The following is a 239,510-nucleotide window of genomic DNA, read 5'->3' on the forward strand; positions in this document are numbered from 1 at the left end:
GTCAAAAGTTAAAGTTGCTCCAATTTTGGTAAAAAAGTGATGCAAATTATTTGTTGAGCTAATGGGATTAATAAATGGAATGGTTCTGACAGTGTTGAATGCTTGGTCTCCAAAGTAAAGGTCAAACAAGGTCTACGTCTATTGGATTCTATGACATGTGACATATGTTATGTTGTGTGGGCCGCTGAAGAGGAGGTACTGCTGGCCCACCACCACCAGATGGCGCCCTGCTTGAAGTGCGGGCTTCAAGCATGAGAGGGTGTCATAGCAACCGGGAGTGACAGCTGTTACTCGTCATCAGCATCAGCTGTCACTCATCCACATCATCACCACCACCTTAAAGGCCGGACTGCAACTCCACCTCCCCGCCGAGAAATCAGCTACCATTCAGGTAATTTTCTCTGCTGACTTAAAACATTGAGTAATAATCTGAACTTCTTTGCAGCCGTTTTCCTGTGGCGTTTCCTTATCTGTGGGATTGGCGTAAAGTGTGATCAGCGACGGCTTCGCTTCACACTCCAACCAGATAAGTGGTTAGACAGGAGCTGCACGAGTGTGTGATTGGAGGTGGAGGTGCTCCCTCCTTACTGAATACAGACTGTGGGATTACTGAGTGTGTGACCTCACACTCATCAGGACTGTGTCTCTTCTCTGCCAGCAGTACCGGGTTTGACTGCTGAAGACAGCGGCCACCTGGGGCGCAGGGCTTGGCGGCTCCGGTGTTCTTCAGCTCCGTTGGCAGTGGAAGCTGTGTGGATCCGGCTCTTCTCTCGCCAGGCGTCTTCTATCGTCGAGCCTGCCCACACGTCACCTGGTGTATGATTGACAGTCACTATATTGTTATTGTCTGTACGTCGTTGTGTGATTCACAACATTAAATTGTTACTTTTGGCTTATCCATTGTCCGTTCATTTACGCCACCTGTTGTGGGTCCGTGTCACGACACTTTCACAACGTTACCCCGTAACGCGATAAGTAAGAATGATACATGGTCCAAACTATTCCTTTTTAAAACCATGTTAACTCAACTAGTAATTTGCGTCACTTTTTACCGAAATTGGAGCAACTTTAACTTTTGACCCCTGTACAAACCGACACTGACCTTTGTCACCATTCTTGCTTTTGCTGTTTTTATCCCATAACTCCATAGAATTCAGTTACAGACCATCCAAACCATACTTTTTTGGAATCTTTATGATCAGGCAAATAATGTGGCATAGGTTTCAATATGATTGGAGCATCTTTTAATTTTGGCTCCTATGTAATTCTTCAATTGACCCCTACCTGACCACCAACTGAAAATTCAAGTGGCCAATCGTTTTTTTCAAAAGAGGATTGTTTTAGGACTATTTCTGCCAAATTTGATGCTTTTATCACCATCTGCAGGATTCCACTCTAAATATTCTCTTATCTGCTGCACTACAATGCGGTGTGGCATGGAGTCGATCAGTCTGTGGCATTGCTCAGGTGGTATGAGAGCCCAGGTTGCTCTGTGGCCTTCAGCTCTTCTGCATTGTTGGGTCTGACGTGTCGCATCTTCCTCTTCACAATACCCCATAGATTTTCTATGGTGTTAAGGTCAGGCAAGTTTGCTGGTCAATTAAGAACAGGGATACCACTGTCCTTAAACCAGTTACTGGTAGCTTTGGCACTGTGTGCAGGTGCCAAGTCCTGTTGGAAAATGAAATCTGCATCTCCATAAAGTTGGTCAGCAGCAAGAAGCATGAAGTGCTCTACAACTTCCTGGTAGACGGATGCGTTGACCTTGGACCTCAGAAAACACAGTGGACCAACACCAGCAGATGACATGGGACCCCAAACCATCACTGACTGTGGAAACTTTACACTGGACCTCAAGCAACGTGGATTCTGTGCCTCTCCTCTCTTCCTCCAGACTCTGGGACCTTGATTTCCAAAGAAAATGCAAAATTTACTTTCATCAGAGAACATAACTTTGGACCACTCAGCAGCAGTCCAGTCCTTTTTGTCTTTGGCCCAGGCAAGACGTCAAGTCAGCAGTCTTTCCCAGGATTGTGTAGCTGACAGAACTAGACTGAGAGACCAGTTAAAGGTCTTTGCAGGTGTTTTGAGTTAATTAGCTGATTAGATTGTGTCACCAAGTGTCTTCAATATTGAACCTTTTCACAATATTCTAATTCTCTGAGATACTGAATTTGGGATGTTTATTAGTTGTCAGTTATAATCATCAAAATTAAAAGAAATAAACATTTGAAATATATCAGTCTGTGTGTAATGAATGAATATAATATACAAGTTTCTCTTTTTGAATGGAATTACTGAAATAATTCAAATTTTTTTTTATGATATTCTAATTTTATGACCAGAACCTGTATAAATGAAATAAATTGAAGTTGAATTGAGGTGATCCAAATCCACATCCGGATTCTGGCTCAGGATTTCACTTTCTAGGCTTTGAAGGATTACTTCAACACTACTTCACGGATTCTCACCAGATTTGCACTGCAGACACATATTAGTGCATGGAAGACTCTACTGAATTCTGGAGGTGATCTGGATCCGCATTGGCAGACGTCAGAAATCTCCGTTTGCTCTTATGATTAAGGTAACAGCATGACACAAGTAATTCTTTACACACGCACAAGCAAGGTGAGTTTTCATTAGATTTTATTGAACTGTGTAAACTCTGCAAAATCTTTACATGCAAAGTCATTTGCAAACATATAATTTCTATGCATGCACTATCTATTTACAATACAGAAAAAACCATGAAACATTCCGTTGTATGGGCAGATTTGTGTAGAAGACAGATGTGGATAGAGCTCAAAGAGAAGCTCATGAATCAGAAAGGAGGAACTGATGCTGATCACTTGATGATTGCTGTTGCTACTGGTAGGTGTTTGGATTAGTGCCAGAGGGCAGAGAAAACAAGACGACGGTGAAACTTTAATGTGTATGTACAGAAGGTGTCACTGAAAGAATGACGGTAATTTCAATGTCTGCTACTTGTACAGTGCAATAAAGGCTTTAGTTGATGTGCTCAGTTTATATCACATTACCAGCCTAATCTGTGGATGTCACTGATGCAGATACTGAGATTACATCATAACCATAGTCATGCACAAAATGGTCTCTTCTATATAAACATGAATGTTATGGGGAAAAGGAACAATAGCATTAATCTCTTACAAAGTGTGTTTATATATATTAAGAAAGAGAGAGAGAAATCTTGAATCACAAGACGTTTCATGCATAGGATTCTTCTGTCGTTTTTGACGCTGGAATAACTCCCCAACCAGCGTGTAAATTTAAGTCATTCCACGTTTGTAAGGTGTGCTTTCCTGGGAGAGCCGTTATCAGTGATCAAACGGATACTAAAGCCTGGTGACTGGGGTGTGCCAGAAGGAAATGTGCCCTTCTTTGTGCAAAGAGTTCGTTGGGATTGAAAACGGGCTGGGACTGCCCCAGGCACACAACAGTCATGAGAACAGTGCATGCAAATAAAGCAGCACATACTTATGACATAACTCACTGCATCTTCTCTTCCTGATCAGTGTTTGATAGAGACACCTGTAAGAAACCCGACTGTGCGCATTCAGGGTAAAAACTACAGTAGAAAACCTCTGATAGGTCAGAGCAAACCACGACCTTCTGACCTTATGAGGTAGCAGGAGGGAAATTCCTATTTTCTCCCAAGTTCCCACTGCAACCAAAGTGAACATTACTTCTGAGTTTCTCATGCCCCCACAAACCCAACATTCACAGCTTGATTAGCCGCACATAAAAAAAACCTGTGTGTGCTGTCAGTTTAAATCACAATACAACGATTCATTCCTACCCTAACCTGAGCAATGTGTCGGTATGTAAACATTTCTTCATGGCAACATACAACATTTTCACAATAGTGGGCACAGTTTGGATTTTTGAAGTTGCTTGTTTTCTTCTACCTGTGGCTTAGCATGCTCATACAGTTCCAGTGTTACACCACAGCATCACGTTAGTGCACAAGAAGAGAGAGCGAGAAAGGAAAATAGTACCCTGACAGTCTGGTGATTTTCAGGAATTATCGCAGCAGCGGCTCTTATAACCGCAAAGGACGGATGTCATTTCAACATATTGCTGTTCCTCCCATTTTAGTTTCTTCAGCAGAAAATGCTTCAGGAACATCACGCTATTTTACGTCACTCACAGGCAGTGGCAGTTCAAACCCGTTTGGAGGGACCAGGGTGGGGCCGCTTGTTCACTGTGTAACAGGCATTGAGCAGCATAACGACATATTTGGGAGCATTTCAATAAAAAAAGATATAGTAACTATCAGGTAGATTGTCACTGTACAGTTTAACAGTTTATTTTAAAAGAATAATAAATTTAAGAGTTCTGCCATCCTGGACTCGGAGGATCTAAAAATATGTCTGTGGTGTTTCATCCTGTTCATTCAGTGATTAAAAAGTTAATTCAAAAAATGTCTTCAGTTGGAGCAATTAGAGGAAACTCTGTGGATGTGGAACCTTTCATACACTGTCGGCACTCGAGAGTCATCATGGTCACAGTTGTGAGAGCTGTTACACTCATGAATAAAGTGTGAAAGAGCAATCAGTGACGGCAGACGTCGCAAAAGAAACAACTATGTTGATTAAAACAGGCTAAAAAGAACAAGAAGAAAGAGCATCTGGGTCCCCAAATGAAACCTGAACAAAGCAGTTTCCTGAAATTGCTCAATTTAATTAATTGATCCTAATTTTCATTTTTCATCAATATATGCATACTCTGAAAATAATTAATGAATCAAGAAAATACAAATAAGAAATCTGCACTTTCATCCCCTGGTTCTGAACTTCAGTTACTAATTTATTATGTTTTCCAAATCCCCATGAATTTGTGGTTATGCATGAATTTTTGGGGGGGGGGAGGGGGGGGCAATTTCTTAACAAAGCAGTATTATAGCATCAGTATTAATATCTGACCAAGAAAATCTCCAGTAATAACATAATGTAATACATGATTGAAGCTAAGTGGGGATATTTGAAAATATGGAGTTTGGCCATTATCATTTGGATAAGGGGAAGAAGACCCCACCCCTACTAAAACAAACAAAAAAGAAAAATACAAATTTACAACTGCTAATCTCTGAGACTTTACAGAAAAAAAAATCCTTGTATTATGCAGGTCTGGCAACACAGACGGCAATGACACCACATGGCAAAAGTGGCATTCTGGCCTTAAGGCTTATACACCTGCAATCTGTCACCGAGTACTTTCTATAATTTTAAAATCATGGCACATATGAAGAGTTAAATACTTTCAGTTCTTGTTACTCAGAGTGTTTTTTATGAGACTGCATTCAAGGGGGAATCCCACCGGGAGGGACAAACCTGTTGTTACAGACCTCCCTAACCCCCACCACCCCACCCAACTCCTCCTGAGAACCGCCACTGCTACCAGGCGTGATAGTCTTTGTGCAATTGTTCAATGACATGTTGTGCATCCAAGTTTAATTTTCTTGGCTGCGTTAATGTTATACCTTATTTATTCCATTATTTTTCTTTTGAAAAGTACCAGAGGCAGTTATTAAGGATCAGCACAGGCAGAGAACAGGTTTGCTCAAAAAGACAGGAAGAAACATTACAGGGTAGAGGAAGCAGGAGGGCTGTAAATATGCCGTGGCCAGGGAGGAGAAAAACAAAACAAATGAGAACGTGCCTCAGGAGTTAAAAGCAAACCAAAGAAAAGGGGCTGGGTTTTAGCTCATGCTGTGCGGGGGGCAAGTTGTTAATCACTGGAGATGTGATTCTCGTTCATCAAGGTGTGCCAGCGCTCAATCCTCTTGTCCTTATTCTTCAAACACTCGTACCAGTGCTTCAGCCTTTCGCCCTTCGCGGTGATACCCAACTGACAGCCACCTTTCCAAAAGCAAGAAGCATCATTAGACCAATGAGAGCTCCATCTTCACACATCAAAAACACTGATGGAATATTTACCGATGTAGTCGTTGGATTTCCCAATGTCGTAATCCCACACAGAGATGTCTAAAGTCTTCTTGGCCAGTTCACTATGCTTGATGTCATAACCAAATTCCTGAAATTTGATCACAAAAAATGTTACTTCAACACGTCTTCAGTCATTTCCTAAAATCATTTGTCAATGTCATTTGTTTTAGCTCTTTCGGGCTCAGCTTGCTGGAGGGACTATATCTTTCAGCTGGCTTGGGAACGCCTTGGGGTTCCCCCGGAGGAGCTGGGGGAGGTGTGTGTGGATTGGGAGGTCTGGGCGGCTTTGCTTGAGCTGCTGCCCCCGCGACCCGACTCCGGATAAAGCTGAAGAAAATGGATGGATGGATGGATTTGTTTTAGACCTGCAAATAACATAATTAATTTTAACAATAATTTGATGATCTCATAAACCACCAACCAGTGGCACTTTTATCGAAACCACAAAGGTTCATGAATATCTGTCAGATTGTTTACATTCATTCCTTCATTTTCTGAACCCACTTAGTTCTGTTAAGGGTCTTGGGGGCTGGAGCCTATCCCAGCCGTGGGCTGTTTAAAAAAATGTATTATTTTGAAAACTAAGTTAAACAGTCTCATAATAATAAATGGAAATGGAATACTTTTGACAGTGCTAAATGCTTGGTCTCCAAAGTAAAGGTCAAACAAGGTCTACTTCTATTGGATTCTATGACATGTGACATATGTTACCCCGTAACGCGATAAGTAAGGATGATACATGGTCCAAACGATTCCTTTTTAAAACCGTGTTAACTTAATTAGTAATTTGCATCACTTTTCACCAAAATTGGAGTAACTTTAACTTTTGACCCCTGTACAAACTGACACTGACCTTTGTCACCATTCTTGCTGTTTTTATCCCATAATGCCATAGAATTCAGTTACAGACCGTCCAAACCATACCTTTTTGGAATCAGGCAAATAATGTGGCATAGGTTTCAATATGATTGGAGCATCTTTTAATTTTGACTCCTGTGTTATTCTTCAATTGACTTCTACCTGAACGCCAACTGAAAATTCAAGTGGCCAATCAGTTTTTTCAAAAGAGGATTGTCTGAGGACTATTTCTGCAAAATTTTATACTTTTATCACCATTTGCAGGATTCCGTTCTAAATATTCTATTATCTGCTGCACTAGGGGTCTCTCAGGTTTTGGAAACCTACAGATAATTTTAAAACCCTGCGGTCGAAAACAGTGTGATATAACCAGTCGCCAGTAGAAGGCAGTGTTCTATGCATTTTGACGCCGGTTATATCGCACGGCCTGAATCACAATTTAACAGACTTTTTGGCTTTTGGAGAAGCAACCTGGGCTTCTTCTGGGATTTTTACATAAAACAAACACAGTAACAACGTCTATAAACCCAGAGAATATATCCACGAGAGTTTTAGGCACAATATACAAAGAGTTTAATGCTGTTGTCCCTGTGGAGCCTGGTCAGAGCGTCTCAAATGCATTTCTTCTGTTGTGAATACCCATAATGCACTGGGCACGGCATGTCCACACTAAAACCTTCAAAATTAGTGCATTACTTTAAAAAATTTATCTGATATTTTCACTTTATAAAACTTCAGGCGTGACATTAATTTAAATAACTTGTCCAAAATTAGTTTTGTTAAAATTTTAACCATAAGTTAAAACTGTATGCTTCTGGATGACTTGGGTGCTATTGCCAGCGTATTAGTATGGGATCAAAAGAAATGACCCCCCCCCCCATGACTGGTTCTCCTTTGCTTGCAGAGCATAGAGTGGTTTCTTCTAGAACCAGCTCTTTTCTGTTTGTAAAGGATAGAACTGTGCATCTACTACTAAATGTTACATCTACAAAAATGTTGGCAGTCTAAAAATTATCAGACCAAAACTTATTGGAAGACAATCGGTCCAATGATAGATTTCAGTTATTTGAAAAGCTAATCCAATAATGAAAACATTCTTTGATAATTAGCGGAAATGTGACCACCACTGCTGTTTAGTAAAACCTTATTTTACAACAAAGGGATTGAAGAGATTTTATTGGTCAAAATGTCCAAAAATAGATGGCAGGACAGATCCATTTAATTGGGTGAATTTCACAGCATTTGGTGCAAGGGTGGCTCTGATCTGTAAAATATTTTGGTCTGGAACTGGAAAAAATACCTGGATTTAAAAAAATAAAATCTGTATTTTAGCTACAAGATGGATGATACTGATTTTATGTTACTGAACAGATTTTCATCAAACTTGATCAAGCATGTGGGTGTGGCCTATAATCAGTGGTGAGCACAGCTAACCAAAAGGTTAGCTTCGATAACAGATAATCAGCTAACTAAAATGTTATCGTTTATAAAGCTAAACCGATAAACCACCCAAAAATTTATCGAAAGCTACAGCTAATCGATAACTTCCAATACTGTCTCCAGTACACTTGCAACTACTAACAAGCTGATTTTGAGTTTTAACACCATGATTGCTTCTGGTAGCATCAAAGGCAACCACAGACCCAAACAATGAGTCAGCACTTCTGTCTTTGTGCACCCTGCTCACTGCTGGAAACTCCTGTTTATTATGTAGCTTCCAGCAGTGAAGCAGTTGAGAGGAGCAGGGAAGCTCAACTCTCTATTCAATAACAGTGTCGCCGTGAGGTGAAGGTCTTGGAAAATAAAGCAGTGCTGACTTATGGATTTGATTTATAAATAAAATTAATACCGATAGAATGACTCCATTAATGTCAATTCTGTCATTTTACAAAGTTAAAATATAACATATATCTTTTAATTTTAAATAATGCACTAATTCTGAAGATTCCAAAGGGATTATGGGTAAAATGTGCCTCCACTAACACTGACTGGTTGACTCATTCATTCTACGTAAAAACCAACATGTTAATGTGAGGTGTGTGTGTGTTGTGTTTACATATAAATGTGCTTTTGTAAAATATGCCTTTTTTATTTGTAAAAAAAAAAAAAAGCCAAAAAGTCAAGTTGTTATTTTCACAACCATCTCATATAACCGGGGTCAAAATACGAGAATAGAAATAGAACACTGTAAATAGAACACTGCCATCTAATGGCATCCAGACGCTCATACTGCCATGAACACTGAACACTACTGGCCAGTAGATACCAGTAGAAACAGTGAAAACCTGCCAAAACAAAATTCCAGATAATCCGGGCAGCTACGTTTAAGAGGCGTGGAATTTAATACACGCAAACTGAATTTCAGACATCTTATATATATATATATATTACTCTGGAACAAAGACGACAGTGTTTGACATAAACAGGACTCTAAATAGCAAACAGGAATCGATTGCAATGATTCCAACTGAAAGTAATGAAGAAGCAACCTGGGCTTCTTCTGGCATTTTTACATAAAACAAACACAATAACAACTTCTATAAACCCAGAGAATATAGTCACAAGAGTTTTAGGCACAATATACAAAGAGTTTGATGCTGTTGTCTGTGTGGAGCCTGATCAGAGCGTCTCAAATGCATTTCTTCTGTCGTGAATGTACTGACAGTACCCATAATGCACCTGGAGACAGCATGTCCACACTAAAACCTTCAAAATTAGTGCAATACTTTAAAACTAAAACATATATCTGATATTTTCACTGTATAAAACTTCAGACGTGACGTTAATTTAAATAACTTGTCCAAAATTGTTTGGTTAAAATTTTAACCATAACTTAAAACTGTATGCCTCTGGATGACTTGGGTGATATTGCCACAGTATCAGTATGGAGTCAAAAGAAATGAGCTTTTTTCTTTACTATGACCAGTTCTCCTTTGTCTGCAGAGGATAGAGTGGTTTCTTCTGGAACCAGCTCTTCTCTGTTTGCGGAGGATAGAACTGCACATCTACTACAAAACCTTTAATGGGTAGGTACTCAGCTGATTTTAAACTTAATAAATGTTTGGAAGTATAAAGCTTAGTCACCATGCCTCCAAAAAATATATTAGTGGTTTAAAAATTATCAGACCAAAACTTATCAGAAAATAATTGATCTGATGATGGTTTTCAAAGTTATCTGAAAAGCTAATCTGATAATAGAAACTTTAGCTTCGATAATTAGCGGTTAGCAGATTAGCAGAACAGTGCCCACCACTGCCTATAATAGGTATTACTGCATTCTAAAGCCTGTATCTCACATAGCGGTGAATGCTGATGGACGTTTGGGTTTCGTCAGGGTTTGTAAAAGGTTGCAAAATTGTTTGAAAACAGTTTTTAGGATCGCAAACAGTATTTTTTTTATTTTATTTTATTTTTTTGGTCAGAAATCAATTTTGAACAGGTTAAAAATTTGTGAGCAAATTTATTTTTTATAAAAGGTTGCAAACATATGTAAACACACCATCATCAGCAACCAGAGGAGCCTGTTCAGCCACAGACTGCTCCTTCCCAAGTGCAGGACCAACAGACTGGAAAAACTCTTTTGTCTCTTTTGGCCATCAGACTGTACAACTCCTCACTCAAGGGGAGAATGACTAACAGGAAGACAGAGGACAGGAAGGAGAGGAATAGTAGTAGCAGTAGAGAGCTGAAATTCTGGTATTTATATTTGTATTTACAGTTTGCAAGTTGTTTTTTATTTTTACTTTTGATGCTCTTCTTACCCTGTGTGCTGCTATGCAATGCTGCTGGAACCTCAATTTCCTCTGAGGGAGTCTTCCCAAGTGATTAATAAAGTTCTATCTAATCTAATCTCACACAGTTTTAACCATTTGTAAATGGTTGTAACATCTGTCAGTAAAGTTATTTTGGTTCTCAACCACTCTCTGTCCCAAACAATATATAATTTCTTCTTCCTTTCTTCTTTTTCTTTTTCTTCCTCTTTTTTCCTTCTCTTCTGCAGCAGGATAGCTGCAACAGTAGCCAGACAAAGCAGTTCTTCTTCAAGAGCAGCAGAAATTTACTATGTTCGTCAGCATTTGCTGCTTCATGACATATGGCAGATACTCAAAATGAAAGAAGCACTAAATGAGGCTCATTTTTTTTAAACTTGGCAAAAACAAGGCCTTCGGGACCTTGGAGAAGGTATGTGTTCTGTCGTTTAGTTGTTGCAACCTTCACTGTGAACGCTGACACTGACCTCATTAAACTCTGGGTTTAGGGTTCTCTTTTTAATCTGTGTTTTGCACTTGGCCTTCTTCCCCATATCAGGTTTTAGACATCTGTAAAGTTTAAAAACATATTATCAAATTTTGTGTAATTTCTGCATTATAATCCACTTGTATTTCCTTCACAGAACCCACATTTTGACGTAGGGGTCAGAGTAGCCGTTAGCATCCATGGCAGCCAGATGGACACAGCGGACCACGCCCACGATGAGGCGGCTCTGCTGGGAGTTGTACATGAGGGAGATGAGAATCCGACCGCGTTCCTCTGCTTCTGTGGCATCTTTTCCTGGCTGCCAAACAAAGAGAGCAGAGTCAATTCAGGCTGAATCGTGATCAGATCTGTATGAACTTCTCAAGGTATCTTTCACGTTAAGACTCGCTGGAAATAATGCATTGCCTCGTCTTCATAGAGAGCAATGCCTCGAGCAGCGCCGACTGTTGCAGTTCTCTTCGTCTGCAGAGGGAAGAGATTACAGCAGGTCAATGAGAGACTCCGACAAGAAGAACAAACCATCGTTTGACTCTAATTGAACTCACGGGGACAACTCTCTCCAGACAGACGTTGAAGTTTCTCTTCTGGTTCAGTTTCAGTTCTTCAACGCCACTCGGGTTTCCCCAATAAACTCGTTATGCCCAAACTTGTCTTCATCACAGACAGACAGCCTGTGGAAATCAAAAGAAAATCATAATCACAAGACATTTCAGGCCACTGGAAGCATCCACTAAATGTTCAAAGCATGAGTTTTGGCTGACAGATTCATTATCCACCTGAGGGTTTTACGCTGCATGTCGTCATCCGTCAGCCCATGATATGTGAGCGTCTCATTCCACACAGGGTTGCGGGTGTTTCTCAAGGTCTTCGTGCGCAGCTTCGTAGACTGTATAAAGGTATGTAAATGAGGACACCAAATTGGAATGATCTGGAGGCAATATTTTCAATTGCACACATATCTGCACCCAGTACAGTTTATTCACAGAGTATGTTTGCTTCACTCAAATTTTAATCAGCTGTTCCATTCCCAGTAACGAGGCCTAGCTCTGTGCTCAAACCACACGTTCAGAGGATAACACTCTTACATGACATGCACATCATTAAGGTTTCAAAATAGTGCAGGTGGTTGAGATTCCATCACCAGATGGTGTCTTGTACTTACAAACTCCAAGCCCTTGATGTTTTCGTAAATAGCACAGTGGTTTATGTACAGGTGTTACCTCCCCCAAATAACAGAGCAGGCCAGTGGATCCCTACTCAAAAAGTCGTACAGGAATCCTACAGCCCCAATTCCAATGAAGTTGGGATGTTATGTGAAATGGAAATAAAAACAGAATATAATGATTTGCAAATCCTCTTCAACCTATATTCAATTGAATAGACCACAAAGACAAGATATTTAATGTTCAAACTGAGAAAATGTATTGTTTTTGTGCAAATATGTGCTCATTTAGAAATGTATGCCTGCAACACGTTTCAAAAAAGCTGGGACAGTGGTATGTTTACCACTGTGTTACATCACCTTTCCTTCGAACAACAATCAATAAGCGTTTGGGAACTGAGGACACTAATTGTGAGTGTCATGATTGGGTATAAAAGGAGCATCCACAAAAGGCTCAGCTGTTCAAGCAAAGATGGGGTGAGGATCACCACTTTGTGAACAGCTGCATGAAAAAATAGTCCCAACAGTTTAAGAACAATGCTTCTCAATGTTCAATTGCAAGGAATTTAGGGATTCCATCATCTACAGTCCATAATATAATCAGAAGATTCAGAGAATCTGGAGAACTTTCTATACATAAGCGGCAAGGCCGAAAACCAATGTTGAATGCCAGTGAATGCAGCACTACATTAAAAGCCGACATCATTGTGTAAAGGATCTTACTGCGTGGGCTCAGGAACACTTCAGAAAACCATTGTCAGTTAAAACAGTTCGTCGCTACACCTACAAGTGCAAGTTAAAAGTCTACCATGCAAAGCAAAAGCCATACATCAACAACATCCAGAAACGCCGCCACCTTCTCTGGTCCTGAGCGCATTTGAAATGGACAGATGCAAAGTGGAAAAGTGTGCTGTGGTCTGATGAGTCCACATTTTAAATTGTTTTTGGAAATCATGGACGTCGTGTCCTCCAGACACAAGAGGAAAAAGACCATCCAGATTGTTATCAGTGCAAAGTTCAAAAGCCAGCATCTGTGATGGTATGGGGGTGTGTTAGTGCCCATGACATGGGCAACTTACACATCTGTGATGGCACCATCAATGCTGAAAGGTACATCCAGGTTTTGTAGCAACACATGCTGCCATCCAAGCAACGTCTTTTTCAGGGACATCCCTGCTTATTTCAGCAAGACAATGCCAAGCCACATTCTGCACGTGTTACAACAGCTTGGCTTAGTAGTAAAAGAGTGCGGGTACTAGACTGGCCTGCCTGCAGTCCAGACCTGTCGCCCATTGAAAATGTGTGGCGCATTATGAAGTGCAAAATATGACAAAGGAGACCCCGGACTGTTGAACAACTGAAGTCGTGCATCAAGCAAAAATGGGAAAGAATTCTACCTACAAAGCTTCAACAGTTAGTGTCCTCAGTTCCCAAACGCTTAATGAGTGTTGTTAGAAGGAAAGGTGATGAAACACAGTGGTAAACATACCACTGTCCCAGCTTTTTTGAAACGTGCTACAGGCATCTGTTTCAAATTGAGCAAATATTTGCACAAAACAATAAAGTTTATCAGTATGAACATTAAATATCTTGTCTTTGTGGTGTATTCAATTGAACATAGGTTGAAGAGGATTTGCAAATCATTGTATTCTGTTTTTATTTACATTTTACACTACATCCCAACTTCATTGTAATTGAGGTTGTATCATAGTTTATATTTAATCACTTTTCTGGTGTGTGTATTCTGCTCTGTGAGTTACTTTCATGTTATTTCTCATGTATTTTATCACTATGTCTTTACTTTGCTTCCTCATGAATTTTCCTCTGTGCTGCTGTTCTCCACAAGCTTTTATTTTGACATGTTTACTCCTAGCATACTTCACTGACTTTACTTCCTGTTCCACAGGTACTCAGGCTTCCAGTTTCATGTGCACACTCATGTCCTTGTTAACTGCACCTCAGAGTATATGGCCATCCACAGTCTTCATTGGACTGCCAGATTGTCTTACTTCCATACCTGCTTTTTGCCTTTACTCCTTGTGTTTGACTTCCTGTTGCTGAATTACACTGCCTTCTTGTGTTACCCGGAGCCTTACTGGAGCTGTCTACCTGGTATGTCTGATTATTGTGTTTTATATAACGGCTGAGCAGATCCTTGTCATTTGATTGGTGGCTTGTATGTCACTTGACATGGATTATTTATACCATTTGTCACTTTCATTTACCGTGCAGTCGTGCTTTTTAGCATGCAATTTTCCTATTATATGAAATGTGCTATTGCACGCTCTGACCATTGCGCACGCTTACACTACCGAGGACAGCATTTAACTAAACATGGCGGGGTTTGTTCTGCTGGCAGACAACACTTTGAGGGAGCTAATTGATGGTACTAATTCTTGTAACACACAAAAAACATCTATTTTCGCAAAACAAATAATGTTTTTTGATCATAAATAATGAATGTTTTTCTGTGAAAGATAAATGTATGTTCCATCTTTCACCTCGTGAAATATTCGTACCACTGAACTCCAGTGGTGTCAAAAGTACACACATTTGTTACTTAAGTAGAAGTATAGATACTGCAGTTTAAAAACACTCTGGTAAAAGTTGAAGTATCAACTTGACCTCTTTACTCAAGTAAAAGTGAAAAAGTATGTGCTCCAAAACCTACTTAAAGTATAAAAGTATAAAGTAACCTTTAAAAAAAAAAAAAAAAAAAAAAAAAAAAAAAAAAAAAAAAAAAAAGGTAGATCCCACTATATGAATTGAAAGCTTAATTTAAAAACTGATTCATTCTACATGTGGCCCAAAACCCCAAATTACCCCCCAACACCACCTGCACGAAAATGTTTCAATTCTAGAAGCTCTGAAATGCAATCTAGGACTATTCCAGACAATAAACTGCAGTGAGTGCAGCATCCATTTAGTGAAGGAAAAAAAAAACCCCAAAAAACCACAACTTTCCTTATTCAAATTCATTCCAGTAGTATTCTGCTCTTACTAGGATGCAGCAGTTTTCTAGTTTGGCAGATAGTTCTGGAGGAAATCACTGAAGAAATTAACAAACTGAAAATATGGTTTGACTGAAACAAACGGTCATTAAACTTAAATAAGACAGGGATGAAATGGAGGAGTAAGAGTCACTAAGTGTTCACAGGAAACATTTATGTACGTATGTATTTATTTATGTATGTTCATTGTTAGTTGCTTTTATATTTCCTGTTGTGTTTCTATTCAGGTTCTTTTTGCCTCTTTCTCTAGAATTGTATATAATAATAATTAGATTATTAATATATAAACAAAAATAAATTTAAGAAATATTACAATTTGAAAACAAATGCACCCGAACGTGATGAGAGCTGCAATTGCTAAATGCTAACTTTTAACATTGAAAATGCCATAGACATGCTAACGCGTTAGCGTCGCTCCCGTTTTTAAGTTGTAAAATACATCTATCAACTGTTTCAGAAGACCATAACAGGTCGGTTTAACATAGAAAAGGTAAATAATACTCACAGAAGTATGCTCTTTAGGGTTTTAGCGGGGGGAAATTAAGCGAAAGAAAGAAAGAATAAACGAAGCAATGGTCGAAGCATTGCTTCAATCTGCGAACCACTGCTTGGTTCACGGTTCAAAGCAAAGCCGCGCTGCAGAAAAGTTGATTACAGGCGCACATGACGTGAAATATATATATATATATATATATATATATATATATATATATAAACATTAAACTGAAGCCAAGAGTAACGAGGCTGTTTGTTTTAAAAATGTAAGGAATAGAAAGTACAGATACTTGTGTGAAAATGTAATGAGTAGAAGTCAGAAGTAGGCAGAAAAATAAGTAATGGAGTAAAGTATAGATACCTAAAAAGTGTACTTAAGTACAGTAACGAAGTATTTGTACTTCCTTACTTGACACCTCTGCTGAACTCGTAAATGTTCATTATTTGTGTACTAGTGCTGTCAATCAATTAAAAGTTTGAAATATTTTCTTTCATCACCTTCTTTAAGACAGCTTTTTTCTTCACCTCATTCTGCACTGTTCTCGCTTTACGACATCACTGATGAGGGTAAAAATGATCATTATGACAGTTGGTGGAGAGTTTCTGGGTGTTTTAACCACAAGGTGTCAGTGTTGAGTTAACATAAAGCCTTCTGCAGGCCACAACTTTCTGGTGTCAGCACCCTTCCTTTCCATCCGTCCATCCATCCATCGATTTTCTATACCCGCTTACTCGAATTAAGGGTCACAGGGGCTGCAGGCCAGCAGTCACAGGGCGTGAGGCTGGGTACACCCTGGACAGGACACCAGTCTATTGCACGGCCACTTACAGACAGGCAAACACATCCGCACCTGCTTGCACACCTTGTTGCAAGTTACCAAGTTACCAATTCAATTAACCTGCAGGTCTTGTATTAAATATTTTTCAAGAAGTAAATGGTGACTGTAAGAAAGGTATCTGTTCACCTTACTGGCTCCCGGTAGCAGGTGAAGTTTGACGTAAGGATCTGCCAGTCCATTTGAGTCCATTGGCTTCAGTCCCTGAGGAGAGAGAGAGACCCACGGTGGCAATCAGAGGACAGCAGACAGACATGCAGCTAAAGTTCCATTCTGGAGCCTTTTGACTTAAACCAACTGATTCCGGCTGCTTGTGTGCGTAGCGGTGCATGACGGTACCTTTGCTTTGAGGATGCTACAGTGCAGGCTGTTGCTTTCCTGTTCATAGAGCAGACTGAACTCCAGAGAGCCCAGAGTGGCTGAAAGAGACAGTGCAGCCGTGGCATTAGACCAGAGGGAGACGGCAAGTCTGCTCCTGAATAATTAAAAACGTAAATATAGGGAACGACTCTCTTGTAATTAAACAACACTGCATGTGATGACTAGTGAGAATAGGTGTAGAATGAATGCTCCAAAAATGTCACACCACATTAACAACCATTTCTATGTCACAAATCTGAAAGACTATCACTTTAGTCGATAAAATGTCAGAAAGCCCTGGTTGAATGAAACTGTGCGACAGGCCAGACGTGAGTGTAGGAGGGCGGAGCGCAAATGGAAGAAAGATGGACTGACCGTCTCCTCTCAAATTCATAAAAATAGTTGGAGAAAATTCCAAAATATGGTCAGGTCTGAAAAGACAAAATATTTTTCTAGTCTAATTTCTGATAACTGGGACAAACCTCGTCTTCTTTTTTAAAACTATTGGATCTTTGCTAAACCCTGGCCAATCCACCACTTTGGAAGTGACTCAAGTTGTTTGTAATCGCTTTTTAAATTTCTTTTGTGATAAGGTCGCCAGTATTAGGGCTGGGATGACTGTCACTTCGGCCAGTTCAATCATGGCTCACACCTGTTCTGCTGTGTCGGACCGGTTTGAACTTATGTCATTTTCAGATGTATCAAACATTATTAAAAATCTTAAACCTTCATTTTGTCCCTCAGACTGTATCCCCCCACGACTCTTTAAAGAGGTCTGGGGAACTATCGGCCCTGATGTCGTTGTTTTGGTCAACAGCAGCCTTATGTCAGGAAAAGTCCCTGCGTTCTGCAAGCAGGCTGTAGTTGAGCCTCTTCTAAAGAAAGTGAGTCTTGATAGCTCTGTTATTTCTATTATAGGCCTATATCTAAGCTTCCTTTTATTTCAAAGATTTTGGAAAAAAGCTGTTCTTGCACAACTACAAGAGTTTTTAGAAACAAACAGCATTTTAGACAGTTTTCAGTCAGGTTATAAATTGTTTCACAGTACTGAGTCTGCACTTTTAAATGTTTTTAATGACCTGCTTTTAATCACTGATTCTGGTGATTCTGCCATTTTAGTGCTTTTAGACCTGACTGCTGCCTTCAACACAGTCGACCATGCAACTCTTTTATCCTTCTTGAGAACTGTGTGGGTGTCAGGGGGACAGCTGTGGACTGGTTCCACTCTTACCTTACAGGCCGCTCGTTTACTGTCAGGCTGGGGGAGTCCACCTCGTCCTCTGTTCCTCTGACTGTGGAGTCCCCCAGGGGCCTGTTCTTTTTACCCTGTACCTTCTCCCTCTAGGTCAGGTGTTTAGAAAACATGACATATCTTATCATTTTTATGCAGATGACACTCAAATCTACTTGCCTATTAAGAACTCTAGCAGCCCCCTGACACCCTTGCTTGTGTGCCTGAAAGACGTCAAGGTTTGGTTGGCTCAAAATTTTCTTAGCTTAAATGAGAATAAAACTGAGGTGATTGTGTTTGGGCCCAGTGTCGGTTCCACAGCTCGATTAGACCTGGGCCCTCTCAGTCAACACACGAAGCCCACAGCCACCAACCTTGGCGTCATTATGGACTCTGATTTTAAACTGGATAAGCAGGTCAATGCGGTTGTTAAATCCAGCTTTTATCATCTTCGTCTTTTAACCAAAATTAAATCAATTTTATCCTTTTCAGACTTGGAGCGCGTCATGCATGCTTTTATTTCTTCACGCCTGGACTACTGCAATTCACTCTTTTTTGGAATTAATCAAAATACACTTCACAGATTGCAGTTAGTCCAGAATGCTGCTGCACGCCTCTTAACTGGGAGCAAAAAACATGAACATATTACACCCATTCTTGCATCTTTGCACTGGCTCCCTGTTAATTTTAGAATTGATTTTAAAATTTTATATTTGTTTTTAAAGCTTTAAACGGACTGGCCCCACAATACATTGTAGACCTCCTCCAAATCTACTCCCCAGCGCGCGCTCTGAGGTCAGAGGGCCAGCTCCAGCTCGTGGTGCCTAGGACGAGACTCAAGACCAGGGGGAACAGGGTCTTCTCTGTGGCTGGGCCCAGACTCTGGAATGCTCTGCCTCTCCACGTTCGAACAGCCCCCACAGTGGAGTGTTTTAAGTCTCGTCTGAAGACCCACTTTTATTCTCTGGCTTTTAGCTCTGCATGAGTATGGTCCTCTGTTGTCTTTTGGCCCAGTGTTTTATTTTATTTATTGTTTTAATGTTAATTTATTAGTATCTGAGTTGGTTTATTGTCTTGTATAGTTTGTATAATCATTTTTATGTGCATCACTTTGGAAACTGTTCTGTTGTTTAAATGTGCTATACAAATAAAGTGGATTGAAGTGGATTGAGAAAAGTCAAATGTATGCCTGTCACACCCAGATTTCTAACATAAATACAAGATATTGAATTTACAGTAATATAATGAATGGCTATATTTGTAAAACTGGCACCACAGAATGCTTGACATTTGTAGCTTTATGTATCTTACAAATTACTCAAACACCAAATTAGCTGAAGATTTTTCTGTTGATTGACTAAGTCATTGTTTTGGCAATAACTAGCAAAATAACCATCCTTCGGGACGCTGAAGTGCACTAATCTTGAGTCACTGACCTGGGAAAGTGTGCAGCAGTATACTAAGACAATGTATTAGCTTCCAAAGAAAGCTTTCAAAGCATTTTGGAGTAGCAGCTATAACAGACACATTGAGCCATTATTTAAGAAGGTTAAACTTCATCTTTTCTTAAGTCCTAATAATTATGAAATGACTGACTCTGTAGTGTAAAATGGATGTAACTTGTAATTTTTTCTGACTGTTATGAAGTTGTCAAAATGTATCTATCACAACACCATGTGGCAGTAAAGACATTTGCAGCAGTAACAGTGCAACCTAGTGTATACTGAAGCATCATGGGAATGACAGTTTATAATAAATTATGAGAATACACTAAATTCAAGGCAAGTCTGGAAAGAAAGTGTAATAAAAACATGCTGACATTTGTTTGCAATAATTAAGAAGCAATGCTTTCACAAAACTACAGTGGGACCAAAAGTATTTAGTCAGCCCTGATTGTGCAAGTTCTCCTACTTAGAAAGATGAGAGAGGTCTGCAATTTTCATCATAGGTACACTTCAATTATGAGAGACAAAATAAGAAAAAAAATCCAGAAAATCACACTGTAGGATTTTTAAATAATTTATTTGTAAGTTATAATGGAAATTAAGTATTTGGTCACCCACAAACAAGCAAGATTTCTGGCTCTCACAGACCTGTAAACTTCTTCTTTAAGAAGCTTTTCTGTCCTCACCTGCTACCTGTATTAATGGCATCTGTTGGAACTCATCTGTATAAAAGACAACCTATCCACAGCCTCAAACAGTCAGACTCCAAACTCAACCATGGCCAAGACCAAAGAGCTGTCAAAGGACACCAGGAAGAAAATTGTAGATGTGTACCAGGCTGGGAAGAGTGAATCTACAATAGTCAAGCAGGTTGGTGTGAATAAATCAACTGTGGAGCAATTGTAAGAAAATGGAAGACATACAAGACCATTGATAATCTCCCTCGATCTGGGGCTCCACACAAGATGTCATCCCGTGGGTGACATCTAAAATGATCATAAGAACAGTGAACAAAAATCCCAGAACTACCACGGAAGGACCTGATGAATGACCTGCAGAGAGCTGGGACCAAAGTAACAGACTACACACTACACAGAGAGGGACTCAAATCCTGCAGTGCCAGACGTTAGAGGTGGGCGATACCGGGAATTTTGGTATTAATACAATAACATGTTTTGATATTACTATATAATAACATGCTAACTTGGGCAAATATCTGTCATTTTGGGCGACTGCCGTGAACGTCGGGCCTCTGAAAATGCATACCGCACGACAACAGCATGTTATTAGCATTATTATCACTTTTTACTGAGATACACGACACGTAACGTGTACATAAAAAGTTGGCTTACTTAACTTTTGTCAGCTGGAGCGCGCTGCTCTCCAAATTCGGCAGTGCATCATCAAGCTGGCTGCTTAGCTGCTGTTCATTGTCGTACTATCCATGAGAAAATCATCCGGAATATCCATATTGGGACCAAACACACTTCTCGCCTTTTCATCTTTTCCTCTGCGGACAGTTTTTTCCCCCCCTCTGCGGACAGTTCTTGGGCTGCGCGCTATGACGTCATTTGTTTACGCACAGCGGGCGGGTATAGCCAGGTAGCGTTGACGTAAATCTACAATACCGGCCCAGCAACGCCCCGGTAAAGTGATAATAATGATCCGATACCAAGTAAATACAGGCCCAATACTGCAGATATCGATACCGATACTTTTTCATATTTAAGCTTGATAGATCCATAGGATCCAAAAGACCTAGGACAGAATTTCGCCAAACATTGTACGTGACAACAAAATACTTTATTATCACAATCAACATTTTGTTTAAAAAAAATATCACTCAACACAACTTAAAACGAAATCTCCTGAGGTAGAGGGCTGACAAACAATACAAGGGTGCACTGCTCCGTGTTGTGTGACACAGCGCAGCGCTACTCTTACAGACAGAGAGTAGACTTTGATGAATCTGTATGTGCAGCAGTCAGTGTGTGCAGGAGAGAAAAAAAGCTTCAGTATCGATCTTTTTACACGAGGATCGTTCAATATCAATACCAGCGTGGTATCGATATTATCGATATTAGGATCGATCCGCCTGCCTCTACCAGGCGTGTCCCCCTGCTTAATCCAGTACATGTCCAGGCCCATCTGAAGTTTGCCAGAGAGCATATGGATGATCCAGAAGAGGATTGGGAGGAAAATCATGTGGTCAGATGCAGTGATGGCGGGTAACGCGTTACTCTAATCTAACACTTTTTTTAGTAACGAGTAATCTAACGCGTTAATCTTTCCAAATCAGTAATCAGATTAAAGTTACTTCTCCAAGTCACTGTGCGTTACTATTATTTTGCCATTGTGAGATGATAGCAGCATTAAACGTGGTCCGTGGGCAGGAGGTCGGGGTTCGACTGAACTGCACACTTTAATCGAGCTGTGAACTTTTCATCCACAGTTTTCTGCAGCAGCTACGACTTGTCCTCACCTCTTAAAGCATGTGAGAACAGCACACCTGCACTGAGCTTTACAAAGACATTTTTATGCTTTTTTCTTCTTTATTTAGAATTCTGAGCTGAGCCGCTCCGTATCTGCTCGCTAAAAACAGCTGATCCTCCGTGACACGTCAACAACTAACACTATTTTCCACTCAAATGCACCTAACTCTCTTTCTGAGGACCACATGATGTGAAAACACAATAAAACTTCTAACCTGTAAATCTGGTCATGGTTTACTGTATAAATAAATGTTATCCATTCTTTGTGCTGAAACGCCAAAGCCAGGGGGCGAATCCCAGATGGAATGGGGGCGTGGGGCAAGGATGTGCCCCCCCCACAACACCCCTAGATTAAAGGTCAGTTTTGAAGCCTTTTTTTACTACAACTACTACTACTACTTATAATAATAATAATATCATTTCAACAAGTAAAATGTTTAGAGAGAATTTAAATGTTAGAAAAATGTGAGAAAATTTAATAGTTGCATTTATAAACAATGTAGGTTAGAAATTGCAGGTTTTACTGTTCAGTGCTGTCAACAGTTAAAATGAGGTCAAGAAAGAGGGCTTTATTTTACTTTTTATAAAACAAGTATTTATTTTCATTGAAGTCAAGAAAGGGTGACTATAAAGTGAGTTTTGGCAAAACAAGTATCATTGTCATGTTGAGGTGGCAGAGGGTTGTCGACAGCTGGGGAAAGTAACAAAAAGTAACTAGTAATCTAACTTAGTTACTTTACAATTGAGTAATCAGTAAAGTAACTAAGTTACTTTTTCGATGAGTAATCAGTAAATTGGATTGCTTTTTCAAAGTAACTGTGGCAACACTGGTCAGATGAACCCAAAATATACTTTTTAGTAAAAACTCAACTAGTCATGTTTGGAGGAAGAAGAATGCTGAGTTGCATTCCAAGAACACTATATCTACTGTGAAGCATGGGGGTGGAAACATCATGTCTTTGGGGCTGTTTTTCTGCAAAGGTGGACAGGATGACTGATCCGAGTTAAGGGAAGAAGAATGAATGGGGCCATGCTGTAGTGAGATTTTAAACCAAAACCTCCTTCCATTCAGTGAGGGCATTGAGATGCAATGTGGCTGGGTTTCCAGCATGACAATAATCTCAAACACACCTTTTGGGCAATGAAGGGGTGGCTCTGTAAAAAATCATTTCAAGGTCCTGGAGTGGCCTATCCAGTCTCCAGACCTCAACCCCATAGAAAATTTTGTGGAGGGAGTTGAAAGTCCATGTTGCCCAGCGACAGCCCAAAACATCACTGCTCTAGAGGAGATTCTGCATGGAGGAATGGGCCAAAATACCAGTACAGTGTGTGCAAACCTCGTGAAGACTTACAGGAAACGTTTGACCTCTGTCATTGCCAACAAAGATTATGTTACAAAGTGTTGAGTTGAACTTTTGTTATTGACCAAATACTTATTTTCCACCATAATTTACAAATAAATTCTTTAAAAATCCTACAATGTGATTTGCTGGATTTTTTTTTCTCATTTTGTCTCTCATAGTTGAAGTGTACCTATGTTGAAAATTACAGACCTCTCTCATCTTTCTAAGTAGGAGAACTTGCACAATCAGGGGCTGACTAAATACTTTTTTACCCCACTATACTGTTTTTTTCATTTTGGGGTGGGGGGGTGCTGCCCAAGCGTAATGACAGATTATAATAAATAAAGAAATACACAAAATTCAAGGCAAGACTGGAAAGAAAGTGTAATAAAAACATGCAGACATTTGTTTGCAATAATTAAGAAGCAATGCTTTCACAAAACTATACTGTTTTTATACATCTTTTGGGGGCATTGCCCGAACGCTATTTTTGGCATCAAAACGGGGCCCATAACACCTGAACCAAAATAGCTGGCAGATTTGGAAACTGTGGGGTTTTGCCTTAGAAAACATCTTCAGATAATTTTCAATGACCTACCTTGATGAAATAAGGACGAAGAAAAAAAAAAAGCAGTGCTCAGTGACAATGCACTGAATGTCATACATGGAAGCTGGATGGATTCACATGAGTGCAAGCAACTGAAATTTTTTTGACTGAACATTTTCTGTGAGTGAATGGCCGAGTGCTGAAGGAGCGAGGTCCCCTAGGGGAGCCCAGGGGCATGCAATTTTGGGAGAAAATTGACCAATTTGGTGCATTCTGAGAGCATTTTGGTCAGTTGTTTTTGGTTTAAAACACAGCAATATTGACTCTTATACTGGAACAAAACATGGCTCAAGTCTTGATTTCATTAACATTTATTTACTATCTTGTACGTTTTGTCTGTAATAAGTTTTCACAAATGGACTGTCTGCATTAACTGACTTTAAAAACAAATCAATAATTACACCCCTTCTGCTTTTAGTAATAATACACTTAAAGACATGATAACTATTGCCAATGAAAATTCTTTGGCCACTTGTACTTTAAAACTGATGCACTAGTTAAAAAATTAAATTAAAAAATCCAACACCACATCAATACTACATATTAATATCAAATTCAACCACCAGACCAATTGATTTCTAAATAAAGTGTTGAAATGCCATCACCAAAATACAGCGCTTTCAAATGCCACCAACTGTAATATAAATAATAGAAATCATAACCAATGAATATACCTGTGCAGTATTTAGAACAGTGCTTTAATTTTACCTCAAATATTTTATTTTACATAATATCAAGTCAATTTTGAATGGTTTATCTATTAAAGAGTAAAAACTGAAGGAAAGCAATTGTAAGTCCTGAAAGAAGTTTCTGTAGGAAGTATTTTAGCCATAAAGTCAAGTGACGGGGAAGTGGCTTTTAATATACTTGAAAGACACTGGACTCATCGAGAGGATTTAGTACTGCTATAACAGACTGATGCAGCAGGTGGCAGTAGTGCAACAATAAGGATGCTGGCTGCAATGAAACGCAGTAGAAGATGAGAGGGGTACGTTTGATTTACTGCACAGGGGCACACGTTTCATGACAAAATAAACCCATAAAACACACACACACACACATATATATATATTATATATATATATATATATATATATATATATATTGTAGTTAGCAGTTGGAAACAAATTTTGACGGAAATCCGTATACAAATGGAGGTTTTGCACCAATGAATTCATACTCTCTAGGTGAAAACGCCATCTGGTGGAAATTGGCGGTATATCACAGATCAGTGGTTCTAATTAACTGCAAAATGTGGGCAATTAAGGGGATTTGCGAAAGAGACACGATGTGCATCTGTAACTACAGAGGATATGGCAAGATCGAGAGTGTAGAGATGACGTGTGAGGTGAGCAGATCCAGAGAACATTGAGGACAAAATGGGACCTCCACGCTTAGTATATAGACACCCAGGTCCATAAGTATTTGGACATTGATGCTCATGTGTGCATGCATGCATGCATGGAGTTGAAATGTACCAGTCAATATGTGCTCACAATTTGAACTGTCAGCTTTAATTAAAGGAGTTTAACCCTCAAGCGACCGAGTGGGGCCATTTATGACTGCGGGCATATATTTTTGTGCACCATTTTTCTAATTTTAATCAGAAAAACGTTTCCTACCATGAATTTATCAATCTATTTGTCTCCTTAGACACGCCTCTTTTGAAAAAAACAATTGGCCACTTGACTTTTCAATCGGTGGTCAGGTAGGGGTCAATTGAAGAATTACACAGAGGTCAAAATTAAAGATGCTCCAATCATATTGAAAAATATTCCACATTATTTACCTGATCATAAAGATTCCAAAAAGGTATAGTTTGGACTATCTGTGACTGAATTCTATGGAGTTACAGGATAAAAACAGCAAGAATGGTGACAAAGCTCAGTTTCATTTTGTACAGGGGTCAAAAGTTAAAGTTGCTCCAATTTTGGTAAAAAAGTGATGCAAATTATTTGTTGAGCTAATGGGATTAATAAATGGAATGGTTCTGACAGTGTTGAATGCTTGGTCTCCAAAGTAAAGGTCAAACAAGGTCTACGTCTATTGGATTCTATGACATGTGACATATGTTATGTTGTGTGGGCCGCTGAAGAGGAGGTACTGCTGGCCCACCACCACCAGATGGCGCCCTGCTTGAAGTGCGGGCTTCAAGCATGAGAGGGTGTCATAGCAACCGGGAGTGACAGCTGTTACTCGTCATCAGCATCAGCTGTCACTCATCCACATCATCACCACCACCTTAAAGGCCGGACTGCAACTCCACCTCCCCGCCGAGAAATCAGCTACCATTCAGGTAATTTTCTCTGCTGACTTAAACATTGAGTAATAATCTGAACTTCTTTGCAGCCGTTTCCTGTGGCGTTTCCTTATCTGTGGGATTGGCGTAAAGTGTGATCAGCGACGGCTTCGCTTCACACTCCAACCAGATAAGTGGTTAGACAGGAGCTGCACGAGTGTGTGATTGGAGGTGGAGGTGCTCCTCCTTACTGAATACAGACTGTGGGATTACTGAGTGTGTGACCTCACACTCATCAGGACTGTGTCTCTTCTCTGCCAGCAGTACCGGGTTTGACTGCTGAAGACAGCGGCCACCTGGGGCGCAGGGCTTGGCGGCTCCGGTGTTCTTCAGCTCCGTTGGCAGTGGAAGCTGTGTGGATCCGGCTCTTCCTCGCCAGGCGTCTTCTATCGTCGAGCCTGCCCCACACGTCACCTGGTGTATGATTGACAGTCACTATATTGTTATTGTCTGTACGTCGTTGTGTGATTCACAACATTAAATTGTTACTTTTGGCTTATCCATTGTCCGTTCATTTACGCCACCTGTTGTGGGTCCGTGTCACGACACTTTCACAACGTTACCCCGTAACGCGATAAGTAAGAATGATACATGGTCCAAACTATTCCTTTTTAAAACCATGTTAACTCAACTAGTAATTTGCGTCACTTTTTACCGAAATTGGAGCAACTTTAACTTTTGACCCCTGTACAAACCGACACTGACCTTTGTCACCATTCTTGCTTTTGCTGTTTTTTCCCATAACTCCATAGAATTCAGTTACAGACCATCCAAACCATACTTTTTGGAATCTTTATGATCAGGCAAATAATGTGGCATAGGTTTCAATATGATTGGAGCATCTTTTAATTTTGGCTCCTATGTAATTCTTCAATTGACCCCTACCTGACCACCAACTGAAAATTCAAGTGGCCAATCGTTTTTTTCAAAAGAGGATTGTTTTAGGACTATTTCTGCCAAATTTGATGCTTTTATCACCATCTGCAGGATTCCACTCTAAATATTCTCTTATCTGCTGCACTACAATGCGGTGTGGCATGGAGTCGATCAGTCTGTGGCATTGCTCAGGTGGTATGAGAGCCCAGGTTGCTCTGTGGCCTTCAGCTCTTCTGCATTGTTGGGTCTGACGTGTCGCATCTTCCTCTTCACAATACCCCATAGATTTTCTATGGTGTTAAGGTCAGGCAAGTTTGCTGGTCAATTAAGAACAGGGATACCACTGTCCTTAAACCAGTTACTGGTAGCTTTGGCACTGTGTGCAGGTGCCAAGTCCTGTTGGAAAATGAAATCTGCATCTCCATAAAGTTGGTCAGCAGCAAGAAGCATGAAGTGCTCTACAACTTCCTGGTAGACGGATGCGTTGACCTTGGACCTCAGAAAACACAGTGGACCAACACCAGCAGATGACATGGGACCCCAAACCATCACTGACTGTGGAAACTTTACACTGGACCTCAAGCAACGTGGATTCTGTGCCTCTCCTCTCTTCCTCCAGACTCTGGGACCTTGATTTCCAAAGAAAATGCAAAATTTACTTTCATCAGAGAACATAACTTTGGACCACTCAGCAGCAGTCCAGTCCTTTTTGTCTTTGGCCCAGGCAAGACGTCAAGTCAGCAGTCTTTCCCAGGATTTGTAGCTGACAGAACTAGACTGAGAGACCAGTTAAAGGTCTTTGCAGGTGTTTTGAGTTAATTAGCTGATTAGATTGTGTCACCAAGTGTCTTCAATTGAACCTTTTCACAATATTCTAATTCTCTGAGATACTGAATTTGGGATGTTTATTAGTTGTCAGTTATAATCATCAAAATTAAAAGAAATAAACATTTGAAATATATCAGTCTGTGTGTAATGAATGAATATAATATACAAGTTTCTCTTTTTGAATGGAATTACTGAAATATTTTTTATGATATTCTAATTTTATGACCAGAACCTGTATAAATGAAATAAATTGAAGTTGAATTGAGGTGATCCAAATCCACATCCGGATTCTGGCTCAGGATTTCACTTTCTAGGCTTTGAAGGATTACTTCAACACTACTTCACGGATTCTCACCAGATTTGCACTGCAGACACATATTAGTGCATGGAAGACTCTACTGAATTCTGGAGGTGATCTGGATCCGCATTGGCAGACGTCAGAAATCTCCGTTTGCTCTTATGATTAAGGTAACAGCATGACACAAGTAATTCTTTACACACGCACAAGCAGGTGAGTTTTCATTAGATTTTATTGAACTGTGTAAACTCTGCAAAATCTTTACATGCAAAGTCATTTGCAAACATATAATTTCTATGCATGCACTATCTATTTACAATACAGAAAAACCATGAAACATTCCGTTGTATGGGCAGATTTGTGTAGAAGACAGATGTGGATAGAGCTCAAAGAGAAGCTCATGAATCAGAAAGGAGGAACTGATGCTGATCACTTGATGATTGCTGTTGCTACTGGTAGGTGTTTGGATTAGTGCCAGAGGGCAGAGAAAACAAGACGACGGTGAAACTTTAATGTGTATGTACAGAAGGTGTCACTGAAAGAATGACGGTAATTTCAATGTCTGCTACTTGTACAGTGCAATAAAGGCTTTAGTTGATGTGCTCAGTTTATATCACATTACCAGCCTAATCTGTGGATGTCACTGATGCAGATACTGAGATTACATCATAACCATAGTCATGCACAAAATGGTCTCTTCTATATAAACATGAATGTTATGGGAAAAGGAACAATAGCATTAATCTCTTACAAAGTGTGTTTATATATATTAAGAAAGAGAGAGAGAAATCTTGAATCACAAGACGTTTCATGCATAGGATTCTTCTGTCGTTTTTGACGCTGGAATAACTCCCCAACCAGCGTGTAAATTTAAGTCATTCCACGTTTGTAAGGTGTGCTTTCCTGGGAGAGCCGTTATCAGTGATCAAACGGATACTAAAGCCTGGTGACTGGGGTGTGCCAGAAGGAAATGTGCCCTTCTTTGTGCAAAGAGTTCGTTGGGATTGAAAACGGGCTGGGACTGCCCCAGGCACACAACAGTCATGAGAACAGTGCATGCAAATAAAGCAGCACATACTTATGACATAACTCACTGCATCTTCTCTTCTGATCAGTGTTTGATAGAGACACCTGTAAGAAACCCGACTGTGCGCATTCAGGGTAAAAACTACAGTAGAAAACCTCTGATAGGTCAGAGCAAACCACGACCTTCTGACCTTATGAGGTAGCAGGAGGGAAATTCCTATTTTCTCCCAAGTTCCCACTGCAACCAAAGTGAACATTACTTCTGAGTTTCTCATGCCCCCACAAACCCAACATTCACAGCTTGATTAGCCGCACATAAAAAAAACTGTGTGCTGTCAGTTTAAATCACAATACAACGATTCATTCCTACCCTAACCTGAGCAATGTGTCGGTATGGTAAACATTTCTTCATGGCAACATACAACATTTTCACAATAGTGGGCCAGTTTGGATTTTGAAGTTGCTTGTTTTCTTCTACCTGTGCTTAGCATGCTCATACAGTTCCAGTGTTACACCACAGCATCACGTTAGTGCACAAGAAGAGAGAGCGAGAAAGGAAAATAGTACCCTGACAGTCTGGTGATTTTCAGGAATTATCGCAGCAGCGGCTCTTATAACCGCAAAGGACGGATGTCATTTCAACATATTGCTGTTCCTCCCATTTTAGTTTCTTCAGCAGAAAATGCTTCAGGAACATCACGCTATTTTACGTCACTCACAGGCAGTGGCAGTTCAAACCCGTTTGGAGGGACCAGGGTGGGGCCGCTTGTTCACTGTGTAACAGGCATTGAGCAGCATAACGACATATTTGGGAGCATTTCAATAAAAAAAGATATAGTAACTATCAGGTAGATTGTCACTGTACAGTTTAACAGTTTATTTTAAAAGAATAATAAATTTAAGAGTTCTGCCATCCTGGACTCGGAGGATCTAAAAATATGTCTGTGGTGTTTCATCCTGTTCATTCAGTGATTAAAAAGTTAATTCAAAAAATGTCTTCAGTTGGAGCAATTAGAGGAAACTCTGTGGATGTGGAACCTTTCATACACTGTCGGCACTCGAGAGTCATCATGGTCACAGTTGTGAGAGCTGTTACACTCATGAATAAAGTGTGAAAGAGCAATCAGTGACGGCAGACGTCGCAAAAGAAACAACTATGTTGATTAAAACAGGCTAAAAAGAACAAGAAGAAAGAGCATCTGGGTCCCCAAATGAAACCTGAACAAAGCAGTTTCCTGAAATTGCTCAATTTAATTAATTGATCCTAATTTTCATTTTTCATCAATATATGCATACTCTGAAAATAATTAATGAATCAAGAAAATACAAATAAGAAATCTGCACTTTCATCCCCTGGTTCTGAACTTCAGTTACTAATTTATTATGTTTTCCAAATCCCCATGAATTTGTGGTTATGCATGAATTTTGGGGGGGGGGGAGGGGGGGGCAATTTCTAACAAAGCAGTATTATAGCTCAGTATTAATATCTGACCAAGAAAATCTCCAGTAATAACATAATGTAATACATGATTGAAGCTAAGTGGGGATATTTGAAAATATGGAGTTTGGCCATTTCATTTGGATAAGGGGAAGAAGACCCCACCCCTACTAAAACAACAAAAAAGAAAATACAAATTTACAACTGCTAATCTCTGAGACTTTACAGAAAAAAAAATCCTTGTATTATGCAGGTCTGGCAACACAGACGGCAATGCACCACATGGCAAAAGTGGCATTCTGGCCTTAAGGCTTATACACCTGCAATCTGTCACCGAGTACTTTCTATAATTTTAAAATCATGGCACATATGAAGAGTTAATACTTTCAGTTCTTGTTACTCAGAGTGTTTTTATGAGACGCATTCAAGGGGGAATCCCACCGGGAGGGACAAACCTGTTGTTACAGACCTCCCTAACCCCCACACCCCCACCCAACTCCTCCTGAGGAACCGCCACTGCTACCAGGCAGTGATAGTCTTTGTGCAATTGTTCAATGACATGTTGTGCATCCAAGTTTAATTTTCTTGGCTGCGTTAATGTTATACCTTATTTATTCCATTATTTTTCTTTTGAAAAGTACCAGAGGCAGTTATTAAGGATCAGCACAGGCAGAGAACAGGTTTGCTCAAAAAGACAGGAAGAAACATTACAGGGTAGAGGAAGCAGGAGGGCTGTAAATATGCCGTGGCCAGGGAGGAGAAAAACAAAACAAATGAGAACGTGCCTCAGGAGTTAAAGCAACCAAGAAAGGGGCTGGGTTTTTAGCTCATGCTGTGCGGGGGGCAAGTTGTTAATCACTGGAGATGTGATTCTCGTTCATCAAGGTTGCCAGCGCTCAATCCTCTTGTCCTTATTCTTCAAACACTCGTACCAGTGCTTCAGCCTTTCGCCCTTCGCGGTGATACCCAACTGACAGCCACCTTTCCAAAAGCAAGAAGCATCATTAGACCAATGAGAGCTCCATCTTCACACATCAAAAACACTGATGGAATATTTACCGATGTAGTCGTTGGATTTCCCAATGTCGTAATCCCACACAGAGATGTCTAAGTCTTCTTGGCCAGTTCACTATGCTTGATGTCATAACCAAATTCCTGAAATTTGATCACAAAAAATGTTACTTCAACACCGTCTTCAGTCATTTCCTAAAATCATTGTCAATGTCATTTGTTTTTAGCTCTTTCGGGCTCAGCTTGCTGGAGGGACTATATCTTTCAGCTGGCTTGGGAACGCTTGGGGTTCCCCGGAGGAGCTGGGGGAGGTGTGGTGGATTGGGAGGTCTGGGCGGCTTTGCTTGAGCTGCTGCCCCCGCGACCCGGCTCCGGATAAAGCTGAAGAAAATGGATGGATGGATGGATTTGTTTTAGACCTGCAAATAACATAATTAATTTTAACAATAATTTGATGATCTCATAAACCACCAACCAGTGGCACTTTTATCGAAACCACAAAGGTTCATGAATATCTGTCAGATTGTTTACATTCATTCCTTCATTTTCTGAACCCACTTAGTTCTGTTAAGGGTCTTGGGGGCTGGAGCCTATCCAGCCGTGGGCTGTTTAAAAAAATGTATTATTTTGAAAACTAAGTTAAACAGTCTCATAATAATAAATGGAAATGGAATACTTTTGACAGTGCTAAATGCTTGGTCTCCAAAGTAAAGGTCAAACAAGGTCTACTTCTATTGGATTCTATGACATGTGACATATGTTACCCCGTAACGCGATAAGTAAGGATGATACATGGTCCAAACGATTCCTTTTTAAAACCGTGTTAACTTAATTAGTAATTTGCATCACTTTTCACCAAAATTGGAGTAACTTTAACTTTTGACCCCTGTACAAACTGACACTGACCTTTGTCACCATTCTTGCTGTTTTTATCCCATAATGCCATAGAATTCAGTTACAGACCGTCCAAACCATACCTTTTTGGAATCAGGCAAATAATGTGGCATAGGTTTCAATATGATTGGAGCATCTTTTAATTTTGACTCCTGTGTATTCTTCAATTGACTTCTACCTGAACGCAACTGAAAATTCAAGTGGCCAATCAGTTTTTTCAAAAGAGGATTGTCTGAGGACTATTTCTGCAAAATTTATACTTTTATCACCATTTGCAGGATTCCGTTCTAAATTTCTATTATCTGCTGCACTAGGGGTCCTCTCAGGTTTGGAAACCTACAGATAATTTTAAAACCCTGCGGTCGAAAACAGTGTGATATAACCAGTCGCCAGTAGAAGGCAGTGTTCTATGCATTTTGACGCCGGTTATATCGCACGGCCTGAATCACAATTTAACAGACTTTTTGGCTTTTGGAGAAGCAACCTGGGCTTCTTCTGGGATTTTTACATAAAACAAACACAGTAACAACGTCTATAAACCCAGAGAATATATCCACGAGAGTTTTAGGCACAATATACAAAGAGTTTAATGCTGTTGTCCCTGTGGAGCCTGGTCAGAGGCGTCTCAAATGCATTTCTTCTGTTGTGAATACCCATAATGCACTGGGCACGGCATGTCCACACTAAAACCTTCAAAATTAGTGCATTACTTTAAAAAATTTATCTGATATTTTCACTTTATAAAACTTCAGGCGTGACATTAATTTAAATAACTTGTCCAAAATTAGTTTTGTTAAAATTTTAACCATAGTTAAAACTGTATGCTTCTGGATGACTTGGGTGCTATTGCCAGCGTATTAGTATGGGATCAAAAGAAATGACCCCCCCCCCCATGACTGGTTCTCCTTTGCTTGCAGAGCATAGAGTGGTTTCTTCTAGAACCAGCTCTTTTCTGTTTGTAAAGGATAGAACTGTGCATCTACTACTAAATGTTACATCTACAAAAATGTTGGCAGTCTAAAAATTATCAGACCAAAACTTATGGAAGACAATCGGTCCAATGATAGAGTTCAGTTATTTGAAAAAGCTAATCCAATAATGAAAACATTCTTTGATAATTAGCGGAAATGTGACCACCACTGCTGTTTAGTAAAACCTTTATTTTACAACAAAGGGATTGAAGAGATTTTATTGGTCAAAATGTCCAAAATAGATGGCAGGACAGATCCATTTAATTGGGTGAATTTCACAGCATTTGGTGCAAGGGTGGCTCTGATCTGTAAAATATTTTGGTCTGGAACTGGAAAAAATACCTGGATTTAAAAAAATAAAATCTGTATTTTAGCTACAAGATGGATGATACTGATTTTATGTTACTGACAGAATTTTCATCAACTTGATCAAGCATGTGGGTGTGGCCTATAATCAGTGGGTGAGCACAGCTAACCAAAAGGTTAGCTTCGATAACAGATAATCAGCTAACTAAATGTTATAGTTTATAAAGCTAAACCGATAAACCACCCAAAAATTTATCGAAAGCTACAGCTAATCGATAACTTCCAATACTGTCTCCCAGTACACTTGCAACTACTAACAAGCTGATTTTGAGTTTTAACACCATGATTGCTTCTGGTAGCATCAAAGGCAACCACAGACCCAAACAATGAGTCAGCACTTCTGTCTTTGTGCACCCTGCTCACTGCTGGAAACTCCTGTTTATTATGTAGCTTCCAGCAGTGAAGCAGTTGAGAGGAGCAGGGAAGCTCAACTCTCTATTCAATAACAGTGTCGCCGTGAGGTGAAGGTCTTGGAAAATAAAGCAGTGCTGACTTATGGATTTGATTTATAAATAAAATTAATACCGATAGAATGACTCCATTAATGTCATTCTGTCATTTTACAAAGTTAAAATATAACATATATCTTTTAATTTTAAATAATGCACTAATTCTGAAGATTCCAAAGGGATTATGGGTAAAATGTGCCTCCACTAACACTGACTGGTTGACTCATTCATTCTACGTAAAACCAACATGTTAATGTGAGGTGTGTGTGTGTTGTGTTTACATATAAATGTGCTTTTGTAAAATATGCCTTTTTTATTTGTAAAAAAAAAAAAAAAGCCAAAAAGTCAAGTTGTTATTTTCACAACCATCTCATATAACCGGGGTCAAAATACGAGAATAGAAATAGAACACTGTAAATAGAACACTGCCATCTAATGGCATCCAGACGCTCATACTGCCATGAACACTGAACACTACTGGCCAGTAGATACCAGTAGAAACAGTGAAAACCTGCCAAAACAAAATTCCAGATAATCCGGGCAGCTACGTTTAAGAGGCGTGGAATTTAATACACGCAAACTGAATTTCAGACATCTTATATATATATATATATTACTCTGGAACAAAGACGACAGTGTTTGACATAACAGGACTCTAAATAGCAAACAGGAATCGATTGCAATGATTCCAACTGAAAGTAATGAAGAAGCAACCTGGGCTTCTTCTGGCATTTTTACATAAAACAAACACAATAACAACTTCTATAAACCCAGAGAATATAGTCACAAGAGTTTTAGGCACAATATACAAAGAGTTTGATGCTGTTGTCTGTGTGGAGCCTGATCAGAGCGTCTCAAATGCATTTCTTCTGTCGTGAATGTACTGACAGTACCCATAATGCACCTGGAGACAGCATGTCCACACTAAACCTTCAAAATTAGTGCAATACTTTAAAACTAAAACATATATCTGATATTTTCACTGTATAAAACTTCAGACGTGACGTTAATTTAAATAACTTGTCCAAAATTGTTTGGTTAAAATTTTAACCATAACTTAAAACTGTATGCCTCTGGATGACTTGGGTGATATTGCCACAGTATCAGTATGGAGTCAAAAGAAATGAGCTTTTTTCTTTACTATGACCAGTTCTCCTTTGTCTGCAGAGGATAGAGTGGTTTCTTCTGGAACCAGCTCTTCTCTGTTTGCGGAGGATAGAACTGCACATCTACTACAAAACCTTTAATGGGTAGGTACTCAGCTGATTTTAAACTTAATAAATGTTTGGAAGTATAAAGCTTTAGTCACCATGCCTCCAAAAATATATTAGTGGTTTAAAAATTATCAGACCAAAACTTATCAGAAAATAATTGATCTGATGATGGTTTTCAAAGTTATCTGAAAAGCTAATCTGATAATAGAAACTTTAGCTTCGATAATTAGCGGTTAGCAGATTAGCAGAACAGTGCCCACCACTGCCTATAATAGGTATTACTGCATTCTAAAGCCTGTATCTCACATAGCGGGTGAATGCTGATGGACGTTTGGGTTTCGTCAGGGTTTTGTAAAAGGTTGCAAAATTGTTTGAAAACAGTTTTTTAGGATCGCAAACAGTATTTTTTTTATTTTATTTTATTTTTTTGGTCAGAAATCAATTTTGAACAGGTTAAAAATTTGTGAGCAAATTTATTTTTTATAAAAGGTTGCAAACATATGTAAACACACCATCATCAGCAACCAGAGGAGCCTGTTCAGCCACAGACTGCTCCTTCCCAAGTGCAGGACCAACAGACTGGAAAAACTCTTTTGTCTCTTTTGGCCATCAGACTGTACAACTCCTCACTCAAGGGGAGAATGACTAACAGGAAGACAGAGGACAGGAAGGAGAGGAATAGTAGTAGCAGTAGAGAGCTGAAATTCTGGTATTTATATTTGTATTTACAGTTTGCAAGTTGTTTTTTATTTTTACTTTTGATGCTCTTCTTACCCTGTGTGCTGCTATGCAATGCTGCTGGAACCTCAATTTCCTCTGAGGGAGTCTTCCCAAGTGATTAATAAAGTTCTATCTAATCTAATCTCACACAGTTTTAACCATTTGTAAATGGTTGTAACATCTGTCAGTAAAGTTATTTTGGTTCTCAACCACTCTCTGTCCCAAACAATATATAATTTCTTCTTCCTTTCTTCTTTTTCTTCCTCTTTTTTCCTTCTCTTCTGCAGCAGGATAGCTGCAACAGTAGCCAGACAAAGCAGTTCTTCTTCAAGAGCAGCAGAAATTTACTATGTTCGTCAGCATTTGCTGCTTCATGACATATGGGCAGATACTCAAAATGAAAGAAGCACTAAATGAGGCTCATTTTTTTAAACTTGGCAAAACAAGGCCTTCGGGACCTTGGAGAAGGTATGTGTTCTGTCGTTTAGTTGTTGCAACCTTCACTGTGAACGCTGACACTGACCTCATTAAACTCTGGGTTTAGGGTTCTCTTTTTAATCTGTGTTTTGCACTTGGCCTTCTTCCCCATATCAGGTTTTAGACATCTGTAAAGTTTAAAAACATATTATCAAATTTTGTGTAATTTCTGCATTTATAATCCACTTGTATTTCCTTCACAGAACCCACATTTTGACGTAGGGGTCAGAGTAGCCGTTAGCATCCATGGCAGCCAGATGGACACAGCGGACCACGCCCACGATGAGGCGGCTCTGCTGGGAGTTGTACATGAGGGAGATGAGAATCCGACCGCGTTCCTCTGCTTCTGTGGCATCTTTTCCTGGCTGCCAAACAAAGAGAGCAGAGTCAATTCAGGCTGAATCGTGATCAGATCTGTATGAACTTCTCAAGGTATCTTTCACGTTAAGACTCGCTGGAAATAATGCATTGCCTCGTCTTCATAGAGAGCAATGCCTCGAGCAGCGCCGACTGTTGCAGTTCTCTTCGTCTGCAGAGGGAAGAGATTACAGCAGGTCAATGAGAGACTCCGACAAGAAGAACAAACCATCGTTTGACTCTAATTGAACTCACGGGGACAACTCTCTCCAGACAGACGTTGAAGTTTCTCTTCTGGTTCAGTTTCAGTTTCTTCAACGCCACTCGGGTTTCCCCAATAAACTCGTTATGCCCAAACTTGTCTTCATCACAGACAGACAGCCTGTGGAAATCAAAAGAAAATCATAATCACAAGACATTTCAGGCCACTGGAAGCATCCACTAAATGTTCAAAGCATGAGTTTTGGCTGACAGATTCATTATCCACCTGAGGGTTTTACGCTGCATGTCGTCATCCGTCAGCCCATGATATGTGAGCGTCTCATTCCACACAGGGTTGCGGGTGTTTCTCAAGGTCTTCGTGCGCAGCTTCGTAGACTGTATAAAGGTATGTAAATGAGGACACCAAATTGGAATGATCTGGAGGCAATATTTTTCAATTGCACACATATCTGCACCCAGTACAGTTTATTCACAGAGTATGTTTGCTTCACTCAAATTTTAATCAGCTTGTTCCATTCCCAGTAACGAGGCCTAGCTCTGTGCTCAAACCACACGTTCAGAGGGATAACACTCTTACATGACATGCACATCATTAAGGTTTCAAAATAGTGCAGGTGGTTGAGATTCCATCACCAGATGGTGTCTTGTACTTACAAACTCCAAGCCCTTGATGTTTTCGTAAATAGCACAGTGGTTTATGTACAGGTGTTACCTCCCCAAATAACAGAGCAGGCCAGTGGATCCCTACTCAAAAAGTCGTACAGGAATCCTACAGCCCCAATTCCAATGAAGTTGGGATGTTATGTGAAATGGAAATAAAAACAGAATATAATGATTTGCAAATCCTCTTCAACCTATATTCAATTGAATAGACCACAAAGACAAGATATTTAATGTTCAAACTGAGAAAATGTATTGTTTTTGTGCAAATATGTGCTCATTTAGAAATGTATGCCTGCAACACGTTTCAAAAAAGCTGGGACAGTGGTATGTTTACCACTGTGTTACATCACCTTTCCTTCGAACAACAATCAATAAGCGTTTGGGAACTGAGGACACTAATTGTGAGTGTCATGATTGGGTATAAAAGGAGCATCCACAAAAGGCTCAGCTGTTCAAGCAAAGATGGGGTGAGGATCACCACTTTGTGAACAGCTGCATGAAAAAATAGTCCCAACAGTTTAAGAACAATGCTTCTCAATGTTCAATTGCAAGGAATTTAGGGATTCCATCATCTACAGTCCATAATATAATCAGAAGATTCAGAGAATCTGGAGAACTTTCTATACATAAGCGGCAAGGCCGAAAACCAATGTTGAATGCCAGTGAATGCAGCACTACATTAAAAGCCGACATCATTGTGTAAAGGATCTTACTGCGTGGGCTCAGGAACACTTCAGAAAACCATTGTCAGTTAAAACAGTTCGTCGCTACACCTACAAGTGCAAGTTAAAAGTCTACCATGCAAAGCAAAAGCCATACATCAACAACATCCAGAAACGCCGCCACCTTCTCTGGTCCTGAGCGCATTTGAAATGGACAGATGCAAAGTGGAAAAGTGTGCTGTGGTCTGATGAGTCCACATTTTAAATTGTTTTTGGAAATCATGGACGTCGTGTCCTCCAGACACAAGAGGAAAAAGACCATCCAGATTGTTATCAGTGCAAAGTTCAAAAGCCAGCATCTGTGATGGTATGGGGGTGTGTTAGTGCCCATGACATGGGCAACTTACACATCTGTGATGGCACCATCAATGCTGAAAGGTACATCCAGGTTTTGTAGCAACACATGCTGCCATCCAAGCAACGTCTTTTTCAGGGACATCCCTGCTTATTTCAGCAAGACAATGCCAAGCCACATTCTGCACGTGTTACAACAGCTTGGCTTAGTAGTAAAAGAGTGCGGGTACTAGACTGGCCTGCCTGCAGTCCAGACCTGTCGCCCATTGAAAATGTGTGGCGCATTATGAAGTGCAAAATATGACAAAGGAGACCCCGGACTGTTGAACAACTGAAGTCGTGCATCAAGCAAAATGGGAAAGAATTCTACCTACAAAGCTTCAACAGTTAGTGTCCTCAGTTCCCAAACGCTTAATGAGTGTTGTTAGAAGGAAAGGTGATGAAACACAGTGGTAAACATACCACTGTCCCAGCTTTTTTGAAACGTGCTACAGGCATCTGTTTCAAATTGAGCAAATATTTGCACAAAACAATAAAGTTTATCAGTATGAACATTAAATATCTTGTCTTTGTGGTGTATTCAATTGAACATAGGTTGAAGAGGATTTGCAAATCATTGTATTCTGTTTTTATTTACATTTTACACTACATCCCAACTTCATTGTAATTGAGGTTGTATCATAGTTTATATTTAATCACTTTTCTGGTGTGTGTATTCTGCTCTGTGAGTTACTTTCATGTTATTTCTCATGTATTTTATCACTATGTCTTTACTTTGCTTCCTCATGAATTTTCCTCTGTGCTGCTGTTCTCCACAAGCTTTTATTTTGACATGTTTACTCCTAGCATACTTCACTGACTTTACTTCCTGTTCCACAGGTACTCAGGCTTCCAGTTTCATGTGCACACTCATGTCCTTGTTAACTGCACCTCAGAGTATATGGCCATCCACAGTTTTCATTGGACTGCCAGATTGTCTTACTTCCATACCTGCTTTTTTGCCTTTACTCCTTGTGTTTGACTTCCTGTTGCTGAATTACACTGCCTTCTTGTGTTACCCGGAGCCTTACTGGAGCTGTCTACCTGGTATGTCTGATTATTGTGTTTTATATAACGGCTGAGCAGATCCTTGTCATTTGATTGGTGGCTTGTATGTCACTTGACATGGATTATTTATACCATTTGTCACTTTCATTTACCGTGCAGTCGTGCTTTTTAGCATGCAATTTTCCTATTATATGAAATGTGCTATTGCACGCTCTGACCATTGCGCACGCTTACACTACCGAGGACAGCATTTAACTAAACATGGCGGGGTTTGTTCTGCTGGCAGACAACACTTTGAGGGAGCTAATTGATGGTACTAATTCTTGTAACACACAAAAAACATCTATTTTCGCAAAACAAATAATGTTTTTTGATCATAAATAATGAATGTTTTTCTGTGAAAGATAAATGTATGTTCCATCTTTCACCTCGTGAAATATTCGTACCACTGAACTCCAGTGGTGTCAAAAGTACACACATTTGTTACTTAAGTAGAAGTATAGATACTGCAGTTTAAAAACACTCTGGTAAAAGTTGAAGTATCAACTTGACCTCTTTACTCAAGTAAAAGTGAAAAAGTATGTGCTCCAAAACCTACTTAAAGTATAAAAGTATAAAGTAACCTTTAAAAAAAAAAAAAAAAAAAAAAAAAAAAAAAAAAAAAAAAAAAAAAAAAGGTAGATCCCACTATATGAATTGAAAGCTTAATTTAAAAACTGATTCATTCTACATGTGGCCCAAAACCCCAAATTACCCCCCAACACCACCTGCACGAAAATGTTTCAATTCTAGAAGCTCTGAAATGCAATCTAGGACTATTCCAGACAATAAACTGCAGTGAGTGCAGCATCCATTTAGTGAAGGAAAAAAAAACCCCAAAAAAACCACAACTTTCCTTATTCAATTCATTCCAGTAGTATTCTGCTCTACTAGGATGCAGCAGTTTTCTAGTTTGGCAGATAGTTCTGGAGGAAATCACTGAAGAAATTAACAAACTGAAAATATGGTTTGACTGAAACAAACGGTCATTAAACTTAAATAAGACAGGGATGAAATGGAGGAGTAAGAGTCACTAAGTGTTCACAGGAAACATTTATGTACGTATGTATTTATTTATGTATGTTCATTGTTAGTTGCTTTATATTTCCTGTTGTGTTTCTATTCAGGTTCTTTTTGCCTCTTTCTCTAGAATTGTATATATAATAATTAGATTATTAATATATAAACAAAAATAAATTTAAGAAATATTACAATTTGAAAACAAATGCACCCGAACGTGATGAGAGCTGCAATTGCTAAATGCTAACTTTTAACATTGAAAATGCCATAGACATGCTAACGCGTTAGCGTCGCTCCCGTTTTTAAGTTATAAAATACATCTATCAACTGTTTCAGAAGACCATAACAGGTCGGTTTAACATAGAAAAGGTAAATAATACTCACAGAAGTATGCTCTTTAGGGTTTTAGCGGGGGGAAATTAAGCGAAAGAAAGAAAGAATAAACGAAGCAATGGTCGAAGCATTGCTTCAATCTGCGAACCACTGCTTGGTTCACGGTTCAAAGCAAAGCCGCGCTGCAGAAAAGTTGATTACAGGCGCACATGACGTGAATATATATATATATATATATATATATATATATATATATATATATATATATATATAACATTAAACTGAAGCCAAGAGTAACGAGGCTGTTTGTTTTAAAAATGTAAGGAATAGAAAGTACAGATACTTGTGTGAAAATGTAATGAGTAGAAGTCAGAAGTAGGCAGAAAAATAAGTAATGGAGTAAAGTATAGATACCTAAAAAGTGTACTTAAGTACAGTAACGAAGTATTGTACTTCCTTACTTGACACCTCTGCTGAACTCGTAAATGTTCATTATTTGTGTACTAGTGCTGTCAATCAATTAAAAGTTTGAAATATTTTCTTTCATCACCTTCTTTAAGACAGCTTTTTTCTTCACCTCATTCTGCACTGTTCTCGCTTTACGACATCACTGATGAGGGTAAAAATGATCATTATGACAGTTGGTGGAGAGTTTCTGGGTGTTTTAACCACAAGGTGTCAGTGTTGAGTTAACATAAAGCCTTCTGCAGGCCACAACTTTCTGGTGTCAGCACCCTTCCTTTCCATCCGTCCATCCATCCATCGATTTTCTATACCCGCTTACTCGAATTAAGGGTCACAGGGGCTGCAGCCAGCAGTCACAGGGCGTGAGGCTGGGTACACCCTGGACAGGACACCAGTCTATTGCACGGCCACTTACAGACAGGCAAACACATCCGCACCTGCTTGCACACCTTGTTGCAAGTTACCAAGTTACCAATTCAATTAACCTGCAGGTCTTGTATTAAATATTTTTCAAGAAGTAAATGGTGACTGTAAGAAAGGTATCTGTTCACCTTACTGGCTCCCGGTAGCAGGTGAAGTTTGACGTAAGGATCTGCCAGTCCATTTGAGTCCATTGGCTTCAGTCCCTGAGGAGAGAGAGAGACCCACGGTGGCAATCAGAGGACAGCAGACAGACATGCAGCTAAAGTTCCATTCTGGAGCCTTTTGACTTAAACCAACTGATTCCGGCTGCTTGTGTGCGTAGCGGTGCATGACGGTACCTTTGCTTTGAGGATGCTACAGTGCAGGCTGTTGCTTTCCTGTTCATAGAGCAGACTGAACTCCAGAGAGCCCAGAGTGGCTGAAAGAGACAGTGCAGCCGTGGCATTAGACCAGAGGGAGACGGCAAGTCTGCTCCTGAATAATTAAAAACGTAAATATAGGGAACGACTCTCTTGTAATTAAACAACACTGCATGTGATGACTAGTGAGAATAGGTGTAGAATGAATGCTCCAAAAATGTCACACCACATTAACAACCATTTTCTATGTCACAAATCTGAAAGACTATCACTTTAGTCGATAAAATGTCAGAAAGCCCTGGTTGAATGAAACTGTGCGACAGGCCAGACGTGAGTGTAGGAGGGCGGAGCGCAAATGGAAGAAAGATGGACTGACCGTCTCCTCTCAAATTCATAAAAATAGTTGGAGAAAATTCCAAAATATGGTCAGGTCTGAAAAGACAAAATATTTTTCTAGTCTAATTTCTGATAACTGGGACAAACCTCGTCTTCTTTTTTAAAACTATTGGATCTTTGCTAAACCCTGGCCAATCCACCACTTTGGAAGTGACTCAAGTTGTTTGTAATCGCTTTTTAAATTTCTTTTGTGATAAGGTCGCCAGTATTAGGGCTGGGATGACTGTCACTTCGGCCAGTTCAATCATGGCTCACACCTGTTCTGCTGTGTCGGACCGGTTTGAACTTATGTCATTTTCAGATGTATCAAACATTATTAAAAATCTTAAACCTTCATTTTGTCCCTCAGACTGTATCCCCCCACGACTCTTTAAGAGGTCTGGGGAACTATCGGCCCTGATGTCGTTGTTTTGGTCAACAGCAGCCTTATGTCAGGAAAAGTCCCTGCGTTCTGCAAGCAGGCTGTAGTTGAGCCTCTTCTAAAGAAAGTGAGTCTTGATAGCTCTGTTATTTCTAATTATAGGCCTATATCTAAGCTTCCTTTTATTTCAAAGATTTTGGAAAAAGCTGTTCTTGCACAACTACAAGAGTTTTTAGAAACAAACAGCATTTTAGACAGTTTTCAGTCAGGTTATAAATTGTTTCACAGTACTGAGTCTGCACTTTTAAATGTTTTTAATGACCTGCTTTTAATCACTGATTCTGGTGATTCTGCCATTTTAGTGCTTTTAGACCTGACTGCTGCCTTCAACACAGTCGACCATGCAACTCTTTTATCCCTTCTTGAGAACTGTGTGGGTGTCAGGGGGACAGCTGTGGACTGGTTCCACTCTTACCTTACAGGCCGCTCGTTTACTGTCAGGCTGGGGGAGTCCACCTCGTCCTCTGTTCCTCTGAACTGTGGAGTCCCCCAGGGGCCTGTTCTTTTTACCCTGTACCTTCTCCCTCTAGGTCAGGTGTTTAGAAAACATGACATATCTTATCATTTTTATGCAGATGACACTCAAATCTACTTGCCTATTAAGAACTCTAGCAGCCCCCTGACACCCTTGCTTGTGTGCCTGAAAGACGTCAAGGTTTGGTTGGCTCAAAATTTTCTTAGCTTAAATGAGAATAAAACTGAGGTGATTGTGTTTGGGCCCAGTGTCGGTTCCACAGCTCGATTAGACCTGGGCCCTCTCAGTCAACACACGAAGCCCACAGCCACCAACCTTGGCGTCATTATGGACTCTGATTTTAAACTGGATAAGCAGGTCAATGCGGTTGTTAAATCCAGCTTTTATCATCTTCGTCTTTTAACCAAAATTAAATCAATTTTATCCTTTTCAGACTTGGAGCGCGTCATGCATGCTTTTATTTCTTCACGCCTGGACTACTGCAATTCACTCTTTTTTGGAATTAATCAAAATACACTTCACAGATTGCAGTTAGTCCAGAATGCTGCTGCACGCCTCTTAACTGGGAGCAAAAAACATGAACATATTACACCCATTCTTGCATCTTTGCACTGGCTCCCTGTTAATTTTAGAATTGATTTTAAAATTTTATTATTTGTTTTTAAAGCTTTAAACGGACTGGCCCCACAATACATTGTAGACCTCCTCCAAATCTACTCCCCAGCGCGCGCTCTGAGGTCAGAGGGCCAGCTCCAGCTCGTGGTGCCTAGGACGAGACTCAAGACCAGGGGGAACAGGGTCTTCTCTGTGGCTGGGCCCAGACTCTGGAATGCTCTGCCTCTCCACGTTCGAACAGCCCCCACAGTGGAGTGTTTTAAGTCTCGTCTGAAGACCCACTTTTATTCTCTGGCTTTTAGCTCTGCATGAGTATGGTCCTCTGTTGTCTTTTGGCCCAGTGTTTTATTTATTTATTGTTTTAATGTTAATTTATTAGTATCTGAGTTGGTTTATTGTCTTGTATAGTTTGTATAATCATTTTTATGTGCATCACTTTGGAAACTGTTCTGTTGTTTAAATGTGCTATACAAATAAAGTGGATTGAAGTGGATTGAGAAAAGTCAAATGTATGCCTGTCACACCCAGATTTCTAAACATAAATACAAGATATTGAATTTACAGTAATATAATGAATGGCTATATTTGTAAAACTGGCACCACAGAATGCTTGACATTTGTAGCTTTATGTATCTTACAAATTACTCAAACACCAAATTAGCTGAAGATTTTTCTGTTGATTGACTAAGTCATTGTTTTGGCAATAACTAGCAAAATAACCATCCTTCGGACGCTGAAGTGCACTAATCTTGAGTCACTGACCTGGGAAAGTGTGCAGCAGTATACTAAGACAATGTATTAGCTTCCAAAAGAAAGCTTTCAAAGCATTTTGGAGTAGCAGCTATAACAGACACATTGAGCCATTATTTAAGAAGGTTAAACTTCATCTTTTCTTAAGTCCTAATAATTATGAAATGACTGACTCTGTAGTGTAAAATGGATGTAACTTGTAATTTTTTCTGACTGTTATGAAGTTGTCAAAATGTATCTATCACAACACCATGTGGCAGTAAAAGACATTTGCAGCAGTAACAGTGCCACCTAGTGTATACTGAAGCATCATGGGAATGACAGTTTATAATAAATTATGAGAATACACTAAATTCAAGGCAAGTCTGGAAAGAAAGTGTAATAAAAACATGCTGACATTTGTTTGCAATAATTAAGAAGCAATGCTTTCACAAAACTACAGTGGGACCAAAAAGTATTTAGTCAGCCCCTGATTGTGCAAGTTCTCCTACTTAGAAAGATGAGAGAGGTCTGCAATTTTCATCATAGGTACACTTCAATTATGAGAGACAAAATAAGAAAAAAAATCCAGAAAATCACACTGTAGGATTTTTAAATAATTTATTTGTAAGTTATAATGGAAATTAAGTATTTGGTCACCCACAAACAAGCAAGATTTCTGGCTCTCACAGACCTGTAACTTCTTCTTTAAGAAGCTTTTCTGTCCTTCACCTGCTACCTGTATTAATGGCATCTGTTGGAACTCATCTGTATAAAAGACACCTATCCACAGCCTCAAACAGTCAGACTCCAAACTCAACCATGGCCAAGACCAAAGAGCTGTCAAAGGACACCAGGAAGAAAATTGTAGATGTGTACCAGGCTGGGAAGAGTGAATCTACAATAGTCAAGCAGGTTGGTGTGAATAAATCAACTGTGGGAGCAATTGTAAGAAAATGGAAGACATACAAGACCATTGATAATCTCCCTCGATCTGGGGCTCCACACAAGATGTCATCCCGTGGGGTGACATCTAAAATGATCATAAGAACAGTGAACAAAAATCCCAGAACTACACGGAAGGACCTGATGAATGACCTGCAGAGAGCTGGGACCAAAGTAACAGACTACACACTACACAGAGAGGGACTCAAATCCTGCAGTGCCAGACGTTAGAGGTGGGCGATACCGGGAATTTTGGTATTAATACAATAACATGTTTTGATATTACTATATAATAACATGCTAACTTGGGCAAATATCTGTCATTTTGGGCGACTGGCCGTGAACGTCGGGCCTCTGAAAATGCATACCGCACGACAACAGCATGTTATTAGCATTATTATCACTTTTTACTGAGATACACGACACGTAACGTGTACATAAAAAGTTGGCTTACTTAACTTTTGTCAGCTGGAGCGCGCTGCTCTCCAAATTCGGCAGTGCATCATCAAGCTGGCTGCTTTAGCTGCTGTTCATTGTCGTACTATCCATGAGAAAATCATCCGGAATATCCATATTGGGACCAAAACACACTTCTCGCCTTTTCATCTTTTCCTCTGCGGACAGTTTTTTCCCCCCCTCTGCGGACAGTTCTTGGGCTGCGCGCTATGACGTCATTTGTTTACGCACAGCGGGCGGGTATAGCCAGGTAGCGTTGACGTAAATCTACAATACCGGCCCAGCAACGCCCCGGTAAAGTGATAATAATGATCCGATACCAAGTAAATACAGGCCCAATACTGCAGATATCGATACCGATACTTTTTCATATTTAAGCTTGATAGATCCATAGGATCCAAAAGACCTAGGACAGAATTTCGCCAAACATTGTACGTGACAACAAAATACTTTATTATCACAATCAACATTTTTGTTTAAAAAAAATATCACTCAACACAACTTAAAACGAAATCTCCTGAGGTAGAGGGCTGACAAACAATACAAGGGTGCACTGCTCCGTGTTGTGTGACACAGCGCAGCGCTACTCTTACAGACAGAGAGTAGACTTTGATGAATCTGTATGTGCAGCAGTCAGTGTGTGCAGGAGAGAAAAAAAGCTTCAGTATCGATCTTTTTACACGAGGATCGTTCAATATCAATACCAGCGTTGGTATCGATATTATCGATATTAGGATCGATCCGCCTGCCTCTACCAGGCGTGTCCCCCTGCTTAATCCAGTACATGTCCAGGCCCATCTGAAGTTTGCCAGAGAGCATATGGATGATCCAGAAGAGGATTGGGAGAAAATCATGTGGTCAGATGCAGTGATGCCGGTAACGCGTTACTCTAATCTAACCACTTTTTTTAGTAACGAGTAATCTAACGCGTTAATCTTTCCAAATCAGTAATCAGATTAAAGTTACTTCTCCAAGTCACTGTGCGTTACTATTATTTTGCCATTGTGAGATGATAGCAGCATTAAACGTGGTCCGTGGGCAGGAGGTCGGGGTTCGACTGAACTGCACACTTTAATCGAGCTGTGAACTTTTCATCCACAGTTTTCTGCAGCAGCTACGACTTGTCCTCACCTCTTAAAGCATGTTGAGAACAGCACACCTGCACTGAGCTTTACAAAGACATTTTTATGCTTTTTTCTTCTTTATTTAGAATTCTGAGCTGAGCCGCTCCGTATCTGCTCGCTAAAAACAGCTGATCCTCCGTGACACGTCAACAACTAACACTATTTTCCACTCAAATGCACCTAAACTCTCTTTCTGAGGACCACATGATGTGAAAACACAATAAAACTTTCTAACCTGTAAATCTGGTCATGTTTACTGTATAAATAAATGTTATCCATTCTTTGTGCTGAAACGCCAAAGCAGGGGCGAATCCAGATGGAATGGGGGCGTGGGGCAAGGATGTGCCCCCCCACAACACCCCTAGATTAAAGGTCCAGTTTTGAAGCCTTTTTTTACTACAACTACTAATACTACTTATAATAATAATAATAATCATTTCAACAAGTAAAATGTTTAGAGAGAATTTAAATGTTAGAAAAATGTGAGAAAATTTAATAGTTGCATTTATAAACAATGTAGGTTAGAAATTGCAGGTTTTACTGTTACAGTGCTGTCAACAGTTAAATATGAGGTCAAGAAAGAGGGCTTTATTTTACTTTTTATAAAACAAGTATTTATTTTCATTGAAGTCAAGAAAGGGTGACTATAAAGTGAGTTTTGGCAAAACAAGTATCATTGTCATGTTGAGGTGGCAGAGGGTTGTCGACAGCTGGGGAAAGTAACTAAAAAGTAACTAGTAATCTAACTTAGTTACTTTTACAATTGAGTAATCAGTAAAGTAACTAAGTTACTTTTTCGATGAGTAATCAGTAATTGGATTGCTTTTTCAAAGTAACTGTGGCAACACTGGTCAGATGAACCCAAAATATAACTTTTTAGTAAAAACTCAACTAGTCATGTTTGGAGGAAGAAGAATGCTGAGTTGCATTCCAAGAACACTATATCTACTGTGAAGCATGGGGGTGGAAACATCATGCTTTGGGGCTGTTTTTCTGCAAAGGTGGACAGGATGACTGATCCGAGTTAAGGGAAGAAGAATGAATGGGGCCATGTGTCGTGAGATTTTAAACCAAAACCTCCTTCCTTCAGTGAGGGCATTGAAGATGCAATGTGGCTGGGTTTCCAGCATGACAATAATCTCAAACACACCTTTTGGGCAATGAAGGGGTGGCTCTGTAAAAATCATTTCAAGGTCCTGGAGTGGCCTAGCCAGTCTCCAGACCTCAACCCCATAGAAAATTTGTGGAGGGAGTTGAAAGTCCATGTTGCCCAGCGACAGCCCAAAACATCACTGCTCTAGAGGAGATCTGCATGGAGGAATGGGCCAAAATACCAGTTACAGTGTGTGCAAACCTCGTGAAGACTTACAGGAAACGTTTGACCTCTGTCATTGCCAACAAAGATTATGTTACAAAGTGTTGAGTTGAACTTTTGTTATTGACCAAATACTTATTTTCCACCATAATTTACAAATAAATTCTTTAAAAATCCTACAATGTGATTTGCTGGATTTTTTTTTTCTCATTTTGTCTCTCATAGTTGAAGTGTACCTATGTTGAAAATTACAGACCTCTCTCATCTTTCTAAGTAGGAGAACTTGCACAATCAGGGGCTGACTAAATACTTTTTTACCCCACTATATACTGTTTTTATTCATTTTGGGGTGGGGGGGGTGCTGCCCAAGCGTAATGACAGATTATAATAAATAAAGAGAATACACAAAATTCAAGGCAAGACTGGAAAGAAAGTGTAATAAAAACATGCAGACATTTGTTTGCAATAATTAAGAAGCAATGCTTTCACAAAACTATACTGTTTTTATACATCTTTTGGGGGCATTGCCCGAACGCTATTTTTGGCATCAAAACGGGGCCCATAACACCTGAACCAAAATAGCTGGCAGATTTGGAAACTGTGGGGTTTTGCCTTAGAAAACATCTTCAGATAATTTTCAATGACCTACCTTGATGAAATAAGGACGAAGAAAAAAAAAAAGCAGTGCTCAGTGACAATGCACTGAATGTCATACATGGAAGCTGGATGGATTCACATGAGTGCAAGCAACTGAAATTTTTTTGACTGAACATTTTCTGTGAGTGAATGGCCGAGTGCTGAAGGAGCGAGGTCCCCTAGGGGAGCCCAGGGGCATGCAATTTTGGGAGAAAATTGACCAATTTGGTGCATTCTGAGAGCATTTTGGTCAGTTGTTTTTGGTTTAAAACACAGCAATATTTGACTCTTATACTGGAACAAAACATGGCTCAAGTCTTGATTTCATTAACATTTATTTACTATCTTGTACGTTTTGTCTGTAATAAGTTTTCACAAATGGACTGTCTGCATTAACTGACTTTAAAAAACAAATCAATAATTACACCCCTTCTGCTTTTAGTAAATAATACACTTAAAGACATGATAACTATTGCCAATGAAAATTCTTTGGCCACTTGTACTTTAAAACTGATGCACTAGTTAAAAAATTAAATTAAAAAATCCAACACCACATCAATACTACATATTAATATCAAATTCAACCACCAGACCAATTGATTTCTAAATAAAGTGTTGTGAAATGCCATCACCAAAATACAGCGCTTTCAAATGCCACCAACTGTAATATAAATAATAGAAATCATAACCAATGAATATACCTGTGCAGTATTTAGAACAGTGCTTTAATTTTACCTCAAAATATTTTATTTTACATAATATATCAAGTCAATTTTGAATGGTTTATCTATTAAAGAGTAAAAACTGAAGGAAAGCAATTGTAAGTCCTGAAAGAAGTTTCTGTAGGAAGTATTTTAGCCATAAAGTCAAGTGACGGGGAAGTGTTGGCTTTTTAATATACTTGAAAGACACTGGACTCATCGAGAGGATTTAGTACTGCTATAACAGACTGATGCAGCAGGTGGCAGTAGTGCAACAATAAGGATGCTGGCTGCAATGAAACGCAGTAGAAGATGAGAGGGGTACGTTTGATTTACTGCACAGGGGCACACGTTTCATGACAAAATAAACCCATAAAACACACACACACACACACATATATATATATATATATATATATATATATATATATATATATATATATATATATTGTAGTTAGCAGTTGGAAACAAATTTTGACGGAAATCCGTATACAAATGGAGGTTTTGCACCAATGAATTCATACTCTAGGTGAAAACGCCATCTGGTGGAAATTGGCGGTATATCACAGATCAGTGGTTCTAATTAACCGCAAAATGTGGGCAATTAAGGGGATTTGCGAAAGAGACACGATGTGCATCTGTAACTACAGAGGATATGGCAAGATCGAGAGTGTAGAGATGACGTGTGAGGTGAGCAGATCCAGAGAACATTGAGGACAAAATGGGACCTCCACGCTTAGTATATAGACACCCAGGTCCATAAGTATTTGGACATTGATGCTCATGTGTGCATGCATGCATGCATGGAGTTGAAATGTACCAGTCAATATGTGCTCACAATTTGAACTGTCAGCTTTAATTAAAGGAGTTTAACCCTCAAGCGACCGAGTGGGGCCATTTATGACTGCGGGCATATATTTTTGTGCACCATTTTTCTAATTTTAATCAGAAAAACGTTTCCTACCATGAATTTATCAATCTATTTGTCCTGCATTTGTTCATAGAATTTTGCAAGGATCGGCCAATCCGTGTGGCAAGTGTAATCCAAACTTGTGCGGGGTCACTTATTACTCCAAGAAGATCTATGAGATTTTCAACATTACAGCTTCAGATGGTATTGTAATTTGCCAACTCTAATCATTATATTTTACTGTTTTGCAGGGAAGCATGGCCAACAGACCTAGAATAACAAGATTTACAGCTGCACAAGTATCGAGACTGATTCTTGATGCCCAGAGTGAGAATGAAAAGGATAATGGACAAATATATTAGAGAGTGAAATAAATATGAAGAACCCTAAAACAATAATTTATATAGAAGTATTCCAATATAAAGTTAATGGGGTCAGAAATAACTCCACTCAGTCATATTAGTTGCGAAAATAGCTTGGTCGCTTGAGGGTTAAGAAAAAATATCTCATTAACCATTTCAAATTACAGCCACTGATATACAAATCACTGGACAAACTAAATAGAATGATGATGATGATGATGATGATTATATTATTAAAACAAAGAGACTACTGATGGACGCTACCGAGACACCCATGACACCTCTGAAGGAGTTATAGACTTCTACGGTTGTGATTAGAGAAACTGCATCGTGCCACTTTTGACTGTTGCATCACCATGTAGAGCTCCATGGTAAAGTAGAGCAAAAAAGGATTTTCTTAAAAGATGTCAAATTTCAGCTACAATTTGCCAGAGGACACTTAAGCCTATGTGTGATCTGTTTTGCTGTATGGAAATCATCTTCTGATGCGTGAAGCTGTGACTGGTGATGCAACAGGCAAATGTTGCACTGTGCACATTTTTCTCCAGTCACAGCTACAGAAGCCTATAACTCAATTCAAAGTTTTATCTGTGTCTTGGTGGCTTCCCTCACTCTTTATAGTTAGTTTGTCCAATTACGTATGTCCTCTGATTGTGGAGAGACTGTACAGTGCATTCGGAATGTATTCACAGGGCTTCACTTTTTCCACATTGTGTTATTGTCATGGTTGGGCCTGTGAGGTTGTTTTCAGGATGTTGTTCCTTATTTCATGTGTGGGTTTTTCTTTTGGTTCTGGGTGGTGTTTTTCTGTCTGCATGCTCTTGTCTTTTGTTTGGGGCCAAGTCTGGGAGTGTCTGGTCCCTTTTGTTTGCACGCCTGCTTCCTGGTTGTTCTCTCACACCTGTGTGTCATTGTCCCTCATCACACCTGTTATTTAAGCCTCACATTCCCCTCCTGTCTTTGCCAGATTGTTAGCGCTTTTTGCCTGCTTTCCAGCCTTTGTCCTAGTTATCTCTTTCATGTTTGGCTGTGTACCGACTGTCCGCCTTATGTTTTGAACACTGTTGCTTATTATCGTTTGCCTTCCTGTGTACCAAATCCTGCCTGGAAACCAAGAAAAGCCTTTTGAATTTCCACTTCTGTGTCATAGTCCTGCAATTGTGTTCTTCCTTTTTGTGTCAGAAATCATGACAGTGATGTTACAGCCTTATTCCAAAATGAAGTAAATTATTTTTTTTTCAAAATTTTACACACAATACCCCATAAAGACAATGTCAAAAGGTTTTTTTAAAAGATTTTTGAAAATTTATTAAAAAAAAAAACAACAACTAAGAAATCATATGTACATAAGTATTCACAGCCTTTGCCATGAAGCTCAAAATTGAGCTCAGGTGCATCCTATTTCCACTGATCATCCTTGAGATGTTTCTACTAGGGATGCACCGATACCACTTTTTCCCAGACTGAGTACAAGTACTTACATTTAGGTACTTATCGATACTTCAGACTTCAGACAACTTTCTTGATCCATAAAAGGCAATTCATTTCACACCCAATTACCTCATACAAATGTACAGCAATTAATCCACAATTATTACTAGCTGAACGTAATAATGGCCCACATCAGAATTAAAACAACCGCACATATACATTTGATTGTTTATGTGTGCTAAACTTTGAAACAGTCATCTGAAGTGAGGAAATGTGAGTGTGGGGGGGCTGCAGCAATACGTGGTCGCGCAGCCAACTTGGGGGGAATGGGGAGCTGCCGCAGCTAAAGCTGCGCTACGCCCCGGAGGGGGAAGGGAGTGGCGTGAGTGGGGGGATGGTATGGAGTGGGGGATGGGGACAGGAACACAAAGGAGGGGAAGGGGGTGGGAGCATGCATATCAGTCACTGTCCATGTGTGAGTAGCAGATGAGTTAAGTTTATGTTAGTTTCTGTCTGTGTGTGCTGGAGTTGCAAGAGATAAGAAGACAGTCGAATGGTTCACCAAGGCCGTAGAAAACTGTTTACCGTTTTCTACTGTTACAAATACTTGTAACAAATACAATACAAATACAAGTACCATTATAAATAATTAATGATACCATTACAGTTTTATGATGACTTTCAAAATGTTTTATTCATCAGTCATTCCTTACTTTTTGACTGTAACTGCTACCAATATCATTAGCTTTGTTTTTAGTTACAAACATTTCACTTAAATCATGTTACTTCACTTTTTGACTGCAACAAATTGTCCTTTAACATTAACCCTGTGTTTCTTAACAAACATGACACTGCCAGACATTCTCACTTAACCCCTTAACGCCTATCGTCGCATATATGCTACAATATTTGACTCAAATATGCAACATACCAAATTGACCAGTATGCCTGTTGTCGCAAATTTGCAACATACCATTATGATTATTATAACATTATAACATAAAGTCATTACCAAAAAAAACAAAAAACAAAATTACTATTTATTTTTTGTGCAAAAGTGAAATTAATAATCTCAACATTATTTACCATCTACTTAAAGGCAAAAACACACACAAAACATTTTTTATATACAGCTATATAAATTCAGGCATTAAGGGGTTAAATGTAACATGTGGACTTCACCACTACAAAATATGCCACACTAATACTAGAATGAATCTGTCCATCAGTAACTTTACTGATGTCTGTGAGCACCAGTGTTGCCACAGTTACTTTGAAATAGAAATCCAATTACTGATTACTCACTGAAAAAGTAACTTAGTTACTTTACTGATTACTCAGTTTTAAAAGAAACTAAGTTAGATTACTAGTTACTTTATTAGTTACTTTCAGCAGCTGCTGACAACACCCCCCCCCCACACCTCCATATGAAAACGATAACCGTTTTTCTAATATTCACTTTATAATCACTCTTTCTTGACTTCAATGAACATAAATACTTGTTTTATAAAAAAATAAAATAGACATCTTTCTTGACCTCATATTTAAATGTTAACAGCACTATAACAGTAAAACTTACAATTTATAATCTACATTGTTTGTAAATGTAACTACTAAATTCTTTCTAACATTTGAATTCTTTCTCAACACCTAAATTGTTAAAATTATCATTATTATAGCAGTAGTAGTATGAAAAATTGTCTTCAAAAGTAGACCTTTAATCTAGGGATGTGGAGGGGAAGCATGCCCCCCCCCACCTGGATTCACCACTGGTTTGCTATCTGTGCAGGAAGAATTGACAATGTATTTATGGAAAAAGCATGACCAGATTGAGACGTAGGGAGTTTTTTTTTTTTGTTTGTTTGTTTTTCAGCATTTTTTTTTTTTTACTTCATGTTATCCTCAGAAAGAGACTTTAGGAGCATTTGGGTGGGAAAAAAACAAGCGTTAGCATTTGTTAATGCATGCGGATCAGCTGTTTTTAGCGAGGACCCACACGGGTCCCCTCCTGCCTTTGTTTTTAGCACACCACACAAAAAAGTGCAAAAATGTCTTTGTAAAGTTCAGTGGAGGTGTACTGCTGTCACCACGCTTTGAGAGACGACAACTGTTCTGTGCTGCAGAAAACAGCTAAAAAGCTCGCAGCATCAAATGCTAGGTGAACTGAGCAGTTCCGTCGAACTGCAACCTCCGCCTGTGCACGAGCTGCAGCGATCGACCCACAATACAAACACAATTGAGAGATTGACATCACGCTGCTGTAAAGGGATATCGGGTGTCTTGTATCAGAGCAGTTTTATGATTACAAGTGCAAGTAAACACATATGGGATTGGGCTGATACCCGATACTGGTATCGGAATCGGTGGATCCCTAGTTTCTACAGCTTAATTGGAGTCCACCTGGGGTAAATTCAGTTGATTGGACATGACTTGGAAAGGCACACACCTGTCTACATATAAGGTCCCACAGACTAAGCATGAAGTCAAAGGAATTGTCTGTAGACCTCCAAGACAGGATTGTCTTGAGGCACAAATCAGGGGAAGAAACATTTTTGCTGCTTTGAAAGTCCCAATGAGCACAGTGGCCTCCATCATCCGTAAATGGAAGATGTTCAGATCCATCAGGACTCTTGCTGGAACTGGCCGCCATCTATATACATAAAGGGCTACATCTGTCTGTCTGTCTGAGATAAACTCCCAAACTATAATATGTAGCCATAAAAACTATATATATTCTGAATCCTCGTGACATGGGGAACAAACTGGTACCATTTTTTAAAAAGTTGAACTGAAGATTACCCCCAAAATAGCCGGCTGTGGGTATGACCAGGCAGATTAAAATTTCCAGCCCTGTATATGTGTTGGCCATCTCTGTTTATTTAATCCCTTCCTTCCGCTACTTTATGTTCTCAACTGTTAAGCACCTGACTGTCCAGTTTGCCTTCCTGTCTGAATACATTCATTTTATGTTTGTAAAATTGCAATGTAAAAACAGTGAAATACACCACTACCTCAATTTTGATTCATTGATATTTACATTTACTGTTACCTACCTTTTGTGTGTAATTTTGTTATAAATTTGATTGCAAACCAAAGTCTGCATGAAGGATTTCAAATGTGTTTGTCTTTTAACCAAGTATTGCCACTTAGTTTGGGGAGTCCACCTCTTATAGTTCTGCTGGACAAACTTTTGCCCATTAAATATCATATTTATAAGACAACAGCATTACAAAAACAAATGTTGGGCAATTGTTTTGATTAAAATGATTGGCATTTGGCTTATGTCTAAAACAGGTTAACCTGGGCAGCACAGGGTACCCCAGCTAGTCTAAAATAAGTGATCAGGGAGAACGACCAAGAACCCAACTGTCACTCTGTCAGAGCTCCAGCATTCCTTTGTGGAGAGAGTAGAACCTTCCTGAAGGACAACCATCTCTGCAGCAATACGCCAATCAGGCATGTATGGTAAAATGGCCAGACGGAAGCCACTCCTTACTACAAAGCACACGGCAACCCACCTGGAGTTTGCCAAAAGGCACCTAAAGGACTCTCAGACCAGGAGAAACAAAATTCTCTGGTCTGATGAGACAAAGATTGAACTCTCTGGCGTTAATACCTGTCATCATGTTTGGAGAAAACCAGGCACCATCCCTACAGTGAAGCATGGTGGCAGCATCATGCTGTGGGGATGTTTTTCTGTGGCAGGAACTGAGAGACTAGTCAGGATTGAGGGAAAGATGAATGCAGCAATGTACAGAGACATCCTGGATGAAAACCTGCTCCAGAGTGCTCTTGACCTCAGACTGGAATGATGGTTCATCTTTCAGCAGGACAATGACCCTAAGCACACCCCCAAGATCTTCAGGAGATCTTCTGGCCCAGCCAGACACCTAAATCTGATTGAACATCTCTGGAGAGATCTGAAATAGCTGTGCACCAACGCTCCCCATCAAACCTGAGGTGCTGCAAAGATGAATGGGCAAAACTGCCAAAGATAGGTGCACCAAGCTAGTGTCATATTCAAGACAACTTGCGGCTGTAATTGCTGCCAAAGGTACATTAACAAAGTTTTGAGAAAAGGCTGTGAATACTTATGTATGTGATTTCTTGTTTTTGTATTATTATTATTATTATTATTTATTTTAATAAATTTGCAAAAAAAAAAAAAAAAAAAAAAAAACCTTTTCATGTTGTCGTTATGGAGTGTTTTGAGTAGAATTTGGAGGGGAAAAAATTAATTTACTCCATTTAGGAATAAGGATGTAACAAAATGTGGAAAAAATGAAGCGCTGTGAATACTTTCTGGATGCACTGCATAGCTGTAATTCGAAAATGATTAAGGTGATTTATTTATTTAATTATTTTAGACAAACCCCTTGAATGAAACCTTAAAATCTACACTGCAAGCACATCTTGACTGTGCCATTTCAACTCTACTGTGGTATTGCACAGAAGCAAAATTACAGAAGTTGTGTCATTCTCCAAATACTGTACTTGCAGGCTGGAACAACACAGTATTATATTGTTATGGGCCATGAGAGGTTAGAAGTACGAGATAGGAGTAAAATATGATATTTTTTTTCATAAAAGAAAGCTTTTTGATTTCCTCTAGTTTTGTAAGAGGAACCATGAAGCATGAATTGTTTGAGCTTTATTTCATATGCTCATCTACGATGGCCTGGTGTCCTGTCTGAGGGAGTCACAGGTTCTCATCCATTTCATGCTATGGACTCCAGGGATAAGCACTGGCCTGACAGGCCTCAAGGCCTAGGCAGCACTAACTTCAACTTCTCCTGTTTAATAGTTTTTTACAAATGGCATGACGCTAAAGACGTTATAACCAGCAAAGCTACTAACCGCAGCTGGAACCTGAAGACATAAAACTGTTCTAATTCCTCAAAGTCCACAGAGATCTCATACACAACAAAGCCATTTGAGCTATTTTCAGTCTCCGCACAGGGGACTGGACCAAACACGAGAGGGATCCATGTCCTGTTAGCCCTATTGTGTCTTACATTATATGCACTGCTCCACATTCCCAGAACTCAATAAAATAAATTAACAATGAACTCCCTGGAGACAGAATAAAGGCCAGTTGATGCTGCAGGCACAGAACATGAATGGCATGGCTCCAGTCTCATTATTAGAATGGGATAGAGGGAGATAGATGAAATACATTTGCATAACTTTATGCATCAGTGTTGATTCATAACATTCCTCTGCCTTTATTCGTGGCTGTTGATTTCTGTGCTTTCATAACTTTCATATAATGCTTTGGACCACCACCTCGACAGAAGCTGTTTGCTGGCATGACTAAGCATATAATGGACATCAGTTATTACCAGCAAAAATCTAACATCTCCACAGAGTGACTCAGAAACTCGAAATATAACAGCGAAACTGCTATTTTAAGAACAGCAGTGTTCAATGCTGTGACGTGACAATATTGTTTTTTATGTGATGTACAGAAACACAAGCTGCCATCTGGTGTGAATTACCTGAAACAAGGGGGAAGACGTCACAAATGTCAAACAATACGTGAGGTGCAATTAAATCACACACATCAGCCACCTTCTTCTTTGAACAGAAAGAGCAGATGGTGTACTCACTGGCTTCATCAGAGTCATAGTCGTTGGCCTCCTCCTCCTCCTCGGCTGGAGGAGGCTGCTGTCGGGCAGAAGGAGTGCTGTGGGCAGCGGGCTGCCTCCTGTCCTCTCGCACTGCAGAAGGCACTCTCTGTTCTGGAGGCGCTGCACCAGATGAGTAAGCACCTCCAACTCCACCCACTGGACCTACAATGACATTCACTCATATGAGACTGCACCAAAGATTTTGTATAGATGCTACGGGGGAAAGGTGTATTTTTACCTGAATATCAAAACTGTGATTAAATGCAATGTGGTATTTTAGTGTTAATCTTTCATCCTTTGATAGGGGACACCTGATTCACACCTGTTTTTGGAAAAATGTACTTCAGAATTCAACAATGTCTCATCTAGTGTGAAAGTGCTTTTAAAAAATCATGAACTGTAGTGCATATTTGGTAATTAAAACACTTTCTGAAGTAAGATGCTTGTCTGCCAATGTATCTTTAACCCCAAACCTACAGTAGTGTTCAGAATAATAGTAGTGCTATGTGACTAAAAAGATTAATCCAGGTTTTGAGTATATTTCTTATTGTTACATGGGAAACAAGGGACCAGTGGATTCAGTAGATTCTCACAAATCCAACAAGACCAAGCATTCATGATATGCACACTCTTAAGGCTATGAAATTGGGCTATTAGTAAAAAAAAAATGTAGAAAAGGGGGTGTTCACAATAATAGTAGCATCTGCTGTTGATGCTACAAACTCAACACTGTTATGTTCAAACTGCTTTCTTAGCAATCCTGTGAATCACTAAACTAGTATTTAGTTGTATAACCACAGTTTTTCATGATTTCTTCACATCTGCGAGGCATTAATTTTGTTGGTTTGGAACCAAGATTTTGCTCGTTTACTAGTGTGCTTGGGATCATTGTCTTGTTGGAACACCCATTTCTAGGGCATGTCCTCTTCAGCATAAGGCAACATGACCTCTTCAAGTATTCTGACATATCTAAACTGATCCATGATCCCTGGTATGCGATATATAGGCCCAACACCATAGTAGGAGAAACATGCCCATATAATGATGCTTGCACCACCATGTTTCACTGTCTTCACTGTGAACTGTGGCTTAAATTCAGAGTTTGGTGGTCGTTTCACAAACTGTCTGTGGCCCTTGGACCCAAAAAGAACAATTTTACTCTCATCAGTCCACAAAATATTCCTCCATTTCTCTTTACACCAGTTGATGTGTTCTTTGGTAAATTGTAACCTCTTCTGCACATGTCTTTTATTTAACAGAGGGACTGCAGGGGATTCTTGCAAATAAATTACCTTCACACAGGCTTCTTCTAACTGTCACAGCACTTACAGGTAACTCCAGACTGTCTTTGATCACCCTGTTGCTGATCAATGGGTGAGCCTTGCCATTCTGGTTATTCTTCTATCCATTTTGATGGTTGTTTTCCGTTTTCTTCCATGAGTCTCTGTTTTTTTTTTGTCCATTTTGAAGCACTGGAGATCATTGTAGATGAACAGCCTATAATTTTTTTCACCTGCGTATAAGTTTTCCCCTCTCCAATCAACTTTTTAATCAAACTACGCTGTTCTTCTGAACAATGTCTTGAACGTCCCATTTTCCCCAGGCTTTCAAAGAGAAAAGCATGTTCAACAGGTGATAGCTTCATCCTTTAATAGGGGACACCTGATTCACACCTGTTTGTTCCACAAAATTGACGAACTCACTGACTGAATGCAACACTATTATTGTGAACACCCCCTTTTCTACGTTTTTTTTTTTTACAAATAGCCCAATTTCATAGCCTTAAGAGTGTGCATATCATAAATGCTTGGTCTTGTTGGATTTGTGAGAATCTACTGAATCTATTGGTACCTTGTTTCCCATGTAACAATAAGAAATATACTCAAAACCTGGATTAACCTTTTTAGTCATATAGCACTACTATTATTCTGAACACTACTGTAGCTGCATGAAAAGTCCATCCATCCATCCATCCATCCATCCATCCATCCATCCATCCATCCATCCATCCATCCATCCATCCATCCATCCATCCATCCATCCATCCATCCATCCATCCATCCATCCATCCATCCATTTTCTTCCACTTTATCCGGAGTCGGGTCGCGAGGGCAGCAGCTCAAGCAAAGCCGCCCAGACCTCCCGATCCACACACACCTCCCCCAGCTCCTCCGGGGGAACCCCAAGGCGTTCCTAAGCCAGCCGAGAGATGTCGTCCCTCCAGCGTGTCCTGGCCTCCTCCCAATGGGACGTGCCCAGAACACCTCTCCAACGAGGCACCAGTGGGCATCCGGAAAAGATGCCCGAGCCACCTCAACTGACTCCTTTCAATGTAGAGGAGCAGCGACTCGACTCCGAGCTCCTCCCGAGTGACCGAGCTCCTCACCCTATCTCTAAGGGAGCGCCCAGCCACCCTGCGGAGGAAACTCATCTCAGCCGCTTGTACTCACGACCTTGTTCTTTCAGTCATGAGCTAAATCTCATGACCATAGGTGAGGATCGGAATGTAGATCGATCTGTAAATCGAGAGCTTTGCCCCCCTACTCAGCTCTCTCTTCACCACGACGGTCCGATACAGCGACTGCATCAATGCAGATGCTGCACCAATCCGCCTATCGATCTCACGCTCCATCGGTCCCTCACTCGTGAACAAGACCCCGAGATACTTAAACTCCTCCACTTGAGGCAAGGACACTCCACTGACCTGAAGAAGGCAAAGCACCTTTTTCCGGTCAAGAACCATGGCCTTGGATTTGGAGGTGCTGATTTTCATCCCGGACAGTTCACACTCGGCTGCAAACCGCCCCAGTACACGCTGAAGGTCCTGATTTGACGAAGCCAACAGAACCACATCGTCCGTAAACAGCAGAGATGAGATTCTGTGGTTCCAAAACCAGACCCCCTCTACACCCTGGCTGCACCTAGAAATTCTGTCTATAAAAATAATGAACAAAGCCGGTGACAGAGGGCAGCCCTGGCGGAGGCCAACGTGCACTGGAACCAGGTTTGACTTACTACCGGCAATGCGAACCAAGCTCCTGCTGTGGTCGTACAGGGACCGGATAGCCCTTAGCAAAGGACCCCGGACCCCATACTCCCGAAGGACCCCCCACAGGGTGCCCCGAGAGACACGGTCGAACGCCTTCTCCAGATCCACAAAACACATGTGGACTGGTTGGGCGAACTCCCATGAACCCTCGAGCACCCGATGAAGCGTGTAGAGCTGGTCCAGTGTGCCGCGACCAGGACGAAAACCACACTGCTCCTCTTGAATCCGAGGTTCGACCATCGGTCGAATTCTCCTCTCCAGTACTGTGGAATAGACCTTACCGGGGAGGCTGAGGAGTGTGATCCCCCTATAGTTGGAACACACCCTCCGGTCCCTCTTCTTCAACAGAGGGACCACCACCCCGGTCTGCCAATCCAGAGGCACTGTTCCCGATCACCACGCGATGTTGCAGAGGCATGTCAGCCAAAACAGTCCCACATCGTCCAGAGACTTAAGGTACTCAGGATGGATTTCATCCACCCCAGGAGCCTTGCCACCGAGGAGCTTTCTAACCACCTCGGTGACTTCGGCCTGGGTAATGGATGAGTCCGCCTCTGAGTCCCCAGTCTCTGCTTCCTCTTCGGAAGACGTGATGATGGGATTGAGGAGATCCTCGAAGTACTCCTTCCACCGCCTGACAACATCCCCACTCAGGGTCAACAGCTCCCCACCTGCACTGTAAACAGTGCTGGTGGAGAGCTGCTTCCGCCTCCTGAGGCGTCGGATGGTTTGCCAGAATCTCTTCGAGGCCGACAGATAGTCCTCCTCCATAGCCTCCCCGAACTCCTCCCAGACCCGAGTTTTTGCCTCTGCGACTGCACAGGCTGCGGCACGCTTGGTCTGCCAGTACCCGTCAGCTGCCACTGGGGTCCCACCTACCAACAAAGATAAGTAGGACTCCTTCTTCAGCTTGACGGCATCCCTTACTTCCAGTGTCCACCACCGGGTTTGGGGATTGCCGCCACAACAGGCACCAGAGACCTTGCGACCACAGCTACGAGCGGCCGCATCAACAATGGAGGTGGAGAACATGGTCCACTCGGACTCCATGTCTCCAACCTCCCCCGGGATCTGGGAGAAGCTGTCCCCAGGTGGGAGTTGAAGGCCTCGCTGACAGAGGGTTCCACCAGTCGTTCCCAGCAGACCCTCACGATACGTTTGGGCCTGCCAGGTCTGACCGGCTTCCTCCCCTCCCAGCGGATCCAACTCACCACCAGGTGGTGATCGGTCGACAGCTCTGCCCCTCTCTTCACTCGAGTGTCCGAGACACGTGACCGAATGTCGGATGATACGACTACAAAGTCGATCATCGTCCTCCGGCTCTGGCTTTTTTTTTTTTTATAATATTTTTTAATAACCCACTTTTCATGCATCGACCTCTGAAAAGGTTCTTTCGTGCTGGAAAGTGATAAATCACCATGACTGCTATGGCGCATAATGCAAAGAACTCTTTTTAGATTAGATTAGATTCAATTAGATTAGATTAGAACTTTATTCATCCCTTGGAAAGACTTCCTCAGGGAATCTGAGGTTCCAGCAGCATTGTATGGCAGCATACAGGATAAGAAGCACACAGAGTATCAAAAGTGAAAAAAAAAACAAAACAGTTTTTTTGTCATGTTGGATTAATTTTTTCCATGTAAAGATAGAAGTTGGATGCTGTTTGCGCCTCTGCCACTCTGAGCACAGCAGCCATAGCTGCTTGGTCTCCGCACTTCCGTCCACCATGTTTGGCTCATGAACGGTCCACGCATCTCAACCTTTAAACATACAAGACTCCCTCCATCCTTAATTTTTGCACTCTTTGAGCACCGCTCCTTGAAGTAAATATTCATCAGAGCTCGATTTGATCCCTGAGGACATATCTCATGGCCCACTGTTATTTTTTCTCATGTCTGCTTGAAACAGAGGTAATGTTTAATTTCTTTTGACAATACGGTGAAAAATGGGAGGGTTGCCTATTTTTCTAAATTAATTTTTAACAGCCGGTAGAATCCAAAAGTTTTATTTGACACAATCACAGACCTTGTCACACTTGCATCTCCTGCTGCGATCATTCAGTCTAACAAAGACTGTGAGAACTTTTTGTCCTTTTTTATCAATAAAATCCTTGATATCAGGGCAAACATAAACCCCTCTCCTCCTTCTGCTGTCCCATGTCTCACTTAGACATCAGTACTGGACAGTTTCACACAAATATCTCTGAAAGAGCTCATTAGTCTGGTTGAAAGAATGAAACCTTCCTCCTGCCCACTCGATATCATCCCCACCTCATTATTTAATAAGGTTATTCTCACCACTGGCCCATGTGCTTTGTCAATAATCAATAGATCATTGATTTCTGGCTGTGTCCCTCAGTATTTTAAACAGGCTGTTACTCACCCTCTTTTAAATAAGCCTAATCTTGACCCTTCTCTTCCTCAGAATTTTAGACCAATTTCAAAGTTGCCTTTTATCTCCAAAATTTTAGAAAAAAAGCAGTGGCCGAACAGCTTAATAAGGTTTTAGCTGAACACAATATTCTTTACAAATTTCAATCTGGGTTCTGTCACTTGCATTCTAATGAAACAGTTCTTCTTAGAATTTCAAATTCTATTTTAATTTGCAGAGACGCAGGTGAATATTCTGTACTTGTACTTTTGGATCTGCCTGCAGCTTTTGACACTGTTAATCATGATGTTTGAATTGAGAGATTAAGGACTTGGGTGGGCATTTCTGGGTCAGCCCTAGATTGGTTTTTAGCCTATCGCTGTAATAGAAATATATGCCCTCTTCTGCCATTCTGTCCTGTGGTGTGCCCCAAGGTTCCGTTCTTGGACCTTTTTTTTTTTTTGCATTGTACTTGCTCCCACTTGGACATATTTTGAGTTCCTTTAATATTGTATCATATCATTGTTATGCAGATGACATACAGCTGTTCATCTCCTTTTCTCCACAGAATGATTCTAGGGTATCTGTTTTTCAAAACTGTATTGATGTCATAAATAATTGGATGGCTGCTAACTATTTGTCACTTAATACAGCAAAAACTGAAGTCCTTGTTTGTGCCCCTGAGGAGTTTGTTCCATCAGTGATTAAGAACCTGGGCTCTCTATCCTCTTTGGTTCATTCAGCCATTCAGAAATTTGGCTGTTACATTTGACCAGGCTCTCAAATTTGACATACACATTACCCGTCTTGTGCAATCATGTTTCTTTCATTAACAGAACATTGCACGCCTTAGAGAAATGGAAACGTCATGTGTGCTGGCTAATGTGACAGACTCCTTTCTAAAGACTTCGGTATGCTGAGCTGGAACAAATTATTCATGGTTTCATTTCTTCACATCTTGATTACTGTATTTCGCTGTTCCCTTGCCTCAGTAAGTCTTCACTGGACTGCCTACAAATGGTCCAGAATGTGACTGCAAGGCTCTTTACAAGGTCTTCTAAGTGGTCTCATGTAACACCCATTCTGTCCTCTTTGCACTGACTCCCAATTCAGTTCAGACTGCAATTTAATATATTGGTGCTGTCTTTCAGAGCTCTGCACGGTCAAATGCCACTTTACATCAGTGAACTCTTGCACCCATATGTGACAAGCAGGTCTCTGAGGTCCTCAGACCAGAACCTGACTGTCCATGCCTTTATTTCCTTGTGCCTGGACTACTCCAATTCCCTGTTCTTTAGCCTCAGCAAGTCCTCTTTGGACCACTTGCAAATGGTCCAGAATTTGCCTGCAAGGCTGCTTACTAGGTCTTCCAAGAGGTCCCACATAACACCAATTTTGTCCTCCCTCTACTGGCTCCCTATTCAATTTAGGCTGCAGTTTAAGGTATTGGTGATAACTTTCATAGCTCTGTATGGTCAGACGCCACCCTACATCAGTGAACTCCTGCACCCTTATGCTCCAAGCAGGTCCCAGAGGTCCGCTGACCAGAACTTGCTGGTTGTGCCGAGATCAAGGTTGAAAACCAAGGGAGACTGCGCATTTGGAGTGGTTGCTCGAAAGCTATGAAATGCACTGCCTTTGTATCTACACTCCGCACTCTGTTGGAGCTTTAAGGGAGAAGTTCAAGACCTACCTGTTCAGGATTACTTTTACTTAGTGTTGTGTTGTTGCTTTTTATGTGTGTGTCTTTACTTTAATCTTACTTTGAAGCACTTTGTAATTGTTTCTTGAAAGGTGCCATATAAATAAACTTTACTTACTTACTTACTATTTGGCTGTCCAACTATTCACTATGCCCCACAGTGTTTAGCGAGCACCGCTGAGGAGTTTAGCTGTGTGTGAGGAGCACGCATCTGTTTTCTTCAATCCAGGAAAAATAAAAAGTAAAAATCACAGTATGAACTTGTCCAATTCTTCATCTGACGGTGCTTCAACAGCCGCTAAAGATGTCCCTGTTGCTGGATTTAGGTTACTCATGAAAGAATTTTTCTGAAAATCTACTGGAGCCGTTCAACAGAGCGAAACGTATGGGACAAAAATGCGCAGTAAATAGAATCCACGGTACATGACAACTGGGTAAACAGTGAAAGCCACGTGAGTGACATTCAATCCACTAATCAAGTGACAAAGATCAAAGAGGGAAATTCAAACTGGAAACACTATCACCAGGGTTGCCAACTCCCTGAAATGAAAATAACGAACACTTGTGTGATGTTTCGGCTGACCAGGTGGCCTTTATCCGGCCAGGCCAGCTGAAAAATTTTGACTTTTTTATTTTAAATTTTCCACACTATTTGAGCTATTTGGAGGTGGAGTGTTTCAAGTCCTATCCATTCCATAATCGCGAGGAAATGCAATGGCTTCAAACATTTACCAGACGTATCTTCAATAACATTTTATATAATGGCTGAGTGGATCCTTGTCATTTGATTGGTGGGTTGTATGTCACATAACATGGATTATTCCTACCATTTGCCATTGTGTTTCACTGACCGTGTAATAGTTCTTTTTTAGCGTGCAGTTTTGGTGCTATATGAAATGTGCTATTGCACGCCTGGACCAAGGCACATGCTCACCCTACCGGGGGCAACATTTAGCTAAACATAGCGGAGTTTGTTTTGGTAGCAGACGACGATTTGAAGTAGCTAACTGATGCTGCTAATTCTTCTAACACACACACACAAACACACACAAAAACCCAAATCCACCACGCCGGAAGCCGTCTGGAGGCATGAAGAGCTGAAGTTAGGATGAAAAGCTAGACAAATTTCTAACGCAATTTTTTGCTGGAGAGAGGAAAGCAGACAGCAGTCTGTACACAAAGTCAATGGACAGGTTAACCCAGACTACTGAGAACAATTTTGGGCTCTATTTAAAGTTTGTGTTGGACCGTTAAGTACTAGTGGAATACCAAAATATAAGCCCCTTTTCTGTTATTTATAAATTAATAAAATATCAAATGATAAGGATCTGTTTTTGCCGTTATATAGAACAAATAATGAATGTTTTTCCATTCTTTCAATGGAACGAATATTTCCAGCTTTGCCTCATTGAATGGTAAGTTTCATCTTTCACCTCATGAAATATTTGCACCATTTGAACTTATAAACATTCATTATTTGTATAATATACTAAGACACTCAAACGTTGTGGGTGTGTCCTGTCAACTATATCTGTGCTTGTATATGTCTCTGTGTCCTGTTAGTTGGTTGTGTCTGCATCTATGGTCCCTGTCTGAGTTTTTTGTCTTTACGTTATGTTTGTCCTCTGTAACTTGTAGCATAACTTGTAGCAGAAGTTATTAATGCCACAAGAGGCATATTCAAACTGGATACACTATGACCATTATGTTAGCATGCTAACAGTAACTTGTAGAAGAAGCTATGATGACACAAGAGACATATTCAAACTGGATACACTATCACCATTGTGTTAGCATGCTAACAGTAACTTGTAGAAGAAGCTATATACCACAAGAGGCATATTCAAACTGGATTAGTTTGTTAACAGTAACTCATGAATAAGCCCCCCCAAAAAGAAACTGGGAACAGCCATCTCACATGCTGTGGTGACCCTGACTGAAAAAAGGAGAAGCCAAAAGGAGTTACTATGTTAGCAGTCTAGCAATAACTTACAAAAGCTGTTAATTCCACGACTAGGGCAAAATTGAACTTTGAGATACTACAACTGTTATAATCTGTCACTCATACATGGCATACTGTCTTGACCTCTATCATGGAGGCCATGTTGCCCATTGCTCAGGGGTGATGATATCAGTGAAAACTATCCGTAAGATTGGAATGCTTCTTGAGGACATGGCTGTATCTGTGATTCTGTCTGCATGGTGTCTCACCTTGCTGAAGCATGGTGGCAGCTGCAGGAAGCTGTGGTCTGGTACTCTGGACGGTCACAAGCTTCTTCATCACCACCGGGCTGCCCTGTCCTGCCTCTTCAGGGGCTGCTCCACCAGTGGCCATGCGCACAACTGAAGGTTTAGGGGCCACAGGTGGGTAACCAGGACGACCCTGTGGGTCTGGTCCTAAAAATATACATGAATCACCACAATATGGTAAACACACAGGCACATGATGCTCAAAAGAGAGACATATAATCAGACTACTTCAGGCTCTTACTGCAGTGGACGATGTACTACTTTCATCTCTCTGGGTACTTTTTGATGTTGCAGCTTTTTCATTGCGTTTCAAGGCATTGACCTACATACAGTAAGTACAACAAGCTGTGGCAGCTGACTACTACACATGCAGCCATAATGGTCTTCTCAAGGTACCCTCTGTTTTATGGGCATGGCAACATGCTAAAAATGTTAAATGATACACTAAGGCTCATCATGCAAACACCACCTGAAGGCACATCCCATATCACAGCATGTGCCTGCCAACAGCTTAATTGGGCTCTCTAACTCCCTATGTTGCAACAGTGGGCGGTACTGCAAAGTTTGGGAGGTAAATTAAAGGTTTGATGGTTGTGGAAAACATCCATAAGAGGTAGGAGTTTGGAAGAGGACCAGCAGAGCCAGACATGGAACTAATGAGGTTGAAGAGGTGGGGTTTTTAAAATTTGTTTCAAACAACAGGCAGGACTGCTGAGAAATGGAAACCTCATGCGTGTTGGCTAATGTGACAGACTCCTTTCTAAAGACTTTGGTATACTGATAAGAAAACTTGCCTGCAACTTGCTCTGGGGTTGGAATCTGACTCTGAGCTAAAAGAAACAGAATGAGAATTGATTTTGTGAAATCCAACTGCTCCATTACAAATGGTGCCAAGCCACTGCAATAGCGCAGTGCAGTCTTGTTTGTACCCCTATATGATATCGCAGGATTTGACAACATATAGGCACAGCTGGCACAAACACGACAAAGAATCCACGGGCAGAATGTGGGAATTTCAGCACAAACCATTCGGCCTGGCTTGATAAAAGCATACTCACTGTCACCTAGCGGACCTGCCGGTTTAAGACATGCTGGTTTAAAATGGTTTCCGCTGAAACCCCCATCCTCTGAATGGTTTGTGCTGACACTCCCACACTCCACCCGGGGATTAGTCTCTTCCCACAAACAGCGTCAATTCTAACGGGAAAATGGTGTACTGTTTTGTTTTCGGCTGCAATCACCGAAGCTTTCGTGAAAAGTGCATTTTTTTCGGTTCCCAGTGGAGAAGAGAAGACGAGGCGGATGGGAGCGGTCTTGCCGGTAAATGTTAGCCTACACACCTAACCAGAGTAGTTGTGTTCTGTTGCCTGCACATAAACAAACTACAACACATGTCTACTTTCTACCGCATCATCACTTTTTCTTTGCATTTTCACTTTGCGTGTAATTTGCCCAAAAACTCAGAGAAAGTGCCGTGTTTCTGTCCCTGGAGGTAGAGAAATTACATCACATGCGTCATATTTTACCCCTTTAGCGCCCACCCTCAAACGAAACTGCCCAGTTTCCTTAATATTTAACTTGTGTGAGACAAAAAAATGACAAAATTCTGTCTATGTCTACTTGGTTTTGGTGGTGGGGTTGGCGTCTCTCTGGACTCAGACGCTGGCAGCTCCTGTGGCTCTGCAGCTTCCTGACCACTCATCTCTCTTGGTTTGGATAATGGCATGGGTGCAGGTAGGAACTGCTTTGGAAAGCCTTTGAAGAACCAGGCACCAGACCTCTTCCACACCTAAAAGAAACATAAAGAAAGTAGGGTCATAGGCTTTTGGATGCCTTTATTTTCCCGTGTGTGAGTTCAGCGGCAAAAAGCACTTACCTCTCGCTGCTCTCTGCAGATCTTACAGAGCCACACAGAGCGTGGCCGACTGCTACACTGTGTACCGCACTTGGTGCACATGTTCTACACAAAAGGGAGAAAATAAACACCTCCAGCTGCTTGCACTTTACAATGTCAATAAATAAATACTGTAAAAACACAGCTCACAGACAATGACGAACATTGTCTTTTATGGGAATCACAGCTTTCCACTGTAACAAGGCTGGCATCAACTACCTTTTTGCAGTCCTCGCACACCACTGAGCTGACTCCAGGTGAGCCCAGCTGCTCCCCGCACAGCAAACAGCGGGACACTCCATCCCCACAAACTGTCTTCTTCATGTCGTCCAGGCGGTTTATCAGGCGCCTGCAGCAGCACAGGGTGAAATCTTTCTTGAAAATGTCACAGTTAATTATCTCGGGTCCAAATGCATGCATGTCGTCAGGCTCAGCAGGGGAGCGACGGTTTTATTATTTTGAAGAAATCACTCCATGAAGTCTCACCCAATCCTCTCCTGCTCCATAGCCTCCATTTTCTCAGCACGGGCGATCACGTTGTTTATAATCTCTTTCTCTTCATCTGTTAGGTCTGGACCAGAACCAGGGCGTGACTGCATGCTCCAGTTATCTCTGCCAGAAAAATATATTCTCCAGTTGAAGTTGCTCTAATATATTTAGTTTAATGGTAAAAGCACAAACTTCACATTTAACATTTTGACAAACATAACAAATACAGATGCAATATGTGCATGGGTGAATTAATATAGTGCACATCATACGTATGCACATATTGCAACTGTGTATGTGTGTGTTCTTATCAAAGTTTACATTTCATAACACTCTGTAAACACAGGCACAGTGGAAATACACAATGCAGGGAGAGAGATAAGAGCAATGCAGGAGTTTTCTACTTACTGCTCCTTATCACTGTGTCACAGATCACACATCAGAAGGTTGCAGGAGAAACAAAGGGCAGTATGGATTAGTGTCAATGGAGCCATCGAGGGGTGTGTGTGTGTGTGTGTGTGCGGGGGGGCACAAACTTGTTCCAATATGGGTCCTTACCTGGCATGCATGTTCCTCTGTCTGTTGTTGGATACCCAGCGATCTGAGCTGCTGCTCATCACTGTGTCCGTCATGGCTGCTGCACTGTCACAGTCTGCAGGAGGACAGACAGAAAGTTGGAGAGACAAATTATTGCAGGGTGAACTACAAGGGCACTCAAGAGTGTGCACCTCAGACAAGGCCCAAAATGTCCCATCTTGCAATTAAAAAGGTATATTTTAGATCCATTCTGAAATGGAAGCTCCACCAGACATTTTTCTAAATGTTTGTTCTTTGTTCTTCTTATAATGTTAACATTTTGTTTTTAATTTTTTGAGCTCTGTCCATTCCAAAATGTAATGACAACAAGTCCATGCAACACTTTCAGCACATATTCTGAAAACTTTTATTCACTTCATAATAAATTACTAAAGATTTCTGGATGTGGAACTACATCACAATGCAATGTTTAGGATTAGTGCAACCTTCTCATGAAAATGAGTTATGTTACCATGCCTTAACTTATAATAAATGTTACTGGTCCAGCTCTCTTGGTGTATTCACACCACTCTGACATGATCTTTATGGCCATGTTGTGTGTATATGTTTTGTATAACTTGGTACAGTTCATTGCAAATCCAATTGTCCTGAAAAGAACCAGTACTGTTCTTCTGTTTATTAGCGATTTTCCGAATCAACAACAAAAAGGTGAGTTTCACAAACCAACTTCCCACAGGCTGAATGTGTCATTTTGATGTCCTCTGGTTTGTGCAGCAGTCAGACACAGATAAGACTGTCAGTGATTTAGGAGAGTTTCAGACAGTCTGTGTCACAGCCCATCAAGAATATGGTCACGGACTATGTGGGGGGGAAAAATAATGTTGCTGTCGCATATATAAGACTCTTTTGTGAAAAGCGTGTATGTGGCACAAATTTATAGCACTGTCATCCTCATTGCCATCACTCCTGCTGGAGCTGTCCATGGTTCTTTCTCTCCGAGGAAGGATGTGTCTGCCACAAAATGTGCATGGGGACAATCTACACATGTCATACTCTGGATACCTGCAAAGGCTAGTATGTTTGACTAGGGTGAGCACTCTGAGCCGTGATTGGAGCCGGGCTGCTGGCGCACATCTGACCTGACTTACAGAGGTGTTCTGACCAAGCAGGGAAAGATAAAATACAGAAAATACGGTGTTGATGAAAGGGATCTTTTATATTAAGTTTGTTAAGTGACAGCTTTCCAAAAGAATTCTGAGAACAAACAACATAAACCTTGCTGACACAACTGTATAATGTAATATTTTCATTAGTACAACCCTAATTCCAATGAAGTTGGAATGTTGTGTAAAATGTAAATAAAAACAGAATACAATGATTTGTGAATCCTCTTCAACCTATATTCAATTGAATACACCACAAAGACAAGATATTTAATGTTCAAACTAATGAACTTTATTGTTTTTGTGCAAATATTTGCTCATTTTGAAATGGATGCCTGCAACATGTTTCAACAAAGCTGGGACAGTGGCATGTTTACCACTGTGTTTCATCACCTTTCCTTCTAACAACACTCAATAAGCGTTTGGGAACTCATTCATTCATTCATCTTCTACTGTAGTCCAATTAAGGGTCGCGGGGGGCTGGAGCCCATCCCAGCAGTCATAGAGTGACTGCTGAGGCGGGGTACACCCAGGACAGGACGCCAGTCTATCGCAGGGCCACAAATAGACAAACACAGACACACCCACACACACACACCTACGGACAATTTTAAAGAGTCCAATGCACCTAACCCGCATGTCTTTGGATGTGGGAGGAAACCGGAGCACCCGGAGGAAACCCACGCAAACACGGGGAGAACATGTAAACCCCACACAGAAAGGCCACGGGAATTGAACCCACGACCTTCTCGCTGCGAGGCAACAGTGCTAACCACTAAGCCACCGTGCTGCCCACGCAGTTGGGAACTGAGGACACTAATTGTTGAAGCTTTGTAGGTGGAATTCTTTCCCATTCTTGCTTGATGTACGACTTCAGTTGTTCAACAGTCCGGGGTCTCCGATGTCGTATTTTGCGCTTCATGTGCTACACATTTTCAATGGGTGACAGGTCTGGACTGCAGGCAGGCCAATCTAGTACCTGCACTCTTTTACTACGAAGCCACGCTGTTGTAACACGTGCAGAATGTGGCTTGGCATTGTCTTGCTGAAATAAGCAGGGACGTCCCTGAAAAAGACGTTGCTTGGATGGCAGCATTTGTTGCTCCAAAACGTGGATGTACCTTTCAGCATTGATGGTGCCATCACAGATGTGTAAGTTGCCCATACCATAGGCACTAACACACCACCATACCATCATAGATGCTGGCTTTTGAACTTTGCACTGGTAACAATCTGGATGGTCTTTTGTCCTCTTTTGTCCAGAGAACATGACGCCCATGTTTTTCAAAAACAATTTGAAATGTGGACTCATAAGACCACAGCACACTTTTCCACTTTGCATCTGCCCATTTCAAATGAGCTTGGACCCAGAGAAGGCGGTGGTGTTTCTGGATGTTGTTGATGTATGGCTTTCGCTTTGCGTGGCAGAGTTTTAACTTGCACTTATAGATCAAATCAAATCAAATCAATTTTATTTATATAGCGCCAAATCACAACAAACAGTTGCCCCAAGGCGCTTTATATTGTAAGGCAAAAGCCATACAATAATTATGGAAAAACCCCAACGGTCAAAACGACCCCCTGTGAGCAAGCACTTGGCAACAGTGGGAAGGAAAAACTCCCTTTTAACAGGAAGAAACCTCCAGCAGAACCAGGCTCAGGGAGGGGCAGTCTTCTGCTGGGACTGGTTGGGGCTGAGGGAGAGAACCAGGAAAAAGACATGCTGTGGAGGGGAGCAGAGATCAATCACTAATGATTAAATGCAGAGTGGTGCATACAGAGCAAAAAGAGAAAGAAACACTCAGTGCATCATGGGAACCCCCCAGCAGTCTAAGTCTATAGCAGCATAACTAAGGGATGGTTCAGGGTCACCTGATCCAGCCCTAACTATAAGCTTTAGCAAAAAGGAAAGTTTTAAGCCTAATCTTAAAAGTAGAGAGGGTGTCTGTCTCCCTGATCTGAATTGGGAGCTGGTTCCACAGGAGAGGAGCCTGAAAGCTGAAGGCTCTGCCTCCCATTCGACTCTTACAAACCCTAGGAACTACAAGTAAGCCTGCAGTCTGAGAGCAAAGCACTCTATTGGGGTGATATGGTACTATGAGGTCCCTAAGATAAGATGGGACCTGATTATTCAAAACCTTATAAGTAAGAAGAAGAATTTTAAATTCTATTCTAGAATTAACAGGAAGCCAATGAAGAGAGGCCAATATGGGTGAGATATGCTCTCTCCTTCTAGTCCCTGTCAGTACTTTAGCTGCAGCATTTTGAATTAACTGAAGGCTTTTCAGGGAACTTTTAGGACAACCTGATAATAATGAATTACAATAGTCCAGCCTAGAGGAAATAAATGCATGAATTAGTTTTTCAGCATCACTCTGAGACAAGACCTTTCTAATTTTAGAGATATTGCACAAATGCAAAAAAGCAGTCCTATATATTTGTTTAATATGCGCATTGAATGACATATCCTGATCAAAAATGACTCCAAGATTTCTCACAGTATTACTAGAGGTCAGGGTAATGCCATCCAGAGTAAGGATCTGGTTAGACACCATGTTTCTAAGATTTGTGGGGCCAAGTACAATAACTTCAGTTTTATCTGAGTTTAAAAGCAGGAAATAAGAGGTCATCCATGTCTTTATGTCTGTAAGACAATCCTGCAGTTTAGCTAATTGGTGTGTGTCCTCTGGCTTCATGGATAGATAAAGCTGGGTATCATCTGCGTAACAATGAAAATTTAAGCAATGCTGTCTAATAATACTACCTAAGGGAAACATGTATAAAGTGAATAAAATTGGTCCTAGCACAGAACCTTGTGGAACTCCATAATTAACCTTAGTCTGTGAAGAAGATTCCCCATTTACATGAACAAATTGTAATCTATTAGATAAATATGATTCAAACCACTGCAGCGCAGTGCCTTTAATACCTATGGCATGCTCTAATCTCTGTAATAAAATTTTATGGTCAACAGTATCAAAAGCAGCACTGAGGTCTAACAGAACAAGCACAGAGATAAGTCCACTGTCTGAGGCCATAAGAAGATCATTTGTAACCTTCACTAATGCTGTTTCTGTACTATTATGAATTCTAAAACCTGACTGAAACTCTTCAAATAGACCATTCCTCTGCAGATGATCAGTTAGCTGTTTTACAACTACCCTTTCAAGAATTTTTGAGAGAAAAGGAAGGTTGGAGATTGGCCTATAATTAGCTAAGATAGCTGGGTCAAGTAAGTAATGGCTTAATTACTGCCACCTTAAAAGCCTGTGGTACATAGCCAACTAATAAAGATAGATTGATCATATTTAAGATCGAAGCATTAATTAATGGTAGGGCTTCCTTGAGCAGCCTGGTAGGAATGGGGTCTAAGACGAAATAGAAGAAGAAACATCTTACCCACGCGGTAAGATCCTTTACACAATGATGTTGGTTTTTAATGCAGTGCCGCCCGAGGGATCGAAGGTCACGGGCATTCAATGTTGGTTTTCGGCCTTGCCACTTACGTGTAGAAAGTTCTCCAGATTCTCTGAATCTTCTGATTATGGACTGTAGATGATGGAATCCCTAAATTCCTTGCAATTAAACGTTGAGAAACATTGTTCTTAAACTGTTGGACTATTTTTTCATGCAGTTGTTCACAAAGTGGTGATCCTCGCCCCATTTTTGCTTGTTAATGGCCGAGACGTTTGGGGATGCTCCTTTTATATCCAATCATGAGTGTCCTCAATTCCCAAACACTTATTGAGTGTTGTTAGAAGGAAAGGTGATGTAACACAGTGGTAAACATACCACTGTCCCAGCTTTTTTGAAACATGTTGCAGGCATCCATTTCAAAATGAGCAAATATTTGCACAAGAACAATAAAGTTTATCAGTTTGAACATTAAATATCTTGTCTTTGTGGTGTATTTAATTGAATATAGGTTGAAGAGGATTTGCAAATCATTGTCTTCTGTTTTTATTTACATTTTACACAACGTCCCAACTTCATTGGAATTAGGGTTGTACTTGGATAATACAGCATTCATTTCACTCAGCAACATTTTGGTTAAAAAAAGTGCTGGTTTCTTACATTATTGAGAAACATCAATCATATTCACCAGACTGCAAAACATAAATAAAAAAAATATATATATATATATTTCCTCTTCTTATCATGCATGCAGTTTGATTGACTGATAAAACCCTTACTGCATAAATAGTTTCGGTGGGACCATCTTCATATGGAGAAGTGAGGTGAAAAAATGACCAGAAAACCTCATTATTTTGCTGCTGTGGAATGCAGCATACATGGAATGGATGCATCCACATAGTTTGCACCATTTACTTTTTGTAAAACAATCAAGAATTACCTTGGGTTATATTATATTATAATATATAATATAACCGGATATATATTATGTGATTATATTATGTGCGAACACAATCATCTGTGTAAAAAGTGTTTTCCGCTGTTTATGTCCTGGCATAGAGGTGTGTAAAAATATCAATTTAAAAAACACACTTCACATCTTTGGCTCACCAATGTTGTTGTTCCCAAAATAGTCCACAGCTGTGAATGTAAATTAAAAATCAGATAAATTAGTAATCCAAACATGTCTGTTCTTGTATGTAGCATGGTGCTCTTCACAAGAAACGCTTTCCAAATTTCAGCAATGGAGCTGTTTGGCTATTTTTATTTTCTCCCCCTCCTCCTCATAATCAGTGTATTTTCTCTCCAACCTCACTGTGCCAGCTGACATAGGCACCACTGTAGCACAATGTGGCACAGAGACAGTACCGCTGTGTCACCCCAGGCGTGACTGGGTCTTAACAGGACCAAAAGTGATTTTGTAAGTGTTGAAGATAACTAAGGCAGTATTGCTGAAGTGTAGTTTCATGTGCCTGTCCATGCATCCAGTCTGTGCTGTAGTAGTGGACAGTGTGTCCAAAAATACATATCAATATCAATGTTTATTTTAAACATCTGGTGGCATACCTGCATTTTAAATTAATAAATAAGTCAAACTGTCTTCTCCAACCTCTAGTGACACTTTCTAACATTGGGTTTTTAGAAATATATGGCAGCATCATCATGCCACACATATAATGAAGTTTTGACGTAGTTCTGTTGGGTCCATTTCAGTCAGACTGTGGACTGTTCGCAGAGACCATTTGGTTTGCTTGGGGAGGGTAAACATGCATTCACACTCTGTTACTGACCAAACAAGAAGATCAAGTCCACTTGAAAAGTTGGGTTTCAGTCAGTTGGGTTCTAAGTGGACTGTGGTATAGTTCTGTTGGGGTGAGAATCCACTGTACTAAATCCAACTGGTATACCACCCACCACTATTGGTCAGCACAGTTTCGTTTAAGGGCGGGCGCTGCAGGGGTAAAATATTAAGCATATGATGTCATTTCTGTACTTCTGGGGACAGAAACATGACACTTCTCTGAGTTTTTGATCAAATTACATGCAAACAGAGTGAAAATGCAAAGAAAAAGTGGCAATGTGGTGGAAAGTGGACATGGGTTGTGGTTTGTCTTCCCTTCTCCACTGGGAACCGAAAAACTGCACTTGTTGCGACTGCTTCAATGATCGCAGCCAAAAACAAAACAGTACACCATTTTTCCATGTGAAGTTATGCTGTGTATATAATGCGCAAGCATGAAGATGTCCCCATAAGTGGTCAAATCCCACGATATCACACAGGGTTCAAATGAGACTGCGCTGCCCTATTATGTGGCTGTATGGTCTTCATGACCTGGAAATAATACTTATGGAACCTGCTGCTGTTACATTCCACTAGTGTGCATGCCAACTGTCTTTACACTTTCACTTTGACGTAACCATTCTGTTGCTTCAGGTCGACCTCAGTGGTCACCAATCTGGATGCAAATTACCTCCCTAACTGTGCAGAACCCTAACGCTCAGCGCCAACATATTTGCCCAAACCTGACTGTCCAATACTGATGTATTGTGCATATTGTTATGTTGCAAGTTCTGCCCAGTATATTTTGTGTTTCTGTGCAGGTTTTTGGGTTGCTGCACCTGACAAGTTTGCTGAACAGTCACAATCCTTTGGCCTCAACAGCTTCTTTTCACCTTAGTTTTTTTGCACCATTACTCAACATTTCCACCACTTTACTTCTTATTGATCTATACGATTTACATTAGTGAGTGCTGACTGTTGTGGTTGAAACCACCGAGGAAGTAGAAGTGGACCTCAAGATGCCAGGCAGCCAGGATATACGAAGGTTAGGTGCAAAAACAGATCTACTTTAATGATCTCTGGTGACAGTGTAATACAACAGGGACCAGGATGAACTAGTGACACAAAAAATACCAAACCCCAAATGACTGTACAAAAAAAAAAAAAAAAAAACAACAACTGAGTGACTACTCACAAAAAAACAAAAACAACCTACACAGCTGGGATCGACTTATACAACAGGATATTTCACAGGGCACGTGGTGGAAGATAAGACAAGTGCAATCGACTGGCAAAGGAAAGACAAACGGGAGTGACTTAAAAAGACTTAACTAATGATTTGCAGGTGCTCTAATCAGGACACCCAAGACATGTAACTAAACAAACCGAACACAAGGGGGCGGCAAACCAAGACATACACATGTTGCTGAACATAAAACATGACCCTGACACATAAGCAAATAATACACTTTACAACATAATCAAAGAAACCAAAAGGCCCTAGAAAATAATAAAAATACACAACAACTACCGAAGAGCCAAAATCACAAAGAAGTAAGGACCAGGAACCGAGGAGGGAAAGGATTCAATTCACAAGGAATCATAACTAACAACAGAGATTAAGACCCACAGAGTTCTGGGGACTAAGGACGGGGAATCACCAGGACACAGCAGATGTGAAACACTGAGACAAACAGGATCATGAACCGGGGAGTGTCAGGACACACTGAAGGTAGACGAGAAGTAAGGGAGAGAGACAGCGGGGGAAACATGCACGCCTACGTACACACCCACAACACGCAGTCACACACTGACCAAAAGGGGGAGGGTGTGCTCACATACCAGGCGCTGAGCGCGCAGGCCCACCAACCCTCACACATGACAGCTAACGTACTTGAAGGACACACACACATACACACTCACACACCCCGTACTCAACCATGAAACGGGGAACATGACACACGCACACATTCACGTACACATGCACCGGGAGCGCGTCCACCAGGCATTCCACCAGGAACTCACACACAGGAGTGGGGACACGCAGCCAGGTGCCAAACCACGACAAGCACACTCATACCATCACACCCTCACACACGGATAGACGGAGGGAGTGGGGGAGACAGGTGCATCGGGACTCAGACACGAAACAAGGGACATGTGACATATACACACAGCCTGAACATGGGGAGGCAGGACTCACAAACCAAAGGACACAGGGACAACTAAAAGAACCGAACCCCAACAGCTGACTGCTCTTTCATACCACAGATAACATTTTGTGATCAATGTATTTAACTGACATTGTTAACTGTTGTGTTGTTGTAAATGAGAGCCAGATTTGTAACAAAAGATTTGCATTAATATTTTTTTAACCCTCTAGGGACCATGGACATGTCAATGCATTCAGATCAACCTTTTGTCATATTTCTATTAATAAATCAGCGAGGGAATGTCACAGAGACTTCATTCAAATGCTTCCTGAAACTACAATTTCTTGGCTGTCATCTCTGCAAGGCAATCTGTCACTCACAGGCAATCTTAAAAGCAAACAATCAGAAAAGGTCACATGGTCTGGTGACATTTCTCTCTTTGTAAGAGGCTGAAATGTTTGTCAGTCTAGGATTCTTTGTAAAACACATCTATAAATGCTCAGAAAAAACTTCTCACCAGCCTAAAAACAGAAAATCATCATGAAAAAAAAAATGCATGTGGAGGAATTATTTTTTCAGGATCAGTGCAGCAATTTAAAAAAACAATTTCAATGCAGCAGATATGGACATTTTTGTGATGTGGGCGTTGGAGTTTTCATGACTGAAGGATTTTATTCATACAATATGGATTTATTTTAAGGCACAAGCCATCCAGCTGACACTGGTAAACAGTACTATATTACAAATATGCACTTTGAAATGTGCCAGCTCCTTGCCGTGCAGCTCCCTTCGGGCCACGCTCTGTGCTGCACAGCACGTAGTTTATTTTATTCATTATATATTGATCTAAAATCTTTTTCATATATTACATAGACTTGGAGCAGACATTACGCAATACGTAATAGACATTGTGGACATAATTCACCATACGCAATTCTCACATGTGGTTAGTGTGTTCTGTGTTGTACAATTAACAATGTGCTGAGGTGCATGCTGCACACATCAATGTAAGTGCAGCAGATTAACAGAATATTTGCAGAGGAATCCTTCAAATCAGGTTGCAAGCACCAAAGTTTGACTATGTACCAAAAGGTATACACAGTCAAACTTTGGTGCTTGTAACCTGATTTGACTGTGTATACCTTTTGGTACATTATTTTCCTAAAATATGTATTTACATTACATTACATTATTTTGGTACATTATTTTCCTAAAATATGTATTTACATTACATTACATTATTTTGGTACATTATTTTTCTAAAATATGTACCAAAAGGTATACACAGTCAAATCAGGTTACAAGCACCAAAGTTTGACTGTGTATACCTTTTGGTACATTATTTTCCTAAAATATGTATTTACATTACATTACATTATTTTGGTACATTATTTTTCTAAAATATGTACCAAAAGGTATACACAGTCAAATCAGGTTACAAGCACCAAAGTTTGACTGTGTATACCTTTTGGTACATATTTTAGAAAAATAATGTTAGCCATTTGGATTTTCAATAGGGGGCCAAGTAGGGGTTGAGTTAGTAGGATTTTAAAAAGGAATAGTTTGCACCATGTGCCATGCTTAGTTATGTTCTGGGGTAGCATATGTCACATGTCATAGAATCGACATTGTTTGATCTTTACTTTGGAGACCAAACATTCAACACAGTCAGAACTATTCCATTTGTTAATCCTATTAGTTCAACCTATAATTTGCATTACATTTTACCAAAACTGGAGCAACTTTAGCTTTTGACCCCTGTACAAACTGAAACTGACCTTTGTCACCATTCTTGCTGTTTTTACCCCATAACTCCAGAACATTCAGTTATTGATAGTCCAACCTATACCTTTTTGGAATCTTTGTGATCGACACATAATGTGGTATAGCTTTCAATATGATTGGAACTTTTTTTTTTTTACCCCTATGCAGTTCTTCAATTGACCCCTACTTGGCGCCCTACTGAAATTCAAATGGCTAATGTTATTTTTCTACAATATGTACCAAAAGGTATACACAGTCAAATTTTGGTGCTTGTAACTGGATTTGAACGATTCTTACAGTTATCTGCTGTAGTACGTGTGTCTCATTCAAAGTTACAAGGGCGCAGTCCCTTTGATGTTTTCATGCCAGGACTGCTATGTCTTTCATGGGTGGTGCCAAGTTTTGTTCCAGTGTGTGAGTTTTGAACCTGGATCAAAAAGAATAAACGACACGCCATTGCGTTGTTGAAGTGGGAAACTGTCTTATCTTTTTCCATCCATTGCAATTCCCACAGACTACATATTAGGGTGTTATTTTACTTTCTGAGACAAAAACCTACAGGGCATATTTGAGAAAATGAGAGAGAGATTTTTTTTTCATATACTAATCCTGCTCCAAAACCTACATGTGTGGAAACATAATCTCTTTGGCAGAGGTAAAACCTACACACAGATGGATACAGTGATTGAAACAGTGGGTGTTTGGTGAAAGCACAAAGCTTCTGACAAAACATGATCCATCCTGCACCTCAGTGTCCTGTACAAAAGCTGTGACTAAAGCTAACATGGTGATGATCAACTGGATGTTTCCAAATCCAGTGTACTCTATATTATGACCTTTTGATGTCACAACTGAGAATCCTCAGTTTGTTGGCAGTTTAGAGATGGTAGCAATGTTAAATATATTAATAACTGTGCATAAAATTACACAGCTGTCCTCCAGCATAGAATGTTACACAGAAGCCACGTTCTGAATTAATTACTTTGTTCTTGCTATAATTTATGAATATCCATAACTTGCTGACTCAGATGTTTTCACAAATTTTATTTCTATATAAAGTCATTTCAAAATAATGCTAAAAGCATGAATTTCTTTCAGTTTTTGTTCACTGTGTCAGTTTTTAGGCATTTCAGCTGTAATTGTTTGTTGAGCTTTTTTGATTTGGGAATTACAGGCTCCTCATGGGCTGATTGCCTTTTAAGCCACGAGGATGGAGAACCTTGTTCATAGTTGATGCCACATTGTCGTGAACTCCTCCTTCAGTTACTTAGTTTTAATACTGGAGTTGTGGTGGACCTTTGGGACCAAGGTTCAGTCATTTCTGGATGTTAGTTTGGACCTCCTTCCTCACCAGGCTGTATGGTGAAGAGATTGTTTTATTTTCTTCAATGGATTGTATAAAATACACCCGGAGTAGAGCGACTACTTCTTCACATTGAAAAGAGCCAACTGATTTGATTTGGGGATCTGGTAAAGATACCCCCCGGTTTCTCCCTAAGGTTATTCTTCAGGCACGCCCAACTGGGAGGAGGCTGCCGGGAAAACCCAGAACACATACTCATATTTCCCAGCTGGCTTTGGAACACCATGGGAACCCACAGGAAGAGTTAGCGGACTTGGCCAAGGATGAGTTATTTGGTCTGCTGCCACCGCAATCCGGATCTGGATAAACAGCAGAAAATGAATGAGGACTGTACAGTTGCTTACTGTGGCTTCAGTCATTTTTAGATGGCTCCTACAGAAGAACATGACTTTCTCTGGAAGCCTTTGTTAAATTCATTTGATCTCACAAATGCAAGAACTTGTTGGTTCCATAGGTAGATCCTTATATACAGCCCCATGTGTCCCAATTATCCCAGTAAGTCATTCAGAAAGTTTTCAATTAAATTCAGTTTATTCATATAGCACCAAATCAGAACACGGTTCACCCCAAGGTACTTAACAAAAGGTAAGGTCTAACTGTACCGACCCCCCCCTGAGCAAGTACATAGGCAACAGTGGTAAGGAAAAACAACCTCCTGCGTTTTATGAGGAAGAAACCTCAAGCAGACCAGACTCAAAGGGGTGACCCATTACACAGGCCATTACACTCTTCCTCCAGGGACGATGGTGAGACCAGATGTGCGTTTGTCTTTTTTGGGGTGAGGCTTTGATAAGCTGGTTTTCAGAGTGATCTGAGGATGATTACCCTCATGATCAATTGAAGACTGAATTATTTAGTTCCTCAAAGAGCGCATTTGTTGCAGTGAAACCTACAGACGTTATGAAATGGAATAGCATTTGTACTCATTTGGGTGCAAGGTGCAAAAATATGCACAGACAACAACAATAACGATTTCTTAGTGGTCACAGGTTGTGATTTTTTTTCCAATCAAGGTTTACCAACAGTTACAACAGCCTTTATTCATAAGATGTAGCAACTAAGTAATGAAATGTCTCAGGCAAAAAGTGGTAAAAATCTCACAGCTCACTGGTCATGTCTGCTGAGAGCGTGTGGGTGCTCTGTGAAACCGGCAAGGAGCAGGTTCAAACAGACAGCAGACAATTCGTGGGGCGATGCCAGAGCAGCTACAGACTGGCTGAAACAGCCTGTATGTCCTCAGGGAGAAACCTGACAAGCAGAAAAGTGCTTCACAAAGAGCAGCTATGGACCCTCAGAGGAGCTCCAGGCCTCTGGAGACTCTGGAAACATTTAAATGTTGATAACTGTGAGGTGTGGAATTTGGAGTGGAAGAGGAACTGATGGAATTATTAGTGAATTTCAGTGGTCCTTTCAAATGCATTCACTTTACAGCAGTAAAATCTGGCAGCGAAGGCAGCGGGTACGTCACCGTCTCTCTGCTGCGCACCGTCAAGCTATGTACACTCTGAGTGCTAATCTGTCGCTGCACTGCCTGCAGGATTCAGGAGACAACAACAGATTTGCCGTGCTATCAATAGACACTCTGGGTGTGGAGTTTTCCCACAGAAGACCGGCTTAAAAACAGCATCTGTTGTATTTTCCTCTTCAGCAACAGACGGGTGTTAGCGACTGCAACTGCACTGTGGTCTGGAAAGAGAGACACGTGTACTGTAGATCGAGCATACGTGAGATATATAATGGACAACACCCCCGTGACGTCACCCATCGGTTTTCTGAAGAGCATTTTTAAAGTTCAAATGTCTCTGTCTCCACGTACTGTAACACCTCGTGCACCCACAACTGGGCACAGAGGTGGAGCATGGGCAAGACCGGCGGCATTACCAATGACAAATAAACCCAGATATGCCCCTTTGGTTCTGCAGATGGATATTACTGTATTAGAGAACAATCAGAGTGAGCGTCTGCTCTGAGCAGAAGAATTCATACGATAAAGAGTCAAGTCCTGACAGCAGTACATGCTTCAGAAGCAAAAAGTTCTACTTGGAGTTATAAGGTTTGATCTGCAGTCAGAAAACTTTAACTTTTTCCACCTCTAAATCTTTAAAATGTACACATTAATAATTCAGTGGAGGCCAATTATCTTGATCCATCTTATCTAAAATGTCAAATGTGAGCCATGTTTTTCTGCAGTTACATCAGCATGACTTTCAGGAAACATCCTCTGCCTTCAGCAGGGTAGATGTGCAAACTAATTTGCGTCATTGATGACTCTGACTTGGTGCTACAGTCATCTTGTACACGTTTTTTTTCCTCATATAAGATGACTTGGTCTCAACCAACGTTCTCCTGTGATTTTGTGTGTGTGTGTTTTTAAATCTCTGAGGTCTGAATGGCCCCAGATGAGTACGGTCATTCCCTGTATTGAACAAAAAAAAACCTTTTTGATCTCTTATGTGAGGACACTATGTTGAAACTTGGTGCCATGTTGCTTATTTTGACTTATATTTCACAATGTAACAGCTCTATAGTTTTACGAAACAGAAAATCAAACTATCAATTCACATAACTCATGTTTACCAAGTAGTGACCAGCAGTTCCATGAATGGCCACTTGAGGCTCCCTCCAAAAGCAAATCAATCCCCATAGAACCCTATGTTAGAATCTCGAACTTTACAGCAAAAATAATGTTTACAGCCTGGTTAGAAAAAAAACACTTTTAGGCTTCATAACTAGTTTCTTTGTTCATTTAAACTGTATGGTGGGTAAAAACCATACCTTTAAGGCATTTCATATCATGAAGTTTTGAATACTTCAGGGCGTGGTCGTTTTTAGTGACGCCAAGTGTACCGTGTCGAGGTCCCCACTAGCAGAGCCAGATAGCTGCTGTGGACTTGACCGTATTTGTCCTTTCTGATCATTTTATCACAAGGCAAAAACTATACGCCCAAACATTGGGCAGATAAATATAATGTCTTACCTTATTCGCCCAACCGTGATTGTGTATTTCACACGTTTTGTGCATCTAAACTACGTTTTTTACACCACTTTTTAAGGCTCTATTGTGGCGTATGTTTGATACATTTAACGGCGTCGTCTTTAATTACTGCGAAAACACAGCAATGGATCAAAACAGACAAACTTCATAAGCATTTTGAACGGAAGCCTGTTAACAACGACGAAACAGTTTGTGAATAAAATGCTGCTTGTTGGCTGTAAGATGGTGTTAGTTTGACACTGTTCCCTGGGTGTGATGAGCCAAACAGAACCGCTTTAGATCACAGCCCCTCTGCGAGGTGTGAACCCTCCCGCAGCCGGCGAGAAAATATCCGCCTTTCCCCCCCTGCGTTGAAGCCGGAAGTGAGCTTACAAGTGCGCTCATTGGTCGGTTGTGGTTGGACGTATATGCTCATGAATTTACTTGGGCATATAGCCAGTCCATTATCACAAATACCTGAGATGGCACAGTGGATTAGTGGCTAGCACTGTTGCTTCACAGAAAGAAGGTTGTGGGATCACTTACCACCTGGGCCTTTCTGTGTGGAGTTTGCATGTACTCCATGTGTTTCTGTGGGTTCTCTCTAGGTGCTCTAACACCTCTAAAGACATGCAGGTTTGGGGAATTGGGAACTTTAAATTTACCATAGGAGTGTGCGTAGGTGTGAATGTGTTTGTCTGTCTATATGTGGCTCTGTGACAGACTAGCGTCCTGTCTAGGGTGTACACTGCCTCACGCCCTATGACTGCTGGGATAGGCCCTTGACTGTAAGCAGATATAGAAAATGAATGAATGAATATGGCATACTGTGCAGTTAATTGCACTACAAGTTCATATAAGAAGTCTGTGCTCCAGTATTTTCTTTAAGTAAAATTTTAAATTGTTTGTTTGCACTTTTAGCAGGTATTGACAGCTCTGCGACATTATGCCATGGTTCTAGAAGTAATATGCCAATTGTTGCGTTTAATATTTTCACCCAAGACCCCTGTTATAAGAACCACAATTCAGTCTGAAAAAACTATGCATTCATGAAGGGAGGCTCTTGATTTCCCAGCCCATTTACACTCCCATCCTCATCTATGGTCATGAAATTGAGTAATACCTGAAAGAACAAAGTGACAGATGCAAGTGGCACAAATTTGGTTCCTCCGTCAGATATCAAGGCTTATGCTCAGGGACAGAATGAGAAGGGAGGGACTCGAAGTAAGGCATCTGAGGAGGATGTCCTCTGATCATTTCCCTAAGGAGGTCTTTCGGGCACTTCTAACTGGGAGGCCCTGGGGAAAACCCAGGAAGAATTAGAGGACTTGGCTGAGGATAGAGAAGTGTTGCTTGAGCTGCTGGGTCTGCTGCCACAGAACTCAGACCCAGATAAGTGGCAGAAAATTTAATGAATGAGTGAATGAATTCAAGTGATCTAGCCTGTTAGCCTTTGCTACCTTGGTAGCTTTAAGACAATTATCTTGCTCAGGTCACATCAGTTTTGCCCACACGCTACTGGAAGCTTAGTACTGTTGCCTCACAACAAGCAAGTCCTGTGATTGCTTCCTGCCTGGTCCTTTCTGTGAGGAGTTTGCTTGGGTTTCCTCCTACGATTAAAATCATGCTTATTAAGGCTCTGTGCCATTCTCTGCCATTGACTAAAGCCCCGGTCACACGGCACTGACACAGGTCAATGAAACTCAAACGGAACAAGAAATTTGGACTTACGTTGACTTTTGGAGGCATCAAACCAGATATTCTGAAAACCTATGGGTGACATCACGGAGGGTTTGTCCATTCAATATACAGTGTATGAAATTTACACATCTTAACATAACTTGGGACAGCACTGAAACTCAATGTAATGCTGCTGTTTTAGACCTACATTTTACAATGTAACCATTCTATCTTGTGAAAGAAAACATCAGCCTGTCAGTTCACGTCACTCGTTTTGACCCTTTTTCCAGGTTAAAGTACCTAGGGAACAATTTTATAGGTCCCTTGTTTAACAAGCAACTTACTTACCTACTCACTGACTTACTTACTTATTTAGGTACAGTTCCTACACTGACTGTGTCCTTCAAATGTGATGTTCATAACCTCATATGGATGCACATTCCTGAAACATCCAGAAGGTGCCAGTGTTTACCTGGTGGCATAAAGGTCTATAAGAAAAACAAAGTTTTTTTGTTTTTTGTTGTTGGTTTGTTTTGTTTTGATTGATCCAGTGTGTCAAAGTTAATGAACCCCAAATTAGTTCATTATCATTATCTGCTCAAAGTCAAAGTAAGTAATATAGAGATTCAAAGGACAGTGAACAAGGGAACCCATAAATAATAGAAGTTTTACTTGCATTATCATCCATCCATCCATTCATTTTCTTCCGCTTTATCCGGAGACGGGTCGCGGGGGCAGCAGCTCAAGCAAAGCCACCCAGACCTCCCGATCCACACACACACCTCCTCCAGCTCCTCCGGGGGAACCCCAAGATGTTCCCAAGCCAGCCGAGACATGTAGTCCCTCCAGCGTGTCCTGGGTCTTCCCCGGGGCCTCCTCCCAGTGGGACGTGCCCGGAACACCTCTCCAGCGAGGCGTCCAGGGGGCATCCGGAAAAGATGCCCGAGCCACCTCAACTGACTCCTTTTGACGTGGAGGAGCAGCGGCTCGACTCCGAGCTCCTCCCGAGTGACCGAGCTCCTCACCCTATCTCTAAGGGAGCGCCCAGCCACCCTGCGGAGGAAACTCATCTCGGCCGCTTGTACTCGCGATCTCATTCTTTCGGTCATGAGCCAAATCTCATGACCATAGGTGAGGATCGGAACATAGATCGATCGGTAAATCGAGAGCTTTGCCCCCCTACTCAGCTCTCTCTTCACCACGACGGTCCGATACAGCGACTGCATCACTGCAGATGCTGCACCAATTCGTCTATCGATCTCACGCTCAATCCGTCCCTCACTCGTGAACAAGACCCCGAGATACTTAAACTCCTCCACTTGAGGCAAGGACACTCCACCGACCTGAAGAGGGCAAAGCACCTTTTTCCTGTCGAGAACCATGGCCTCGGATTTGGAGGTGCTGATTTTCATCGCGGACGCTTCACACTCGGCTGCAAACCGCCCCAGTGCACGCTGAAGGTCCTGATTTGACGAAGCCAACAGAACCACATCGTCCACAAACAGCAGAGACGAGATTCTGTGGTTCCCAAACCAGACCCCCTCTACACCCTGGCTGCGCCTAGAAATTCTGTCCATAAAAATAATGAACAGAACTGGTGACAAAGGGCAGCACTGGCGGAGGCCAACGTGCACTGGAAACAGGTTTGACTTACTACCGGCAATGCGAACCAAGCTCCTGCTGCGGTCGTACAGGGACCGGATAGCCCTTAGCAAAGGACCCCGGACCCCGTACTCCCGGAGCACTCCCCACAGGGTGCCCCGAGGGACACAGTCGAATGCCTTCTCCAGATCCACAAAACACATGTGGACTGGTTGGGCACAGGGACCGGATAGCCCTTAGCAAAGGACCCCGGACCCCGTACTCCCGGAGCACTCCCCACAGGGTGCCCCGAGGGACACAGTCGAATGCCTTCTCCAGATCCACAAAACACATGTGGACTGGTTGGGCAAACTCCCATGAACCCTCGAGCACCTGATGGAGCGTGTAGAGCTGGTCCAGTGTGCCGCGACCAGGACGAAAACCACACTGCTCCTCCTGAATCCGAGGTTTGACCATCGGTCGAATTCTCCTCTCCAGTACTCTGGAATAGACCTTACCGGGGAGGCTGAGGAGTGTGATCCCCCTATAGTTGGAACACACCCTCCGGTCCCCCTTCTTAAACAGAGGGACCACCACCCTGGTCTGCCAATCCAGAGGCACTGTCCCCGATCGCCATGCAATGCTGCAGAGGCATGTCAGCCAAGACAGCCCCACAACATCCAGAGACTTAAGGTACTCAGGATGGATTTCATCCACCCCAGGAGCCTTGCCACCGAGGAGCTTTCTAACCACCTCGGTGACTTCGGCCTGGGTAATGGATGAGTCCGCCTCCGAGTCCACAGTCTCTGCTTCCTCTTCAGAAGACGTGACGATGGGATTGAGGAGATCCTTGAAGTACTCCTTCCACCACCCAACAACATCCCCAGTCAGGGTCAACAGCTCCCCACCCGCACCGTAAACAGCGCTGGTGGAGAGCTGCTTCCACCTCCTGAGGCATCAGACAGTTTGCCAGAATCTCTTCGAGGCCGACCGATAGTCCTCCTCCATAGCCTCCCCGAACTCCTCCCAGACCCGAGTTTTTGCCTCTGTGACCGCACGGGCTGCGGCACGCTTGGCCTGCCGGTACCTGTCAGCTGCCTCTGGGGTCCCACCTACCAACAAAGATAAGTAGGACTCCTTCTTCAGCTTGACGGCATCCCTTACTTCTGGTGTCCACCACCGGGTTCGGGGATTGCCGCTGCGACAGGCACCAGAGACCTTGCGACCACAGCTACGAGCAGCCGCATCGACAATGGAGGTGGAGAACATGGTCCACTCGGACTCCATGTCTCCAACCTCCCCCGGGATCTGGGAGAAGCTCTCCCGGAGGTGGGAGTTGAAGACCTCGCTGACAGAGGGTTCCGCCAGTCGTTCCCAGCAGACCCTCATGATACGTTTAGGCCTGGCAGGTCTTACCGGCTTTCTACCCTCCCAGTGGATCCAACTCACCACCAGGTGCTGATCAGTCAACAGCTCTGCCCCTCTCTTCACTCGAGTGTCCGAGACACGTGGCCGAAGGTCAGATGATACGACTACAAAGTCGATCATCGACCTCCGGCTCAGGGTGTCCTGGTGCCACATGCACTTATGGACACCCTTATGCTTGAACATGGTGTTCGTGATGGACAAACTGTGACTAGCACAGAAGTCCAACAACTGAACACCACTCGGGTTCAGATCGGGGAGGCCGTGCTTCCTGATCACCCCCCTCCAGGTCTCACTGTCGCTGCCCACGTGGGCATTGAAATCCCCCAGGAGAACAATGGAGTCCCCAGTCAGAGCGCTATCTAGTACCCCTCCCAGGGACTCCAGGAAGGTTGGGTACTCTGCACTGCCGCTCGGCCCATAGGCCGAGACAACAGTGAGAGACCTGTCCCCGACCCGAAGGCGTAGGGACGCGACCCTCTCGTTCACCGGAGTGAACTCCAACACTTGGCGACTGAGCTGGGGAGCAATAAGCAATGCGACCCCAGCTCTCCGCCTCTCCCCGTGGGCGACGCCAGAAAAATGAAGTGTCCAGCCCTCTCCAGGAGTTGGGTACCAGAGCCCAAGCTGTGCGTGGAGGTGAGCCTGACTATCTCTAGTCGGTATCTCTCAACCTCCGCACAAGCTCAGGCTCCTTCCCCCCTAGCGAGGTGAAATTCCACGTCCCAACAGCCAGGGGCTGTGAGCATGGACCGGGGCCGCCGGGCCACCCGCCCTCGACCTGCATTATCATTGTTACTGATTTAATCATTATGAATCAAAACAATTCTAGTTCATTCAACTGTTATGTTTCAACACCAGAGGGAACAAGTCACCTTGAATATTTTAAAACAGTTAACTTAATGAGAATAAATAAATAAATAAACTTGTCTTTTTGTTAACTTGGATGCTGTTTAAGCTCAAGTGCATAGTACTCATTTTTACCATATTTCTTGGTCAGTGTCTAAATGTGACTGCTCTAACTTTTATTTTTAAAAAGTTGTGTATTTGTCATCGCATATATTTGTATGTCAAACTGCTCAGGGTTTTTAACCCACTGTTTGCCAGGACAGAGGTGATATGACCATTGCAACTTAAAAAAAAAAGGCCCAGTTGTTGCAGGACTCATTTTTTAAGAAGAAGAAAGAAAAAAAAACACACTACTTGAATAAATTACAACTCTCCTGAACTTCAGTGTCATACTGCTGCTTTTGAAATACTTTTTTCATATTGAATACATTATGAGTTGAATTATCTCAACATAAGTATATATCACATTTATTGTTTAGTCAAGCAAAAGTGCCTCAAAAAATGCAACCACAGTGCAGTGTGAAGAAGTGCATCAGCATTAAATAATAACAGATAAAGTGTGAAATGAGGGGAAAGACTAGAGGGAGAAATGCAAGCATCGAATCACATAATCACCTGTTTTATCATCATAACTTGCCCACACAGCAGGATGCTTCCTGCAGAAAGTTGCAGACATGGTGGATGATACCAATTTAGAAACCTGTGTTTCTTCAGGGTCTTGAAGCAATACAAATCTGCCCTTGTGCATTTTTAGAGACACAAACACAGTCTCCCAGTGCATGCCACACAAAACCGTTTTCAAGCCATTTTTAGAAACTGGCACGTAGTCTCCTTGGATACATGAAATGAGTGTTGAAGATGAGTAAGATAGCTTTGAACTGGAACAGGAACTGAAGATCGTTATGCTACTTTCAGCAGCAGGTGTGTGATGCATTACAGAAAAATATGACCCGAATGGTAGCAGCAAACTGGCGCCAGATCAACCTCAGTGGGCAGGTCTCCTATTTTTTTTTTTTTTTTTTGAGGAGACAACAAAATTTGCAACTGAAACCCGCAATTGCAAGACTTTTGTCGCAGAAGACAACAAGACGACTTACCATACAACCAAGGCCAGATTTAACATCGATGGAGTCACTGAATAAGGCAGCGCAGTCTCGCTTGAACCCTGCGTGATATCGCGGGATTTGACCACTTATGGGTACCTCTGCTTCTGTTGTGCAATATATACACCGCATAACTTCACACGGGAAAATGGTGTACTGTTTTGTTTTTGGCGGTAATCACTGAAGCAGTCATGAAAAGTGAAGTTTTTTTCAGTTCCCAGTGGAGAAGGGAAGACGAGGCAAATGGGAGCAGTTGTGTCGGTAAGTGTTAGAATACACATAGGGTAGCTGCTTTCTCTCACCTGCACAACCTCTTCGACATGTTTGAGCTCCAGGTCATAAACAAACTTTTCTTTGCATTTTCACTTTGTTTGCATGTAATTTGCCCAAAAACTCAGAGAAAGTGGCAAGTTTCTGTCCCCAGAAGTAGAGAAATGACATCATTCGCCCTATTGACGTTCTAAATCCCGCAAAACTTCGAAGAGGTGCCGCTCTGCGAGATCTCAGTAACACTGAGAACTGCACTGAGACGCTCTGATCGGGCTGCACTTTAACCACTGCACATGGACAACACCATTAACATCGCAACATAAAACTATTTTTATATTGTGCCTAAAATTCTCATGAATATATTCTCTGGGTTTATAGACGTTGTTATTGCGTTTGTTTTATGTAAACATGTGAGAATCACAGGCTGTCTCTCCGTTATTTTCAATAGGAGTTGCTGTGAGCTACGATCGCTTCCTGATCATGTCGTTCTGGGGGAACGTAAAGTTGCTGTTTAACGTCTTGATATTGTTCTTTACAACACTAAATTCGGTTTGCGTTTATTAAATTCCACGCAGATTAAATGTAGCAGCCGCGGATTATTTGTTATAATTGTTTTAGCAAGTTTTCAGGGTATCATGCAGCAGTCTCTTATTAATGTGACGAAAAGCATAAAAAATTACATTTTTTATAGTATCATATTCATTTACAATTGTCATCATGTGGATTCTCTATGTTGTTGACTGCAGCGACTCTCTGGCGTGCAAGGGATTATAGGATATGTCAATAGGGTGAATATGCGTCATATTTCACCCCTTTAGCGCCTGCCCTCAAACGAGACTGCGCTGCCCAGTAGTCTTTCAACAGACCTTCCTTGCTTGGTTTGAGAACTTCAGAATGAGTTCACATAAGTGCCTTTGACGCTTCAAGAGTAAATGAATGATTTCAACCAGCTGCTAATGATGATGCTAGCTTTGCTCGCTAGTAGTCATGTTGCAGTTTAATCCTGATGTGTCTGTCTGTTGTCAGAGAGTCCACCTGGTCACTTACACTAGCTTGATTAGCCACACCGCTGCTACCAGTATCAGCACCTGCTGAGTGAATGTAGCCTTGTTTCCACTGAGAAGTCCGTGTTGGTATGACACAGTGTGGTATGGTTCGGAATGCTTAAGGCTGGCTTGTGATTCTGTTGTCAATCGACCCTTTATTCGGTAGGTGGAGCACGGTAGATGTTGGCATGCACGTCATCAAGATGGAGAGCGTGACATCATTACAACCTGGTCTCACGGCAAGTCGTGATTCAGCAGCATGAAATATACGGGTGATTCTTAGACTACCGGGCACTATTATGTCCTTGATCATATTGTATGAAAAACAGAAAAAAAGGGGAAATTTCACACTTTTATAGTTATCTTTACAATGAAAGTGTGTTAAGAAATTTGTTCTAGTAGTCTATGATGACTTTTTTCACCCTTTTTTTCAGCATCATTATATGCAAAATATTGCCGTTTTGTGCTTGTCCCACACCCAGACTTTGATCTTCAATGATAAAAATGAATGGTAAAGAAACGTTTTTTTCTAATGTTTTAAAATACTCAGAATAAATATCAGTAAAATAATCAAAACATAATTGGGGTATCAATGTCATACAACTGTGTGATTTTTTTTAAACAAAATGGAGTTGCCCACACTATTGCCGTAATTTCCACCACAACACTGTAATGTCCCTTTAAACAGTGTGTATGAAAGATTGTTTGGGTAGTTTCTATGGAGATAAACAGTGACATCAGAGCACATGTATATAGCGCCAAATCACAACAAACAGTTGCCCCAAGGTGCTTTATATTGTAAGGCAATGGTGTGGTGGAAATTACATTTACAAGGCCAACAGTGCCCATAGTTAAGAATCACCCATACATTAATCTACGGGTTTATGATAATGTGACGAAAAGTGCCTCATTTTCATCACGGCAGCACAAATTTATTGTAATCATTCCATGATGGCTGCACAAAATTAAAGTGAAGCGGGGCGGGGGGGTCGAGGTGGTTCATGGTAGGGTAGGGGGACGGAGTAGGATTAGGTTATGGTAAGGTTAGGTTGGGGGTGGGGTAGGGTAGTAATAGTGAGTTTAAAAAAAAAACCCCGGTACGAAAATGTGACTCATTCGTGACGGGAGGACAAAAAAACAAAACATGAGGACTGGGCTGCATCTCTGTTGTTCCTCTGCAATGATCACCAGGAAAGTCTGCACCTCCTCATTTGGCTGCATTTCGCCAACATTCTTCATTGTGTGGATATTTAAAATACCATAAATATATTTTGAACAGGATTCTGTATAACGCGTAAGCTGTCATATGGTGATGATATGTTCCTTTGTTGCTATGAGCCAGTTAATTTGCAGCAGTGGGTTAGCACCTCCCTTTTGTTACCATTCCATTATTTTGGTAGCCCTAGCGAAGGGTGCCAAAAGTGGTACAGTACAGGTCAGTTATTTTGGTACTCCTCCCTAAATCTGAATGTGGAAACACACAAAATAGCTTTCCATACCCTGGAAAGCACATTCCCATGTGCCATACTAACCTGGCCTGCTCGGTAGAAACAAGGCATAAATATGGCTCGATGGCCCCCAGGACAGTGGACTGGATGCCTGCATGGACTCTCGCCAGTTGTTGTGTTATGTTCTGTATTGTAAACTTTTTTGGTAGTATGGTCCAAGCAGAGGGTCACCCCTTTGAGTCTGGTCTGCTTGAGGTTTCTTCCTTAATATCATCAGAGGAAGTTTTTCTTTACCACTGTCACCTGTGTGCTTGCTCTAGGGGTTGGTAAGGTTAGACCTTAGTTGTGTGAAGTGCCTTGAGGCAGCTTTGTTGTAACTTGGTGCTATATAAACTAAATAAATTGAATTGAAAATGTCCCAACACCTGTTAAAATGTGTGTGTGTGAGCAGGGTGTTTTGGAGGACACAGGTGCCTGCAAGCCCCGCCCTCACACCAATGCTGCTGTCTAATAACCAAAGGTTTTTTGCTCTAGCACTAGGCATCCTGTCCCATTTGGAAAATTTCCTTCTTTTAATGAGACTAAAATGTCGTACTGAATTCCAGGACAATTCCCTCGTCATTCTCAGAGAGGAACACATCTTAAGTGGGTTAATGAGAATTGGAGATCGATGTGACGTCCTCCTCTTGATTTCATGTGTTTCATCGGGCGGGTATTCAAACATGATGCCTTGCACTGAAACCTACTTGTAACCCCTGCTGTGCGACCCAGCGTCGCACAGACAGCGCCTCCCTCTGCCGAGACAGACTCCCTGTGGATCCATATTAGCACTTTGATTCAGACCCTTTTCCCTGGCACTGCAGATAAGGAGATGCCAGATTTGATATTCACCACTGTACAGGATCATTGATTTAATCCCAGCTCTGTAACCATATGCATTTTTAAGGCTGCTGCGACCAGTACAGCACACTGCACTGTTCCCCATTAAAGATTCAACAACCAGAGTCCAACCAACTGTATTTTTAACAATGACGTCAGACAGCAACGTTAGCTAAAACAAGTTTTGTTAAACTTAGCCATTATTACTTCAAAGGCTCCAGGCCTGTCGGAGAGTTTTATAGCTGGGGGAACTGGGACAATGCAGATAAACGTCTTGTCACAGACACAGACGGGTTGTCTTTGGTCAACGTCTTTGTCACAGAACCACCTGACCTTCCCTAGTAAAAAATCATTAGGTTAATTGTTGACTCTGGAGATGTCAACATGTGCATGAATCATGTACTGGCAGCACCTCCAGTATGCACGCACCCTGCTTCTTGCCAAGTATGCTGGGATAGGTTCCAACTCCTTCTTGACCCTTACAGCATAAGCAAAATAAAATGGATGAGTGGATTTATTGCACCAAAATGCCATGGTTTAATGTAAAATCCAATATTTCAAGGTTGCAGAAAATTGGTTTATTATTTTTTTGAGTATACCTGTCAAAAAAACATAACCACTTAGGGATAAGTACTAATAAAATGACAGACTCTCCCAAATTGAATTCTACAAAACGTGCAAAACACCATCTTCCATCCAGTGGAAATTGGTTCAGGTGGAGTTGTCTGGTGATCAGGTGGGGGAGTGGTGTGTGTGTGTGGGGGGGGGGGGGGACATTTAAACATGGTCTGAAAAGAAACAGACTGATGATAGCACATCATTAAGAAATATAACAACCACTGCTTTGATAAAAACACATCACAAATGTTATTGATAAGTTAAATTACAGGACTCAGGTCCAGATACTAATAATACACTCCAATCTTAACAGAGGAGTAAAACTCACTTAATCCATCCATATAGCAGGCACAGACAGATCGTACAGTGCGTCTATAAAGTATTCACAGCGCTTCACTTTTTACAGCATTTTGTTATGTTACAGCCTTATTCCAAAATGTAGTAAAATTCTACTCACAACACCCCATAATGACAACATGAAAAAAGCAGTTTTTTTGGGGGCAAATTTATTAAAAATAAGAAAACTAAGAAATCACACATACTGTCATGGTCTGTCTCCCTGTCCTGTTTTTAGCCCTGTTTGTAGTTTGTGAGTTTTTTCCCCCAGATGGCGCACTGAGAGCCGAATCTCACCTGCTGTGCTTTACCGCTTATCATGACCACACACCTGCTGCATGAACAGCTGATGAACAGCGGGCTATATAAACCCAGACTTTCAGCTCACCCGTGGCCAGATACTTTCATCGATGGAGTCCTCGCTCTCCATGATCTCTGAGACTCCTGACCTTGACAAGGTGAGAAGCTCGACTATCCAGGAGGGACTCGGAGTAGAGCCGTTGCTTCTTCGCATTGAAAGGAGCCAGTTGAGGTGGTTTGGGCATCTGGTGAGGATGCCCTTAGTTGTCTCCTATGGAGGTCTTCCAGGCACGTCCAAATTGGAGGAGGCCCTGTGGAAGACCCACGACACACTGGAGGGATTATATTTCCCAGCTATCTTGGGAATGCCATGGGATCCCCCGGGAAGAGCTACAGGACTTGGCTTAGGGAAGTGTGGAATGAGCTGCTTAGTGTGCTGCCACTATGACCCAGAACCAGATAAGTAGCAGAAAATGAATGAATGAATGAATCTACTCCTATTTTGGTATGTATCATAAATCTTATTATTACTGGAGGTTTATTAAGATTACCTCTTCCTACTTATGCCTTAGCTGCTTTGTGATCATGATATGTATGATGAATACTGAGCAGCAACTTCTTTAAAGCTGCAGGTTAGCCCCGGTTATCACTGAGCTGGTGTGGTAATGTGCTGCCCCTGGACTTTGTGTGGGGCCCCTTTGTCAGGGTGGCCTTGTGGTCAGTTCACAGGGCACTGTGAAGCAACCGGTGGGTGGTGATGTGTGGTGGTCTGGCATTCAGACTGAGGTGTGGTGGTGCTGCTCTGGGTGGGGGTGTTCTGGACCAGGTGGTGCACTGTGGGTGCGTGCAGGCCTGGGGGATGGAATGTGGGATGCTGGTAGCTGGTTCAGGTCTCATGCTGGACCTGGTGTTGCGTGGTGGTGGTGGTGGCCAGGTTGCTCCCTGAGTGCTTCCAGCACACTTGTGGAGCTGGGCCTTGATTCTGGAGCCTAGAAGGGCAGGCGGGTCTCTCTCTGGTGGTCATGTGGGTGTGCACTTTAGTTTTCTGGTGGCCTGGATGGTATCTCGTGCTGGTTGGTTGGGGGAAGACCTGGCTGGTCCCCTAGTTGCTGTCACTCGCTACTTCTGGTCCATTACCATGTGCTCACCAAAGCCCACGTCCCCTCTGGGCTGTCTAGGGTGAAGCATTAGCCTGATCTCCTTGTGGGTTCTTGGGCCCTGCTAATGGTGGAGCTGGGTGTTCGTGTCTTATATCGCATGCTCATTGGCCACCGCACACCTGCCTGTAGGCTGGTTGGATGCTCCCTCTTACGGAGAAAACTACATGTGGTGCCATCATCAATATTAGGTCGAAGAATTTTCAACCCCTATGGTCAAGTTTGCTATTTTGTTTTTACTGTGTATTTTAAAGTGCTGATTTCCAAAATTTAACACCATCTCATGAAGCTGTTTCTAGGAATTCTTCAATGAGATCATTAGAATGAATTTCATATAGATCCTTTTACATTCTAAAGAATTTACTTGTGTTTATTTAACCCTGCAAACTGCTCCATCACTCACAATTCTTCTTCTGCCCTGTGGTCTTACACCCAAGGTTGGGTAGGATTACTTTGAAATGTAATCCAAAAGTAATCAAATTACAAGTAATCCAAATGTATGTACATACATACGAGTCTGTCAATAAAGTATAGGTCCTTTTATTTTTTTCAAAAAACTATATGGATTTCATTCATAGGTTTTTACGTCAGACATGCTTGAACCCTCGTGCGCATGCGTGAGTTTTTTCCACGCCTGTCGGTGACGTCATTCGCTGTGAGCACTCCTTGTGGGAGGAGTCGTCCAGCCCCTCGTCGGAATTCCTTTGTCTGAGAAGTTGCTGAGAGACTGGAGCTTTGTTGATCAAAATTTTTCTAAACCTGTGAGGACACATCGAAGTGGACACGGTTCGAAAAATTAAGCTGGTTTTCAGTGAAATGTTAACGGCTGATGAGAGATTTTGAGGTGATTCTGTCGCCTTTAAGGACTTCCCACGGTGCGAGACGTCGTGCAAGGCGCTCCCAGGCGCCGTCGTCGGCCCTGTTTCAAGCTGGAAAACCTCCACATTTCAGGCTCTATTGATCCAGGACGTCGTGAGAGAACAGAGAAGTTTCAGAAGAAGTCGGTTTCAGCATTTTATCCGGATATTCCACTGTTAAAGGAGATTTTTTTTAATGAAAGACGTGCGGGTGGATTGCAGCGTCAGCTCGCAGCTGCCGTGATGCTCCCCACAGGAAAAACACCTCTGTTGGAAGCCTTAAGGACAAGTTGTCCTGCTGTTAACAATTTCTCATATACTCACTCCACTGAAAGCCATCAAAAGCCGCCTGGATTTTACAAATGGTTATCAACATGGAGGTGTTTTTCCTGTGCCGCCGCACCGCGCCGGCTGCGTCCCGACGTGCGGACCCGTCCGCACGTCCTTTCATTAAAAATCTCCTTCAACAGTGGAATATCCGGATAAAATGCTGAAACCGACTTCTTCTGAAACTTCTATGTTCTCTCACGACGTCCTGGATCAATAGAGCCTGAAATGTGGAGGTTTTCAGCTTAAAACAGGCTGATGACGGCGCCTGGGAGTGCTGCGCGACGTCTCGCACCGTGGGAAGTCCTTAAAGCGACAGTATCACCTCAAAATCTCTCATCAGCCGTTAACATTTTCACTGAAAACCAGCTTAATTTTTCGAACCGTGTCCACTTCGATGTGTCTCACAGGTTTAGAAAAAATTTTGATCAAACAAAGCGCTAGTCTCTCAGCAACTTCTCAGACAAAGGAATTCCGACGAGGGGCTGGACGACTCCTCCCACAAGGAGTGCTCACAGGCGAATGACGTCACCGACAGGCGTGGAAAAACTCACGCATGCGCACGAGGGTTCAAGCATGTCTGACGTAAAAACATATGAATGAAATCCATATAGTTTTTGAAAAAAATAAAAAGGACCTATACTTTATTGACAGACCTCGTACATGTAATCCACATGTATTCTTTCAAAGTAATCCTACCCAACCTTGCTTACACCCCATCTCAATCACCGCAGTTTTCAGCTGTTGATGTCAAAACTGACAAGTGGGGAGAAAGAGCTGAAGGGAAGAAGAACACGATGCACAATCTGTCCAGGTCCCATAGCTGGACTCAACCAAGATTATAAAGTACTGCACCAAAAACACCGCGTCTGTAGGAGCTAAACATCACTCAGCATTTTTTAATTATTTACAAGTCAAACCCTCATGGCTTTTCACTCTGTGTAAGTCTTCTCTTTAAGGCATTAGTGCGCACTTCACGTACTCATACCTCTATTCCACATTATGCAACTGAACACTTAGACAGCCCAGGATATGATGAGAAAGTCGGTGGAGTGTTTGACAGAAAGAGAGATGATGGATGGGCCCACAGAGATGCATTTTGGGAACCGGTGAAGATGTTTGTGATGTTGATCTTTTAGTTATATAGCTTGCAGAAATATTTGTTGTTTCTGCCGTACAATCGTGTGCCATCTGTGAAACCATATGTGACGACACTGCACCTCTGAAATGTAACAGTGCTGCATTATTACTACTACATCCTCCAAGCGGGCACGGCTCCAGGTCCCGCGATGCAGGAGAACAAACAGGAAAAAACCTTCCAGTAGCCAATAAATTATCATGCACTCATGGCAGCTTCATCCAACAGGACTACATAGGTGGGGACAAGCTGAAGTCGTTGTTCTTGATGTTTACAATCAACAGTTTAGGCCCCATAAAAACAACAATAACAAAAGCATTAGTTTATCATCCCTGCCCACATGTCAAAATCGGCCTGCATCATTTTTTTTTTTTTTTTTTGGTGAATTTTATTGATGGCAGGACAGCTGGTGAAAGAACCAGCAGATCCCCACAGTACACTGACTATCCAACATGGAAACAAGATTTATTTTTAAAACTAACATGTTGCCCATGGGGATCCATGGGCTCTAGATTGGGTAGTGTTTATAAAATAGGTAGATGACATTTTTCAAGGGTGGTAATAAATTAAGCAATGATTTGGAATGGCGTGTCAATCCAGAATGTTTTTAGAACCTCAGCAATTTTTAGAAAACACAAGCCTTTTGTTTCCTGTTAATTATGTAATTTTCTTATGTTAATTTACTGTCTTAATATATTAATAAATTGTTTTGGTTGTTGTTATCATATACACACTATTATTATTTTCATTATTTTTTTATTTTATTATTACTTCTATTTTGTCATTTGATTTTTAAATGGACCACAATGGAAATAAGTGTTGTCACTTTCTTGTGTCATTCATGTATTCTCACGCTTTTAATATAATCATGATTTACTGCCCCCTGCTGGAAAGGCGTGTGAGTCCAAAATGTAATTAACAACGTTAGTTAATATTTGTAGCTTCTCCAAAACTATTAGTCCTATCAGTGTTACGTTTTGGCGCCGTTCATCCTTGATACAAAATACATAAGCATACCAAACAGCAAATGTCAGCTGTGCTCTGTTTGTCCCTGATCAAAGTTGTACACATGCACAGCTGCTATAAGCAGGTGGTTTTAATTTGACAAACATACCACTAAACATTTCACTCATGGTACCAACATGAAACTTAAGTCACTCATGGTAATTGCAACATGAGACTTATCTACACTGAAAAACACAATTGAGCTACAAAAACACAATTAATTAGTAACACTAACAACACTGTTAAACTAACATAAACCACAATCACAACATTTAAAACCACAAACCCAAAACTCCCAGGGTGCATTGCAGCACAGAATCCATTGTTTATTGGTTAGATAAAATTGCTAATTTATCCAAAAATATTTGTTTACCAACTTTCTGTTTTTGCAGCGTTCATCCTTGACCCAAAACACATAAATTAAACACATAAGCATGACAAACAGCAAATGTCAGCTCTCCCCGGTTTTTGCGTGATTGAAGCCATACATACGTACACACACACAGTGGCCACTTGGCCTGTTTGTTTGGCTTAGAATAGAGATATCTGATATTTTCAGTTTTTCACTTGGTATGCAAGTGCTTCACCTCGTTGAATGGTATGTTCCAGCTTTCACCTCATGAAATATTTGTACCATTGAACTCATAAACATTCATTATTTGTATAATATTGCACAGTCCAATCAGGTTAAGTAATTCACCTTTAACCCCGTTATCATGGACTGAGCAAGAACTCAAGGCAAAGGGCAGAGCTAAGGAAAGCCACAAATTCTGCAAAACAAATAAACCACAAAATGAGACAAACATACACAAAATTAAGACAAAAGAAAGGCAGACATATCAGTCAGGTGATGCAAATCCGATCCCCGGTGCATGCAACGACTGCACCAGAAGAGGGTGCAACACTTCCGGGCAGTAATTTTCACACAGCTGTTGAAAACCAGTCGAAATAGTATGAACAAAACAACGACCCCTTTAATAGGAAGTGGCGGCTCAACCATGGTTCTTCGTACCTAAATGAGAAACATGAGTATGAATAAACAGCCTATTACTGCATTAACCCCGCCTGCGTGGTTGGCGCCTTACCTGCCGGTGGAGGCAGACAGCAGGAGGAGTGGGACAGAGCCACGAAGGAATTCACAACGGGGTCTTGTAACCACCCAGGCTCTAAAACAGAATTTAAAGTCAGCCATAACATAGCGCACAAAGCCAGCGAGACAATGAATGGACTTACTACAGTAGAGAGCCCCGAACCCAAAGCGCATGTCCAACAGCACGCACTCTCAAAAATCAGGAAGGACTCCCCCACACAGACCAGACCACTTTCCCGGAACGCGTAGCATTTGGTGTAGAACTTGCCCAAACAGAGTCACATGTGAGCACACAGCATGCTGCCACCCGAAGCCCACTCCAGGTGGTGTGTGTATGAACGCACAGTGTGTGTGGTCTGGGTTTCACAGCCAGGTCAGCGCCGCCCACCATCTACCTTAAAGGTGCACCGCACACCAACATGCCACACTGTCATGTGGGATATTGTTACTATTGCTGTGCATGGCCCCTCCCACAGTGGTGGGGGCACGATGGTGTTGAGTTTTTAGGCACCTACACTTTTCGGGCTATGTGCCACTTATGCAAATCTTCACAATCAACTCACGTTATCACGCACTTCATTACACCTACCACACTATGCAGATACAGTACACACACACACACACACACACACACACACACACACACACACACACACACACACATGACACCAGTACATTCATTTATCTTACGTTCACTCGATATACGCCTTCACTTATAAATCAATGCACTAAGATTGCTGCTGTCACCACAACCACCTCCACTATTACACATGTTTTTGTTGTTGTTTTCTCACCATCTTTGTTAGTGTCCTTGTTGTTGAAGAAACTGTTCTTGTCATCATTTGTCACTGTCACTGCTATTGTCATTATTTGTCTAATGGTTCTTTTGTGGCTTACCCCATTTGATAAAAATAGAGGCATGGCATGGTGAATGAGGTACTATTAGTTTGTTTTCCTTTTAGTTGACAAGTCCTTTTCCATCCAGAAAAATGAGTTCCTTGTCAGCTGATGTCTGCAAAGATTGTCGGAAAGTTTTGTACATGTTCAAAACTTTGAGGAGAGTTCAGATGGAGAACTTTCCTGCTGCCTGGATGTTTGTTTGCCATATTGATTGTGAGAGAGTGGGACACAGTGAGCACACAGGGTTGGTTGCAAGGAAAACCTGCAGTGTCTCGGCCCTTGATGCCCACCCCTGTTCTAGACTGAACACGGAGAAAACTGATTTCACATGTTGACAGTCAGAGACAGTCTAGATGTTCCACTGTTTTCAGTGAGAGGCTGATGGGAAAATTATGGATTTTTTTTTATCTTAATAAGCAGGAATCACGGACAACAACGAATGGATTATTTAACTGCAGAGTTGCCTTGATTTAAACAAGTAGGAACTTTTGAAACTTCCATGAGTGCCTGAGTTTTCTGCTATAATATAAACACTGTGTAAAATGTTTCAATGAAGTAAATTATTGTCTGTGTGGTTACTGTTTTTGCCAACTGCTTACACCTAAAAAGTGAATGCTTAGACTAAAACTTAAAATCCAAAATGTCTTGTAACAACAGGTAAACACAATGTGACAATACCTTAACACATTTTTCTGCTTTGCATGTTGCTTGCAATTCTTCAACACAGTTGTTGCAGAACATTACACACAGTTTCCTACAATAGACAATGAACTCAATGATAAAATACCTTGTTATCATTGGGAAAACACTTTTAATAAAAATGCAAAACACTTCTGGTAATTGGAAATACTTATGCACACATCTGAAAACACTCACACAGAAAATTCACCACCAATCAGTCTGACCTTTGGCACTACTGTCATGACCTGCCCTGATCTAGGCTCATTTAGTGCATCTTCATCTGCCCCAGCTTTGTTTTATTAGTTGTTATTTTCATCATGTGTTTATTCTATGTTCTATTTTTGCTTTGTTACTTTCTTTCTTTGTTACTTTTACACTTCAGTCATGTTTCAGTTCCATTCTGGTTTGTTCAATCAGTTTGTGTTTTTATGGTTTATCATTTAGTTATCTTCTGCCTATTTTTGCTGTTCTTATTTCTGTTATATGTAGTACTTTAGTGTCAGGATTTGTTAATCACAGTCTCTGTTTTATTTTTAGTTTGTTTTTCCACTCTGATTTCTTAGTCAGTTCCAGTTCAGTTTTGTCTTGGTGTTTATTTTCTTTCAGTTCTCATGTTCATGCCTGGTTTGTTGTTGCATTATATCCTGCCCTTGATTTCCATTTTAATTCTGTTTTTGTCATTTGCTTCCACTCCACACCTCCCATCATGTCTTCGTTCCTCGTCTCACGCCCAGTTATTTATGTTCACTTCACGCCCTGCACCTGCCATTATGTTTTTCCTCACTTTGAATTCTGCGTTCCTATTTCATCCCACTCTTGCACCAGCTCACGTGTCTTTGTGTATTACATCACTTCAGTTTGTGCACTCCCCTCCTCACAATCTTGTCTGTGCATTATCTTTGTTCACTAGCCACGCCCCCTTCTAGATTGTTCCTCACTTGCACCTCATTGACACCACCTGTCCCTCGTTCCGTACTAATTAGTTCACTTGTATTTAGACCCACAGTCCTTCACTTCCCCACCAGGTTGTTGTCTCAGCACACTTTCCAGCGCCCATCACAGTCCTGTTTTTTGTCTAGCCGTGTTTCGTACTTCTGCTCTGTGTTTCCTCGACCATGCCTTGTGTGTTTGCTCGTGCCTCTGACCCCTCCTCGACTTCGTCTCTGCCTAATCCTGCTTGTACTTCTGCTGAGCTGACTGACTACATGTGTACCGAAACCAAGCCTGGAATAAAGACCATGATTTCTCCAACACCTAAGCCTAGTCTGGGAGTTTGCATTGCGGGTCCAGCCACTCCTGGTGGCAGGCTCCTGCCCGCCCTGACAGCTACAAATAGAGCTCAGGTAAGACATTTAGTCACATATGCAATCATGGAGGTGATAAGACCCAGGGAAAGACGACAAGGAAGTCAAAGACAAAGAGAGATATGTGGAAAAGGACAATGACAAAAAAGACCAAGAAGAAGAAATGTTTCAGATGAAATTCGAGCAACTTTGGTGGACCATGTAATCAACCACGGCCTCACACTGCAAGCTGGATAAAGGGTCCCCCAAACCTCAGCCACCACACAGTTGATAGTAATGTCAGTGCAATATCATTCAGACATCAGGTGTGAGTGTGTCTGTGTGAATGGGTGAATGCGAGGCATCACTGTAAAGCGTTTGAAGCTTCTGATATAGATGGAAAGCGTATATAAATGCAGTCCATTTACCATTCTGGTGTTACCGTACCATGTATGTAAACTACAGTATTGTAAACACTTGTTTTAATTGTTTTAAATTGTGTTTTGAGTTTGAACTGTACAGTACTGTTTTTTTTAGGTATTTGTAAGAAATTTCTATTTTTTTGTTAAAAAAAAATCAAAACAAATAGCACTTTTGTTGCTAAATACTGTAACTTTCATCTCTTGTTTGAGAAAATGTAAATAAAAGTATTTTTGCTTCAATGTTTTGTGTAAAACAAATCAGTGTATTGCTGTTGCTTTGAAAGTGTTTCAAAATGGTACATACGAGGGCTGTCAATAAAGTATAGGTCCTTTTTATTTTTTTCAAAAACTATATGGATTTCATTCATATGTTTTTACATCAGACATGCTTGAACCTCGTGCGCATGCGTAGTTTTTTCCACGCCTGTCGGTGACATCATTCGCCTGTCAGCACTCCTTGTGGGAGGAGTCGTCCAGCCCTCGTCGGAATTCCTTTGTCTGAGAAGTTGCTGAGAGACTGGTGCTTTGTTTGATCAAAATTTTTTCTAAACCTGTGAGGCACATCGAAGTCAACACGGTTCGAAAAATTAAGCTGGTTTACTGTGAAAATTTTAACGGCTGATGAGAGATTTTGAGGTGATACTGTCGCTTTAAGGACTTCCCACGGTGCGAGACGTCACGCAGCACTCCCAGGCGCCGTTGTCAGCCTGTTTCAAGCTGAAAACCTCCACATTTCAGGCTCTACTGATCCAGGACGTCGTGAGAGAACAGAGAAGTTTCAGAAGAAGTCGGTTTCAGCATTTTATCCGGATATTCCACTGTTAAAGGAGATTTTTTTAATGAAAGACGACGGCGCCTGAGAGCGCTGCGCGACGTCTTGCACCGTGGGAAGTCCTTAAAGCGACAGTATCACCTCAAAATCTCTCATCAGCCGTTAAAATTTTTACCGAAAACCAGCTTAATTTTTCGAACCGTGTCCACTTCGATGTGTCTCACAGGTTTAGAAAAAATTTTGATCAAACAAAGCGCCAGTCTCTCAGCAACTTCTCAGACAAAGGAATTCCGACGAGGGGCTGGACGACTCCTCCCACAAGGAGTGCTCACAGGCGAATGACGTCACCGACAAGCGTGGAAAAACTCACGCATGTGCACGAAGGTTCAAGCATGTCTGACGTAAAAACATATAAATGAAATCCATATAGTTTTTGAAAAAAATAAAAAGGACCTATACTTTATTGACAGACGTCGTGTGTGTGTGTATATATATATATATATATGACATTATTAAGCTCCATACATGTATTGTGGTTGGTAGATGCCTTTTCACTCATGTTCCTTCTTACCTGACAGTAAAGTTCATATGCGCTCGAGACTTCCATTCTCATGCAAATAGACATGGGTGATGCCGGATATATAGTAAAAATATTGAAAAAATAAAAAGGGACTATACTTTATTGACAGACCTCGTATGTGTATCATTTTGTTTCTAGAATGACATTTTTAGAGATTGTAGGGTTTCATTTTAACAGCTTAAGGTGTTTTATAACAAGTGTTGTGTCTTATCTTGCTTGTGTGTAGAGCTTTGACACAGTGAGCCAAATTTTGCAAAATGTGTGTAAGCAATCGGCAAAAACTGTAACACTGACAACTGACCATGCACGTCACATCACTTTTTTTTTTTTGTTTTTTGCTGCAGCAGCCATCAGCTGACAAGGAACACATTTAATAAATGACAAAAGGATAGGAAAAAAAACTAACACAGATAAGTGAGATATTCTTTATTTGTGAGGAAATCAGATGTTTTATTATGTGGCTATGATGCTACGCATGCTCTGATTGGCTGATTTCTGGTCTGATATTTTTCCATATCAGACTGTTACCATGGCAATTGATCCGGATCACGTATCACATTCATTACATACCAGAAAGGTAAAAACACGATTAGAAAAACCAAGTCAGACATGAACGTACTCCATAAATATCTAATCGGGATCAGAAAAAACACAGGTTGAAGCTCACCAGCTAACCTTGACCATCTATTAAGCAAGTCTTCATGGAGGTGAAGAAAGCAAACAGGTCTGACTACAAACCCAAAATTCATATTTATATTCGGGTGATACCGTAAGTTTGCATGTTTATATATACGTTTAACAGCCATATAATAAACAAATTATTAACCTCGCTTGCTCAGTCTGTATGGGAATATCAGACCTCAGTGTTTATCACACGGACCTGGCTAAACGCTCGGTCCACGCTGTCAACACCTCGGACTGATATTTTCCCGTACAGACCTCGCGCTCGGTTAATAATCCTTGAATATTGAAATGGGCGATCTGACAAACATATTATTTGGCTGAGTTTGTGCAAACGCCCACCCCCACTTCAAGCAGAATTTCCTGCGGAACGGCCAGGGCACTCAGACTCACAAATATATATATATATATGTGTGTGTGTGTGTGTGAGTGAGACACATTTGGGTGTCATATCAATTATTCATAGATACAAACAGTCTGGTACTATATCTTTTTGGAGTAGGCATTTCTTAAAAACTAAGTGACCATGCAAGAAGGACTGTGGTGAAGGAACCCACATGACGGCCGTGGAGATATCAGATGCAGATATCTTAAATGTTTTTTTTTGATGTGTTCAATTACAGATATTTGCATTAGAGTTCTGACAGGTCAAATACGTTGGTTGTGACACAAATCTGATGCAGTGCTTAAATTTTAACACAGATATATGAAATGGTCAAACAGTCAGAATGGGTTTATAAATAGCAAGCGATCCATCAGGATACGTGACAAGTCAAATTATGATGTCTGTGATGACATTATAGATATCGGTAATGAAATTACTACTACTTAAAACATATTTAGTGCTTTTCCAAATGACAGTCCTTACTGTAATTGTAGAAAGATCAAATTATCCTTCCAACTAGTTAGATTATTATTGGTAGACAAAGACTTCAGCTCAGTTGGTAGGACTGTGTGGGTTTGATTCCTGATGAATGTTGAAATGTCCTTAAGCTAGGCACACAATTCTAAAGCTGTTCAAGCTTGGCTCACAAACCTCCAACACATCAACATGACATGAACGTGGGGAAAAAGATGTAGAGGAAGAAGAAAAACTTGTCACAGTGTGATTGTGACGACTCAAGATGCATTTGTAGGAAATCTAAAATGTAATTCTTAGTCTTCGAGAGAAGCTTTTGGTGTGAAAACCGCTCACCGTGCACAGTGCGCATTTAATGAGCAGCCGATATAACAGCTTCATTTTCACCAATCATCTTCAAACTGAGCACATAAAATTCTGTGCGTGCTCTCTGGCATTCAGATTTAATTGGGACTTATTTTTCAAGTAAGTACACACGGTCCATTCAATTAAGTGCACTACAACAAGGGATCTGCAGTAAGACTCCAATTTACTCGACTGATGGTGATTCATCCCTGTGTGCCCCAGAGGTAAGAGCTGAGACTTTGAGAATCGGTTGCTGATGCATTGGCCAGTCACGCTCTTTCAATTTCCTCTCATCTTATCACTGGGAAACAAGTAGGACCAGACAGGGGCTTTAAATCAGTGCGCTAAATGTCTTGTCCATTTGCTGCTAACCACAACTGACCTACAGCTGTTGGTCTGTTGAGATAATCCACATTGGTCATGACATAAAAAGGAAGAAGTCACATCTGGTGATTCTGCAGCAGGATGCTGACTTTAAGGATCTGGCACCGTTTCACTGCTGGATATCGAACCTTCCCTCTTGCCCCGCCATCAAACTAACAAGTACAATTCCACCGGGTGGTTAGTTTTTTGTGTGTCAGCTGGCAAATAAGTGGCTGAAATAGACAGAACACACTGCAACACTCACACACACACACACACACACACACACACACACACACACACACACACACACAGGATTCTTTGGCTCGACTTGGAAGAAGAAAACTTGTGCTGAGAATCTGGGCTGTGTGATGAAAGCTGTCTGGTTCTAACGCTGATCTATGACGGCACTCAGGCCACAGGCGCAGAGGTGATTAGCATCAGCATGTGTAAAACACTGAACAGGAAAAAATATCACTCATGCTGCTGCCATCACTTCATGGCAAGTTGAACTCAAGCGAACAAAAAAGGCTGTTTTGGATTTTTGGCTTCGCACTCTCTTGTGGTAAACTTTGTTTAAAGACTGCATTAATTACATTTGTCCTCTCCAATATGTCACAGTGCTTAAGCAGATCTAATCACCAGGTTGAGAGAAGCTGGAGAATCGATTCTCAGCCGCCGCTCTGAAGAGAATTTGAGAATGAGGCCACTCCCGTCTGAAACTGGGCTGCAGGATACAGCAAATTATGTTCAAAGATGGGGCGTAAAAATTGCGTCTCTTTGGATTTTAAGCTCGATAAATGGAGTGTGATGAAAGTATGGAGACACGTGAAGTCATGCACCTTTCCCAACTGTGGCCATGGTAACGGCAAGATCAGAAGATAAGAACTGGAATGATTAAATGCTGCATGTGCGTACTACCAGTCTGTGCTCGTATTAAAACTATGGCTGTGCCAAATTTCAGAGCTCATGCACAAAAGGTCAGTTTGTTCATAACAGTATTACTGCTGACTCTTACAGCATCAATTTCAAATGCAGTCACTCAGAAACACTTGAGTGTGTTTCAGCTTGTAGCATTACTTTCTGCTGCAACCAGTGATTTTCCTTCATCCATTATATTATAACTGATCAATTTATACAGTGTTGGGCAAGTTACTTCCAAAACATAATACGTTACAGATTACTAGTTACTGTTATCTGCACTTGGAGAATTAGCCCTCAGCCACAAGAGATAGAGCTCAGTCATGCCTCGCAATCTTTATTACAATCCAGATGTTATGGTGCTCACAAACAATTTCAAAACCAGAGGTCATGACCTTTGATCCCATAATCCTGGAAATAATAGAAATGTTGGATTTAAAAACAAATCTGTTTGGGCGGGTCAAATAGATAACAGTCACTTGACCATTAACATATATTCTATTTGTCAGACATGCTTGAACCCTCGTGTGCATGTGTGAGTTTTTCCACGCCTGTCGGTGACGTCATTCGCCTGTGAGCACACCTTGGGAAGGAGTGGTCCCGCCCCCTCGTTGGATTTTCATTGTCTGGAAATGGCGAAATGAAAAGGGCTTTTTTTCCATCAGAATTTTTTCAGAAGCTGTTAGAGACTGGCACCTGGAAACCATTCGAAAAATTTATCTGGCTTTCGGTGAAAATTTTACGGGCTTCACAGAGAATAAGGACTGTTACTACAGCTTTAAAGGACCCCTTTAAGGACGCTCGGTGCTCCACGCTCCGAGCTGCGATGACGCGGCACAAGTTTGGACATGTCCAGCTCTCTGCAATTTCACTAATACTTACTGGACTGGTAAGCATTGAAAGTCGAGATAGACATGTCCAAACTTGTCCTCTGACACGCCGAAACGGAGGTGTTCCTTTGTCTCGCTTCCAAAGCGAATCGGTCGTGACGCGCGAAGCCTCCGCGCGGCTTTCCATGACAAAATCTCTTGTTGAAAGTGAAACCTACCGGAAAATGGCTGATGTCCAGCTCTTGTGATAACCAGAGAAAGAGCACACGACGGTCTTGTATCCACAGAGCCATCCATTTAGAAATGGTCCGGTGGCTTGTGCCGCGTCGTCGCAGCTTGGAGCGTGGCACGCCGAGCGTCCTTAAAGGGGTCCTTAAAGCTGTACTAACAGACCTTATTCTCTGTGAAGCCCGTAAAATTTTCACCGAAAGCCAGATAAATTTTTCGAATGGTTTCCAGGTGCCAGTCTCTAACAGCTTCTGAAAAAATTCTGATGGAAAAAAGTCCTTTTCATTCCGCCATTTCCAGACAATGAAAATCCGACGAGGGGGCGGGACCACACCTTCCCAAGGCGTGCTCACAGGCGAATGACATCACCGACAGGCGTGGAAAAACTCACGCATGCGCACGAGGGTTCAAGCATGTCTGACGTAAAAACATATGAATGAAATCCATATAGTTTTTGAAAAAAATATAAAGGACCGTTACTTTATTGACAGATATATATATATATATATATATATATATACACATACACACACACACACACACTTTGAAGGTATTAGGATTACACATGCCCATGCAAGTAATTGTATTTTGCGTGACCAAAGGTGGTGAAAAATACTTTTGGGATAGGCTCCTATCCTAGGAGTCATTCGGAAAGAGGTGGTGTACAGCCTGGACAGGCTGCCAGTCTGTCGCAGGGCCACATACAGACAGATAAACACTTTCACACCCACTCCTTTGGAAGTCAGAGCACCCAGAGGAAACCCAAGCAAACTCCACACAGAAAGGACCAGGTGGGACGCGATCCCAGGACCACCTTGCTATGAGGAAACAGTGCTAACCACTAATCCACTATGCTGTCCGACAACCAAGATAAAATAAGATACATAAAAGGTATTGCAAGAAAAATCCATCATCCTCAGAGTTCAACAGTTTGAAGATCCAGAAAACCAAATTACCAGAAACAGAAACAAAAAATGGCTGGTGGGTGGCAAATCGTCACATGTGAGAAACTGGACCACTTAACCTATTCATCAGTATTCAGACTAGCAGACAGGTTTTGTTTGTTTGTTTTGTCAGTCACTGACTTGTTTCAACTCTTAGATAAACTGAGCATACTGTGAGAGTTCCTAATCCTGATAATTGAGTTTTTAAGGGACCCATGACGTGGACTGAAGGTAACACCGCCTCCTTGCTTCAGCTGATACAACGACTGCACGTCCATGTGCTTCATTACCCCACAGTTTTTCACTTTCTTCTTGAAAACCCATCACAACCATTCACATGCCCTTTTTTAATGTCTGTGATAAACAACCTGACAAGAAAATTTATTGCTTGAAAGCCTGACAATTTTGCCCAAAGTGACTCAGTCCGCCCGGAACAGCCACTTATGTGGATTTGAGTTTGTTTGCTTTTTTTTAAGGTTGAAAGATTCATCCAGTGATTTGAGCTTCTCATCCTGAATTGAAAAAAAACGACAAACTCCTCACTGATGACTCCAAACCTGCAAGAAACGATCCAAAGTGAATGAGTCATGTTGATCTAGTGGGCAGAAATACGTATTTCCTGTTTGTGGCTCAGTCAAATGTGATGTTCCAAAAACGGAGAGACACAAGTAGCTCTGAAGAAACAGAAAACGCATCTTCTGGAAGGAGGGCCTGATATCCTTCTCCTTTTGCTTGCTTCAACTTCACTCTTTTAAAACTTTATTCATCTTAAAACATCGTAGGCCATCAAGCATCTGAGTGCTCTGCTTTGACCAAGCAGAATCGTTCTTGTGTTCTTGCATTTTATGGTTACTTACAACTTGTGTAATTAGATTTCTATCAGGATTGCTTCCTCGCTGGTGGTAGTTTAATGTAAAGTTCCACTAAAAATGCAATGTTTCTCAGAACTTCCAAAAGCTTGTTATACTTTTGTTAGTGCCTTATTTAAACATACAAGGAGTGACTGAAATGTTTTGAGCCTAACCCAAGAAAGGTAGGGTGTGGTACTTCATCGTTTGTATTTTGCGAAACCAAATTTTTTGAGAATGTGTGAAGTTTTGACTCAGTGGGTTCAATATTGAGAAATGCTAGTTTGTCAGAATGCATAAGTATTTGAACACCCTGCGATTTTGCAAGTTCTCCCACTTAGAAATCATGGAGGGGTCTGAAATTTTCATCTTAGGTGCATGTCCACGGTGAGAGACATAATCTAAAAAAAAATCTGGAAATCACAATGTATGATTTTTTTTTAAATAATTTATTTGTATGTTACTGCTGCAAATAAGTATTTGACCCCCTACCAACCAGCATGAATTCTGGCTCTCACAGACCTGTTAATTTTTCTTTAAGAAGCCCTCTTATTCTGCACTCTTTATCTGTATTAATTGCACCTGTTTGAACTTCTTACCTGTATAAAAGACACCTGTTCACACACTCAATCAATCACACTCCAACCTGTCCACCATAGCCAAAACACCAAAGAGCTGTCTAAGGACACCAGGGACAAAACTGTAGACCTGCACAAGGCTGGGATGGACTACGGGACAACAGGCAAGCAGCTTGGTAGAAGACAACAACTGTTATGATTATTTATTAGAAAGTGGAAGAAACACAAGATGACTGTCAATCTCCCTCAGTCTGGGATTCCATGCAAGATCTCACTTTGTGGGGTAAGGATGATTCTGAGAAAGCTCAGAACTACACAGGAGGACCTGGTCAATGACCTGAAGAGAGCTGGGACCACAGTCACAAAGATTACATTAGTAACACATGATGCTGTCATGGTTTAAAATCCTGCAGGGCAGCAAGGTCCCCCTGCTCAAGCCAGCACATGTCCAGGCCTGTTTGAAGTTCACCAGTGACCATCTGGAAGATCCAGAGGAGGCATGGGAGAAGGTCATGTGGTCAGATGAGACCAGAATAGAGCTTTTTGGAATCAACTCCACTTACCATGTTTAGAGGATGAGAACAACCCCAAGAAAACCATCCCAACCCTGAAGCATGGGGGTGGAAACATCATATTCTGGGGGTGCTCTTCTGCAAAGGGGACAGGATGACTGCACCGTATTTAAGGGAGGATGGATGGGGTCATGTATTGCAAGATTTTGGCAAACAACCTCCTTCCCTCAGTAAGTGCATTGAAGATGGGTCATGGCTGGGTCTTCCAGCATGACAATGACCCCAAACACACAGCCAGGGCAACTAAGGAGGGGCTCCGTAAGAAGCATTTCAAGGTCCTGAGCGGCCTGGCCAGTCTCTAGACCTGAACTCAATAGAAAATCTTTGGAGGGATCTGAAACTCCAAACCTGAAAGATTTGGAGAAGATCTGTATGGAGGAGTGGACCAAAATCCCTGTTGCAGTGTGTGAAAACTTGGTCAAGAACTACAGGAAACGTCTGACCTCTGTAATTGCAAACAAAGGCTACTGTACCAAATATTAACATTGATTTTCACAGGTGTTCAAATACTTATTTGCAGCAGTAACATACAAATAAATTATTAAAAAAATCTAATCTGTACCAATTGTTAAGCTCTGTTTTTCTAGGGGATCAAATACTTATTTCATGCAATAAAATGCAAATTAATTATTTAAAAATCATACAATGTGATTTTCTGGATTTTCTATATTCAACTGAATAAACCACAAAGACAAGATATTTAATGTTCAAACTGATAAACTTTGTTTTTGTGTAAATATTTGCTCATTTTGAAATGGATGCCTGCAGCACGTTTCAAAAAAGCTGGGACAGTGGTATGTTTACCACTGTGTTACATCACCTTTCCTTCTAACACTCAAATAAGCTTTTGGGAACTGAGGACACTAATTATTGAAGCTTTGGAGGTGGAATTCTTTCCCATTTTTGCTTGATGTACGACTTCAGTTGTTCAACAGTCTGGGGTCTCCTTTGTTGTATTTTGTGCTTCATGATGCACCACACATTTTCAATGGGAGACAGGTCTGGACTGCAGGCAGACCAGTTTAGTACCCGCACTCTTTTACTAAAAAGCCACACTGTTGTAACACATGCAGAATGTGGCTTGGCATTGTCTTGCTGAAATAAGCAGGGACGTCCCTGAAAAAGATGTTGCTTGGATGGCAGCATGTGTTGCTCCAAAACCTGGATGTACCTTTCAGCATTGATGGTCCCATCACAGATGTGTAAGTTGCCCATGCTATGGGCACTAACACCCCCCCATACCATCACAGATGTTGGCTTTTGAACTTTGCAATGGTATTGATCTGGATGGTCTTTTTCCTCTTTTGTCCAGAGGACACAATGTCCATTATTTCCAAAAACAATTTAAAATGTGGACTCATCAGACCACAGCACACTTTTCCACTTTGCGTCTGTCCATTTCAAATTAACTTGGGCCCAGAGAAGGTGGCAACATTTCTGGATGTTGTTGATGTATTGCTTTCGCTTTGCGTGGTAGGGTTTTAACTTGCACTTATAGATGTAGCGACAAACTTTGTTAGCTGACAATGGTTTTCTGAAGTGTTCCTGAGCCCACGCGGTAAGATCCTTTACACAGTGATGTCGGTTTTTAATGCAGTGCTGCCTGAGGGATCAAAGGTCACGGGCATTCAGTGTTGGTTTTCGGCCTTGCCGCTTACATGTAGAAAGTTCTCCAGGTTCTCTGAATCTTCTGATTATATTATGGACTGTAGATGATGGAATCCCGAAATTCCTTGCAATTGAACATTGAGAAACATTGTTCTTAAATTGTTGGACTACTTTTCCACGCAGTTGTTCACAAAGTGGTGATCCTCGCCCCATCTTTGCTTGTAAACGACTGAGCCTTTTGGGGATGCTCCTTTTATACCCAATCATGGCATTCACCTGTTTCCAAACAGGTGTTCTTTGAGCATTCATCAACTTTCCTAGTCTTTTGTTGCCGCGACCCAACTTTTTTGAAGTGTGTTGCAGGCATCCATTTCAAAATGAGCAATTATTTGCACAAAAACAATAAAGTTTATCAGTTTGAACATTAAATATCTTGTCTTTGTGGTGTATTCAATTGAATATAGGTTGAAGAGGATTTGCAAATCATTGTATTCTGTTTTTATTTACATTTTACATAACGTCCCAACTTCATTGGAATTGGGGTTGTGTAAGTATATATACTATTACAGCATTGCATTTCTCAACATTGCACCCAGTGAGACAAAATGTCACAAATTCTCAAGAAATTTTGGTTTACATGAAGTCTATGAGAGTGGTCTGTGTATGTGTATGTTGTCCTAAAAGTGTGGAATTTCATGAAGCACAACTTCACACTGATTGGACAATGATACAGAGGCAGGACATATTGTGCAGACCAACCAAAACAGTATGGAAGAATGTGATAGACAAATTCCCCTCCTCTATTTTCCTTCTTCTCTCTGGTGGTGCATCACACGATTGTCCTTATGGATGAGCCGCCACTGGTACAAACTTTGTTGGCTCTGCGATACAATTAAATCTGAGGAGCACGGTAGCACATCTGTGTATATTACAGTCTATATAAAAATAGTTGATCCTCTGACAGGCTATTGGATGTGCTGCAATATGAAAACTTACCACTAGATATCAATGACACCTTTAACATTACTAAATATTACTTTAAAGCAGTCTTTCTCAAAGAGTGGCCTGTGGATCACTGCTTGTCTGTGATCGACCTCTAGTGGTCTGTGAGTATATTGGTAAATTTTTAAATGAATATATTGAAACTTAAAATTTTTTCTTGAACTTTAAAAATGGCTTTATTGTCTAAGAGATAATAAAATACTGTTGTAATATACTGTTGGGATTGGTAAGCAGACCTATTGTTCTTTTATTGAGGAGGTGATGGTCCAGTGGTTAAGCGTTGGGCTTGAGACCAGAAGATCCTCGGTTCAAATCCAAGCCTGACCGGAAAATCATCAAAGGCCCTTGAGCAAGGTCCTTAATCCCCTAGTTGCTCCCGGTGTGTAGCGAGTGCCTTGTATGGCAGCACCCTGACATCGGGATGAATGTGAGGCATTATTTGTAAAGCGATTTGAGCGTCTGATGCAGATGGAAAAGCGCTATATAAATGCAGTCCATTTACGAGTTATATTTGGGAGTTAGGTGGTGCGTGAGATTTCTTATTGGATAGGTGGTCCTTGGTCTTAAGAGTTTGCTAAACACAGCTTTAAAGTGATCATGTGTAAAATTATATTTTCTATCTTTTGTATTCTTTTTCATTGAAAAGAGATTGGTGTGGGCAGCAAGGTGGCTTAGTGGTTAGCACCATTGCCTCACAGCAAGGAGGTCATGGGTTCGATTCCAATTTGTAGCCTCTGTGTGGAGTTTGTATGTTCTCCCCGTGTTCACGTGGGTTCCCTCTGGGAGCTCCAGCTTCCTCCCACATCCAAAAACATGCAGGTTAGGGGGATTGGAATCTTTCATTTGTCTGTCGGTGTGCATGTGAATGTGTGTTTGTCTATATACAGACTGCCATCCTGTCCAGGGTGTACCCTGCCTTATGACTGCAGGGATAGGCTCCAGCCCCTCGTGACCCTAATTTGAAGTAAGCGGTTGAAGATGAGTGAGTGACATTGGTGTTTGGTGTTAAACATTGTAGCAAGTCCCACAGGTTTATAAAGTATCAACTTTTATGACATATGCTGTAGCCTGTGGCGCCACGCCTCAATAATGCACTTTGGTTTTGATGCTGGTTTTTCTGTTTCTTTAGCTTGGTTAAAACCTTGTAACTGTTACAATGGCCTAAGCAGTGGGTCACCCCTCTGAGTCTGGTCTGCTTGAGGTTTCTTCCTTAATATCACTAGAGGGAGTTTTTCCTTACCACTGTCGCCTGTGTGCTTGCGCAGCAGGGTTGGTAAGGTTAGACCTGACTTGTGTGAAGCACCTTGAGGTCGCTTTGTTGTGATTTGGCGCTGTATAAATAAAATAAACTGAAACTGAATACACTGGATTGAATGTATTCTTTATGAGACACGCCCACTGAGCTTGTCCAGTGTTCTTTATGACACATCTGCATGGTCTGTGGGGGATGGAGACAATAAGACACTCCCTGCCTGAATGAAGAGGGGGCGTGGTTAGCAGCAGCTCCTTTCCATTTTTAAAGCAACAGGTAATTTCTTAGAGCCTGAAATAGGCTGGAGTTTTTTTTCTGTATGTATCACCTCAGTGTCTATAGAGTATTTAACCTGCAAACTTTAGCATGTTTTTAAGACGTGCTGACCTTCTATATTTTATCTTGCTGAAGATGTGTATGACCTCTTCAAAGGAGAAGCAAAACACAATGTTAAATTCCTTAACAGAGTTTGCAATACGTCGCCGATCTCTTAAGTGTGGAGAGAGGAGTCAGCTGCAGAAATCTTTTTCATATTGTTCATTCAGTTGTTGCTCCCCTCCCCCATTAAATCTCCATGCTTCAGGTCTGTAGGAGGAGTTGGGAGATGGAAGAACTTGGAGTCAGCCTCTTTTCCATCTACCAACTGTGCTGAAATAGATAGATCCAGTGATTTCATCATGCATTTTAAAATTACAGCACACATCATCACAACCAGTCAGTCACCTGTGCTGTGGCACCGGTGGAGATGAGCTGCTGCCCAGCCCTGTCCTCCTCCAGTCTGCAGCCACATCGAGCTCCAGTGTGCACTACTACTATTAAAAAAAAAAAAAAAAAAAAAAAAATCCTGCAGCAACGCCCAGAGACTGCGACCACACAACCTCCCAAATGCATTAGCAGCTCTGCTTTCTCCTTTTCAGACCTGCAGCAAGGAAGCACTGATGCAGGAGTGCACCATCTGATTCATCCCGAGGCGGACCGAGAGCCACCAAGTGCTTTTCACCCGGCCGTCCATTCATGGACAAGCTGGGAGATGTGATCACAGCACCAAAGCACGCTGTAGTAAACCAGTGCAGCGTTTCAAAATAAGACCAGCTGTATGCAGAAAAGACAGCGGCGTTTCAGCGATTTAAACAAAGAAAATCTCACCAAGATACGCACAATGACGAACAACTCTCACAGGTCACAGCTCAGTGCATGTTGCTCTGAAGGCGTTCGTTCATCTTTTATTATTATTATAAGGACTGGAACATTTCATCAGCTGAAAGAATGCACGCAGATTGTTTTCAGTGTGGCTTTCTTGTGAATGAAAATGCCGCATTCATTCAAGTTGTAAACAAAAATCTGATTCACCCACTCACAAAGCAAACAAACAAACAAACAGTGAATTAAGATGAGCTGTGATTTTAAATATAATAATGATAATAAACAGCTTCGACAGCGGACCTACCTGCGAATGCTGTGGCTCTCTGTGAATGATGCGCATCAGATTTGCGCGCTTGGCTCGCACATTGCGCACGTCGCGCCCGTCACCCGAAGCCGTGTTTTTTCGTTTTTGGATTGTTTGCTTGAGGGAGAGGTCTGATGCTCGAGGCACAGCCGGCTCCACACTGCGTGGGAGCTGCTCCTCTGTCGTGGAGGAGGAGGATGAAGAGCCCTTGGTACACTGTGAAGGAAACCCCTGGACCTGAAGTGGACAGTCTCCACCTGACTGTGTCCACAGCTGGACGTCTTTTTATACGCCGATATTTGCGTGTAGAGTTTATAAAAGCTACTTTTCTAAAAATGTATTAGTTATTTTAGAATTAAAGGGGCGTTTGTGTGCAGAATATATATATATATATATATATATATATATATATATATATATATATATATATATATATATATATATATATATATATATATATATACTAGATCTGTTAGAAAAGTATCTGACCTTTTTATTTTTTGCCAAAACCTGATGGATTTGAATCACGTGTGCTTGCATGAGCCAACCTTGAACCTTCGTGTGCATGCGTGAATTTTTTCACACCTGTCGATTGCGTCATTTGCTGGTAAGCAGTCTTTGTGTGAGGATGGGTGTAGTCTCTTGTCAGAATTTCTTTGCAAGGAAAATGGCGGAACAACTGGAGCAGTGCGACTGCATCAAATTTTGCCAGAAACTGGGCGACAGCCAGGTGGAAACCATTCGGATTATTCAGACGTCTTTTGGTGACGATCCTATGGGCGTCACACAGATTAAGGAGCAGTACAACCGGTTTAAAGAAGGCCGCACAACGGTGGAGAGCGAGCCGCGCTCCGGTCGGCCATCAACATGCTGAAATGACCAGATCATTTCCAAAGTGAACGCTGTGGTGATGTGGGACCATCGTGTGACTATCCGAGAAATTGCGGAAGAGGTGGACATCAGCACTTTTTCGGCACATTCCATTGTGACAGAAGATTTGGCCATGAAAAGAGTTGCAGCGAAATTCATGCCGATGGCTTCGGCACAAAGCTGCTGACGGAGCAAAAGAACCTCCGTGTTGAAGTCTCACAGGACAGGCTGTGACATGCCCACCTCTTCCACAATTTCTCAGATAGTCACACAACTGAAAAGCCACCGAAAGCCGTCTGAATCATTTGAATGGTGGAAGAGGTGGGCATCATTTTTCGGAGTCCAGGGTGTAAGGAAAAAGAAGCTCCAAAAGATACACTGGGGCCAGGCCATTGAGGGCTTTAAAAACAATTAAAGGAAGTTTAAAATCAACTTGGTAATGGACCGGAAGCCAGTGAAGAGTAGCCAAGACTGGTGTAATGTGGTCAGACTTTTTCTTTCCGGAAAGAAGATGAGCAGCAACGTTCTGAATGAGCTGGAAGCGGTTTAGAGAGATCTGATCCAAGCCAACGTACAGAGAGTTACAGTAATCTAGTCTACTTGTGACGAAGGTGTGGATGACCTTCTCAAGGTCAATCCTAGAGAAATACCACAGAGAGGTAACATGTACAAAAGGAAAAGAATAGGACCTAGAATGGAGGCTTGAGGTACTCCACAGGTCAGCAGGGCCACATCTGAAGAAAAGTGGCCCAGCTGCACTCCTGTGCAGTTGGACCACAGGAGTTTTCGCCACCCAACCACAGGAATTTTGGCATGGGATGTACTAGTTGATCTGGTTTTCAAACAAACCTACAGCTGTATAAGGAGAATTGGGCTTAGGCAACCTTAAAACTGGGATATTTTGCTTGCAAGAAAAGCACATTTACTGTTTAGTGTCAAGTACAGGAGCTATTCTAAAAATATAATGAATCATACATCATAACCTGCATCGCTTTGTCTCACTCTGGGCTCAAACTCAGTTCATGGGATGGGAGACAGACACTCAAAGCACAAGGCTAAAACTCATGGTCTCCAACAGGTGTCCCAAAAGGGTCTTTGGGCCTTAGGTAGTGAAGTTTATTTAATTTCTGCAGCACAGCACTGCCTGCTGGCCTCCATTCCAATTGTCACATTAGCATATTTTTAGTGTAATTGTACAAAGCATGTTAATATGAGGATTTCTGTGGGGGGGGTCACATTTAGAATTAGTTAGGCTATATATCAGGAGGGTCGCAAGCCGTGACCGACCTGTCACTGCAGCCCAAACCCGGATAAGTGACAGAAAATGAATGAATGAATATACACTCACTAGCCACTTTATTAGGTACACATGTTCAATTGCTTGTTAACACAAATAGCTAACCAGCCAATCATGTGGCAGTAACGCAATGCATTTAGGCATTGAGACGTGGTGCAGATGTGTCAGAATAGGAAAGAAAGGGGTTTTAAGTGGACTTGAATGTGGCGTGGTTGTTGGTGCCAGACGGACTGTTCTGAGTATTTCAGAAACTGCTGATATCAGACACCACCATATTTAGGGCCCCGTCACACATAGTATGAATGTGGTCGAATTGCGCATGAATTGTGCATGAAGCAGGAATCGTATGCAATATGTGTAAAATCGTAGCTGCCTCCAACGCAACGCTGTTGCTACAACTATTTGCACACACCAGCAGCTGAAAAACAGAGTGTGCGCTGTGAGAGCCCTTCGATCCCTCTCACAGCAGGTGTCGGCCAAATTCCAGGTGACACACACTAACATCTAACACCGCTTGCTTGGCAATTAGAAAATGTGTGGCTATTCACGCTATTAGCACGAAAACAGTCAGCAGACGATCACTTTCGAGCTGAATGCGAAATTTGTCCAAGTGCCCCCACAACTGTGGAGTTGCCGAGTACACATGTGGTGTGCCTGGATATTGGCTCCACCCACAACACTCGTGTGTGTGGGTTTCACGCTCCTCCACTTCCCTCCCCAACATGTGCATGCATGTGGTTCACCCCCCACCCGCAGGGAGGCGCCTTTTATCTGATCACAGAGTGACACCTTGGTCTGTGTGCTGAATGGATAGGGGGCGTGGCTGGTTTGTCTCTGGTCCTGGACGTCACAGAACATGTGCCGTGTTTTGACGGACAAGTGTGTGTCTGCTTGCTGTCCTAACATGGAAATACATAAAAACATATATTGCTTTTGCAACAGGCTGGAGAGCGCGCACATTGACAGGCTGCCCCAGGCTCCCAGCTGAAACGGACTGTCAGTTCATGTGGACACGCAGCAGGCGATCTGAATGTCACGCCGTAACAAATGCCGTTTGGTCATTTATCATGGCACTTTTTTCTCTTTTTAAAAAAAATACATTTATGTCCTTGTTGATTTCAGATATTTTTCCGCACCCTTTACAGGCCAGCGATGGTAGCACAGTGGTAAAGTTTCTGGCTGGTAATCAGAGCTTTTGTAAATTGCAGGTTCAAATCCCGTGGGTGACATGTATTATTTTTTTGTTTTCACAGCAGCTGCGCGATGTGGTTACACACGCTCCAGCTGCTCAACTTCAATTTCAATTTGTTTTCATTTATATACAACAAAGTTGCCTCAAGGTGCTTCACACAAGTAAGATCTAACCTTACCAACCACTCGCACCATGTTCCCACTGGGATGGTTTCTTGCACACTCGTGCATGACACCATCACATGCATGAAACCGTCGCAGCAGGTTCATTCACTCCTGCCTGTCAGCTCGATGTTTTCATGGTTCGGTCGTACGAGCTGTTCTACCGGGATTCGCTCTGATTTGTATTTATTCGTACTATGTGTGAAGGGGCCCTTAGGGTTTACAGAGAATGGTCCAGAAAAGAGAAGATATTCAGTGAGCGACAGTTGTGTGGACGAAAATGCCTTGTCAGAGGACAATGGGCAGACTGGATGAATGGATGACTGTGTGATACCATCATGTCAGTTTGGACCAACATCTCTGAGGAATGTTTCCAACTCCTTGTTGACTCTATGCCATGAACAATTAAGGCATTGGGGGGGGGGGGGGGGGGGGGACTTACAAGGTGTACCTAATAAAATTACCGGTGAGTGCGTATCAACAGGATAAAACAGATTCTGCAAGTCATTACATTTTCAGACCATTTTCACACCATGTGTGAGAATAGTGACACAATCAGTTAGTGTGCCTGCTACCCAGACAGAATATCCCAAAGAATATTTCAAAGCAGTCTTTACTCCCATTCATTCATTTTTTGCACATTACAAGGGTTTTATTCTGTTACATTTACAGTATTTTCTCAAAAGGTATTTCCATATTTTTATTGTATTTTTATAGACGAAACCATCGTGTGCTCTTTCTCTGGTTATCACAAGAGCTGGACATCAGCCATTTTCCGGCAGATTTCACTTTTACGACGGTCTCGTATCCACAGAGCCATCCGTTTAGAAATGGTCCGGTGGCTAGTGCCGCGTCGTCGCAGCTCGGAGCGCGGCACGCCGAGCGTCCTTAAAGGGGTCCTTAAAGCTGTAGTAACAGACCTTATTCTCTGTGAAGCCTGTAAAATTTTCACCGAAAGCCAGATAAATTTTTTGAATGGTTTCCAGGTGCCTGTCTCTAACAGTTTCTGAAAAAATTCTGATGGAAAAAAAGTCCTTTTCATTTCGCCATTTCCAGACAATGAAAATCAGACGAGGGGGCGGGACCACTCCTTCCCAAGGCGTGCTCACAGGCGAATGACGTAACCGACAGGCGTGGAAAAACTCACGCATGCGCACGAGGGTTCAAGCATGTCTGACGTAAAAACATATGAATGAAATCCATATAGCTTTTGAAAAAAATAAAAAGGACCTATACTTTATTGACAGCCCTCGTAAGCAAGATAAGACACAACACTTGTTGTAAAACACCTCACAGACAGCTCTGTCAGAATGAAACCCTACAATCAAAACCTGACAACTCCTTCTAAAAATATCATTCTAGCAACAAAATGACACACACATGCACCATTTTGAAACACTTTCAAAGCAACAGCAACGCACTGTTATTTGTTCTCAAACAAGAGATGAAAGTTACAGTATTTAGCAACAAAAGTGTTATTTCCCTGTTTTTGTTGTTTTTGTTGTTTTGTTTTGTTTTATTTTTAATGGCCAGTGCGGCGCTTGCGCCGCTAGGCGGGGCATATAGCATCCGGGTTGTCCGTCCGTCCTTCCATCTGTCCATCTGTTCGTTTGTCCGTCTGTCTGTCCGTTCATCTGTCCGGCCACAATTCGTTCGCCGCAACGTATTGCTCACAAAAACTTCACATTTGGTGGGTACATGCCTTGGAGGAGTACTTCACGTGGGTTCGAAGGCCGGTGACCTTGACCTACTTTTAAAAAATGACCAATAGTTGCATTTGTTTGAAGGCTACCGACTTTTTATGGTCACTGTTGGCCACATCCTCTAAATAAATATAATGTCAATCTCCAATTTTTTTCCACTGTGTATCCCAGTTTACATCAAACACATGAGGGTTCAACCAAATACCTACCCCACACATGTACATATTACTGCACTTTACATAGCAAATAGTACGGGGCATTTCGTGACGAATGTCTCTAGTTTACAAAGAAATAGAAAGTTCCTACAAATACCTAAAGAAAGATAGAGTACTGTACAGTTGAATTGCAAAACACAAATCAAAACAATGAAAACAAGTGTTTACAGTGCTGTAGTTTACATACATGGTACAGTACATCAGAATGATATTACACTTGACAGTACTATCCACTGTGTGAACACTTTGTCCAGCAGTGTGAAGCCGTGGTTCATCACATGGTCGGTCCACCAAAGCTGCTCAAATTTCATCTGAAACATTTCTCCTTCTTGCTCTTCTTTTTTCTTTGTCATTGTCCACATATCTCTGTCTTTGTTTTCCTTGTCCTCTCCCTCTGCCTCTTTCTTATCTTTCTTATCGCCTCAGTGATTGCAGATTTGACAAAATGTCTTACCAGAGATCTAGTTGTAGTGCCAAAGTTTAGACTGATTGGTGGTGAGTTTTCTGTGTGAGTGTTTTCAGGTGTGTGCATAAGTATTTCCAATTACCAGATGTGTTTTACATCTTTATTAAGGGTTTGTTCCAGTGATAACAAGATATTTTATCTTTGGGTTGTGTGTCTAATGTAGAAAACTGTGTGCATTGTTCTGCAACAACTGTGTTGAAGAATTGCAAGCAATGTGCAAGGCCTATTGGGGAAACTTTATTAAAAATGTCCTGTGAAATTTTTTTTGACCCTTATGTTCAAGATGCTTAATTCCAAACAAACCCAGAGATGTCTGTTACCAGCTTCTGCACACATGCTTCCCATCAAAACATTATTTGGAAAAATAAGGAAAGGAAATTGATAATAACTTCTCTTTCTGTGAACTTAGAGAAACAATCATGAATTTGTTTTGGAACTGTCATTATACTATTATTTTATAGAAAGTATTTGTCCATTACATTCATTGTAACATTTCTGCGCAGTTTGCAGTGCTGTACAAATATGTTATTTCTTCTTATAATGTTAGTGGATCAGGGAGAAAAATACAGTATCATAAATCTTTTTATCATCATAATGTAATTTCATATATGCAACAGTAAATATTGTCATGAAAAACCTTTATTTTATTTTTTTTATAAATGAGATGCACCATTACAAATTATTGCCTGAAGTGTTGAAAAGCTCATTCACTTAAAAAAAAGACTATTTAAACCATTCCCTTCTTTCCCTTCTTTTATTTTTTTTCCATTGTTATATTGTATTTTAACCCATGGCAAATACATGTATTGGTGTTTACAATTGTTTCAGAATTGAAAAAAAGACTTTTTTGATAGCTTCTTTGTTTGATCTGAACGTACGGCAAGATTTAAACTCCACAGCCATTCCGTTCGATCGTGGCGTCATGTCGCCATCTAATGGTCAAAATATTATTTGCACAAACGTGAAAGATGTCAATCTGAAGAGTTTTTTTGTTGTTTTAATGAGCATGTTCAAGCTTGCAGTTTGCCTCAAATTGTCGGTTTTAATCAAAAATAAACGAACAAATACATTAAAGCTTTCTCAATTCTTGGCAATAAATATACATTAGCCTTGGCTATAAATATTAAGATGACATGTGGCAACAGTCACTTGTTGCTGATTGATTCATTTATAACAGACAGTTGATTTCAGCATGTTATGAACAAAATATGGATCAGATGATAAAGTTAGCTGCTGAAAGAGTTTCTGTTGAGTGACATCAAATTATGTTTGTGTGGGACTATTTTTTGCACATAAAACTATTTAGACATAATTAGCACATAATTACACGCAGTGTAATATATCATTTCGATTTCCGAAAAACGAATGCAATAACATGAAATTCAATTTAATTTTATGTGTGTATGCATTGCCTGTGTAATCCTACAAAGTAACCAAGTTTTCATGATTCTGGAAAGGTTGACTTCTTTTGGAAGATTTCTTCTTTACATTTGGTGCAACATTATTTATTACTTTATGTATTTACATTCTTTTGAACCGTACTATTTTGTTCAAAACCTAGGCCATTTCAGAGTTTTGTGTATATTTGGATTGCCTGTCTCCTTTTCCGAGCACAGATTTTAATGTAATTTTAATTAAAATATCGTCATACAAATAAATGCAAGAATCCATTTTAAATATATATTTTACTAAAGAAAACTATACTATACTATACTTTTTTAATACATGTGCCGTCTGTGCTGAGAGACTGGATTCTGAAGTGAACTATCTTGCTTTGCTGTTTTATCCATTGGTTTTATCGTTTGTTGGTCACGTGATCGTGTTTGCGGAAGTCACCTGATTTTTGCTTAGAAATGGCTGCCCATCTATCTTACGGAAGAGTTAATTTAAACATTTTGAGAGAAGCAGCACGAAAAGAGCTTCGAGAGTTTTTGGACAAATGTGCGGGAAGTAAGGTAATAAGGCGCACGAAAAGATGCACATGTGAGCGAAACGACTGCACCATCAGCGCATTATAGCCTATAAGCTACAGCTTGTGTTTGCGGCCGTTTTGTATGTAAACATTGCTTTTGCGTGAATTACGATAAAATACAGGCTTTACAAACCATTGTATTTATGACGTGATGTTGACATAAATCATGAAGCAGAAATACTACTGATCAATCTTTATCCAATGACACTCTGTTGGTGACAAGTAGAGAAGACATGCATAAAATCCAGTCCAGAGTGACCAGTGATTGAGAAGCTGTCAGCAGATGGTTGGCTTACAAATTGACTAATACTAAATTCTATGAAAGCAAAGCCTATGATCTTTGGTTCTCCACCAAGCTTGGCAAACCCCCAATGAGACAGGGCCAGACAGTGGAGCAAGTCCAAACCTTTAAGTATTTGGGTCTTTGGTTCGACCGGTTTCTAAATTAGAAGCAGTATATTAATTACTTGGCTAAGAAAGTTGTTCAGTGTGTTGTTATACAATTTAGAATCAGACATTAACTAACAAAAGACACAGCAAATATGTTATATCAAACTATGATTGAACCAATTGTTTCCTATCGGGACATCATGTGGTCCAATGGTACAGCTTGCAATCTTGGGAGAATTCAAAAATGACAAAACCAAGCAGGTAGTAGCTATCCCTAAATAAAGGCATACACAGGCATACACACATTGTGTGTGTGTGTGTGTGTGTATATATATATATATATATATATATATATATATATATATATATGAGGGCTGTCAATGAAGTATAGGTCCTTTTTATTTTTTTCAAAAACTATATGGATTTCATTCGTATGTTTTTATGTCAGACATGCTTGAACCGTCGTGCACATGCGTGTTTTTCCACGCCTGTCGGTGACGTCATTCGCCTGTGAGCACTCCTTGTGGGAGGAGTCGTCCAGCCCCTCGTCGGAATTCCTTTGTCTGAGAAGTTGCTGAGAGACTGGCGCTTTGTTTGATCAAAAATTTTTCTAAACCTGTGAGACACATCGAAGTGGACACGGATCGAAAAATTAAGCTGGTTTTCGGTAAAAATTTTAACGGCTGATGAGAGATTTTGAGGTGATACTGTCGCTTTAAGGACTTCCCACGGTGCGAGACGTCGCGCAGCACTCTCAGGCGCCGTCGTCAGCCTGTTTCAAGCTGAAAACCTCCACATTTCAGGCTCTATTGATCCAGGACGTTGTGAGAGAACAGAGAAGTTTCAGAAGAAGTCGGTTTCAGCATTTTATCCGGATATTCCACTGTTAAAGGAGTTTTTTTAATGAAAGACGTGCGGACGGGTCCGCGCGTCGGGACGCAGCCGGCGCGGTGCGGCGGCACAGGAAAAACACCTCCGTGTTGATAACCATTTGTAAAATCCAGGCGGCTTTTGATGGCTTTCAGTGGAGTGAGTATATGAGAAATTGTTTAACAGCTGGACATGTTCCAACTTGTCCGTAAGGCTTCCAACAGAGGTGTTTTTCCTGTGGCGGAGCGTCACAGCGGCTGCGAGCCGAACCGCAGGCTGGAAACAGGCTGACGAGGGCGCCTGAGAGGTCACAGGCGAATGACGTCACCGACAAGCGTGGAAAAACTCACGCATGTGCACGAAGGTTCAAGCATGTCTGACGTAAAAACATATGAATGAAATCCATATAGTTTTTGAAAAAAATAAAAAGGACCTATACTTTATTGACAGACCTCGTATATATATATATATATATATATATATATATATATATATATATAAGGCACTGTGAAGTGCCATATATATGTTTTGTGATGACATTATTAAGCTCCATACATGTATTGTGGTTGGTAGATGCCTTTTCACTCATGTTCCTTCTTACCTGACAGTAAAGTTCATATGCGCTCGAGACTTCCATTCTCATGCAAATAGACATGGGTGATGCCGGATATGTACAAGGATAGTGTGACAGCGGTGAGATGCGCAGTAGGAATGGCATTCACTCAAGGTGGAGGTGGAATTACACAAAGGATCAGCTCTGAGTTCTTTCTTATTTGCAGTGCTGATGGACAGGTTGACAGATGAGATCAGACAGGAGTCTCCATGGACCATGATGTTTGCAGATGACATTGTGATCTGTAGTGAGAGCGGAGAGCAGGTTGGATCTAGCCTGGAAAGGTGGAGATATGCTGTGGAGAGCAGGGGAATGAAAGTCAGTAAGAGCAAGACTAAGGCTGGGTTCACACGGCAGGATAATTAGGCTGATATCGGATCCGATCTTACCCTTCCGACAATCTTAAGGATGCCCCGACAATCATGATGATGCTAAAGATAATCATCAGATATTCCTGTCGTGTGTGGTGTGTTAATAGCATTCTGATCTGCTCAGAAGGGCGTCAGGAGTGCGCCGATCGCAAATTGGCGATATTCAACATGTTGGATTTTTTTGGCCTGATATCGCAGCGTGTGTTGTGTCCTCTGACCACAAATGTGCACGCAGCCTGCTGAATGTGACGTGCAACCAATCAGAAAGCGAGGTGACGGACGCACGGAGCGGAAAATAAAATCAAAACAGTTGTTCTGACTTATCAGAAAGTCCGGTGGTCACGTTGTCTCCACTCCTTTAAAGAACACCTTTTCTTTTTCTTTTTGTATTGTTTTTCCCTCTGTTTTAAATAGTCCACAAAGTACCTCTGTTTGTTTACTCTGAAGTCACGTTTAATCTCGAGAGATTTTGCGAGATTTCCTGTCTGAGCTGTGAATGTTCATGTGTGAAATCTGTTTCTGTGTGGTGTTGTTGCTGAACACCATACACTCTACGACCAAACCTGTTAGAGCCATGATTTTTTTATCTTCACGTGTGTTGTCTCTCAGGTTTTGGAAACCTAAAGATAATTTTAAGATCCTGCCATGTGAACCAGGCTTAAGTACATGTGTGTGAATGAGAGGGAGCCTAGTGGAATTGTGTGGTTACTAGGAGTTGAAGTGGTGAAGGTAGATCAGTTTAAATACTTGGGGTCAACTGTCAAAAGTAATTGAGAGTGTGGTAGAGTGGTAAAGAAGAGACTGCAAGCAGGGTCGAGTGGGTGGAGAAAGGTGGCAGGGAATATTTGCAAGAGTGAAGCGGAAAGTCTGTAAGACAGTCGTGAGACCAGCTATGTTGTAGAACATAGAGATAGTGGCACTAACAAAAAGACAGGGTTCAGAGCTAGAAGTGGCAGCGCTGAGGAAGTTGCGATTCTTTTTGGGAGTGAGGAGAATGGACAGGATTAGGAATGAACATAACAGAGGGACAGCTCAGAGGGACGGTTTGGAGACACAGAGGTCAGAGAGGAAAGCTTGAGATGGTTTGGACATGTGCAGAGGAGGGACCCAGGGTATGCAAGGAGAAGGATGCTGAGGGTGGAGCCACTGGGCAGGAGAAGAGGGAAGCTAAAGAGGTTTATGGATGTGCTGAGGGAGGACATGCAGGTGGTTGGTGTGACAGAGGAAGATACAGAGGACAGGGTGAGATGGAAACGATTGATCTACTGTGGCGACCCCAAATGGGAGCAGCCGTAAGAAGAAGGTTTTAATATTTGAAACAGTATGAGTCAAATCTGTGTGAGGACTTCACTAAAAAGACATACAGGGTCTGTTCATGCTGTACTGCACTTTTGTATTTATGTGGACCATCCTGAATAAAAATATTTATCACTTCAAACCATTAAAGTATAAACAGTGTTGCCAAATTTTCTTTTCATTTTCAAATTTCCAAATGATCTCAAACAGTAACTCAAATGGCAATTTGCGTGATGTAGGTGGCGGCAATAGCAGCAAAGCCATGGCAAATACAGGTTAGTCTGAGGCCATGCCCCCCTCCCGCAATCATTTTTTTCCTCAGAAGACATCACTGAGATTTGTTGAAAACAGCAACAAATAACTGCAGGCTGTTATCCAGCAAAAAGAACACATGCTTGACTATTAGCATCATGGTGGCTAATAATTTTGACCCTGGTAGATTTTGGTTTCTGTAAAATAATTTTGTTTCTGTGTGCAAAGTAAAATACTGTAAGGATCCAAAATAAAACTAAGTTGTTTAGAAATGCTGTATTGAAAATTCCTTGTTTTGTTTAAAAAAAAAAAAAGCACGTGGGAAAGTTTTTAAGGGAATAGTAAATTTCATAGGGAAGTTAATAATTTTGTCTTCATCTGTAATTAGCAGTTGGTTGGAACTGTGTCAGTGGGCAGAGAACTCCTCTGAACTGCTATCTTGGGTTCAAGATAGCGTTCGCTGTTAATGTGTCTGCATGCAAATCCAGCTATTTTATTTCTTTATTTGCTGAAAATGCTGGGTTTTTGTGCATTTGGATACACAAATAGACACAGCAAGGGCTTCAAGAGATACAGATTCCCTTCAGATCCAAACTGAAGAAACATTTGGAAAAATAAAGTCAGCTGTGTGTAATAAACACCATATAACAGGTTTTGTACAACAGATTTTTGCTCACATCAGATAAAATATCCCGTCCAATCACAATGTATTTCCATTAAACCCCTCACATGTGGGACCGGAGTCATTTCCGTGATTAAAAGCCTGAACATTTATTTTTTCACACTGTGCTCAGACTCTTAGCCACAGCCTCACGTGCACCTGTTAAATCAGACAGCACAAAAGGCTGTGTTTTCACACTTTGCTGCCTTCACCCTTTCCTCTTTCATCATATTTTAATACTTTTTACAGTGCACACGCTGATTACATTTTGATAATGGATCAAATACATTTGGCAGAAAAAAATTTTCAGAGGAAATTTTGACTCGGTCATTAAATGAGGCGCACATCTCAATTCAGGATTCACCATAGATGTTCAGTACTTCCTGACTGTAACTAATCCGTTACGTACAAATCGCTCACATCGGATAAAATGCCCCATCCAATCGCAATGTATTTCCATTAAAACCCCAAGCAGTCTGGATGTGCAGAGGTACAAATTAAAGTTCAGCTCTGACACTCGCTGATTTCAGGAAAGTGGGATCGGAGTCATTTCTGTGATTAAAAGCCAGACCGTTTATTTTTTGTCCACACCGTGCTCAGACTGGGACCTGAAGCCTGACGTGTACCTCTTAAATCAGACACAAAAGACTGTGATTTGACTTGTTTCTGCTTTTACTCCTTCATCTGCCATTATATTATAACAGTTTTTACAGTGCGCACGCTGATCAAAAATGCATTAGAAAAGTTCACAACTTTACAGCACAAAGCCATAAAAAAGGAAAATGTACAGCTTACCTTTTATATGGAGGTGATGATTGGAGAACGAAAAGCTTGTTGAGGGTAAAATTAGTCCAGAATAAAGTATAATCCAGAGATGGAGAACTTTAAAACTGTCACGCACGTCATTGCATGACACGGATTACAGTTGTGCAGCTGCATAAATCAGGCTTTAAATTAATTAAATAAATCATCATAAATTGTAAATTTATGATTGATTAACTATTACTATATTTATTTTGATAGTACCTGGATGTGTTGCTGTATGTGGTTAAATGATTTTAAAAAATGTTGAAAACATTAAAGGTTCATTCAGTAGTTCAGCGCATGTTCTGAGTTGATGCCACTCTCTCAATTAAGGCACAATTAGTAATTAAGTTACTACTACTTCTTGTTTGTACTCCTTACAAGTTCTCAAATGAAATAAGCCATTGTTTGTCCTAATCAGTCGTGTTTTCACTGAGCTGACACCAAACACCTTTTAGTTTTCAAAACCCTGTTTCTCAGTATTTTGCATTCCATTATTACAAAAGCCATTGTTTTTATCTGATTTTAGTTCACAATTGAATGTAAGGTATGTGATGAAGTTAGGTTTCTTAGCTCACAAGCTAATCTGCTACAGGCTTTTTTTTTTCTTTCATTCTGCAGTGCTGCCACCTCATGCCTAACACATTGATGTTTTGGGTGTTGATAATGAAATGTCTCACTCTGTGTGTTGTTCTTTAGGCCATAGTTTGGGATGAATATTTGACAGGACCGTTTGGACTGATTGCACAGTATTCTTTACTTAAGGTAAGTGCCATGTGTGGGCTGTTCACTGAATCGACACACCTGCTGTCAAAAGTTGTTTAAGCATCTTACAGTCTGTTTCTGTTAACAAGAGGCATCAAAGCTACTTGTGCTGAAACCCGTCAGTCCTCCAAACTCAGGTCATCTGGTTCTCAAACTCTATATAATGCATCAGCAATTATGAGATATTATAATGACAACTATGGAGAAATGTGGGTGAAATGCTCAAAAATTACTCAGTACTGACCTGCAGCTTTTTTTTTTAAACTAATCAGAAATGTTTTTGCAGTACATTGTCAGATTCTCACACAGTGTATCTGTGTATTTATTGTCAAACTTGCATCTGTTAATTTGTTGTAGTTAGTCAGCAACATTAATTGCTCCTATGAATGATCTGCTTGCATACATTTGTGCAGATCCTTTTCCTCGCCAGAAAACCTTTCACTTCTGAGTTCACCATCTAAACATAAATGCACTAAGTTCAAGTGCGCTCAGCTCTTAAAGGCAGTGGCAGATAACAAACTGATTTATTTCATATTACACTAAAAACACATCTATACTTATAAACTAATACAGCCTCCTTATACCCTGTGCCTTACTTTGTGTTCTGATTATGTGCTGTGTAAATAGCAAAGTGAAGATGTACACATCCCATATGTGGTTGAGCTGTGCACTTTATGCACTACAGCGTGTCAAGATAGGGCCCTGAGTGTTGGCTGAGTGTGCAAACTATAGACTCTGTAGGTACTGAACAAACCCTGCGTGATATCAGCCATACGTTTTCTGAAGAGACCAGAGGCTTCATGTTCAAAAACGTGTGGATTTCCTACTAAAACTTGCCGTACGCCAAAATTCAGAAACTGGCATAAGCACAAAAAATTCAGATGTATCAAAGTGTGCGTAGGCATGGATCCACCCATGTTTAGTTTGTCCATCCCAATCAACGTGTATTTGAGCACACGTGCACAGTGGTTGTGTCATGCTGACAGTATCTTAAGTGTGGAGTGTTGTGTGTTTGATGACGTCCGCCATTGTCTCTGTGTTGTGTGTAACAATTAAAGAACTTGGAGAGACAGCGTGCAAAAACAATGAAAGCTGTGGCTCTGGCACCATTCTCCCATGCAGATTGCTGCAGTGTTACAGGAAAATTAAATGTGTGTCCGTGTGTGTAAATACTGAGCTTAGAGGAGCGCGCACACACTGAAGTAAAAAGATATTAGGTGCACAGCAGCTGACAGTGTGTGACATTATTATTACACATGCTTCTATTGACAAATACTGAACAGAGTCGAGGTTGTTAAGAAGCTCTCTAATTCCACCATCAATAAAAATAAAACACGCGCATTTGCGCATCGCATATGATTTGAACATTGATGGAATAAAAATGTTTCCAATTAACAAAAACTCATTATGTGATGGCTCCTTTATGTGTGCAGTCAATAGCTCGGAATACATTCAGGAAACCGGCTCTCGCTGCAAAATGCGCTGTAATGTTGGAATGTGATGTACCTTGAGCTGGCTTGGCCTCATTTCAGAGTTACTGAGCAGCTATAAACCAGTGTGTATTTCAGGGACGAACGTACTCCATTTGTTCATGAAATAATCAGAGCAGATCAGCTCAGTCAAGTGTGTTCCATTGCTCAATCTGCGGTTGATTAACTGGATGTAGTTCAGGGACACTTGGAAAATGTGCAGTACTTTGAGTCCCGGATACTAGTATTGGGAAACGCTGCTATAAACAGCATTTATAGCAGCGTTATATTATAAACAGGCTCACCTTGGTTCAGGTGTTTTATTAAGTCATATTGTTTGGGGACTAGGCAGTGGTTTTCATGGCCGGTGGCTTTGGTATTGGTATTAAAAGCCATGTCCTGCTTATTTCCTCAGTAATCCTAGATTAACTGGACCTAATGTCATCAAGTTACCGATAGCTGCTAATAGTGCTAATACAGTTAGTGTACAAAATTAAATACCATGAAAATTTCACTCAGTAAAAATACTGGAGCACAGAGTTTTTAGATGGTCCGCTAGGGCGATTAACCACACAGCAAGTAATATTATAGATAGTTGTAATTAAATGTTCAGGAAAAACAGTCATGGTCCTCCACACAAAAAGCAGTCACTGTTCACAGTGTGTGTTACCAGAGCTCTGAGCTTGGCTCACAGCAGTACAGCCTGCCTGTACTCAAAACATCCACACGCCTAATTATGCATAACTTTATGGTTTAAAATTTCCTAAACAAAGTAATTAAAAAAAAAAAATCCACCACATGCACAGTTGTCACGGAGGAGGAAACTATCTATAGAGACCAAAACAGTTTTTTGTACCAGGCTGTCAACATGTTTGTTCCTGCTTTAAAGTTAGACATTTTAAATTGGGCTTCTATGAGAATGTGCTCCCTTTTGTAGTTAGCCTCAAACAGCCAGTCAAGGAACTGCAACTTTTTCCTTGTCCTTGTAGGCTTCATGTTAAGTGGCTGGAGGCTGAGGCTTGGTGCAAACTGACCGATTGAGCGTGACAGAGGTCCAAATGTGTACATTGTTTATGTATGTCACAGAAGTCTAAAATGAGTTCTTTCAAATGTGTATATATAGTAACATAAAGTAAAGGCACATTGTGTACAACGTGTTTGATTTTAAATGTAATCAGCAGATGCACATAATATAAGTTGTTTGCTGCAGCCTGACAGAACACGTTCTCTGATCATCACTGTTATTTTCAGGAGCATGAAGTGGAAAAGATGTTCACCCTTAAAAGCGGCCGGCTCCCCTCTGCTGATGTCAAAAATATCATCTTCTTTGTCCGTCCCAGATTGGAGCTGATGGACATCATTGCTGAGAATGTATTTAGGTATGTTTATTGTCTCACACTTTAAGCAATGACAAAATTATCTGTTCCTTGTTTTTCCTTTGCAAAGAGCACACAGCATTTAACAGTCTTCTAATGCACTATGCTCCTTCAGTGAGGATAAGATGCATTTGCCACGTGACTTCCACATTCTGTTTGTGCCCCGGCGGAGCATGCTGTGCGAGCAGCGGCTGAAGGAGCAGGGCGTGCTTGGATCCTTAATCAACATTGACGAGTATATTCTTGATTTGATTCCCTATGACGGTGACCTGCTCTCCATGGAGTATGAAAGTGCTTTCCGGGTGTGTCCATCGTCCACATATTACACATATATTCATTACACAAAAGAAAAGCTTTGTCAATATTTGTTGAGACTGTGCTAAAAAAAAAAAATACTATTTTTAAGTTTTTCAAATTTTATGCCTTCTTTTGCAGGAGTGCTACTTGGAAAATGACCAAACAAGCCTTTACCACACAGCCAAAGGGCTCATGACCTTACAAGCACTGTATGGTACCATACCACAGATTTATGGGAAAGGAGAATGTGCACGGGTGAGTGCTTTCATTGAAGTAAAGGCACTAAGTGCAACCTCTGTGAAAAAACGATGGAAATGCCGTCCATAAACCTTTGTCTTACTCTTGCAAATAAAAAAATTACAGATAATATACATACATGTCAGGCAGCACTTTGGATTAGTGGTTACCACTGTTGCCTCACAGCAAGAAGGTCATGGGTTTGATTCCCGCCTGTAGCCTTTCTGCGTGGAGTTTGCATGTTCTTCCCGTGTTTCTGTGGGTTTCCTCCGGGTGCTCCGGTTTTCTTCCACATTTAAAGACATGCAGGTTAGATGAATTGGAAATTTTATAACTGTCCAGGTCTCCCTTCCAAAAGAGATCTCTATCTCAGTGGGACTAATCTGGTTAAATAAAGGTAAAATAAAAAAAAAATAATAATTTTGTCCAGCAGCTGAGCATTCTTGCTGTTTTTGCAATATGCCTCAGAAAAAGTACATTGTTGCTGTTCCTGATGGCCTCATCTCTTTGAAGCCTGAACTTCACTAATTAAAATCAATATTTTCCATCAAGCTGCTGCCAGCTTCCTTGAATAGCAGATGGCAGATCAACTTTGCAGTTTAGAGCCTTGTCAGGGATGATTTTTCCTCATCTCCACCAAAAAATTTCCATCAGGTTGAGCTCAGACATTTCTTGTCATGTCATTGCTTGATACACCTTCTCCTGAAGAAAGGGTTTTGCCCTGTGACAAGATATATAATCATCCTGACACAACTTCATCATCACCTAAAGTATTTTCAGTTGATAGAATGAGGAAAGTCCACCCACTTTGCCTCAATTCTGAGGTAATTGGAGTGTAAACGTAATTGCCCTTTTTTGGGATCAATAAAGTTGTCTGAAAGTGTCCAAGATGTCACTGTGCAGCTGTACATTTAATTTCATTTTCATTTATGTATATAGCGCTAAATCACAACAAAGCTGCCTCAAGGTGCTTCACACAAGTAAGGTCTAACCTTGGGCCAAGAGCAAGCACACGGGCAACAGTGGTAAGGAAAAACTCCCTCTGATGATATTGAGGAAGAAACCTCAAGTAGACCAGACTCAAAGGGATGACCCACTGCTTAGGTCATTCCAGAAGTTACATGTTTTTTTACAAAGTTTTACAAAGCTGAAGAAACAGAAAATAGAAAATCAAACAATATAAGAATATAAGGAAGATGAGAAGTCCACACAGGTGTCAACACCACAGGCAGAAATTGTCCATGCCGTCATTGGTCCTGTCTCCGCGACAGGGTCACTTTCACATGAAGACTGCAACATGCAGCATCCACCTCACGTCTTCCACCTAACAGTCCATCCGGGCCCTTCAGTTTGGATCTGTCTGTCATTTATACCTCGGACAGAGAGAAGAAAGAGCAGAATCAGTTGGCCAGAAAAAAACTACACCTAAGCATAATTCATCAGCACTAAATCAACAGGAAAACAGAGAAAGTACTAAGATGATCGCCAGCCAGTAAACCTAAGCTGCACTCACAGACGCAAAATTTAGATAAAGTTGTGACAGAAACCGGTTCCGTTGCTAATAAAATGGCTTTGAAAAGATAGGAAGCATAGTTCCATACTATGTCAGTATGCTAGCCATACGAGAGGGAGAACAGATGCGTCCTAAGCCTGGACTTGAAAGTCTCCACAGAATCTGTTTTATTGGCATAGGGAGATCATTCCACAGAACAGGTGCATGATAAAAGAAAGCTCCGTGACCCGCAGACTTTTTATTCACCTTAGGGACACAAAGTAGTCCTGCACCCTGAGAACGCATAGCCCGGGCCGGTACATAGGGTTTAAGTAGGTCATCTAAGTATGGAGATGCTAGTCCATGAATAATTTTCTAAGGCCGGGTTCACACGGTAGGATAATTAGGCCTATATCAGACCCGATCTTCCCTTTCCGACAATCTTAAGTACGCCCCGACAATCGTGATGACGCTAAAGATAATCTTATCAGATATTCCTGCCGTGTGTGGTGTGTTAAGAGTGCTCTGATCTGCTCGGAAGGGCGTCAGGAGCGCTCTGATCACAAATCTGGGATATTCAACATGTTGGATTTTTCTGGCCCGATATCGCAGCGTGTGTTGTGTCCTCCGACCAAAACAAGCTCACAGCCTGCTGAATGTGACATTCAGCCAATCAGAAAGCGAGGTGACAGACGTACGGAGCGGAAATTAAAATCAAAACAGCTGTTCTGACTTACCAGAAAGTCCGGTGGTCGCGCTGTCTCCACTCCTTTAAAGAACACCTTTTCTTTTTCTATTTTTTTCCCCTCTTTTAAATAGTCCACAAAGTACCTCCGTTTGTTTACTCTGAAGTCACGTTTAATCTCGAGAGATTTTGCGAGATTTCCTGTCTGAGCTGTGAATGTTCGTGTGTGAAATCTGTTCGTGTGTGGTGTTGCTGGCCTTACTGTGTGGCTGAACACCACACACTGTACGACCAATCCTGTTAGAGCTATGATTTTTTTTATCTTCACGTGTGTTGTCTCTCAGGTTTTGGAGACCTAAAGATAATTTTAAGATCCTGCCGTGTGAACCAGGCTTAAGTTAATAGTAGAACCGTAAAATCTGATCTCACAGAGACAGGACGCCAGTGAAGAGATGCCAAAATGGGTGTAATGTGGTCGAACTTTCTACTTCCTGTCAGGAGTCTGGCAGCAGCATTTTGAACCACTTGGAGACCCCTAATGCTAGACTGCGATAAACCAGAAAGTACAGCTTTGCAGTACACTGTTGAGTTAATGAGTACTGCCTCTCTTGGTCCGTTATCTGGCATGCAACCCAATGTCATAACTCATAATATTTGTCTGTTTACTCCAGGCAGTCATTACCCTGAACACAGGTGAAACAGGGTATTGTTTTCACGCACGTGTGTGTGTGTGTCCGTCCATTTGACCGGACAAGATAAGTAAAAAGCAACTGCATGGATTAACATCAAACATGGGGGGAATATTCTATGGATTGATATGTAGAGGTGATTAGATTTTGGAGTAGTTTGGTCTTAGGTCAAGGAAAACTTGGTACAAAAAAACAGCTCTTGTTTTCTTTTGTTGTATATTTCAGTAACCGAAAGGCCTAAATGGGTGATCTAAGCGATATATTAATCAGCAAAATATTTGTGATTGTTTGGCATGAATGACTTCTAAATGAAGTCACATGATGAAGTCATCATTCACTCACTGCTTACTCCAATTAAGGGTCACGGGAGTGCTGGAGCCAATCCCAGCAGTCATAGGGCATGAGGTGGGATACACCCTGGACAGGGCACAAGTCTGTCGCAGAGCCACATATGGACAAACAAACAGTCACACCTGCACGAACACCTACAGACAATTTAAAGTTTCTAATTCAGCTAACTTGCATGTCTGTGGATATGGGAGGAAGCCAGAGCACCTGGAGTGAACCCACGCAAACACAGGGAGAACAGAACTTCACACAGAAAGGCCACAGGTGGGAATCGATCCCATAACCTTCTTGCTGTGAGGCAATAGTGCTAACCACTGTGCTGCCCATGATGAATTCATGCATAGTTAAAATTACAAACATATTTACTTGTACATTTATATCGTGGTGTGTTGAGCGTACCCTTTCAAGCCTTTCATCTTCATATGTTTGTTTAGAACACTGTACTGGATGAAAGTTCCAGTATCATTTCCCTGTTCAGTGCAGATTCGTGATCCATCACTGAATATCAGGTTATGTCAGGACATGTCTCGGGATGGTGGGGTGGGACCACGCTACCAGTGTTGCCAACTTGGCGACTTTCTCACTAAATCTGGTGACTTTCCAAACCCTCTTGATAACCTATTTTCTCAAAAGTAACTAGCGACAAATCTAGCTACTTTTCCTGGCGTCACTGGAGACTTTTCTGATGTTTGACGACTCAGATCTAGTCTCTGTTCCCACCCAGCAGCAGCGGGTCTTCCCACCTCCACTGCTGCTGCAAAGAAACAGAGCCCTATTGCAAAGCACTGAGCGGAGGGATATCTACAATCCTCCGCGTTCAAACATGCACCCGCGATGCCTCCGCGGCTGTTCCACATTGATTGGCAAACCTGACTCGGACTCAGTCAGCTTTTACCTCATTTGCTGCACTGTGAAATTTGAGGATCCCTGGCCTTGAGGAGTTATGATATTTTGAGAAGTGATTGCCAATTTTAATGGCAAAATAAACAAACAAATAATACGGTAAAGACATGCACATCCAAAACACATAAAATGGCGTGCAGGACCAAGAAAAATATATACCAAAAACAGAAACCAAATGATCTGCACAGCCACAGCGCTCCAACATGAAAAAGCATTTGGTTTCTAAAATAAACAAACCAACAATCAAGTTTATTTGTAGTTCAGTATTATTAAGGTGTTTTTACTCACTTTTTTCTTTTTGTCTGCCACAATTTTGTTTTTCAACAAATACATTAACAGTAAAACAAACAGCAAACGAACAAAGGACGAGGCCACAAATAACACTCACAGTATTATCATTATAAATAGAAAGAGATAGAAAAAAACAATTGTACAAAAACTAAAGTAAAGGCATTCTATAACATTAATTCTCTTAAAAAAATTCCTTATAGCACGTGGCAGTTTTATGACATTTGAGAGAGTCTATAAGCTTAATACTGCTTATATATTGTTCCAATTCAACTAGAAGTCTGTGTAAATTCCTTTTCAGTATACTACATTTCTGAATATGGAATTTACCAAATAATATTAAAACGTTGATAATGTATTCAGTGATCTCTCTCACAACGTTTTTTTTCTACAGCATCTGTGATGACATCATACTGTGCAAATAAAATGCAAATTAGATGATGACGTTTAGGACAGCCTATAGCTACTTTTCTTACTGAGGAGTTGGCAACACTGCACAATACAGAAATGACATAGCAACCTCACAGGCAGACTACAAGTCCATCTCCATCCGTCTGTCTGTCTGTCTGTGTGGTTCTGTAGAGTGGTGGGTTTAGCACCAGTGCCATCTCCCAGACCTCACCGCTGAAGGTCCAGTAAGGAGAGTTTGAATTTTGTTTTGTTTTGGTTTTCTCCTCAGAATGAAGCATTAGGTAACCTTGAACATATTCACTTTCAAAGTTGCCAAATGTGCCCACAGATACCTGCAGATAAAAAAAAAAGCATCATAAAGTATAGTCACAGACAAATTCTCTCTCTGCTCGACTGTCTCGAACACAGAAACACTTTACTATTCACCCCCTAATGGCAGGGAGTGGCATAAATATGAAGACGTTCACTGGTTTGTTATGTCTTTTCAAGTATACTGGTGTGCGTGTGTTTGCTTGGGGCTGGGCGCGGCTTCGTTCTAGTCATACTGCTAATTCTGCATGGGCAGTTGGGCATTTCCATGCTGAATGGGAACTTTAGGCAGCATTTTTCTTGCAGTGTTTCCCTTGCATTTTCACTGTTCTGTATGTTTTTTGTTTGTTTGTTTCAAAAACAAAGGACTTTTGGTGTAACACGGTTCACACTGTAATTAGAAGAATTAAAAGACTAATTAAAGAGTTATCTTACTTTTTGTCATTTCACACCTTGTGTCAACTGGCACATGCATGCCGTAAATAGTGTCTAAAAATGTATATGTGTGTGAGGTACACACACAAAAAAAACTTGAAATGTGATGAAAAACTGTACACAAGTCACGTGGAAGTGCTCAGCTTGTTATCACTTTCCCTTTCTTAGCATGTAGCCAATATGATGCTGCGGATGAAGAGGGAGTTTGCTGGCATTCAGAATCAGATCCTGCCTGTGTTCGACACGCTGCTCCTCCTGGACCGTAATGTTGACCTGCTCACACCTCTGGCCACGCAACTTACCTACGAGGGCCTCATTGACGAAATCTACGGAATCAATAATGGTCAGCACGAACCTTTCACTACATAATGTCGGCGTTATGCAAATCTACGTACTTTAAAGTTACGTTTTCCTGCTTGATTGAATGCTTATTTCTGTCATATGTGTTATGATGCCAGCACAGAACTCTAGCTCGTTGTTCTTCATGTCTGATGTTTGTGCACAGTTCTGCTATGATGTGTAGCGTAATAAAACCATTATGAAAGTGGGTAAACTGCCAATTTATGTTCACAAAATGTAGAAAATTGATGCTGTAAATTCTGATTTTGACATTTACTGCCCTCGAGTGGTTGTGTGAAGATTTCACATTTAGCAACCCTTAATGGTTGCCCATTGGGGATATGAATACAACCCCTGGCAATAATTATGGAATCACCGGCCTCAGAGGATGTTCATTCAGTTGTTTAATTTTGTAGAAAAAAAGCAGATCACAGACATGACACAAAACTAAAGTCATTTCAAATGGCAACTTTCTGGCTTTAAGAAACACTATAAGAAATCAGGAAAAAAAATTGTGGCTGTCAGTAACGGTTACTTTTTTAGACCAAGCACAGGGAAAAAAATATGGACTCACTCAATTCTGAGGAATAAATTATGAAATCACCCTGTAAATTTTCATCCCCAAAACTCACACTTGCATCATATCAGATCTGCTCGTTAGTCTGCATCTAAAAAGGAGTGATCACACCTTGGAGAGCTGTTGCACCAAGTGGACTAACATGAATCATGGCTCCAACACGAGAGATGTCAATTGAAACAAAGGAGAGGATTATCAAACTCTTAAAAGAGGGTAAATCATCATGCAATGTTGCAAAAGATGTTTGTTGTTCACAGTCAGCTGTGTCTAAACTCTGGACCAAATACAAACAACATGGGATGGTTGTTAAAGGCAAACATACTGGTAGACCAAGGAAGACATCAAAGCGTCAAGACTGAAAACTTAAAGCAGTATGTCTCAAAAATCGAAAATGCACAACAAAACAAATGAGGAACGAATGGGAGGAAACTGGAGTCAACGTCTGTGACCGAACTGTAAGAAACCGCCTAAAGGAAATGGGATTTACATACAGAAAAGCTAAACGAAAGCCATCATTAACACCTAAACGGAAAAAAACAAGGTTACAATGGACTAAGGAAAAGCAATCATGGATTGTGGATGACTGGATGAAAGTCATATTCAGTGATGAATCTCAAATCTGCATTGGGCAAGGTGATGATGCTGGAACTTTTGTTTGGTGCTGTTCCAATGAGATTTATAAAGATGACTGCCTGAAGAGAACATGTAAATTTCCACAGTCATTGATGATATGGGGCTGCATGTCAGGTAAAGGCACTGGGGAGATGGCTGTCATTACATCATCAATAAATGCACAAGTTTACGTTGATATTTTGGACACTTTTCTTATCCCATCAATTGAAAGGATGTTTGGGGATGATGAAATCATTTTTCAAGATGATAATGCATCTTGCCATAGAGCAAAAACTATGAAAACATTCCTTGCAAAAAGACACATAGGGTCAATGTCATGGCCTGCAAATAGTCCGAATCTTAATCCAATTGAAAATCTTTGGTGGAAGTTGAAGAAAATGGTCCATGACAAGGCTCTAACCCGTAAAGCTGATCTGGCAACAGCAATCAGAGAAAGTTGGAGCCAGATTGATGAAGAGTACTGTTTGTCACTCATTAAGTCCATGCCTCAGAGACTGCAAGCTGTTATAAAAGCCAGAGGTGGTGCAACAAAATACTAGTGATGTGTTGGAGCGTTCTTTTGTTTTTCATGATTCCATAATTTTTTCCTCAGGATTGAGTGATTCCATATTTTTTTCCCCCTGCTTGGTCTAAAAAAGTAACCGTTACTGACTGCCACATTTTTTTTTTCCTGATTTCTTATAGTCTTTCTTAAAGCCAGAAAGTTGCCATTTGAAATGACTTTAGTTTTGTGTCATGTCTGTGATCTGCTTTTTTTCTACAAAATTAAACAACTGAATGAACATCCTCCAAGGCCGGTGATTCCATGATTTTTGCCAGGGGTTGTAATATCTACATTGAACTTGATTTGTTTCATCTGACACTCAGGTTATGTCAAGCTACCTCCTGAGAAGTTTTCACAGAAAAAACAAGGTGAGGCGAGTAAAGATTTACCCACTGAGCCCAAGAAGCTACAGCTAAATTCGGCAGAGGAATTATACGCTGAAATCCGGGACAAAAATTTCAACGCTGTTGGAGCAGCACTGAGCAAGAAGGCCAAGATCATATCTGCTGCTTTTGAGGTTGGTTTTTTCAGTACATTGCCATTGTTAGCACTTGTGCATTTTGTAACAGTGTGATACTTCATTCATGCTAATAAATGTAGCTGTAGTGTATGGCATTTTCAAAAAGTTGCATAATAATAATAATAATAATAATGATAATAATAATAACCTTTATTTAACCATGTAGAATTCCACCAAGATCAAACCTCTTTTACAAGAATGACCTGGCCGAGAAAGGCGGCAGCACACGTCATAATGGGCAGGTTAACATCAACATGAGAACGTTGGTGATGAATAATATACAATCATCTTGGTCATAATAACATTGCACATGATGACAAAATCTCAAGCAGATTTAGAATTAGAAACATAGGCATTGCACAAAAGAATCCCATTCGTGATCTCATAAAATAGACCAGAAGGTGTTCAAGGAAGTCAGTCTGGGTAGTTTCAGTTCAGATTGGAGCTGGTTCAGCCCCAGCTGATGGCCTATAAAAAGGTGTCTTATGACCAAGGTGTTGCACAAGAAACATCTCATCATGGGTAAAAGCATAGAGCTCTCTCAAGATCTTTGCAACCTTATTGTTGCAAAACGTGCTGATGGCATTGGTTCCAGAAGGATTTCTTAAGTTCTGAATGTTCCAGTGAGCACTGTTGGGGCCATAATCCAGAAGTGGAAAGAACATCATTTCACCATAAACCAGCCACAAAAGGGTGCTCCTCGCAGGATTTATGGAGACTGGCTTAGCCACTCCGGGACCTTGAAATGCTTTTTACGGAGCCACTCCTTTGTTGCCTGAGCGGTGTGTTTGGGATCATTGTCGTGCTGGAAGACCCACCCATGTTGCATCATCAGTGCTGTCACTGATGGAAGGAGGTTTTGGCTTAAAATCTCAGGATACATGGCCACGTTCATTCTTCCTTTAACACGGATTAGTTGTCCTGTCCCCTTTGCAGAAGAACAGCCCCAAAGCATGATGTTTCCACCCCCATGCTTCACAGTAGATATGGTGTTCTTGGAATGCAACTCAGCATTCATCTTCCTCCAAACACGACGGATTGAGTTTTTACCAAAATGTTCTATTATGGTTTCATCTGACCACATGATATTCTTGCAGGCCTCTTCTGGATCATCCATATGCTCTCTGGCAAACTTCAGACGGGCCTGGACATGTACTGGCTTAAGCACGGGGACACGCCTGGCACTGCAGGATTTCAGTCCCTCTCTGCGTAGTGTGTTACTGATGGTAGCTTTTGTTACTTTGGTCCCACCTCTCTGCAGGTCATTCATCAGGTCCCTCCATGTAGTTCTGGGATTTTTGTTCACCGTTCTCATGATCATTTTGACCCCACGGGATGACATCTTGCGTGGAGCCCCAGATCGAGGGAGATTATCAATGGTCTTGTATGTCTTCCATTTTCTTACAATTGCTCCCACAGTTGATTTATTCACACCAACCTGCTTGACTATTGTAGATTTACTCTTCCCAGCCTGGTGCACATCTACAGTTTTCTTCCTGTGTCCTTCGACAGCTCTTTGGTCTTGGCCATGGTTGAGTTTGGAGTCTGACTGTTTTGAGACTGTGGATAGGTGTCTTTTATACAGATAACGAGTTCCAACAGGAGCCATTAATACAGGTAACAGGTGGTGGACAGAAGAACTTCTTAAAGAAGAAGTTACAGGTTTGTGAGAGCCAGAAATCTTGCTTGTTTGTGGGTGACCAAATACTTATTTTCCACCATAATTTACAAATAAATGTGATTGTCTGAATTTTTTTCTCATTTTGTCTCTCATAGTTGAAGTGTACCTATGTTGAAAATTACAGACCTCTCTCATCTTTCTAAGTAGGAGAACTTGCACAATCAGGGACTGACTAAATCCTTTTTTTTACCCCACTGTATGTCTAATATGGAAGTCAAATGACAATGAAGGATCAAAAATTACCTCAAGTTTCCTCACTTTGTCAGTGTGATGTATGTCATAGGAGCCTAGGCTAATCATTACCTGGTCAAATTGATGCTGATGTCTCACTGGACTAAGAGCCATCATTTCAGTCTTGTCAGAGTTTAAAAGTAAGAAATTGCTAGACATTCAGCTTTTCACTTATGCAAAGCAATCCTCTAAGGATTTTTCGTGGATGAGATTACCAGCAGTTATCGGCATGTACAACTAAGTATCATCAGCATAGCAGTGAAAGGTAATCCCAAAATGCCACAATATGTGCCCAAGGGGTGCTATAGAAAGGGAGAAAAAAGGGGGGCCCCAAATTTTGTTTTGTTAGAGGCAGTGTTGTACTTAACACAGTGAGAACGACTGGTCAGGTATGATGTTAAGCTTGCAAGGGCATTCTCAGGAATCCCAAAATGATTCTCCAGCCTATAGAGTAGAATATGGTGATCCACACTATCGAACGCTGCACTGAGGTCTAACAGCACCAGAACTGTAGTGGTGTCCGAATCCACTGCAAGCAGAAGATCATTCACCACTTTGAGCTGGGCTTACACTGTGCGAGTTTTGGCCTTCTTTGAGCCAATTTTTCACTCATGCGAGAATTTTTTGGATCTCACCGAGTTTCAGCTTAATCGTGCGTGCTGCATCATGTAGTATACATGGAGTAACGAGCTGTGTTTAACCTCTTACAACAACCTCCCGATCGGCAATTGTATGGTCGGATGAAAATCAAACCTATTTGATATTCTGGTCGGCCGTGATGAGGGTATCGCGCTGTTGAAGCAGCGCTACGAGTGTCTGCGAGCCAATTTACCCCAACCTCTCACACTGTGCACGTGCAAACACCGATGCAGAATTGGAGAGAGCATAAACAGTGATCATCTCTTTGGGAGACCAGTTTCTGTTTCTTTTTCCCCCTTATTCTTCAACTCATGTAAAGTCTTGTATTGTTTTTTTTATTATTATTTAATGTCTCCCATTGAGAGTTTTTGTAAAAATAAGAAATGTAAATAAAGATTAAAAAAAAAGCTTCTGTTTAAGTTTTGCTTCCAGAAACACGAGTCCGACATGTGGTTTTTGAACGGACAATGTGAGTAGTCAGATTGCATCAGAGCATCGGGCCTTATAGTGTGAGAACATAAATTGTGCGCTCTGAACTTTTACACCCTGCGGTTTTGTCGTACAGTTTGAACTGGTACAATGATTGAAAATATCATACAGTGTCTGCCCAGCTTTACTGAGAGCCGTCTCTGTGGAATGATATTTTCTAAAAGCAGACTGCAGTGGCTCAAAGAGATTATTCTCAGTAAGATAGTCCATGAGCTGCCATGAAACCACTTTTTCCAGAATTTTATAGCAAAATCATAGATTTGATATCGGCCTATAGTTTTTCAATATACTAGGGTCAAGAATAGATTTCTTAAGTAATGGTTTAATCACCACAGATTTGAAACATTTAGGGCCAGATCCAGAGGTTAATGAGAGATTAATCTCCAGCAGTCAGCCCAAGAGTGGGCCACAGGTCCTTTAACAGTTTTGTTGGTATAGGATCAAATAAGCAGGTTGTGCTTTTAGTAGATGTTACAAGTTTCGTCAGCACACCTAGTGAGATACTATCAAATTCTGTAAATCTAGGTAAAACTTCAGTAGTGGCGCCCACCTCAATAGCAGGGTGTAGTGGCTGGGTTAAGGCATGCTGCGATATGTTTAACCTGATGTCTTCTATTTTCTTCTCAAAGTAATCCAGGAAATCTTGTGCTGTAAAAGGAGAGCGAACTGCAGGTGGTTGTCCATAAATAAGTGTTGCCACCGTGTTGAATAAGACATTTGAGTTTTGCTTGTTTTTGTTGATCAAATCAGAGTAATAGGTCCGCTTTGTACCCACTAATGCATGCTTATAGTCTAAGATAGCATCATGCCACGCAAGGTGGAATACTTATAATTTTGAACCACACCATTTCCGTTCTAGACCTCTAGCCTTATGCTTGAGGTCACGCAGGTAATCATTGAACCAAGGTAACTGTGGGGGTTTTTTTGGAGGGGGGGTTAATATAGGTGGAGCAATCATGTCAAGTGCAGTTTTGAGTGCTGAGTTTAAACTGTCCACAAGACTGTCTACTGATTGAGCATTTTCCAATCATGAAGCTAAGATATCAGACAGTCTAGCTTCAAGTTCAGTCATAGTTGAGGAGTTGATGTGTCGTCACAGTGATAAATAAGGTTGTTGTTCCACTAAACACGGCAGCAAACTGTAAACTTAACAAGTGAGCGATCAGTTGCTGTGCCAGTTAAATCAATTTTTTCCAGAGGGGAAAAAATGAACCCCACAACTTAGAAAAAAAAATTGAGCCCAACTTGAAAAATGATTATGAAAACACTTATTAACAAATAGAAAATGAAGTGTAAGGGGACAATGGCACATTATAAATGTGTGAGCACCCCCCCACCCCCACTGTGCAACAAAAATGGAAAAGTGTGTGTGTACATACATACACGCATGCACGCTGCATGTCACGTCAAGTCTGAGAGCAGGTGCTAATGTTGCTGCATCCACAACACAACAGAACCACCTTCGGTCCTGGATGGCAATGATCCAGGCAAACAACCAGGCCGTTCCCATCTCTGTAAAGTAATTATCTATCTGTCACAGCCAGGTGAAATGTGGGCATCCTCTTGGCCTTCTCATTCCACTGGGGTCCTCAACATGAATGCACCTATTTGCAGGATCATGCACAGAGAAACATGTCACATGGCCAGAATTTGAAAGGCGATGCTTCCTCACAATGCAAGGATCCTCCAAAGAGACTTGGTGCCAAAGACATCCAGCCATCACCTTAGGTCACTGGTTAGCTTCCAAGTTTCACAACCATACAGTAAGACAGGTAGCACCAGGACCAGAAAGACTTGAAGCTTCATTCTCCTGCAAAGATACCAGTATCGATAAACACCTCTGTCTAGGAACCTCATGTCTCCATAAGCTCTTCCTGGGTGTCTTGATCTTAAAGGCAGAGGAGCTAGAAACATGCCACAAGAAAAACAAAACCTGTTAAAGAGCAGATGAGCTCCTTATGAATCAACAGCCACCATGCTTCTGTGTTTATGTGAAGTTTATTTTCAGTATGCAGTAAAACTCACCTAAACTGTCATTGTGTAACCCGGATATTCACAGTCACCGGATAAAAACAAAGGCCCCAATGCTTTTGTATGGTTTTCCATGTAATAAACACTGTATATAATGGATTTTGCATAACTGATTTTCACTCACATCGGACAAAGCGTCCCGTCCTCTCGCAATGCGTTTCCATTAAAAATCCCTCACATATACCAGACAGAGCATTCTGGACATGCTCAGTAATGGAGGTATGAAATTAACTTCAGCACTGACACTTACCGTTTTGTGGAAAGTGGGTACCGTATTTCCGTGACTGGCCTTTTATTTTTTCCAAACCGTGTTGCCTGTACTGTCATATAGTGTTAAGTTTCACACATATCCCTGGGTGTGACGAATCAAAGAGTTTTAGATCACAGCCTTCTGCCTGGCTCTCAGGAGTCTGACACACCTGCTAAATTGGACACCACAAAAGGCTGGGATTTGTCACTTTTCTGGTGTTACTCCTTCCTCTCCCATCATATTTTAAAAGTTTTTGCAGTACGCACGGTGATTACATTTCAGTCGTGGATCAAATACATTTGGCAGAAAAGTCCACAAATATGACCAAATTCACAACACAAAGTCGGAAAAAGACGCTGAAATGACCTTCAATTCATGGAGGAAATAGTACACCTTAGCTTTGGTTTGGAGGTTGATGATTTTATAAAGAAGCTCACTGAGGGACAAACTAATCCAGAAAAAGCCACTGTTCTGCAGCAAATAGCATAAAGATGGAGAACTTTAAAAGATTCACCCTCACGTCAATGTCATTGCATGGCCATGGAGTTACAGAGCTGCAGAAGCATAAATCAGGCTTTAGAATTTTAAGGTACCACACTGCAGCAGACTTAGAAAAAAGAGTGACTCAACTAAATGTAATCCTGTTAATGCACATAATGTCCGGCGCTTATTTAAGGCAGGCATTCATTTTTTTCAGACGAAGTAAATGAGGCAGGTCCCGATTCAAGGTTCCCCGTAGATCATTCGGCACCTCCTGACTGTAACTAATCCGTTACATACATATGACTGACATATGATTTTGTTTGTTTTATGCGTTATGAGTTTTATGTTTTATTTACCGGATTTTGTCTGTTTAATACATATAATGGATTTTGATTATAACAGACAAAATTCGCTGGCCCACCTGAATCCATTATATCAATTATAGGCTGATATAAAATCTATCATTTTGCTGTAAAATTCTGGAAAAAGTGGTTTCACAGCAGCTCGTGGACCACCTTACTGAGAATAATCTTTTTCAGCCACTGCAGTCTGCCTTTAGAAAATATCACTTCACAGAGACAGCTCTCACTAAAGTAGTGAATGATCTTCTGCTCGCAATGGACTTGGACACCACTACAGTTCTGGTGCTGTTAGTTGATGATTGCTGCGTTTGATACTGTGGATCATCATATTTTACTCGACAAGCTGGAGAATCATTTTGGGATTACTGGAAGTGCCCTTGCGTGGTTGACGTCATACCTGTCCAGTCCTTCTCACTGTGTTTTGTACAGTAACACTACCTCCAAACTTAGTGACATGAAATTTGGACTTCCACAGGGATCCGTCTTAGGCCCTCTGGTTTTCTCCCTTTATTTAGCACCCCTTGGGCATATACTGTGGTGTTTTGGGATTGCCTTTTATTGCTATGCTAATTATACTCAATTGTACGTGCCAATAACTGCTGGTAATTTCATCCACATAAAATCTTTAGAAGATTGCCGTGCATCAGTGAGAAGCTGGATGTCTCATAACTTCCTACTTTTAAACTCTGATAAGACTGAAATGATGGTTCTTGTACCAACGAAACATCAGCATCAATATGATCAGCTAGTTCTTAGCCTAGGTTTGTGTGTCATACATCATACGGACCAAGTGCGGAACCTTGGGGTAAGTTTTGATCCTACGTTGTCCTTTGACCTCCACATTAGAGGTATTACAAGGACTGCTATCTTCCATCTGTGAAATATAGTGAAGATTCATCCCATCCTGTCTATGGCTGATGCTGAGACCCTGATTCATGCATTTGTCTCTTCTAGATTGGATTATTGCAATGTTCTATTTTCTGGTTTACCGCAGTCCAGCATTAGGGGTCTCCAATTGTTTCAAAATGCTGCTACCAGACTTCTGACACGAAGCAGAAAGTGTGACCACATTACACCTATTTTGGCATCTCGTCACTGGCTTCTTGTCCCTGTGAGATCAGATTTTAAGGTTCTGCTACTAATCTATAAAATGGTTCACGGACTGGCACCTCTCTACGTAGCTGATCTAATTAAACCCTATGTACCGGCCGGGGCTTTGCATTCGCAGGATGCAGGACTACAACCCCAATTCCAGTGAAGATGGGACGTTGTGTGAAATGTAAATAAAAACAGAATATAATGATATGCAAATCTTCTTCAACCTATATTCAGTTGAATACACCACAAAGACAAGATATTTGATGTTCAAACTGATAAACTTTGTTTTTGTGCAAATATTTTCTCATTTTGAAATGGATGCCTGCAACATGTTTCAAAAAAGCTGGAACAGTGATAGGTTTACCACTGTGTTACATCACCTTTTCTTCTAACAACACTCAATAAATGTTTGGGAACTGAGGACACTAATTGTGAGTGTCATGATTTGGTATAAAAGGAGTATCCACAACAGGCTCAGCCGTTCACAAGCAAAGATGGGTTGAGGATCACCACTTTGTGAACAACTGCATGAAAAAATAGTCGAACAGTTTAAGAACAATGTTTCTCAACATTCAGTTGCAAGGAATTTAGGGATTCCATCATCTACAGTCCATAATATAATCAGAAGATTCAGAGAATCTGGAGAACTTTCTACACCGAAAACCTTGACCTTCAGTCCCTCAGGCGGCACTGCATTAAAAACCGGCATCATTGTGTAAAGGATCTTACCGTGTGGGCTCAGGAACACTTCGTCGCTACATCTACAAGTGCAAGTTAAAACTCTACCATACAAAGCGAAAGCCATACATCAACAACATCCAGAAATGCCGCCACCTTCTCTGGGCCCGAGCTCAATTGAAACGGACAGACAGAAAGTGGAAAAGTGTGCTGTGGTATGATGAGTCCACGTTTCAAATTGTTTTGGGAAATCATGGGCGTCGTGTCCTCTGGACAAAAGAGGAATAAGACCATCAGATTGTTACCAGTGCAAAGTTCAAAAGCCAGCATTTGTGATGGTATGGGGGTGTGTTAGTGCCCATGGCATGGGCAACTTACACATCTGTGATGGCACCATCAATGCAGAAAGGTACATCCAGGTTTTGGAGCAACACATGCTGCCATCCAAGCAACGTCTTTTTCAGGGACGTCCCTGCTTATTTCAGCAAGACAATGCCAAGCCACATTCTGCACGTGTTACAACAGCGTGGCTTCATAGTAAAAGAGTGCGGGTACTAGACTGGCCTGCCTGCAGTCCAGACCTGTCGCCCATTGAAAATGTGTGGTGCATTATGAAGTGCAAAATACGACAATGCAGACCCTGGACTGTTGAACAACTGAAGTCGTACATCAAGCAAGAATGGGAAAGAATTCCACCTACAAAGCTTCAACAATTAGCGTCCTCAGTTCCCAAATGCTTATTGAGTGTTGTTAGAAGGAAAGGTGATGTAACACAGTGGTAAACATACCACTGTCCCAGCTTTTTTGAAATGTGTTGCAGGCATCCATTTGAAAATGAGCAAATATTTGCACAAAAGTCTACCAGTTTGAACATTAAATATTTTGTCTTTGTGGTGTATTCAGTTGAATATAGGTTGAAGAGGATTTGCAAATCATTGTATTCTGTTTTTATTTACATTTTACACAACGTCCCAACTTCATTGGAATTGGGGTTGTACTACAACCCCTGGCAAAAATTATGGAATCACCAGCCTCGGAGGATGTTCATTCAGTTGTTTAATTTTGTAGAAAAAAAGCAGATCACAGACATGACACAAAACTAAAGTAACTTCAAATGGCAACTTTCTGGCTTTAAGAAACACTATAAGAAATCAAGAAAAAAAGATTGTGGCAGTCAGTAACGGTTACTTTTTTAGACCAAGCAGAGGAAAAAAATATGGAATCACTCAATTCTGAGGAAAAAATTATGGAATCACCCTGTAAATTTTCATCCCCAAAACTAACACCTGCATCAAATCAGATCTGCTCGTTGACACTGACCCTATGCCATGACATTGACCCTTTCAAGTCCAGACTTAAGAAGCACCTGTTTTCTCTTTCATATGGCTAGCATATTGGCATTTTTTTTATTTTTATTTTTTACTCTTTTATTGAGCTTTTTTAATCTTTTAATTCATTTTATTTTGTTTTCTGAATTGTTTTGTGTGAAGCGCCTTGCGGCACCTCTGTTGTGATTTGGTCCTATATAACAAATGAATAAATTGAAATTGAATTGATAATTATATGCGAGTTTTACTGTATTTTATGCTTGAAATGTTTTTAATTGTTACTATGTTTTACTGTATGTATTTTATATGTGTGTATCCTGGGCATGACCTCTGCATCCAGGAACTGTAGGTTGTTCTCCAGCCCACGGGTAATCTTTATTTAGAGGTTGGGGGGCTTGACAGCATGATTAGCACTTCAACCTTCATAAAAACACCTTGCAAAAGGTAAACATCGAAAATGTAAGATTCTTGTTTCTGATCTCCGTTGGAGCAACTCTGCTTTTGCCTTCCATCGGAGGGAAGTGTGTTGTGAAGGGGGTGAGGGACGTTTGGAGCCTCATCTCTGGACAAGACGAAACCACAAGAGAGCACCAAGGGTCTTGCTTTGGAGCATGGCGGGTGATGCAGTGTTGCAGAGTCATCCACTGTGTGGTGGCACCAAGATCCAAACCGTATGCAACTTATGTGGCTTCTGGAACATCCTTTCCCATAGAAAGGATGGCTACACTGCATATACTGTAGCTTAAAAAGGCATCTGGGATCACAAAAGTTTTCAGGACTATTATTAACTGTGTTTAAATAGCTGAACAACAAAACCGAGACATAAATCTGCAGGTGCATTTTGTAAAGGAATTGGTCTCGGAGTTCGGTTCATCTTTCTGCTAGTCAAGCGAAAGCCAAGTCTTCTAACCTTATGTGGCACAGACTTTTTCTTTTGTATAATTTTCTGATGTGCTGAATGTTTGTTGTTTGCAAGCAGATAGTTTCCATTATACATTTATTAACACTTTAACAAGTAAAATTGTGTGTTTTACAGGAACGTCATAATGCAAAAACAGTGGGCGAAATAAAGCAGTTTGTGTCTCAGCTGCCTCACATGCAGGCAGCACGAGGTTCGCTGGCTAATCACACATCCATAGCCGAGCTGATTAAGGACATCACCAGTGCGTATAAATCCTGTTTAACCACACTGCTTCTTATTCCTCCTCTCCATTGAAGTGATTCTTGCTTTGTTTTCATATTTGCCATGCAGGTCAAGTTTTTATGTCTGTTTGCTTGCTAATTGAAAATGTTGATTGATAGTGTGGGGTGATGGTCTGGTTCAGGGGTCTGCAACATTTACTGTCAAAAGAGCCAAATTCTTCTGGAACCGCAAAATATATTTGACCATTAAAATTAATGAATAAAGCTAACACAGCTTTTAAAGTTTTCTATATACAGTTCAACTATATATTTTGAATTGTTTGTTTGTTTTGCTTTGTTTTGATTCTTTGTTTTTTGTTGTTGTTTGTTTAATTTTGTTTTGTTTTATACTACCGCAAATCAGAAAAGTTTGGATGCTACAGAAAATGTGGTGGTGTGGGACCCAGTGAGCCTCACATTTTCTTTGACTTCTATTTATGTAACTGCAGACAGTATAAAACCAACATATTTAAATGTTCTGTGTGGTCAGCTTTATTTTATTTGTTAATATACATCCATTCCTACATTTAAGGCCTACAACATATTAAAAAATAGGGTTGGGACATGCAGTTTATAGAATTAAATAATGATTTTTACAGCAAGTTTTCTGGAGAAATGTCAGGGGGTGGATACATGTACATTTCCAAGTCGATGAATATTTCTTGGACTTTATTTACATCAGTCATTGGTACTGTATGGTAAATCTGTGTCAAGTAGGCGGTTCTCAAAAACTATGTGACCATGCTGGAAGGAGACGAGTGAGGGAAGCCACCAAGGCACAAGTCTGGAAGAATTTTTTACTTCTGTAGGTGTGAATGGAAAAACTGGGAATAGCGCAACTTTTTTCCCCCATTTTACATATAGTCCCAACTTTTTCTGATTTGTGGTTGTTTCTGTTGCATTTCTTAAATTACAGATCTGCTATGAATAAAGGTGTTAACATTTTATTGTTTAAAAAATTTTGTAGAACAAATTAAAACACCAAACTCTTACAAAGAAGGGGAAAAAAAATACACGGACATGTGCAGGCAAACTTTGACATAAACTGAACTGAACAGAACAATGCAGCTTGATTTGACTTCCTATATTTTTTGAGAATAAAATAAGAGGTAATGCACTTTGAAATAAATAGAATGTACAGCTGCAGCTTAATAACTAAAACAACATAAAAAATCAGCCAGCTTGTATTTTTATTATGACTAAAGTTCATGTTAGCATGATGGAAGTCATTCTGTATTTTTCTCCTCCTCAGTCATGTTTTGTGCTTGAACATAAAATACATCTACATTAGCGCAAGATCTAAAATAAATACCTTTGGAAAATAACAACCTATTACAGAACTTAGTTCTCACCTGCTTAATGTGATTTCTGCTTCTGAGCATCATTGCAGAGTTTCTCCACATCAGGTTTTTCTTTTTTTTTTTAATGCATGTATGTGTGATTTTTATTCATTATATTCATATTCTCATTTTTTAAGGAATTTTGATGATTTCTTTTGTCTGTGATGATGCTTAATGCATCAACTGACATCACTGTTGTCTCATAAATTCAGTGTAATTGTCACTGGTGTGAACAGGACGGTACCGTTGGTACTGCACCGGTAGTGAAAGTGGCGCGAGAAATATAGGATGTACTCATCCTCACTCAGCAGAATGTAGCATTAGAGTCCAAAAACAAAGTTCTCGCCTCTGATTGGATTAAATAATAAACGTGCCCCCTATAAGAAGACGATTCATCAAACCTGCAGCAAATACAATACCTCTGCTCTGTTCAGCACTTGCATGCCTTGGGTGTTGGGTAAGGTTGTGATGTCAAACTTAGGTTAATGAGGAAGGCTCTATTCACCTTAACTTTGTGGATAATCCAATCATATTTTTTATGGAATCACTGGATACCCTGTTTGCAGCACTTAAGAAGCAGACTAAGGACTATGAGTGTCTGGATTTGTTGCTGTCCTGGATGTGGACGAAGATCCAGGCTTTTAGAGACTTCGTGGACTGGGCTATCATAAATGTATCTGTATTTGGTGAAAGTGCTGAATTTGTTGAGACATTCACAAACCTCGTCAGTGACTTTCACTTCTCTGCGTCCTGGGCCTTTCAGATTGCAAGATGCCTCGGAAGAGCTTATAGAGTCATGAGGTCACTGGACAGAGGTGTTTGGTGGTGCTGACACACCTTTTTGGAGAATGCAAATCTAAGTCTTCAGTGTCCTGATTGTATGGTTTTGCAAAAATGGATGCTAACCAGTTACCTAAAACAGGGACTGGACATCTGTAGAACTAGGGCTTTCTGGAGGATCCTTGGGTACTGCTGTGTGACTCTGTGTCAAATGAACAGCTACTTAGGGAGGCTTGAATGAGTTGCGCTCCCCTGTGCTATGAGGGAACATCAGCTAAAACATTTTAGGCACGTGGTGCATTTCTCTGTGCATGAACCAGCATATATATGCCTTAGTATTGAGGACACCAAGGGCTGGAAGAGGTCAAGAGGATACCCACATTTTACCTGGCTGCAGCAGATAGATGTTTCCTGTGAGAGGTTTCTTCAGACAAGTCAGGAGATGGTTACATGAACATTTCCAAGTCACTGAATATGTCTTGAACTTTATTTACATCAGTTATGAATAAATACAAACAGTATGGCACTCTATGGTAAATCTGTGTGGAGTAGACAGTTCTCAAAAACTGACTGTGCAAGAAGGAGAACTTTGAGGAAAGCCACCAAGACACTCAGACAACCCAGACGAGGTTATAGACTTCTGTGGCTGTGATTGGAGAAATTGTGCATAATGCATGTTTTGCATTTTGTATCCCCAGTTATACAGCTTAATGATGAAGTGGTACAGAGGAGGGATTTCTTTCACCAAAGCAGTAAATCTAGGCTTGCATCTCAGATGTACCTTCTGGCAAATTGTAGCTGAACTTTCAGGTCTTCTTTTTAATAAAATCCTCCTCTATACAACTTCATCATGAAACTGTATATCTGGTGATGCAAAATGCAAAACATGCACTATGCACAATTTCTACAATCACAGCCACAGAAGCCTATAACTTCTTCTGGGTTGTCTGGGTGTCTTGGTAGCTTTCCTCACTCTTCTCCTTCTTGCACAGTCACTCAGTTTTTGAGAACTGTCTACTCCATGCAGATTTGCCATAGAGTGCCATACGGTTTGTATTTCTTCATAACTGATGAAAATAAAGTTCAAGACCTATTCAGTGACTTGGAAATGTTCATGTAACCATCCCCTGACTTGTCTGAAGAAAACTGGCAATTAAACTGATTATTTACAGGTATTATACTAAAGGAGCTGATTACTTATGCAACCCATCTTCTTGGCTTTTATATTTTTAATTAATTTATATCAAATTGTAGAGATTTACTTTCATTTCGAGTCTGAGGATGATAATTTTAGAAATTTTTATATTGAGAAGCCTGATTTACTTTTTGTATTTGACATGCCATAAACAGCTTAAAATGCGTGAAATACCAAGGGCTGAATACTTTTGCAAGCCACTGTATGTACTGTCTAATCCTGTTGTCCTTTTTACATGATCAAATCTGGATTCTCATTTGTTTCAGCATCAGAGGCCTTCTTTGATAACCTGACAGTGGAGCAGGAGTTTATGACAGGAGTTGACACAGACAAGGTAATTCCTCATCTTGTCACCTCTTCTTCCATTAACCCTCTTACAAATGGACTACAAATGTAACTTTAATTGGTTTGGTTTGTAGTACAGTTTTGTTGAATGACTCTTTATCGTGCAGGTGAACATGTACATAGAAGACTGCATTGCCCAAAAAGATCCACTGATCAAGATTCTGCGTCTGGTGTGCATGCAGTCTGTGTGTAACAATGGCCTCAAACAGAAGGTGTTTGACTTCTACAAAAGGGAGATTTTGCAGGTACAGTAACCCACAAGGATTCTCAGCTGGTGTTGTAAGCAAGTCATTTATTCTCCTTTTTTCTCTGCATTGCCGTGCACAAAAATGACAGGTGTGCTCCCTTTTGAATTTTGATAAAATTGGCACAATTTATTTTGCTTTGAAATCCAAGTAAGTACCTTTATTTCTGTGGTATCTTACAAAATTGCAGTTTGTTTTATTGCTGATGAAGTGTTTTTGGGGTTTCCATGTCAAATATAGTGAGTTTGCTCTGTCAGACTTTACAGACACATGCCCAAGAATTGAAGTTTGTGCTGCATTTAATAGAAACTGAGAACTCACTCACTCATCTTCAACCGCTTATCTGGGATCAGGGCGTGGGGGCATCTTTTCCAGCAGGGGACCCCAAACTTCCCTTTCCGGGGCCACATTAACCACCTCTGACTGGGGGATACTGAGGCGTTCCCAGGCCACTGTGGAGATACAATCTCTCCACCAAGTCCTGGGTCTTCCTTGGGTCTCCTCCCAGATGGACATGCCTGGAACACCTCGCTAGGGAGGTGCCCAGGGGGCATCCTTAGCAGATGCCCCAACCACCTCAGCTGGCTTCTTTCAGTGCGAAGGAGCAGCGGCTCTACTCTGAGCTCCTTACGGATGGCTGAGCTTGTACCTGCAATCTAGTTCTTTCTGTCCTAACCCAATCCCAGTTGTGGGCACAGTTCTGCTAATCTGCTAACCGCAAACTAGCGAAGGTAACTTTTTTCAGCTAATTTTGAAAACCATCAGCGGACCACTTAACTTCCACTAACCTTTTGTTCCTAGCATAGTGAATAAAACTTAATGGTCAAAACGAAATATGTTAATACCTACCTATTGCTTGTTTTGCAATAGTCAGATGGCTGTGAGCTCAGTCCTCCCCTGCAGAAGAGAGCGGAGCGGGCTGTCTACTGTTGCCTCAAAAAAAAAAAAAAAAAAAGAGTAATTTACTTTCCACATGCAAAACGACAGCCAGTGGGCAGCAGACATGAAAACCAAAGCACTTTTCACTCATGGTTTTACTCATAAACAACTAATTTCGGACAGTTTATTGACATTAACAGTAACTGTCATTTATATACAGAGAGAAAGTATCACACATATGACATATCTTTTAAATTAATGCGCTAAATTCTAAGGTTTGAGTTTTTAACATACATATGTGCCAAAAGGTATTATGGGAAATTCAAATGTCTCTTTCGATCACTCCCCCCGTCAAAATGCATAGAACACTGCCATCTACTAGATGGGATTGTGAATTGCGACCTATGAATTTTCCTGTTTTGCAAATGCCTTTTTTTTTACAAATGGAAAAATTGACATATTTAGAAATACACATTTATTTGTAAAAACCAACACATAAGTCGCAGTAACTTGTGTGTTTGTTTTTATAAATAAATAAACCAACCAACCAGTGAAGGAGGCGCATTTTTCCCATAATGCCTTTCGGCAAGTGTGTCTGTTAAAGCTCAATCCTTCAGAATTAGCGCAGTACTTTAAAAGATATGTGCAATATTTTCACTTTGTAAAAATGACAGTGTTACCGTTAACGTCAATAAACTGTCCAGAATTAGTTGTTTGAGTAAAACCATGAGTGAACAGTGCTTTGCTTTTCATGTCTCCTCTCCACTGTCTGTCTTTTTGCATGTGGAGAGTAAATGACTGTTATTTTATTTTATTTTATTTTATGTTATTTATTTATTTATTTTGTTGAGGCAATAGCAGCCAGCCCGCCCCGCTCTCTTCTGCTGGGGGTGGGACTGAGCTCACAGCCGTCTGACTACATAAGACAGAAGCTCTGCCTCGTTGTTTGTTTTTTGGTTTGTATCGCTTTTGATTTTACTCAGAAGCCTCGGCGGTGCTTAAATTTGGAAGTGGCTTATCAGTAGCCGATCGTACTAAAAGTTAGTGGTTAGCTGTAACTTCCGCAAAAAATGTTTGCGGTTTAGCGTTATAGAAGTAAACTTTTCAGTTAGCGGATTAGTGGTTACTGAAGCTAACTTTTTGCTTAGCTGTGCCCAACACTACCCAACCCTCATGACCATAGATGAAAGTAGGAACAAAGACTGACCAGTAGATCGAGAGCTTTACCTTTTGGCTCAGCTCCCTTTTTGTCACAACAGTACGGCAATGAGAACTCCGAATTTCTGATTTGCAACTAGGAGAAATACATCTAATAAAGCTCTGATTAAAATGTTTGCCTCCCACCTGACCGTCTGGCAAACCAAGTAAAAATGTTGGAAGTGGAAAAAACATTAGTGTTGGCAGCTGACACAGCTGTGTTGTTTGTGGTGGTGTTATCTTACCTGTCCAACAAGTAGCCGGTGAACCTTTAGTATGTAATATGTCTGGGTTTTATCTGGATTTCTTCCAGTGGGATCTCTGGTGGCTTATGTTTATTAATTGTAATTGTATCCATCAGTCTTTCTATTTCCACTGTATGTCAGGATTTTGGGGGATTAACTGAAAGTATGTCATGCTGACACTAGCATATGTAGGCTAGCAGTTTCATTTCACTCTTGAAAGACATGTTAGGAAACCAAAGCAAGATTTCCACATACTGCGTTTGAATTCCCTCTGCACTCCGTTGGGTCTGTGGTACGTGTACGGAGGTGATGGGCTCCATACAAGTCAGTGCTTCCTTTTTACATCTTCCACATTGCAGCAAAAACCAAAATGGACAGTCGATATTTTAAAACACTTGTGATACCTCTGGAGCAGAATGTACCACTTCAGAGCTATCATGGGTATCTTGGTGGCTTCCCTCACTGTTCCCTTACACAGTTTTTCAGTTTTTAAGAACTGCCCACTTGACACATGTCTACCATGCAATTTGTATTTCTTAATAGCTGATGTAAATGAAGTCCAAGACACATTCACCTTTTTCTGATTTGGGGCTGTAAATCCAGCACGAGTGATTTCTTATCAACATTTTTTTCTGTTTGCCTCATTAAGACTTATGGTTATGAACACATACTAACGCTGAACAACCTTGAAAAGGCGGGTCTTTTGAAGTCACAGATGAGCTCTCGGAATAACTATCCCACCATCAGAAAAACCCTCAAACTGTGGATGGAGGATGCTAATGAACAGGTAGGAGATTGACAGAAAAATTCTGAAATATAAAATGATGAGCATTTGAAGGTGTTTGAATGTAGGCTAACATCACTGGGTGTCTCCAACCTCCCTGTTCTTTCTTTTTCAGAACCCCAATGACATCTCCTACGTGTACAGTGGCTATGCTCCACTTAGCGTCCGGCTGACCCAGGTCTTGGCCAGGCCCGGGTGGCGCAGCATTGAAGAGGTGCTGAAGATGCTGCCAGGCCCACACTTTGAGGAGAGGCAGCAGCTGCCGACTGGGCTTAACAAGAAACGTAAGAAACTATACAAAGCAGCGCTGCTGTTTGTCCTGCCACTCAGATTGAGAGAAAACGACCTCCTGCTGCTGCTCGGAGATAAGACACGGGCTTTGTTTCTGTCCTGTCACACACTGAGCTGCAGCAGAGTGATTGCTTCAGGTTGACAATACATCAGAGCTGCTGTCTGTCTGTGTAGATTTTCTGCTGTCGAGAAATAGTGCTGAGCACATAATGTGGCCAGATTGCCGCTGCCCAAACAGAGCTTTACTTCAGTTCATGTTAATCTATTCATCTTTGGAATTGCCATTGGTGGGTGTTATATTGATGTGAATAATGAATTTAATTAATTATCCCCCAAAGTGAAATGTGCTAATTGGAACAGAGTGTATAACAACTGTTAAGACACTTGACTTGTTTCTACTTGTCTCTCTTTTATTAGATTTAAAAGGTGATAATAGAACACTGATATATAGTGAGGAAAATAAGTATCTGAACACCCTGCATTTTTGCAAGTTCTCCCACTTAGAAATCATGGAATGGTCTGAAATTTTCATCTTAGGTGCATGTCCACTGTGAGAGACAATCTAACAAAAAAAATCTGGAAATCACAATGTATGATTTTTTTAATAATTTATTTGTATGTTACTGCTGCAAATAAGTATTTGACCCCCTACCAACCAGCAAGAATTCTGGCTCTCACAGACCTGTTAATTTTTCTTTAAGAAGCCCTCTTATTCTGCACTCTTTACCTGTATTAATTGCACTTGTTTGAACTTCTTACCTGTATAAAAGACACCTGTTCACACACTCAATCAATCACACTCCAACCTGTCCACCATAGCCAAGACCAAAGAGCTGTCTAAGGACACCAGGGACAAAACTGTAGACCTGCACAAGGCTGGGATGGACTACAGGACAACAGGCAAGCAGCTTGGTAGAAGACAACAACTGTTATGATTATTTATTAGAAAGTGGAAGAAACACAAGATGATTGTCAATCTCCCTCAGTCTGGGATTCCATGAAAGATCTCACTTTGTGGGGAAAGGATGATTCTGAGAATGCTCAGAACTACACAGGAGGACCTGGTCAATGACCTGAAGAGAGCTGGGACCACAGTCACAAAGATTACATTAGTAACACATGATGCTGTCATTGGTTTAAAATCAGCAGGGCAGCAAGGTCCCCCTGCTCAAGCCAGCACATGTCCAGGCTGTTTGAAGTTCACCAGTGACCATCTGTATGATCCAGAGGAGGCATGGGAGAAGGTCATGTGGTCAGATGAGACCAGAATAGAGCTTTTTGGAATCAACTCCACTTACCATGTTTAGAGGATGAGAACAACCCCAAGAAAACCATCCCAACCGTGAAGCATGGGGGTGGAAACATCATACTCTGGGGGTGCTCTTCTGCAAAGGGGACAGGATGACTGCACCGTGTTGAAGGGAGGATGGATGGGGTCATGTATTGCGAGATTTTGGCAAACAACCTCCTTCTCTCAGTAAGAGCATTGAAGATGGGTCATGGCTGGGTCTTCCAGCATGACAATGACCCCAAACACACAGCCAGGGCAACTAAGGAGGGGCTCCGTAAGAAGCATTTCAAGGTCCTGTAGTGGCCTGGCCAGTCTCCAAACCTGAACTCAATAGAAAATCTTTGGAGGGAGCTGAAACTCCAAACCTGAAAGATCTAGAGAAGATCTGTATGGAGGAATGGACCAAAATCCCTGCTGCAGTGTGTGCAAACCTGGTGAAAAACTACAGGAAACGTTTGACCTCTGTAATTGCAAACAAAGGCTACTGTACCAAATATTAACATTGGTTTTCGCAGGTGTTCAAATACTTATTTGCAGCAATAACATACAAATAAATTATTAAAAAAATCATACATTGTGATTTCCGGATTTTTTTTAGATTATGTCTCACACAGTGGACAATTTCTGAAAATTTCTGACCCCCTCCATGATTTCTAAGTGTGAGAACTTGCAAAACCGCAGGGTGTTCAAATACTTATTTTCTTCACTGTATATATATATATATATATATATATATATATATATATATATATATATATATATACTCAACAAAAATATAAACGCAACACTTTTGGTTTTGCTCCCATTTTGTATGAGATGAACTCAAAGATCTAAAACTTTTTCCACATACACAATATCACCATTTCCCTCAAATATTGTTCACAAACCAGTCTAAATCTGTGATAGTGAGCACTTCTCCTTTGCTGAGATAATCCATCCCACCTCACAGGTGTGCCATATCAAGATGCTGATTAGACACCATGATTAGTGCACAGGTGTGCCTTAGACTGCCCACAATAAAAGGCCACTCTGAAAGGTGCAGTTTTATCACACAGCACAATGCCACAGATGTCGCAAGATTTGAGGGAGCGTGCAATTGGCATGCTGACAGCAGGAATGTCAACCAGAGCTGTTGCTCGTGTATTGAATGTTCATTTCTCTTTGGTGTATGAACAGTTCCAATGATTTTGATAGTTTTGATGTCATAACTTTGGGAAGGTCATTCCAATAACTTAATGTTAGCCTACCTTATCCATTCCACAGTCAACTTTAATGAGTGTTTGCGGACCTTGTCCTGCTGGAATATCTAATTGTGTCCAAGTTTCAATCATCTAGCTGATGGTTTCAGGTTCCTGTGCATTTTTTAGTCCATGGGCCAAGCAGATTTTCAGTAGGGATGAGACAACTAGTCCTAATAAACTATGACTAGCTAACATCCAACTAGTCAGCTATTTTTATTAGTTAACTAGTCGAAAGTCATTTATTAAGCTAATTTCATCCTTAAAAGAATAGACCTGCTAGAGCTGCTACCACTCCCTTCGCTCCGTGAAGGAAGTGTGTGAACCTTTGGCAGGTGAATTAGTCAACTCAAACAGGTAGTCTATGTCTAGTGAATGAATGCAGGTATTTGTCTTCATGCTAATGCTGTTTTTTTTTTGTATTTGTGCTTATATTTGTAAACTAAATGTCACATTTGAGTTTCACTGTGAAGAAATTGGCTTAATTCATTCAATGTCAACTAGTCATCAACTGGTCGGTGGAGTGTCCTTGCCTCAAGTGGAGGAGTTTAAGTATCTTGGGGTCTTGTTCACGAGTGAGGGACGGATGGAGCGTGAGATGGATAGACGGATCGGTGCAGCATCTGCAGTGATGCGGTCGCTGTATCGGACCGTCGTGGTGAAGAGAGAGCTGAGTAGGGGGGCAAAGCTCTTGAGTTACCGATCGATACGTTCTGATCCTCACCTATGGTCATGAGATTTGGCTCATGACCGAAAGAATGAGATCGCGAGTACAAGCGGCTGAGATGAGTTTCCTCCGCAGGGTGGCTGGGCGCTCCCTTAGAGATAGGGTGAGGAGCTCTGTCACTCGGGGGGAGCTCGGAGTCGAGCCGCTGCTCCTCCACGTCGAAAGGAGTCAGTTGAGGTGGCTCGGGCATCTTTTCCGGATGCCCCCTGGACGCCTCGCTGGAGAGGTGTTCCGGGTACGTCCCACTGGGAGGAGGCCCTGGGGAAGACCCAGGACACGCTGGAGGGAGTACATCTCTCGGCTGGCTTGGGAACGCCTTGGGGTTCCCCCAGAGGAGCTGGGGGAGGTGTGTGTGGATCGGGAAGTCTGGGCGGCTTTGCTTGAGCTGCTGCCCCCGCGACTCGACTCCGGATAAAGCGGAAGAAAATGGATGGATGGATGGATGGATAGCCGCCCCAACTGTAGTTTTCAGTACCACTTAAGGGGAATAAATGGCACTTCAAATCCAGCCTCAGTATACCATTGCCTACACAAAACTGTATGATAGCCATCCCAGGGCAGTAGCTGTAGCCAGGTGAAGGTCAACGAAGATTTATATGGGGTCAAAATTTTAAAATCTTCTAATCATTTTGAAATGTCTCCCACATTATTTGTCTGATCATAAAGATTCCAAAAAGGTATAGTTTGGACTACCTAGAATTGAATGTTATAGGTTGAAAACAGGAAAAATGGTGACCAAGGGCAGTGTCAGTTTATATGGTGTCAATAGTTAAAGATGGTCCAATTTTGGTAAAAGTGATGCAAATGATTGGTTGAGTTAATGGGGTTTTAAAGAGGAATAGTTTGCACTGTGTGTCATGCTTAGTTATCACGTTATGTGGTAGCATATGTCATAAAATCCAATGCGTGACCTTGTTAGACCTTTACTTTGAAGACCAAGCATTCAACACAGTCAAAACTATTCTATTCATTAATCATAACAAACCCAGCTAAATATCTCAAACTTTGTCTCATCTGACCAGAAAACCTTCCTCCTGAAGTTGTTTTCATCTGTGCGGTCAGTTGCAAACTTCAGTTGACCTTGAAAGTGTTGAGTTTGCAACAGGGGCTTCTTTTTTGGACAGCAGCCTCTCACTCCATGGTGAATGTGATGTGTATGTGTAAGGTGGAAGCAAAAGGCATATGATGTGGTGTAATTCTACTGATCTCTTTAAGATAAAATTTCTCCTGATGCAGTTTGAGTGGTAAAAATAGTGTGTATTACTGTTCATTGTAGAAAAAAAATTCCAGGGGGCCAAACAGAGTGGTTTGAGAGAGGTTTGTGCGCAGGTCAAAATAGCAATTTTTTTTTGCTTTCAGGGGAGGGCTTCATTCAGACAGGAACACAAGGACTCTTGGAAGAACTGTAAATAACTGATTTGAAGTGTTATTTGTAAAATTTGTATGCTGGTTCTTTTGGTGATCTCGTTAAAGTTGTGTAGATACAGTAGTGTTCAGAATAATAGTAGTGCCATGTGACTAAAAATATTAATCCAGGTTTTGAGTATATTTCTTATTGTTACATGGGAAACAAGGTACCAGTAGATTCAGTAGATTCTCACAAATCCAACAAGACCAAGCATTCATGATATGCACACTCTTGCTATGAAATTGGGCTATTAGTAAAAAAAAAAAAGTAGAAAAAGGGGTGTTCACAATAATAGTAGCATCTGCTGTTGATGCTACAAACTCAAAACTATTATGTTCAAACTGCTTTTTTAGCAATCCTGTGAATCACTAAAATAGTATTTAGTTGTATAACCACAGTTTTCATGATTTCTTCACATCTGCAAGGCATTAATTTTGTTGGTTTGGAACCAAGATTTTGCTCTTTTACTAGTGTGCTTGGGGTCATTGTCTTGTTGAAACACCCATTTCAATGGCATGTCCTCTTCAGCTTAAGGCAACATGACCTCTTCAAGTATTTTGACATATCCAAACTGATCCATGATACCTGGTATGCAATATATAGGCCCAACACCATAGTAGGAGAAACATGCCCACATCATGATGCTTGCACCATCATGCTTCACTGTCTTCACTGTGAACTGTGGCTTGAATTCAGAGTTTGGGGGTCATCTTACAAACTGTCTGCGGCCCTTGGACCCAAAAAGAACAGTTTTACTCTCATCAGTCCACAAAATATTCGTCCGTTTCTCTTTAGACCAGTTGATGTGTTCTTTAGCAAATTGTAAACTCTTCTGCACATGTCTTTTATTTAACAGAGGGACTTTGCGGGGGATTCTTGCAAATAAATTAGCTTTACACAGGCATCTTCTAACTGTCCCAGCACTTACAGGTAACTCCAGACTGTCTTTGATCATCCTGGAGCTGATCAATGGGTGAGCCTTTGCCATTCTGGTTATTCTTCTATCCATTTTGATGGTTGTTTTCTGTTTTCTTCCACGCATCTGGTTTTTTGTCCATTTTAAAGCATTGGAGATCATTGTAGATGAACAGCCTATAACTTTTTTGCACCTGCGTATAAGTTTTCCCCTCTCCAATCAACTTTTTAATCAAACTACGCTGTTCTTCTGAACAGTGTCTTGAACGTCCCATTTTCCTCAGGCTTTCAAAGAGAAAAGCATGTTCAACAGGTGCTGGCTTCATCCTTAAATAGGGGACACCTGATTCACACCTGTTTGTTCCACAAAATTGACGAACTCACTGACTGAATGCCACACTACTATTATTGTAAACACCCCCTTTTCTACTATTTTTTTTACTAATAGCCCAATTTCATAGCCTTAAGAGTGTGCATATCTTGAATGCTTGGTCTTGTTGGATTTGTGAGAATCTACTGAGTCTATTGGTACCTTGTTTCCCAAGTAACAATAAGAAATATACTCAAAACCTGGATTAATCTTTTTAGTCACATAGCACTACTATTATTCTGAACACTACTGTAAATGACTGTGGTGTTAAAATCCAGAGAAGTGCCTTTCCAAACCATGGTATGTAAGAACATTCATCTGTTGTATGAGAAGGGTGTACCCCTTTTCATGGGTATTTGATGCCAGTTACTGTTGCAGGTGTTTGACATGTAAAAGTCTATTGCGGACAAGACCAACCTCATGTTTTTCAGATGTGTTTCCAAGAAAAAGCTACAGTCTTATATTCAGGCCAATATTATACTTTGAACTGTGGGTGTGGCATCGATGTGCTGTCTGAACACGTACAACCCCTGGCAAAAATTATGGAATCACCGGCCTCGGAGGATGTTCATTCAGTTGTTTAATTTTGTAGAAAAAAAGCAGATCACAGACATGACACAAAACTAAAGTCATTTCAAATGGCAACTTTCTGGCTTTAAGAAACACTATAAGAAATCAGGAAAAAAAAAATTGTGGCAGTCAGTAATGGTTACTTTTTTAGACCAAGCAGAGGGAAAAAAAATGTGGAATCACTCAATTCTGAGGAAAAAATTATGGAATCATGAAAAACAAAAGAACGCTCCAACACATCACTAGTATTTTGTTGCACCACCTCTGGCTTTTATAACAGCTTGCAGTCTCTGAGGCATGGACTTAATGAGTGACAAACAGTACTCTTCATTAATCTGGCTCCAACTCTCTCTGATTGCTGTTGCCAGATCAGCTTTGCAGGTTGGAGCCTTGTCATGGACCATTTTCTTCAACTTCCACCAAAGATTTTCAGTTGGATTAAGATCCGGACTATTTGCAGGCCATGACATTGACCCTATGTGTCTTTTTACAATGAATGTTTTCACAGTTTTTGCTCTATGGCAAGATGCATTATCATCTTGAAAAATGATTTCATCATCCCCAAACATCCTTTCAATTGATGGGATAAGAAAAGTGTCCAAAATATCAACGTTTATTGATGATGTAATGACAGCCATCTCCCCAGTGCCTTTACCTGACATGCAGCCCCATATCATCAATGACTGTGGAAATTTACATGTTCTCTTCAGGCAGTCATCTTTATAAATCTCATTGGAACGGCACCAAACAAAAGTTCCAGCATCATCACCTTGCCCAATGCAGATTCGAGATTCATCACTGAATATGACTTTCATCCAGTCATCCACAGTCCACGATTGCTTTTCTTTAGCCCATTGTAACCCTGTTTTTTTCTGTTTAGGTGTTAATGATGGCTTTCGTTTAGCTTTTCTGTATGTAAATCCCATTTTCTTTAGGCGGTTTCTTACAGTACGGTCACAGACGTTGACTCCAGTTTCCTCCCATTCGTTCCTCATTTGTTTTGTTGTGCATTTTTCGATTTTTGAGATATATTGAAAGTTTTCTGTCTTGGCGCTTTGATGTCTTCCTTGGTCTACCAGTATGTTTGCCTTTAACAACCTTCCCATGTTGTTTGTATTTGGTCCAGAGTTTAGACACAGCTGACTGTGAACAACCAACATCTTTTGCAACATTGCGTGATGATTTACCCTCTTTTAAGAGTTTGATAATCCTCTCCTTTGTTTCAATTGACATCTCTCGTGTTGGAGCCATGATTCATGTCAGTCCACTTGGTGCAACAGCTCTCCAAGGTGTGATCACTCCTTTTTAGATGCAGACTAATGAGCAGATCTGATTTGATGCAGGTGTTAGTTTTGGGGATGAAAATTTACAGGGTGATTCCATAATTTATTCCTCAGAATTGAGTGAGTCCATATTTTTTTCCCTCTGCTTGGTCTAAAAAGTAACCGTTACTGACTGCCACATTTTTTTTTCTTAATTTCTTATAGTGTTTCTTAAAGCCAGAAAGTTGCCATTTGAAATGACTTTAGTTTTGTGTCATGTCTGTGATCTGCTTTTTTTTCTACAAAATTAAACAACTGAATGAACATCCTCCGAGGCCGGTGATTCCATAATTATTGCCAGGGGTTGTAGTTGTTTAGTAGTCTTGCTAAGAAACCCATAAATGGACACAAAAGAGGGAGAGTTGATAATGAAATAGTGTCGGGTGACTTTTTGTAGGCACACGTTCATGTTTTCCCTCTAGGGTGCGTGTAATTTCAGCTTTGACTTCCTGCATCGGATTAATTTGCATCTTTTCTTCTCCTCCCCCTCCAGGCCAGCAGGGGGAGAATCGAACGACACTGGTGTTCTTTCTCGGCGGGGTAACATATGCAGAAATAGCCGCTCTGCGTTTTCTTTCCCAAATGGAAGACAGCGGGATGGAGTACGTTATTGTCACCACCAAACTCATGAATGGCACAAGTTGGATCAGGTCTCTCATGGACCACCCTGAATCCCAGTCACCCTGAGACATTTATGTGTGTACATCAAACAGTTGATTGACCCCAGCTAATGTGTGGATGTCCACGGGCGTGCTGCAGGTGTGTCTCACGGATGTGTGTGCTGGTAAAGCAACAGACTCTTAAATTCTCTTCTCCTTGGGAACAATATAATATGTCAGGCTGGATTAATGCTACTGTTTATGTTATGTTATGACTCATAACTGTGTTTTTCGCTGCACTCCTGTTGAGATATATATATATATATACTCAACAAAAATATAAACGCAACACTTTTGGTTTTGCTCCCATTTTGTATGAGATGAACTCAAAGATCTAAAACTTTTTCCACATACACAATATCACCATTTCCCTCAAATATTGTTCACAAACCAGTCTGAATCTGTGATAGTGAGCACTTCTCCTTTGCTGAGATAATCCATCCCACCTCACAGGTGTGCCATATCAAGATGCTGATTAGACACCATGATTAGTGCACAGGTGTGCCTTAGACTGCCCACAATAAAAGGCCACTCTGAAAGGTGCAGTTTTATCACAAAGCACAATGCCACAGATGTTGCAAGATTTGAGGGAGCGTGCAATTGGCATGCTGACAGCAGGAATGTCAACCAGAGCTGTTGCTCGTGTATTGAATGTTCATTTCTCTACCATAAGCCGTCTCCAAAGGCGTTTAAGAGAATTTGGCAGTACATCCAACCAGCCTCACAACCGTAGACCACGTGTAACCACACCAGCCCAGGACCTCCACATCCAGCATGTTCACCTCCAAGATCGTCTGAGACCAGCCACTCGGACAGCTGCTGGAACAATCGGTTTGCATAACCAAAGAATTTCTGCACAAACTGTCAGAAACTGTCTCAGGGAAGCTCATCTGCATGCTCGTCATCCTCATCGGGGTCTCGACCTGACTCCAGTTCGTCGTCGCAACTTCGCACAGCCATTGAAGAGGAGTGGACCAACATTCCACAGGCCACAATTGACAACCTGATCAACTTTATGCGAAGGTGTTGCACTGCATGAGCCAAATGGTGGTCACACCAGATACTGACTGGTATCCCCCCAAATAAAACAAAACTGCACCTTTCAGAGTGGCCTTTTATTGTGGGCAGTCTAAGGCACACCTGTGCACTAATCATGGTGTCTAATCAGCATCTTGGTATGGCACACCTGTGAGGTGGGATGGATTATCTCAGCAAAGGAGAAGTGCTCACTATCACAGATTTACACTGGTTTGTGAACAATATTTGAGGGACATGGTGATATTGTGTATGTGGAAAAAGTTTTAGATCTTTGAGTTCATCTCATACAAAATGGGAGCAAAACCAAAAGTGTTGCATTTATATTTTTGTTGAGTATATATATGTATATATATATTGGGGGGAGTTTAATGTGCTGTTTCCTGTTTTATGTTTTGCTTTTGCCATGGAAAAATAAAGCCGTCATTAAAATTTGCTTTGTCCTATTTTATTATTATTGGTGGTCTGCTTCTCCCTTTTAGAGGATCGTTTTGGGATTAGATAGAGGAGACGAAAAGTGCATGTGGGAGTGGATCCATCAAAAGAGGTCCAGCCCTCTGAAGGAGCAATTACCACAGTAACAGGCCCCGTGATCAGCTGATAATGGCCCTGTGCTGGCTGGAGAGTCTGCAGGAGTCCTCCCTTTGACAGCACAGGACACTAATTCAATTAGAAAGCCATTTGCTGTGTGTTCCGGTAGAAGATAACGGAGTCGCAAGAGGATGTTTGATCTCTGTTTTCTCCAATATCCTATCCGTGTCTTACTCTGTGAACACGCTGTCAGCACGCTGATATTTTAGTGAACTCTGCTTTGGAAAAAATCAACTTCTTCCATGTTGATGGACCAAAAATAATTTGGATCAAGAAAATATTTTTGTGTTTTTCTTTGTGGAGCAGCAAGTGCAGAAGACGTAACCCTTCTTAGATAAAACCCAGGGGGTTCAAACCCTTTATTAGTTTTTGTCTCCTCCTCTTCCATGAGGGCTTAAAACACTCTAGGGAACACCAGCTTGGACTTGTGGACTGACAGCAGAGCAGCTCACTTTCCCTTCTGTTCCTGCCTCCAACAGCACACAGGTAGGACTTTTACTTAAGATAAGACTTGTCACCAAATTCAAATTCAGCATCATTATTCGTTTGTTCAGTTTAGCCTTATAACTTTAACATTTAACCTTATATAACATGGGATTATTGGGGGGAGTTTTTGGTTACAAAATTCTGTTAATCAGATTTTATGACATTTAACAAAAAATGTTTAGCATGGGCTTGCAGCTTTTCACTTTTTCACTTGCAAATATCTCACCTTGCATGATTTATGCAGAAGTACTAATTGTGCATAATTGAGTTAATTTCCAAAGCATGGTAGAATTTTTATGTCAAAGGAGTCATTTTGCATCTTTTCTGTTATACACACACATATATATATATATATTTTTTTTTTTTTTTGCATCCTCATTCCAGTTCTGATGGGCTGTGTGGGCGTATCTCATAGCGATCAGGAGTTTAGGTATACACTTACGTGACATACAGAGGGAAAAATAAGTATCAAACACTTCACCATTTTTTCAGTAAATATATTTCTGAAGGCGCTATTGATGTGAAATTTTCACCAGATGTTGGTAACAACCCAAGTAATCCACACATCCAAAGCAATCAAACCATAGGTGTCCGTAGATTGTGTAATAAAATGGGATGATACGAGGAACACATTGAAATGTATTTAATACTTAGTACAAAAACCTTTGATGGTAATGACAGCTTCAATATGCCTCCTATATGGAGAAACTAGTCACATGCATTGCTCAGGTCTGATTTTGGCCCATTCTTCTCGTGAACCTCTTCTATGAACTCTGATCTTTAATTGTTTCCATAGGATTTTTGTTCTATTGGAGTCAAATTATGTGATTGGCCGGGGTATTATAGCAGCTTTATTTTCATTCTCTGAAACAGTGTTCTTGGCTGTGTGTTTGGGATCATTGTTTTGCTGAGATGCCACCCTTGTTTCATCTTCATCATCATAATACCCCATAATACACCAATTTTATTCTCAAAAATGTCTGGATACATTTTTCTATTCATCCTTCAATTACAGTATGACATTTGCCAGTGCAGTATGCTGAAAAACAGCCCCCTCTGTTGTGATACTACCAGGAACTGGAAACGGACTCAAAATGCCATAAAGGAAGACGTTTAAGGGGGAGAAAAATGTTTATTACAATAATGCTTCACAAAAATGTGATATTGCAAGTAATGGAGACCAGGAGATGCAGATGCTGGAGGACAGGCAGCAGGTGCAGGAATCCAGGTGAGCGGAATTGGTGATGGCTGTGAACTGCACAAAAACATACAAAATTAATACTCATATACAGACAAACTAAGTCAAGCACTCTTTAAGAACAAGAAATATCACTGGAGACCAATATTACCACTCTCGGAAACAGAGTAATCTGGCAGCGTCCCTCTGTTCAGCAGAGGCTCAAGTGGACGCCGTTGATTTGATGCAGGTTTGCCGCAGCCATAAGTGTTGGTGATCAGTTCCACTGGCAGGGAAACAGGAAGGATGGGAGATAAAACAATTCTCCAGATCACAACACCCACATTATGATGTTCCCACCTCCAAACTTCACTGTCGGTACGGTGTTTTGGGGGCTGATGTGCAGTGCCTTTTGACCTCCAAACGTGTATTACGGCATCCAAAGTGTTCAATTTTGGTCTCATCTAACCAAACTATATTCTCCAGTATTTCACAGACTTGTCTAAATGTTGTGCAGCAAACTTTAAATGAGCGTCAACATGCTTTTTCTTCAGCAATGGAGTCTTGCATGGTGAGTGTGCATACAGGTCATGGCGGTTGAGTGCATTACTTATTGTTTTCTTCAAAACAATTGTACCTGCTAATTCCAGGTCTTTCTGAAGTGCATTATTGGCTCTTGGACAACTCTTCTGATAACTCTTTTCACTCCTCTGTCAGAAATCGTCTGAGGAGTGATAGTGCATCAGATAAGAGAATATTTAGAAGGGAATCCTGCAAATGGTGATAAAAGCATAAAATTAGGCAGAAATACTCCTCAGACAATCCTCTTTTGAAAAAAAACGATTGGCGGTGGTCAGGTAGGGGTCAATTGAAGAATTACACAGAGGTCAAAATTAAAAGATGCTCCAATCATATTGAAGAATATTCCACATTATTTGCCTGGTCATAAAGATTCCAAAAAGGTATAGTTTGGACTATCTGTGACTGAATTCTATGGAGTTACGGGATAAAAACAGCAAGAATGGTGACAAAGCTCAGTTTCATTTTGTACAGGGGTCAAAAGTTAAAGTTGCTCCAATTTTGGTAAAAAGTGATGCAAATTACTAGTTAACACAGTTTTAAAAAGGAATAGTTTGGACCATGTATCATCCTAACTTATCACGTTATGGGGTAGCATATGTCATATGTCATAGAATCCAATAGATGTAGACCTTGTTTAACCTTTACTTTTGGAAACCAAGCATTCAACACAGTCAAACCTTCCATTTATTAATCCTATTAGCTCAACCAATAAGCACTCACTGGAACATTCATATGTTTAGAAATCCTTCTGCAAATACTGCCATCAGTATGTTTTGCAACAGTGAGGTTGTGAAGCTCTTGAGAGCGCTCTTTGCTTTTACCCATCATGAGATGTTTCTTGTGTGACACCTTGGCAATGAGACACCTTTTTATAGGCCATCAGTTGAGACTGAACCACCCGATATTAATTTGCACTGACAAGGGGCAGGACCCCTTTCTAATTACTGATAGATTTCAGCTGGTGTCTTGGTTTTTCATGCAGTTTTGTACCGCTCTTGCTTTGGGTGTTCAATACTTGTCATTTCATATTATTAATCTATGGACATGTATGATTTGATTTCTTTGTATGTGTGTATTACTTGGGTTGTTACCGACATCTGGTTAAAATTTCATGTCAGTAGCACCTTTAGAAATATATTTACTAAGAAAAATGGTTACGTGTTCAATACTTATTTTACCTGCTGTATGTAACAGAAGGATCAAAGGAGTCATTTCTAATTTTTGCTGATAGTAAACTTGTTCCTACAAGCACAAGTATGGAATTTTGTGGCTTTAAGAATGTTTAACATGAAATTCCAACCACATTTAGAATTGCACTTGATCCCTTCAGTTACACAACATGCATGCACACAATGAACTGTCAGACATTAGCTGAGAAAATAAAAGGAGTGCCTGAGTGCATTATTTCTGGATACAAACAAACAAGTAGATCGATACCGAAGCCATTTGTTGTTAAATTATTAAGTGTTCCAGCAAGGGTGCAACATATTATCACCCCTTTAGACTGTGAAGACTGTGCATTTTCTGTGGTTGTGAAGCAGCTCTGACTGATTGTTGTGGGCCATTGGGGCTGAATGTTGTGTGATTGCAGAGCAGCATAATGGGTCGAGGGGGTAACATGGGACACCTGACCCAGCCTGGTCTCAGTCCGAAGATCCATCTACCTCTGGACAACGAGCCTCTGTTCATCCGCTTCCTCCTGACATTAAGGGAAGTCCTCAAGTTTGTTCTCTTCAGCTACACGGTGCTGTTTGGTGCTTTGCTCCTTGCTCGATGGACGACTTATTTCATGGTTGCAAAGTAAAAGAAAAAAAAGATCAAGAATGAGCCTGTTCTGGGACTTCAGACTTGGGGGACTTAAGCAAATGCTGGATTTGTGCTTCACAGTTTCTATATGGTTATGTCTTTATTTCCTAGTACATAGCTGATGATTTTGCTATATTATGTTATTACTTCATGTTTGTTAATGCAATAGTGGAAACTGTGTCGTAATGCTCTAAACAGCATTTGGAGTATATTAGATTGGTACATTTAGTCGTGTTTTGTACCAAACACTGAATGTGTTAAAAAATTACGTGTTTAATGTGCATCTGTAAGCTCTATTTCATCCATACAAAATAAATGCAACTGTAACAAATGGCCAATTTGTTACTAAGTGACTTCATACTTGCACATTTACTCTGTTCACTAAGCACTTTGATGCACATTTGCACAATGGACTGCACTCAGCATTTTAACAACTTTTTGCACATTTGAATAATTTGCATACGATTGGTTTTAAAGAAATATAAATTTTATTGAATAATGTCTTTCTTTCATCCACTGTTTAGATTTGGAGGCAGTGGGCCCTGGAGGAGAGAGGGAGACATTAGGTCACCAATCAATTGTAATTGGGAAATGCAAAAGTGTTGTGCAATATGTTTTAGTGTTTGGTGTATGTGTTGATGTGTATTGTAGTGTTTTAGTGAATAGTTGTAATCTGTCTCCCTTACCTTCTGTCTTGTGTCCAGGTGGCAAAGAGGTCCCACCAGCAACATGTCCCCATGATAAAGGTTCCAGGCCAGACCAGGGCAGGAGAATGTGAGGGGCGCGGGGGGGAGACAGGTTAATGGGGTTTTTTTTGGCTTATGGATTTTAGTTAGCAGGTGTGTTTGGTTTCAGGGTTTTATGTACAGAGATGGTGGTCTTTTAAATGGGTTTGGTTTAGTTAAAGTTATGGAAGTTTTTCAAACAGGTTTTGTGAGTTTGTTTTTTCAGCTCTTACCTTTTTAGATTCTAATGGTTCAACCCAATCAGCCAGACCAGACAAAAAGGCGCCTGGAAGCTTATTCTGTTTGGCTGCTGTGAAATAGACTACTCTACCCACCTCTCTGGGCACTTTGTACTTTATTCACTGTTTCTTTTTTGGAAAAAAACAAACAAACAAATATAGTAAAAATTAAAATTGTGGACCACGCCATCTTGCCTCTGCCTCACCTATATTCGATCGCTAACAGCCAGACGACTTCACAGCAACCAAGCTATAGACCATCAGAAAAAAAAAATGCATATATCTTGACTGGCTGAAGTGTGAAACCACAAACACTCCCACAGTGTTTTATGTAAATATCAACAATGGCAGTATTACTTTGTTAAAGTAACAATTTTAAAAACAGTTTCTCCGTAAAGAACACAATGTCCATGAATAGTTTGACAATGACACACACGCACACACAAGTTGCCCATAATGGGAAGGACACAACTGTAAGTTGATTTTTGGCTATCAGCCCATGTTCTTTTCACCAAAAGCTAACTTCTCAAATAAATAAACAGTCGAGACCTTGCCACATATTTGAGCAGCTTTTGTCGCCATCTAGTGGGTGATGTGAGCATTTTAGGACTTCTACTTGAAACACAAAATTCAGTAAAAACAAACAAAAAGGCATTAATAAATGTCAGAAACGCATGATCTTTAGGCACGCAGAGCTTTGACATTACAGTATTAATGTATCAAAATTTCAACTTTGAAAGTTTGCTGGAAGGATGTACGGAAATACAGAATTTCTCCTGACAAGCACAACTCAGTTATTCTCTCTCTCTCTCTCTCTCTATATATAATATAAACGCAACACTTTTGGTTTTGCTCCCATTTTGTATGAGATGAACTCAAAGATCTAAAACTTTTTCCACATATACAATATCACCATTTCTCTCAAATATTGTTCACAAACCAGTCTAAATCTGTGATAGTGAGCACTTCTCCTTTGCTGAGATAATCCATCCCACCTCACAGGTGTGCTATACCAAGATGCTGATTAGACAGCATGATTAGTGCACAGGTGTGCCTTAGACTGCCCACAATAAAAGGCCACTCTGAAAGGTGCAGTTTTATCACACAGCACAATGCCACAGATGTCGCAAGATTTGAGGGAGCGTGCAATTGGCATGCTGACAGCAGGAATGTCAACCAGAACTGTTGCTCGCGTATTGAATGTTCATTTCTCTACCATAAGCCGTCTCCAAAGGCGTTTCAGAGAATTTGGCAGTACATCCAACCAGCCTCATAACCGCAGACCACGTGTAACCACACCAGCCCAGGACCTCCACATCCAGCATGTTTACCTCCAAGATCGTCTGAGACCAGCCACTCGGACAGCTGCTGGAACAATCGGTTTGCATAACCAAAGAATTTCTGCACAAACTGTCAGAAACTGTCTCAGGGAAGCTCATCTGCATGCTCGTCGTCCTCATCGGGGTCTCGACCTGACCCCAGTTCGTTGTCGTAACCGATTTGAGTGGGCAAATGCTCACATTCGCTGCTGTTTGGCACTTTGGAGAGGTGTTCTCGTCACGGATGATGCGAAGGAGATGTGTTGCACTGCATGAGGCAAATGGTGGTCACACCAGATACTGACTGGTATCCCCCCCAATAAAACAAAACTGCACCTTTCAGAGTGGCCTTTTATTGTGGGCAGTCTAAGGCACACCTGTGCACTAATCATGGTGTCTAATCAGCATCTTGATATGGCACACCTGTGAGGTGGGATGGATTATCTCAGCAAAGGAGAAGTGCTCACTATCACAGATTTAGACTGGTTTGTGCACAGTATTTGAGGGAAATGGTGATATTGTGTATGTGGAAAAAGTTTTAGATCGTTGAGTTAATCTCATACAAAATGGGAGCAAAACCAAAAGTGTTGCGTTTATATTTTTGTTATATATATATATATATATATGTATGTATACATTCAGCTCTTTCCAGTCCAGTCCAGTTTATTGTCTATGTGGTAACTGGGTTTGGATGGGTCTTCCGTCTTCTGAAGTCCACCACCACCAGCTCCTTCGTCTTAGATACACTGAGCTGCAGGTAAGTCCACACTTAATGAAGTGGGGTCATTTATGAAATGACGCCGCCTGTTCAGGAGTGTGTAGTACTATGTTTGCTTCCATGTTACCAGCATTTAGCGTGAAGACGGCTTCGATTTGCATTTTGTTTGGTGCCAGAAGTTGGTCGATGCCATGCAACACAGATGGGACCAGTTTCTTTGTAGAGGCAGTTTGAGAAGAAGCCCGGAGGAAGGAGGAAGGAGTGGAGCCGAGGTTAACTGCGAGCTAACGGGGCTACACGCTAGTTAGCCAAGTCAAGTGTCCAAAGTTAATACCGGCTGGGAAAAAGTGACTGAAGCGCACTAACAGCCATAAAAACCCCGGCAGAGACAGGACTGAGCAGGATGCCAAACCTGTGAGGAAATACAAGAGGAATTGTCTTGAAGTAAGGTTGGAGTTATTAACAAGATGCCGTCCAAATTGAACTACGGAGACTTGAAAGAGTCACTTGTCTCCCTGGCTGAGGATGTGTCTGCACACAGCTCTTGGAACTTTTGGAGGAGGTTAAACAGCTGCGCCTCCAGAATGAGGAGAAAAACCGGCGCATCACAGAGCTGGAACTGGAGCAACATTCTCGTATGAACGATGTGGTCATCTCAGGAATCCAAATTAAGCCGCGCTCGTACGCGCGTGCGGTTGTTGGTGGTGGTGAGGAGCCCAGTGAGCAGGAGACGCTCTCTGTGGAGCAACAGGTGGCATCCTACCTCCAGAGTAGAGGGATAGAGTTGGACCTGGAGCACATTGAGGCGTGTCACACTCTGAGACAAACCGGAGAGAGGCCAACCGTCATCGTAAGATTTGCCAACAGAAGAAAGAAAAGGGCACTCTTGAAGCAAAGATTCAAACTAAAAGGAACAAATGTATTCATGAATGATCACTTAACCAAAAAGAATGCCGATATAGCCAAGAAAGCAAGAAACCTAAAGAAACGGCAAAGAATTCAGCAAACGTGGGTAACAAATTGTAGGATTCTCATCAAACTGAATGGTACACCAGAAGAAGCAAAAGTTATGGTGGTGAGAAATATAGAAGAGCTTGACAAATATAACTGAAAGATAAAGGTAACAATGTGAGACTCTATACACCACCATGAACATTACAACAAACATATTCACACCAAAGAACAACAAAGATACAGATTTGTTACAGAGAATCTTACAATTTAAACAAAAGGAACTGGAAACATTTAAATATACTGAGCACAACACACAAGATCAGGAAAATGAAACTGACCCGGTCAACAACCTTCTTGTTTCAATAAATATGAACTGTGATTACTATACACAAGACCAGTATACAAATGTTACGACTTCGGACGACAAATTGTCAATCATACATTTCAACAGCCGAAGTTTGTACACCAATTTTAACTCTATAAAGGAATATTTGCAACAGTTTATATCACCATTTAGTATTATTGCCATATCAGAATCCTGGTTACAAAAGGAAAAAGGTATTGATTTTGATTTAGAAGATTATGAGTTGCATTATGTAAACAGGAAATACAAAACAGGAGGTGGTGTTGCATTATATATTCATAAAACAATTCAGTTTACGGTTGTAGAAAGTATGTCAGTAACAATAGATGGAGTAATGGAATGTCTGACAGTCGAAATAGACAACAAAAAGAGGAAAAATATTATTGTAAGTTGTGTATATCGGTCACCTGGTTCAAGTATTGACATTTTTAATGAACAAATGGAAAAAATGTTCTCGGAAATAAGTACTAAAAATATATTTGTATATTTGTCTGTGGGGATTTTAATATAGATCTTTTGAATCCTGAAAAACTGAAATCAATAGATGCTTTTTCTGACACAATGTATAGTATGTCCCTTTATCCAGCAATTACAAAACCAAGTAGAATAACATCTCACAGTGCCACAATAATCGATAATATCTTTACGAATATTATTGAAAATCAAGTTATAAGTGGCCTGTTCATATGTGATATCACTGATCACTTACCTGTTTTTATTGTTTATGACTGTGACCTTAAAAAAACTAATCATGACAGAGAAGTAGTCCATAAACGAATAAGAACAGAAGAAACAATAAATGCCTTCAACAGCAGTTTAAGTATACAAGACTGGAGTACAGTCTACAGTGAGTCAGATGTAGATGGTGCATATAGCAATTTTATAGATATTTTCTGCATGTTGTATAAAAAACATTGTCCCCTTAAAGAATACTATAAAAATAAAAGATACAATAAATGTCCTTGGCTAACTAAAGGAATATTAAAAGCCTGCAAAAAAAAAAAACAGCCTTTATAAAAAATGTATTAATTCAAAAACAAAAGAAGCTGAAATAAGATATAAAGTATATAAAAACAAATTAACAGAAGTCATCCGAATAAGTAAAAAGTTGTACTATGATGAAATTCTACAAAAAAATAAAAACAACATCAAAGAAACTTGGAACATTTTGAACAACCTAATTAAACCAGGATCTTCCAATACAAGATATCCAGATTATTTTATTGATAAAAATGTTCATGATTACAACATGAATAATATAGTGAATGGTTTTAATACATTTTTTGTACATGTTGGCCCTGATTTGGCAGCTGAAATCCCAAATCCAGGAATTCAGCAGTCTAATGAAACTATAAAAAGAAACATAAATTCAATTTTTCTTTCAGCAACAAATGAACAGGAAATAAAAGACATTGTTAATAAATGCAGAAACAAACTGTCTACAGACTGTCACAATATAGACATGGTATTAGTCAAAAAAGTAATCAACAACATTTCAAAACCTCTGACCTATATCTGTAATTTGTCATTCCAAACTGGATGTGTTCTGGAAAAAATGAAAATTGCAAAAGTTATACCACTGTACAAAAATGACAACAAACATATTTTTACCAATTATAGACCAATTTCTTTACTCCCACAGTTTTCAAAAATCCTAGAAAAATTGTTTGACTCTCGTTTGGAAAAATTCATAGAAAAATATCAGTTAATAAACGAAGGTCAATATGGCTTTAGAAAGAAAAGAACCACTTCAATGGCTGTTATTGAGGCAATAGAAGAAATTACTAATGCATTGGACAGAAAAAGATATGCTGTTGGAATATTAATTGATCTTAAAAAAGCATTTGATACAATTAACCATTCAATTTTAATCAACAAATTAGAGAATTATGGTATCAGAGGAGTTGCAGGAAATTGGATAAAAAGTTAATCTTACAAATAGGGTCCAATACGTGGAAATGGGAAATTACAAAACTGAATGTCTTGGCATTGCTTGTGGTGTCCCCCAGGGGGCAGTGTTGGGTCCCAAACTGTTTAATATGTATATTAATGACATTTTTAATGCATCTAGATCACTGAAACTAATATTATTCGCTGATGATACAAATATATTCTACAGTAGTGATAATTACAATGAACGTATAAATACTGTAAATGACGATCTAAGTAAAATAAAAAAATGGATGGACAGTAACAAATTATCATTAAATTTAAATAAAACAAAAGCAATGATATTTGGTAATTATAAGGTTAAATCTAAATTACAAATATGTATAGACAGTGTCCAAATTGAAAACTCAGTTGAAAACAAATTTTTAGGAGTAATAATAGACAGTAAATTAACATGGAAAGCCCACATCAGACACATAAAATGAAAATTTCAAAAAGCCTCTCTATTATGAATAAGGTAAAGCAATTTCTTGATCATAATGCACTCCGTACATTATACTGTTCTTTAGTTCTCCCATACTTAACATATTGTGTTGAAGTGTGGGGTAACAACTATCAATGTTCAACACAACCACTATTTATACTACAAAAACGAGCAATAAGGATCATACATTAAGTTGGATTTTTAGAACATAGCAATAATCTTTTTATGCAATCAAAATTGCTTAAATTTCATGATCTTGTAAAATATTCTACATTACAGATTTTATTTAAGGTATTTAACAAATCACTGCCAAGTAACATTCTAAAGTTCTTCTCAGTTAAAGAGTGTGCTCATAATCTTAGAGGTTTTGCCAAATTCACATTATTAAAAGTTAGAACCACTCGGAAAATTTTTTGTGTGTCTGTATGTGGAGCAAAGTTATGGAATTGTTTGGACGTCAGACTCAAGCAATGCCAAAACATTCATGAATTCAAGTCACATTATAAACAGAGGGTCTGGGATCGGTATAGAATGATTGAGACTTAAAAGCCATTTTACATTCATGGCTCATGACTCTGTATCACAATTGTTGGTTTGTGCATTATATGTTTCTTTCTTTCATATGTTTGGTTCTTCATCATAATTGGTATTGTTGTCTCTTATCATTGTTGGTATGTTTTTTATATGTTTGATTTCTTACCGTAATTGGTATTGTTGTTTTCTTACCATTGTTGGTATGAGCATCATATGTTTGTTTTCTTTGCCGTAACTGGTATCGTTGATTTCTTACCATTGTTGGTATGTGCTTGTCGCTTGTTTATTATACTGGTATTGTTTTCTTGCTGCTGTTGGTATCTATTGTGGGAATTTACAAGTATTTAAATGTATTATTTTCTTAATTTTCTATCTAATTGACGGGAAGCAGCTATGCACTTTATGTTAAATTTGAATAAAGGGGTGGGATTAAATAAGTTTTCTTCCTCCCACTCCTTTTTGAGCAGATTCAATGTCCTGAGTTAATAGTAAATTCAGTTTTTTTGTTTTTTATGTTATTGTTAAATTGTTTTGTTTTTTTTTTTTGTTTTTTTTTTTCTGTTTTCTGTATTTCTTATCCTCTGCTCAAATAAAATAGATGATGATGATGATGATGATACAAGAGTTTTCTTTTTTTTTTCTTAATGGCCCTGTGAGTGCTTATTATACCCCAACTGCTTCCTTTGTGGGTGACAGATATTTTAAAATGTTCTAATGTAATTAATTATACTTTTCAAACATTTTTTATGCCAAAAAAAGGTTGACTGGATGTTGTTGCGTTCCTGATGATGTCCTGCATGAAATGCCAATCTAGAGGAGGAGGAATTCTTTTTTACCTGTGTATGGCATGCAAATCCTATCCTGAACGGGAGGTCCATTGTTTCTTACAGACTGATCATCTGGTAGGTTTACTAGGGGCACTTCTTGGCCTCAGGTTCTACCATATGTTCATCTGCGAACTCTGTCCAGACCACCAGTCCTTGCATGTCTGCTACTTGCTGCCCTTGCAGACAGATCCTGATCATCATCTCAGTCTGGGCATTAAATGTCTGCTTCAATAAATCTCATTATTCTAGGTCTGTTGAGTCACTGCAAAATATTACAATACAGTGCAGTATAGTGAAACATTACATACAGTCAAAGCCTGTAATATTACAAAGTATGCATATCTTTCTGGTTTCATTTATGACCCCACACTCTTCCATTATCCTTGTCACAGCAATGGACCAATTCCTGTTTAAAAAACAAACAAACAAACAACCTGAAACCCTGCAGACGTAGGTTGTAAAAACATTGTAGAAAATATTTTTCCAATTAAAGATGTAACAATGGCACATATAAATATACTGCTGGAGTCATAAATGATGCCACTTGATTGATTAAAGGATAATTCAAGCAAGCAAGTGGGGTCATTTATCTAAATTCAAATTTTTTAACAGACATTTTTCATGAACCATTTCTGTAAAATGCATCTGAAAACTATTCACAACACTTGACTTATTCCCAATTTTGTTATTCCAAAATGGAGTAAATTCATTTTTCCCCTCCAAATTCTAAATACCCCATAATGACAACAGGAAAAAAGTTGGGTTTTTTTTATTTTATTTTATTTTTGCAAATTTATAAAAAAAAAAAAAATAATAATAAAAACTGTTGTGCTGCCTTGGTGTATACTCTGTTCTGCTCCCCCTACTTTCCTGTTTTCTGCAGGCGCCGCCTCATGGTGCTGATGGTCTACACCTGTCTGCAATCAACACCACCCGCCACCCGTATTTATACCCTGGTTCATCAATTCCACATTTGCCAGAAACTCCGTTGTCACTAGTGGTAATCTCCATGTCAGTCTATTCCTCGTACATTGACCCGTTAATCCTTGTGTTTTATCTCCAGCATTTCTGCTGCCAGTCAGCTCTGTGGGCGGCCACCTGGTTCCATTTACCTGTGCACCGTCCAGTCCAAGCCCAGCCTGTCTCTCCTGACTCTAGTGTCCTTTGCACATTCCAAATCCTGTTTGCTTAATACAACCATCGTCCAATAAATTGCTCATCTGTTTTCGCTCACACTCAGATGCCACATTTTTTGGGTTCTATTTGGTCATTTTCCGGCTTGGCCTTAACACTAAGAAATCACATGTACATGTACTTTGTTAATGCACCTTTGGCAGCAATTACAGTCTCAACTCTTTTTGAATATGATACCACAAGCTTGGTGCACCTATTTTTGGGCAGTTTTTCCCATTCCTATTTGCAGCACCTCTCAAGCTCCATCAGGTTGGATGGGGAGCGTCGGTGCACAGCCATTTTCAGATCTCTCCAGAGATGTTTAATCCTATTCAGGTCTGGGCTCTGGCTGCGCCACTCAAGGACATTCACAGAGTTCTCCTGAAGTCACTCCTTTGATATCTTGGCTTTGTGCTTAAGCCCTGGTCCCACCAAATAATGAAGGATAGGCTCATTGTCCTGCTGAAAGGTAAACTGACACACCCAGTCTTTGGTCTGAAAAAGTTTGAGAAACAATGATTTACATGAAACCATTTAATTCAGTGAGCAGGTTGGGTTGTAGAATAAACACATAAAAGACCCTATCCTCAGAATCTATAGTTTGGGTTCCTGTGGGTGCTTAAATGACATTTAATTTGATAATCTAAACATAAGGCCTTAATTTGTATTAAAATGTCTTACATCAGTCTTTCAAAAATCATAAAAATGCCAAGACATGAGTAGTTTGATTTTATTAATTTTCTTCTGACATTGTAATTACAAATATCAAGATAAAATGGCAATATTTCTTTATTTACATAATTTAGTGAAACCTTCTACTACCCAAGGTATGACAGCAGAACAAAAAAAAATCTCTTTTTTTGGTTGCTGAAATGTTCACAGCAGAAAAACCTTCAGGATGGTTCTTCTTCTTCATAAGGCTATTGTAATATTGGTCTTACATTTCATTCCAGCTGACATTTGGTAGGACTGCTGGATAATAAATAAATCTGCACAACACTACATCACTGTTCAATATTGTCATGACAGTATAACTTCTGATCAATTAAATATTTAGACAAAGCATCACTTAATCACTTCTGCCCAACCTTGTTGTTAAGAAGAGTCTTACAAATAAAGTTAACTTTGCGGGTTGAAAGACTGTTGATCTAATATAGCCCGAGGGTGCAATTTTATGGTTCGATCAAAAGCAGAAGTATTTATACAATTGTGAAGTTTTATGATTTCCAGCATGTGAATTAGCATTATGGGTACTGGTTAAAATTTCCCCACTCTTGTTTCAAATCATTATGACATTTATATATTAAGTGCTAAGAAATTAAATATATTTACTTCACTGCAAACGTGCTTGTTTATTTCCACATCCATCATGTGTCAGTTAAAACTGTGGACCTCACCAATCAACACACACTTTTTCCAGTTTTAATTACCGGTAACTTTATTGCCAACATGTTAATGTTGCTAATATCAGTGTTAGATTCCTTGTCTAACTGCACAATTGTTTTTTTGTTTGTTTTTTTTTGGCGGGGGGAGCATTTGGTAAACTACACAATTTTAGAAAGCTTATGATATGATGACTCAAAAAAATTCACATTTTTCAAAGTTTGTTATGACAGCCATCTTGGATTTCTGTAAATGGAAGCCCTCAAAAATTAACGTTTCACTTTCTGGACTTCTGGTTAGCATAAAATTGTGACTGTGACTAAATAAGAATTTTGTAGGGCAAGGATCCAGCGATACTCATTACAGTTTATTAAAGCTGATGTATAGCAGTGTTTGCTTCCATTTTTATAAATCCAGGATGGCTCCAGAGCAACCTTTAAAAAAAAAATGTAAACATTGTTTTTTTTAATTCATCAATTCATAAACTTTCTAAAAATGTATAGTTTTCCAAATCTCCCAAAAATTTTAACAAATGTACGAATCATTACACAAGGAACCCAAGTATTCTGAGTGACAATTGTCTTTCTGACCAATCATGTTTTCTTACTCATCTACTAGTTTGAGTCTATTTTTGCTGTTTTCAAATGTGCTTTATCCTCAGGCAGCAAAATGTTGTCATGTGATAGATTTTCATCACTATTTCCACACTCTCACGAGAGCCATTAGCTTAGCTTATGGCAAACTCAAAGTGGATGCTCTCGTTATGGTCGAGCAACCCTGTGTTCGTACGCGCCCGCAGCCGACGTGCTTGATGAATTCCTGCGCAAAACGTAGTTCCCAGATAATTGTGATATATTCCTGTGAGATAATGAGTATATCTCATCTAAATCAATTCTAAAATTTACCAGTAATAAAATTATCAAGATAACTGAAGTTTTAAGAGTGGCCATAATAAATATTTAAAAAACTTAAAGTTTATGAGCAATTTCACCTGTTATCACTCAAGCACATTGTAATCATTGACACGATGGAGTTTGATGGAAGAGTTCAGAAATGGTAAATGGACTGCATTTATATAGCGCTTTTCCATCTGCATCAGAAGCTCAAAGCGCTTTACAATTATGCCTCACGTTCACCCTGATGTCAGGGTGTTGCCATACATGACGCTCACTACACACCGGGAGCAATGGGGGATTAAAGATCTTGCCCAAGGGCACTTAGTGATTTTCCAGTAAGGCAGGGATTTGAACTGAGAAGCTTCTGGTCTCAAGCCCAACACCTTAACCACTTAACCAGAAAGATACAATTGGAATGGTTTGATTACCATTTACAGTTGGCGATGAAAGACTTGGGTGTTAACTTCGTGTTCAGAACAAGAAACTGCACTGAAAGAGATCTGTCTGGGAAGAGACACATTCTGTGTGTTGTCGCTGCAACAAGAGCGGCACGCTGAGCAGGGTGGCGAAAATAGTCTGGTGAGCTCAGTCTGTGGGCGCGAGCTATCCCACAGTTCCATAACAGCAGAGATGTCGGTCCAATGAGAGCGGCACTCCGAGCAGGGTGTATTTCGTCATGGAAATAGAGACCTATACACACACACACACACATATATATATATACGAGGTCTGTCCATAAAGTATCGTACCTTTTTATTTTTTTTTTAAACTATATGGATTTGATTCATGTTTTCACATCAGACAAGCTTGAACCCTTGTGCGCATGCGTGAGTTTTTCCACGCCTGTCGGTGACGTCATTTGCCTGTGAGCACGCCTTGTGGAAGGAGTGGTCCCGCCCCGTCGTCGGATTTTCATTGTCTGGAAATGGCGGAATGATTTGGGGTTTTTTTTCCATCAGAATTTTTTCAGAAGCTGTTAGAGACTGGCACCTGGAAACTATTCGAAAAATTTATCTGGCTTTCGGTGAAAATTTTACAGGCTTCACAGAGAATAAGGTCTGTTAGTACAGGTTTAAAGACCCCTTTAAGGACGCTCAGCGCGCCGCGCTCCAAGCTGCGACGACACGGCACAAGCCACCGGACCATTTCTGAGCTGATGGCTCTGTGGATACGAGACCGTCGTGTGCTCTTTCTCTGGTTATCACAAGAGCTGGACATCAGCCATTTTCCGGCAGATTTCACTTTTAACAAGAGATTTTGTCATGGAAAGCCGCACGGAGGCTTCGCGCGTCACAACCGATTCGCTTTGGAAGCGAGACAAAGGAACACCTCTGTATATATATATATATATATATATATATAGTCCAATATAACTTTTAAAATTAAGCCGCACCTCAGTGTAAAATTTTCATAACAACTTTGCAAGCCCTTGCCTGTCAAGTTCTGTACAGTGACAGTTTGTTGATTCAGCTCCAATTGCTGTGATCGACGATTTTGATGCGAATGCTTCTAACACGTCAGTAGCGTGCTTGTCTACCTTCTTAGGCTGGGTTGCCCCAACGTGGTTTAAACTTTAATCTACATTTAATCTGTTTACTTTTTAGTCGCACCAAACTTAAACTTAGTTTAAATTTAGTTTCCACTAATCTCTGGTTAAATCTAATCTGTGGCTAATCTCAGATTTAATACCCCACTTAAACTTAGATTAATTGTGAGTCTGTTGCACCAGTGATTTTAACCCAAGGATAAACCTGGATTGCCTGTTTAATATAAACCACCCCTGGAGGAGGTTTAAATTAGTTATTCGGACAACATGGCTGCTGTTATTCGTCTGCTTGAGTTACAAGATAGAGTTCCACGCAGAAATATTCGAGATAGGCTAAACCCTGTTGAATTCTACAGCAACAGTGAGTTTCTCCAGTGGTACAGATTCACAAAAGAGTCTGTATTGTACCTCAATGAAAAAGTCGGACCAGCTATCAAGCACAGAAGCCGCATCGGATTTTGTCTTGCTTTTTAAATTCTTCCAGCAGCCTTTCAGCTGAGCCTTGTCCCTGGCCTCCTTTATTCCCGTTGCCCCATTGAATCTCTCCGTTAATGATGCCCACGCCTGCTCCTTCTTTTCTGTCGTTAAATTATCAGTTTGTTTTTTTTTGTCCTCTATAATTTTCCCAAATTCCTCCATTAGCCCTGCCAGTAAATTTTTCTCAAAAGAAAAAAAATTGGATGCCCTTTGACGAGGTGCCATCTTCACTGCCCGAGTGATACAATGTAACGACCGGCACGTGACAGTGTTTACAAATATATCAAACAGGCCATACTGAACGCAACGGCCCATTATATTATTATATAATTCAATGTGTCATCGTTTGTTTGTTTACAGTCAATGTTAGTTGTATGTTTTGTCTATTTATGCATACATTTGACCATACCCATTAATGGCGGTTTATGAACATATTTGTTTATTTTAATCCTTGATTAAACCAGTTTAGGTAATCCAGGTTTAAATTTAAGACGTGCGACACATCTCAGATTAATTTAACCCAGTTTAAACATGGATTTACTAAATTTAGGCCTAAACTAGGTTTAATTTAAGCTATGTTGGTGCAACCCAGCCTTAGTGTTTTTGGCTTCCTTGGAGTTCAATGTTTCCACCAATTCCTCTATGTATATGCATATATATATATATATATATATATATATATATATATATATATATATATATATATATATATATATATATATATATATATATATGGAGGTCTATATTTCCATGTATTTCGTCACAAGAAGCGTCGCCTGCTGATGACGTCAGTGCTCCCGCTGCGATTTGACTTTCCGCGCCTCTGTTCTTTGAAAACATTTGATTAGGAGAAGTTATTTTTGGTTAAATGACGGAAAGCAGCGCTGCAGCAATCGCTGCTGCTGTCAGACTCATGGTGATGTACGACGATGAGTCCGTGGCAGTTCGCTTGGAGAGCGGAGCGCAGCTCCAGCTGTCGCCGTGCGGCTGTGACTTTCTGCTGGACAGAACCTCACACAGAGTCCGACAGAGGACGAGGTTCACCGTCAGCGCATACAGGGTGAGAAAATAAATCACACACACAGGACCAAGTCGTGATGGAGAAACCGAAGCTTTGTTAAACCACTTGCGCTGAAATGGTTCAGTGTTTCGAAGCATTTGATACAATTAAATATGGCGCCATCTGCTGGCCAATCTTTAACATATTTTGAGATTTTTATTAATATATGTCGTAGACATGAGTGAAGCTCGTCAGTATCTCACCGTGTCATTTAGGTCCTTCAGACTTTTTTTTTGAGTAAATGCTTTAGTGGAGCATGAGCATGGTTAAAACCTTTCACTCCCCCCAGACCCCCCGTCCCCGCCTTTTAAATATATATATATATATATATATATTGCCTTTCAACTCCTGGGGGAGCTCCACTCCCCTAATTATAGCCATTTTAGCCCCCTGCCACTTTAAGCATTTTTAATGTAGATGTAAATTAATATTCAAAGTTTTCAGCTACTTGACAGTAGGGCTGTACAATATGGCCAAATTATCATATCGCAATATTGTCATATCAATATGATATGACTATGATTTCACACAAAGTGCAGCATCAGTGAAAATTAAACATTCTTAAAACAATAATAATACCACACTCATTTTGCACTCATCAGAAGGTTAGGATATATTGCCTTCCAAAGTATTGGAACACTTGGTATTTCACACATTATATGTTCTATGTCGCTGACATTAATGAGGGAAGCTCTTCACTGTCTGTGTATATATCGTAAAATTGAATAATTGCTGCAGAACCTACCATCGGTGTTGTCCAGTTTGTGGCTGCTTCGTCTAACATGGGCAGAGTTTTTTGTGCCATTTCTGGTTTGTGCCTTTGTCTGCCATAAGAGCACGCTTCGCTCGTATTATAAAACATAAAATAACTCATTGATCTCCTGCTGGTTATACTTCAGCACTAAACATACTGAAACTTCCAAACTGGTTTCACAGTGTTTGTACACATTAAATTTTGCAGAGTAAAATAGACTCTGCAGGGACTACATTTGGCCCCAGTCCGAATACTGTGAATTCAAGTTCTTCAATTATAATAGTCATTCATGTACACAAAAAACTCATCAGCCTCTTTCTTATTATAGTGTGAAATCAGCTCTTATTGTCTTGTCAAATCAAGTTTTTCAGCTGCAGTAAGCGCCACTCACAGCATGATAGAATTGATTTAACATTCTGATAGAGTTTATTTAACTATTTGGAGTGGGACCAAAAGTAATTCTGGCAGAGTTTATTTTGCTCTGCGAAATTTACTGTGTATGAGCTTAAGCCTGGTTCACACGGCAGAATTTTAAAATTGTCTGTAGGTTTCCAAAACCTGAGAGACCACACACATGGAGATGAAAAAAAATTATACATCTAACAGTTTTGTTCATACAGTGTGTGGTGTGCAGCCACACGGTAAGGACAACACCACCACACACTACAGATTTCACACACGAACATTCCCAGCTCAGGAAATTTAGCAAAATCTCTCGAGATTAAACGTGACTTCAGAGTAAACAAACGGAGATACTTTGTGGACTATTTACAACAAAGGAAAAAATGATACAAAAAGAAAAAGCATTCTTTAAAAGGAGTGGAGACAGCGTGACCACCGGACGTCTGGTAAGCCATAACGGCTGTTTTGATTTTAGATTTCGCTCTGTGCGTCCGTCACCTTGCTTTCTGATTGGTTGCACATCACATTCAGCAGACTGTGTGCTCGTTTGTGGTCGGAAGACACCACACACACTGCAATATCAGGTCAAGACAACCCAACATGTTGAATATCCCCAATTTGGGATCGGAGTGCTCCTGATGTCCTTCCTAGCAGATCAGAGCGCTCTTAACACACCACACACGGCAGGAACATCTGAAAATATTATCTTTAGCGTCATCACGATTGTCAGGGCATCCTTAAGATTGTCGGAAGGAGAAGATTAGGACCAATATCAGCCTAATTATCTTGCCGTGTGAACCAGGCTTTACCAGTTTAAAGGACATGTCGTACTTTTTTTTAATGTCCCAGTTAGCAAGACAACATAAAAGTACTCATGATTGTAAGTCTCTCTGCACACATGTGCTAATAATTAGTGATCACTGTATTTTATTCCTCTCACTCTGAGCATTAGCAGGTGCATTTCCAGAAAACATCTCACTTGACATTTTTCTGCGTGTGATATACATTTTAGAATGAGCAGAAAAATCCAGATGACTGATAGACAGACTGAAATGAACCTGCTTTGTCTGAAAATGAAACTCCTGAGCTTTCCATCAAAAGTGATGGCTCGGATTTACAGACAAGAGATGACACACTTCACCCTGAAACTCTTAAGTTTTTCAGAGTGTCGGATTTTGGAACCTAAACTGTGGTGACGCACTGTTTGTGTGGATACTGGTTTACTGAAGCTGTAGACATGGACGTGGGACATCTCCATGATGCTGTTGTTAACAGACTTCCTGACACGGCGATGGATTTCTTACATTGGAAAAAGTCAGGATACATTATTTACAGGAGTTAATGGACTTTACATGCCACAATCATGATAGAACTAAAGGCGGAGCTGCAACCAGTGATTGTGCATGTGTGTGTGGGGGCTTTGATCGCATTTGGAAATAAATCTACTACTGGGTGAGTCTGGCATATTCAGGATTTTACCCCTTTTGTGTTTTGTGGCAAGGTTGTTTTTTACTTTGAGTGTGAATTTGGACCTGGTGTGTGTGTGCGTGCGTGTGTGTGTGTGCTGTGCGGCTGATGAGATGTGCAACAGCTCCTGCCGCTGTGAACATAAATGTCTCCATGATGTTTTTCTCCTAGCAGCAGATGTATTTTTTAGAGTTTATTGATATTAACAGTCATAATTAATTGTGCACAAACCTGAGCCTTGAGCAGAGATCATTATTGACAGGCTGCGTTTATGGCTCATGGCCGCAGGTGCACTAAACCTTTTCAGAGCTGCTTTTACAGTGACTGCATCAAAATGAACAGTTTTCACTTCAGAACGAGTGATCATAACACGACATCACACTTATGTAAACTTTGGAATTAATCTCTGCCTTAGTTCTTAATGTTAGCAGCTACATAACATTGAAGCACATGCTGGAATGCTTCTAATAGCTACGTCACCTGTTGGAAACACATGAGTACTCACAAATACTTGTACTTTGTTTTCAGAAATATCTGTAGTTGTTTGCTGCGAATGCCGTAAACTTTGAAACCGGTTATGGAAGTGCACAAAGTAATCCCGGTGGATCATCGGATGGTCACTAACAGCCTAAATCTAAATTGTTATGATTTCGGTGCCACATGTCCTTTTGGGAACTGTTTGAGAGAACTTTGGGATTGAGATGGATAGAGTAGATGACGTTATGGTTGATGCTTACTGCTTCATCATATTATAGTCAAAATTATGATGTCATTTCACAGGAGTTGATGATTGCAACATTGAAATTTAGGAATATGTATTCCAGTCGACCATACCTGCCACAAGAACTCATCCCTGCCATCCACAAAAAGGTACCAAGAGCTGCTCTGTTTGACCAGAGTTACTTTTTCAAATTAAACCTTGTGATGTAGTGTGCTTTTTCCAACCCTCCAACAGCCTTTTTTCAGTATTGACTCATGCGTTCAGTGGCCTGATCGATCCTCCTGTGATGTTGAGGTCGGTCCTGGAGGTGAGACCATCATCAGGTCAGTGGATGGAAAGGCTGTGCTGATACTGTCACCCTCAGGTGAAGAATTCTCAGTCGAATTCACATGCAACCTTAGCAAAGCTGATGGCCACTTCCACACGGAGCATCACCGCAGCAGAAAGCTGGACAGCAGCAGCAGCAGTGTAGGTGGTGTGCTGCTGCAGCAGCCAGGAAGCAACACTGGGTGCCTGCAGAACGCTAGTGATGAAGCCAAAGGGGTTCACAGGGGAAGCAGAAGTGGTAAACACAGTAGATCAAGGTCTTGTTCTTCTCAGATGAACCAACACAGTAGTGCTCAGCCAAAGGTAAGTATTCCTCATTATATTGAGCTACTTGTATCCTAACTTTTCTGGTATATTTTAGTTTTGTTGTCTTCCAAGCCAGAGGAGGTGTACCAGTCTACTACAGTTGTTCAGCATCACTCCTGCAGTGATGTTGCCCCCGTGTGGCGCCACCCGCTCTCTTTGGCTCACCATCACATGGAGGCTCATCTGTCTAAACTTGGTGATGTCAAAATGGAGGAAGCCAGAGATTCCACTCAGGAAGATAGAAAAAGGAGCATGTCAGACGTATGCAGCCGTGAGAGGAGTTTTTGCCTTCCGCAGGCATTACCTCTCACATGTGCATCCCCTCACTGGCACAGGTGATAATCATCTTGACTCAACACTGTTTAATGAAATTGTTGTGCCTTAACTTATAGCTGTGGTGCACAGATCGCTCAGTGTAAGTTTTCAAACATTTTAAGGTGGAAGTTTAAAGACCCTCTGTGCAACCAAGAAAATTCAGACCAAGAGATTCCAGTTGAGCCAATCAAAGTGATGTGGTGTGAAGGAGTTACTTACAGGTACGCAGCTCGTGGGCATTTCATTAATGTTACTGTTGTCTTATCCATGTAGGAATTACCGGTACATTTGTTTTTATATACAGTCTGTTCCATTTTCATAGTCCACAAATAGACAAACTAACAGTTCTAAATCTAAGAATTAAATGATCAATTTTACAGTCAGTTTTCTGGAGACAGGTCATGGGATGGGCTCATGAATGGCGGCATAGAAATCTATGTCACTGAATATGTCTTGGACTTAATTTACATTAATAATTAAGGGCTCCTTCACACATAACACGATTGAAGCCAACTAGCACACGAAGGAGGAATTGCATGCCATTTGTTAAAAATCAGAGCCGCTTCCAACGTCTAGCACACCTGTCGCTACAATTATTCGCGCACACCAGTGGCTGAAAGACAGAGGGTGCCCTGGGGGGCCTATTCGGTCCCCTTTGCGGCAGGTGTCGGCCAAATTCCAGGTGACACACACGAACATCCAACATTGCTCGCTGGGCATTTAGAACATGTGTGGCCATTTGCACTGTTAGCACGAAAACAGTGAGCAGACAATCACTTTCGAGCTGGGTGTGAAATTTGTCTAAGTGCCCCCACAAGTGTGGCGTTGCAAAAAGCAACACACGTGGCATGCTTGTGCGCGTGTGTGCTCCCCCCCACACATGTGGTGTATGTGTTTTCGCGCCCCCGCTCCCCCCCTACACATGTGGTGTGCGGGGGAGGGGGCACACTTGCATAAAATGCTGATATGTATGTACAGACATGATCACATGGGGGCCAGTCAGCCACATCTGAGTGCACACAGCACGGGGAGCTGCCTGTCAGCAGATTGCAGCACACTGACAGCTGGAAATGATGGGTCAGTGCACACTACGTGTCACATTAAAAACACAGAGACCACTGCCAGGACAGGTATATAAATAATTCCGTCAATACCTACATATGCAGTTGCATAACAAATAACTAAAATTAATGACCACATAACACAGAAACAGAGAGTGACACGTTGGTCTGGGTGCTGAACAGACAGGGGGGCGTGGCTGGCTGCCAACAGCAGCTGCTCTAGGGCTGCAGCTATCAATTATTTTGGTAATCGAGTATTCTATCGACTATTCTGGCACTTAATCAAGTAATCGGATAAAAAGTACTTTCGCATTTTTTTAACAACATCAGTAGTCCAGGGCTCTCCCTAAGCAATGGCACAATGTCACTGCGCCTTTGTTGACATTTTGCTGAAATGGCGATGGGATGTGGTTTCTGTTTTGTCTTTGTTTTTTTTCCCCAATTTGTAAAATTTAACCATTTTTGAGTTGTGTTTTTTTTTGTTTTGTTTTGTTTTGTTTTAAGGTTGGTGGACTGGGTCCCTGCGTTAATTTTCTCTGCAATTCAGCAGATGCATTTCAGTTGGAGGTTGAACATGCAATCCTCAGTCAGTTTTTTTAATTACTATTATTATTATTATTTTATTTAAGTTACAGTGTTTGTGAAGCGTTGTGTATTGCCCAAAAAAGTGAAAATTAAAAAGCGAAGCACTCAATGCGAGTCTGAGGAAAACACAGAAGAAAGAGTGGACTTTTGCTGAGAGGATGTTTCAGAAACTGTCAGTGTGGCTGGGGACAGAGCTGTGACTCGCCCGGTGTGATGGGAGTGCTGGGAGCCCCTCGCACCGGGTAGAGAGAGACAGCAGCCGGCTGCCAGGCGAGTCATTCCCCACATAGAGCGGAGCGTGTGTTTAAAAATAGACAAACACACTGCTTCACTTTAAATGCGCAGTCAGTCTGTTTCAGATGATCAGCATGGACGCTCTTTCTCTTAAAAGGCTTTATTTTACTCTGTGTGTCGCATTGAAAAGCGGTAGCTTTTGGATTACCTTTACATGGTTTATGGGCATGCTTTAGTCTTCTTCTGTTTTTTTCTGGGGATGTTACAGCACCACACACAGGCCTAGCATATGTACAGTAATGTTAAATGAAGCTTCGAGGCACAGAATTTACCTCAAAACATTTTTTGTAATCGATTTCAGCCCTACTCTGCTTCTGGACATCCCAGCTGGGGAACACAAAGTGTTTTGACGGACATGAACTTACAACTTTCCTCTGTGAGCCACATGTCTGTCTGCTGTCCTCATGTGGAAATACATAAAACAGCTTTCGGCTTTGTGCCGGGCTGCAGTGGCCGCACACAGTGCACCTCAGCAGGCTGCGGGCCGGCCCGACACGAGTGTCCATAAAACGTCTAATTTTTCTTTTTTTGAAAACATGCGTTTATGTCCTTGTTGATTTTAAGCATTTCATGGTCCTGTTATGAGACAGCGATTGTAGCGCAGTGGTGCAACACATTTCAGCTGCTCACACTGTGTTCGTGCACACACACAAGCATGCAAGAAACCATCAGCAGTGTGCGTCATGCATGCCTGTGCAACCGTGCGTCCCTCACGACAGCAGGTGGAATGTTTCGTGGTTCTCCATTTCGTGTTTGGTTTGCAGATTTTCTTCTGGTTTCTGTGTCTTTCGTGTTTTGTGTGAAGGGGCCCTAAGAAACGCAAACACTGCTACTGTATAGTAAATCTGTCTGACGTCAGCAGTTATCAAACACTGAGTGACCGTGCAGGTGGCGACTATTGAGGGACACTCAGTGTGACTGGAGAAACTGCATAGTGGGCATTTTGACATACAGGAACATCACAAACTCAGATTTACATAAATATAACACATTGAATGTCAGTTTGGTCTCCCATGAGCTTTCTTTGATCCACTCTACCATGAAGCTGGATAACTGGTCAGCCTTTAATATTAACGCTTGACTAATTGTTTGGGACATGTAAAAAATGTGATCAAACAACACAGATACCCTATAGCAGAGCTCTTCGACTCGTTCCAGAAAGGGCTGAGAGAGTGCAGGTTTTCTTTGCAATCACCCACTCCACCAGGTGATTTCACTGATTAACATCACTTTGAACAGATGGAATCAGTTAATCAGTGAAATCACCTGGTGGAGTGGGTGATTGCAAAGAAAACCTGCACTCTCTCAGCCCTTTCTGGAACGAGTCGAAGAGCTCTGCTCTATAACCTTGCCTGAATCGGAAAAGTCCAGGTTTTCTTATAAATTGGTCAAATTATTTATGTTTCAATTTCAGTTTATTTAATTTCAATTTATTTCAGTTATATAACACCATATCACAACAAAGTTGCCTCAAGGTGCTTCACACAAGTAAGGTCTAACCTTATCAACCCCTAGAGCAAGCACACAGGTGACAGTAATAAGGAAAAACTCCCTCTGATGATATTGAGGAAGAAACCTCAAGCAGAGCAGACTCAAAGGGGTGACCTTGGTTCTAGCTGCAGTGGGCAATGCTGGGCATTATTATCACTTACTGAGGCGTTGCTGGAACGGTAGCATAGATTTACATTTAGCTACCTGTCCATACCTGCCCGCTGTGCATAAACTGATGACGTCATAGTGCGCAGCCCAAGAACTGTCTGCAGACGATAACATGAAAAGGTGAGAAATGTGTGTCCCATATGGATATTCCGGATGACTTTCTCATGGATAGTCCGACAGTAAACAGCAGCCAAAGCAGCCAGCTTGATGAGGATGCCCTGGTGAATTTGGAGAGCAGCGCGGTACCAGCCAACACGACAAAAGTTAGTGAGCCAACTTTTTATCTACGCGTTTGCTGGGTGTTGTGCGTTTTGAAATGACATTAAATATTGTTAATGTGATTGCACGTGTTGTGTATCTCAGTAAGTGATAATAATGCAAATAACATGCAGTTGTCATGCGGTATGCATTTTCTGAGTCCCGACGTCCATGCCCAGTCCCCAAAAATGACTGATATTCACCCGAGTTAGACAAGCGCTCTGACCTCAGTACCAACCAGCGCTGCAAAATTCCTCCTGCTCTCAGGATCAGATTTCCTCTCCCCGCCCAGCACGGATTTTCCAAAAAATTAACAGAAATGTTGCTGAAAAATGTACCAATTTGATCATATTTCAAGCTTATAGTGTTGGACTTTTGTTTTACTTTGCAATTTCAACCAAATAATTAAAGAAATAGTTATATTTCTAATTTTCTTCATATCTCCGCAGCAAACAGCAGAGAGATCAACTGTCAGCAGCTTTCAGCGTTTACTGAAAGCAGCTCAGAACAGAAACGCACAGCGTCTCTGCTCTGACATAAAAGAAGAAAAAAAATAACTATTATAATGTTTCAGTAATCCATTGTGTCAGTGTTCGTAGATGCTGACACAATCAGAAGTTTGTTTCTAAAAACAGATTGGAGGAAAACCACAGTGATAGTGGGGGGTGGGTGGGGGTCAAATCAGTCCAGCTCTTGTTCATACAAGACAGTGTGGTTATATTGGGTTTTTTTTTTTTTTTTTGCAATCCCACTCAAACATGGAAAAAAACTGTCTTGACAGAAAAACTGCCTGCTTCGCTGGAGGAAAGAAGAGATTAAATGCTATATGCCCATCAAATATTAATGTGTTTTTAATTTTTTCAATATTATTTATTTTATTAACTTAGACTTTGACAGAAACTTTTTAAAAATAACTTTGGTATTACAAATATTACAACATGAATGTAATGTTTTTTGTCTATTCTTGCTTTCAGTGCATCTAAAACCCATTCAAAATTGGTTAAAATACGGTTTGCTAGTAACATTTTAGAGGTATAAAACCCTATAGCTTCAGGGTGCTCTGTCCACTTGACCCCCGCTGGGGGCCCCTGCACCCTCGGCTGTGAGCTGCAGTCACGTAATTTACCCTGCACTAAAATGGTTCTAGCTAGAACCCTGCCTGTGACAGGGTCACTTTCAAATGCAGACTGCAGCATGCAGCACCCGCCTCAGGCCTTCCATGTCACAGTCCATCTGCGCCTTTCAGTTCGGATCCGTCCATCACTGTATCTCGAACAGAGAAAAAGAGCAGAATCAGTCAGCCAGAAAAAAAGACTACATCGAATGTAGAATTCATCATCAGTAAATCAAGCCAATGGAATTGTCTGTAGACCTCTGAGATAGGATTGGCTTGAGGCACAAATCTGGGGAAGGGTACAGAAACATTTCTGCTGCTTTGAAGGTCCCAGTGAACACAATGGCCTCCATCATCTGTAAATAGAAGACGTTTGGTCCACCAGGACTCTTCCTAGAGCTGGCAGCCTGTCTAAACAGCGATCAGGGGAGAAGGTCCTTAGTCAGGGAGGTGCCCAAGAACCCGATGGTCACTCAGCCAGAGCTCCAGCATTCCTCTGTGGATAGAGGAGACCCTTCCAGAAGGACAACCTTCTCTGCAGCAATCCACCAATCAGGCCTGTACGGTGAAGTGGCCAGATGAAAGCCATTATTTAGTAAAAGGCACATGGCAGCCCACCTGGAGTTTGTCAAAAGGCACCTGAAGGACACTCGGACCATGAGAAACAATTTTCTGGTCTGATGAGACAAAGATTAAACTCTTTGGCACGAATGCTAGGCATCATGTATGGAGAAAACCAGGCACCATCCCTACAGTGAAGCATGGTGGTGGCAGCATCATGCTATGGGGATGTTTCTCAGCAGAAGGAACTGGGAGACTAGTCAGGATTGAGGGAAAGATGAATGCAGCAATGTACAGACATATCCTGGATGAAAACCTGCTCCAGAGCGCTCTTGACCTCAGACTGGGGTGACAGTTCATCTTTCAGCAGGACAATGACCCTAAGCACACAGCCAACATATCAAAGGAGTGGCTTCAGGACAACTCTGTGAATGTCTTTGAGTGGCCGAACCAGAGCCCAGACCTGAATCTGATTGAACATCTCTGGAGAGATCTGAAAATGGCTGTGCACCGACGCTCCCCATTGAACCTGATGAAGCTTGAGAGGTGTTGCAAATAGGAATGGGCAAAACTGCCCAAAGATAGGTGCACCAAGCTTGTGGCATCATATTCAAGAAGACCTGAGGCTGTAATTGCTGCCAAAGGTGCACCCACAAAGTATTGAGCAAAGAGTGTGAATACTTACGTACATGTGATTTCTTAGTGTTACAGCCAAGCCGAAAAATGACCAAATAGGACCCAAAAATGTGGCAGCTGAGCATGAGCAAAAACAGATGAACAATTTATTGGACAATGTTTGTACAAAGGAAACAGAATTTGGAATGTGCAAATGACACTAGAATCATGAGACACAGGCCGGGGTGGACGATGCACAGATAAATGGAAAAAGGTGGCCACCCACGGAACTGACTGGCAGTAGCAATGCTGTAGACAAAACACAAAGATTAATGGGTGAAGGTACGAAGAATAGACTGACATGGAGATTACCACTAGCAACAACAGAGGCAAATGTGGAGTGGATGAACCGGGGTATAAATACGGGTGGTGATGATTGCAGACAGGTGTAGACCATCAGCACCATGAGACAGTGCCTGCAGAAAAGAGGAAAGTAGGGGGAGCAGAACAGAACATGCACCAAGGCAGCACAACACTTACTTTTTAGTTTTTTAATAAATTTGTAAACTTGAGACTTGAGGCTGTAATTGCTGCCAAAGATACATCAACAAAGTATTGAGCAAAGGGTGTGAAAACTTATGTACATGTGATTTCTTACTTTTTTATTTTTAACAGATTTGCAAAAATGAAGAAAAAAAAAAAACTTTTCATGTCATTATGGGATGGTGTGAGTAGAATTTTGAGGGGGGGAATGATTTTACTCTATTTTGGAATAAGGGTGTAACATAAAATGTGGGAAAAGTGAAGTTCTGTGAATACTTTTCAGATGCACTGTGTACGTATTATGGTGGCAGTAATACTGTGATGTAAATTGCTAATTATGCTTTTAATTTGTAAACTAGTGTACATTGTCTGCAACTAAATCACAACTGTTTGCACTTGTATATCTTCCATGCAGGATACTGAGTGGAACGGTTTCAGCCATCGAGGTTTCCCCGGGAGATGGATCAGTCATAAGATCCAACAGTGTCCTGAACAGTTATTTTATACATCACAGACCTGAGCTTCACACTGGGATGGTAAACTATAGACTGATGCTCTGATGCCCTACATATTAAAATCTTGTGTTGTATGGTGTTATTTTTGGTTCTGCAATAAATGCCAAAGCCTGTTTGATGGATCTCATAGGTGAACAAGGTCACATACCATGTGAACAGCCTTCCACCTGATGTGCCTGGACAGGTCTACTCAGTCAGATCTGTTCTGAAACGTGCATATAGGTAATTAGCACGTCATCACAGTCTAATTATGACTATATATAACTAGACTCTCATCAAAGCTCTGGTTTACAGGATTCTTACTTGTTCTACCCAGGCTAGGAAATCACTGATGCTCCCTGACTTACCCAGCTGCTTGCAGGAGGTCAGTCTGTCCTTAGCAACATAGCTTCTAACGTGAACAGCATGTTTTTGTTCAATATTCTGAATGTATTATTTCTTTGTATACAGTACAAACATTTTACAGACATTATGACATCAACTGAAGAAAACCTGTGTCAGAATGTAACTGAGGACCAGCATGTAATTGTTACTCAGATGGCAGAAAATTGGTGAGTCATAATTTCCTGATGTTCCATGAGGGTTTCTAATACTGAAAACTGAAAAATGACTAGTTTGTGTGACTTTGTTTTCCCTACAGGTCAAAAATTGTAGCTGCTGAACTGAGGAAGATAACGTTTTAACTGTATCCTTGAATATCATGAAAGAGGCTCAGGGGATGGTGCACGGTGTTGGCACCTGTTGTGAAAATGGGTTTGTACTGTAGTTATGTTTACACTGTTGTATTATGTCTGGTGATACCATTGTTATTATCCTGATCTTTTGTATCCCATCCCAAATAGAGTCAATCTATTGCCCAGGTCAAATTTATTTAGAGTTGCAGTAAGATTTAGGCCTGGGCTCTCATAGACATACACACACGTAGGAGTTCCGCCATTGAGAGCCCAGAACAAAGAAACAGGAACACTTTTTTATAAAACACAATGGGGGTGTGGCAAAGGGCAGACACCCTCCTTGCGAGTCCCGACCTCATTGGCTTCCCATGGGCAGAGAGGGGAGTCCACCCCCTCACCCAGGCCCAGGCGACATATGGACATATTGTAATTTGAATTTCTTTGTTCTCAGAGCCAAAACCTATCAAATCCAGTTCCACACACACCGTTTTAAGCAGTCACCAGGCTCACAGGAAAAGTATAATCATTTAAGTAAGCTAATTATTTGATACCAAACATATAAATCCACAGCTGTATCTAACACCACCATATCCATCTCACTGCAGAGCCACCCAAGGTCTTAGCCAGTAGACAACTGGTCCATACCCACATCTTGAAAGTAATCATCAATCTGCCACAGCCTGGGCAGATCTTAACCTTCTCCAGTCACTGGGGTTCATTCCACTGTGGCGCCTCTGCGCTGTGTCAGGGTCAGAGAAATAGAGAAGCTTGAATCTTCGACTGGACTGGGTTGCTTGACGCGAGGATGTTTCGCTACAAATCGCAGAAGCTTCCTCAGCTAAAATTCTTGCTCTGGTAGTCTGACTTCTGTCTGACCCTTGTCGAGAAGAACAAACAGAAGCCACAAAAGCTGGAGTTTTAAACCTACCAGATGACTCCTACTGAGAGGCAGACTGCTATTGGCTAGTGACTAAACAATTGCTTTAATTAGCACCTATTGTGCTCTAGTTAGCACCCTCCTAATGACAGGGTAGCTGTCCCTCCTAACAGTGGGACTGACACCTCTCCTGATGGTGTGAATGACTCATTGACATGAACAAAAGACAAACTGCTTTGATCTGAGTACCCCATTGTAAACAGGGGACAAAGCGTGTCTCAGACCTCCTCCCCGGTTAAGGCTGGGTTTCAACTGTCTCACATAGAATGCCTCTTTCACCCCTCTCTCAAACATTTCTTCTCTCAGGCTAAGGGTACCCACATACTGTGAAGGCTTTCCGGACAAGTTGTTCTTTAGCCCTTCCCTCTGCAGTTGTGGGCACCTGTAGGGTTCTGTGTTGAAGAGTCCTGATCACCCCGAGCTTGTGTTCAAGGGGGTGGTTTGAGCCAAAGAGCAGATATTGGTCAGTGTGAGTGGGTTTTCTGTAAACCCAGAGAAATGCACCACATGGCCAGAGTGTCATAGCTGACGTTCACTCACAAAGCAAGTGATTTATGCCTGGTACACCTTGTGCGATTTTTCAGCTGTCCCATTTAAAAAAAAAAAAAAAAAAAAAAAAAAAAAAAAAAAAGATTAGCACCGTGAAAGAAACGTGGCATGAACTTTGGTTGTGCCTGTGAAAACTGTGGTCTCATGTCACTCTGTGACAGATTCAGGGACAGATGTAGACACACACTTTCAACTAAAGACTGCTTTGGAAAAATATCAGACATTTAAAATTCCATGACCCACATCTAGAAATGCAGCTTAAAATGACTCAATACTGGTTTATTTATTTCTCTCTCCTGGCAGAGCAGTGCTGCCAAAGGTGCAGCTCTCTCCTCTTTATTAAGAAAAATAAATAAATGAAAAAGCATGCATGGACTGTGTTTCTAAATAGCTGATAAAAGGAGATGTGATTGAGGCTGTGTCCGTGGTTTATAATGGGTGAGAAGGAGGCAAAGATGTGGATCTGTCCAAACATAAATAAAGATGCTTAAATTGTGTTGGTTGTCAGGGTGACATGATGATGTTTTATCACAGGATCCTGTGTAACATCCTACAATCTGCACGCATCACTTTTGAAGTATTACATAAATTAAATAGATCCAAGGTGCACAGTGTGGCCTGCAGGTAACTTGTGTATAACACTGCTGAAATCTCAGTTTATATTCTGGGCTTTAGTCTTTTATTTGTGCTTTTACTGATACTTCTGATGTTCAGCAGTGGTGACCAAGTGGTTAGTGTGCTTGTTTCCAGAGAGGAAGGTCCTTGTTCTCCATGTATTATAGAGTTGTGTCAGGAAGGATATCCAGTGTAAAAGTTGTGCCATATCAACATGCATATCCACCTCTGATCTGCTGTGGTGACCCAAAGTGGGGAAAAAAGGGAGAAGTTCAAGAGACTTACTGATACTGCTGATGTGGGTTCTTTAACATCCTGATCCCAGTTCTGCTGGAGAACAGCAGCCTTCTGCAAAGTGAGAAAGACCCTACAGATCTGGAAGGCACTTCCACAGAAGAGGCGAGTGGTGAACCAGTGGATGAGAGCTGCATTTGTGAAGCCCTTCAGAGAACATCCAAAGTAATACAGGACATTGATGGTGTCATGGCTGCAGCCGCACTCACTAGAGACATTTTTACTGAGCAGAATGAGAAAGGAAGAAATGTCTGCACATGAGCTTACAATTGTTGACTGTTCAGATACAAATAAGTTCCAAAAATAATGTGACAATAATTGATTTAGTCTTGAACCTGAAACCTTGAATTTGATGTGTGTTGACCACGTTTGGTCCATTGGATAAGTTGTCCCATATCACCACATGCTGGTGTCATTTACAAACTGTTTGGGTAAATCAGAATAAGTAATTAATTTTTTTAATATAAATAATCACAGAGGTTTATTCTATAGTGTTAAGTTTATTATTATTACTGACAAATTCATTTAAGTTGTTTTTGCCATATGCCGCCCTGTGACAACTTTTAGTGATACGATTGTTTACATGTAAACTGGTGGGGTTGCGGGGACTACAGATGAAATCTTGTTCAATTTGTGACATGTTTTGGCAAAAGTCTTGTAAGAAGGAATTGATTGAAGTCATTCTATTTGAAAATGTTTTAATGTGTCTGTGTGTTTGGGCAAATTCCACTTAAAGTATAAGCAATTTTTTTTATGCTGACTATAATTCCAAAAAATATTTGGACTTGTTGGTTCTTGCATTATATTTTTGTTATTAATAAGGTCAGGTATTTTTAAAAATGTCATGCTCTATTGGGTTGGATTCTGTAAGTGTATATATAATTTGCTGCAGTAATTATAGGCTCCTGCCAATTGAAAAGTTTTACTTTTCTGTTTTTAAAACTGATGTTAATAGCAACGATTATTTAATTTTATTAAACCATATGTAAATAAGTTATAGATATATATACAATAAACTAATCAACCTATTTCTTCATTGTGTAGTTTTCATCATTTGAACCTGTATTCTAATAATGGTTGGCATTTGTTTTAATTTCACATGTACATTAGTTACTTTTATTAAGTGTTGATGTCAGTATTCATTAATTGTTTTTATTACCTGAGGCCAAAATATAGCCATGGGGTATTACGAAGGCCTTAAATCCATCTGTCTGTCTGTGCTCAGCATAGGTCCAGTCCTATTACTGCCAGGGTCTTCAAATTCTCAGGGAACATTCTTGGGACACAGACCTTGGACAAGTTCAAAGGTGGTTAACCTTGTCCTATTTTAAGAGGTCAAAAGGTCACATTGTGTTTCCTGTTATGCTCATATGGCCCACAGCACGTCAATTTCTATAATTATGACCAACTTGAATTTATCTTTTGAATACAAGTAATTTTGTTTAAACCTGATAGCCCTAAAATAAAAATATAATGGAAATAAAGTTGTGGGTATGTAGTTTTTTATGGAACTGCACAACTTGAGAATTTCAAAATATAACATTCTGACAGCATTCACTCAGAAAGAGGATTTTCCAGTACAGTATTTCTGTAAAATGAATGAAGAGGAATTTAAATCTGAACACAAAGTATTGTGTAGCTAAAATTACAAAATGTGATATTTAACTGCTGGAAAAGAATATGCGCGCACATGCTTTGTGCACAATGTTTGTCATCTTTTGAAGTGTAGAAGTGCGAGGCTAACATTACCTTTTGGGCAACATGTTTGCTGATGTGTGGTGCTGCAAACAACTAATTGTACATAGAATGTGAATGTATAATATATAGTAGTAATGCCTTCTTAAAAATTAATTTTAAAGATGCATTATCAACATTTGTATCTAGTTGAGTTTGAGTTAAAATTTGGCACAAGACAGTTCAAGGCATTTTCCCACAAGCAAGAGGACGGAATCTTTCCGATGATTTTTAAGGTAGCATGAATTCTTAAAGCTTATATATATATATATATATATATATATATATATACATATATATATGAATTTTATTTTGCATTTAAAAATACAAAAATAAAGAAATATATAAATATAAAAAAAATTAACACGAATATAAAGCTTTAAAAAAAAGTCTAAAGTCAGACTGCGCTTAAGTGATGTCAGCATAGTCGTTGGCTTGGCTACTTAAAGTCTGCCTAACTACCAAAAAACAAACAAACAAAAAAATATCTGCCTAACCAACGTCTGATGATGACTTAACGTCTGGCAGAATTTAAAAACAATCAGTTGGAGCAAAATGGTTGAAAGAGCAGGTGGATATTTACAACCTCAATTCCAATGAAGTTGGGACGTGTAAAATGTAAATAAAAACAGAACACAATGATTTGCAAATCCTCTTCAACCTATATACCCCGGACGACATGTAGGGACCAACACCCCCCAGAGGACATCCCGCCAGCTCCAGGAGTAATAACCACAGCCGAGGTCCCTCTGGGATCCAAAGTCACCCACGGGGACTCCCAGCGCCTCCCAGAGGAACGTTCCATCAAACCCCAGGAGACGCCCCCCCTCATGACTAACAGACCCAGCCCCGGCCGTCTACGGCTAGATGGACCCACCGCCCTTTCCCCCCCCCCAGAGGACACCACAGTTACACCCTGAGGGCAGAAACTGGGGGAAAAAAAAAAACATACAAACAAAACAACCCCAACCCCACCCCCTCAGCGCAGTGGAAACTGGAAGTACGTCCACTGTCACCAACCACGACTATACCCCAAAAGTCAACCGGGAGGAGTGGAACAGCGGTAATGGCGTACGGCACAAGACGGCGCCACCCCTCCGACTTTTAAACCAGCCACGGGTATATTCCACTGCCCCTAACCTCAGCTACGCCGATGGCATACGGCGCAAAGGCGCGCTGAAGCCGGAGGTGGAACAGGGAATCAACAAAAAAAAAAAAACCCGAACCCCACCCCTCCCGGATGCAGAGGTCACCTGGGAAACGCCCAGCACAACCAAACTGCACCACCCCAGCAACGCCGACAACCTACGGCTCACACGGCTGGGGCCAGAGGAGAAGACAGGGAAGTAAAAAAAAAAAAAAAAAATACCCCAACCCCCCCCCCCCCCCCCCAGGTGCAGAGGTTACCTGGGAAACGCCCAGCATAACCAAACTGCACCACTCCAGCAACGCCGACAACGTACGGCTCACACGGCTGGAGCCAGAGGAGAAGAGAGGGAACAACGAAAACAAAAAAAAAGAAAAAAGAAAAAAAACAACCCAATTACCCCCCCCATCACCCCCCAGAGGACCGTCCCATCAAACCCTGGGAGGTGAAACCAAAAGAAATAAAAAAGACCAACAGACAAACATAAAGTCACCTGGGTCAAACTATGCTCCAGACAGCCTGCATTTTCAACTCCATACCACAGACAGTGCTTTAAAACCCACAAAAACAACAAATTAACCCCTGATAAAAACACCTCATACTAAAACAAGAAACGGATAATAGACCAATAAAAAAAAAACTAACATTGGCCTACATCGTCAAGTGCAAAGAATGGAAAAACATTGTGTTTTCCATCCTTTGAACCTGGACGGTAATGTGACTCTGTCACCAACAGAGGGAGCCAAAGTGCCAAATAAGAAAATCCCTGTGGTAACAGAGTAAAAACCCATTCACACTGCTGTAAATGACAGCAGGTTATAACAAACAGCTTAACGTGCAAACTAAATACCACCGGGGCTGCTACAACAGGCGTCGGAGCCAGCTGCACGGGAGGAGACGGGGCTACAGCCGTAACAGCGGGGTGCGACACAACCCAAGCTGTAAACTCCGCCATGCGCGCACCAACGCGCACAACCCGGGCGGAGAGCACCCGCAACTGATCCCGGATCAACTCCAACATCTGCTGCAGCCTTCCCGGCAAAAATACCGTCTCTGCTTCCGCTGGTCCATTGTTAAATGGCCAGAGACTACTGTTATGTGTCGGACGCGGTCGGAGCACCGACCCAGCGTTTGAAAGGACCCCGCATAAAATAAGCAGAGCACCGTTCAAAAGATAACAGAATTTAATAAACATAACAGTGTGTGCAGTGCTAAACAACTAAAAAGTCCGCAGTCTGGTGAGGTGGAAACACGGCGCGCTCTCAACAGCGCAAACGGTCCGGAGCCACAGCAGTTCGGACCCAGGGACCCCGCCGACACCCCCCAGGTGGCCGCGACAAACCGAGTCTGTGAAGAAAGAAAACATGGAGTTGAGTCCAACTCCACACAGAGAGACACAACTCAAAGGTGCACGCAATCAGCAAACACTTCCTGGCTTAAATCTATACATCAGCTTCTCACCCTGTAGGCACGAAACAACTCAGTTCAAATCTCCACTGCAGCAGAAGCTGATTAGACAATTAGCATAACGTGACAGCTCAATAACACAAGGTGTGAGGGACACCAAATCCACTGTCATTACTTCATAAAAGTCACCAAAGCCAAATTACCTCAGGAAGTGTGCTGAAGAGCGTGAGACCTCACCCAATCCTCCTTCACAGACTGTGGCGTCAAACCTGGAGCGGTCTCTGCGTCCGTGATGGTGAGATTGTTCTCCTGACGTCGATCTCACACGTCTGCTCACAAGGTCGAGTCTCTGGCAATAACACTGTGCATTCAAGGTTTAAATGCAGCAATCTCTGATCAAGACAAAATACACCATAGCTGTGAGTCCTGCTGACCTGCATGTGAAAACAAGCCTCAGGTGTTCAGGGTGAGGTCCTAATGCTCAGCCACTCAGTCCTGAATGCATAATACCTGGTGGGAGAAACAGAAAACAAAAACCAAGCCAGCCAAACACCCCAGCCCACAACAATATTCAATTTAATACACCACAAAGACAAGATATTTAATGTTCAAACTGATAAACTTTATTGTTTTTGTGCAAATATTTACTCATGTACAAATTTGAAAAAAGCTGGGACAGTGGTATGTTTACCACTGTGTTACAGCACCTTTCCTTCTGTGACCGTAGGACCTTTGTGGCCGAGATGGCAGTGGGATCGAACCCCGTACTGCTCGCACTAAAGACCAAAACTCTACCAGGTCAGCCAAAAGGGAATTCCCTGTTAGCCAAGCTAGCAGGAATGTCTTTTCAATCCGGACTTCATCTTGCTACATATCTCCCCACCATTTTTGACTTTGTCCTGAAGTCACAGGTGCATTTAAGCATGTTCTGTGACTACCCACATCCTGCCAACAACGCCAATTGTGACCGTAGGACCTTTGTGGCCGGGATGGCAGTGAGATCGAACCCCGGACTGCTCACACTAAAGACCAGAACTTTACCAGGTCAGCCAAAGGGGAATTCCCCGTTAGCTAAGCTAGCGGGAACGTCTTTTCAATCCGGACATCATCTTGCTACACTTCTAACAACACTCAATAAGCATTTGGGAACTGAGGACACTAATTGTTAAAGCTTTGTAGGTGGAATTCTTTCCCAATCTTGCTTGATGTACGACTTCAGTTGTTCAACAATCCGGGGTCTCCTTTGTCATATTTTGCGCTTCATAATGCGCCACACATTTTCAATGGGTGACAGGTCTGGACTGCAGGCAGGCCAGTCTAGTACCCGCAGTCTTTTACTACGAAGCACAAGAATTTGAAATGTGGACACATCAGACCACAGCACTTTTCCAGTTTGCGTCTGTCTCTTTCAAATGAGCACGGGCCCAGAGAAGGTGGCGGCATTTCTGGATGTTGTTGATGTATGGCTTTTGCTTTGCATGGTAGAGTTTTAACTTGCACTTGTAGATGTAGCGACGAACTGTGTTAACTGACAATGGTTTTCTGAAGTGTTCCTGAGCCCACGCGGTAAGATCCTTTACACAGTTATGTCGGTTTTTAATGCAGTGCTGCCTGAGGAATAGAAGGTCACGGGCATTCAGTGTTGCTTTTCGGCCGTGTAGAAAGTTCTCTACATTCTCTGAATCTTCTGATTATATTATGGATTGTAGATGATGGAATCCCTAAATTCCTTGCAACTGAATGTTGAGAAACATTGTTCCTTAACTGTTGGACTATTTTTTTCACACAGTTGTTCACAAAGTGGTGATCCTCACCCCATCTTTGCTTGTGAATGGCTGAGCTTTTTGGGGATGCTCCTTTTATACCCAATCATGACACACACGTTTCCAATAACCTGTTCACCTGTGGAATGTTCCAAACAGGTGTTCTTTGAGCATTCATCAACTTTCCCAGTCTTTTGTTGCCCCTGTCCCAGCTTTTTTGAAATGTGTTGCAGGCATCCATTTCAAAATGAGCAAATATTTGCACAAAAACAAAAAAAGTCTATCAGTTTGAACCTTAAATATCTTGTCTTTGTGGTGTATTCAGTTGAATATAGGTTGAAGAGTATTTGCAAATCATTGTATTCTGTTTTTTACATTTCACGCAACGTCCCAACTTCAATGGAATTGGGGTTGTTTAAGGTTCACTGGGTGCAGTAGTTCTTCGCCAGATTGATCAATCAATCAATTTTATTTATATAGCGCCAAATCACAACAAACAGTTGCCCCAAGGCGCCTTATATTGTAAGGCAAGGCCATACAATAATTACATAAAAACCCCAACGGGGTGAGCAAGCACTTGGCGACAGTGGGAAGGAAAAACTCCCTTTTAACAGGAAGAAACCTCCAGCAGAACCAGGCTCAGGGAGTGGCAGTCTTCTGCTGGGACTGGTTGGGGCTGAGGGAGAGAACCAGGAAAAAGACATGCTGTGGAGGGGAGCAGAGATCAATCACTAATGATTAAATGCAGAGTGGTGCATACAGAGCAAAAAGAGAAAGAAACACTCAGTGCATCATGGGAACCCCCCAGCAGTCTAAGTCTATAGCAGCATAACTAAGGGATGGTTCAGGGTCACCTGATCCAGCCCTAACTATAAGCTTTAGCAAAAAGGAAAGTTTTAAGCCTAATCTTAAAAGTAGAGAGGGTGCCTGTCTCCCTGATCTGAATTGGGAGCTGGTTCCACAGGAGAGGAGCCTGAAAGCTGAAGGCTCTGCCTCCCATTCTACTCTTACAAACCCTAGGAACTACAAGTAAGCCTGCAGTCTGAGAGCGAAGCGCTCTATTGGGGTGATATGGTACTATGAGGTCCCTAAGATAAGATGGGACCTGATTATTCAAAACCTTATAAGTAAGAAGAAGAATTTTAAATTCTATTCTAGAATTAACAGGAAGCCAATGAAGAGAGGCCAATATGGGTGAGATATGCTCTCTCCTTCTAGTCCCCGTTAGTACTCTAGCTGCAGCATTTTGAATTAACTGAAGGCTTTTCAGGGAACTTTTAGGACAACCTGATAATAATGAATTACAATAGTCCAGCCTAGAGGAAATAAATGCATGAATTAGTTTTTCAGCATCACTCTGAGACAAGACCTTTCTAATTTTAGAGATATTGCGTAAATGCAAAAAAGCAGTCCTACATATTTGTTTAATATGCGCATTGAATGTCATATCCTGATCAAAAATGACTCCAAGATTTCTCACAGTATTACTAGAGGTCAGGGTAATGCCATCCAGAGTAAGGATCTGGTTAGACACCATGTTTCTAAGATTTGTGGGGCCAACTACAATAACTTCAGTTTTATCTGAGTTTAAAAGCAGGAAATTAGAGGTCATCCATGTCTTTATGTCTGTAAAACAATCCTGCAGTTTAGCTAATTGGTGTGTGTCCTCTGGCTTCATGGATAGATAAAGCTGGGTATCATCTGCGTAACAATGAAAATTTAAGCAATGCTGTAGAGTGCTGGAGTGCTGCAATGCTGGAGAGTAGGCACAAGGCGCATCAGTTGCATTGATGCGCCTTGTGCCTACTCTCCAGCTCTGTTTTTTGTGTTCCATAGTCCTGCCTGCCTTGTTGTGTACCTGACCTCCTGCCTGTTTGAATGACCATGACTTTACCTGATGATTTTTGTACTGCTGTATTTTTTGGACTGCCTTCTGCCTTACCAACCTCTGGTATTGTCATGATTCGTGATGGCTTGGCCCTGAAGGTTGTAGGAGGCATATGCAGACTCACAGACACAGGAGTAGGATTAAGAAAAAGGGCTTTATCTGGTAAGTAGGCACAGGTTCGGTACACAGGGTATCAATCAGCGTAGCGGAGGCACAGGCAGGTAGCAAGCTGAGGCAGTGTTGTGTGGGCCGCTGAATAGGAGGTACTGCTGGCCCACCACCACCAGATGGCGCCCTGCTTGAAGTGCGGGCTTCAAGCACGAGAGGGCGTCATAGCAACCGGGAGTGACAGCTGTCACTCGTCATCAGCACCAGCTGTCACTCATCCACATCACCACCACCATAAAGGCCGGACTGCAACTCCACCTCCCCGCCGAGAAATCAGCTACCTCGGAGGTAATTCTCTGCTGTATCTCTAACGAACAATAGTCTGATCTCTTTTGCAGCCGTTTTCCTGTGACGGATTCCTTGTCTGCTGTGTTGGCGTTTGGTGTGGACTGCAACGGCTTCGCCTCACACCCCAAACCAGATAAGTGGTTTCACAGGAGCTGTACGAGTGTGTTATTGGAGGTGCTCCCTCCTTAAGGAACACATAATGTGGGATTACTGAGTGTGCGTACTCACACTCACCTGTGCTGTTTCTGTTCTCTGCCAGCAGTACCAGGTCTGACAGCTGGAGACAGTGACCACCTGGGGACCCAGGACTTGGCGGCTCCGGTGTTCTTCAGATCCGTTGGCGGTGAGGGCCGTGTGGGATCCGGCTCAGTTCTGGACGGGCGTCTCCTATCCTCAAGCCTGCCCACACGTCACCCAACGTGTAATTGACTGTAGTTCCAAAGTGATTGTTGTCTGTATTCCGTTGTGCACAATTTACAACATTAAATTGTTACTTTTGGCTTATCCATTGTCCGTTCATTAACGCCCCCTGTTGTGGGTCTGTGTACCTACACTTTCACAACAGGCAGAGTCCAAAAACAAGCAAAGTTCCAAATACACAGCGTCAAGAAGTTCATAGGACTGAGGCAGAGGCAAAGTCAAAAACAAGCAGAGTTCTGGGATAAGACGAGGCGGAGAACGATTACACAAGCAAGGTCAGAAATACAACAAGGCAAAACAGGACAATGTCGTGAGGCTGGAAAGTGCAAAAATACAACAATCTGGTGAGGGACAGTGAGACTGTGAGGGCTTAAATACTAATGGAAGAATCAGGGTGTGAAATGAGGAACAGGTGTGCAGAAGATACTGGAAGGGGGCATGACCAGGGAAGACAAAGGTAAGTACAAGAGAATGCAGTAAGACAAAAGCAAAGTGAACTGGGGCAAGATAATTGACACAAAACCCAACGGTGCATAATGTGACATGCTTGACAAACCATAAGTACGAACAAAACAAAGGGGTAAAACTAAGAACTAAGAGTGGAAAACTAGAAAACTAATGATACCTAGAAGCACTCAGAGAGTGCAAACCTCCGCCAAGGCCATGGGGTCACTGACGCCATAACATCTACACGCCGTGGAATCATTGAACCTAAAAAAGTCTAACAATGATGTTTGCTCAGTAGTAAAAAAAGTTTCATCTGCTGTGACTGGATAGCATGTATCCTTAGCGCTTGGCATCACAGTTTATTGCAACTTGCACCTTTCCCAGAAGCTACTGTCATCTGAGCACTGATATTGATATTGCATGTGCTTATAGACAAAAACAAATAAGAGACAAAATTCAATATATTATTCAACTAAACTGCAAATATATGAATTTTTTTTAACATGAAACACTTCTCTAAACAAGGCCATAGGGTCACTGACCCTAAAGAGATTCTGTCCTTGGCACAGTGATCTATTCAACAATTCAGTGTTACAACCAAAACTGATACATACACTTTTCTTTCCTTTATGTTTGACATCCTTGACCATGAAAACATACCACGAGAACTTGGAATCACTTTTATGTCTTTATTAGTTCAAAAGTTATTGTATAAAAACAATTTTTCGGTAATGGCGGTTTTCTTCTGGATCTAGCTCCATAACATTTGAAGCTACATCAAATCTGATGACACCTTACTGAATCAGTACAGATTCAGCTACAATTTGATGTTAGTTGTGCATCTCTAGTTTCATTTGTCACCTCACACTGACACATTTTCTATTTTCCCTATATTTTTGCATATTCTGGATCACCAGATCCGGAATCCAGATCCGATCATCACCAAACTTTGTTGTTTGATAGAACATTTGACTATGTTACACCCTAATTTTTTTCAAGCCTTTCTGCCTTGTTTTTGTGGAGTTAGAAACTAGAATGTCAAAATTCCCCCTATCCCGCAATGGTGAAGAATCCTTTAAAAAAATTCCTGGATCTGGATCGTGATCCAGATCACCACTAAAATTTAATCACTTGTTGCTCTTGTCATTTCCAACCACTCCACAAAATATCAAAATCCGTTCAAAACCTTTTGAGTTATCGTGCTGAAAAACAGACAGACAAACAAACAAACACGACCGAAAACATAACCTCCTTGGCGGAGGTAATAACTAAAACTTCAGGGGAACTGATAATAAACATGACAAAGCAAACTATTGACAGAATATGTTGGGAAAGTGTAGGAACACGGACCCACAACAGGGGGCGCAAATGAACGGACAATGGAATAGGTCAAATAACAACACTTTACTGTTGCGAACGTGCACAACAAACACAACAAATTACAACAATGGACAAAGTTCAATTCACAAAGGTGTCGTGTGGGCAGGCTCGAAGATAGGAGACGCCTCTCCAAAGTAGAACCGGAACCACACGGTTTCCTCCGCCACAGGACCCCGGGAATACTGGAGCCGCCAAGTTCCGAACTCCCAGGTGGCCACTGCCTCCGCGTGTCGGACCTGGTACTGCTGGCGAGGAACAAGAACACAATTAACGTGGGCGCGTTTGCACCCAGCAACCTGTACGGCAGGGAAGCTACCTCCACCTCTCGTTGGAGAAAAAAGTCTGCAATCACTCACAAAAATCACAAAGGTTACTGTCAAGCAGTCAGCTGAGATTATTACCTTACAGGTAGAACGATATCTCGGCGATGAGGTGGAGATGCCGTCCTGCTGATATACCCCAGTGATAATTGTCGTCAGCTGTCTCAGGTGATGGGTGACAGCTGTCACCCAGGCTGCTCCTGTGGGGCGGCGGCGCCCTCTGGTGGTGGTGGGCCAGCAGTACCTCCTCTTCAGCGGCCCACACAACAGAATAGGAAATAAATGATGAACAAAAACAAAACCAGGGACTGCAGAATACAGGTAATGCAATGAATGACTAAACCATAAATAAATGATAAACAGAGAATAGAACCGGTAACAAAAGCATTACACAAAGTAAAGAAAAGAACAGAACCAAACCAAGACTTAACATATAATAATATGAAAAGCAAAACTGTAAAATCCTCAGTGGAAGCCTCGACCAAAATAAGCGGAAAACCACGGGCCAGGGCAAATCCTGACAGCTATCAACACCAATAAAGCCTTTTACTAATCAGAGCTGTTAGTTTGAGACTCGCATTTGTGTCCAACTGTTTTTGACCAACCTGCCTATCATGGTGGGAGAATGTCCTTTGGACATGTAGCAAGGTAACTAGCTAACGGGGGAATTCCCTTTCGCTGACCTGGTAGAGTTCTGCTCTTTAGTTCGAGCAATCCGGGGTTCGATCCCACCACTGTCCCAGCCACAAAGGTCCTCTGGTCACAGGACAGATGAGACAAAACTCAATCTTTTTGGCAAGTCGCATCAGCATCAAATATGAAGCATACAAAGAAAAAACACAACCTACTGTGAAGCATGAGGCTCAGTTATGTTCTGAGGCTGCATCTGGCACAGGGTGTCTGAAGTCTGTGCAGAATGCAATGAAATCTCAAGACTATCAAGACATTCTGGAGTGAAATGTGCTGCAGTGTCAGAAAGCTTATCCAACAGGATAATTTTACAAAACACAAAGATAAAAACACCCCAAAAATGGCTAAGAACAAAACACTGGACTATTCTGAAGTGGCCTTCTGTCAACCCTGATCTAAATCTTATTGAACATCTTTGGAAGGAGCCGAAACATGCAGAATGAAGAAGGCAATCTTCAACCCTGAGACAGCTGGAGGTTTGCTCATGAGGAGTCGGCCAAAATACCCGTCGACAGGTGTAGAAGTCTCATTGAGGGTTACAGAAATCACTTGACTGCAGTGATGGCCTCAAAAGATTATGCAACAAAATAATTAGTTAAAAGTACCATCATTTATGTCCAGGCAAGTTTCATTAATTTTTTTTAATGATTTTTTGAATCACCCTTCAAAAGCAATGTCTGACTTTCATTACTGAAATATGGTCCCTTTGGCTACTCCCTTGTTTTCACTCAAGGTCGCCACAGCAGAGCCGAGGTGGATCTGCATGTTGATTGGGCACAAGTTTTTTGCAGGATGCTTTTCCTGATACAACTCCACATTACATGGAGAAATATGGCAAGGTGGGGTTTGAGCCAGGCACCTTCCACACTGAAACCAAGCACAGTAACCTCATGGCCACCACCTCTGCATTTGATTTTAATTGTTTAGGTTTCTGTAATTTCTACCAGAGGCCATTAAATATGGCCATCGGGAATTGCAAAGACTTTGTATTCGTCCATCTGTCTGTGCAAGTCTAGTCCTATTACTGCCAGAGTCTTCAAATTCACATAAAACATTTTTTGGAGGTGATTCGGATCCTGATCCGGATTCTGGATCGAGTTTCACTTTATATAGGCTTTGAAGGATTACTGTTAGCAGGATTACGTCAAATCTACTGCACAGATTTTGATGAAATTTTCAACACACTTTATATGGGCTTTGAAGGATTATGTCAAAACTACTTCATGGATTCTCACCAAATTTTTACCATGGATACATATTAGACTTGGGAAGACGCCATTAAATTTTGGAGGTGATGCTGATCGAAATTTTTTTGTTGAATGTTTTTGTTGTTTTCAATTCATTAGGTGATAAAATTGACCATATTAACATTATAAACTTCACAAGGAAAATAACAAAGGAAACTATGGAAAAGCTTAGGACAGACTTAAGACAGCAAAATTGGAGTGACATATACATTGAGGATGTTGATCAATCTTACGAATCATTCATTTCTATTATTTCCAATTTATATGATAGACATTGCCCCTGTGTGTTAAAAAATGGAAAAAAGCTAAGCAAAGATAAACCTTGGATCACTAAGGGACTTCAGAATGCATGTAAAAAGAAAATTGTTTTGTATAAGCATTTTTTAAAATCTAGAACAATTGAAGCCGAGATAAGATATAAGTCATATAAAAACAAACATACATTATGCGATCGCGTAAAAGACAGTATTATAGTGATTTATTGGAAAAAAAATAAAATGAATATAAAGGGTACTTGGAAGTTCTTAAATGAAATCATAAATAAGAAAAAAGATGTTAAAGAATATCCTGCCTTTTTTTTATATATATATTTTTGTCAATTGTGTCAGTATTTTTATACAAATACTGACACAATTGTTAAAGAAAACAAAACTATAGCAGATCATTTTAATGGTTATTTTGTTAACGTGGGTAAAAACTTAGCAAATTCAATTGTTCCTTCCAAAACGTGCTCCTTGAATCACAGCAAAACAATAGAAACAGTTTGTGATGAACAGATGAAAATTGATATAGTTCACAAACTTAAGGGGAAAAAAATCAACTGATAGTGACCGTTTTGATATGTTTTTGGTTAAAAATATTATTGATTGCATTGTTAAGCCTTTAACATAGTATATCTGTAATTTGTCATTAATGAAGGGGAAATTTCCTTTCAAAATGAAAATAGCTAAAGTGATCCCATTGTTCAAATCTGGTGACAAGCATGTCTTTTGCAATTATAGGCCAATCTCCCTCTTACCACAATTTTCCAAAATTCTGGAAAAGGTATTTGAAATTAGGTTAAATGATTTTTAACTAAACATCATATCCTTAGCGAGCAGCAATATGGTTTTAGAACGAATCGCACTACTTTGCTGGCTGTGATGGATTTCGTTGAACAAATTACCAACACGATTGAAAATAAGCAATATACTGTAGGTTTTTTGTTGGAGTTATTCTGTAGATACACTGTTTTATCATGCATGTTTTGTGTTCTCTGCTCTGGTAGAATGTAGTTCTCTCTGCTCTGATAAAGTGTATTGTACTGATGTGATGGGTGAAGGTTACTTAAGATATGTGACATGACGTGTTTCTGCAAGTTGTGGTATCTCTGTGTGCACGCTAAGCTCTTTTTCAGGACATGTGAAGATGACCCAGGCAGGATGCAGCCGTAAGCGGAGCAGTGAGATAAAGAATAGAGAATTGAATGTTCCAACCACAGTGTGATTATGATACATTAGTCCTTGTGTCAGAAGAAGTGTGATTAATCGTTAGATGTCTTAAACACATCTTAATCGAGCCCAAGATTAAAAAGGTTCTGAACGTCCTGAATGTATTGTGCAATCAGCGGTTCTGCGGCAACAGCTCGGTTCTGCGGCAACAGCTCACGCGCTATCACTCTTCCCCTTAGGAGCTGTACCGCCCATGTATGTAGGGAAGTCCTAAATAAAAAGAGCGGGAGCGCAGGCCAGACTTTAGTGTAGCTTTGGTGTACAGCCTGACTGCACTCCTCGCGAGCTTAAAATTGAATTCTATCTCTCACTTGTTTTATTGCCTGGTTGTCTCTTCCTCTTATCAAAGATACAGTATTCTAAACCCAACATTTTTCTTTTTTTTTTTACAGAAAGCATTTGATACTATAGATCATACCTTGTTATTGGACAAATTACAGAAGTATGGTATCAGGGGATTGGCACATGATAGTTATCTGTTGTGTGGGCTGCTGAAGAGGAGGTACTGCTGGCCCACCACCACCAGAGGGCACCCTGCCTGGAGTGCGGGCTCCAGGCACCAGAGGGCGCTGCCGCCTCACAGGAGCAGCTGGGGTGACAGCTGTCACAGCTGACACTCATCACCTGTGACAGCTGTCACCACTCATCTGATCTGCATCGGTATATCAGCAAGACGTCATCTCCACCTCTTTGCCGAGATATCGTTCTACCTGAAAGGTAATATCCTCAGCCTGACTGCTTGATAGAAAGCCTTTTTGTTGTGATTTTTGTGAGTGATAACAGACTTTTTCTCCAACGAGAGGTGGAGGTAGCTTCCCTGCCGTGCAGATTGCTGGGTGCAGACGCACCCACGTTTAATTGTGTTTTTGTTCCTCGCCAGCAGTACCAGGTCCGACACGCGGAGGCAGTGGCCACCTGGGAGTTCGGGACTTGGCGGCTCCAGTATTCCCGGGGTCTGGTGGCGGAGGAAATCGTGTGGTTCCGGTTCTGCTTTGGACAGGCGTCTCCTATCTTCGAGCCTGCCCACACGACACCTTGTAATTTGACCTTTGATCTATTGTGGAATCTGTTGTGTTTGTTGTGCACGTTCGCAACAGTAAAGTGTTGTTATTTGACCTATTCTATTGTCCGTTCATTTGCGCCCCCTGTTGTGGGTCCGTGTACTTACACTTTCCCAACAGTTATCATTGTGTCAACTTTGGTGGGACAAATTCTGTTTTTGAAGATTACTTGTGGGGTGCCCCAGGGTTCAGTCCTTGGGCCACTATTGTTCCTTTTGTATATTAATGATATATATTTGGTTTCTAAGTATGTAAGTTGTATTTTATTTGCGGATACCACTGTGTTTTGTAGTGGGGATCATTTGGGACAACTCCTGGACAAGATGGAGAACGAATTACATAAATTTAAAAAATGGTTTGATTTAAATAAATTATTGTTCCATTTTGGTAATATTAAGTGTATCATATTTGGGAATAAGTCCAGGAATTTAAGCAAAAAACTATTACTACATGATATTGAAATTGTAACAGTTACAAAATTTCTTGGTGTTCATATTGATGATAGATTAAGCTGGAAAACACATATTAACTATGTTAAAACTAAAATGTCAAAACCCATTGCAATTCTGCATAAAGCCCAACATGCATTGACCACTTTATATCATGCATTACTTGTTCCATATATGACTTGTGTTAAGGTTTGGGGAAATACATACAGAACTAATACTAAACCAGTTTTTCTGTTGCAAAAGAAAGCTATAAGGATTATCAGTAATAAACCATATTGAGAGCCAACAAATTCGTTATTTGCTTGTCTGCAAATTTTAAAATTCTGGGACTTGGTTGATTATATTACAATACAGATTATGTATAAAGTTAAAAATAAGCTTTTGCCTCTACATGTCCAGAATCTGTTTAAAATGAGAGACTCCAGCTATAGTTTGAGAGGAACATTATTATTTGAGAAATTGAAGATCCGTACTACTGTTAAAAGTCATTGTGTTTCCATCAGGGGTGTTAATATTTGGAATAATTGTCCTGATAATATTAAAATACTTGGTACACTGGTTGGTTTTAAAAGGTTTTACAAAAAACTTCACGGATTCTCACAAAATGTGAACCACAGATAGATATCAGGGCATGGAAGACACAACTGAATTTTGGAGGTGATCCAAATCCAGATTCTGGATCAAGATTTCCCTTTATATAGACTGAAGGATTACTTCAAAACTACTTCACAGATTCTAACTGTTTTGATCACAGATAGATATTAGGGCATGGAAGACTCTACTGAATTTTGTAGGTGATCCAAATCCAGATTCTGGATCAAGATTTCCCTTTATATAGACTTTGAAGGATTACTTCAAAACTACTTCACAGATTCTAACCCAGCTTTCATTACAGATAGATATTAGGCCATGGAAGAATCCACTGAATTTTGGAGATGATCCAAATCCAGATTCTGGATCAAGATTTCCCTTTATATAGACTTTGAAGGATTACTTCAAAACTACTTGACAGATTCTAACCCAGTTTTCATCACAGGTAGATATTAGGGCATGGAAAACTCCACTGAATTTTGTAGGTGATCCGGATCTGGATTGGCGGACGTCAGAAACCTCTGATTGCTCTTGTTAATAATAATATAATAGTAATTTATGTTAATAACTATATATATATATATATATATATATATATATATATATACACTCAACAAAAATATAAATGCAACACTTTTGGTTTTGCTCCCATTTTGTATGAGATGAACTCAAAGATCTAAAACTTTTTCCACATACACAATATCACCATTTCCCTCAAATATTGTTCACAAACCAGGCTAAATCTGTGATAGTGAGCACTTCTCCTTTGCTGAGATAATCCATCCCACCTCACAGGTGTGCCATATCAAGATGCTGATTAGACACCATGATTAGTGCACAGGTGTGCCTTAGACTGCCCACAATAAAAGGCCACTCTGAAAGGTGCAGTTTTATCACACAGCACAAAGCCACAGATGTCGCAAGATTTGAGCGAGCGTGCAATTGGCATGCTGACAGCAGGAATGTCAACCAGAGCTGTTGCTCCTGTATTGAATGTTCATTTCTCTACCATAAGCCGTCTCTAAAGGTGTTTCAGAGAATTTGGCAGTACATCCAACCAGCCTCACAACTGCAGACCACGTGTAACCACACCAGCCCAGGACCTCCACAGCCAACATGTTCACCTCCAAGATCATCTGAGACCAGCCACTCGGACAGCTGCTGAAACAATCGGTTTGCATAACCAAAGAATTTCTGCACAAACTGTCAGAAACCGTCTCAGGGAAGCTCATCTGTATGCTCATCGTCCTCATCGGGGTCTCGACCTGAATCCAGTTCGTCGTCGCAACTTCGTACAGCCATTGAAGAGGAGTGGACCAACATTCCACAGGCCACAATTGACAACCTGATCAACTCTATGCGAAGGAGATGTGTTGCACTGCATGAGGCAAATGGTGGTCACACCAGATACTGACTGGTATCCCCCCCAATAAAACAAAACTGCACCTTTCAAAGTGGCCTTTTATTGTGGGCAGTCTAAGGCACACCTGTGCACTAATCATGGTGTCTAATCAGCATCTTGATATGGCACACCTGTGAGGTGGGATGGATTATCTCAGCAAAGGAGAAGTGCTCACTATCACAGATTTAGACTGGTTTGTGAACAATATTTGAGGGAAATGGTGATATTGTGTATGTGGAAAAAGTTTTAGATCTTTGAGTTCATCTCGTACAAAATGGGAGCAAAACCAAAAGTGCTGCATTTATATTTTTGTTGAGTATACATATATATAGTTGTGTTGGACGCGGTCGGAGCACCGACCCAGCGTTTGACAGGACCCAGCACAAAATAAGCAGAGCATGGTTCAAAAGATAACAGAATTTAATAATCATAATAAGTGCAGTGATAAACAACCAAAAATGTCCGCAGTCTGGTGACGTGAAAACATGGCGCGCTCTCAGCAGCGCAAACGTTCCGGAGCCACAGCAGTTCGGACCCAGGGACCCTGCCGACACCCCCCCAGGTGGCCACGACAAACCGAGTCTGTGAAGAAAGAAAACATGAGGTGAGTCCAACACTCTCCACCCAGAGAGACACAGCTCAAAAGGGTGCACACAATCAGCAAACACTTCCTGGCTTAAATATATATCAGCTTCTCACCCTGCAGGCATGGAACAACTCAGTTCAAATCTCCACTGCAGCAGAAGCTGATTAGACAATTAGCATAACGTGACAGCTCACTAACACAAGGTGTGAGGGACACCAAATCCACTGTCATTACTTCATAAAAGTCACCAAAACCAAATTACCTCAGGAAGTGTGCTGAAGAGCGTGAGACCTCACCCAATCCTCCTTCACAGACTGTGGCGTCAAACCTGGAGCGGTCTCTGCGTCCGTAATGGTGAGATTGTTCTCCTGACGTCGATCTCACATGTCTGCTCACAAGGTCGAGTCTCTGGCAATCACACACTGTGCATTCAAGGTTTAAGTGCAGCAATCTCTGATCAAGACAGAATACACCACAGCTGTGAGCCCTGATGACCTGCACGTGAAAACAAGCCTCAGGTGTTCAGGGTGAGGGCCTAATGCTCAGCCACTCAGTCCTGAATGCATACCACCTGGTGGGAGAAACAGAAAAACAAAAACCAAGCCAGCCAAACACCCCAGCACACAACAGTACCCCACCCTCACGGAAAGCCTCCTGGCGACCACACGAACCTGGGCCAGAAAAAACACCCCCCTCCAGGGACCATAGCTGGAATGTTGGCTGGGAGCAAAAAAAAAAAGACACCTCCTGCAGCTTCAGCCTCAGCTCCATGTGCTGACGATCCAGCTGAGAAAGCCTGTCTCCAAGAGCCAAGCGTTACTGCTCTCTGAAGACAGCTCCGTCGTCAGCTGCTCAACCTCATGAATTTCATCATGCGGTCATTGACCCTCTCAACATTGAGCTTCTCCTTCAGCTGGATGATACGAGCCTCCAGCCGCCTCTTCTCTGCCAACAGGGAACTCTGTGTTGAGACTATAGATCTCATCTTTTCTCACCCTGAGTCTGTCTGCAGTAGACTGCTCCTCCTGGGTGTGTAGCATGTCTCCCTCCACGGCTTTAAGCTTCTTATCACTGTCTTTAGCATCATTAACTGCTTCATCACTGGACATTTACAGCTCTTCCAGTCCTCTTATCTGATCTTTCAGTCAGGCCTGCAGTTTCTTCAGCTGCTATAAGACATTGTGATTTTCATTAGCATCTTCAAGAAGGCCTTCAAGCCCTCCCAAATCCAGCTCCCATGTCTTCTTGGCAGAGAAGGCCTGGGAACATTGCCTGCATTCATCCTCCAGCTGAATCTTCATCTCCTCCAGTTGCTGCTCCATGGCACGCTTGGACCTCTCCAAAGTCATACATCTCAGTCTTGAGCACTTTGTTAAACCGGTCAAGTTCACCTTTCAGGTCTATAGACTTCAACTCCCCTGCCAGGGTCAAGACTTTTGTCTCCTTCTCCCTGGCCTCCACGTCGGCATGATAATGCTCCTCTGCATATCGAGTAGCAATGCATTTCTCTTTGGCCCGCATCTGGTCAAACTTCCTTTGCTTCCTCTTCAGATTGGAGACGATCTGCCGAAGGTGGTCCTGGTCCACCATGAGGTCATCCGACTCTCACTGCAAACGGATTTCTGTCTTATCCAGTTTGTCCATAGGCTGAACTTTTCTACTCCAGCTGCCGCTGAACACCATCCAAACTCCCATTGGACTCACTTGAGGCCCTCTTCAGCCCCCTCTACTGACAAGGCGTCTTATCCTGCCTTTGTCTTCCTTTCAGCCAGCTGAGTCTAGAGAGTAGAAACTGGCTTCTCCACAGTCTTCTTGCTCTCTTCCTCTTTGTTCAGCATCTCCCGCAAAATATTCCCCTCATCCTCCATCTGCCCTAGGCGGATGGAGAAGGAAGGTGTCCCATGGATTTCCTCTTGGAGCAGCTCCTGAGTATCCTGCAACTGAGACTCCAGTGCAGAGATATCTTTTGTTGAATTTGATGGTCTTGCCTTCTGCTTCAGTTAGCAGACCTGTTAGAGTCTCCACCTCTGACTGCATCTTTGCATTCATTTCTGTCAACTCTTGCTTCTATCGTTCACTTTGCTCAATTTTGGCCAGGAGTTCTTGAACCTGTGCATTCAGCCATCTTTCAACTATGTTTTAGAGTCTGCTTAGTCAAAAAACAAAAAGAAAAACCCCAATAACCCCCCCAGGGAACACCACAACCAAACCCCAGGGGTGCAAACTGGGAGAAAAGAAAAACCATACCAACACCCCCCCTCCCCAGAGAACTGTCCCATCAAACCCCGGGAAGAGGAGAAAAGAAAAAACACGACCCAAACTTAAGCTTGCAAAAAAAAAAAAAAAAACCCCGGACGACATTTAGGGACCAACACCCCCCAGAGGACATCCCGCCAGCTCCAGGAGTAATAACCACAGCCGAGGTCCCTCTGGGATCCAAAGTCACCCACGGGGGCTCCCAGCGCCTCCCAGAGGACCGTTCCATCAAACCCCAGGAGACACCCCCCCTTGACTAACAGACCCAGCCCCGGCCATCTACAGCTAGATGGTCCCACAGTCATTTCCCCCCCAGAGGACACCACAGTCACACCCTGAGGGCGGAAACTGGGGAAAAAACAAAACCATACAAACAAAACAACCCCAACCCCACCCCCTCAGCGCAGTGGAAACTGGAAGTACGTCCAGTGTCACCAACCATGACTATACCCCAAAAGTCAACCGGGAGGAGTGGAACAGCGGTAATGGCGTACGGCACAAGACGGCGCCACCCCTCCGACTTTTAAACCAGCCACGGGTATATTCCACTGCCCCAAACCTCAGCTACGCCAATGGCGTACGGCTCAAAGGCGCGCTGAAGCCGGAGGTGGAACAGGGAATTAACAAAAAGCACCCCTAAACCCCCCCCACCCGGGTGCAGAGGTTACCTGGGAAATGCCCAGCATAACCGAACTGCACCACCCCAGCAACGCCAATGGCAAACGGCACAGAGGTGCGCCAAGGCTGGAGGTTGTAAAGGGAATAAAAAAAATACCCTAACCCCCCCCCGGAGCCACAGCAGTTCGGACCCAGGGACCCCGCCAACACCCCCCCAGGTGGCCGCGACAAACCGAGTCTGTGAAGAAAGAAAACATGAGGTGAGTCCAACACTCTCCACCCAGAGAGACACAACTCAAAAGGGTGCACACAATCAGCAAACACTTCCTGGCTTAAATATATATCAGCTTCTCACCCTGCAGGCACGGAACAACTCAGTTCAAATTTCCACTGCAGCAGAAGCTGATTAGACAATTAGCATAACGTGACAGCTCACTAACACAAGGTGTGAGTGACACCAAATCCACTGTCATTACTTCATAAAAGTCACCAAAACCAAATTACCTCAGGAAGTGTGCTGAAGAGCGTGAGACCTCACCCAATCCTCCTTCACAGACTGTGGCGTCAAACCTGGAGCGGTCTCTGCGTCCGTAATGGTGAGATTGTTCTCCTGACGTCGATCTCACACGTCTGCTCACAAGGTCAAGTCTCTGGCAATCACACACTGTGCATTCAAGGTTTAAGTGCAGCAATCTCTGATCAAGACAGAATACACCACAGCTGTGAGCCCTGATGACCTGCACGTGAAAACAAGCCTCAGGTGTTCAGGGTGAGGTCCTAATGCTCAGCCACTCAGTCCTGAATGCATACCACCTGGTGGGAGAACATATATATATATAGATACATACATATATATATATATATATAGATAGATACATGTGTATGTATCTATATATATATATATATGTGTGTGTGTGTGTATGTGTATATATATATATATATATATATGTGTGTGTGTGTGTATGTGTATATATATATATATATATATATATATATATATATATATATATATATATATATACGAGGTCTATTAGAAAAGTATCCGACCTTATTATTTTTTCAAAAACCATATGGATTTGAATCACGTGTGATTACATCAGACATGCTTGAACCCTCGTGGGCATGCGAGAGTTTTTTCACGCCTGTCGGTTACGTCATTCGCCTGTGGGCAGTCTTTGAGTGAGGAGTCGTCCACCCGCTCGTCGATTTTTTTCATTGTTTAGGAATGGCTCAGAGACTGTTGCTTTGTTTGATAAAAATTTTTTCAAAACTGTAAGGTACAACTGAGTGGACACCATTCAATAAATTCAGCTGGTTTTCGGTAAAAATTTTAACGGCTGATGAGAGATTTTGGTCTGGTAGTGTCGCTTTAAGGACGGCCCACGGCGCCTGACGGCGATCTGCACTTCGAGGCGGCAGCGTCTCGCCGTTTCAAGTTGAAAACTTCCACATTTCAGGCTCTATTCCTCACAGGTCCAGAAAAAATTTTGATAAAGCAACGCGCGCCGTCTCGAGCAGCGTGTGAAACAAAGGAATTCAGCCGAGAGGGCGGGACCACATCTCACTCAAGGCCTGCCCACAGGGAAATGATGTCACCGACACGCATGAAAAAACTCACGCATGCGCACGAGGGTTCAAGCATGATTGGTGTAATCGCATGTCATTCAAATCCATATAGTTAAAAAAAAAATAAAAGGGTCGGTTTATTTTCTAAGAGACCTCGTATATATATATATATATATATATATATATATATATATATATATATATATATATATATATATATATATATATATATATATACGTATATATATATATATACGTATATATATATATGTGTGTGTGTGTGTGTGTGTGTATGATTTAAAGTTTGTTCAGAACACAGAGTCAATAGTTAAACATGGACAACAAAGGATTTACTTGTTGTGGAAGCTGAATTCTTTGTGTTTCTGAAGGCATCTTATTTTGTTTTTATTATTCTTTAATTGAAAATATTTTAACATTTTCGTTTATCTGATGTTCCTGTAAAGGACAGAAACTGCCTGAACCGAACTGTTAAAGTCTGCTCCAAGATTATTGGAGTCCAGCTGAGGAACCTGAGCTCTCTTTGGAAGAAACGTGTGGTCCAGAAAGCCAGAGGAATCGTCAATCAGCCTGGACACATTTTCTCCTCTGACTTTTCTCTTATGCCCTCCAGGTGGCGCTATTATACACCCCCAAGAAAAACAGACACTACAACTTATTCCTTCAGCCATCAGGCTGTTAAATGCTGTAAAGTAGGCAGAGGCTGATTGTGGCCTGCACTGAAATTGGAGACTGAAGGGTGTTTTACAGTTAAAGTTAATGTATCATTATTGCTGATCTGTGGGTACTGACAGGTGAGGGCAGTTGTTGGTATACTGTTATGGAAAGTGTTGTATTTATTTTGTTCATTCCCTATTATTCATTCAGTTCAATAAGGCTTGGGACCAACACTCAGAATGTACTGGCTGTACACCCCATGTGGCTGAGTTCTGAGCCAAAGAAAATCACAAAACTGAAATACAAATCCAAGTATATCATACCAAAAACAAACATGGAACTCAAAAGTGTATAAGGTGCCAAAGTGGAAAGACTGACATACAAACTGAGAATAAAAAGAGAGGCAACACAAAATCAACTATAACAGGAACTAAATAATAACCAACAATAAATCAAGACACAAAAGCAGAAAACCAATATGGAGCTCAAAAGTGAACAAGGTGAGAACACGGGGATAAACCAGATATCCAGTGAGAACAAATGATGACCAAGGCACAGAGACACATACAGGGGACTGATCACAAAGACAAATGGGAAGACAAACCAAAGACAAAGACGGAGGACAAACCACAAGAAGGAAATACAAGAATGACAGACACAGAAGGACACATGCTGAATATAAACAGGGGTGCGGGCAGCAGACTATAAACATATCAGTGAAAACACAGAAACAACACACACACACACACACACACACACACACACACACACACACACACACACACACACACACACACACACACACACATTGAGATAAGCGCCCCCCTGACCCTTGATTGGAATAAGTGGGTGTAGAAAATTAATCAATGAATATTCTAAGTACGTAGGCTTTGATTTAAAAAAAAGGGAAAAAAGAAAAAAGTTTTGCTTAAATGCAGCACAAAATGTTCTCTTTGATTCGTAGTATAAAATGCATGCCACTAGAGGGGAGTAGGCCCTCATTATTGGAAGTGCATACTGAAATGTCACAAGGAAGCAGATAATACCTATTCTGAACAAAACAAACTTGTAATTACTGAAATTTTGAGACAGTACAAAACTGCTGAGTTAACATGAATGACATTGTTAATATTAACTGGTCAGGCATCTTAACAGCTGAGTTCTTCCATATGTGAAACACAAACGACTCAGTGTCCCTGATCTTGGATCAGTACCGGTGCTCATCTTTGATAAGTCATTAAGTAGACGTGAAGGACTGACTGTTATGCTCAACAGAATGAAATGTTATGGGTCTCCAGACCCCTTTCTTGGTGCACCAGACACCACAACTGTGAACCTGTCAGAGATCGAACAGTCATCTGCCCAATCTAAAGACACTAAAGGACTGGGTTTCATAAATGTGTGCCATTTAAACACTACCTAACATCACTATATTGTAATATCATGTATTTTCTGATGAGACTACAAATATTGTTCTTTATCAAATTAATGATCAAACCTCTAAAATGTTTTGTGAAAAATTCTGAAGCTTTTTTTTTTGTTCCTGTTCCCAAAGTATTCTTCAACTGTTTAGGTCAGCAGGGCAGCACAGTGGATTACTGGTTGCCACTGTTTCCTCACAGCAAGAAGGTCATAGGATTGATTCCCACATGTGGCCTTTCTGTGTGGAGTTTACATATCATTATACAACACCCCATAAGGACAACATTTTTGAAATTTGGTGACAGGCGGACTCCATTCAAGCTGTAGAAACATCTCAAGGATGATCAGAGAAAACAGGATGCGCCTGAGCTTTATTTCGAGCTTCATGGCAAAGGCTGTGAATGCTTATGTACATATAATGAGTTTATTCGACACACACACATACTTAACAAAAAATCTCATAAAACAAAAATAAAGAACTCAGAAACAATTTTGTGTGGCTGAAAGGGTGTAGCCAGACGCAAAAGCTTAAACACCCACTCCTTTTACCATGTTTATATATATATATATATATATATATATATATATATATATATATATATATATATATATATATATATATATATATATATATATATATATGTATATATATATATATATATATATAAACAATAAAAAACTCAGTTAAACTAATTCTTCATACTATAACAAGTAATTATATTGTTTTTATAAAGTCTTTTTAAGCCAACTAAGGTACCAGATAATTTAATGCAATCAGAACAGTTATTCCAAATATTTACACCTTCTACAGAAACACAATGACTTTTTACAGTAGTTCGAGTCTTTAATTTATCAAATAGCCCCCATCACACATAGCAAGAATGTGCAGGAACCATGCCCGACATGGCAAATATTGCCATAATCCGACACAGTCAGGAGGAAAAGAGATCTGGTCAACAGTGTCAGACCACATCCAGATTACCTCGTACACACCTGCACAATGGCATCCAAAGTGCATGTAGACAATAGATAAATGACATAGACTGCCGCCAGATGGCCATAAAAGGTGCTGCAGACTGTCCGATGTCCAAACGTCTGGATGGCAAACACGGGCCCAGAGTGGGAGGCAGCGCTGTGTTCCTCACGTACACGTGGCACACGTGCGCTACATGCACAAGCGTGGGGCTCCAATTATCACTGTGTCTGTCTATATGTGTGCTTCGCTGAAAGTTTGCTGGCATTGGGCTATGCAGTCCCATGCGTCAGATGGAGGGCCTTTCCAGGGAACTTTAATTTCTTTTTCTTTTTTTTTGCTCACTTCAGCAGTACAACTCTGGACACCACGATGGTTGGATGGGACTTATTTTTTATTTGGGGTGAGAGGATTGTAACCACAGGCTGCGGTCCAGCTCCTTGTCCACATCCATACTGTGAAACACTCCTGTTGGAGGTGAGATTCATGTTTATTAATGTTGTCACCGCCTGGCACAACAGTTCCATGTCATATCTCCTACAGAGTTAGAAGTTAATCAAATATTACAGTGTGAGAGCCATTCAGCTCCGAGCCTGATGCGTGCAATGACACATTACTGTGCACCATGGAGAGGCGCAGTTGCTCATGTTATATACAGTTATGATGGAGACAATATTCACGTACATATTTAAATCGTCCATGGGAAGGAATGGACAAATATCTGCACTGTAAGGTCTGTTGTGGATATAACCGCCTGTTCAGATTTGTGCACGGTAGCGCACGGTGCTTTCGGTTTGATAGCTGGTGTTCACATTCACTGTACATGATAATAATTCATAATTATTGTCATGATGAAGTGTGCCACATACATTTCAACAGTTCCTTTGCGTTCGGGGGGGGGGGCATTATTATACTTGGCACATGCAGTTCATACAGGCGGGCTTTGCCGTGCCAGATCCATCTCGAGGTTCCCTCGTATGCACTCATATTGTTTCAGATCCTGTTTTTCTGCCATCAGAATATGTAAATGGCGGTCGGATGGTCCTCAGATGGCACATGGACCGCCGTTGGATAGGTGTTCCATCTCAACGGTACCCGGAGAGTTTTGAACATGTGCATCACACTCGGGGCCACCGGCCAATTTTGACCATCTATGTGGACTTACGCAGATGGCTGTCAGAATGTTTTGGAACTGAAATGGGCACTTTAAGGATGTGCACCGAATCCTCATTCTAATGCCATTCTGCCTGATTCTGACTGTGTGGTGGGGGTATAATGTTCCTCTGAATGTTGTGTGGGCCGCTGAAGAGGAGGTACTGCTGGCCCACTACCAAAGGGCGCCCTGCCTGAAGTGCGGGCTTCAGGCACGAGAGGGCGCTGCCGCCTCACAGGAACAGCCGGGGTGACAGCTGTCACTCATCAACTATGACAGCTGTCACCAATCACCTGGTCATCACCCACACACACAAAAGCCGGACGACATCTCCACCTCGTCGCCGAGATATCATCTACCTTCACGGTAAATTCTCAGCCGTTGTTGTGTTGACGCACGTTACTTGTTTTCGTGTGTGTTGAACTGTTTGCAGGTGTCTTGATCGCTACTTTCAGCTGGAGGCTGGGTTCGCGGATGGTGGAGGAGTGACGCACTTCACTCCTCACTCCGAACTTCATTAAGTAGGAATACAGACTCTGCATAAACTGTGTACTTGAGGTGGAGGTATCTTTCCCACCCGACTAATACAAGAAGAACTTGCTGACTGTTTACTGGGTGTGTTTTTCACACACTCATTACTTCTGTCTTCTGCTTCCTGCCAGCAGTACCAGATCTGACAGTCGGAGACGGTGACCACCTGGGGACTCAGGACTTGGCGGCTCCAGTATCCTTCGGGTTCGGTGGCAGTGGAAATCGTGTGGGATCCGGTTCTACTCGGGACGGGCGTCTCCTATCCTCGAGCCTACCCACATGTCACTTTGTATATTTTGATTGTGAACCAAATTCTGCATTTGTCTGTATTTCGTTGTGCACATTTCACAACAGTAAAGTGTTGTATTTTTGACTCATCTATTGTCCGTTCATTTACGCCCCCTGTTGTGGGTCCGTGTCATTACACTTTCCCAACACTGAAATTATAGCTGGACTCCCTCATTTTAAACAGATCCTGGACATGTTGAGTTAAACATACCACGGTCCCAGCTTTTTTGAAATGAGTTGCAGGCATCCAGGGGATAGGGTAGACATGTCGCCCCCCAAATTTTCAACCAGGGGGGACAGAATATGGTATGTCTCCCCCCACCTTCTGACATATATGTGTGTACTTGAAACATGCTATGCCAGTCTTATGTGCAAACCATGTCAGTCTTATGTGCAAAACCATGTCAGAATAGTATCTTTGTTTCTGCAAGTTTGTATTTTTAGCAGCATTGACTTGTTTACAACACCTGTTTCTTGTTTGTCACATTCAGAATTTTCTGGGACTGCATTTGCCCAGATTTGAAACCAAAAATAGTTGCCTCTAGGGACTAGTGTCTACACATAAGTATCAATGGACCATATGCTAATTTACGAAATTCTGAAAGTTAGAAAAGGAAATCAGAAATCTATCTGGGACCTCAGAAAGCCAATCTGCAATTACTGCTTGATTTCCAAAATCAGTCTATTCAAGCGAAATTATGTTCAGTATGAGTGTTGTCATTAGTGCCGCTTCGAAAATTAAATTCATGATAAGTAATTTATCCTAAACTTACGATCTGCTGTTTTTTCAAACGTATGCAAAATCAAATCTTGAGAAAAGAAAATACAGTATTGCTATAGTTAATAATTATTAATAGCCTGTTCTTGTTGGGGAAAGTGAAATGCACGGACCCACACCAGGGGGTGTAAATGAATGGCCAATAGAGATTCCAATAAACACAATTTATTCCTGCAAATGTGCACAACAGTTCAAAAATGCTTTAGTCTGTCAATCAAGAAAACCAAAATGACACGTGGGCAGGCCCGAGGGTGGGAGACGCCTATCCAGAGAAGAGCCGGGACCCACGATGTTCCACCGCCAACAAAGACCTGCAATACGCCAGAGCCGCCAAGTCCTGAGTCCCCAGGTGGCCACCGCTTCCAGCTGTCAGATTCGGTACTGCTGGCAGGAACAGACACAGGTTAAGGTGGGCGTGTGTACACCCAGCAAACAGTCAGCAAAATACAGTTCGTTCCTGGGGGGAAAACCTCCACTTCCAGATAGCAGGAACACAGAGTACGTGCAGTGCCTTATGTACTACTTAAAAAGTCAGAAGTGAGGAGTGGAGACGCCAACTCCTCCAACTTCCACAAACTCGGCTACAAGCTGCAAGTATACAGAAGGTTAACAACTGCAAAAAGCTCAGAAGCAAAAACGTGTGCGTACGGCACAAAATGGCTGAGTTGTTTACCTGTAGGGTAAACTGATAACTCGGCAGAGTTATGGTGTCTCTCCCAGGCTTTTATAGAGTGGTGTGATGAGTGACAGCTGACAGCTCCGGTGCACCTGATGATCCCCTCAGGCAACTGCGCCCTCTAGTGCCTGAAATCCAGCAACAGGCAGGGCGCCCTCTGGTGGAGAGCCAGCAGTACCTCCTCTTCGGGTGGCCCACACAACAGGACCCCCCCCCCCCCCCCCAACGGGCGCCTCCTGGCGCCCGACCCGGCTTGTCGGGGTGACGCTGGTAGAAGTCAGCCAGGAGAGCGGGATCCAAGATGAAGCTCCTCTTCACCCAGGAGCGCTCCTCTGGTCTGTAACCCTCCCAGTCCACCAGATACTGGAAACCCCGACCCTTCCGACGAACATCCAGGAGCTTCCTCACTGTCCAGGCTGGCTCGCCGTCGATGATGCGGGCAGGAGGCGGCGCTGGTCCGGGGGTGCAGAGGTCTGAGGTGTGGTATGGATTGATTTTGGACACATGAAAAACCAGATGGATCCGCAGTGAAGCAGGGAGTTTGAGCTTCACTGCGGCGGGACTGATGACCTTGAGGATGGGGAATGGTCCAATGAAGCGGTCAGTAAGTTTGGGTGAGTCCATATGCAGAGGGATGTTCTTTGTAGAAAGCCAGACCTCCTGCTGGTAAGCTGGGGCCGGGGCTCGTCGGTGATCTGCATGGTTCTTCGCCCACGTCCGGGCTCTCAGAAGAGCAGAGTGGGCCGTCTTCCACACCCGATGGCATCTCCTGAGGTGGGCCTGGACTGAGGGGACCTCGACCTCTCCCTCCATGACCAGAAACAATGGGGGCTGGTACCCCAAACACACTTCGAACAGGGAGAGGCCAGTTGCAGACGAGATCTGGCTGTTATGAGCGTACTCGATCCAGGCCAGATGTTGACTCCAGGCCTTCGGGTGTGCGGAGGTGACACACCTCAAGGCCTGTTCAAGATCTTAATTCGCCCGCTCTGCTTGGCCGTTGGTCTGGGGGTGGTACCCGGACGACAGGCTTGCGGTGGCCCCCAGTTCCTTACAGAAACTCCTCCAGACTTGCGAGGAGAACTGGGGACCACGCTTGGAGATGATGTCCGTCGGGATACCATGCAGACGCACGACGTGGTGGACCAGGAGGTCTGCAGTCTCCTGGGCCGTCGGGAGCTTCGGGAGGGCCACGAAGTGGGCCGCCTTGGAAAACCGGTCCACTATCGTCAAGATGGTAGTCATTCCCTGGGACGCACGGAGGCCCATGACAAAGTCCAAGCTGATGTGGGACCAGGGGCGTCGAGGCACCGGTAACGGCTGGAGGAGTCCTCTTTCTTGCTGGTGGACGGCCTTGCCCCTGGCACATGTTGTACAGGCCCGGACGTAATCCCGAGTGTCGGCTTCAACTGACGCCCACCAGAACCACTGCCGGACCACTGCCACGGTTCTTCACACCCCCGGATGGCAGGAGAGCTTGGAACCATGACAGAAGTCCAATACTGTAGTCTGTGCGTCTGGTGGGACGTACAGTCAAATTGGAGGTCCACCGCCGGGATCCGGATGTCGAGTCAGGGCCTCCCTGACCACTTCCTCAACGTCCCACGTGAGGGTGGCGACGACAGTGGACTCCGGCAAGATGGTATCGGGTGGATCCGACAGCTTAGGTTCAACTTCGTCTTCGTGCACCCAGGACAGTGCGTCAGACCTCTGGTTCTTGGTCCCGGGGCGGTAGGTGATTTTGAAGTTGAACCGACCTAAAAACAGTGACCAACGGGCTTGCCTGGCGTTCAGACGCTTGGCGGTCTGGATGTATTCCAGGTTCCGATGGTCAGTGAGAACAGTAAACGGGATCACGGCTCCCTCCAAAAGGTGTCTCCATTCCTCAAGGGCCTCTTTCACTGCCAGGAGTTCCCGATTGCCAATGTCGTATTTCCGCTCTGCGGGGGTTAACCTGTGGGAAAAGTAGGCACATGGGTGGAGAACCTTATCGGACTCCCTGCTCTGGGAAAGCACAGCTCCTATCCCTGAGTCAGAGGCATCCACTTCAACAATGAACTGGCGGTTAGGATCGGGCTGCACCAGAACTGGTGCAGTCGAAAACCGGTGTTTCAACTCCCTAAACGCGGCTTCACACCGATCCGACCAAGTGAAGGGGACTTTAGTGGAGGTCAGGGCTGTAAGGGGACCAACAACCTGACTATAGCCCTTAATGGCTTAATGGCTTGCATCTACTGGTGGTTGGCTCTCACTGCGGTATTGTATCACTTCCTGTTCCGGAGCACAGCGGTGTTTTGCTGTATCTGTTAGCTGTTTAATCTAGATAACTAGATAACGATTTGTTTCACAGTGTAATCTTCACGTGCCTTAACTAAAGCACTCCCTCTGCTAAATCACCTCTAAATTATTTACACATTATTCACTTTGTGTGTTTTTAGGAATCCGCTAGCTTAGCGCAGCTACTAGCTCTTAGCCGATTTAGCATGGCGGCTTCTCCTGTCTCTCCCGCACTTTTCTGCTCTGGGTGTGAAATGTTTAATTATTCCTCGGCCTCCTTTAGCAGTAATGGTACTTGTAATAAGTGTAGCTTATTCATAGCTTTGGAGGCCAGGCTGGGCAAATTGGAGACTCGGCTCCGCACCGTGGAAAATTCTACAGCTAGCCAGGCCCCTGTAGTTGGTGCGGACCAAGGTAGCTTAGCCGCCGTTAGTTCCCTTCCAGCAGATCCTGAGCAGCCGGGAAAGCAGGCCGACTGGGTGACTGTGAGGAGGAAGCGTAGCCCTAAACAGAAGCCCCGTGTACACCGCCAACCCGTTCACATTTCTAACCGTTTTTCCCCACTCGGCAACACACCCGCCGAGGAACAAACTCTGGTTATTGGTGACTCTGTTTTGAGAAATGTGAAGTTAGCGACACCAGCAACCATAGTCAATTGTCTTCCGGGGGCCAGAGCAGGCGACATTGAAGGAAATTTGAAACTGCTGGCTAAGGCTAAGCGTAAATTTGGTAAGATTGTAATTCACGTCGGCAGTAATGACACCCGGTTACGCCAATCGGAGGTCACTAAAATTAACATTGAATCGGTGTGTAACTTTGCAAAAACAATGTCAGACTCTGTAGTTTTCTCTGGGCCCCTCCCCAATTGGACCGGGAGTGACATGTTTAGCCGCATGTTCTCCTTGAATTGCTGGCTGTCTGAGTGGTGTCCAAAAAATGAGGTGGGCTTCATAGATAATTGGCAAAGCTTCTGGGGAAAACCTGGTCTTGTTAGGAGAGACGGCATCCATCCCACTTTGGATGGAGCAGCTCTCATTTCTAGAAATCTGGCCAATTTTCTTAAATCCTCCAAACCGTGACTATCCAGGGTTGGGACCAGGAAGCAGAGTTGTAGTCTTACACACCTCTCTGCAGCTT

At 41.3% G+C, this 239,510-nt stretch overlaps 3 protein-coding genes, 1 long non-coding RNA gene and 1 pseudogene across 6 annotated transcripts; 3 read left to right on the plus strand and 2 right to left on the minus strand.

Annotated features, from left to right (window-relative positions):
• Nucleotides 1-5,147: 5,147 nt before the first annotated feature.
• Nucleotides 5,148-120,375, minus strand: LOC117509932 (rabphilin-3A-like). The gene is given in 31 exon segments (XM_034169547.1): nt 5,148-5,879; nt 5,958-6,054; nt 11,062-11,143; nt 11,225-11,379; nt 11,487-11,543; nt 11,627-11,682; nt 11,685-11,752; nt 11,858-11,967; nt 16,715-16,789; nt 16,925-17,066; nt 30,110-30,163; nt 31,719-31,809; nt 31,888-31,938; nt 31,941-31,983; nt 36,977-37,058; nt 37,141-37,295; nt 37,403-37,459; nt 37,543-37,669; nt 37,775-37,884; nt 42,644-42,718; nt 42,854-42,933; nt 59,000-59,182; nt 68,353-68,538; nt 69,186-69,221; nt 70,012-70,180; nt 70,268-70,351; nt 70,505-70,634; nt 70,772-70,897; nt 71,183-71,194; nt 71,333-71,408; nt 120,148-120,375. Coding segments are annotated over 30 exon segments (2,898 nt in total). The 5' UTR covers nt 71,407-71,408; nt 120,148-120,375; the 3' UTR covers nt 5,148-5,748.
• A 7,479-nt stretch (nt 120,376-127,854) lies between these two features.
• Nucleotides 127,855-171,904, plus strand: vps33a (VPS33A core subunit of CORVET and HOPS complexes). The gene is made up of 13 exons (XM_034169861.1): nt 127,855-128,006; nt 133,980-134,045; nt 136,766-136,893; nt 137,006-137,192; nt 137,326-137,442; nt 143,153-143,327; nt 145,401-145,594; nt 155,904-156,030; nt 159,631-159,698; nt 159,817-159,954; nt 162,925-163,062; nt 163,175-163,343; nt 171,685-171,904. The coding sequence occupies exons 1-13, from the start codon at nt 127,905-127,907 to the stop codon at nt 171,876-171,878; spliced, it is 1,803 nt and encodes a 600-aa protein (XP_034025752.1). The 5' UTR covers nt 127,855-127,904; the 3' UTR covers nt 171,879-171,904.
• Nucleotides 171,905-173,124: 1,220 nt separating this feature from the next.
• LOC117509757 lies at nt 173,125-178,850 on the plus strand. The gene is made up of 3 exons (XR_004560502.1): nt 173,125-173,962; nt 177,313-177,850; nt 178,756-178,850. It is a non-coding gene; the product is annotated as an uncharacterized LOC117509757 (long non-coding RNA).
• A 12,966-nt stretch (nt 178,851-191,816) lies between these two features.
• c5h5orf34 (chromosome 5 C5orf34 homolog) lies at nt 191,817-206,911 on the plus strand. 3 transcript variants are annotated; one of them, XM_034169863.1, is made up of 12 exons: nt 191,817-192,116; nt 195,520-195,609; nt 195,695-195,914; nt 195,957-196,090; nt 196,166-196,428; nt 196,531-196,629; nt 203,514-203,634; nt 203,744-203,835; nt 203,908-203,977; nt 204,064-204,164; nt 204,254-204,298; nt 206,714-206,911. In XM_034169863.1, exons 1-11 carry the CDS (start codon nt 191,925-191,927, stop codon nt 204,294-204,296), a joined length of 1,425 nt encoding a protein of 474 aa, XP_034025754.1. In that variant the 5' UTR covers nt 191,817-191,924; the 3' UTR covers nt 204,297-204,298; nt 206,714-206,911. The 3 variants fall into 3 exon arrangements, with proteins under 3 accessions (XP_034025754.1, XP_034025753.1, XP_034025755.1); XM_034169862.1 differs by having other exon boundaries at nt 195,695-196,090; XM_034169864.1 differs by lacking the exons at nt 204,254-204,298; nt 206,714-206,911 and having other exon boundaries at nt 195,695-196,090; nt 204,080-204,160.
• An 11,345-nt stretch (nt 206,912-218,256) lies between these two features.
• Nucleotides 218,257-227,197, minus strand: LOC117509933 (annotated as a pseudogene).
• Nucleotides 227,198-239,510: the final 12,313 nt, after the last annotated feature.

Source organism: Thalassophryne amazonica, chromosome 5 (assembly GCF_902500255.1).
Source record: "Thalassophryne amazonica chromosome 5, fThaAma1.1, whole genome shotgun sequence".
Lineage (NCBI taxonomy): Eukaryota > Metazoa > Chordata > Actinopteri > Batrachoidiformes > Batrachoididae > Thalassophryne > Thalassophryne amazonica.

Excerpts from the sequence above, each read along its gene's own strand:
- vps33a (XM_034169861.1), top strand. The coding sequence starts at position 127,905 with ATGGCTGCCCATCTATCTTACGGAAGAGTTAATTTAAACATTTTGAGA. Across the intron at positions 137,443-143,152 it reads GGAAAGGAGAATGTGCACGG|CATGTAGCCAATATGATGCT; the intron begins GTGAGTGCTTTC and ends TCCCTTTCTTAG. Across the intron at positions 163,344-171,684 it reads GACTGGGCTTAACAAGAAAC|GCCAGCAGGGGGAGAATCGA; the intron begins GTAAGAAACTAT and ends CTCCCCCTCCAG.
- c5h5orf34 (XM_034169862.1), top strand. The coding sequence starts at position 191,925 with ATGACGGAAAGCAGCGCTGCAGCAATCGCTGCTGCTGTCAGACTCATG. Across the intron at positions 196,429-196,530 it reads GCATCCCCTCACTGGCACAG|GTGGAAGTTTAAAGACCCTC; the intron begins GTGATAATCATC and ends AAACATTTTAAG. Across the intron at positions 203,836-203,907 it reads GTTCTGAAACGTGCATATAG|GATTCTTACTTGTTCTACCC; the intron begins GTAATTAGCACG and ends TCTGGTTTACAG.